Raw genomic sequence first — 261890 nt, forward strand, 5'->3', positions numbered from 1 at the left:
GAGGAAGCAGGGCCCTCTTCCTTAGGTCACTAGTCACTTAGGTTTCAGAGCCATAGTGGCAAGGCTGAGGTAAGTACAGGGATGTGGACTGGGATACCAGCTGCTCAGGCCTTGCTCCTTGCCTTTCTTCTGTCAGCCTCTGAGCAAAGCTAAGGTTAGAAACATTCATCCTGAATCCCAGCTCTAAACAGGGCAGGGCCACCGGATGTACCATCGGACGGCGCTGGTGATTTCCGTGACAGAAAAGGAAAACATACTACTTTGTCAAAGCAAACAAATATTAGTGATTTTATTTCATCTTATTTCATGTCTATTTGCCCCCATGAGTTTCCCCAGAGCAGTTAAAATATGCCAAGACAAAACAAAAACAAGCCATTTATCAGATAAACAATTTTTGTTTTTTCTGTGATTAAATATTATACACACAAACAAGAAGAAAAATCAGCACCTGTATTCTTAAATTTTATGTTTCTCCTTTTATATCTTATTTTATTCTTTAAAGCCCATCTAACTATTTATATAGAAAGTAAATAAATGTAGTGCCTGCATTTATTTTTAATAGTGGATTGGAAATCTGTGAGATTATTTTTCAATGAAACATCTATTTTTATTTCATTTATGCAAACCATTTAATTAGAGAAGAAACAAGCAAACAAACAAAAAAAGCAAAGTAGTGTTAAGGTAGAAATTTCAAAGTATTTAGCCGGGAAGACAATTTATATTTTAAGAATCGACTCTATGGTTTCTAGAATATTTATACCATTTTATATTTTTTCCAGCAGTATACAACAATCCTGACTGCTGAGCAAGGTTTAGAGTAGTCACTGTGTCTAGTCTGAGCCCTTCTAATTGGTGTGTAGTAACATGTTGTTGCTATTTTATTTCTATTCCACTGTGTTATATTTATACTATTGTTTTATTATTTCTGTATGTACTATTCCTCTAGTGACTGATATTTAATGGTTCATATGCTTATTTGTCATCTGTGGATCTTTCTAGGTGAAGGACTTATTCAAATATTTTTCTCATTTTAATTGAATACTAAAATTCTGTCTGCATACTGGATGCAAGTCACATATTAAACAAAGATTACCCCTCCCCAAGAAAAAGAATCGGCTCTATCACATTTAAGTGGAACATGCCTCTCTTGCTCACCTCACTTATATACCTCCAGCTAGCAGCAAATGCAAGCCTCATGCTCTCTGAGGTCACTTGTAAGCTTCTTATCTGCTGCATTAAATAAGCCTTATTTAGGTAACTGCTTTGAACACTTTGTAGGCTCTAGTCCTTCTTAAAGTTTCCCGTTATTGATTTTTACATCTTCATAAACTTCTCAGGAGGCCAAACAGAATCATGCCACTGACCCAGCAGGTCTTCCTGTGATAGCCGCCTGGCGTCACTATACCAGCCTGTCAATATACACGGATGGCGATCCTGCTGTGGGCCTGAGGCCTGCACCACGGTCATGCAGCAGGCGCCACAGAAACAAGAGATTAAATTTGCCTGGAGCTCGCATCCAGATTAGCACATCCCGTAAGCATGTCAGCCAAGTCTTAATTTTTCGCTTACCAGAAACAACAGAAAAGTGTTGTTTTTTTTTTTCTAGGAGTGTCATGGCTTTCAGTGTTTCTTAAATGATGGGGAGAAAACTCTCATTAATAATAATATTTTTTTAAGACAAAATTTATGTAGGATCAGATAAGCTAGTCTCCAGAGGTTTGCGTATTTATGGATGAGGCTTTACACACAAAGTACCAGGTGTGTTTAATAATTACAATATCTCTCATCTTTTGTGCTTTAAGAGTAAAACGTCAGGACATTTTTGTGGTTTCCTCTAACCAGTAACACAGGAGGCAGGTTCTTGGTCAGAACTTCTAACCACGCCATGTACAGCAAATCCGATATTGATCCTTTTCTCGCCACTGGAAGGCTCCTGATGACATGGAAGAAGAATTAAAGGCAAAAAGAAAGTTACAGCCAGCAGGGACACCACTACCTGCAGGTCTGAGTGAGCAACAGCCAACAGCCTGAAAGGTTTATCACGCCCCCTCAGATAACAGCACTTCAGGGATTTTTGAATACAGAACTTAAATGGATGTGTTTTCCAGATAATGCAAACGGCTATAATGAGAAAATGGCTTAATATTTTATACAGACAAAAATAAAATTGGAAATTCTGATTTTTCTTGTTTTGGTTTTTCGAGACAGGGTTTCTCTGTGTAGCCTTGGCTGTCCTGGACTCTTTGTAGGCCACGCTGGCCTTGTACTCACAGCAATCCACCTGTCTCTGCCTCCTTGAGTGTTCAGTATTAAAGGCGTGCGCCACCACGCCCTGCTCTGATTTTTCTTTAAATAAAGAATTTAATCAAAAGATATTCACCCACTGGACAGAAGTTACTCTTTCTTCCAATATCTCCTACTGGGGATAGGGGGCATTAGAAGTGGCAGTCTTCCAGGACACACTATGCTTTAAGATATATATATATATATTCACATACAGGTCAGGTCATGGGGTAAAAATGAAATAGTTGGACATTGTCTCATTCCTAGCACCAATCTTTAGTATTAGAGAAATATTTTCAGTAGGCATGCTCCTAACATTAGTAAGACCATGGAATAAAGAATGAAAATGGAAAAGCTCATGGTCTTTCATCTTTGGTGACAGAGCCCTGAGAGTCAGCCATGGGCACACCCAGCTCAGGAGCATACACTCAGGGAAGATGTTTGTGAACCCCAAGCCTCACTTGGGATATTGGGAGGGAATTTCAGAGGTCCAGCCTTCCGGAGCCTGGTCCATATGGGACCATAAGGGTAAGCACAATTCAGCATGGACACATGCTCCCTGTCACATGAGTGTTGTAGGATGGCTAGAAAGTTCAAATAAGTCCTGCTTTAGTTCCCAGGACACCATCGTCCCTGTCTTAGGGCGACATTTATCTTCCTTCACTGACTAAACCCCCACATGGTCCAATCTATCTTAAAAACAACTCTTCCCACTGGAAGAACCATAGGCCTTTAGTCTGATCAGCCCACTCATCCCCCCCACCCCTTCTTCCTACCCATCTTAATGCTCCCCTCCCCCCCCACACACTCACAGCACGATGAGGTTGGCGGCTCTCGAGTGTTCCTGTAAGAGCTCATTCAGCCGAACTTGACGGTAACTCTGTGGATAGAGTTTAGACTGAGCTGAGTGCAGATCTACCAGAATTATGAATGAGAAGTTCTCTTCTCTCCTCAAGTCATGGATAAGCAGAAGATATCATTTTAAAAAGTCATTACTAAAAATAAATAGGCTTTACCTTTAAACACTAAGATTTAATGGAACGCTTCATGGGTCATTTTAGAACTGTAAAGAGAGCCTGGATTGTCACTGTGATGTGGTGGTTTATTAGATTCTAGGGGTGTAGAGCAAATAGGACAGATGACAAAATCAAAAAAGACCAGAACAGAGAGTTTGGGAATAGGCTTCATTTGAAGGAAACCAACTGAATCTTGCTGTTCCTGTGAGAGTCTAAGAGGACAGGTTCTGTCCTATTCAGTTTTCTTTAAGCTCCCTAACAGTATTAGTATGGGACTGGTTCCAGGTAAAAAGCCACCAGGAAACACACTGGTAAATCATTTTACAGTGATGAGAATAATACTCAGTTTTGTATTTCACTGGTTCAGAACCAACCCCAGATGTCTGAGTTGCTTAATCATATGCTTTGTCTCTGTTAAAAACTGGGCACTTAATCACACGCACAACGTATTTCAGCTTTGTTTTCACTAATGCTGGAAGGGTTTGATATTTCCTTCCTCTAACTTTCCCAGCTCACATCCCACTAATACAGTCTGTTTGTGTTCGTAGGTTATAAGCTCTTGTGGCCCTTGTCCTTCTAACATCCAAATAAGATGTTGAGTTTTGTACTTAAATCCGCACCGCTGTTTCTTTAATTATCACTACTACCCTCCACTTCAGTTGAAGCCCTGGCCAGAGAGAAACTTCTGGCTGTTCTCTGTGCCCCTCAGGCTGGCCTGGGGTTTCTCACTGTTGCCTCAGCCCCCAGAGTGCTGGGATGAGAGGTTGTTATGTTGTCTAGGAAGGCCCATCGTTTTACAGCCATCACACAGTGTGTGCCAGATGCAACGTATACACACACACACACACACACACACACACACACGTGCGCGCGTGCGCACAGAGAAACACACACACGCACGCACGCACGCACGCACGCACGCACGCACTCAGGCATGCACACAGAGAAACACACACCTATTTTATTAATCATGTGTGTGTGTGGTTTATATGTGAGTGCTCTAGTCTGCTTGTAGATGTCAGAGGACAACTTTTTACAAATCTATTTTCTACTTCCGCAGTGGGACCTGAGGACTAACCTCAGGACACCTGATGCGCTATCTTGCTAGCGCCAAATACAACATTTGGATTTATTATTCCAAACAATACATCATACTTTTCTAGAGATATTGTTTGTTAGTTTTTCACAGCTATGTTCAGCAGGTTAAAAGTCTTTGTTATTGTTTAAATTGTGGGTCAATTTACCTTTATCCATATCGCATGCTTGATGATGAATTATTTCAGATTAATAAAAAATAAATTTCAAAGGAGACCTCACAATATGGACCAATAGCTTGTTTTGTTAACTTAAAATGGGTTATTTTTTTTAAATGAAAACATTTTCTAAATGATTATATCCAGTAATATGAATGAAAAGCTCCTGAAAATGCAGTGCCCAGGATGCTGGCTGAGGCAGGTCGACCAGATGTGCCATTTTTGAAATCAACCATTGTTTCCTCTTTCACCTAATTAGACAGTAAAGTGAAAACTGAGGAAGACAAGCCCTTACCTTTTCCTTGACTGCTTCCAGTTCTGCATCTGTAATTTTCCATGGACTTTCTCTTTTTAATTTCTCAGCAGTGGTCAAATCTTTGTGGCTTTCATGGAGCCGATAAGGTTCAATCATCTCTTCAAAGACTTTCCAGCTGAAATTGGAATCATAAAGGAGGCCTCACAGTGGGGAACGGACTCATTATTTCACAGCTGCGTGGAATCAGTGCTGAGCAGTATGCAAATCTTTTAAGAGTCATCCTTGTAGGGAACTTAACTGTGAGGGGAAACCAATGGCACAGCACTCCCTCTGCAGCTGAAGCAAGCATTTGGTGTGTTTGAGGCCTTGTTAGTCTACAGGGTTCATCAATATTATTAATTCACAAACACATAGATGGTAATTACTCCACAGATATGGTTTCTGCATAGTGTAGTTAAAGACCCTCTTATGCTGTAGACACGTAAGCCCATATCTGAGTCTCCATTTGCTTCTTATGCGGATCAGTGGGAACCATCCGTCAGATCCTGGGAGATGACCTTTATCCCCTGCAAGCTGGGGTCCCTCCTCACCTGCGGTCAACTAACAACTCCCACAGCTGCCAGGAGCCTTTTGGGCAGACAGGAAAACAGCCTGGGCTCCCACCACAGGCTTAACAGTTTTAGCGCAGAAATGTCTGCTGAAAATAATGGTGTCCTTGTCCTGGTGTTTGATGTTGCTGTCTGAGATTTTCAAATGACTATTATTCATGTTTGTGTTAAGCGAGACGACAAAAATCAATAACACTTAATGCCTAAAAATCCGAGGCCATCTTAGGGCATCTAAAAATAAATCATTGAGGAGAAAGTGAGAAGCAGTACGTGAGGGCTACGGAGCATTTAAAAATTGCAAGGAGCATCTCATCCTTGTCTTCCGTGATAATCTCCTAAGATTTATTCTTCAAGCCGTAGCACAAAGTAAAGCTTATAATTTATGGAAGGAGTTGTTTTCAGAGCTCTGCTTAAGAAGGTCTCAACCATAAATGGTTCTCTTTAGTTTTATATAATTTAGATTACTTACAATTTAGGAACTTTGGGATGAATGATAATTAGAATCTGTACGCTTTTGGGTTAAGAAATTAAAATACGAAGTGATGAGTTTAATTATCTCATCAGTTGGCCTGATTTAGGATTTGCAGATAAAAGTGCAGAGATTACAAAGGAGCAAAATTGTCTCCACCAGTAAGCCTTGCTTAAAGGACTGAAGAGATACTGAATGCAATAGATTTCTATTGTGCTGACTCACATTGCAAGTGGGAAGAGGACAGATAAGCAAGGGGACTGATGTGCCCCTATTATTCTCTCAACAATACTTTCATTTGCTGTTACTTCCAACAGTGTCAGCCTTTAGAGGGCTGTGATGGCAATCAGCAAGAAGCAGGGTCTGGCCTCAGAACCTGGATTATTGCTCTGGCTCTTCTATTGTCTTCAGGATAGCTAACCTAGCCAATGGAAGGGAGTGACAATGGCCACTGGGCGCTTTGTGAGAGCCAGAGTGATGGTGTGGATGAAAGTGCCTCGGGGAAGGGAGGCAGCACCGAGCTGAGCAGCCCCAGAACTTGGTCTCCATATGGAAACCTCAGTTTAAAAATCCTCATGCTCTTATTTTGGTAGAGACAGAGTTTCTCGGCACCTCATCTAGAGTCTGGCTAGAAAGTACAGCATAAAAACGATTTCCTAAGAAGCAGAGTGGAGACCCGGAGAGATGGCTCAGCCATTAAAGGCTAGGCTCACAACTAAAACTATAAGAAACAGAGGTGGAGTGGAAATTTGTGGTTGTTTCCACAGTATCTACAGTGAGAACTGTTCCATCTACAGAATCGGTGAACTCTAGCACATTTTTATGCTTTCTGCAAGGGCTGAGTACAACTCAAGACAGTTCTGAACCAATACACACCCAGAAGTACAGTGCCTCCCATGAATGGCCCAGTGGTTCAGGGGACAATGAATTCTGAATGGAGTTCAAGACCTGACTTCAATGACTAGGGAGAGCCACTTTTTCCCCTTCTGAATACACAAAAACAAGTATGTAGCTCTATCTGTTATTGCCAGCCATCTTGCTTTTATAATCTAAATAAACTTCCATTGACAGCTTTATACCAGAACATAGAACAGGAAGAACGAAAGAGAATCTGCCCTTTGTTATAAAGTTTATTTTCTAGGTCATTTAACTGAAAGCCAGCCTACACTTGAACTTAATTGTGTGTGACAATGATTTTTGTCTTCTAAATCACTGTGAGGTTTTTCTCTCACTTGCATTTGAAGCATGCCAAGGGACACTCCGCTGTGAGGAAGGAGGCTCTCTTGGCTCATCCCTCCATTGATTTCTTATCCCCGGGGTGGCCCTTGTCTGTCCCAGCCAGCTTTTCTTGTTTTTTGTTTTGTTTTGTTTTGTTTTTGTTCTTCAAGACATGGTTTCTCTGTGTAGCTTTGGCCATCCTGGACTCACTTCTGTAGACCAGGCTGGCCTCGAACTCACAGTGATCTGCCTGCCTCTGCCTCCCCGAGTGCTGGGATTAAAGGCGTGCGCCACCACACCCTGCTTCCAGCCAGGTGATCTTAAAGCAGCACATAGTTTTCATTCTCGTCTACCTGATTTTTCTTTCCTTTTTTTAAGTTTGAAGAAAAAAAACCCCAAATTATTTATATTTATTTTATTTTATATGCATGGGTATTTTGCCTGCATGCATGCATGTTTATGCACCACATATGCTTGATGCCCAGGGAGACCAGAACAGGGCGTTGGATCTCCTGGAACTGGAGTTAATAGATGATTATTGGCCACTATGTAGGTCTTAATGCCGGGCCATCTCTCCAGGCCCCAAGTGATTTTTTTAAAAGTACTTTTTAATTGATCCTCAGCCACATCTGTAATATCTGTTGTAAAATATGAGTGAGGATTTATTTAGTATTTTTTAAACTACTAATAGCTGTGCTGCCATCCCCATCAGTTCCTTCCTGCCACTGTTTAATGCTGCCTTAACTGCATAAACTTTCTCCCTGAGCGAGGAAAGGAAAGGAGAAAATTATGTATTTTCATTTCAAAAATAGGATATTAATTTAAAATTTTCTCCTTAGTTCACATGAGATTTCATCTTTCACAGTAATATAGTTGTTGTTGTTTTTGGTTGGTTGGTTGTTTTTTGACTACGCTACAGTCTAGCATCTTTAAGCTAAATTATCTAGTTAATTGCTTTCAGTTTCTCTTTGATTTCCATATAAAGATTGTTGTCTTTAACCCATGACTTTTAATTCGGTTTATACAATAAGAATGAAATAAACACAACGCGTACTGTGTTCCCCAGGCTCAATCATTTTCTCACTTGGTCGGCATTTGTTGTATCTTCATCCCAGCCCTTCCCATATTTAGAAATAAGGTCCCTATGCCAAAATGCCTCTGACATGGCTAACCAACATTTCAGCTATTGAAAGATGTACTAAAGGTGATTGAAAGATAGTCTAACACTAGCTTTCCACAAGCATATCATTGTCACACTGTTATCCACTTTGCATAACACCAGGTGAGCCAGACTTAAACAGAGATCTGGGGAAAGTTGTTAATGGTGGTGAAGACTGCCCAGCCAAAAAGGCCACCATGGGTGCTGAAATTGGGACAGTATTATCTCTCTCTCTTTTTAAAGACCTGTTTATCTATGTATTTTATGTATATGAGTACTCTGTCTTTATGCACAGCAGAAGAGGAAATCAGATCCCATTACAGATGGTTGTGAACTAACATGTGGGTACTAGAAATTGAACTCAGGACGTCTTTAAGAGCAGCCAGTGTTCTTAACCTCTGAGCCATCTCTCCAGCCGCTGGGACAGTGTTCTCTTGAGGGCTTAGATTGGTTGCCTGGGGCTATGCCCATCTAAAAGAACTTTCTTGGACCAAATGACATCTTCCTGTTCTAAACCAGGGCTGCTTTTAAATCCTGGGACATGAGTTGCCAGCAGGGTACCTGGCATTTTACAAAGGGATATGGCCAACACGTGGTAGGAGGGAGAGAGATGAGGATGGATGGCTTTTCTTCACACTCCTGGCAGATGGCCTCTTTTCTCAGGACAGTGTTCAACGGCCACTACAGCTCTTTTACCTTAGTAAGCATAGATGTGTTCCCCTGTATCTTTTTTCGCAACCTTGACACAGCAGAGAGAAAAATCTGTAAATTTCTAAAGCCTAAGTTACTGGTTTCTGAAGGAAGAGAAGGAATTCTCTTTTCAGGTGGATAACGGCATTAAGTGAGGAACACCCATGGTGTGTGGAATAAAATTTAGATACAAGGGATAAAAATTAAAATGCCCCGAGAAGAGGAGAGCATGGGGCAAGGGTCAGTGTCGTAAGACGATGTGTGTCTGTACTATGACAAGCAGGTACTCCCAGAATGGAGAGGCCAGTTAATAATGGTGACATAGCACACACTCAATGGCAGAACAGCACAGGGAAGAACGCGGGGTGGTTGGCTGCAGCAGCTGACTGGAGGCTAGGATGGGCGGCACATAAAGAAGCAGGGCTCTCTGAGTAGAAAAAAACTAGGTTGAGGAGTGCAGAGATGAGGGAGTAGAGAAATAACTATCTATTTACAAAGATAAATAAGGAAGGCAAAATCTGCTACTGCAAAAACCGGGTGGCTAATTCGTGCTCAGCAGAGAACAAGGGCTTAAAGGGAGGCAGTGTCTACCCTCCAGATGATGGAAAGAGGCTCGGCCTTGACGTACAGTGATAGCTAACCCTGCCACTAATGGCTTGCTGCTAAACATTGTTCAGCCTGTTCTGTTATGAAGGATCCATGTCCACCAATTGGGGCCACACACTGAGCCTGTTGGGTCACATGACTGAAAATGCCACAAGGCATTGGCAAGTCTTCAAGTGAAAAGAGACTGACAACCCAGTTCAGAACAGTATTTCCACTCACCAAAGGGAATTATAAATATGTTGTTTTACTTACATGCTTGTAAGTGCAGAAGTAGAACAGTGCTAGGCATTTGAGGTATGTACGACACAAGGAAACATTATAAAGCACCTCCGGTTAACTCTGTCAGTGACAGCTTCCTTATTAATGAAGGTGCTTTGAAAAGCATTCTACCATACCCATAGCCTTAGCGAGGGCATGGACACACTGAACAAGATGAAGTTCAAGTTCATCTGGTCAGTAAAGTGCATCTGAAGCCTGAATATTTTTAGATATTTATCAAGTTCATACAGGTAACACTATACCACAAGAAGGGAAAAGGTGAGAAGACTTGGAGATTGCAGAAATACGGCTCGTGGAGAATTGCCGGAGGGGGGCTAGAGAGATGGCTCAGAGGTTAGGAGCACTGGCTGCTCTTCCAAAAGTCCTGAGTTCAATTCCCAGCATCCACATGGTGGCTCACAACCATCTGTAATGAGATCTGGTGCCCTCTTCTGGTGTGCAAGTGTATATGCAGGCAGAACAGCATATAGATAATAAATAAATAAATAAATAAATAAATAAATAAATAGCCAGAGGAAGCAGAAACAGTGGTCAAAGAAAGTGCAATGGGACTCTAGGACCCAAGGCACTTAGAAGCCATCATATCCGACTGTGTATTTTCTTTGTGGGCTCCAGGATATTCTAAGTCAAATGTATTAAATTGTATCCACAAGATATAATGAATATAACTTACTATAAGCAACTGAAAACTTCCTGTAATTGCTAAACTATAAGTCTAAGTGGTTTGTTTAATTTACAATTGACTGCGATTCTAGGCAGTGTCCTTGCAGCTTTGGGATACCCTGTGAGGATATTACCTATGACATCAGTGGTTTTCAGAGACCACGGTTAGGAAGTGAAAGGCTTGAGGTGTGCCCAAGTTCCCATAGTGAAGCCTAAGTCCCCGGTATGGTGAGGTTTGGAGCCATAAGGAAGGTGGCCCCGTGCGGGTATAAGTGCCTTAGTAGAAGAGAAAGAGATGCCAGAATTCTTTCTCCATCATAGAAAGACATAAAAGTGACCAGCTTCAGGCTAGAAAGAGAATCCTCAACAGATACATATCCCAAAGCACCTTGCTCTTGCATTGCCCAGCCTCTAGGACTCAGAAACAAGTGTCTGTTGGTCAAGCTGCCCCAGCCTGTGGCATTTTGTTAATGCTGAAGATAGTAATGGGGTTGAGAAATTCAACAACTGATAAGGGTTAAAACGCTGCCATGTGGCCGGGCAGGGTGGCATACACCTTTAATTCCAGCACTCCAAAGGCAGAGGCAGGAGGATCCCTGTGAGTTCAAGGCCAGCCTGGTCCAGGACAGCCAAGGCTAACAGAGAAACCCTGTGTCAAAAACAAAAACAAAAACAACAAAAACAAACAAACAACAACAACAACAACAAACTGCCATATTTTGAAGACATTGAAGTGATCATTTCAGCTTTCGCAGCTTTCTATTTTTGGGAGTGGAGCTTATAAATCACCTTCCTAGGTCTCAGGTAGTTTTAGAGCAGCCTTAAGCACTAAGCCCTGTAGTGCCTAACGCCTAAAATAGCCCTGGGATGGGGGCTCTTCCCTCAAGTTTCTCACCATAACCCTCTTTTCTCTATTAAAATGGATTGGGTGGCTCTGTGTCATAGTTACCAAAAAGTATTTCTTTAATATCTGTCACAAAGACATTACAGTAAATGTGTTATATTTTCACCCTTTGTTAAGCAACATGAAAGAGAGAGAGAGAGAGAGAGAGAGAGAGAGAGAGAGAGAGAGAGAGAGAGAGAGAGGGAGAGCGCAGGGCTGGTCAGCGGAGCCTGCTAAACAATTCATACCTCTCTTTGTTTGGCTTAATGTTGATGTCTCCAATTATATGGATGTCTGCAAATTTTATCCTAAATTTGCTGAGAAGAGAAGCCATTCTGAAAAAAAGGAGAAACACACATCACTAGTGCCTATGTAATTACTCTCTATCAAAAGTGTCTTTGTGTTTGACTTAAAGTATCAAAGGCAATCAGCATAGCTTTCAGACAGAGGCTTTCCAGTTTTGAGACATCAAGTATGAGCCAAGCTGTTCCCCTGAAGGCATAAAGTCATAAAGTCCATTGAGGTGGTGCGCACCTGCTATCTCAGTGCCCCGACATCAGAGGACTGGGGTTAGGCCACACTGGACTGTGGAGTAAGTTCCAGGCCAGCCCGCCATACTCAGAGACACCTTGTGATAAGAATAAAACCCAAGAACTAAAAGTAGAAAAGCCCAGTAGACACAGAAAACAGAAAGAGCGAAGCGAGATCTGCGTTCATTTTTGCGGGAGAGAACGCTCTCCATGTCTTTAGCCAGGCAGAATGTGCCAGAAGGCTTTATAAACTTGCCGACAGACTTAGTTTCAGTATATAGCTCTATGTTGTTTCTCCCTGGAAATTGGTCATTTTAACTTAAAGTTAGAGAATCTTGTAAAGGTAATACAAAGACTCCTAGACTTATGTGGATTTCTCCAGTGTGGTTTGCTATCCTCTTTGCTTCTTTCTCTTTATACCTATCTGTCCATCCACTTCTTAAGAGGAATCAATAAATGCAATATTATTGTATGAACATTATAATATTTTCATTGAAAGTAAATATATAAATATAAATATATTCTTGCTATAAAACGTGAGTGTCCGTGTGGGTATGCCATAAGTACATTCTTCTGAGGCGGGGAAGAACTGATGGAATGAAAGGCGTGCCATTAGTCTGAGTTTCTGGAAGTTACAGAGCTCAGGACTTGGGTCTGCCATGCAGGATGGAGAGCTGCTGCTGGTGTCTTCCCAGGCTTCCCACAGCAGCTATGAGTACACCATGCTCTTGGTTGTTTGTCATTCTCACATGTCCACAGCAGCTCCCAGTGGCTGCATTAACGAAACACTACAAAGATACACGATGCAACTTTAATTAAAAGTGTTTTTGTTTCTTTGTTTCTTTCTTTGTTTCTTTCTTTGTTTCTTTCTTTCTTTCTTTCTTTTCTCTCTCTCTCTCTCTCTCCCCTCCTCTCTTTTTTCTGTTTTTCTTTTTCCAAGACAGGGTGTCACTATGTAACCCTGGCTTGCCAGGAACTCAACATGTAGACCAGGTTGGCCATAAACTCCCTAAAAAGTCCAGGCTCAACTCAAGAGATCTGTCTGCCTCTGCCTCCCCAGCGCTGAGAATTAAGGCTCACGCCATCACACCCAGCTACCTCAGAGATGTTTAAAGAACTGAAAAGGAAAGCAGCAGAGCAGCCCACCCTCAGAAGGGCGGAAAGGTGCGCCACACGCTACTCACGAAATTTTTTCCTCTTCAATGCGGTTGATCTTTCCTCCAACATAGATCCTTAACTTACAGTCTTTCCACTTTTTTCTGAGAGTCAAGATATATGGGATAAGAAGTGTTAACCCTGGAATAAAGAGTAAATTGCAACAGAAAGGATGAGAAAAATACGAAAGCGTTACTTTTATTCCTTCCCATTACCATAGCTGTTAAATGACGTATGGCCTTCGGGAACTCAGAAAGGAGGTTCTCAAACCGACACGTCCTTTCCATAGACGAACCCTTTGATCTATAGCACAGCAGGAGATCTACTCCCCAGTGAACATTTTTGGACAACTCACCTCCATCATCAAATAACCACCAAACATCAATAGTTCCTTTTCCTTGTTTCTTTTTAAACTGAGCGCTGGCTTCAACCAGTTTCTGATTGAACTCCCCGACGTGCATCGACTGGATGGTGTTGATGTTGCTGTCTGAAACAGAGGACACAGTGATGCCTCTGTTTGTCTTTGGAGGACAGAGACAGTGGGCTGTTTTTAGATCCTTCTCATTAATCACAATGGAATTACAGTTTAGGTGTGTGGTGCCTTAACCTTCAAAGATATCCCACAAGCTTGTATTTTGAGGGTTTTTTTTTTCTCTCCTTGCTGATGGTGCTGTTTTGGGGAGGCTGAGGAGCCTTTAAGGGGCTCAGCCTTGTGGGAGAGAGTAGCTCAGTGAGAGGTGGGCCTTATGTTATAGCCTGGCTTCCCCAATGTGAACAGCATATGCCTTGGTCTTCTGCTGCCAAACATGAAGCCATGGTGGCTTGTCTTGTCCGTTCTGATGGGCTAATGCTTTTGAAGACATGAGCCAAAGTAAGCCTTTCCTCCTTTAGGCTGATTTTTGTCCTGTCTTGTTTCTGTTCAGGGGGTCATGAAACAATAAGCAGTGTCCACATGCGGGTGGTTGGGAAGGGAGAACAAAGTGTCCACATGTGACATGTATGTAGAAAGAATGCTATTGGGGATGGATGAAGGAGGGGTGGGAAATCAGGGAAAAACAACAAAAATGAACTTTGTTTGAAAAAGATTATAATAAAACCTAATTCTGTATACGTTAACTACAAAAGCAGTTTTCCTGTGGGATGCCTTAGCCCAGCTATGCTCCACTTACGAATGCAGTGTGTGGCGATGCTAAGTAGGTCCCCAGCCTTCTGAAATTTGAGAATGGAACAAATACTTTCAGATTTACTTTAAATTAGAATGTGTGGTGACTGATTTTTCTAGCGATAAGGAGAGGGGACTGAGGAGGTCACTTTGTAGTCAAAGTGCTGGCTTCAAAGAACCCTATGGAAAAAAAGACATGAGTGGTGGCATGTGTGTGCAATCCCAGCCCTGGGGAGATGATTCCTGGAGTGCACTGGCCAACCAGCCTGCCTTGCCTGGAGAATTCCTGACCGGTGAGAGGCTCTGCCTCAAAGTGGATGAATACCTTTCTTGAGGATGACACTCACAGCTGTACTCTGGCCTCCACACACACATGTGCACTGTGTGCACATCCACCCACACATTAACCCATCCATCCACCCATCCACCTATCCATCCATCCATCAATGCATCCACCCATTCACCCTCTACCCACCCATCCACCCATCCACTCACCCATCTGCCCATCCGCCCACCCACCCATCCATCCACCCACCCATCCATCCATGCATCCATCAATCCACCCATCCATCAATCCACCCATCCATCTACCCACCCATCCACCCATCCATCCACCCATCTATCCACCCATCCACCCGTCCATCCATCCATCCATCCACCCATCCATCCATCCATGTACACATTTACACACATAGACATAAACTATCCTTTCCTTGGAGATTTCACTCACTTAAGCACAGTTTTGTCATAAGCCCCATAAAGGTCTGGATTTCAATTTTCCAGGGACTATATACATCTTGAATTCTATGTTTCTGTACCTAGCTTGACTCACATCTGTTTCCTTTTCAAGAGTTTGTGAAGCCAAAGTTGTGAATTTGAGTTGTGTGAATTTTTGCTAATGGTATAAAAAAACCCAGAACACATAAGTAAAAAAAAAAAAATGCTTTTAGTTATAATTAAGGACAGATGCATATATAATACTTAGAAGTGTTGAAATTTTTTCTAAAATACTTATTTACTTATTAACTTGTTTTAAATTATTTTTATTTATGTGCATGTGCGCATACTTGTGCAGGTGCCCACATAGGTCAGAGGTATTGAATCCTCATGGAACTGGAATTACATGCTGTGAGCTGCCTGATGAGGGTGCTGGGAATTGAGCATAGGTCATCTGGAAGAGCAGCCAGTGCTTTTAGACACCAAGCCATCTCTTCTGTCTCATGTTTAATAATTGTTGACTCTGACATGAAAACAGAGGAGTATCGGGAGAGAGGCCTACTTCCTAACTTGTTGCTGGGCTTCTTTGGCACGCTGTCTTATTATTTCTAGGTTTGCTTGTTTGTTTTTTGCTTTTGAGAGTTGGCTCTAGTGCGAAGAGCTCCGCCTCTTTAGAGCTCCGCCTCTTTAGAGCTCCGCCTCTTTAGAGCTCCGCCTCTTTAGAGCTCCGCCTCTCAGAGCGGGTACTGAAGATGTTTTGCCAGGTTGTGGGCCTGTCAGTTCTAATGTAACTATCTCATATTTTTATATCCATAGGATTGCTGAGAGAGAAAGTAAATTTATTTGTAGAACGAGCCAAACTCTGCCCTTACTTCCATGCAAATCAAAGCATCTAGAGGAATCATTAGGAGAGCCTGCAGGTTTGGCCTTGATCTAGAGCTCAAAAGAGTTGTCACCACTTCATGCCCAGCGTGGTGTAGGCCCCCTGTAGAGCAGTGTTTGAATTCTGAGGTATTAAAGTACACAGCATTATGACTTTGTTTTTCTGAACACCAAGGCAGGTTGACATTCAGAAAAGTATCTTTTTACCAAAGCAAGTGCTGTGATGGAGGACTGGCCTTCCAGAACAAACACGCCTTGCTTACATGGATAACGCCAGTGCTCCCCTCTCAGAGGAGGGGAGGACAGAGCTTTGACCTTGAACTTTTTGTTGCTTTTCTAGACATGTCACTTAATAGAGATTAATATTACAAATAAAACAACCATGGGAAAAGAAATCATTTATAAAACATTATTGATAATTACAAACTTGAGGCATTCATTTCTGCACATGTGCATGTGTGGGCACACATGTGCCATGGCATGCATATGGAAGTCAGAGGACAACTGGGGCGGGGGAATTCATTTTCTTATTTCACAGTGTGAGTTCCAGGGATCAAACTCAGGTTGTCAGGCCTGGTGGTAGGCATCTTAATGTGCCAAGCCGTCTCATAAGCTCTTCTCTCTAATTTTAATCTCAAGTTCCAACTTCAGATTCAAATATATCATTCTCACGGGAAAAATTTACATACACATACACACACATGTACGTATGTATGTGGTATGTATGTATGTGTGTGTGTGTATTGAGACAGGGTCTCTCTACACAGCTCAGGATATACTGGAACTCACTCAGTAGACCAGGCTGGCCTCAGACTCACAGAGCTCTGCCTGCTTTTGCCTCCCAGGTGCTGGGATTAAAGGTGTGCGCCACCATGTGGGGAGGGAAATGATATTTTAAAGGAGCTGGAGAGATGGCTCAGTGGTTAGGAGTGCTGCTCTTCTGAGGGACAAAAGTTCAGTTCCCAGTAGCCATGCACCCATGTCAGGTAGCTTATAAACCCCCATAACCCCAGCTCTAGGGCACCTGGTGTCTTCTTCTGGCACTCACACACAGAGGCACACACACATAAATTACAAACAAATCTTTTTTTTTTTTTTTTAACGGTGGGAAAAATTAAGCTTCGCACAGTCTGTGGAATAAATTAGGTCTGTGTTTCCTACCATCCTCATATTAAAGGTGGGATTTCAACCCTGGGCTTTGCACAGTAGCACAAGCCAACAGACCTGGAACTATTTACAGGTCAGGAAGTGGTCTTTCAGAGCTGGTTGTTACCCTAGACTAGGAGTGGGCAAAGCTTCCTTTGGATCCTGCTGCTGGGCTAAAGGCGAAAGAGCTCCGTTTGTATTCTGATTCTCTACCAGCAGAGGGCGCAGTGGACCCCACTAAACTCCTCTAAGAAACAAACACTCCTTTAAGGATAGAAGGCAAATTTCAAAAGTACATAAAGAAACCTCCCATTTCTACAACTTGAACAAATTCTCTCATTTTTGATCCTCTGCCCTCTGGATGCCTTCCAGACACCCAGAGATAAGCTTACCACTAGACCAAAACTACAGGTAGGACTTGGTGTGAGTGAACCTTCCAGTCTCTCATTCTCATGCCTAACTGTATCCCCTTTGCCTAGTGCACTGGCCAACTGCATGGTCCTGACACATCTGCGAGGTAAGGATTGTACAGACAAAACTGATGGGCATCACTGGTCCTTAATGTTCTATTTTCACATCTCAGCAGACATTTCTATTCTGAGGTGGTCAGCCCGTATAAGCATGAGGTAACTCCAAGTCCAGTTACTGTATATATGCATATGTGTATATAATTACTGTAAATATGTATGTCCATATATGTATATAGTTACTGTAAATATGTAGCATAAATTTACAGTAATTATTATAATATATGTTGCAGTAAATTGGCATAGAGTGCTTCCTGATGCTGCCTGCCTGGAAGAGACGTTTCAGTGTCTGCCCACACTCAGTGTCTGAGACGCTTCTTCTGACCTCTTGTGATGCTCACTTCCGCTCTCATCTTGGAGTCGCGCTCTTAAGGCCTAAGCGTGCTTACCTTTCTTAGGGGCTGGCTTGGTAATGCTCAGCTTGCCAGCCTTCTTAAACAAGCCTCGTATGCCTCCGCCGCCCTCCTCACACTCGTTGTCTTTGATGGCGGCCTCCAGAGCCAACCTCTCCTGCTCCAGTTTCTCCAGTTCATCTGAAGAGAGCGGTCACCGTCAGCACCTTCACTCGGAGGGAACAAAGTCTCCAGGCACAATTATAAACACGTCTACCATTTCACATAATTATGCAATAAGATGGTTATGCAGTGGTGTGATTTTTTTCTCCCGCTGATCATTAAAAATTAATGATTTCAGTAAATTGTATTCAGGAAGTAGTAACTGCTAGCTCAGCAAAACAGCTCCATGTATGAAGTCATGTGAGGGCAGGAAAGGCTAGTTCTTATTTATTGCTTTATACCACCATCCAGAGAATTCAACCTAGTGAGATGTCATCACTGCTAAATCACTGACTTAATGCTCAAGTTACCAGGTAAATTTTTCTTTTTTCTGTCTTTCTTTTTTTCTTTTTCTTTTTCAAGACAGGGTTTCTCTGTGTAGTCTTGCCTGTCTTGGACTTGCTTTGTAGATCAGCCTGGCCTTGAGCTCACAGCGATCTGCCTGCTTCTGCCTCTGCTTCTGCAGGGATTAAGGGTGTGCCACCACCACGCCCAGCCCACCAGGCAAAATTTTCAACAAGTGGAAGTATTCTGGGCACGTACGTTGGGCATGTATCTGCACATAGTAAGGCCTCTGAATTGAAACAAAACTAAGAGCTGGGTTTGGTGGTACACGCCTTTAATCCCAGCACTCTGGAGGCAGAGGTAAGTGGATCTCTGTGAGTTCAAGGTCAGCCTGGTCTACAAAGTGAGTCCAGGACAACCAAGATAACATAGAGAAACCATGTCTCAAAAAAACAAAAAACAACCCCCCCAAAACAGAACAAAACAAAAAACAAAACAAAAAAAAAAAAGAAAAAAAGAAAAAGAGAAAAAAGAAAAGAAACAAAACCAAGAGTGAAAAATTTCAGAAAGATACCTGGCCCTGCTTATGCACACATGCAATCCCAGCACTTGGGAGGTGGAGATAGAACGAACGTTCAGGAATTCAAGATCTTCCTTGGCCACACATGTGAGTTTAACGCCGGCACAGGCTACAATGAGACTATCTCAAAAGGCCAAAGGGGACGGGAGCAAGTTACATAAAGATAATCAGATTATGTGTCTTAAGTGGGGGGGGGGGGGGAAAAAAAAACAACCCAAAACTTTATGGCATGAGTGACCAAAGCCAAAGAACGAATCTAAAGTCCAGATGACAGAAAAGTCACTCACAGCAGGAGTCTAAATCAAGAATCAAACTATGCAAACTTTCTTCAAGCAGGTCCAGGCTCTGATGCCCCATGCGGCTGCCTTTTCCCTTTTTCTGGGCTTTGATTATATTGGAAAAGTTCCTAGCTTATCCTTGTCTTTCTCTCTCCCTTCCTCCCTTCCTCCCTCTCTCCTTCCTCCTCACACTATGTAGCATAATATAACCTATAATCTCTCCTTGACCTTAGCAAGGAAGAGTTTATAAGCAGTCACGTGACAGTGCTGAAAGCTAAAGCATACTCTCGGAATTTCTCTGTCAGATCGCCCATCTGGCTGCCTGCTGAGAATCCAGCCTTGGGAAATAAGCCCAGCTCCCGGGGAAAGGGCAGAAAACATAGACACTGTAACAAAGCCCTGCTAGGGCTTCTGTGAATGCCAGCCCTCGGGACCCATTGCCTCAGCTCCCTGTGAGCTCCACATTAACTACACCTGTCAGCACCATCACACCCCTTGCCTGCCGGGGCTATCCTGCTACACAGAGCCTGGCCCTCTCCAGGTCTTAGCAATTAATCTTTTGCCAGTGGCATGAGATCGAGAGTCAAATCAGCCATGTGGTTCTCCCCAAAGCAGCCATAGGAAGGCTGGGAAACGAGGCTGATGGTATTAGAGTTCAGGCAGGTCGCGTTTGCCCTGATAGTAAAAGGAAAAGGGCATCTACATTGCCGGCGGGGGGCGGGTGTGGGAGGTTGGGGGTGGGGCCGAGGGGCAAAACCCACAAGAGCTCTGCAGCGGGCTTTCTGTGACTTCAGTCATTTACTCTTTCTAAGCCTCAGATCTCCCGTAATGGAAAATCAGAACGCTTTCCTTTTCCCACCCTAGGAGCTTCGTAAAAAGAATAAACAGCAATGTGCTTTGACGCTTCAGGAGGAACAGGGCGATGACGTACTCGTTAGGGAGGTTGTTTACGCCCCTTCCGGGCTTGGTTCTTCTCGCGCAAAGCAAGCTAAGTCCTTTGAGAAAGGCTGGGAGTTGTTTTAGCACTGTTTGCTGCGCGCTCCGTGGATGCCGCGGTTTACTGTGGGTGCTGCGCTTTCCGGATGCAGAGATGGTCACTATTATTCTCTTCATTTTGTAGATGAGGGAAACCACAGCTCGGAAAGGTTAAAGAGCTTGCGTGGCTATCGTAGAGCAACGTCAGGATTTGAGTACAAAGAGGCTAGTTGGACTGTCAGCAGCCTCTTCATCAGACGAACTACAACATTTGCAGGCACAGGGTGCCAAGCCAAGCCAAGCCACGCCCCCCCCCCCCCTCGTTCCCCCTAAAGACAGTTCTGGAACTTGTCATTTTAGAGATCTGGGTTGTAAGGGAAGCTGCCTCGGAGCTCCAGCTGGAGCCTTCACTTCCGGGGGGTGGGCGGCGCGGGGGGGGGGCGGGGGGGGAGTTGTCTTCCCTTTTCTTTCTTTCACACGCTCTGTCACACCCTGTCCAGCTACTTGTTAGCAGTTAGCTACTAGCCGAGGCACCCTTGTGCTCTGGTTGGGCAAAGATGGTCTAAGTCCTCTCTTGTAAAGGAGTCGGTGCACACCACATGACTCCCACAGTTTGTTCCAGGACAAGCAAACTGCAGAAAACCCCAAGCCCAGGAGACAGACCAAAGTCTGCTCTTACGCTTCAAATTTATTAGTTCCCTTGGAGAGCAGACAGCCTGGCAAAGTCTGTTCTGGTTTGTTGTTGTTGTTGTTGTTGTTTTGGTTGTTGTTTTGTTATGTTTTTCTGAGACAGGGTCTCTCTGTGTTAGCCTTGGCCATCCCGGACTCACTTTGTAGACCAGGCTGGCCTCGAACTCACAGCGATCTGCCTGCCTCTGCAAAGCCTGTTCTGAAGGCTAAAATCAGCTTGCTTAGCTGTCTTGGGTCTCAGGGCCACCTCCAGTGCTCAATGAGCTTTCAGTTTTCCTTAGGAGATGATTCTTCATCGCTTACTTTGTGGGAGATCCAAGACCGCCATCCCACGCAACTTCTCACACTGCAGTGTGAAACCGAAGTGGCCCTTTGATGGCCAGGTGCTTGAATTCCACGCGGTGTACGGCATCCCTCTGTTTGCACGGGAAATGAGGAGGAGAATGAAGAGTAGGCTTTGCCAAAAACCTTCAGGAGTTGCAGAAGTAACCATTAGTCACAAAGGAGGAGGAGCTTCAAGGCAGCCAGGAGGGCGACATTAAAGATTACCCATCCCAGAGCCACAGCCACTGCCACTGCTGTGTTTTGTTTTGTTTTGAGACAGACTCTTCTTTTGTAGCCCAAAAGTCTTCACGTAACCTGAGGATTCCTCAGCCTGCTCACCCGGAGTGCTGGGGCTGGTGAGCAGGGAGGGCTGGCTTTAGTTATAAAGGAAACTTGCACGTCGACAGTTCAGGTGATTTGTCTGAGGTCACACAGCCAGCGACACGTCTTCAGCATCCAGTTCTAGGATTATTACCCCTTGACACCATAGTCTTTGAGTGTCTTTTGTAGCCTCTACTAGGCTCAAGCTCACTGTGTAGCCTCAGCTGGCTTTCAGTCAACTCTTAATCCTCTTCAGCTGTGTTAGTGCTGGGATTACAGGAATGTGCCAACTCGCCCTATTGCTTAGCTCTCTTTACCAGCGGCTCTCAACCTTCCTAGTGCTGGGAACATTAATACGGTTCCTCATGTTGTGGTGGTGCCCCCCAACAATAAAGTTATTTTCATTTTTACTTCATAACTGTAATTTTGCTTTGGCTATGAATCATAGTAAATATCTGGGGGGGTTGTTTGTTTGTTTGTATGTTTGTTTTCAAGACAGGGTTTCTCTGTGTAGCCTTGGCTGTCCTAGACTAGCTTTGTAGACCAGGCTGGCCTCAAACTCACAATGATCCACCTGCCTCTGCCTCCCGAGTGCTGGGATTAAAGGCATGCGCCACCACGCCCGGCTTAATATCTGTTTTTTCCAATAGTCTTAGGTGACCCCTGTGAAAAAGTCAGTCTACTACTCACAAAGGGCTCTCGACCCACAGGTTGAGAACTTCCACTCTTTACTCTTTTTCAGTGACCCAATATCTGCCTGCCCTTGACTTTTATAGATTTTGAGAGAATCCCAAGGCTATAAAGGTGGGAGTAGATGACCTTTAGATTGCCAGTTGAGAGCAGGTTTTGAATAACTTTCTTCCTGCACATCCCAAAACAATTCTAGTGAGAGCAGATGCTACCACTGCCTGAAGAGTGGCCACCGTGTTCCTAAGCACTTCTTAAACTGACCACATGGTAACCAGTCAGAGAGACTGTATTTTGAAATTTCATTTAGTTGTAAAATTGCCTCATGTGTTCTAATGTGTCTTTTTTTTTTTTTTAAATGATGTCATTTAGGGGCTTATAATTCACCATCTGCTTTGAGTCTTAAGGGCAGCAGAAGGTGGAGCAGATAAAGCCAGAGGGCAATCATGTTCCCCCTCCCATTTTACAGCCTCTTCTGTTTTTCCTTTATTCATTATTAAATTATAACTCTTTCCTTGGTCAATCAACTTTAAGCCACAAATGCTTATATGAATCAGTTGCTGAACTCCAGGTGAAGCCAGGCTGGATGGAAGGCAGGAAGCAAGTCCTGCAGTCTTGCCTTCTAATCAAGCAATTATTTACTGCTCGGCCATCTGTCTTTATTTTGCTAAGCCACTCAATCAGACACAGCAGTATCACCGTGCTCGGAGCGGGTCATAAATCGTGCAGTCCTTACACAGGGTACTCGACTGCGAATCACACTCTATCACTTTGTTTACCACCAGTGCAATCTGGATCCTTCGCTGTAATTGGAAAACTTGCTAAATACCTCTGGGATGTGAAAAAAATATGAAATGCCACATTTTTTTGTGTTGTCAGGCAATAAATTAACTTATTAAGAAGAAGTATTAGTCATCAGTACCGGGTGACTTGCTGCAGTGAACATTATGAGCATCAATCTTATTTACACAAAAAGTTATTCTCCTATGAGTCTGTGACACAGTACAGAAACATTAGCTGGTAAATTACCTAGAAAGCTGATTTCTCCTCACTGCTTTATTAGCTGTAGTATATGGGCTCTGAATTGCTAATGTTTCCCTTAAATTATAATCCGTGATGACACTGCGGTGGCCATGTTGGGAAAGCTATGGTGATAATCATTAACATACTGTAATGCAATACTGAAGATTTATCAGGCTCTTATTAAGGCCTACATTACAGTGCAATATAATGAACTGCAAGTTTGTTTCTTCTAATCCAAAATCTACTGTGATGTTTATGCCATGAATTCTGGAAGCTTCATAGCAAAGCACGGAGCTGCGGCATCGAGCTCACTTCTATCTATCATTAAGCTTGTCGGCTTTTTTTTTGTTCTCTCTCACATGTTCTCTGTGTATTTGTGTGACATTGCATTTTTGTTTATCTAGATAGCTGGTACTTGTAGTTATTTTATTAGCATTGAACTGTATTTCCCGTTTCTTGGCTAAGAAGCAGACGTATTTCAAACATCAAAGTTGATCTAAATAGCACTTGTTCTTTGGGGAATTTAAAGAAGCTATGTAGTTCAGTGCCAGGGTTCCTCGAGAAACACTACAGAGTTTAGTAGTTGCTTCACAGAAGTAACCTTCTGGTATCTTCTGGTACCTGGAGCAGTAAGGACAGATGTGATGTCTTTCAGCTGCATCTCATATATATCAGCTTGAAGACTGACGTAATACACAAAGCAAATGCATAATCTAAATACAGATTGCATTTGTTCTTCTTCATTCTCATTTTTAGTTAGAAAACACAACAGCAGCAAAGCCGGGGGTGGAGGGTTGGAGATCATAGTAGATAGGGTGCAGGGCTTGGGGGTCTGAGTTGGATGTGACCAGGAAGCCTCCTCCCTGAGCACCGGCTTTCAGAGTGTCAGAAGGTACGGTGCACGCTTCCACAGGAGGGAAGCAGGCAACGGGCTTACCCAGCCCTGAGGTCCATGAACTACAACGCTGGCCAGCATGTAAGATATCCCTAAAGGTGCGATAACGGCACTTACATCTTGGCAGCAATCAACAGCTGTCTAATTGGACTTAAGACCCACCCAACAAGAGGAAGATCATCCATGGTACTGGACACCTAGCCAACAGTTACCCAGGACTAGTTAAGTCACGGATCTTAGAGGAGAACCTACCACAGCCACTTTACTAAAACAACGTTAATTCTTAGCTGCACTCGAAGGGCTTACACTTATGCCCTTAAGTGTAGTGTTCATCCATCATAAAAGAAACTTCCGTTTATGGGGGGAATCACAGAAAGCCACAACTGACCAAAACTCAGCTAACAACTGATTGTGAGGCTCCCAGCCCCATCTGGTATATCTACGACACACTCCTGCACGCAAGGCTCAGGGACCATCTTGGAAGAGATGGCATAGGGGTTGTAAGAGCTAGAAGGCCAGGAAATCTGCTGTGATGACACCTCAGTAATATGGCTGCCTAAGCAAGGATGTCAACATGATAATTGTAGAGAAGTCCCTTTCGCTGCAGTTACCCGTCCCATGTCAATTATGTTTCATTCACTCTAACTGGGCGGGGCTGCGGTCTCTGACAATGTTGATTATTCCCATGGCTCCCATGAAAGGAGTCACCTGGTGCCTTTACCTTTCTGGCTCCTTCCTGCCCTCTTTCTTGGGCTGTCTTTGCATTATGGTCATTTCCATTTCCGCCTTACCTGCGATGGTTTCCTGACTCCATTTGTCGGGGATAGCCATGAAGCTGCTGGGCATTAAAGAGAACTGAGCAGTGAAAATTTACTTCTCACAGTTCTGGAAGTGAGAAGTCCAGCATCAAGGTGTTAACCGAGATAATGACCCCAAGGCTACTTGCTCTGGCTTGAGGGTGGCTGCGTCCCACATGGCAGTGCTTAGCCCTGTGTCCTACCTAACCTCTTTCCGTAAGGGCACTAGAAACGTGGTCTATCAACGTGGCCCTATTTTACCTTAATTACGGCGTTAAAGGGGATCTCTGGAGACACTTCCATCCCAGGACACTAAGCTCAGGACTCTGGCATGGGAGTTTGGTGGTTAGTCGGGCACAGTTTAACCAACAACATCCAAATCTGGATCTCAGACGTAGGTAGATAGAACTATTATTGATACTTTCTGAGCACCCCAGCAGGGTTTCCCACCGCCTCTGTGTCGAGACAGACATCCCTCCCGTGTAAGCCTTTTCTTGCACCTCTCATCTCTTTTGCTAGCCCCAGCATTCAACCAACCAGAGTGGGTTTTCCCTATTCACAGCTCCCCGCTCCCCATCACGCGTCCTACACATTCAATGCTGCTCTCTATGCTTCCAAAATACCTCCCCATTTTGTTTTGTTCCTTGTCCCTGACAGAGCTTTCCAGGTTTGGGCTGTTGCCCTTCCTTACTTCCATCATTGCAGAAATTTTGTTTTTCGAGACAGGGTTTCTCTGTGTAATAGCTCTGGCTGCCCTGGAACTCTCTCTGTAGACCAGGCTGGTCTCAAATTCACAGAGATCCTCCTGCCTCTGCCTCCCAAGTGCTGGGATTAAAGGCGTGCGCCACCACCACCCGGCTATTGTAGAAATCTTTATAAAGTATACATTTTAATAGCCTTTTTCCTTGGTGAAATATTTTAAAATGTATCAGAAATATCAACACTCGCTCCTAGTAAGTTTGTATATATCTCTCCACCCTTGTAGTTAAAAAAATAATTTCTTAGCCTACTATTTTGTAGGTTTCTTTTGACATTTTCATACATACATACATATGTGCATACATACATACATGGCACATTTCATTGTGTCTTGTTCATATTTGTCCCCCCCTGACTAGCTTCTGCTGTTCGTCACCCCCCCCCCCCCCCGTCACTGGTCCCCTTTCTTTCTACAAATATACTCCCTTCTGCTTTCATGTCACACACCACACATATATGTGTTGATATGTATATGTATGTAAGTATGTATGTATACTTAAACCTAGATTTCACATGAGAAAATGACATTCCTCTACCCATTCTAGGCCTCTTTTAGTCAAGCCCAAATGACTGAAATAGTATGAACTCTATACCTCAACTTCGACCATTATACCCTCACTTAAATTCTTCTGAGAGTTCTCAGTGGTGACCGACTATCACCCACCCTTTTAAATATGGCAGAAGAATCCTGGGAAACTCCTGGTTCTGTTTGCGTCATCCTTTCCCCTTCGGGGTACTGATCTGTGCTGGCTGTATACACACCCACCTCTTCCTGTTTCTTATTTCAATCTTTCCTCATGTTCACCTCTGGGCAAGAGATGCTGATTTCTCAAATCTTATTAATCTTCCGCCCCTCAGCATTGCTTAGTTAACGCCCACTCATCTCTTAAATCTCGAATCACATTTCTTCCAGGAACCAACCTCTTTGGGATTAGATGCCTTTCTTCTCGTTCACAACATAACGATCACACTAATATACATTTCCCTACTACAGCGCCAGTTTCTTAAGTGTAGAGGCCAGGCTTCTTAATATCATATTATGGTTAACACCAATACAATAGCATTAACAGCAAAACCTCCACTCTGTGAGTTATACAATAGGCATGCCAAAATATCCCGCTGCCTTAGTGTCATTAGAGAGTTCCATTAAGAAATTCAGCTGAGGAGGTGGACTTATGTTTTCTTCTAATCTTTCAGAAATTGTCCTTATATGTTCTCTTTACTTCATATGCCAATTCTGAGACTAAACTATCTAATTCTGAGACTAAATTATCTCTACCAAATTATCTATAGCGAAGAAGCAGCTGCTGATCAGAGTGGGCGTTTCTGCCTGTCCATTAGATCAGTGGTTCACAGATGAATTTGTTTCCATGTCAGCTACAAACCAGATCTTGGTCACCTCAAAGCAAAATATATGCTTTTCCATGGAGGGGGCGGGGAAGGCGGCTCCAATTTCTGAAACCTCTTGCAGAAATTAATTTGGCAGCCTCCTTTAGTGGGGTTGTTTGTTTACCACCACGCTGGCTTTGCAGTCCTGCAGTAAGCAGAATTGTTGACCATGCAGAGTTAGTTTACATCTCTGATCGTCGAAGGCAAAGGCCACCGTGTTAGCCGTGGGACAGCACAGGTGGAGGGCACACACCATGAGCTGAGGGAGAATCGCTGTGTCCGCCCTGGGAGCTGTTCTGCTCTTACCGCCTAAAATGACTCACCATCTGCTGAGTGGAGAAGGAAGGTGCTTACCTTGCACCTGTAGAACTGGGGAAATGTCGAACCCTTGGCTGATTCTGACTATGACCACACCAATCTCAAAGTCAAAGGCGTCACTGAAAGAGGAAGCAATGTTTTGAGTGTTTCCAGTGTTTTTTTGGTATTTTTGTTGTTGTTGTTTGTTTTGTTTATTTTCAAGACAGCGTTTCTTTGTGTAGCCTTGGCTGTCCTGGACTCCCTTTGTAGACCATGCTGGCCTCAAACTCAGTGCTCTGCCTGCCTCTACCTCCTGAATGCTGGGATTAAAGGCGTGTGCCATTTCCAGTGTTTTCTTCAGTCTTCACACTTAGAGTAAACATTAAACTCATCTCTGGGATTTTGATGTCGTGAATCTATTAAAATTCAGTTTAGGATACAGCTAAGAGCTGATGTCTTTGGTGGGGGGTTTTCCTTCCTCTGCATGTTTAAAAAAACAATTTTTGGGTGGAGGTAAGTAGCTGGTCTGCCTGAAGCTGATTTGTTCATAGTTCCACCAGTTAGGTATTTTGGTTAAATAATGAATCTGTTATTAAGTAATCAAAACAATCTGATATATTTAGAATGGAACATTATAGATTTCAATATCTTTTGATCACCATCCTCCCTTTCCTGCCGCTGGGAAGACATCTTACATCAAGCTTATGGTTTAAAATGCCTCCAGTACAGTACAGCAGTCAGTAGGCAGACACATGCAGATTTCCAAGTTTTTGGCTAGCCTGGTCTACAAAGTGACTTCCAGGACAGCCAGGCCTGTGTGGATGAAACACTGTCAACAAACTTTTGTCATGGACTCAGCAGAGGCCCTTCAGAGCAGTGCTTCCCCTAGAAATTCTATGCACTTGTAGATGGCTCTGATGCCTTCTCAGCACCAGCCTAAGGAGATTAAAGGATGCAGAAGAGACAGAAAAGCTGCTTGGTTTATCATCTCAGCTCCTGTAGTACATGTTGTAAATCTGGAAGCAAGTTTGTTACTTATTTGTGTTTACTAGACATTTCCCTCTAGAAGTTCCCTTGTTCGCTCATCAACAGAACTGAGGCCCAGAAGCCCCACGCTATGGTCAAGGCTTCTGACCATAGCCTCCCTCCAGAGCATCACTGTCGTCTGGATCGGTCACCATAAGCAACAAGCTTCCAGTAAGAACTGGACATGAACTTTCAGGGAATGATATTAAGAAGTTCAGTGTAATATAAATATCCACTCAAAATTCAAAACATATATTATCTTCACTTAACAAAATAGGTGTATTTTAACACAGAACTCTACATAGGTGAATCTTGGTTCATTTAAATTTGATTAGAAAGACTAGACAATTTGTTTCACATACAAGGAGTCAATTCTTTCATAGGCAGATTGACGGCTTTATAGGGCATCATAATTCCTAAAATCTATGACTACAGTTGCTCACAAGGCAAAGCACCTCGCATATACGATTAGGTGAGGAGCTTTGAGGTGAGAGGGGTATCCTGTGAGATCTGCCTGGGCCAGATATAGTGACAAGGGTGCTTGAATGAAGTTGAGAGACAGCAGAGGTTGGTGTTGGTAGAATGTGGCCACCAGCCACATCCACTTGTGGGCAGCTTCTAGAAGCTGGAAAGGCAAGGTAGGACTTGGTGCTAGAGCCTTCTATAGACAATTTAGCCTGATCCACTTTGATTTGGGCACAGTAAGATATGAATTGAACTTATAACTCATCAAATTGTAAGAAGATAAACCTTCGCTGTCTTAAACACCATCAAAATCTAAGACTGGGGATGGAGAGATGGCTCAGAGATTAAGAGCACTGTCTGTTCTGCTAAAGGTCCTGAGTTCAATTCCTTGCACCCACATGGTGGCTCACAACATCTATAATGAAATCTGGTGCCCTCTTCTGGTGTGCAGGGATACATGTGGGCAGAATACTGTGCAAATGATAAATAAATCTTTTTTTTAATTAAAAGAAAAAAAACTAAGACAGATTCTAAGTAAAATCAACCGTACTTAAGAGTAGTTCAGACATTTAAAAGTTTTCATTGGAAGAAGTATATTGAGACACTGTGTAGTTGTAAGCAGAGCCCCAGGGTTAGCAAAACCACTATATTTTACTGTAAGCAACAGCAAACACCAGGAAAGGAAATACAGGGCAGATGTATGGCTGCCTTACTCCTGCCTTCTCTTTGGTGGTGGAATTATTCAATTTTATACTAGTGCAAACTTGGACCACCTTAGTTAACACTGATTTTTACTACTGAGAAGACCAATTGCTAATGTGCTGTAAGAGCCAGTGGCATCCCCGGGCTGATGTAGCTAGGCTCGATCATTTTGGTCCATTGAGTTGCGTGTTTGAGATGGTGGGAAGGCTGGTCACAGGAACGCTGCATCCACTACTAGACTGTGAGGGTGTAATCAGTTCCTAAATCTGCTTAGGTTTCTTTCTCTAAGTGTTTTCAAAGGAAACTTCCTCCCCTTCCACCTGCCCCTTGCCTTTAACCTAGTGGACAGACTTTTAGGTTAGAGCGCTGAATGGTTTTCTTTTCTGACTCCAATATCACCACCCCCATCTCACCTTCTCTGAAACGCCAACTCCTTCTGCTTTTTATTGGTGGTGTAAGCACCCCTCCCCCACTCCCCCAACTCATTCCTCCCCCCCCAGCCCCTCATTCCCCCCACTCACCTACACCCCACCACCACCCCTGCCTTGGTAAAGAATTTACCAGAGCAAGAGAATGCATTCTTTTCTGGCAACTGACCCTGACACAAGAGAGCTTTGTATGTAACAGGTTGTGTGGTGCCCCGGTTAGCACATTATCAACAAAGGCTCGTCCCCAAAGCCATCACTTACTGTATGATTCCCACGTAGTTCTCGATCTCTGACACGGGAGCTTTCCTCCAGCTTTTTTTATATCCGATCACTAGGGTGTTTGGCTTCATTCTGCCCAAGCCTGAGGCCTAGAGAGGGGACAGAAACACGTGAGGATCCTCACCATGCCAGTAAAATGGTACTGCAAATGCAAAATGATGTGTAGGAGCACTGAAGCGAGGGCCTGAAGATTAGATTACATCTTAATGCATGTCCTTCATGCCCGTACCCAAGCATAAAATAGGAAGATCAGTTTTAAATCATCTCAGTCATAAATGGATTTTAGATGACAGGAATGTAGCTTTGCTAAATTAGCAGTCATTTGCATTACTTCTGACACACTCATTAAAATGGTTCAATAATTTAAAATCGAGTAAGGGTTGGCTTAACGTCAATGTGCATGTTACAACAGTGGTTCAGAACTCATTTCCGTCTGTGAGGTCCAGAATGTCATCAACAATAAAATCCATGTGTCGGAGAGCTCTGTATACAAGGACCATTGGAAACTTCCTTATGCTATTTGTTGACTGAGTAACTGAGCCGCGCTTCCCAAGCAGAAAGTTCTTGCATGACATTGTCCTTTGTGGTTCTGCCTCACACCAGAAGTTTCAATCATCTTTAGGTGACAAGATACGGCTTCCAGTTCATCACATTGAATGTGGTCACATTATCAAGCTGGTATTAATTGCAATGTGATATATGAAGCCCGGGGGGGGGTGTGGTTAGGAGGTTAGGAGAATGGGGAGGAGACAAGATATACGTAAGCAATTGTAACGCACAGATAAACACACCAGTCCAGTCTTGAGGAAGCACCAGGGGAGACTTGTGCCCCAGCTGAGGGCTCAAAGCTTCATGGAGAAGTGGCACGCATTCTGAATCTTCGAGTTTAATTAGACATTGACAAATGCAAAGAAGGAGAGCTGAGTGTGAAGGATGCTCACCTGGGTCGCGAATATACTAAAGGAATGACTGGCACCAGCCACTCTAGAGGACACAGCCATGGGTAGAAGGACAAAGGCACAAGCAAGGGTTGCTAACGTGAGCTCTTCCACCCATGCACTTGGCATGTGCATCGTGTGAATCTGCTTGCTCAAAATTTTTTTAAACATTTATTTGTATGTTTCTTCACTTTCATTTTTTGTGACTATTTTACTATTTTAAAAAGTTCTTTGACAAATTTATTCATGCCTATGCTGAATTCTGAGCGTTTTCATCTCTCCTCATCCCCCTCTCCACTCCTTGCCTCCTGCTGAAGCACGGAAGCTCCTCATCCTAACAAGTCTCCACCTGTTTGGATGGCCATCTTCTTGGCCCACTGACTAAGTTTAACTGTGGTTGCTTGCAGGAGAGCACGTGCGTATACACACACACACACACACACACACACACACACACACACACACACACACACGAAATGACCTCCCAGCACCCATACATTGCCTATAGTCCTTCTGTAAAGGGCGGGGCCTCGTGAGCCCCATCCCCCATGCAGGACGAATGGTTACAGGTCCAGTTTTATATAGGTCATTGTGCAGGTAGCCATGGTTGCAGTGAGCTGATGGGTGTGATGCCCATGTCATGTCCAGAAGACACCGTTTTGTAGCAGCCCAAGCCCCGGCCCCTGACTTTTATATTCCTTCTGTGACGTTCCTAAGCCTTGGAGAGGGTGATATTGATAAACCCTTTAGGGCCCACGACACCATAGTCATTTATTCTCCATACTTGGACTAGTGGTGAATCTCAGCATTGAGTAACACCTATTGCAAAAAAGAAGCTGCTCGGATGAAGACTGCAACCAGCACTAATCTATGGGTGTAAACAGCATGCTTATTTAGCAAAATAAGAAGAGCCATCTCTCCTTTGGGGTCTTTGACATTTCTTTCTTTTTTAAATATATTTTTTAAAAGATTTATGACCGGGTGGTGGTGGCGCACGCCTTTAATCCCAGCACTCGGGAGGCAGAGGCAGGTGGATCGCTGTGAGTTCGAGGCCAGCCTGGTCTACAATGCAAGTCCAGGACAGCCAGGGCTACACAGAGAAACCCTGTCTCGAAAAACAAACAAACAAACAAAAGATTTATTTATTATTATGTATACAGTGCTCTGCTTGCATGTACAGCTGCAGGTCAGAAGAGGGCATCAGATCTCACTATAGATGGTTGTGAGCCACCATGTGGTTGCTGGGAATTGAACTCAGGACTTCTGGAAGGGCATTCAGTGCTCTTAACTTCTGAGCCATCTCTCCAGCCCTGATCTTTGACCTTCCAAGTCACAGGTTGTTGACTAGGTTTGTATTAAAAGGCAGGAGCTCCCTTTTATAGACTAGACCTCAAATCCACGAGACAATACTTAGTTCTCTTCATAACCCTTATGCCGCTGTTACACAAGTGGCCATAACTTGTCAGGCCGGTTGTTATTACGGAATTCCTATAAAGAAGCTGTGACTACAGAGGTTGGTCGACTGACTCAACGATGCAGAGAAGTTGGAATCGTACGAGTTCAGAGCCAACTCACCACAGGTGCCTGTTAGCCTCCCAAACAGTCATCTTACTGCTTTCCCCTGTGTGTCCCCTAACATTTTTCTGGCCGCTGGGTTAATATTTTGAAATACTCAGGTGCTGTATTCGGAGAGTCTCTTGGATCGTTTTAAAGATTTTCTTTTGTGCCTTAAGTTACCAAGGTGAGAGTCGAGGAACGAGATTGCGTAGTCACCATAGAAATAGAAGAGGGAAGGGGCAAAGGAGAGAATAAAAAGCTGCAGACTCCTGCGTGTAGCCGTGGAGATGATCACATTTATTTAATGTTCTGGAAATAATTCCTGAGGCTGGGGAGATTTTCCGCCCTGGTCCACATGCATTTATTAGTGGAGTCTAGCAGCTGCCTACCCGTCATATGCAAACGAAAAAAGAGAAAAAGTGGACCACAGCTACCTGCTGTACAAGACAGAGTTTGAAGTTTTAATAGGATCCTGAGAATCCTCACCCACAAGAACAAGTTTGCATTTCAGTGAGCGTGGGAGCAGATGCTGGTGACCAAAGGCAGACTCATTTTTCATTTCCGGTGGATCACTCCTAGTTCTCTGTAATATAACCTCTGCCTTTGTTCTAGCTTGCCTATCCCCACAGTTCCCTGGCCATCTGTCTTGATCTCTTATGCTTCCTTGTGAGTGGCCTAACTCTAGCCATTGGCTTTAGAAACTTCTTCCACCAGGATACTGTCTTCTGCCTCTAAGCTCATTCCCTCAATGGGTGCCTTACCTGAAGGAGACTCCGGACGCCATCCCTGAAGCAGTCTGCTGCCACTGCAGCATAAAAAGCCTTGATTTTGTTCTTTATAAGCCAGGCCTGTTTTTTAGCCATGCCGCTGTTCATCTCCTTAACACACAGCTTGCGAGGTCCCTGGAGGACACAATGAAGCACTGGTTAGAAGCCATACTATTATAGATCACACTACTGTTGCCAAGTGACAAAACCAGCCAGGAAAAGCCCAGTTAAGTTAAGAGATGGGATCAAGGGAAAGGCACCCCTTAACGAGGCTTGCCCAGAACCTTGTCTTTGGAGAGGCCTGCACTACTCACGTGACTCATTTTCAACCCCAAATGTCCAGGCTTATTAATGTCTACTTAACTAACTGCCTCGTGCGGAGTGGGAAGAAAAGCCGAGAGTGTGCTTGCACACGGGGAACACACTCAGAAGGTGATTGAAAAGGCTCAGGGCGAATTCACAATCAACCTGTGGTTCAACAGCGAGCATCATATTTATGAACCTCAGAGCAATCTGCGCTAGATCCCAACTTCAAGAAATGGACAGAGCTCTTGGGAACCGGTGCACGCTGACCTGCAAATTCTGCCACAAGCCACGCATCCTGATAATTCTATTAGGGCCTGAGTACTGATTTTAGTGTGCTACAAATTCCCTTATACCACGGGTCCCTTGAATCGATACCTTTGTGGTTGAGCGAGTTAATGCTTCCTCCTCATTTAGTAAATTTTGTGGGGACAGAAGATCACATGGCTGTGAGGTGAGGGAAGCAAGAGAGGCTCAGAGGAAGGGAGGCAGGCGTGGCGGTGGAAACGCGCCTTGTAGTTTCCAAGTCTAATTCTGGAGATACACTGTTCGCCTAACGATTCTTCCCTAAAGGTCCAAGTTAGCTCTTTTCTTCTCGTGTTTTAATTCAGTTCAAAGGGTATTTCCGGTTGTCACTTTTGTGTTTGACAGACAGATGGACCGCCTACTTTCTTCAGTCTAGAGAGGGATTTGTATTTTGTTCGGATGTCTTCGAGTTCACACAAGCCCCTTGAGATGTGTAGTGGACACCTCTAGAGGGCGTGGAGTAGCCCTAAAGTGTCCTCAGCTGACACAGATGCTACTAGTTCCTCAGACTGCACTTAGAACGACAGTCGCAGAGGTCTTCGGGAATACAAGAAAACAAGTTCAAGCTTGAAGTCAGACAGAACTTGCCTAGCCCTACACTTGGCTACTGTAGAGATCATGGGCTATCTTGGAGCTTTGAAATCTTATTCTGGACATGGGGATAGACATCCTTTTCCTGCATGGCTGATGTCAGTTGTCATAGTAAATAAGGTGTGCAGTACCGAGCTTGAAAGGTACTAGGTGCCTACCTACAGCTGAAGTCTATCGTTGTAAGCGGGTGTTTACAATCTCACTGAAACTCCATGCTTAGTTCTGCATCATGTTTGCTCTGCTGTGGCTGCAGGGAGTCAAGAGTTCTCTGTTTAAATATAGCTGTGGACTGACTCACTGGTCCAACAGGCATCCTCTCCTTAGGAGAAATGTACTTATACAAATAAGGCATTTGCTGCGTCATCCCTGCCCGGTATAAGGGCTCCTATCTACATGTTGCTATTGAGCATACCATACTGAGATAGCCTTAGTGCACAATCATATGTGAGATTAATCTCATTAGCGTTTATGCTCACTACACTTTGAAATAACATTTTGGACATATTTGAGTTAAGCATCAGAAATTATTAAAAATAACTCGATATATCTTTTGGCCTTTTCAGTTAGCAACTAGAAAAATTTGAATTATATGTGTAGCACACATTACATTTCTGTCATACAGCACTAGGTGGGCTTTTGGGGGGGGGTCCTTCCATTTTAGTATTCTGTTTAAACTGGATCAAGTTCTTTGTCTAGTTAGTTGTTTGCCAGCATATGTTCTAGGAGCTACCAATTATCCCCAAAGCGATTTGATTGTCTTATATTAGTCAAAAAGCACTGGAGAATGACGGTAGAAAGGGCAGACACATCAAAAGGATGGTTACTGAGCCAGAGGACCTGGACCAGAGAAAGATACACTGTAATGGGGAAAGTTTTACTCAGGTCTTCAGAATGTCAGGTCACTTTAAGCTACCAGTCCTTCCTTGGGCTTTTCTAGCCTTCACCTACTACAAGAGGAGGAAGGACTACAGTACTGAGGGCCATTTAATGCTGACAACAACCATCAGACAGAAGAAGAACCAACTGCTAAGAAAGATGCTAAGACCACCAGAGTTCCGAGCCACCCTACAATGACTGTAAGCCCCTGGGGGAAAAATGGCGCTTATTTAAAGAAATACAGTTTAATGTATGTCTGTTAGTCTTACAAAGACCTGGATTAAACATTAATTGTGACAGAGAGATTTATTTTAATGACTGAATTTGCCAGACTGAAAACTCATAAAAATACTTCAAGCAGAATCTCTTTTTGCTAAAAGGGATTACGATGTCCTCGTAGCATACTTATTAATAAGAAGCTAGACTGTAATGCAAATGTAAGAAGGTTAAAAAAAACTAACAGGAGGGGAGACATCCTGGAGACTCACACAATTCACCAATATTCAGATATGTCACAAAAATGCATTTGACCATCCAATTAGTATGTTACAGAGATTAACTTCAGTCATCATTCCCACACATGAGCCCATGAATTGATTTCCCCAATTTGAACAATGGAAGTTTGAAAAAAATTTTGTGTGTTTATATATCAACTTATGCTTCTATATGCCGAGAGTCTTGTGACTTTGTTTTCATTGCTTCTCTGGTTGAAACTGCCAGAGAGCTAACTTCTCCCCTTTTCTGATTTGGCCCATGAGCCATCTCACTGTGCATCCTAGTGCACAGGTCATTTTATTCTTCCTGTATTTGGTCATCTTATTATTTTATTAACTTTTTTTGGTATGTTTCTTGGGACAGGATTTCTCTATGTAACATCCTTGGCTGTCTTATAACTTGCTCTGTAGACCGGGCTGACCTCATACTCACAGAGATCTACCTGGCCCTGCCTCATGAGTGCTGGGATTAAAGGCGTGTGCCACCACAGTCCGGCTTTACTAACATCTTGATGGAGCCCACTGACAGAGAGAGCTTATTGTTCCTCATCTGAAATTCTGAGGCTGAAGAAGAAAAAGATGGGCAGGGTAGGAGGGAGGAAGGGGAGGAAGGGGAGGGGGAGCTTCAGTGCCTCAATACAACTTGGTAAATAGTGGTCCAGCAAATATGCTGTCTGGACGCGAGGGTATATGGGTTTTGTTTGAAGACCACATACTTCAGGAATGAAAATAGCAACTGTCCTACTCCGATGGTAACAACATCAGCAGCATTACCAGTAATTACAAAGTTAATTGAGCACCAACTATTTGACAGACGCAAAACAGTGCTTGAAAGCAAGTACAGTTCTCACAATGACTTTAAAACAGGTGCTTTTTTTTTTTTAATTCAGAGAGTATAAACTATGTGTATAAGGAAATCAACGTTAGTAGTGTCAAAAGAGTGAGCCTGAGCTTGACCGTTAGTTTCAAAGGCCCAGGAGACTAGCTTCCTAGAGTTGAAAAGAGAATTGTAGGTCCTGTTCATCACACCTACTTAACATTTTCCCAAGGCTGGCTTAGGCATCATCTGTCTACTTTGGGGGGAATTTTCCAGTGGCATGCTGCCTCCCACTGCATCCCTTCCCATCTGTTTCCTTGGAAAGATTATTGACAACTGAGCCTTGAGTATAAAAATGCCGACATTGTCCACAGCCTTGGGAGTTGAGGGGAACTCACCGGGGAATGCTTTAATTGATGTGGTAACTGGTCTCTGATTGTAAGAGAACGTTAACATGGGGAAGCAGGGTTCATGGGCCTCACGTGGAGACATCAGCACAGTAACGCCAAGTGTTGTGCAGCATATGTGTGCAGCCACCAGACCACACACTTAGACACTTGCTCCACGTGACAGGGTCTTCTAGGACCCTAGTCCCTTTTGTGGTTAAAGAATCAAAGGGTTAATTACAAGCAGAGTGTCTTATCTCCATGGGAAGGCTTTTTCCCCCTTGCCCATATATGACTGTTTACATTTCTTGTTCATTTCTTCAGCCCTGAAGATATTTTATTTCTTGCTAAACCAATTTTTCTCTAAATTGCTAGAGAAGAAAAACACCCCAAACTGCTTATTTCATCAAAACCGGTTTTTATATTATATCGGCCAAAATGAAATCCACTAATCCGGGGCACTAAACTTGATCATAAGAGAGAAAGGCTCTTGATAAGTTTTTAACAAATCCTCTAGAGTCACAGTCGGCCACAACTTAACCTGTCAATCTTCCCCATTCAGCGGCTCTCCCCACCGCTACCGGATAATTGTATTTAGTTATATTATTTGACTTCCTCTCATCTAAGCACAGAAAGGGAAGCGAACGAACATGGCCGACTTTCACAGCATTTCGGATATTGCCAAGTTTAAGAAGACATGTGTGTGTTTCTCAGGGTGGCATATGGTAAAACAGTCCCCACATCGCTGCGGACTTGATGGGCCCCTGGCCACAACTCTCTCACACCCATTCCTTGGGAGACACAGGGAGTGTAAGTAAGTGGTCTTTAATTGCGGCAGTGTTCTCAGGGGTCAGGCTGCCTCAGGTTTCTCCTCATGGCTTAACTCGGGGCATCCTGGGAGGCCTCCACTGACATCCCAGCTGCCATTTTCCTTGTCAGGGTGGCCCAGTGCGTGCTTTAATTTTTCCTGTCTCATTTTCCCAGTTAGTAAAATGAAAACATGAGTCTCCTTGTTTTCTGCCTCTTACATGCTTGTAGAGTAAGTAAGAAAGTGGGGAAATGAGTTGAAGAACAGGTAAGTATTTAGTAATATAAACATGTATTGGTAAAGATTTAAACTGAGGGAGACACACGGAGATCAGAGAGAGAGAGAGAGAGAGAGAGAGAGAGAGAGAGAGGGAGAGGGAGAGAGAGAGAGAAGGAATGCTGAGGTAGGCTAGTATGGAGGATTTAGACATATTTTAAATTCAAATTTCATTGCTTTCTCCCCATTTATAGAACTGGTAAATAGTTATGGTTGACTTTTTAGCCTCTATTTTGAATGCCATCTCCCCCACATGTCCCTTGATCAACGGTGACTGTTTGTCAAAGTCACAGAAAACTCAGCTTAATTCCTCAGGTATCTGTAATGTCATCACAATTATCCAAACATTTCATCTAAATTTTATGTGTGGCCATTTAATGCCATCATATCTGGTTCCTTCTTGCCGGCTTCCATAGACGAGTTAGTGCTCTGGCCTGATCCTTACCACTTTTAAGCTAGACAATTATCAGCCCCGACGCCTTCATTTTTCCTTCTGAGACAATTCAGTTCTTCTTGACTCAAAGGCTGCCATTTAAAAATATTTAGCTCTTGTAATGGGTCTCTTAAGAAATCAGAAACACATTTCATCTATTTGTTTAAATTAATGATTAATTTGTACTTGTTTGTTTGTTTCCAGTCTTGAATTAAGGATGAGGACTCTTGTCTAAGCTGTTTTTGTCACTTTCTATTACTGTAGGTATCTCTTGTGTCACCTAAAATACCCCGATGTAAGCAGAGAGGAAACAGCACTTCCTTTGGATGGAAGGGACTCTTACCACGAAGACTTCGCAGCAGATGCAGAGGCCGCTGTTCTTCGTAAATGCATGGGTTATATCCAGGAGAGCAGGTCTTGTCATGGGTCCCCCTGTTAAGACAATGCACTGGGGTCTGAAAGTAAAGAAGACATGAGAATTGGCCAATGCAAGAAGCATGTGATCCCAGAATCCCTCAAAGGAATAAGAGGTATAGAAAACTTGGAAAAATAGGACATCCCTTTCTTATTTCTTAGATTTTTTTCCACCAGAATTCTTGAAATATCCTGACTCTACATCTTGTCATCTTAGTATTTTCCATTTAATTAATCACAGCAAAATTATGAAGTAGGGAAAAGGTAGTTTCAGGTCCCCTTGTTTTTCTTTTTGGACACTGTGTCACCCCCAAATCTTCACCCAACCTGTTCTCCTCTCACTGTATTTTCATTTATTTTGTTTTTGCTAGCCCACGGTATGAGGCACCATTCAAAATAATATAGAACTAATGAAGATCTACAATTACTACACCCCCTCAGGGAATTCATAAAAATCACGAAGCTTCAGATTGAATGGAGATAAAAACCAATGCTTATGATGCACAAGGAAGAAAGTAGACCCTTTGCTGTTGGGAAACATGAGTTTGCATGTTTGAAGTGTTGCCCACGAAGTTTACAGCTAAACCGTTCTCCTGGATCTTCTAAGGGAAAGCTACTTGAAATGTGGAACATCAGCAGACCCCCAAAGCCAACTTTACCTGAAATTTTTCACGTGGTCTTCCACCGTAGTTAGTTCCAGAGCGTTGTCTAAAGCACTGACGTAGGAAAGAGCCTGTGTGGAGGAGCCCCAGTTCACATCTGTGGATAAAGGATGGGGAAGTTAGTGCCCCTCCAAAGTGAACTTTTCTCCACATGCCTTGAATAATTTTTAATAAGCCATTCTCCCCTGCAATTTTTCTTGCTTATGCAAGCAGTGATGAGAAAGTCTAAGGTAGAGCCTTCCAATGAGCACCCACATGAATCCTTAGGAATGTGACTTCCTCCCTTCCTGCCGGGGTCACAGTGTGACTCTGCAGGCCCAGAAAGCTTGTGTAGTAAGAAAGCCCTCATGGTAATGGCCTGGTAGGCAGAAAATTCAAGGCCTTCACAGCTTCTTAAATTGGAAACAAAAGAGAACTCTCTGAATGCAGAACTAGTGTGTATTCAGAAATATATTTATACTTTGAGTGGCAGAGCTGACCAGCTTGGAAATAGTCCCTTGTTGGGGGTCATGAGGGGAGTTTAGGCTCTTTAGTAAGGGTCTCAGTCTGGCCTGCCAGAAACCAACCTTCAAAAGAGGGAGCTTAGCACTTTATCCTGCTTCAAAAGCAGTGATTTTAAATATTCAATGGACTCTTTCAGTTTTATGATGAGAATTCCCAGAGATGACCCGACAGACTCACCTCAGAAGAGAGTCTCCCAGCGCTTGCTGGGGACCATGAGGAAAGCGAGTGCTTTCTTTAAGGATGGAACAGAATGATGTGCAGTGTTGCTTATGTACCAGACAAGCACACCTCGGGACGTTCACTCTTTTATTTATCATTATTGTGCACATATCTGATGCATGCCCACAGCACACGCGTGGGGGAGGCGGCCAGGTCAGAGGACAAACTTTAGGAGTGTTTTCCTCCTCCTATTGTAGGCTCAAATGATTGAACACAAGCCTCAAGCTTATGTGGCAAACGTTTGACCTGCTGAACTAAACTTGCTGGCCTGACATTCACTGTTTTAGGGCTAAAACCTCTATTAGTCAAGTTGCCATTCATATGTGGAAGAATGAACCCCAAGCTACACCTTGCACCATATACCAAAATCAACTGGAGTAGATAATAGAATTTAGCCAAATGCCAGAGTACCAAAAGTTCCAAATGTTTGTGGCCTTGGGTTGAGGAATGATGTCTCAGATCTCACAACACACACACACACACACACACACACACACACACACACACACACACACACACCAAATGATGAAAAAAAAAGGCAAAAATGAAAGATCAATTCATTTTGATAAAAATTAAAATCTTGTATTAATAAAAATGAAAGTAGGAACCACAGGCCTGGGGAAATAGCTAGAGAGTACATACTACAAGAGAAGGCAGAACACTCAAGGAAGCCTCACAACTGAGCTAGAAAACAACTGACAAGAAATAGACCTAAGTTAAGTAGCTGCTTAACAAGATATATGAATGGCCAATAGATTTTCAATGTCATTAGTCACCGGGAAAATGCAAATTGAGCAACAATGCCCAGGACTGTGCCTCTCTTACAAAGACTCTAAATACCAACTGACAACACGGCATGCTTACAAGGATTTGGAGTGACTAGGACAACTTTTTAAACTGCTGTTTGGAATGGAAAATAATACTCTGTCAGTAAAGTCACATACACCATGTATAAGCACTCTTACTCCTAGGCATTTACTCAACAAAAATGAAATCCACTTAAGTTTATATATATATATATATATATATATATATATATATATATATATATATATATACACACAATACACAACATATATGCATAGATATGCATATATTTGTATATATAGTATATACACATATATCATATATATTATATGTATACATATATATATATACCATATTGAAAACAATGCAGATATCTATCAACTGTCAATCAACAACAGAGACATATTGATATATATGTTCATATATATCAAAAGACAAATTGCTTATACATACTACAGTATGAACAAATATAAAAGCTCACGCTAACTCTAAGATAGCCATAAAGATTTGATTCTATTTATATGATTCTGGAAAAGACAAAGTCACAGGTTCAAAAATTAGAGAAGTGGTTCCTAGGGACTACGCTCTGGAGGAAGAGCCTGAGTACACAGGGGCCTAAAGGGGACTCTGGGAGAAATCCTACACCTTTATTGTGACGGTTACAGGACTGTATATGTTTGTTAAAACTTAGGGGTAAGGCAGAGGCAGGTGGATCTCTGTGAATTCGAGGCCAGCCTAGTCCAGAGCAGCCAAGTCTATACAGAGAAACTCTGTCTAGAAAAACAAAGAACAGCCGGGTATGGTGGTGTATGCCTTTAATCCCAGCACTTGGGAGGCAAAGGCAAGAGGCTCTCTGTGAGTTCAAGGCCAGCCTGGTCTACAAAACTAGTCCAGGACAGCCAAGGCTACACAAATAGACCCTGTCTCGATAAAAACAAACAAACAAAAAAACAAACAAAAACAAAAAACCACCACCATCACCACCAACAAATGACAGTACACCAAAAGGGGCTGGAATATTCCCAGCTGTAAGTTGTACCTGTTGTTCACAATATATAAAGTGATAATAAAAAGCAACAACAACAAAATCCCTCTAAAGCAGTTGTTCCCACCTCTGGCTGGCTGGCAGAACAATGTAAGGGATACAACGGTGGCCCTGGGCCTCTTGATGCTGAATTCCGGCCCCTGGATATTTCTAACTGTAGTCACTTCCTCCTGGGTTCTGAAGTTAAGACCTCAGTGTCCACAGTATCCAGATTCTTTCTCACCATGGTAGCCTTGCTGTTTGGTGGGCTGGCTATCCTCCCAGGGCATCTCAGGCCCCTTCTCCTCCTCAGTCTTCAAGAGCTCTATCTGTGGTAAGGCCACGAGGCTTCCCTGATGCTCCTGGCATGTATCTTTAGTTCAGTCTTGTTCTTCTCCCCGGAACTCTCTGGCCCTGACATTAACCACCTTCATGTGGCTTGATTCAATTTACTTTGTTCATTCAATAAATATTTACCAAATTCATACAGAGTAGTTGGTTCTGTGAACACAAGCCATGAACCCAGAAAGAATTTTGAACAACTCCAAGGTTGCTCATGCCCCCCTCACCCTTGCCTTTTCTCAGCAATCTCTTTACACTGCTCTTGTGACGTGTGCTATGCTGCATGATAGCTACCTGCTTGGCTGTGAGTCCGAGAAGTCCTTGAGGACAGGGTCCCTATCTCATTAGCATATTAGAAGAAGGTGATAGAAGGGGAGGCTTGTGAGATCTGGGCTCAGCTCGGTCACTTTCTGGTACTTATTTTGGCAAGCCATCAGCACACCGAACAGCAGTATCCTCATCTCTAAAACGAGCATCATATCAAGTGTACAGCATCACTGTCGTTGTCCTAAAGTTACATGGCATTGGGATGAACTGCCTTGCACACACTGCCTGGAAGCACATGGAAACTATGTGATAAACACTCAGCAGATGGATAGAGAGAGCCATGAAAGGCCATCCGAGGTGCCTTTTCCCCTCTTACCTGGCTTCTTATAAGTCACGTAGATATAGAGGAATAACTCGATGACATAGGTGATGACAGCTGCCCACCAGTTGATGACAAACATGACCGCACAGCACAAAATCGCTCCAAAAAGGGATACCCACATGTTGTAAATCCCATATGCTGGCCTCCAGCCTGGAAGGGAAAATAGCATTTAAAAAATTGCATGCATCAATGCTACTGTGCGACTGTATTACAGGAGTATAGATAAGCATGTCTTCCACTGGCATTAAAAAAATGTATTTTTCAGGCCCATTTCCTAAATCTTAACTGTTTTTATGTGATTTTTGGGTCCTTGGCATACAAAAGTGGTGTTTTTTTTGTTTTTGTTTTTTGTTTTTTGTTTGTTTGTTTGTTTGTTTGTTTTTACCAAAGATGATGCTGTAAATGTTGGGGAATGCGAACCATCTGAAAAGTAGATGGCCAATATCCCTCTGTGTGTCCTCAGCATCCGGACTGTCCTCCCAAACCACCAAACCTCCAACATCTCAAATCGACACCATCAGGAATTGAAAGGAAGAGGTAGGTTGAAAAAAGTGGTGTCCTGGCAACAAGTGGGGCGAAAGAACTTCCGGTCTTCCCAAGAGCTGGCTATGACAGTGGGCTTTGGCTCCATTTGCAGAGCAATGGTGTGCCTGCCTTACTATGATCCCAGGAAGACAGTGCTTGCTCCTTCAGAAGCAGTGCTCCAGCAGTAGAGGAGAAACTAAACGCGTTAACATGCACAGCATTATTTTTTATGAAGTATCAGGCCCAGTTCCTACACACAGAGCTGTCTAGGCGTTATTAGTTTTCTGAATTCAAAGAGACTAGGAAACAATTTGGTTAGGATGGAAAACCTGATTTGGAGAACACATTTGGTCAATGAGTTAATAAACGCAGCTTTAAAGCCGGGCATGGTGGTGTACACCTTTAATCCCGGAACTCAGGAGGCAGAGGCAGGTGGATCGCTGTGAGTTCGAGGCTAGCCTGGTCTAAGTGAGTCCAGGACAGCCAAGGCTAACAGAAACCCTGTCTCAAAACACACACACACACACACACACACACACACACACACACACACACACACACACACACACACACACACACACCAGCAGCAGCAGCAGCAGCAGCTTTAAATCTGGAGTCACTGAAACCCAATGGAATTGTCTAGAGGCGCAATTTCCTCAGTGACCACAAGATGGAAACAGCACTCCAAGAAGATTGTCATCGGACAAGCCCCAACTGTTCCTAGCTCTGCTTCGCTTTGGGAGAAAGAAGATGGAGGTCAGCAGGTTGGGGAGAGGCCGATTTTGAGAGTCATCTTTTGAGTTTGTGTATCTACCCAAGCCTTCCTGTATACATTGTTAATATTTTTCTTCTTTCTCTCTTTTCCATTATTCCCTTTTACACTTTTGTTAATTGTTGTAATTGGCTTGGTTTCTCCTCCTCCTCCTCCTCCTCCTTTTTTCTTCTTCTTCTTCTAGCAAAACATGGCTTGGGATTTTAGGTTTGTGTTAAAAGACAAACCACACTAAACTAAAATCTTGGGGTTTTTGTTGTTGTTTTTGGTTTTGTTTTTTTTTTTTTTTGTTTTTGTTTTTTCCTAGACAAAGTTTCCTGGACAAAGCTGTCCTGGACTTGCTTTGTAGACTTAGCTGGACTTGAACTCACAGAGATCCATCTGCCTCTGTCTCCCAAATTCTGGGATTAAAGGCATGCACCACCATCACATGGACTCACTTTGTTTGTTTTAATAACCCAGTAGCATTGTATGACTACAAGATCCTTTGCAAACCTTGTTGCCAGTAAAGCTGGGGATGGTGGCAAACCAAAAAAGAGTAATGAAGAACTTTCTGAGAGTCATGTGACCCTCAGATGACTTGCTGCAGAGGTCGGAAGGACAGTGGAAATGAAGAAGAGGTGAAGGGTAGTGAGCCGGAGGAAGGCTCTTGGGTGTGGAATTTTAAGCCATTTAAGACCACAGCCCAATTGTGCACTGTCGCCCCCGGCATGAGCATGGGAGTAGGATCTGCATTGCCCGCACTCAGCAGGTAATTATGGGAGCTGCTCATCCTTCTCTTCTGCACCATGGGCAGGAAACAAATTGATAGTGAGGAGGTCTCAAATATATACATTTATTCCACTCCTGTGGTCACTTTTACCCTGGAAATAAATAGTGGTGTTTTTCTACTGCTGAAATAAATGTGGTTTCTCTTGCAATGAATAATTTATTGCCACAGGAGAAAATTGACTTTACGGTTGGTCAAAAAGGCCATAGCTCATATGATTCTTTTTCTATTTCGGAAGTCATCCCCCAACTCTCCAAAATAAAGTGGATTATGCTGCCTACAAAGATGTAAGAAAACATAAAAACTCAGATTGGACGCTTTTCACGGGACTTATTTCATCTTATTGAGACAAACAGGCTGTTTGCTTAGGCTTGCTCTTTCATCGTGGCTTACCTGGAGACTTGGCATACGAGGCATGGAAGCAGGAGAAGTTAATAAGCGCATATGAGGCCAGGAAGAAGTTGGAGATGATGGGCGCGATGACGTTCAGCTCCGCTGCAGGAGAAACAGAACAGCGCATGTGCATTTGCACCCCGAGGGCGGGGGTGGGGGGTGGGGGGGAGGGGCTGAACAGCCCCTAAGGCCAGTGTTCTTTGTCAGCTATGTAAATAGTTAAGAGGCTCTGTAGGATGGAAATCCATGTGGTTCTCGGTGGTTTTTTAAAGGAGATAATTGAGTGTATACATGAAAAAAAAAAGTTGGTTGTGTGTTTCAGATGCGGGAGAAGGGGGCTGGTAAGATGGCTTAGCAGGGAAAGGTGTGTGCAGCCGAATCTGAGCCCCTAGCTAGATCCCAGGAACCCACGTGGAAGGAGAGAACCAACTCCCACAAGTTGCTTTCTGACCAGTGCATGAGTGTGAACATGTGCAGGCACACACATCACACACGCACACATGTGTGCACAAATGTGATAGAACATTTAAACACAGCAGAGGGCAACAATTTGAAGTCTCAAGTGTTATATTACAGAACAGGAATCTCGCTTTATATAACCTGTTTTTATTTAATTTCTTTAAAAAAATCTAACAAATGTTAGCTGGGTGGTGGTGGTGGCGCACGCCTGTAATCCTAGCACTCGGGAAGCAGAGGCAGGTGGATCGCTGTGAGTTCGAGGCCAGCCTGGTCTACAAAGTGAGTCTAGGACAGCCAGGGCTACACAGAGAAACTCTGTCTCGGAAAAACAAACAAACAAACAAACAAACAGCCAACCAAACCAAACCAAAAAAATCTAACAAATGTAATAAATAGGAGTTATATGTGGGCCCTCCCCAACATCACAGACATTGTATAAGGACACATAAGCTACAGTTGCCCCTAGGGTTTCAGGAACAAAGAAGAACCCTCAGCTTTGGTCTTAAGGGAGAGCAAGGATTGTGCAGCCGATGCACATGCCTTTTCAAGACCACGTGGCTGCTTCTAGATTGCTTGGGAAATAAAAATGTATTACGGTGCAGGTAAGTGGATCTCAAAAAACTCAGTCTAGGCAGGACTTGAGGAGCCTGTAAAATGCAGACTCCAAATCCTCAGCCGCCCTACCTCAGCAGCCCTGGGCTTGGGCCTGCAAAATCTGGCCTTCCAGAGATACCCAGTGATTCTGAACGGCTGGCCAAGGAGCCACACTTTGAGAAAACACAATTCTGTTTGGCAATTTAGAGCTCTCAGGCTAGGGTGTCGGGGTGTGGGGCGTGCGGGGATGGGGAGATGTCCGCCGTGGTTAGAATATATTGAGTTGGAGGAAAGTGTTCAGTTGTATTTGGCTCCATGGCTTCTAATATTCAGGTCCCTCGCTCCCTCAAAGGCCCCTCACGCCCCTCTTAGACAAACGCTAGCATTCCCAGATGGGGTCTTAAGCATAAACCCACTCATTTCTCAAACTCGGTCTAGGCGGGATTTGAGGAGCCTGTAAAAAGAGCAAAAGCCTAAGTAATAGGAAGACTCTTTGGCTTTCAGCAGTACAAGAAAACTACACACCGATGAGAATGAAAGCCATGGCTATCACAAAAGTGAGAAAGTAGCCTCTCAGGGGCTCGTTGTTTTTCCCATAGCCCTTTGCGAAGAACTGCAGTCCTTTGAAGATGTTGTCCTTGCACAGAGCCTAATGGGAAAAAAGAGAAGACATTTGTCATTGATGTCTACGTGTGGTCGTTTTCTCTAGGTGATTCGGGAAAGATTAAGCGATGTACACAGTACGAGGCGCAAGTTAACACAGCGGCTCAGCATTCTTTGTATGATCGGAATCCATCTTGATTATGTGGCAGACACAGTACTTGAGCCAGATGCAAACATTAACGGTTGCAGAAAATGATGGAAAGTGATTGCTGCTGAGAGCCTCTGTTTTAGCTTGTTTTGCTTGCAGTGAGGACAGCACGCGCTTTAGCCGCAGTATTACCTGGAATACTTTGGGCGCACTGACGAGGGATGCCAGGGCCGAAGACAGTGTTGCAGAAAAGATCCCTGCGGTGATGAGGGGGCCGAATCCTGACACCATACTCATGACCTTGAGAGGAGAGAGGGGTTCAGGTTCAGGTAAGGCAGCTCACCCAACAGACAGTTTGAACAGTTAACTACTGTTCAGCACAATTTCTTTCTTCATTTCTTGTGACCCTCACGCTTATAAACTAATGCTTTTTTCCCTGCTTCACTTTCGAATTTTTTCTTTCTTTCTTTCTTTCTTTCTTTCTTTCTTTCTTTCTTTCTTTCTTTCTTTTGTTTTTTGAGACAGGGTTTCTCTGTGTACCCTGGACTCACTTTGTAGACCAGGGCTGGCCTCGAACCCACAGCGATCAGCCAGCCTCTGCCTCCCGAGTACTGGGATTTAAAGGCGTGCGCCACCACTGCCTGTCTGTCTCTCACGCTTGAATTTTCAATACTTCTTTTATCAAGATGGAAGGGCCTCTTTTTGTAATTCGCCAAGCACTAGATACCTACCACAAAATATTTAGAAAACACTGGGAGAACTAAAGAAGAAAATGTTTTCAAGGATTTTCATAGCATCTCCCTGTGCTCTCTGCAGCCCTGGCGGAAGGAAGTTGTAACCTGGAAGAGTGTGAGGAGGGGCTTGGCTGACTTCCGACTTTTTAAAGGTTTGGGTTTTTCTTCTACTGATGTGTCTCCAAACCTTTCTTTGTGCTTTTGTTTGTTTGTTTGTTTGTTTGTTTGTTTTTTATGCTCTTTGAACATAACTTTATACCTTTTTTTAAAAACAAAAAAATAGTTGAAATACTCATGATTTGCCACAGTATAACGATGAAAATGATAGCATCAATACAATCCCCGAGCAAAGATTTTTACATGTTCGGGAGGAGTCTATCAGCTCAAGTCATATTTCGAAATAATGGTTTCAGCTGAGTGGATGCCTCGGTGCCGGTTGTTAAAATGAGGCGGATGCATATTTCTCAGCCCATTTACTTCTTATTCTCCTTACCAACCACATGGGACAATTAGTCTCTACTTTCCCCACTCTGCCGTTCTTCTTGGCCTTCATTTCCCTCACAATTTCTCCTCTCCCTGTCTGTTAGATTTTTTCTGACCTAAGCCCATGATGCACACCGAACGCTCGCTAGCCCATCTCTCTGCCCTCCAGCACAGTACCTCACACCGTTCACCGTAAGCTAAGAAACAACACGACATTCCCTTCTGGTGACACAACTCACTGTGGTCTCCCTACAACAGCGGCTGTAAAGCACAGGGATTGCTACCATACAGCGCCCATGTGTTTTCTTTCTCTTCCACACCACCTGCTCTTTGCTTACCTCAAACCAATCAATATTTAATCAATTGCAGGTCCAGAAGCCTTACTATCCTTGATATTCTGAAAATGCAGACGGCAGCAATAAACCTTCTGTCTGCCTCTGTCTTTTGAAAGCTCATACCTGAAAATTGTTCATCAGCCCGTACTGACACGGTTCGTGTTGACATCTTGAGAAGTCGTAGCCCAGCCCACAGGCTGCAGACCCGTTGCAATTCATCCCAGAAATGATGGTGTCATTCATGCTTCCGGTGGCGTCTCGGACCACACATGCCGCTGAGGAGACAATGTTTGCCTGTCATTTCTTTTTCCCTTGCTTCTTTCCAGTGCTAGGGACAGAACCACGGGCCTTGGCTTGGGATGCACCCTGAGCCCTGCATCACCTCATCATCGTGTCATCCCTTTGACAGAGGCCTGCTCTCTTGGGGTTTTGTTCTGAAAACATGCTTAGTTGGCACTGAATCTGAACATATGAATTCCAAGCCTGTTGCCTACAGTCAGTCCTTTTTGGGACATGGCTGCTGAGACTCCCAGCTTCTGAGTCCTGGAATAGCCTATTTGTTTGTTTATTCTTTTTAAATTAATTTATTCTCTTATATATTACATCCTGACTGCAGTTTCCCCTACCCATACTCCTTGAAATTTCTCCTCTTCCCCTCCCCCATCCACTCATGCTCTGTTTCCTTTCAGAAAAGGGCACGCCTCCCAGGGATATCAACCAGACATAACACATCAAGTTGCAACAAGACTAGGCACCTCCCCTCATATTGGATGCTGGACCAGGCAACCCAGTAGGACAGGAGTCCCCAAAGCAGGCAAAAGCATTAGACACAGTGCCTACCCCCAGCCCCACTCCTTCTGTTAAAAGTCCCATAAAAACACCAAGCTATACAACTCTAACATTCATGCAGAGGGCCTAGTCAGACCCACACACAACACCCTGGTTTTCCCAAGCTGCTGCTGGCGCTGCCTTGCGTGGTCCTCACTCTGGAGGCTATCTGTGGGAGGCTTGTACGGAGACTTCTATTTTCTCATCTCCTAAAATGTGAAATGCTTTGGCATAACACGCACATAGCTCATGTGTAGCTCAGTTCTACTGACCATAAGGTTTTTTTTGGGGGGGCGGGGCGGGTTTCAAGACAAGGTTTCTCTGTGTAGCCCTGGCTGTCCTGGACTCACTTCTGTAGACCAGGCTGGCCTCAAACTCATAGAGATCAGCATGTCTCTGCCCCGCCGAGTGCTGGGATTAAAGGCATGGGCCACCAGGCCCAGATACTGACCACATGATTTTTATTAATTCTCTTTACCTGAGAGGCAACTGAGGGAAGAAATCTAATATCTTAAGAGGATTTAGTCTTGTTTTCAACTAATTCTTTGCACACTTTTTAAAAGAAACAGTTACAATTCTACTTTACATGTAATTTCAACAAAAACTGTTTTTGAGATTGTGATGTAATTATATCATTCCCCTTTCACTCCCTCCCTCCCCTCCTCCCTCCCTCTCTCCCCTCCTCCCTCCCTCCCTCCCCTCCTCCCTCCCTCTCTCCCTTCCTCACTCCCTCTCTCCCCTCCTCCCTCCCTCCCTCCCCTCCTCCCTCCCTCCCTCCCCTCCTCACTCCCTCTCTCCCCTCCTCACTCGCTCCCTCCCTCCCCAAGCCCTCTCACATATCCACCTGGCTTGCTCTTTCAAATTCATGGCCTCTTTTTTCTTTAATTGTTGTTAGATATGGGTGTGTGGGTGTGAGTGTGTCTGTGTGCATGCTCATGCATATGCACATGTGCTAGCATGTGTGTATTTCTAAACACATAAATACAATGTGCTTTGTCTGTATACTGTTACCTGTCTATATATTTTCAGGGCTGACTATAAGGTATTGGGTCACCAGTTAGTGTGGTCTTCCCCGGGGAAGAGTTTTTCTCCTGCTCTGAGTGTTTATTAGTTCCCTACAGTTCTTTGTGTAGGGCCGAGTCCTTGTGAGTCCACCCCCAACAATGTTAGCATGTCTGCTGTCATCCTCCTTGTTCAGGTTGCGTATATGTAATTTAGTTGCTTTAATAATAAAGATAGTTTCTTCTGGTAAGATGGTTGAATAGTGCCTGCCTATGTGAACACTGGTGAAAAAGATAGAATTCAAAATGTTAGGCTTCATCCCAAACAGTAATATAGGAAAAGCTTTGGAAATCTATGAAGGGAGGGAAAAAGAAAAGCTGAACCAAGGAGCATTGTTGTCCAGACTAGTAAGCCCTGCAGAATCGCACATGTGCACTTATTTCCCTGGCTAGATGAAGGTCAAGCAGCTCCACCCCCAGGACAAGCCCAAAGCCCTCATGAACTTAAGTCCAATTCTAGTATTTGGAGGGAGTGATTTCTCGCCCTCAGGAGGCAGCAGCAGCGAGAGATATTTTTGTCAATGGGATCCGGAGTCATAGCTTCAGAAGCCAAGGACTCAGAAGCTGGAGAGACGGCTCAGAGGTTCAGAGCACTGCCTGCTCTTCCAAAGCTCCTGAGTTCAATTCCCAGCAAGCCACAATGTACTCACTATCATCTATAATGAGATCTGGTGCCCTCTTCTGGCCTGCAGGCAGAACACCGTGTACATAATAAATAAATAAATCTAAAAAAAGAGCCGGGCAGTGGCAGGAGGATCACTGTGAGTTCGAGGCCATCTACAAAATGAGTTCAGGACAGGAAAAAAAAAAAAAAAAAAAAAAAAAAAGGAAGAAGAAAATATATATTTTCCGTAATTTTCTTCTGTTTTCTTTCTTCTTTCTCTCCATGCTCTGTCTTTTCTTTGCAGATATTTAACCCCCTTCTCCTATTTCTTGTCTTTCTCCACCTCTTCCCTGTATCTCAATTACTTCTCACTTTATGGCACACTCTGAAGCAATGCCATTCTCAGTCCGTGGTCACTGGTGATGTAGTAGTGGCTGCAACTGACCTTAAATGAAGTTCTGCATCTCACATGGTTGGATGCTATTGTGGGTTCAGAGGTTTGTTCCCTCTTTTTTTTTTTTTTTTAATTTTTATTTTATTACATATACAGTGTTCTGCCTGCACACCAAAAGAGGGCACTAGATTTCATTGTAGATGGTTGTGAGCCACCATATGGTTGCTGGGTATTGAACGCTGAACCTCTGGAAAAGTAGACAATGCTCTTAACTGCTGAGCCATCTCCCCAGCCCTGTTCCCTCCTTGATTGGTAGCGTAGACTGAGACTGCAAGAGTAAATGACTAAATAATAAAGACCCTCCCCCTTAAAAAGAACCCAGAAGAGATATCTAAACCCAGAAATGTACAATTGCAACAGAGAAACACAAGAGATTTCAAAAAGCGGCAGCAATATGTTCTAAGAGAACAGAACTCCACAAGTGCTAAACCCAAAGATACTGAGATTTGCAAAGTGCTGCGTGACGATTTCAGTTTTCTGGTAAAAATCATCAGTAACCCCAAAAGAAGATACAAACAGCCAGACACATTTGGTCCAGGCCACAGAGAGGAACATCAGCAAAGAGGGAAAGGTCAGCCAAAAGAGGGCGGGATCAGCAATATAGTGGAAAAGGCAGCAAAAACTCAGCAAGGAAACTGAGATTTTGAAACGCAAAACAAAAAAAAATCCAGAAGCTTGAAAATGGAAAAACCAGCGAATCAAATAAAAAACACAGCAGGACTGGTCACCAGGAAACCTTGCAAGCAGAAGAGAGAGCACCAGAGCTATAGGGCAGGGTTGGTGGGGCATGGCATCAGATGTAGGCCCAGGAAACAAACAAGCAACACCACCTCTACAGACTCTGAAATATGAACAAGAACTTACAGCACAGAAAAAAGAGACTAGTGCTAAAGGCATTTAAAAAAATCCATCAAATTGTAAAAGAAATTCTTTAAATTCAGAAAAAGACACAGACATTCAAGCAGTAGAAATATTTAAGACTCTAAATAAATGTGATGAGGGAAGAACCTCCATTTCAAAAATATAGAGCAAAGAGACTGGCTTTAAAGCTGGTGTGGGGTGTGCGGTGTGGCGGGGAGCTGGAGAGAAGGCTCAGTAGTTAAGAGCACTGGCTGCTCTTCCAGAGGTCCTGAGTTCAATTCCCAGCAACCACATGATGGCTCACAGCCATCTATAATGCGATCTGGTGTCCTCTTCTGGCCTGCAGGTGTACATGCAGATAGAACACTGTATAATAAATAAACATTAAAAAAAATCAAGCTGTAAGGAGGAAATGCCAACTCATCTACACAGGCAGAAGCCACGGAAGAACACCAGACATCTCGCAGGCCAGCCTCAAAGGCGACTTGGAACGAGACATTCCAAGCCCCAAAGCAAAAATAATGGGTCAGCTAAGATGGCCATCTTCAGCAAAGTTATCTTTTAGAATTGATGGAGAAATCAGGGCACCTCACATCAAGCAGCTTAAGGAAGTGATGTTCACCAAGGCCACACTGCAGAAGATGCTTACAGAACCATCACAGAAAGGGGAAGGCGGATCATCTAATTATAGAATAATACAAAAAACAAAGCAAAACAAAACAAAACAAGTTTAGGAGAAGGAAGATGACATTTGATGCTGGGGATGTGGGAAAAGATGAGCTCTTAGTCATTGCTGGTGGGATTGTAAATGTGCGTAGCCCCTATGGAAATCAGTATAAATATTCCGTAAGAAACTGAAAATAGATTTAATGTAAGACCCAGGTACACTCTTGGATATATACCCAAAACGGACCAGATAGACACATCACAGAGTTATGTGAACCTAGCTGCATTGTCCACAATGATCGAGGCATAGAAGTAGCTTAAATGTCAGCATATGAATGGATGAAGAAAATGTGCTGTGTCTATGCAATGGAATAGTATGCCGTCATAAAGGAATGTGAAATTATGGTAGTGGCAGGAAAACGAACACATTTGAAACTCATTATGCTAAGTGAAACAAACTAACCTCAGAAAGACAAATGCTGCATATTTTCTTTCAGACATAGAACCTAGATTTAAAATTATGCATACATGTGTATACGTGTGTGTTTGTAGATCATGTAACTACAATGGAGGTTACGAGAGACGAGGAAGTGACATTAATGGAGGTGAGAAATAGGGTAACAGGACACAGGTAGCAGGAACACAGAAGCAGGAACTGACATGGGAAAGAAAGAGGCAAGGAGAGGGTTAGGGCATCAGGTAGAACGACTCAGAACCAAGTGTATTGACAAATGAATATGTGGATGTTGTAATGGCTTCCATCCCTTTGTATATGAACTGAACAAAATAATTAAGTAATAAGGCAATGTTTGGGATAAAATGTTAACATTTCCTAGATGAACATTAATATTAATGATGAGACAATCATTATTTTCACACATTTGAATGCTTCTATTATTTTATATTATAATCTGTCTGATGAACATCTTTATGCATTATTTTTTTCTTCTAAATTTTAGAATATTTCTCCAGGGTAGATTCTTGGAAACTGGAGTGTGAGTATTTAAAACATCTTTCTTAGACTTACTTATTTGCCTTTATGTATATGTATGCTTTACCTGCATGTATTTCTGCACCATTTACATGCCTGGTCCCTGTAGAGGTTAGAAGAAAAGATCAGATTCCTTAGAAACGGAGTCGTTGGTGTTTGGGAGTCACCATGTAGGTGCTGGGAACTGAACCTGGGTCCTTCTTAAGAGCAACAATTGTTCTTAAGAAGAAAAAAATTGTGTTATTTGCCAGAAAAACTAGAAATCACCATGCTAAGCAAAATAAGTCAGACTCAAAAAGATAAAGGTTACAAGTTTTTTCTCATATGTAAGATCTAGACCTAAATCTAGATGTCTTTATGTGTGTATATCTACATACACACCTACACATATGCATATATATGATATGAAAGTAGAAGAGAGAGTAAGTAGGGAAAGGAGGGGTACTGAATGGAGGGGAAAGGGGGTGTAAGGAAGTGTCGAGGGGCACAGATGAGAAAATACAACGATTTATATAAATAAGATGCCAAGAAAATGAAACAAAGAAAAAAGACTTCATATATTTAAAAAATTTTTACTTTCCCTAAGAGTTTTTCTGACTGTAACTTCTGCCATTACGTATTTGGTAGTTGTTGAAATATATGGATACACATGTAAACTATACGTAAGGGTTTTTAAAAAAATTCCCGAAAAATGTTTTTGTTTTGTTTTGTTTTGTTTTTTGTTTTGTTTTTTTTTTGTTTTTTTTGTTTTTTGGTAAACCAAATGCTAACTAATAAAGCTATTCATTTTGCTTTTCCACTCCACTCAGGGTGGCCTCATCTTAATACTGCCTTTGAGACAGCTCCTTGGATGGCTCATTCGTCTGAGGGTGTGATTCTTGGTTGTGGTGTGAGAGGGCACGGGTTCTAATCCCAGACAAGCCCTTCCATTAGGATAAGAGCTGAGGACATGGCTCAGTCAGTAAAGTGCTCACTGCTCACACATGAGAACCTTCATTTGGCCTCTCAGAACCCATGTAAAGCCAAGCGTGGTACTATGTGTGACAGTGCTCCGATGCTGAGGTCAGAAGGAGAGGCAGGAGAGTCGCTGGAAGGCGGCAGGTTGCCTAGCCTGGTGTGCACAGTGGTAAGCAACAAGTGACCCTGTTTTAACCAAGAGTGAAGGCAAAGGTTTCCCTGAGACTCTCCTGATTCCCATGCACTCCCTGGTATGCATGTGTCTGCACTCACAAACGCACATGCACAAACATACATGTGCACACATATCATAGATAGGTAGGTAGGTAGATAGATAGAAGGATCTATATATATGGAATTCCTTAAAATATAGTTCCCAGGGGTGGGAATTAAGCTTATGCTTCTGCCCATCATGGAATTCCTAATACATTTTATCGCAGGCCAGAGAGGTAACCTGCTAGCCTGGGTGTATATCTTTAAGTTATGGGCTGTTGATTACTAAGAAAAGCTATCACCTAGATTTTGCCTCTCTGTGCTATTCACTTCATATCTAACCATCTTTTTGCAATCACATGCTTTGTGACCTGCATAACAAATCTGTCCAAAGTCCTGAGCCATCAGGCCATGAGCCACTATAAGCACCGATTCTCCATGACAGGTCCTCACGGCCTGGCAAAGTGCAGACACACAAATTTCCCCCTGACACTAGAAGAGTCTCTGAAATAAGTTCTATAGCTACTCATTCCGTCAACTTTCCTGTTTCTTAAACACACATATCCTCACCTAAAGCCACATTTGGAAGACTTAACCTCAGATGGCATCGGTGTCATTCTAAAGTTGTTGACGCCCTAAAGCATTGAATAGAAAATGCTTTCCTGTATGACTCAGCTTGGAATGCCACAGGACAGTGGCCCTCTTTACACAGTTCCTCACACAGGAAGCAGCAAGATAGGCAGCAGCCTTAGCTTTTTGCTTTGTTTGGTTCTCTCTCTCTCTCTCTCTCTCTCCCTCTCTCTATCTTTAAAAACCAAGTTAAGATCATGGACTCTCTCAATTTTTCTTACAGCAAGCAGAGAACTACTGGAGTTTAACCTTTGGTCAAATGGCCAACCTGGGCCTACATCCCTCACTCTGCACTCAAGAGGGTTTCTTTTCTGCCTCTTAGAAAACATGGTTCCTTCCATCCCACTATAGCACAGCATACAGTGACCCTAAGAGGAGGTGTGGCTTCAGGCAGCAGGTGGAAAGAACGCTTGCCTTGGAGCAGCTGGAATTGGCACATACGGGTAAAAGCGCTCACTGAGCAGCGTGTGTGTGGCTGGCTTCCGCACTGCTAACAGCTGGGGCTGCTCTGGTTTCCTGGCAGTTGGTGTCAATGACACTTCCAAGTTACAGATGAAATATTGTTGGGAGCTCCCCATCTTTCATAATTTTCTGTGCCAGGGTTGGGTTTGGCCTTTGTTTGATTTATTTTATTTTAGTTTTTTTTTTTTAATTTTAATTACTTTGTTCTGCCCTGGTTCTCACTTACGTCACAGAGCAAGAGAGTGAGTGTTAGAAGCGACAGCTTTCTCAGGAGTACAATCATCAAAGGTGGCAAGGCGTGGGCGCTGATCTGAAGATGCCTGCATTGCATTTTAATTGCATGAACCCCATCCCTACTTCAGGATACAAACCATTAAATACTAAGGAAGGAAGTAAAGTTGATGCCTTAAAAAAGAAAGAAAGAAAGAAAGACAGAAAGGAAAAAGAAAAAGAAAAAGAAATAAGAAAGCCAGGAGTGGTGGCGCACACCTTTAATCCCAATACCTGGGAGGCAGAAGCAGTCAGATCTCTATGAATCCAGGCCAACCTGGTCTACAAAGAGAGTTCCAGGACAGCCAGGGCTACACAGAGAAACCCTGTCTTGAAAAAAATAAAAAACAAAACAAACCTAAATAAAACCCCAACCCCGCCCCAAACCCAGAAAACCAAAACAACTTTCTACTTACTTATGTTTCACTAAAAGCCATTAGACACGCAATTCTGACATCAGAGATGTCCACTCACCTACACAGATGGCAACGCCAATGTAGGCGACAGTAGTGATGAAGATGGCCAGCATGGTCCCTCTGGGGATGGCATCCTGGGGGTCCTGTGACAAAAGTTGCCAATGAGAAAACAAGCTGAGCAATAAACAAAGTGCTGGGGGTTGTTTCTGTATCTTAAAAATGTTCCTAAGGCCAAGGCTAAAACAAAACAAAACAAAACAAAATCCCAAAAAAACCTGTCTAACGAATGACAAGGTCAACAATCTTTGGACAGTGTCAGTGGTTCTCACCGTTCCTAATGCTGTGACCCTGTTATACAGTTTGAATCACCACAACCTCATGTTGTGGTGACCCGAACCATAAGATTATTCCATTGTTACTTTATAAGTGTAATTTTGCATATAATCATAGCAATCATAAATCATAATGTAAATATCTGATATACAACCTCCAAAGGGGTTGTGACCCACAGGTTGAGAACCTCTGGCTTACAGTGAATGACGAAATATAAAACTTGGTGCTGTATATAAATTCACAGAACTTGGACTAGTCTGCATCACAGGGGATCCTAGAACTGAAAAAAAAAGGGAACACATGCCCACCCCTAAGCCAGAAGCAATCTCCAGTTGATAAGCCATTGCAAATGAGAAATAGTTTTCTCCAAGGGAGTCTCACGGGGTGGGGAATCCAACCACTCTCAAGGGTAGGCCCCACGCGCAGCCATGGATGGCCAACAGAAAACAATCTCAATGGCATATTTGGAGGTGCTTTGTCTCTTGATGTTAAGCCAGGTTTGTTTGTTTTTGTTTTTGCCTTACAGGTCCCTTGCGTATGTTTTATGGCTTCCAGTTTTGTGCTTTTATGGGCTTCTTGTGTATGTAAACATGCATATCTCTGTGTCTATATGTGTTTCTTGGTTTTTGTTTTTGTTGTTTGGCTCTTTTTCTTATTTGGTTATTTCGTCCTACATATTTTTGTTTGTTTGTATCTTATTTCATTTTATTATTATCCCTTGGTACCTAATACCTGTTTATTTTCTAAGGAAAGACAAAAATGGAGTAAATCTGTGTGAGAGGGGAGGGGGGAGAAATTGGGCAGAATAGGGGGAGGAGGAAACTTTAATTAGAATATGGTGTGTGGGGAAAAAAATCTATTTTTAATTAAAAAAGAAAAGGGGGCCGGGCATGGTGGCACATACCTTTAATCCCAGCACTCGGGAGGCAGAGGCAGGAGGATCACTGTGAGTTTGAGGCCAGCCTGGTCTGCAAAGTAAGTCTAGGACAGCCAAGGCTACACAGAGAAACCCTGACTCGAAAAACCAAAATAAATAAATAAATAAATAATAAACAATAATAAAGAAAAGGAGAAAAATGGATCTATTTTTAATAAGCAGATCCAAATGTTAATAAAACAACAAGACCAGTGCTGAAGGGCGCACTCCCGTCTAAACAGAGAAGTCATAGAAATCCAGCGGATTTCCCTTCCCGTGTGAATTGTATTAGATGCGTCAGACACACGAACGTAGCTGGAGTGCTGACAATATCAGGGCATATGTGTGTTTTAGGCTGAGCGTAGGCTTGTCTTAACTAAAAGAAACAAACAAAGTATTGAGATATAAAATGAATGTATTAATTAAAAAATTTTTAAAAAAGAAACAAAGAACCTTTCTAGCTGAGCAAAAAGGATCATCTACAAAATTCTCCAATCTATCAAAATTCTCCATTTCTACAAGTAAGCTCAGTAAAGAGGTAAGGTACAGCCTATGCCAAAAAATGAGTTTTTCTCTTGCTTATAAATATATACACACACACATACATACATATATATACACACACATACATACATACATAGAATTGAGTCCACATGATACTTAAATTACTGTGCTGTACCTGACTTTGGAACGTCTTACTAAATTATATCAAACCAACTTCCAAGCAGCATGTTGGATTATAATTAATTCAGTTATCAAACAGATATTTTAGTGCACACTTTTCTTATACTGGGCAGTTACCTGGCATTCAGAAGGAGTCAATAAGTACTGAACAGAGAAAAGTACAAGTCCAGTAGGTAATAGTGTCCCGGCTGGAGGATACACATCCCATCAATACAGATAAACAATCAATACAAGCAAATGAAGTTTGAGCATTTAAAAAAAAATTAAATATGAGCCAGCGTGGTGGCCACACCTTTAATCCTGGCATGTAGGGAGACAGAGGCAGATGGCTCTCTGTGAGTTCAAGGCCAGCCTGTTCTACAAAGTGAGTCCAGGACAGCCATGGCTACACAGAGAAGCCCTCAAAAAGCAAAAACAAACAAAACAAAACAAACAAATAAACAAACAAAAACTGTAACTCTGATGATCACGAAGCTCACGCTTGGTGAGTGCAGATGCAAACTGAGCCCTGGACATCAGGACTTAAGCAAGCTCACCTGCCCTACATGGGTCTAACCAGCTCTATGCTGCCACTAATCCATATGCTCCAATTCTTCTAGGAACATCTTCCTCTTCTACTACACCACGAAATCAGTTCAATAAGGTGACGCCAGTGTTAGAAGAACAGGATCAAATATCCTGCGATGTATAAGAACATGCGATGGCTTATATTAGAGGACACTCTTTGCATTGCTTCTAACGCTAACAAAAGCAGGGCCTCTGACCTCTGTCACCTGCATGGCCTTCATTCAGGCCTTCAGTAAGACGAATTGACTAAGCACCTTGTTTTTAAGGAGTCTAAAGAAAGCACAATATTTTCCAATCTAAATGCATGCCTGCAGCTTCTGGAAGGTTAAAGCAGCGACCTCTGAAACTTTACTGGTCTGTGAGAAGACAGGAGTTCATAACTCAAGTTCATTAAGTGAGGAGAGGTGCTGAAGCATCTTGAACAAGTTTTTTACTCTTTGAGCTTTGGCATGACAGGTTTTTTTTTTCTTCCATTGTCTCTGCTCATGAACTTACCATGGCAATGTGGTCACTAGTATAACAAATCTAAATGCCTTCCTTCACTCACTCCATCAATATCTTTTAAGACCATCCTATCTCTAGAGATACCCACTGAATGAACTCAAAGGCACAGGCCTGGGTCACACATGAAGCATCTCCACAGCCCTGGCTCACACAGGGAGTATCTCCACAGCCCCGGCTCACACAGGGAGCATCTCCTCAGCCCTGACTCACACAGGAAGCATCTCTATAGCCCCAGCTCACACAGGGAGCATCTTCACAGCCCCAGTTCACACAGGGAGCATCTCCATAGCTCTGGCTCACACAGGGAGCATCTCCACAGCTCTGGCTCACACAGGGAGCATCTCCACAGCCCTAGTTCACACATGAAGCATCTCAACAGCCTTGGCTCAGACATGAAGCATCTCCACAGCCCTGGCTCACACACGAAGCATCTCCACAGCCCCAACTCACACATGAAGCATCTCCACAGCCCCAGCTCACACATGAAGCACCTCCACAGCCCCCGGCTCATACATGAAGCACCTCCACAGCCCCGGCTCACACATGAAGCATCTCCATAGCCCCAGCTCACACAGGGAGCATCTCCACAGCCCTGGCTCACACAGGGAGCATCTCCACAGCCCTGGCTCATACAGGGAGCATCTCCACAGTCCCGGCTCACACATGGAGCACCTCCACAGCTCCGGCTCATACAGAGAGCATCTCCACAGCAGCTTCCAGACTCATTGGGTTCTCCCTGCTGTCCTCAGTTTCTCACACCAGACAGCTTGCTTCCTCTGCCCAGGATTGCCTTGTTCTTCCCCTACAGTCAACGTCTTGCCTTTGCTTCCCAGGCTCCTCCTTGAGGAAACCAGCCCTGACCAACCCAACAAATATTTGTTCAACATCTATTTCACAACCCTGTTGACCCATGCATGGTTTTCACTTAATATACATCCCCTGATGACTCTTGTAAATGGTCATCTTCCGAAGTTGATTATAAATACGTTGAGGTAAGATTTGTGTCTTCTTTTTTGTGTGCTTGAGGTAAAAACCAGTGTCCTTTTTATCATCAAAGAGACCCATACTGTCCTTTAGCCCTTCTTGGAACACCGGAACCTTTCACACTACCAGAGTTCATGGTGACTATGTTTCAGAATGTGTTTTGTAGAGTCCTTTGAAGCTAAGTAAGGATGTAAGTTAAAACCAGCACAAGAGATTCTTGCAAGTTATCCTGAACTACCCCAGTTCCCTTCTTAGGAGATAGAATGTACACCAGGAAGTGATTAATCATCCAGGACCTTGGGGCTGGAGAGATGGCTCAGCGGTTAAGAGCACCACTTACTCTTCCAAAGGTCCTGAGTTCAATTCCCAGCAACCATATGGTGGCTCACAACCATCTATAATGTAACCTGGTGCCCTCTTCTGGCCTGCAGGTAAACAAGCAGACAACACTGTATACATAATAATAAAATAAATCTTTTAAAAAAATCATCCAGGACCTTAAAGATAAGGGGTGAATGCCAAGATAGAGGTGACATCAGGGTTGAGGGTTCTCTGAGTCCCTGGGCTACCTTTTGAAGTAGATTTTCTAAGTTTTTTTTGTTTTTGTTTTTGTTTTTTTTTGTTTTTTTTTGATGACTTATGAGCTCCAACATATGTGTGCTAGAAACACAAAGTCCGATCTTGTTTTGGCCGTGGCTAGTGAGTGGTCCTCTCTAAAATACTGAAATCACTGCTGTAGTCAATACGATGATGCCTATATCGCTTAATGGAGAATGCAATGAACTGAGGACTAAGTAGTCATGTGGCTGTTGGTTGCTGGTTTTGATTTCTTTTTCTTCTTCTATTCTTATTCATCATGATTTCGAAAGGGGGAAGGTGTGGTCCTCATAGTAACTCAGTGGAGTCTGCTCATTTGGTTGGAAAGTGACATACTGGGAACACACCTTGTTCTGGGATGTCACTGGACATGGCCATGTTTTAGAATTATAATGTAGTGATAGGAGCCCAGATTTAGAATGAAAGGAAAGCTAGTAAGAAAAAGCTTGGACATATGCAGAAACCTTCTTTCTTGAGTCTCTGGAACTTAAGTCATATTTAGTTAGTACAGCTTCTTATGCTGCTGTCAACTGCACTCCCACCATCAGGGCTACAGAGCAGAGGAAACAACATACCTCCAGGTCTCCGGAGATGTTGGCCCCGGCAAGTATCCCAGTAGCAGCTGGGAAAAAGATGGCAAAGACCGAGAAGAAGCCTTCCCCCTTGGTGAAGCTTGGTCCAAAGTTTTCGGCAAATATGGATGCTGAAATGCAAGTGAGAAGAACATCATCGTGCTGGGTTTTGCCACACAGTAGGAGCTTGAGCTCTTGACTTCTGTGTTTCTAAGTGGAGATAGAAGCAGCGTGAACTGGAAACTTCTGGCTACTCTTCCCTGAGCACCAAGGCTCTATCATATTAGGTATCGTATTTAGGCCTTAGACCTACACATTTAGGTCTTAGACCTCTACACAGAGTTTTGAAAAAGTCATTAGAAACCAAACTTGCTTGTTTTCTTGAAGTCAGGAAAAAATGAAAAAAGAAAAAAAAAAAAACAGGATAAGAAATTCTTGCAGAAGAAGAATTGGCCTCCTCCAATAGTCTCACTGGACATATGGACATGTATGAGAGGCCCCTTGCTGAGTGGCAGCTGGTTAACACAAAACAAACTCAATGGTATTTTTGAAGTTTGTTTGTTTGTTTGTTTGTTTTTTGTCTCGTGTTGCTTTGTGTGGATTTTTTTTTGTCTTGTTGGGTTTTTTTGTTTGAATATTATGAGATTCCAATTTTGTGTTTCATATATATATGTGTGTATATGTATATATAGTTTGTTTATTTGTTTGTTTGTTTTATTTGTTTTTTGAGCTAGGGCTTCTCAGTTTTGAGATATGGCTGTCTTGAAAGCTCTGTAGACCAGGCTGACCTTGAACCCAGAGATCCACCTACCTCTGCTTCCTGAGTGCTGGGATTAAAGGCGTGCAACACCACCACTGCCCTGATGAGTTCTGTTTTTGTATAAGTGTATTTATTGTTGGCTTTGCTTGTTTTTACTTTTTAAATTCTGTTTTTGTTTGTTTGTTTGTTTACCTGTTTAGGAAAGGAAGAAAGGAAGAAAGAAAGAAAGAAAGAAAGAAAGAAAGAAAGAAAGAGCGAGCTAGGAGTTGGGTGGGTAAGGAGATGGTGAGGGATTAGGGAGGATTTGGGAAGAGTTGTGGAAAGGAAAACTGATCAGAGTACACTGTATGAAAAGTTTTTTATATGAAAATATAAGAAAATAAATAAATGTTAGGAAGAAAAAAATAATTCTTATAGGAGTATATTAACACCCTCACAAACACACACACATGTTCACAAAGCCCTTCGTAACCACATTTTCCCATTTATGTATCTTTAAACAATATGTGTAGGAGACCAGTGGGAAGTAAACTGCACTACAGACATGCTCCTAAATTCAACTCCCTCTGTCCTTCCTTTCAGAGTTCGGAACTTAGGTCCTTGTACCAAATTCTCAGAGATGCCAGGCGTGGTGGCACACTCCTTTAGTCCCAGCACTCGGGAGGCATAGGCAGGTGGATCTCTGTGAGTTCAAGGCCAGCCTGGTCTACAAAGAGAGGCCAGGACAGCCAGGACTACACAGAGAATTTGCATTTCAAAAAGTAAAGAATAAAACACAAAACAAATTCTCACAGAATATGGATATGGCGAGGCACTAACAACACAGTAGGCTGCCACCAAGTCCCTTAAATGAGAAGGAAGCAATCTAGAGAAAAGATAGAAAGGACGAGAAAGGGGGAGAAACTGGACAAAGAAAGGAATCTGGGATGAGAAAAAGAGGAAAGTGCTGCTGAGTGCGGTGGAACACACCTATAGTCCCAGAGGCAGGGGGATCTTTATGAGTTCAAGGCCAGCCTGGTGTACAAAGTAAGTCTTAGGACAGCCAAGGCTACACAGAGAAACCCTGTCTCAAAAATGTAAAAAACCAACACCTCCCAAATAAACAAAAATAAATAAATAATAAATAAATCACATGGCTTTAAAAAGGTTGAAGGAGCCACAGGCACTGGCAACTGAAAGCATAATGAATCAAATGACAACTTCTTTCTGTCTTTCTTTCTTTCTTTCTTTCTTTCTTTCTTTCTGTCTGTCTTTCTTTCCCTTTTGTTTTTGTTTTTGTTTTTCGAGACAGGGTTTCTCTGTGTAGCCTTGGTTGTCCTGGACTCCCTTTGTAGACCAGGCTGGCCTCAAACTCATAACGATCCACCTGCCTCTGCCTCCCAAAGGCTGGGATTAAAGACATGCGCCACCACGTCTGGCTTCATGACACATTATTCTTAAACCTCAGCTGTGTATTCTTGAGTAAGCCAGGGCAGAAAATAAGGAAGTAGGAGAAGCACAATAGGGGAAAGAAAAGTCAAAAGCGCACGCTGTGATGCTATCACAAGGAGACACACAGGTAATTCACCCATAGCCTTTTTAAATACATGTGTTTTTAGGGTGTTACAAAGTCTCCCAGGAAGACAAGAGGACTTGATTTCACATTAGTGCTCTGCGAGGCTGGTTATTTTCCCCACCTCCAGGCTCTCTTTCCTCCGTGTAGGTTCCATTCCTTCTATCTAGCCATGTAGTGATAACCCAATATCCAAGGATTTACAAGAGACAGACTTTCACATCTCCAATTGCAAAAGATCGACTTTTCAAGGTTGCTTTTAATTTTTAAACATTTTATGTATTTACTTTTTAATCCTTCCTCAGGAAGTTGTCGCCATTAGTTTAGTGAGAAAAATCTGAGAACCAAGCTGTCCAAGTGATATGCAAGAGTTGAGACCCAATGGGTCTCCTGGATCAGCTCTAGGCCCTTTCCTAGAACATACTGGAATTCTGGCGGCTGGGGACGGGGTGAAAAAGGTAACAGGGAGAACATTGCAGACACATTTATGGGGAAGTGACTGGTTGGTCACACTTACCTTGGTAATTGAAGAAGCCTCTGGCTTTCTTCTCATTGTTGGATGGAATGACAGTTCCGATGAAGAAGTTCGCGATGGCGATGAGGAGAATGACCAGGAGAATCACCTGAGCCTGCGACACCACAGGAAAGGGGCCAACTTAGAAGTGCCAGCGATAGAGACTATTCAAATCTGGACACTCTCACTGAAGAGCTGGCACTTAATACGTTGCCCTCCTCTCTTCTCGGGGCTTGAGGATGAGACCCCGGGTCTCCAGATGCAGTGCTGCTAGTCTGGCCAATGGCTACACATGAAGATACATCCGTCTTGCTGGTTGTGTCACTACAACCGTGGTAAGTAAGGTGAAACATGGCAGTCTTAGCCAGACTTGGGGCTTAGTGTTATGATGCCAGCCTGGCGTGTACTTATATGCCTTTAATGGAATGGGGGATGACAGCTGCCCTTTCATGGTTGTGATTAACTGAGGGCGTGGCCAGCACTTGCCACAGTGTTAGTTAGAGGTGCTCACCTTTGCTTCCCACTCCATCCCAGCTACTGAGATTCCTAGGAGAATCACCACGGTGATGGTACCGATGATCCGGATGTCATTGGTTGGATCTACCATCATGGAGTCGCTCTCCTGTGGGGAGTGAGAGGGAGTTACTCAGATGATTAGACATAGCTCTTTGCAGTGGGGTCTTTTCTTTTTCTTTTTTTTAAAATCACATTCAGAAAGAAGAAAAGATACTGTATGCAAATGCCTGGGGCCATATAGGATAATAAGAAAATGAAGCAGCCATAAATTCCAGAAGGCAAAAAAAAATTTTTTTTTCTCATTTTATTTTATCTGTGATGTAGGGCTTTGATAGGCATGGTTAGGGGATAGAGATGTTAAAAATTCCTTCTAGTCACAGCTTTGGGGGCTATTGCAGCACTAACTAAAAGTATGAATATCCACATCTTTTATGTTATATTTCAGCAAAAGGACTAATTACTTTTATGTACCAAGGGGAACAGTAGTAGAATAAAAATGGGTGCTCCACCATGTGAATATTGGAAAATAAGTGCTGCTCAACCTATGAACAGAGAACACAAACTCAGTATTGCATCTTTTGAGAACACACCTTAAGGAACACACAGTGGGCTCACCTATTCATGCAATTTCCACATAGAGGCACTTTTACCAGCAAGACTCAGCTAGAGTCTTTTATGAGAGGAGGGCGAGGAAGGTGAGGAGTTGTTACCACACTACACCGGCTCCACAGTTCCCAGACCACCTGGCTGGGACAACTAGCTAAGAAAGACCTCATTTTCTACAGCGAGCTGATCTCTTGTTTGACCTTTCTTCATCTTTGGAAACCTTGTGGGCAACAGTGGTGTGGCTGCAGCAAACAATGCCCGCTGTCTACCTGGAGCTTCGTATTTCACACACCGCCCCCCCCCAACCCCCACGTACATCCTTTTTATTGGCTCTTCCCTGAACTTCCACGGAATGCGTAAAGCAGTAGCAGCAGCTCCTCTTTCAGCTTTAGAAACTAGGCGTCAGATGTAGAGGAGACTGGCTTAAAGTCTCCCAGACGGTGGAATGAGAGGGGAACCCAAAGCAGGGTCGTCGTCTGACATGACGCCTGGGGCTCCGCCCCCCCCCCCACGCCACCCCGTACTGAACTTTTTCTGCTCTTCTCTAGACATAAAACTAACCCCTCGGACCCTGTAAAAGAAAGTTAAGTTGACTTATTTTGTTTGTGGGTACAAAGAAGAGAGTTAATTACCTTGAGAAGGTCTACCACAGTCTCCGCGAAACCCACCACATACATAGCAACAGCCACCGCGTTGGCGAATGCAAAAATCAAACCTATTGACCCACCGAACTCAGGCCCTAAGCTCCGGGAAATCAGGTAGTAGGCTCCGCCTGCAATGAGAGTAGCGCGTGTCACCTGGAGAAGGATGCCAAGATCTCCACTCTCTGTGCTTAAATTCCAGCTGTTAATCATTCCAACAATGCTATTGTGGATTCCTAGTAATTTTATAAGTCCTGCCTCATCATAATGACCATGGTATTTTTCAGACCATAAGACACACATCCCCCCAGCCCCCGCCCCAAAAGTGGGGAGGGATCGAGAATTAGCATGCGCCTTATGGTCCGATTGCTGTTTTACTGTTTTTCTTGTTTTACTGCTCTAAAAACTGGTCTTATGGTCAGGTGTGTCTTATGATCCGAAAAATACGATTTTTTTTTTAACCCTGCCTTGTATTCTATACAGAGCCTGCAAAGTATGTGACAATAAAACTCAATCTGTTGAAATTTACAAGCTAGAATCCTAGTTTAAATTTATAAATAATAACAGTCAGTTTTACCCAAATGCTTTGTCCTTAAAAAAAAAAAAAGTAACATTTAAAATTTTAGATTCAAAATTTCCTGAAACTGACAGACCAGGGTAGAAAATGAAATGGGAGAATTTGTTTTATTCTGGCACTGTGGCACAAGCTTGTTATCTCAGCTCTTGGAAGGGTAGGCAGTCGCTAATCCTTAAAGGGAGCACATGAGCTGGGGAGGGGTGCTACTCTTGTTTTCTGGTGTTAGCCTAGTGAACCTTGGATTCTCATAACAAGAATAAGGAATGGGAAAAAAAAGCAGGGGGAGGGGGTTGGAACCAGGGTTCTTCCTTGAACGCTGGAGAATAGCTTTTGTCTATGGCCGCCCACTTCTGTGACAGGAAAACTGAGCGGGAGCACCTCCCAGCCAGAGTAAATAACTGACACTGAAACAGGCATAGAGACACCATAATGACTTCTTAGGTGGAGCTAGTCACGGGGTCTGCAGAGACAATTATGGGACAAGCAAACTCAGAACAAAACCATGTTTTACAGAGAAGGAGCCGTGCTCACAGTGGATACAAGTTCTCAAGACGGAACCCACACGAGTTTAAAAGTTAACTTTGCTCAACAAGTTGGCTGGACAGTTATGTGGGCATATCAGTCAAAACAAGAGGCAAACAGGGCCTGCATCAGTGGTTAGGAGGACTTGTCGCTCTTGCAGAGGACTCAGGTTCAATTCTCAGCACCCATGTGGTGGCTCAAAGCCATATGTTACACCGATGGTAGCGCATCTGATGCCTTCTTCAGACTGCCTCAGGCACCAAACATGGTGTGCACACACAGGTGTTCACATGAAACTCACTCACATGAAACAAATCTTTTAAAAAGCAATTACTAAAAAAATAAGTCGAGAGAGAAGGTGGGTTGTGGGTACAGTGATATTTTAGAAGGCCATGAAGGGTGTGTGTGTGTGTGTGTGTGTGTGTGTGTGTGTGTGTGTGTGTGTTGGGGGTGGGACAGGGGTGGTACTCATTTCTGCAGTCAAAGAATTTGGAAGGCTAAGACAAGTAGACTGTCATGGATTCAAGGCCAATCTGAACCTGCAGAGTAAGATATTATCTCAAAACTGGGTGGTGGTGGTAGTGCACGCCTTTAATCCTGAGGCAGAGGCAGGCAGATCTCTACAAGTTTGAGGCCAGCCTGGTCTACAGAGTGAGTTCCAGGACAGCCAAGACTACACAGAGGAACCCTGCCTTGAAAAACCAAAAATTAAAAAAAAAATTTTTTTTTAAAGAAAAAGAAAAAAGATATTATCTTAAAACACCAATAGCATGCTGAAGAGATGGCTCAGTGGTTGCGAATGTGCATTGATTTTTCAGAGGAGCAGAGGTCCTAGCACCCCAGCAAGTAGCTCACAGCCACCTGGAACTCTACTCCACCTTAAAACAAAAAAATCTTAAAGATTAGTGGAGTCCCAACAAGCAGGCTGAGGGCAATTAAAACAGTGACAAACTTCATCTGCTTTGCTTTCTACTCAGGCCTGACTGCTCCTGGAAACTTAATGATAACTCTTTGTTTCTTTCTTCTTTTAAATTTTCTTTTTGATGATGTTTCTCAATAGGAGCAGGGTGTTTGGGGGAGAAACTGAACGCTGGGTGCAGGAGTGTTAGCTGTGCGGAAGTCACCGCCATGAGATGGGATGTTAGGGAGCACGCAGGCTGAGGGGCCCTGGAGGGAGCCAGTGTAGCTCCCCACCCCCCAAGCCTCCCCCTTCCGTGCCCCCTCCCACTCTTTGGTTTTGGTTTTTCGAGACAAGGTTTCTCTGTGTAACCTTGGCGGATCTCTTCATTTTAATTGAGAAGAATGTTACCTTGTTAGTTAAATATTGCTTAATTTTGTTCTGTTTCAAGCCTTAGGGGCCGGTTAGCAATGTTTAGTTATTAAACACATCTAGACAGGATACGCAACCAGGGCTTATAAATCACAATAAGTCAGTTGGCTTACCTCCTCGCACCACTCCGTTGGTGCAAATAGCGGACATAGAAATACCTGTGAGTGTTGTCACTACTACGCTCAGGCCAATGATGATGACTCCCAGACCTGCAAAAACCCCCCCAACAAAGGTGTTTGGCTGCAGTAGGTAGAGAAATCACCATTACTTCAGGAAGCAGTGGTCACAGAAGGTCAATCTCCCTGAAGAAACCTGAAATGCTCTTAACGGTCCCATTCCACGACAGTGTGGGAGACAACCTGAAATGCACTGTACTTTAAAGCTGCGGGCACACTGAGGCATCGTCTCCTGAGAAGCCACGGCGAGAAGTGTACAGACTGACCTGGAAAATAAGAACTTTCCCCAAGGACTCCGCACATCTGGAGCAGGACCTGTAACGCGCCAGGATTCTGTTAGCCGTGACCTGGGTGGACTCGGACGACACTCACCGTGCTGCTCTCTCAATCATCCCCTCCGCACTTCCTGGAGCCCATCAGTAACCAAGTCTATACGAAACTTTTGCCTACCCGTAGCACGTGACGTGGATATTAGATATCTTAGAGATTTTACCTCCACGAACAAACCCGTTTGTTGCTATTGCAGAAGTTGACAACCCAGTGATAGAGGTTACCATGGTGGAAAGAAGAATTATAACAACTCCAAGACCTGTTAGCAACGAAAGACAGAGAAATTACATTTCACTCGTCTTCCTTGGACTCCCTACTCCTGCAAGCTCTACTGCCTTTAATTTAGCTTTTCAGGTCCGCGCCTTAGGCCCCAGTGGGGTTTCTTTGTACAAAGGGAGAGTTGCTGTGCCTCGCATAAAGATCAAGTCCAAGAACCACTCATTACGATGAAGGACGGCACCCAAGAGTCAACAGGGTCTAACTTGCAGCCCTGGGAAGGAAAAGCTGACTTTTGCCGGTGTCCTGGGAGAGAAACTACCCTGGCTGTAAAAGAGGAAACATGACATTTGACCTTCTCTCTTGCTTGAGAGGAACCGGAACGAGGAAGTTGGGGATTTGACAAAGGTTAAATCCTTCTTCATTTTTCTTGCGCCCCTTTGCCTGGAGGGGGCGGGGGGGTGAGGAGAAAAGGAACCAACTTGCGTTACCTTTGAAAACACCTCAGAAAGGTCAGTGTGAGCTATGGGAGCCTGTGTTGCCTTTACCTTACACATGGTGATCTGACTCACAACTTTATTACCTCCTCTGACATATCCATTTGTGGCGATAGCAGAGGTGGATAAACCAGTGATGGCTGTCACTGTCACGGCTAAGCCGATGATAATCACCCCGAGACCTCAGTTGAGAGAGGAAAAATAAGTGCGATTAAATGGCGGAACAGCTCATTGGGTCATTTACATAAAAGCAGCTAGGTAGTCACTGAAGGACACATTTTAATTTAACAAGCTGGTCATTCAGGTACAAAGAGATTCAAGATCTGGAATGCGCAGAGCTGTGTTGCCCCCAAGTGAACAATTCAGGTCAGTGAAAATGTAGGATGAACCTGGTCTTTGATGAAGTTCTGCACAGCCTCCAGCTGTTAGTATAGTTGAAGGGTAAACTACCTTTTCAGGTAAATGTCTTCATTAGCAAATTGTTCATGGGGTGGATGAGTAAGTCAGACAGAACCAAAGTTAGCCGTGTTAACTTATTTGCTGTGTGACCTCAGAATTTATTTATTTTCTGACACGCAAATGGCAGTGAAATTAGAAATTAGACGTGTGAAGTGCTGTCATGGAGCATGGAGGGTGGTACTCACAAGTGGTGCTCTGTCAGCGTACCCACTCATACATGCTAGTGCTTATGATAAGCCTGCTGCATATCAAGCTGTGTGGTTGACAGTGTGAGAAATGCCAGGCACAAGCACAACAGAATGAAGAAGCTGCCCTTGACAATATTATGGTTCAGAAGGGCAGCATTTATGAGGAGAAACTGATAAAGGCCAAAATTCAAAAGAAAGGCATATACATTTTTAGTTTCAAGAAACAACTAGCAGGTGTGTGTGTGTGTGTGTGTGTGTGTGTGTGTGTGTGTGTGTCTTTTAGGCAGGCATAGAGGGGGCTAGAATACAGCACCATAGTATAAGGTTTTATGTTTGTTTGTTTGTTTATTGTTTGTTTTTTAAAGCCACACAGTGAACATAGGCAGAGCAGGCACAAGGAACTTTCCTATTGGCCCAGGTGGGGATACACGTGTGTGAATGTGTTCATGCTTCTATTATCTGGAACGAGGAGCTGACACTTGCCTGCCTTGCTGGCCTGCAGAAAGTTCCGTAGGGATCCAGTCCTTTTCTCCTAGCAAAGTTCTCTATTTATTTTTCTTCCCTCACTTGTCCACTCTAGAAACTCAAATTTCCTTCTCTCTCTCCTCATCTAGTCATTTCTCTGCCGTCTTGTTGTTCTTTAGTTGAGACGATATACAAGGGCTCTAACCACTCCTTTGAAAAAAAAAAACACCCACCTCCGAGTCCTCCCCATGTGTGAGAATAATACATTAATAAGCATGGTTTCTTGCTAACCTTCGGTCTGACAGACTAGTGCACAAGGCCACAGTCAATGAACTCAAGATGGACAGGGGGAAACTCATCCCTGCCTACCCCCATCCATGCCTCTCCAAAGAAGCTGCTACAGAGCAAGCAGCTCCACCCACAGTGGTTTGCTCTGTGTTGTTTTTTTCTACCCATATAGCAGCCATTCCTACCTCACCACCCCCACCATAGACCTTAGAAAGGGGGTTGTACGAAACATACTAAATGTTTTGTGTCACAGGGACCCTGGGAGGAATGACCCTTCTCCCGTGTGGCCTTAGGTGCTGGTGCCACGAAAGGTAATTTATTCCCAGCCTCCACACATTACTTTGCCTTTAGGGTGTTTGAGAACGAACGCTTGGCACACGGTAGACACTTTATGGGCGCACATGTTTGCACGATGCTCCTCTCACTCTGACTCCATTAGTCCTGAGCAATTCCTGCCTTACCCTACTGCGCGGCATACGTTTCTTCAAACTCTTTCAACACCTCTTTCTACTTTAAAACTGCAAGAAGCCGGCTTCTTTCTTACAAGCAAGCAAGCAAGCAAGCAAGCAAGCAAGCAAACAAACAAACAAAAGGTCCTAGGGTGAAAAGCAGCCGAAAGAACATTCTTTAAGTTTGTTGATTCCTCAAAATGTGGCCTTTGCATGACCTGCTGAAGGAAGTACTGGGGTAAACATGGCCGCCTTCGCTAGGTTAGGGCTTTGACAGTGAATCCCAGGCTTCGGCAGCCTTCTCTGTTCCACTCTTAGATAATTCTTGCTCATCCTGCAGCAAGATGAGTAGTTCAGCATTAGCCCATCTCAACTTGTTTCTGCCCATTAGCAAGATTTTTTTTAAAAGCCATATTTTCAAATAAGCGATTGGGGGAGAATTAACTTTGTTTGTTTGTTTTGTTGTATCTGCAAAGCGAAACTTAGAGTGTACAGGACTTGCTTCAGGTCACATCCACTTTCCACACCCAACTTCCCTGCCTAATTGTTAAGTGAATTGAAAACCATTCTGCCCACACAAGGCGTCCAACAGAGGGGAACAACTGGACATCATTATCAGCTCAGTCTATCCACGTGTTTTTAGGAAAGAGGCAGCCGAGACGCACAGAGTCCCAGATTGGCTGCTCATGCGCTGTAGCTACTGTCACCAGATTCCACCTGATTCCCCTTGGGTCCATCATTTGCCATCCTCTAAACCATGCCTAGAGCCAGAAGAAAATACTTGTATTTGTGTCTTTTCTTCCTCAATATAGAGAGAAGTAGACCAAACACAGTGTCAGCTGGACAGTTCCCTGGCAAAGTGTGTGTGTGTGTGTGTGTGTGTGTGTGTGTGTGTGTGTGTGTGTGTGTGTGTGTGTGACACAAGCTGCCTCATCAAATGGTCCCAGAGATGGAGTTTTAAAGAGTAGGAAACACAATAAGACCCTCCAGAGAAGAGTTATCAAGACCATCAGTCCTGAACTCAGAGGTGCTGACAGTGGGAAAGTACCAGATGGAGATTTCAAAAGTTTTGGCAAAAATGATTCAAGTCCTGAAGGAGGTTATGAAGTCTACCCAAACCTGAGAAAGAAACATCTACAACACTGAGTGGGAAAGCCAGCAAAACGCATGAGAAAACCAGCAACACACAAAAACCCAAATGGGAGAGAATGGTGACTTCATCCACTTAGCTTTAGGTTTATAACACTGTAAGCTGATAAGATGTTTTTACTACTCACTAAATTCTGTTCTGAGCCTTAAAAGAGCATGAGAAAAAAACAACAACTCCAATCAACAGAAAACCCATCCGGTTAGAGTGATCTCCCCTGACTTCTACGAGTGATTCCACTACACAAACAAAACAATTTTGTTTATACACACTAATGTCTAAAAGCGAAGCAAATGACTTCGCAGAGAGATGATCCTTGATTCCTTCGTAATAAACATGAAACTGGGCTGACTGTGAAGAGTAGACTAAGATCTGATTAACGTTCGGATTGTTGCCCAAACATATGGGTGTTAAATACATACATTAGAAAGAATTACTCTTGCCTTTGGGCTGTCTGTGCTCACACCTCCACACAAAGAACTGCGTCTTGATGATCTCAATAAGTTACTAAACTGCCCTTAAAAACCTAATTTTGCATGACGCCCTGGAGCAAAGCCTTGGCAATACTAAGCTGCAGGTTCTCCATGGAACGGCATATACTTATTTTGGGCCCCGCGGCTGTAGGCATTCATTTGCTATGCACCATCAAGCCGACAAGCAGCCTTTCTGTCAGGAACGTAGCAGCTGCTGAACAAGAAACATGGAAAACAGGATGGGGCCCGGCTCCCTGTTAGAAGGGAGCCTTCCTGCTCCCGTCCTCAGCTGCTGCCTCAAAGGGTGTGTTGAAGGAGCTGAGGCACCAGGTACTTTTCATACACAAATTGAGATGTCTTCCCGAACAGCACGAGAAGGCACAGCTGACCTTTCTGTGTTCTCCGTGTCAGTACTCACTCTGAGGCTCCCCTCAAAACTCAAGCCATAATGTTTTCAGGCATTTAGAACAGAACACTGTTGACTTTTATCACAGTAAGCTAAGAACTTTGGTAAAAAACTCATATAAGTTTTCCAAATAAAATGTACACCCTTAATTAAAAAACAAAAAACAAAAAAACTTCATGCAACCAAATATTTAGGTGGGGGGGGGGATTGAAAAGCATTACCTCACATGCTGGAATGATACCATTTATTTTCTATTCAAAAAATGGTTATCTACATTGTAAGAAGTAATCATTTACAATGACTGGTCATTCCAGTGATTGTTTTAAGCTTATGGTTGGGAGTACTTTACGAGCGTTTGCTTTTTTTTTTTTTACTACTGGTATCTGATAGTAACACAGTTATTTTCTTTGTAAAATGTTGAAAAATACAACATTTTATTAATCAGGTCATGTATATATATATATGTATATATATATATTTGTATATACATTTTTATCAGTTTCCCACAAGTTGTTTTTGCTTAATGAAGTTTTGCCAGTCTTCGTGAGTGGGGTAGTCTGAGGCAAATAAAATGCAAATGTCAATATATCCCAAAATGTGACCACTGTTATTTGAAATGAATATGTTTTTTTTTAACCCATATGCTTGAAACTTTATAGAAAGATAGAAATATTCACTTGACCATTCACCCACTGGGAAAACTGGAAAATTCCAGTCTCATAGGAGTTAACAACACCCCATCTCTCCTCCCTGACATTGTCAGAGGCAAACAACAACAACAACAACAACAAAATGTGCTCAAGTGTAAATGACTTCTATGACCTTCATCCTGCAGCACTGAAGGCCAAGCAAGTTGGTTATTAAGCTTGCAATTTACATAAAATTATTGGGGGAGGGGGGAGATTGCTCACCAATTCCAGCTTCTCCGACAATCCAGGAGAGGCGGATGAAGAGCATGACTCCCCAGATGTTCAGCATGCATCTCACCTGTGGACGAGAATGGAAAGTGATGCTGGGCCAAGTACAGCTAACCCTCTTAGTAACTCTGCCGTCTAGTCTAGGGGGGTTGGCTCCTGAATCCCATCAGATCACCTAGGGCATGGCTCTCATTTGTAAACACAGAAGTGTTCTCACCAGCACACCCTTCACCCATCCGAACTTCACAACACCAGCTGTGTCTTCTTCCTTGTTTTCTGCCTGCTCATCTCCTGGCATCCCGTCACCATTAGCAACCCTGTCCGCTGAACCAGGGGCCACAGACACATTCTGCACAAAGAAAAAGCAAAACCAAACATAGTAGTGGATCTTATTGTCTCTTACCCTAGGAGCTAATGGGTTCTCTTTGTGAATCATTTCCAGCCATGGCTAAGGCTGTAGGACGGTAGATAGAATCTGGGCCATCCTGCCACTAACAACACAAAAGTGGTCAGATTTAAATGGGTTTAAAATGCAAAAAGATAAAAACAAGATGATAGATTCAAAGGCTGCTATGAAAGAGAAAAAAAAATCCTCAGGTGAAATGGTTTAGGTTTAGATATTGATAATCAAAGTTTAAAAATTCTTTTTTTTTTAAATTCTTTTTTAAAAGACTTACTCACTCATGTATTTTATGTATGAGTGCTCTGTCTCCGAGCACACCAGAAGAGGGCATCAGATCCCATTATAGATGGTTGCTGGGAACTGAACTCAGGTGCTCTTTAGCCGCTGAGCCATTTCTCCAGCCCAAGTTTAAAATTCTTATAGAAAATTGTGTTCCTGCTATTTGTAATGTAAATCTACATTAGCAGTCCCAGTCCCTCACTTTATAGAAGGGGCTGGAATCATAAGGAGTGCTCTAAATTGTGCTTTACTTACTTCAGTCTGCACAAATATTACCGGTCAAACCCATCGGCATTATAAAGTATCAGGAAGGTTTTATATAAGTGTTTTTCATACTACATTTAAAAAAATTCAGTGTGCATTTTTCATCGACAGCACATCTCGGCTTACACTAGCCTCATTTCCCCTGGTCAGTAGCGAGGGGTCATGTATGGGTTAGACCAACCCAGGCTTATACAGGATACATTAATACGCGTCTGTATTTCTGATGTGTGGTGAATGAGTACACGATGTACGAATTCGTGTTATGTATGAGGTGTGAACATATGTGTATGCATTTGTGTGTATGAATTAGTATGATGCACGCATGTGTGTTGTGTGAATGAGGTGTGTGTGCATGCATGGATGTATGGTTTTGTATGAATGAGTGCATGTATGTATGTATGTATGTGTGGGTGTGTTTGTGTTGGGTATGACTTGTGTGCATACGTGCATATGCTTGTGTGTTTGATGCAGACAGGAACTTGTTGAGCCTCTTGTGTGAAGGTCAGAGGATGACCTTGGGTGTTGGTTCTCGCCTTCCACCTTCACCGAAGCAGGGTTTCCTTGTTGTTCGACAATGTGTCTTCCAGGCCGACTGGCCCCAGAGCTCCTGGAGAGCCAGTCTCCTCTTCCTTCTTCTCTCTCTCCCTCTCTCTTGCCAGGTAACGCGAGTGCTTTCCACCTAGAGCCATCATCTCCCAAGCACAGCTTTGGCTTCCCAAGACTAAATCTTACAGTCTTGAAAAGTGTGGAAGTTACGGATGGGCAAATATGAATGAAGAGATTGTATGGTTAAGAGAATTTATTTCTTCAGCTTAGTTGGAGAAGCTTCCTTTACAATTACCCCTCCCCCCCCCCATATTCTAGTTAACCACTGTTCCTGTCTGGGGTCCCATGAGAAAGCCTTACTCACTTGCCTTTTTAGATGAGGTTTTGGAAATGGTAAAACCTATGTTTTCTAGAAAACCTGATGAGGGTTTGGTCTAGGAGATCGCTGTGCTCGCTACTGAACTTCAGTGGTGACTCTAACCTTTAGATTTGGAGAATGAGAGCATTAATAACTTGCAAAAGCAACCTATAAAGCAGGATAAAGAATAATTGCGTATTTAAATTTTCCCTTTAAACAAATTGTTTTCCCCCTTGATGGATGCCACTGCTGATCACAGTTTCACAGTTCTCCAGTTCATCACTTAGACTTCAGAACATCATACAAAGAGAACATTCTGTGAGTGCCAGGCAGAGAAACCACCACACATGGAAGTCAGTAGGGCAATAATTTTCTAAATTATTCAAAAGCAGCGTCAATGGAGGACCGACAACTCTCTTTTCATAGACATATGGAACTTGCTAGAGTTTTAAAGTTTTGTATATTTATGCCAAAGGCTGGAGGCCAGTGACCTCGAATTTTTGTGACTAATGTTTAATAGTGAATTTATAAGAACTGATGCCATTTTCTTGGCTCACTGTAATATATAGGAACAGAAAGCCTCTGTACACATGGAATCTAATTTTGTCATGAAATTCATCCAGGCCATGTCCTCCAGCAAGCTACTTTTGCTTCCTTAGGAAATGGAGATAAGAACACATCTAATATATATGTGTACATATATACATAATATATGTAAATATATGATATATATATACATATATATGTAGTAGTTTAAGACAAAATCATCTTCTATGTAGTAAAGCAAATATTGGTTTCACTCTTTGATAAACGCTTCCTCTGTACACCAGGACAACAGCAAATTCAAAGTCTCATCCAAATATTGAACATGCCTTGAGTGGGAGTTTGTGGGGACCTGAAGGTTGCTAAGCTCCTCTGAGGGGTTTAGAGACATCTGGACCCTGACAATGTCTCAAAGCTGGAAAGTTCTGTAATTCCATCCTTCTTGTAGCTTCCTTCCTTCCTTCTTTCCTTTTCTTTCTTTCTTTCTTTCTTTCTTTCTTTCTTTCTTTCTTTCTTTCTTTCCAATTTGAATTAATTTGTTTGTTTGCACTCCATTTCCACAAATGATGGCCTTTAATCTTTCATAAATGCATTTTTAATTCTAAAGAATGATCACCCATTCACCAAAGTTTCTATTTGTGTATTACAGACTTGGTGAAGAGAAAATAAAGTGCACTTAAAGAGAAAGGAAAACAGCCAGGTGCGGTGGCACACGCCTTTAATCCCAGCACTCAGGAGGCAGAGGCTCCTGTGGATTGCTGTGAATTTGAGGCCAGGCGGGTCTACAAAGTGAGTCCAGAGCAGCCAAGGCTACACAGAGAAACCCTGTCTCCAAAAAACAAAACAAAACAAAACAGAGAGAGAGAGAGAGAAAGGAAGGAAGATACAAGATTTTCCTTTTCCATTAGTAAAAACTTAATACATCTTCAGTCACAGGCAATCTAAGGGGAAGTGAAAACAGAATTCTTTCTGTGAAGTAAAATTGGCAAGGTTAGTCGTTATCAGAAGCCGAGGAATCACCGTGCATGCTCTGATGTGAGAGATCACCAAGGTCTATTGTACGGTGGAGAGAGCAGAGCACAGAACAATGGGAACGCCTTAGTCTCATATTATCTGTTCAAAACATGATAAGCCACGCCAAACAGCTCCCAATGTGCACGTCAAAGGCAGCTACGGCACTCTAACTGTGAGCCCATTCAGATGGCATATGGAAAAATCTGTTGCTTCTGAGTTTACTCCCCCAGTGTAAAGATCTTCATAAGCCAGGGTTTTATAACTTACAAGTAAGCTACCTTTCTCTCTAGAACGGTGGTCCTAAGAGCAACATTTCTTCCAACCATTTTCCTTAGTGGTGCTGGGGACTGAGCCTATAGTTTTATACATTTTGGGCAAGCGCACCATTACTAAGCCTTCTCATTTGTCTGCCTAATTTTGTTTTAAATTTAGGATTTACTTCTGAGACAAAGTCTTACAAAGTCGCCCTAGCTGATCTGGATCTCATTCTGTAAGCCAGTCTGGCCCTGATCTCTTAATTCTCTGCCTGTATTTTACCTATTAGGACAGCTCTTGTCATATAATTATCTGACTTGGAAATCATGTCCAGGGAAAACTGGGATTACTGGCCTGAACTATGAGGTCTTGTTTCCAGTTTCCTCCTAATGGGGGCTAAGGTATTATTTTTCTTTGTTATAAATTGTGGGAATGGATAAATGAGCATTTAAATTTTTGTATTACTTTTAATGAAGGGGGCAGCTTTACAAGTTAGGTGTGGTGTGCAGGGCTTGGTGGGGTAGACTCGCATGGCTCCTGCTGGACCTTTCTGCCTCTTTCTACTTCTTCAGATGGTTGGAAGCTCCTTGGGATATTTAGTTTCTCTTCCTGCTCCTTCTGCAGCTTGGAATCACTGCACTATGGTCCTCCCATCAATCCATGCTTTCTTCCCCCCCCCTTCCCGTCCCCTCCACTCCCCACTCCTTCCTTTCACTTAGAGAAACTGACAGGCAGTTTGTCTGAAGCTTCAAATTACCTTCCTTAAAAACCAAAACCTCCATGGGAGCTGACACTGTGCCTGAACTAGCCATGACACTAATTTTTTCCTTTTGATTAAAGCGCCAGATATCTCAAAGTCTAAAGTTAGCAGATTGCCACCGATGCTGCACATGGGATAGAGGAGGAGGAGGAGGAGGCTTGTGGGGTGAGGGTGTTAAGAGAGCAGGGTGGGAGCTTGGGGTCTTCCTCTGGATGCCCTAGTAATTGGGCCCCAGGCAGCTCTGAGAGTACATTTTGGAGATGTATTTCCTCTGGAAAGAAGAAGGTGAAAAGAAACTAAAGGAAGAGGCAGGGAATTTACCAGAATCATTACTGAGAGAACCCGTCATGAGCATAGTTGGGGCAATGGGAGACTATTTACTTTTATTCTCTCTCTCTCTCTCTCTCTCTCTCTCTCTCTCTCTCTCTCTCTCTCCCTCCCTCCCTCCCTCCCTCTCTTTCTTTCTCTCTCTCTCTCTCTCTCTTTTTTTTTTATGACCAAGTTTTTCTATGTCGTCCTGGCTGCCCAAGAACTTACTCTGTACACCAGTCTGTCTTCAAACTCAGAGATCTTCCAGCCTCTGCTTTCAGGATAAAGGTCTGAGCCACCACATCCCGCTAGTTTAACTTTTAAGAACCAGAACGAATACTTGCATGATTATGAAATAAACTATGCATTCTTTGTTCTCCTGAAAGCTTGGAAGTCATAAGTAAACATTTGAACGTGTTACATTTAGGTCTTGTCCCAGAGAGTAACCATGTTGCACAGACTGACAGGCCTGTGGAGATGGCTCAGTGAGTACAGCACTTGCTGGTAAGGGTGAGGGCCGGAGTTTGATTCCCTTGCACTTGAAGAAAGAGGCTGGTAAAGATATCCCACCTGTGATTTCAGCCCCAGATCTCCAGAGGAGGCTGGCTAGCTAGACTACCTGAATCACGGAGCTCTGGGTTCAAGTGAGAGAGCAAGCCTACCTCAGTGCGTCAGGTGGAGACACTAAGGAGTGTGCCCGCACCTCCACACACACCTGATGTGGCAAGCACATGCAAACAGGCACACACGCACAGCACCACACACAGAGACATAGAAAAAGGAGTGATAGTCATTACAGACCGACAGAAAGGCAGGATAGCATCTGCCAACATCTCTCGGAGGAAGTCACAGAAGCAATCTAAGTTGTCAAACAATGAAGTAGAGATTAGAGTCTTTCAGAGACTGGAACTATTGTGCTTTGTTGTTGTTGTTTGTTTGTTTTCTTTTATTTGAGACAGGGTTTCTCTGTGTAGCCTTGGCTGTCCTGTCCTGGACCTGCTATGTAACTAGTTTGGAATGCACAGGGATTCCCCTGCCTCTGCCTCCCTGAATGCTGGGGTTACAGGCGTGCACCACAGCACCCAGATCCATCATGCATTCTTTAAATAGTAAGTTTGGCCACTGGCCTTCTGCACTTAAACTGAGAGGAGCCAGGGGCCTCAGGCAAAGGCATGAAAAGGAGGGACACCAGGCCTGAGTCTCTCACATTTCTCATCTTTCTTTCTTTCTTTTTTTTGTTTTTGTTTTGTTTTGTTTTTTCAAGGCAGGGTTTTTCTGTGTAGCCTTGGCTGTCCTGGAACTATTTGTAGGCCAGGCTGACCTTGAACTCACAGAAAACCACCTGCCTCTGCCTCCCAGAGTGCTGGGGTTAAAGGCATGCACCACCACACCCAGCTTCTGATCTTTCTTTAAAGAATATTAAAACTAGTCACATCTCAGCCTCAGCTCCCAGGATACCTGTGTCTTACGGGCCACACTACGGCTGGACCACAGGCTGGCCTTCACAGTATGAACTACGAGAGCACAGAGATTTGCTTAAGGAGTGCTGTGGAGCAGCTTAGGATTCAGCGCCCCACTGCTAACTCAAGTGCAGACTTGAGTAACCTTACGGCAAACACCGTAAGATACACTGCCTAACTTCCCTGAGTTCAGTCTGCACTTCGCTCCCAGGGCAGCAAACATTTGCTAAGCGCCTGTACAGTTTTCCTTTCTTGGGCTCTAGAGGTAGCCGCTCAGGGAAGATGGACGGGATGGGGCCGCCCTCTCTTCCTTTGACCGCTGCAGGGGCAGTGTGGTGTTACCCGGATGCTCACCTTATCCTTCAAGCTTACCTTAGCCAGCTGCTCGTGGATCTCCAGCAGGCTGGGCCGGTTGACCTTGGGCCCGCTCACGCTGCCTGTGTTGCGGTAGTACTCAATCTTTGGGACGGCGTCCACGGTGTTGTGGCCAAAGGTTTGTAGGTAGTACGTGTTTGTGTGCGAGTCGTAGGCATGGAACGTGGTGTCTGTTTTAGCAGTCTCTCCGTTTTGGAGGAAGTTGTGATAGCACTCCTGAGTCCCAGGTCTAAAGCTGATTCTCAGTCTGTTTTGGGCTTCGTCCCCGAAAGAGGTCTCCTCATAGTGTGGAGGGTCTGCGCTCTCACTCACAGCTGCACAGCTGCCGTGGTCCTCACTTATGACATGGACTTGAAAACGACTGGTGCTACTGGGCACTGAGCTGGATGGGGTGTTTACTGACATCTTCCAAAATCTATTTTGGAACTACCTGTTGTGCAGTTGTTGTTGTTGTTGTTGTTCTTTTTAATCTATGTATTTCTGCTTCAAAAGAGACAGTGATGTGGTTACAATATGGAGTGCTTGGCTTTGGTTCTAGATGACTCAGTAATTAGATTCCTGATGTGCTGTTGGTGAATTGCCTGCCACCCGCGTAATCTTCAGAAGGATCTTCAAAGCTGTTATTAGGAAAGAAAATTATATTTGTTCCAGGCAATGCAAATATATTTGAGAAGGATTGGGGTTTGAGGTATAGTTTTCTTTCATGAGAAGTACAGTTTTAAGTTTGTTTCACTAAAAATTACCTGTCCCAGGACCCTTGCTACCTGAGCAATGCAATCCTAACAAATAGCCTGGGACTGATTTCTGCAAACAGAAATTCCAGCGCAATCATCAACATGTGACTGTTTGTCATGTTTGCTTGGAAGTCACTGGGACTTTTAGGAAGCATGTTAGTGAGTGAGGACGGAAGAGCGTTCACAGAGGCTAAATGCCAAGCCTGCATTTTATTTTATGTGGCTAGTGCTATACACTGACACACAAATTATGGAGTCTAGAAACTCAGAAAATGGAGTTTTGCTAGTTACAAAACCCCACACATCATTGGTGATAAATTTGTCCCAGAAAAACCTTAGTCTGTGTACCAAGTAAAAAGTTATATTTTAGCATATGAAAAAAAAAAGTCTGTCAAGATGATGATCTGTGAATTTTAAGAATTTTTCATAGCCTTTGTAACATTTTATTTGCTCACGTATTTGCACTTTTTCATAAATGCTATTATGGAAACCTTTAAAAAATGAGTGTTTTGGAAATGAAAACAAATCCTAGCTCCCAGTAAGGGCTTCTGTCCTACTGGCTCCCTTTAATGAAGTGTTTTGAGAATTCAGTAGACCACCAGATAATTTTTACAATTCTACAGTATGTGCCAACCTTGAACACTGAATTTGGAGTATTATTCCTTTATAAATATCTTAACATTTGATTTCCCCCCCAAAGAAAACTAGAAAATGAGAACAATACAAACAAACAAACAAACAAAAACAACAACTCTTGCACAGTGATTTAAGGCATTTCTTTGAATGAAAAACAAAAAGCAAAAGCCTACACACATTCTTTAAACTCTCAAATAAACTTTGTTGGTGAAATTATCAGTTATGCCCATATCTCTTAGCTTATTGGAACATCTAATTTTCATAGTCCCTCACATCTTCGGTCCAGTCCTCGGGATCTGATTTTGGCATGGTGTGAAGGGAGGTTTTTGCCCAGCCTAGACACTTACCTTCCATCCAGCAGCCTTCCTCCGAGGAAGTGTAACCCATGTCAGCATCTCACAGGCATATATGGAGCCTTAGCTTCCAGGCCACAACCTTAGGCTTCTGCTCATTGGTTAAAAACTTTCTTGAAAGAGATGACTTTTCAGTCATTGGCTTGGAATAGAAGGAGAAGCCCCACCAGTCATTAGCCCTGGGGAGCCATAAGTACCACATCAACTAGTAACTCGTAGTAAATCATTAATCCTTTTAGACAGGAAACAAAACAAAGGGTCTTTAATTCACAGGTTGCTCAACAGCAAAGCCTTCAAAAATAATTGCTTCAGTTGTTTGGGAGTAGATAAATTTAGTTCCACAGCTTGCCTTTCTGTCTCTCTCTGTGTCTCTAGTCTCTCTCTCTCTCTCTCTCTCTCTCTCTCTCTCTCTCTCTCTCTCTCTCTCTCTCTGTCTCTCTCTCTGAATACAGATTAAATTGGACCCAGGGCCTTACACATGCTAAGTAAGTACTCTACCAGTGAGCGCCTGTACCCCATTTCTAAACATTTTACTTTGAGACAGGATCTTGCTAATTGTCTAAGCTGGCCCGGAGCTCACTCTGTACTTTAGGCAGCTTTGAACTCTCCATCCTTCTGGCCTCTGCCTCCCAAGCAGCAGGAAGTATGCCTGTACCACCAGGCCTAGCTCATCATCCTATTTTTGTTGAGACCCGGTGACCTCATATTGCTCGGTACAGGAACCAAAATGCCAAGAGATGGTCTCCATATTTTGTAGCTAGGAAATGTCACCTGAAATTACTTTATCTTAATTACTTTGCTTCTTCTCTGCAGAGGAAGTGAGCAGACTGAGGATAGAATCGGTGACATATTGAAAAGATTTCTGCCTGGTGAGAAAACCACTTTAAGCCGCTTTAAGAGTCAAACTGGGTGCACTTCCCAGTGGCACTACTAAATGGCTTTTCTGTCTCCGTGTGGAGGGGCAGTTTTATCACATCTAGTTTCTGAGGCTTGCTCAGAAGAAGACTCTGCTCCAATCTGTGAGTGGGTGATTAAGACAGCACATACGATTCCTCCACGCAGGTTCTGCCATCGGTTTTCAATCAGGATGATTGAATGAGTCCTCTTCCTGTCTAATAAGAGGCCATCGGAGTGATTTCCAGTCGCCCGGGTGGCTCTGCTGTGCTGTGCTGTAGTGATTAAGTGTGAGCTGTGACGGACGGAGGAGCTCTCGATTTCAGTTCTGCTCCTGCCGTTTCCAGTCTGGGCGAGTTCCCGAGACTAGGCCACTGTGTGCACTTTAATGCCCTCCTATGCAAACGTGGATGCAGACGATAACGGCATGTAGCTTGCTGAGCTATTCTGAGGATTAAATGAGCTATTTAGGCCTGCTTCTAAACAGCACCAGCGTCAACATGGTCCTTGCTTGACCTATGTCAGCAATATTTAATATCCATTTGTAACTTGTTTTTTGTTTGTTTGTTTGTTTGTTTAAACTCACACTCATGATTCCAATACCAACCATTAAAGATGACAGGGATAAGAATCATACCTATTAAAATAAAAGGAAAGGTAAATTGTTGACTGGACGCAGGATTATACAAAGGCACAGGCAGGTGCCAAAGGAAAGCTCCTATGTTCTTAGCTGGGTGAATGCCTTGGCACTTAATCAAGGTAATGTTCTAAGGTCCTGTCAGAAGTAGAATTATAAAGAGGCAGCTGTAACTCAATCCTCTATCTTTTTCTGGCTTTACAATTATTTATTTGCACAGAGAAACCCTGTTTCAAAAAACAAACAAACAAACAAACAAACAACTCACCCCAATTATTTATTTGTGTGTATGGGGTCGGGGAGAGGGTGCCTGCCCATGTGAGAGGATATATATGGGGATCAGAGGACAGCTTCTGGGGAGTCGGTTCTCTTCTCCCACTGTGTCTATCCCAGGGCTTAGACTCAAGTGTCAGGCTTAGCCGTAAGTACCTTTACCCACCGAGCAACCCTGTCAGCTCTAGTCTTCTCATAAAGACTACTTTAATAGAAGCAGTTTATTTACTCAATGAGGTGTTGCAGCCCTCACTTAAGAGGGCTGTTCTGTACAGGAAGTCAGGTGTCAGGTTCAGCTGGGGTACTGGGCTACTTAATAGATGAACAGACTGTTGAGATGGATGATGCTGGGACCCAAAGCAAGGTCTGTTGCCGGTACCAGGATGATTGGTACCAGGATGATTGGCACCAGCCAGCCCTCACTTGCCTTCAGGAATAACTTACTCATTCTTCAGCCTTCCTCCTCCCCTGCAGAGGCTGTGAGTGCCTCTGAGGCCAGGCTCTTTTCCTTGCTGCATGCCTGTCTGACTTCAGTGTGTATGAATTAGGTTCAGTCTCAGTCTTCCATCAAGGAGACGTTTTCATTTGAAGCTGTTATCTCCAGCGGGGAATGATGGCCTTTGTTCTTTATTAAGGGGATTCCAACCTCCTAGAGTGGCTGGGAGACAGTCAGGGGATACGGAGAAGATGACAACATCCATAAAGTCAAGCTTGGATGGTGAGCTTAATTCAAGCCTTTGAGGCAAGTGGGCCAGGAACAGAACAAGGTGTCTGGAGGTCCAGGTACCACCTTTCTTCCTATTCCCCTTAAAGAAGCTCTTGAATGTGGCAATAGGGGTTAATCTGTGTATGATATTGGCCACCTATTCTTAGACACATTAACATTTTGTATCTCAACTATAACCAGCCTTTTATCATTATCATTTCTTGCTCTGAAAATACATGATGACCATTCTTCTACCCCAGCTCCCCCCCCCAACAAAAGACCAAGGTGCACCAATAATAAAGATAAATAAATAAATAAATAAAAGCACTTTCTGTCAGTGTGTGCTCTTCTTAGTGATACTGGGAGTGGGAGTGTGTTGGACGATGATCTGAAATGGTGCATTCTTTGTGAATATGTCTCATCTTTTTCTCCCTCTCCTCTTTTTCTTTCTTTCTTCCGTTCTTTAGATGCTTTTTTCTTTTTGAAATAAAAATCTAATCTGGTGAAACAGAACGTCTTGTGATTGTTCCCCCTGGTGCGAACAGAACCTCCTCGAGTTGGTCACGAATCTTAGGGAGCAAGCACGGTGGAAGGCCACTTCGCAGAGATGGCGTTCTGTGGTCAGGTGCAGATGCCTCCCAGCAAGGCCAGCTGAGCTTAACTTGCTGAGTTGTCCTTGGGCCAGATCACTAACTGGGTGTGAGGTGTTCCTGTACCACCTGGGCCACCAAGAGCCTCCCAGATGTCAAGGCTTAGAACAGAAGAGCCATAGCTGACACAGGTGTTTTATAAACTCACTAGGAGGAAACAAATAACAAACCCTATCAGGCACTTTGCTGTGCTGGGCTCAGGGTGGTGTGGAGACAGACAGAGAGCACAGTATGCTTATGTGTTCTGTGGTTTTTCTTTCTTTCTTTTTTTTTTATCTTATGCCCATTTTTAAAATTTTTATTAATTTATTCAGATTACAATTCAATTGCCATCCCATCACTTGTATCCTCCCTCCCTCCCTCCCTCCCTCCCTCCCGCTTTCATCCTATTCCCCTCCCCCAGGTCTATGACCGAGGGGGACCTCCTCCCCCACTATATGGTCATAGGCTATCAAGTCTCATCTTGGTATCCTGCTTATTCTTTCTTTGAGTGCCACCAGGCCTCCTCATCAAGGGGAGGTGGTCAAATTTGGAGCACCAGAGTTCATGTCAAAGTCAGTCCCCGCTCTCCACACAACTGTGGAGAATGTCCTGTCCACTGGTTAGATCAGAGTAGGGGTTTGATGTTTACTCCTTGTATTGTCTTTGGTTAGTGCAATAGTTTGAGCAGACACCCCCTCCCCGCAAACCTGTTCTGTGGTTTTTCAAAGTGCCTTTCCATCCCTCACACTTCTGCCCTCTCATCAGCATTCCTGAAAGACACAGTATAGGCATCTCATCCTTGTTTCCCAGATGTGGAAACTGTCTGCCATGAGATCACTATCTAAGTTATGAAGAATCTAGTTGTTGGGTGAGCCAACATCAGAATCCTGATTACTGACCTGGAAAATGAGCGTAATGGCTCCCCTACTCCTATCCTGAGGTCTCTGGCTTTCCAGGCATACTTGAACTATTTTTAGGCTGTTGGAGTTTAAAGGGGTGTTCAAACCCTATGGTTATCCCCTGCCCTGAGGCCCTCCGAGATTAGACAACTGACTCCCAGCAGCACTGTTCCAGGGGTGGCAGGCTAGATACCTTGTCTCAGTATAATCATCCATCCTACTAGGAGATGCTGGAACTCTCTCTTTAGTGCTAGCCATAAAGGAGGGTGGTCCAGGCAGTGTCCCTATGAGGCAGGACTGGCTGGGACTCTAGACTACAGGATTTCACCATAGGAGATCCTTCAAGGCCCAGAATAACACTGGGAATTCTGAGACCCTTCACATCTCTGCAAACTTGGAAGGTTTGGGTGTTAGTTTTCTGAATTTGCTCCGCTGTGAACTCTGACCTATGATGCCTGTTCAAGAAATCATATTCTTTCCTTTTTGGGCCCAATGGCCTTTGAGCCCAAGTGTTGCGGACATTCCACGCTGCAGGGAAGCTTGCTGAGCCCCTTCAGAAAGTCTCTGAAACTGACCAGATACCCTAGTTCCTTCCTTTCCTGGACGTACATAAGCAGTAAAGACTGCTGAGAGGCGCTCTCCATCTCCGACAAGCTGAGCTGCCTCAAAGAGACACTCTCCAACCTGTGGAAGTGCCTGAAGGCTGTGTCCTGAGCTTCAGGTCTCCAGCTTTTTTGAACAGTCACTCATGTTGGGGTGTGTTTTGGTGATACAGCTGTTGTTGAGTGAGCTCTGCTCCTATAGGTAACTCCTCACCCAATTCCTGGAAGAAACCCTAGCCCATCACTAGTTCTCTATATGGGGTGAGTAGACGCGAGATCATGTCTCCCCAAGTATAGTGTCATACAATCGAGGACTCATTAAAGCTATGCTGTGGCTCCGGTCTAGAGTGTGAAGGGGGCAGGTGAGTTTGTATTGCAGAAGTCCTCAGCTCGAATGTCAGCATGTCAAAAGGAGCAGAGAGCAGGGGCAGATAATAGAGGAAGGAACATGGTGCCAGAGGTCTGATTTCTGCTCTGTGCCTAGAAAGCTCCACTAAGGAGAGAGAGGGAGACCAGGGAGAACACAGATCCGTACACTGCATGGTGGACAAATCAATCGCGGATGTTTATTGAATTTTGCAAATGGAATAATCCTCTCTCCCGCGGCACCGGCAAGCTGATGTGTCTACCGTGTGTCGCAATGGCTGCTGGGAAAAGCATGAAGCTGGAACCACCCCCGTCAGGCAAGTGCATACTCAAAGGTCCCTTTATCAAACTCTTCGACTTCATCTTCCCACGTGGAAGAGGGCATGCTGCTATAAGGGTCTAACAGGATCTTGAAGCATCTGATAATGAGAAGTCCCAAGAAAATGCACAAGACTCCCACAAAGGCAAAGCCGGCCTGTTGCTCCAGAGTCAGGGAGTCGGAGACCTCGTTGACGCTCATCTTGGCTGAAGAATTGCTGCAGTGGGCGCTATTCATCATTCACTGGTGCATTGTGGTGGCTCTTCAGGGTTCCTGCAGGAGTCAGTTCTCCGCCTAGGCACAGAAGGGACCCAGTTTAGTTTCATCCTTGTGAGCCATTAGGCAAGAAATGATAAATATCAGGAATTTTTCAAGCTCTCTTGACTCACTAAAGATGTTTAAAGATATCAGATATAGGTCAGGATAAAGTCAGCCCCTGGAGGTGTGTATTCCATGGCAGTAAGGGCAGCATTGTTTATGGACCCAGGAATCCATGCCTGTGTGCATAAATAGAAAGCCACGCATGGGAATGATTGTGTCATTAGCACAAAATGCCTTTGATTCAGTGATAGGCAGTTGCCACCACTTCTTTGATCTGAATTTTCATCTAATTTTTCCTTCATTTTTGCGCCTGGAAATAATAGCACACACAAAAAGAGTGTAAGGTGCTCCCATTGTATAAAGCCCTACCTTCAAGGTCTTTCTCCAAGGGTGGCTATTTTGTTTGAAATAAAATCTGATTCTTTAAGAAGCTGTGATATACACTTTGTTTCAAATCCTGTTTTCATGGCTTCATAGTCACAGTTTCTTTTCCACTGTGTGTGTGCTGCCTGTGTGTATGTGTGTGTGTGTGTGTGTGTGTGTGTGTGTGTGTGTGTGTGTATAAAAGAGAAATTCTTGCTCTATAGTCCAGGCTGTCCTGGAACTTATGGCAATCCCTCTGCCTCAGCTTTCCTGAATGCTGGGATTACAAGCAAGAGCCATCCCACTTGGTTTAAATGTCAACTTCTCAAAGACAAAAGCATGTTTAAAAAAAAAAAACTATATGAATACAGGCAATGGCCAACATCACAGCTGCGGAGAGATAAGCACGGTATCCGTGGACATTAGCCACTTCCCCCACCAGCAGCATTCAGGTTCAGAAAAGCCTAATCAGTGGTTCTCAACCTGTGGGTCACGACCCTTCACAGAGGTCCCCTAAGACGGTTGAAAATATCCGATATTTACACTACGATTTGTAACAGTAGCAAAATTATCGTGATGAAGTAGCAAAAAATAATTTTATGGTATGGGTGTGGGTGTGGGAGAGGTCACCACAGCATGAGGAGCTGTATTAAAGGGTCACAGCATCAGGAAGGGCGAGAACCACTGTCCTAATTAAACACACAATCCAAGTTAAAGCTGTGTTCTCTGGAGGTCAGCTAACTTGAAGACAAGTCCCTTAGTCCTCCTTCTAACCACAGTCTCATTCCCACGCGCCATCTATGGTTGGTATTCTAAAACTACAGCTAAAAGTTTAAGAAAGTTGACTTTAAATAAAATGGAGCTCCTTGTCCATTTTCGGAAAACAACCCAGGGCCGCTGGAGAGCCGGCTCAGCGGTTAAGAGTATTTATTTTTTTCCTTGTGGAGGATGGGGGTTGAATTCCCAGCACCCACATGGTGGCTCACAAATGTCTATAACCCCAGTTCCAGAGAATCTGACTCCCTCTCTGGCTTCAGAGTGCACCAGGCATGCATTTGGTATATAGACACATATAGTTGTACAAACCACTTCTATGCATAAAATGAAATAAACAAACAACCAAACAACCCCCCCCCCCCAAGCTAGAACAAGATCTGGGTAAGAAGGAGTAGGGAGAGTAGTATGAATGCTTGTAGCTCTCAAACTTAAAAAGCATAGTGACAAACACTGTATTTTATAGTTTTAAATTACAAAAGAGCTCTATCTTCAAACTACCTGTGGCAGAAATGCTCCCTACTTCTGGCATGTTGGTTGACTTTTTATGTTCAATAAGAGGGAAAACATTTTTAATTCCCTTCGTGGAACATCTTTCCACTAAATTGTTTTAATGCTCCAGCAAAGAAACGTGTGCTTTGCATTTAAATAATTGTTTTTTTTAAAAAGGCTTACTGAAGTAACCCAGAGTGATCTTGCCAAAGGATGAGTTCTTTTGTTATTTATCCTGTAGGAGGTGTGGGGAACAGAATCAAACAATATTTTCTGCTTCTCTTTCGTTTTGTTTTGTTTTTTGTTTTTTTGTTTTAATTGTGAAATTAATGGTCCTTGTAAGCTATATTTAACATTTTTGGGAGTGTGTAGGTAATAGGAACCAATAATATTCAGTGGTTAAGAATAGGTGCTTCTCTTGCAGAGTATCAGAGTTCAGTTCCCAGCTCCCAGCAACTGGGTGGGGGAGTGGGGGGGGGCTAGGAGGGGTGGGGGCTGGGGAAGGCCAGCTCCAGGGCCCCCAGTGCCTCAGAAGGAAGCAGCACCCATACACATGCACATGGCTTAAATAATGAAAATAAGCCTCTAAAAACAGTGGGGGCAAAACAATGGTTTACTGGAGGATACCATGGGGTCCCCATAGTTCAGGACTTGTTGCCTAGTAGCGGGCAGCATTCCCAGCACTTGTTATCATCTCCTCAGAGGTAAAGAACTGCCCAACCATGGCTATGTTTCCTCCTGGGAAGGATGCTGTTCAGGGAGTGAGGGATGCGGCTCTGACCATCTCAACCCGAAGGGGAAAATAAAGAAGTGTCTTGCTCTGGAGATCCACATGGTGTCAATTTCTCCAGGTTAGGAGTCCAAGGGCATTTCTTCCTCCCCACCCCCAAACAGGGTTTCTCTGTGTAGTCTTGGCTGTCCTGGACTCATTTTGTAGACCAGACTGGCCTCGAACTCCCAAGTCCAAGGGCATTTCTTAATAAATACCTGGGCCACTAAACTCTGCCTCAGAGTCTGGTTACTACAATAATTAATGTCACAAAACGTAAAACACCTGAACAATTTTCATTCTTTGTTTATCTTGCCATAGAGTTGGCCTAAGCAGACTGATGTTATCAAATCAGTTTAGAACATTTTGGTATTTTAAAAACATCATAGCATAAACATATACTCAGGACTGTAGCTGGTCACAGGAGACACCAATCTTGGCTACGGGCTAGTAATTAACCTATAAACTTTGTTATTCTTAGTAAAACCTATCAGGCAACTAAACAAGCAAACCAACAAAAAAAGAACTTTCCAGAAGATGCAACAAAGCATGCAGCTCAGGCATTTCTATTGAACTAAACCAAAGCCCCTCCCTAGCTAGAGATCTGAAGCCTCCTTTTGTAAACAATGCATCTAACATAACCTGCATCGTGCTTTGTTCTTAGATTCTTAGACAGTAAGTGAATTAATGAACTAATGGAGAAATAACCATTTCCAAATTGGCATATCATCTTTATTCAGTAAGCATTTGGCCTAGAATAAATTAAGTATTTCAGCCAGGCATGATGGCACTTGGGAGGCAGAGGCAGGTGGATCACTGTGAGTTTGAGGCTGGCCTAGTCTACGAAGCAAGTCCAGGATAGTGAAGGCTACACAGAGAAATCCTGTCTTGAAAAAACTAATAAATAAATAAATAAATAAATAAAATAAAAACAAATATGTCTATGAATACAACCTTTGAAGAGTAAAATTATTTTTTAAATCTAATTCTTAAATATCCAGAGAACTTGACTTCTCATTTGTTAGTAGCTGACATGCATGATCAAGAGAACTTCCATTTGGTTTCAAAAGCTGGCCTTGAAGATAAGCACCAAAGTTCTTTTAGTGTTCCTGCTCTCACCTACTAAACTGATTAATGCAGTTCTCAAAAAGACATGTTTTTCTTGTTCAGAGATGGAGAATGTGGATTTTCCCTAGTAATTGTAAAATTCCTTGTGTTTTCTAAGGAAGCTTTACTATTATCATCTTATTTTAACATTAATATGCACCAGAAAGTACAGCTGTCAATTATATATTTGATCTCTGATTTATTTATTTATTTGCTTGTTTGTTAGCTTAAAACTTCTGGTTTTAAGTGGCACACACCTGTAATCCCAGAACTTTGAGAGGCATAGGCAGGTGGATCTCTGTGAGTTCAAGGCTAGTCTGGTCCCCAAAGCAAGTCCAGGACATAATCCTGTCTTGAAAAACTGCAAAAAAAAAAAAAAAAAAAAAAAGAGAGAGAGAGAGAGAGAGAGAGAGAGAGAGAGAGAGAGGAGAGAGAGAGAGAGAGAAAGAAACTTCAGAATCTTACAAATCGAGTAAGGATGTGATCAGTGTGTGAATAAAGAATTGCTCAGTAAATGAAAAAGGTTACCATGACAACCTAATTTGTAGTACTCTATCCCTCTATTCCTAAAACAAATACAGAAGAAACACAGTGCTGTCAGAACAAATGCTGAAAGGGGACACAACACTTTGAGAATGATGTCAGGAAGTCTAAAGATTGAATGAGATTAAGGCAACATAGGGTTTTTGTATTGTTTGGTTTTGTTTTGCTTTAGAGACAGGGTTTCTCTGTGTAGCCTTGGCTATCCTGGACTCACTTTGTAGATCCACCTGCCTCTGCCTCCCGAGTGCTGGGATTACAGGTGTGCGCCACTGCAAACGGTGGCTAGAGTATTTTCTTAACTTATTCATTGATTAAAAAAAAAAAAGACACTGAAGTATGTCAGCATTTTTCTTGGTGCTAGGTACTGGTGAACTTGGTAGAAGTGTACCCTACTGAGCATTATGCCTTTATGGAAGAGGCAGACATAACTATTTGAAAGTCATAAATGACAAAGACACAACTCCTTAACCTACTCTGGTTTTTATAGCTTGGAGATATGCTTTCAGAAATGACTGACTATGGAAAAGCTACCAGAGTTATGAGTTCAGACAAATGTTTCACTTTTCAGAAGGTGGAAGAGGAAATTATGGAAATTATACGTTGGCAACGTGGGACTAATAGACAGTTTCTAGGTAATTGCTAGTGCTAGAAAGGCACTGATGAGAACATGGGTGGGAGGTGATGCTGTAGTTCTCTGCCTTTCGTTGTAGGCAAATATCACATCATCAATTTAAAAGAGAGAAAGTTCGTCTTGGCTCTATGCTTTGGCAGGTTCAGCCGTGGTCATGTGACCCTGCTTTAGGTTCTGGAGTGTGGTCCAGAGGAGCTGCTCACTTGGTGGCTGGAAGGAAGGAAGTGTTGTGGTTAATTTATCAGCATGGCCTAATAATATTTATTATCAGGCCTATAATTATTACAGCAGTATTTCCTAACCCCATTAACAATCAATAAAGACATAGACACCTGCTATATTTTAAAATAGCCTTAGTTAACCTGGGGCTTAGTTAACCGGGGCAGATATTAATCTGCTAAAGTACTTCCCATAGTGGGGTAGGTATGAAATACTTGCCCCAATCCCATGACATGTGTTTCTAATAATTTCTATCAAGCTACCTCCCATCCATAATCCCAAATACTTGCTAATTATCATCATCTGGACTAAATCTCTATCCACATCGGCCACATGCTTCTCCTCCATCTATAACCCATGGTGCAGCCTTCTTCTTCCTCTCCTCTCCTCTGGTCTCTTCTTCTCCCAAGATTCTCTCCGTCTCTCAAAGCCCAGGAACTGTAGCCACACCTATCCCATTTGCCCTACCCAGGTGTGATAGCCTTTTATTGGTCAAACATGTTAGGCTCTTAAGCAAGGTACAAGGTGGGGCATGGAGGCAGCAAGCGGTAATTAGCATCAAAATACATCAGCCCAACCTCCAACAAGAAAGGGCCAGGGTCTAACCATCCCTTTTAAGATCATCTCTACAGACATAACTTCTTTTGACAAGGCATGTCTCTTCCCAAGATTTCACTCTCTCCCCATAGCAGGTGACTACGAGCTAGGCCTTAACAGATGGCTCTTTGAGGAAAACTTCATGTACCAACAGCTAAATTAACCTTTTTTTTTTTTTGATAGTTTGCTGCTAACGTGAACTGGGGACATGGTACAGCATGGCTTAGTGATATTGGCAATTCACAGACCTTCTTTTATAATCCCCTTGTGAGGAAGATGTGAGATATGCCTGGCTTATAGTGTTTTACATCGATTCACTATCTACAAAACACTGGGCTATCCTAATTAATATTGGGCTCTCTGAACATAAAGACAGGTCTTCACAAAGGTCTAGCCTTACCTACACACTCATACACTGCTTCAGGACAGTGACTAGATTGAAGACACTGAAGTGACAATCACTAACTCTGACACAAAACTTGGCTGAAAATACATGTAGCTATGAGAGTTGAGATTCAAATCAATTCTAATGACTTACATCCTGAGATTAGTAAAAACATTTACAGAGGTTCTGTGTTTGAAGATGAAGGACAGAAATGTCTCAACTGAAAATGGGATAGATACTGTTTGATAATTTACATGAAATAAATATTTAAATTGCAATTCATCAAAAATTTATGTTGAAGTTGAAGATATAAAGTGGTTGCTTGAAAAGCAAAGAAAATCTTAATTTGAATGGGAATGAAGGATCCAGAATGGTAATGTCATTATTATACCCCAGTCAAATACAAATGACTTGATAGGTAGTCAGTATATTTGCATTTAAGATATTGATTGCATTATTGTTACATGGTAGTAGATATGGCCTCTTCTGTCAAAGACCTTTCAAATAGCAAGGGAGAGGAGCCATGTTCAAAGAAAAATAAGACAATTCAGTCTTCTACATGGATATTGAAAAAGAAAGCCAACAACACTCGACATTTAATGGCATTTCTCTTATGTAGCAGTGATTTACACGGATTTTATCTCAACAGCGATATTGATTAATTTTATTATCTTCTACATATTTAGAAGAGATAGAAAACAATGTTTCAGATGAGAAGCAATAAGGGCTATATGAGTGAGTATGTGGAAGAGGGTGTGGTTTTGAAAGTTATTTATGACGTTGGGCTTTGGCATCTGATGAAATGCAGTGAGCCCTGCAAAGAGACCCATCAGTGATAGCCCCACTCTACTAAGCTTGAACAAATGTAAAAACAGTATTTTCACTAAGCCGAATGAAGAGAATAGGAGGCATTATAGATTTACAAAGTAAATGTAAATTTGGGCATTGCCCACTTGTGGTTCTTTTGTAGAGAGTCAACCCAGGTAATCTTGGGGAACATGAAATTCCTAGTGGGGATAATACTTTAAGTATGATCATTGAGTGAGACTGACATAGATGAATAAATGAAGGACAGAGACATCCCAGTGCATAGAAGTATTTGCAACCTTCAACTTGAGAGAGGGAAATATTACTGAAAGGGAACACTGAAGAAGACAGTAGGTTCATCAGACATCTGAAGCGTTTTCAAGGATAAAGGTCTTCTACGTGGAAGCCAAGACAGTGTTGTTGCAAGTCCAGCAAGATGCTGTTTGCTATTGCCAGATGGCATTAAATGCAGGGGAGAAAAAAACTATCAATAAACCGTAGAACATGTCTCTCTTGCAGAGGGAAAATAAAATCTCCCAATGGACTCATAAGTGCTTAGGATCACGAATAAATCCACAGTAGGGATTCACACAAGGCTATGGAAGCTATGTTTTCTATGTGAAGCATTAAAAACCTTTGTACTTCTAAAAGAAAACTAAGCACTGACAAACAAGGCCTGATAACAGAATTATTTCATCATTACAGAAATTTCTAGAAGTTGCTGAATTGAAGGAAATGTGATATAATGGTTAAAGTGGAGATGGAATTGGACGGGAATAAAATTTGACAAAACAGGTTTTATTTGCATAGAAGGTAAAGGCACCGAAGGATAATGCATTCAAATTTGAATCATTTCCAATAAGAAGGACTTAACCAGATATTTGATTTTTCAAAGGAAAGCTGAGTCAATTCATTTAATGTCTAAATAACTGTTGTAGTTTCCATTTTTAAACAAAAATTGAGTTGAGAAAGGACGGTTTTGTTACTATCTTAAAAGGAGAAAGTATCCTTTAATGCTCTTCTTTAAACAAAGAATCGATCTGGAAAAATGGTTAAAAAAGAGATGCACAAAGGTTCAAAAGAAGGGTGCCCACTTAGGCCAGCTCTGTCTAACTAGGTAGATAAAAGCAGCGATGGAAGCTGACTAGCCTTCATACCCAAGGCTCACACTGAGCACTTGAAACGCTGCCATTTGAGGCCTAGATTTTTTTCAGATAATTTCCCAAACTTTTACGTGTCATTTGAGATATAAAATGAATACCTCATTTCAATACCAACCAGATCTGAAACTTCCAAGAATATAGCACTGTTTTCTGTGCCTTTCCATTGATATGGAGCATATTATATATATATAAAAAAAATAGAAGTCTTCAGCTACAACCCTGACTTCTTCCTGATGAATAAGGTCTCAAAAACACTTTCCCCTAGGGATTAAAGCACATTTTTTCATTTTCTATAACTGGAAGACATAGGAAAGTAAAGACTCATTAGGTCCTACAGAACAGTTCTTGTAAAGCTTATGTCAGGAGGGAAATGTATTTTAATACCATGTTCACTGAGAAATATAAAATAAATGAAATATGAGAGATAGATTACAAAGGAACAAAACTATGAATCAAATTTTTAAAAGCCTATATAAAAAACAATAGTTGTGAAAAGAATAAGTGAATTTTTTTATAAAGAGACTTGAATATAAAGCTGAATCCAGGTAAAATTCACTTTAAATGTGATGCACCATCAAATGCACAACATCATCAACACAGCTCAGATGGAGCACCAGAATCTCTCTATATAATGACTGAAATACTCAGGTGTATTTTTGTATGACTTCTGCTACTGATAAAACACTGCTTGCAGCTCCATTAATGATTAGATACTTTGGTAGTAAGCACTCGGATTCAGTGGGTTGCTTTTTGCTCATGGCAAACATCAGATACAGGGCTCTGTGAGTCCTGATGAGTCACAGCATTGGGCCATGGCAGTACTTGTAGCTATCAAAAGGCCCAGTGTCATGGAGTTGTTTTGTAGTTAGCAACAAATAACTGATGTCGACAACAAAGTCCTCTGTGCTCAGTTATTTAAATTATATCATTGCCAGTGACACCAAAGTATATTTTCATACCTGTATGTAGCCTTTCATGTCCATGAGTAAATGTAGTAGGGAATGTTTTTTCCTCTGTGAATTATTTACTGACTAGGAACTATCAAATCCTCTTTTCAAAAACAGCTATTTAATTGGTACATAATAACATGTAAATTGCAAAAACCAATGGTAAAATATAGGCACCTCCAAAAAATGCACAAGAACCTCCTGTGCCTTTATTTTAATCAACAGGTCCCCCCCCTCTTGTTTATTTATCTAACAATAACATCACAAACATCACAGATTTGAAATAGTTAAAATTGGAGTACAAAATGATATTCTAGGTAAAATGGATTTTAGCACTAGTCACTAGACAAAAGTCTCTAATGAGAGAACGCTTGTAATTTTATGAAATGAGACATGCAAAGTCAAGCTTAAAAAATAATGAGCCCTTCTGTACACAGACAACAGACTCATCTTCAAACACAGACGTTAAATCCTATTTAAATAAGGAACAGCAGAAAGCATTATTGAGGCCACATCTGCACAGAGCTGTCATTTAGGAACGGATGCGTTGGAATGAAAGGAAAACCGTAAATTACAAACCCAGATGTCTTCACCATGCATTTTGGTTTCCTAGAGTTCCAAAACCTCGGGATCTTCAAGAATCTGTCCCCAAACCCTGGAGACGTCAACCTTGACAGGTTTTCCTTAAGAGGATATCTGGGTGGCTCCTCAGACCCCATTCCTTTCAAAGCACTGGTAAGCTTGATCTGAAAATTCTCAACATGTCTCACTAAAGAAGCCTAGACCATCGTTAATATTCTACCTTGTGTTGTCTCTAACATATTAAGCTGCAGGAAGCGTGGAAACTTCCTACAAGACGTTATGAGAGAGACATCAGCAGTCTGTATACAAACAACATATTTTCTTTCTCTTTTTCTTTTTTGACAGCACCAGCAGCTGCAGAGGCATCCTTTCCTTTTTAGAATTTGAGCTCACCAAACCTACAGACTCTCCCTGCCCCCCACTCGGCTGGCTCTCTTGCTTCTGAAATTCAAGAAAATAAGGACACCTTCTCCTAGGGAACTGGCGCCTGGAACCCTGTTGGTGAATGCCGAGGAAAGGAGAGAAAGTTACTTAGCAGGCAGCAGGGATGGATGGCCTCACCTTCCATGTTTGTTGCCATGGAGATGAATTCCAGCCAGTAGACTTGTTGGTAGGTTTATCTGTGGTCGCTGATCGGTGCAGTGTAAACGGAGTATTCTGAGGACCCGCGTGGAGTCACAGGACCGTGGGTAGCGCTTTCCTGGCCTACGTGTATAAATGTCTGTGTTTGGGTGAGAGACAGGACACGGGCAGCCGCGGAAGGACGTGCGCGCGAGTGTTTGCAGGAAAACGTGTGTGCGTGTGTGCATTTCTCCGGTCTGGCAATGTGTAAATATTTGTGAACATGTCTCTGTGCGAGCAAAGGAGGTGGGACGTGAGATGGGCAAGGGACTCTTAACAGCAGCAACAGGGTCTGCTCTTTAGGTCGTTAGAAAGAGCAGAGACAAGGGCTCGTTTTCACTGACATCGCACCCCGGAGCTTAACAATCAGGGTTCATCACTATTTTTGCTTCCCACGGTATTTAGGATTTAATTAATTCATTGCGAAAATTCTTGCCTCTGCTGTGTCGCCAGCTGCGCCGAAGGCGTTTCGCTGTGAAGAGAAAAACAGCAGTGTGGGGTTGTTAGAAGGCGCTACATTGTTATGTTTGATCAGACAAAGGAAAAACGGAGTGAAAGGTGTACTGGTTTAACTGAGGACTGATGCGTCACTTAGTCATTTGGTGTTCCTTTCCACCACCCACGCCCCTTTCCACATAAACCCCACCCCACCCCTTCCCGCTGACGCCTTGGAGCTGTCCGCAGTGCTGAAACGCCGAGGCTGACCCCGTTCCTGCCAGAAGACTCCTAACAACCAGTGACAAACCCATTAGGTAGACGCGGTGCAGGTTTTCTAAAACGTGTTGAACATACACGTTGTAAACAGACCCCGCTGGAAGCAAAGCAGAGCACATCTGAGCAACAGACACTGCTCTTCCCACCCATCCTCGAGAGGGTTTTCCACACTCAGTTTTATCATTTCTTGACTGTGATGATGTTTTGACACTATTCCCAGAAGCTATCCTTGGCAAGCACCTGTAGATTCCCTCCAAACTTAATTGCTAATATGATGAGCTATTGAATTGTTAACATTTGAGGAGAATGTAGATAAAGAACTTGAACATTATTATTGCTGTCTAGCTGAGAACCCATAGTGCGAGCGTGGCTAGATTTAATAAGGAAGACAAATTTTATGGTTACCTCAAGTATTATTACTTAGGAAATTCAGTGGCCTTGCAAAAACAGTTGCACGGAGAATGTCAGTAGAGTGCTCACCGCCTTCAAATCTCAGAGACCACTGAGCAAAAGCAAGAGGAAAGATGGTAAGAACCAGAAGGCAGACCCCAGCGAAACGGTGTTTTCTGGACAAGTCTGCTTCACTCATGAACTCAATGTACAGGCAACAAGACCTGCACAAGATCAAGCCAGTCAGCATACTAACACGGTAGGGGAGGGGATCATGAGCACCCACACTTAACTGAGAGGTTATTAAAATTTGATAGCTGGGGCAGGGAGAAGAACAGACATTTTAAAAGGTGTGTCCCCTGGTGGGATAATAAATTTTCTGGAGATACTAAGGGAAGAAGTATATGATCGCTACACATTGAACTTTGTGGATTATTAAAAAAAAAGGGGGGGGGACAGGGACACGCAGTTGAGAGGAAGTGTGGATATTATGGGGGGTGGACTTGGGAGGAGCTGGGGAGGGAAATGGATATGATCACATCTTATATAAAATTCTCAGATACATAATAAAAGCATGATATATTTTCAACTTGCACAACATAGAGACTACCTTTAAAAAAAGTTGTTCCCCTTTTAAATGTAAAACTATTTAAGACTATTAAAGCATCTTAAGGAGTAGCTGACCTAATTGACTGCTGTGAAAGAATGGAAGATGTATCTTCTCCTAGTGGCATGCTCATAACTTCACTGACTTTTCAAATGTGTTAAGGGCTGTATCCTTTCTTAGTACAATGGACTAAAACCGTTGCTTGAGTCTGAATGTAGTTGTGAAATTCACATTGGGGAGAATCTGAGGATGCTAATTCACTAGGTGTGAGGGTACATCTCAGATTACTCATTTCTAACATCTGAACTGATGGTAGAGGCTGCTAGCCTTGCGACCGCACTTCAACTATAGAAGCATTGTGTGCTAGCAATTCGGTTCCTTACCGGGTCCAAAAAATGATGTGATTTTCTTTCACCTGTATTCTAGGATTCTTGCACTGGCTGGAGAGATGGCTCAGTGGTTAAGAGCACTTGCTGCCTGTGGTGGTTTAAGTTTCCCATAGGCTCATATATTTGAAAACATGGTCCCCAGTACATTTCTGGGGTTTGGGAAGGACTATGAAGTGTGTCACTTCTTGGAGGAGGTGTGTCACTCGGGACCTCGCTTTGAGATTTCAAAAGACTCTTTCCATTCCCAGCGTCTCTCTGGCCCATACTTGTGGATCAAGATGTGAGCTCTCAGCTACTGCTTTAGCGCCAGTGCCTGCCAGCCTGTTGCCATGCTTCCTCCTGTGATGGTCTTGGACTCCAACACTCTGAAACTGTAAGCACCGAATTACGTACTCTCTGTTATGAGTTGCCTTGATCATGGTGTTGCTGGTGTTGCCTAAGATCACACATGGCTCTTATCACAGCAGTAGAAAAAAACTAAGACACTGCTCTGTCAGAGGGCTTTAGTTTGGTTCCCAGTACCCTAGTGAAAGCTCATAGTCAACTGTAACTCCAATTTCAGGGGATCAGAATCTGCCTCTTAGGATACCAGGACACACTTGGTCTACATGGATAGAGACACACACTACACATAAATAAAAAAAATAAGAACAAATCTTAAGGAAGGGGCTGCTGTAAAAACTAGTCTATTTAAATAAGCCTGAAATGACTCATGTAAGCAATTAGTTTGCACAGCATTAATAAAATATTTGTTAATCTGATTGATTTCATTCTAATTTTGGTGTTATGTGGATCCACGCTATGTTTGACACCACCACCTCCCCCTGCCCCATGTGTATATGTGTGGTGGGAGCAAATGTCTCATGGCACATGTATAGAGGTCAGCAGACAAGTTGCAGGAGTCAGTTCTCTTCTATCATGTGAGTCCTGGAGATTAAAGCTTGGTATTCGGGTTTGGGAGCAAGTAGCTTTAAGTGTGGAACTATCCTGTCAGCCCATTCTGTATTTCCTTACTGTTATCTGCAATCACTTTTTTAAAAAGCCTTGCTGAAGAGGTCAGAATCAAATGACATGAATTTGCTATAGACATGAACCTCATTTCAGGAGTCATTTTCATAGCTAGGAATTTTTAAATTGTCATTTTATGACCTTAAATGTGGCTCCATGGTAAATAATCATGAAGTCTAATCGATTTCTTTCTTTCTCCGTTTTCTCTCTTTCTTTCCTTTTTCTTTTTTCTTGATAGGGTTTCATCTGTGTAGCCATGGCTGTCCTGGAACTACTTCTGTAGACCAGGCTGGCCTCTAACTCAGAGATCTGCCTGCTTCTGCCTCCTGAGTGCTGGGATTAAAGGGGTGCAGCACCACTGCCCAACTATAAAGCCTAATCTTAAACACCTGGGTGCTATGGTTAAGGAGATGGTTCAGTAGTTAAAGTGTGTACTGCAGCTAACAAGCACCTGAGAGTCGAACTCCAGGGGATCTGATGCTTCATTCTGGCCTCTGTGGTCACCCATATGCAGGTGGCACACACACACACACACACACACACACACACACACACACACACACGCAAATCTTTAAAAATACTTGGGTGTTACACATCTAATTCTCACTCAGTTTAGAAAAATGTAACAGTGTCATTGTTTGACCATTGATGTCACAAGTCCACACATAGATATTGAAGGTTTCTTTGGGTGGTTTTCTATGTTTTTAAAAGATTTATTTTACGTGAATGAGCGTTTTGCCGAATGGATGAACATGCACCATACGCATGCCTGGTGCTCACAGAGGTTGAAAGAGGGCTTGGGTTTCTCTGGAACTGGTCTTGTGGATGGCTGTAAACCCCCACGTGGGTGCTGAGAATCAAACCCAGGACCTGTTCAAGGGACACAAGTGCTCTTGGCTGTTGGGCCATCTCTCCAGCTCCCTGGTTTTCTATTTTTAAAAACACATCATTTAATATAGTGCTTCCATTTAGTGCTTTTGAATCCATGCCAAAGGAACACTTTAACTGTAAGTTAGATTCCTTGGTGTTAATTAGTGATGACCGTGGCCTTTCAAGTTGTATGGAAGGCAGTGATGCTCTCCAAAGCCTGAGAAATGGCTCATTCAGGAGTGTGTGATGGATTAAAAATCTATTATGTTCCCTCTCTCTTTTGTGGGGGGGACTGGGTGCTGGGATCCAAAGATAAATTAGATTTCTTCTCTGCCCTTGAGGAGACCTGTTATTGTAAAGCAGTGTAGAAACTTCTAAAACGCTATACTGGTGCAGAAATTTAATATCTACTTAAGTTTTATTTTCCATTGCCAAAGGACTGGTGGAGCAATGCAACTTGCAATGATCACGTACCTTTCAGACTCATGCACATCTTCCATAGAAACCATTGAAAGATATAAAATTCACTAATGGCTTTCTAAAGCAAAGAGGTTCCCCTGTGCCCTCAGAGGCCATGCCTTACTCTCAGAGTAAAAAGCCAAGCATGTGATTGGCATTGTTTGCACAACCCCAGACAAGCCTGTCCTTAACAACATTCCTTGGTGCCACACTGACCTTATCTAGAAATGTCCTACTAGAAGGACTCCTGGCTTATACAAAGAGCTTGACTTTTTTATAGAGTTGTTATATTAATGATATACACACACATATACATACATGTGATACACTATATAATAGTACACACACACACACACACACACACACACACACACACACACACACACCTTAGTAGCTAGGCAGCACATCACCTATTACTTTTTCTCTAAGATGTTGAGCAATTTAGAAACCTTGGACTTTTTCTAAGAAGTGCCGCCTGCAATGCAAATGGAACTCTCACACACACTCTTTATTGCATTCAAACCAGAGGATCAAGTGTGCTTTTTTCTCATATACAAGTAAAGACCGTGTAACTGCTCACATTTATTGTTTTGTTTTTGTTTTTGTTTTTTTTACTTCCCAGGGTCAAATTAATAGCTAAAAATTAATCGCTTCATAGGTGCTTTTAAATTTGTTTCTTTTCTCTATTTATTTATGTGTTTTAATTTATTTTTTAATTTAGATTATAGTCACCTGTAAAAATGATCTTTTAATTTATTTTTTAATTATTTATTTAAAGATTTGCTTATTTATTATGTATACAGTGCTCTGCCTGCTTATACCCCTGCAGGCCAGAAGAAGGCATGAGATCACGTTATAGATGGCTGTGAGCCACCATGTGGTTGATGGGAATTGAACGCAGGACTTTGGGAGAGCAGGCAGTGCTCTTAACCACTGAGCCATCTCTCCAGCCCTCTTAAAATGATCTTATAAAATGAAAAGTGGAGTAAATAAACTGATGGCATTCACTCACCACCAAAATGATGACAGTTGGGTGAATGCATATGACAGTTTTATGTATCAATTTATTCTTATTTTAATGGGACATTAAATAAGATAGAAAAACTATAAACCCTAATTATTATGGAGATTAAAATCTAAATTATAACTAAATATTAAAATGTTACATTGGCAGCAAAATGTATATATATTTTCAACTAGCTTGACAAAGCATGGTGTGCTCCATTTCTTATTCTGTAGCCTAAATATTGTGTCCTTTATGACAAGATCTTTTATGTAACTTATAAATCAGAAACATTAATTACTGTCCACATTATTATTATTATTAATTAGAGACAGACTCTCTTACTGAACCTGGAGCTCAGATTCAGCTAGACTGACTGGGCAATGTGTCTGAGGTGCCCTCCTTACTCCACCCTTTAGCACTGTGGCTACAGACATGTGCCACCACACCCTGCTTTTACTTGTGCCCTGAGGATTTACACTCAGGTCTTGACGCTAGCGTAGCAGGACTGTGTAACTGAGCTATCTCCCCACCCCTGCATGTGTTCATTTCTAACTACCTTTGTAAGAAGACGTGGAAACTCTTTGGAAAGCACGGCAGACAGCCTCACCCATGGATGTACTCTGGAAAGACTGTATATTACAATGAGACAGAGAGCAAGACCTTCCTCTGGTGAGTCAAAGTAGGAGCCTTTCCAGAGGAGGTTTTGCTTGCCTGGGGCCTCTTCACTGGTGATTTTTGCTCTAAAGTTTTTTATATTGGGATAATTTCCTAAAGTCACAATAAGTCCAAAATGTTGCTTTCTTCTTTTCTGAGGTATCTGTATTTTGTCTGGTTGATGGCTGACTGAGGTATAATCTTCTAATGTGATTGGGCCTTTTAGTGAATAGTACAGTTGACTCAAAACATTGGGTAACAAAATTAATATGTTGAAGAAAAACATAGAATAATTTTGGTGTGATGACTCAATCAGATTGGTTTATTTTTTACACTTAAGATTTTAATAATCTAGTGATTTGAGAATATATTACACAATTATTTGTACTTTGAAGTTGATTGCTTTTTTTAAAACATCCCCTATCAATCGTGAATGTCATTTTTGCCTTCGCACTCCGAGACCAGTTATTTTCATGTTTTTGGAAGGAGGGTTAAGAATGCTTTTGACATTTTAGTAAAAAAAAAAAAATCTGCCACTTCTCCATCAGAGTCACAACCGCAGATATTCCGCTCCCCAACGCAGCCAACATCCTGTCCTCCTTAGAGATTCATTTCTAGCATCCCAAGGTCATTCAAGGAGCCCAGCTAAAAGCTTCTGCAATAAGCGAATGGAGCAGGGTCTCCTCTCCAGTGTGGCAGCTCAGTCTAGAGTGCCTTAAAGTTCTGTGGTGGGTTGGTCTGGTTGGCTTTGTTTTTTAAAAATCACACTATTAGCCTCCTTTCTTCTCTTTCCTCCTTAAAGATCCTCCACCGCCAGCCACCCAGGTCACTCATATCATCTGTGATCGCAAGCGTAGCTGGTGCTGAGTGCGCTGAAATGGGGTGGGAGAGTTTGGTAATGAGATGATTGGGTTGGATTAGAAAATGACTATGTTGGGTTTTGTCAACAGTGAGGAAATTATCTGAGTGGGCTGAGAAGTGAATCGAGCTGACGATGCGCCAGCGTGGATAATGGACTAATGCTGGCCTGTTTGATGAGTCTCATTTGGTAACATTAGACTTCGCTGGAAAAATTTTTCTGCAAAGGAAGATGCACCCAATGTTTCAGCTCTGAGTGATTATTAAAATGAAGTTGCCTTTAATTGGCTTTAATTTTACTGTCCACACACTTCTAAGTAGTTTTACTGAAACCATAATTCAAGCCTTTTAGTAGAGCATATTACTCTCAGCACAGTCTTCACAAACTTTTGAGCTGTGAACAGTATAATATAAAGGAACTGACTTAAATTATTTCAAAAACCAGTCTTGCTTTCTGTTACAGGATATGATTCTGTAATACCAGTCAGTTAATACATAACGCATGAATGGGAATATCAACAGATTGAGAAAAACCATTGTTTTATACTTGGTTTTCTTCAGTATGTGATGTTTTGACTACCAAGTTATAAAAAAAAAATGTAGCTAAACTCTAATCCAGGTACACAGTCACACAACTGAACGAGGCAAGCCGAGGATAGCAGTCTGATGCCCAGGGCACATTCATGCACCCTCCCCCCTTCCCCTTGGCTTAGATGGACTGCCTCGGCTATCTTGAAAATTCTCATTTTGTGATTTTTTTCATAACTCAATCCTCCCTCATATTCTCACCATGATTTTTGTTCTTAGTCAAATTTGTGAAGTCTAAACATATCATAAAACATATTTTGTATGCTTTCATTATGCTACCATTTGCCTTAGGATTGTAAATGCCTTTGTTGTGGTTTTTATAAGTGGCTTGAACATTGCATTACATATGACCTTTGACTCTTCATCCTTCTGACTTCACGTTCTTCAAAACCCCCTTCCAGCTGAATTCCAACCTAAATTCTGCCAATGAGGAACGGTACTGCAAAATTTTGAGGATGCAGAGGAGAAGGCATTTGTCTCAGCAGCTGCTGCAGGTAATTTGGTGGGTGTGTTGGTTTGAATAGGAATGTCCCCCGTAGACCCATGTGTGTGAGTGCTTGGCCCATGGGGAGTGGCACTAGGAGATGTGGCCTTGCTGGAGTAGGTGTGGCCTTGCTGGAGTAGGTGTGGCCTTGCTGGAGTAGGTGTGGCCTTGTTAGAGGAAGCATGTCACTGTGGAGACAGATTTTAAGCTCTCATGTGCTCACACTAAGCCTAGAATGTCAGTTGCTTATCAGGATGTAGAACTTGGGGCTGGAGAGATGGCTCAGGGGTTAAGAGCACTGGCTGTTCTTTCAAAGGTCCTGAGTTCAATTCCCAACAACCACATGGTGGCTCACAACCATCTCTAATGAGATCTGGCGCCCTCTTCTGGTGTACACACACACATGTAGGCAGACTACTGTATAAATAATAAATCAATCTTAAAAAAAAAAAAAGGATGTAGAACTTTCACGTTCTTCTCCAGCACCATGTCTGCCTACATGCTGTCATGCTTCCTGTCATGATGACAATGGACTAAACCCCGGAAACTATAAACCAGCCTCAGTGAAATGTTTTCCTGTATGTAAGTTTCCTTGGTCATGGTATCTTTTCACAACAATAAAACCCTAATTAATATAGTGAGTCTCAGCAAAGGGCTGACAGGGTTTTGCACCAGCACTGGGCACTAGGAGTCTTCAGATTGTTTTCAACTCATAGAGACTAATGCTAGTATTTTCTCTCAGTTTCTTCCCTTCCTACTTTTTCAAACTCTAGCAGTAATGCCTCAGTGTCTGCTAGTTGTTATGAAAGAGTATAGATCCCTGCGTAAGGTCTTTCCTCTTAGGAAATAGCTAAAAGCTTTTTTTTTTTTTTTTTTGGACAGGCTATCAGGTTTGTTTCTATTCACACTAATAGGTTCATATATTTTTTTGATCATGTTTAAATTGTGAATTAAAATACACTGACATGAAATAAATTCAGTCTACTCTTCTGTAACATATGACAAGATAAATTACATCTGTAAACTACTGTAAGATTATTGCTTTCAATAAACAATATTGATAAGCATTTGTCAATAATGAACGCCTCTGCAAAGGAGCTAAATATGTACAGAAATCCAACTGCAGTGGTAAAAGAGAAGCTATTTTACTTCTAAAACATGAGGGTTGGATATTAATAGTAGAAGGCTTATACAGTGCTTTTCTTTTCTTTCTTTTTTTTTTTTAAGGTTTACTTATTATGCCTGCATGTATACCTACAGGCCAAGAGAAGGAATAAGAATACATTATAGATGGTTGTATGCCACCATGTGGTTGCTGGGAATTGAACTCAGGACCTTTGTTCTTGTTTTTTTCTTTTTAGGTTTTTTGAGACAGGGTCTCTCCATGTTAGCCTTGGTTGTCCGCGACTCACTTTGTAGACCAGGCTGGCCTCGAATTCACAGCGATTCACCTGCCTCTGCCTCCCGAGTGCTGGGATTAAAGGCATGCCCCACCACCGCCCGGCAAACTCAGGACCTTTGGAAGAGCGGTCAGTGCTCTTAACCTCTGAGCCATCTCTCCAGCCCTGCAGTGGTTTTCTGGGGTCAGCATTTTCAGGACTCTGTCTTCCTCCTCTGCAGTTGATTGCATGTAGCTCTGCCCTTGGGTTTGTTGAATCATGGTTCCTACCTGCACACTCAGCTTTCTAGTCCCCTAGGGAGGAAGAAAAGCAAAGAACTCAGCAGGAAATTAAGCATGCCCAGAATCCCTCGAATACTAGTCCTCAGGACTTGTAGATAGATCTGTGTCATGTGGCCACGCACATCATTTACCTAGGCACATTGGGGCCCTAAGCAAAACTTGGTCAATAAGGAAAGTGGAGAATGGACGTGAGACAGGAAACTAGCAGTGCTCTCTAGCATAAAGTGAAGGGCAGGTCAAAACCAAATGTGAACGGTGTTGTTAGAGAAACATTTTAAAGTCGTACTTTTATGGCCATCGTGAAGAAGAAATTATTAAGCCAATCAGTCCTTTCCATTGAAGGTTATTTTCATCCTGGTCAAGCTCAGTTGTGTGTAAGGGGAAGAGGCCAAGAAGCAGCAACTTAGTCAGGGTGGGCATTTGTTAGTTCTCATAGAAAGCAAGGTGGGCTGGGAGCAGAAATGCAGGGCAGCTACTGCAGCTACTTCCAGTTACGAGGTCACTTCAGGGTCCTACATGGCAATTGCTGCTGTAAACCTAATTCTTCTATTCTAAGACAGTAACAGGAAGAGTCAAAGGAGGATGGAAAGGCCATGCACCTTGCTAAATGGCTCTCCTTAAGAATCTCCTATGCAGCCCACTCAACATTTCAGTTAGACTTTACTGACCAGATATATGATGCCTACTACATAGACACATGCAGCTGCAAGTAGAGGAGGAAGTATGTGTTTTAGTAATCATCATTGTCAGTGCATTTCCTGTCAGCAAATAGACAGAAGACCTTTGGTGTTGTTAGCTATCCTTTCTATCAGCTCCCAAGGGTTATCTCTTAATATTCAATGCAGCACAGGGAGTGAACCTTGCAACTCATTGTCCTAAGAAATCTATTTTCTCTTCCAATATTATAATTAAAACTTATTAAAGTGGTGGCACATGCCTTTAATCCCAACACTTGGGAAGGCAGAGGCAGGTGGATCTCCTTTGAGTTCCAGGCCAGCCTGGTCTACAAAGGGAGTCCAGGACAGCCAGGGCTACACAGTGAAGCCCTGATTTGAAAAACCAAAAACCAAAACCCAAAACCCAAAAACCAACCACCCCTCCCAACTCACTCAACCAAAGAAACCTTGAGAACAATGCTGCAAAACAATAAAATATTTAAACTAATACAAGTTAATCATCTTGGTACTCTTAGAGTGAGGGTGCCAAACTGAGGACAGTTAAAAGATTAGCATTTACTACTCATGGCTTTGAATAGAGGAATCTGTCTTCATGTACTAAGGAGAAGGAGTGTCTCTTCCTGGAGGCAAAGGCAGGGAGATGACTAAGGAATCAGACATTGATTGAAATGTTTCTTCCTATTATTCAGTAATAAATATCTATATTTTCATCATGGGACAAACTGCAAAACAGAGTAGTGTACAGTAGTGCAAATTTAATATTTTTTAAAAAAGTTTATTTATCTGTATTTTATGTGCATTGGTGTTTTCCTGCATGCACGTCTATGGAAGAGTGTTAAATCTTGGGATTACAGATAGTTGTAAACTGCCAGGTGGGTGCTGGGATTTGAGCCCCAGTCCTCTGGAATAGCAGTCAGTACCCTTAATCGCTGAGCCATCTCCCTAGCCCCTATGTTGCCTTTTTTTTTTTTTATTGTTTTTTTTTCCCCAGGGTTTCTCTGTGTAACAGCCCTGGCTGTCCTAGACTTGCTCTGTGACTAGGATTGCCTTGAACTTACTGAGATCCACCTGCCTCTGCCTCCTGAGTGCTGGCATTAAAAGCGTGTGCCACCACAGCTGGCTTGCAGAATGAATCTTGTTAGACAAAAGCTCTACCACTGAGATATATTCTTAGATCTTTAAGGTCTTTTCAGGCTTCTAATGATGAAGACATCTAGAAAGTTTAGAATTTTAGTACTTCCCAATTCAGGTATTTAATTGGTCATATGTTCCATTTGACTTTATTATTATTATTATTTGCTGGTCCAGCTTTATCTTTCTTCTTCTTTTTTTTTTAACCCCCAATACAGGGTCTCAATGGCCTAGTTTGCTTCTCTGTCAGTGTGTTACAAGACCAACCAAAAGCAATTTGGTTTACAGCGTGCAGTCCTCCATGGAGGGAAGTCAGTGCAGGAACTCAAGGCAGAAGCTGAATCCGAGGCCACGAAGTAACACTGCCTCCTGGCTTGCCCCCTCGTGGGCTTGTGCAGCCTGTTTTCTTTCTTCTTTCTTTCTTTCTTTTTATTTTATTTATTATTATTTTTTTTTAATTTTTCCAGGCAAGGTTTCTTTGTGTGGCCTTGGTTGTCCTGGACTCCCTTTGTAGACCAGGCTGGCCTTGAACTCACAGTGATCTGCCTGCCACTGCCTCCCTGAGTGCTGGGATTACAGGAGTGTGCCACCGCACTCGGCTCGGCCTGTTTTCTTGTACAATACAGTGCCACCAGCCCAGGGTTGGCACCACCCATAGTGATATGGCACCTTCAAATCCATCATTAATACATATAATGTTTCATAGATATGCCTGGAGGCAATGGCACTACTGAGTTACCTCTTCCCAGGGGACTCTGGTTTGTGCCAGGTTGACAAAACCATATCAGCACACTCAAGTAGCCCAGGCTGGCCTTGACTTTACTATATAGCTAAGGATGACCCAGAATCCCAGACCCTCTTGTCTCTACCTCCTGAGTGCTGGGATTACATGTGTTTGCCACTATGACCGGCCTGGGCTTTGCATTTCAGTTCTTACAAAGGAAAAGGAGGATGGCATCCTAGCCACCACTAACAGAATTCCTCTGGCGACGAGCCACTTGCCTATTTTCCATCCACTCCACAGCTCAAGTGAGTCCCTGACAAAGCTCTGGCCCATCACTGGGCCAGTGTATGAGACTTCTCAGAAGGAGGCTTCCTTCTGTCGTGGATGACCCCTGACCCACAATGCAGGCAATACACCTAAATTGCCAGCAGTGGTCTAGGATCACCGAACTTCCTTAAGGAACAAAGCTTCACACTTCAATGGTCACAGGTTAGGGAGGTGAAGAGTGCTGAAATGTGAAAATGTTTTTTGCAGGAATCTACTAGACTGGGCCGGTCAGATTGAGTTTCTTGGTGAAATTCAATGATGGCAAAAATAATAATGAAATGGTGAATGCTTTGAAAGTTATTGTAATTTACTACTTGGAGGAAAAGCAATCTGGTTTGTGGGCCTTCAGAGCTACAGACTGGAATCCTGCAGCCCTGGGCCCTCCATGAAGTGTTTTCATGAACCCCTTCACCTGCAAGGGAGGTGTTGCTATCTTTACTGTGAAGGGAGGTTGAGAGCTTAAGTGACTCAAGGGGTCAGAGGTGGAAATTTGCAGAGGTGGCCTCTACCCCTGACTGTGTCTGCCAAATTCTGGTACCTATATGGTAACTGCGAGCATTATGCTCCAGGGTTGACAGAAGAGAATCACAGATCAAGTGCAGCAGCATCTGTAAGTTTAGGACGTTATGTGGGCCGCACTTGCACTCCAAAGGTAGTATTTCAGAGATCACTTTCATCACTAATAAATATGCGCACAGTATGCCATTCACAATTTATTTATTTATTTATGGTTTCTCAAGACAGGGTTTCTCTGTGTAGCCTTGGCTGTCCAGGACTCACTTTGTACACCAGGCTGGCCTTGGAACTCACATCGATCCTCCTGCCTCTGCCTCCTCCTCCCTGAATACAGAAATTAAAGGTGAGCAGCACCGCACCACTGTGCCTGGCTTGCCATTCGCTTTTCATAAAAGGGAACGTTTGAGGTCTTTGCATTTATCAACTGAAAAAGATCATTTTAATATGAGGCGTACTATGGCACTCAAGTTAACTTTATCAGGGCTTTTTTTTTTTTTCATATTTAGGTGAAAAAAAAATCTAGACCCCCTCAACCCCAAAATGTGTATTTGTAGCTAATCTTGGACAAGATTTTTTATTTTATAAGATAAAATATTTATTCCACGGGTCTGTGTGTTTTACCTGCGTTTTGCCAAGTACATGCTAGTACCTGTGGGTGCTGGGAACCGAACCCAGGTCCTCCTCGGCAAGAGCAGCAAGCTATTTATCCTAACTGCTGAGCTATCCCTCCAGGTCCCTTGTACAAGATTTATTTCAAAAAAAAATTATGGACTGTCCACATCGATTACCGCCCCGAGAATTTTTAAAACGTCACTCTCCTAGCTGATTGCTAAGGTCTACAGAATTCTTCAGTTCTCAAAGAAAGTGGTCAAATGTTGACTCGTCATCAGCCATGGCTGCTGGCTACATCCATTCCCAGAGAAGAGGCTGTTGTAGTTCCTGTGTTCAAACGCCAGTCCCCAAAAGGTCCCCCATCTCTGCTCCCGGTCAGCTACCCGCGCTCCCCTCGCAGGTGGCCGCGCAGGAGCCCCGCCCCCGCCCACTCCGCAAGTCGCGGGGCCTCGTCCGATCTCGCGAGATCCGGGCCGCCGAGCGCTCGGGGCCTTTTCAAATCGCGATCCTTTACCGCTCTGCCGGCCGCCGCCATTGTAGCGCTCGGAGCCCTCAGCGCGGCCGAGGCGGAGCCCGCGGCGGGATGGCCGACTCCGACAAGCCCGAGGCGGCCGCGGGCGACGACGGCCCGCAGCAGCAGCCGGCCGAGCCCCGGCGAGACCCGCACCCCACCGAACCCGAGAAACCGCCGCGCAGCAGCGCCAACGGCGTTAAAATGTATTGTCTCCCCCGGGCGGGCAGGGCGGGAGGCGCGGGCGGCCCCGGTGCGGGAGCAGGTGCGGCGCGGGTGGCCTGGGCCTCCGGCGCGTGGAAAACGGTCCCCTTTAAAGGCCCGAGGTTAGCCTCATCCCCGGGGAGGACCTAGGGATGACATCATCGGACTTTCCCCCTCCCGGCCCGGTTCTGAGTCCCAGTGAGGGCCGCGTGTGCGGTGGTGGTTCCTGAAGTGTTAGAGTTGACCGAACCCATTGTGTTCCCTTTGATTGGCTTTTCTAAAAGGAGGACTTGGTCTCCTCCACCCGCCCGGTGATGTGTGTCGGCCGTGCAGGCTCTTTTCCCCCCCCTTTTTAAAAACAGACTCGGTGTGCGGTGGCCTTCGTTTTTATAATTCAGTATAAGATGGTATAATTAAATCGCCGTAATATAAATCTGTTTTTAGCAGAGCCGGGAATGGAACCCAGAGTCTCGTGCATTCTAGGGCAGGCGTTAGGCCACAAAACGACACCCCCCTCCCGCCCCCCACAACCCATAGAATACAGCCTTTTTAGAGGAAACCCACGATTTGAAGGTTGGGTCTGTCATCTGTGGCTGTGCATAATTGAGTCGACGTTAACTCATAAGATCTTCAGTTACAAGGCAGGAGGATGGCGGTATATTGTGTTCGCCTCTCCTTGTCACGTGGGGAGATGTGACGGCAAACATTTATTTTCTTGTGTGTCTTATTCTGTAAAAACTAAAGTTGAAATTATAGTAATTTAGTGAAAACCCACTTCACCTCTCAGTTCTGCCTCAGTAGAAAGCATTGAACACATACTCAGGTAACACAGGAAAGATAAAATGTCTTTCTGGCCTTTTTGTGTTGAAATGCTTGAGGTAGTGATGGTACCATTTGGACCAGTCTGTTTGAAATTTGACTGAATTGAATTGATTGCAAATCAGATGTGGTAGCTGTCCGCAGCATCATTTTGACAGTCTTGCTCTTAGGATGACATCATTGGAGAGTTTCTTGTAACCACTGACAGCGTATAGAAGAGGAATTACCCCAGTTCCCAGGGGCCTATCCTGAGCATTGGAAGACCAGTATTTGTTGTTTTCTGGTATATATATTCATTTTTGAAATGATGTATGTGGCGAGGCTCCTTAATGTGCCAGCCAGCAGAAACCATTGTGTTACCTTTGAGTTGGCTAGAAGCACCTTCGCTGTGGACTTTAGTTTCCCTACCTTTGAACAGGAAGCTGGTCTGAGCAGGACAGAATTTAGCAGGTATCAGAGATTGGAACTCAGTGCAGTTTGTTCCTGGATGGATAGTGAGAAGTCAGAAAGAAGTGAAGTCTGTACTGACTCTGTTTCTATTTTTTTGGGCGCGGGGGTGGTGGGGTGGGGGAGTGGGGATTGTTTCAAGACAGGTTCAGCTGGGTGGTAGTGGCAGCGCACCCTTTTATTCCCAGGAGGCAGAGACAGGCGGATTGCTGTGAGTTCAAGGCCAGCCTGGTCTACAAGTCGAGTCCAGAATAGCCAGGGCTACACAGAGAAATCCTGTCTTGAAAAACAAAACAAAAAGTCAGGGTTTCTCTATGTAGCCTTGGTGTGTATACTGGGCTGACCTTGATACGCATTGATCTGCCTGCCTCTGCCTCCCTGAGTGCTGGGATTAAAGGCGTGTGCTACCACACCCAGCTATCATGAGCTTTTCCCTGAGATTTGCTATTAAAAATAGAAACAAAACAAAACAGTGGAATGACTGTAACAATACAGTCAGCCTGCATGTCTATGGATTCCTTGTCAATGATTTAATCATGAATTGAAAATACTCCCATGTTGTATCTATGTAAAGTACGCATAGTATATGCATTCTTTTAGGTAGTATAAGTAATGAAGAGATTAAAGTATGTGATTGTGTATGATGTTGGTACTTGTGAAGTTGGTATCTGCACCTCTCTTAGATAGAAAATATAATGTCTACAGTTATATTGCAGGATAGGAAAAGAGATGGGAAAGGACCATTTTCTAATTTTAGGAGAGAAAATATGGGATGGGGTGTTAACAGTAACTACAGATGGTTTGCTTATTCTGATTCATTCTGTCTATATTTTTCCAATGTTGAGTAGAGACCAGTGTACTCGGAAGGGATTTCTATGGCCCTGATAGGCCAGCATAAGGTATTCACAGGTAGGGCCTTAGACTGTAAGTGAGTCTACTGTGAACCTGTATGGGTGGTTGACATCCCTAAACCTTGGGCTGATTATCATGCTTTTAATGATAAAAATTCATTGAAAGAGTTTTGATGACCAGACACTGCTTTACCACATAGACTGCATAGAAGCCAACCAAGGACTCCTGTTGTCAGGATTGAGCCGCTTGTGCTTAAGTGAGTTCATAGTAATGGCAGGCACCACAAGGCCTTCAATTGTAAAGGTCCAGTGAGCATCTGTTAAAGAAATACAGGAAGAATTTTTGAGATTATGAAACTCATGCAGAAGATTTAGTTGGCTTGTTCATCTTTAGACAGAAATTAAAGATACTATTCCCTCTGTCCACATTAAAGTAAATTGGAAGAAAGCAGTATTTGTCTTCTGATTCCTTATTAGTCTTGTAAAATTGCAGAAGTGTATTTATATTGTGCTATTTGTTTTTGATACCATGCAGTATTTGGTTTTCTGTGTCTGGCTTATTTCACTTAGCATATTGTCCTCTAGGTTGCTGCGGATGGCAAGCTTTCTTTCTAAAGGCTGCGCTTCCCCCCCCCCCCCAATCCTTGTGTATGTATACATCCAGAATATTTACATGCCCACACCCACTTTTTCTTTAACCATTCAATGATCAGATTTTTAGTTCAGCCCTATCATAGTTATTGTGAGAAATACAGTGAATTTGAGTTCAGATATTGAGATGATTTTATTTCCTTTGGTTAAATAAAAAAAGTGGAATTGCTAGGTAGTTTGATAATTTGGCTTCTGATTTTTCAAGGAACCTTTAGTTGCTCTCTGGTCATCCTTCAAGGAAGCATAAAGAAAATATCCCAATATTGTATTTTTAAATGAATTGTTGGGAACATTGTAAGCAAATGTTTATCACAGTCGCGTAACCTTCAGCCAAGTGAAGAATAGAGGAACTTAGTGAGTGCTTTAGAATTCTGTGCATTTTCACAGGGGATTTCATCCAGGGTGAAAGTAGACAAGGGGAGAGATGCTTACCAGAAGAGTAGGTATCTTCTTACCTGACCCCAAACTGAAAACAGTCAGTGAATTCAGTGGAAGCACATTATTATGCAGATGGTTCTTCAGGGGAATTAAAAAGAAAGGCTTGCTATGTCTGCTTTAGCTGGGGACCAGAGAAGAGGCCCTCCCTGTACATTTTGGCTGCTTGCTTTATTCCCAGAAATGCCACTCCATTCACACAGACACACATTCTAGAGTTGAACAGTTGAGAAGATCCTTTCAGGTTCTGCCATTTCTTTTGAAAGAATAAGGTGGGATGAATAGGTGGTGAAGCAAGTTTGGTACTAATGTTTCTTGATTGTAGGAGCATTTCTTTTCTTTTTCTTTTTTCTTTCTTTTCTTTCTTTCTTTCTTTCTTTCTTTTTTTTTTTTTTTTTTTTGAGACAGGGTTTCTCTGTGGAGCCTTGGCTGTCCTGGACTTGCTTGGTAGCCCAGGCTGGCCTTGAACTCACAGAGATCCACCTGCCTCTGCCTCCTGAGTGCTGGGAGTAAAGGTGTGTACCACACCTGGCTGTAGGAGCATTTCTTTCTTTCCTTTTTGATTTTTTGAGACAGGATTTCTGTGTATAGTCTTAGGTGTCCTGGACTTGCTGGTTTGGTGATATATAGTCCAGCCTGACTCTCAGCCCTCAGCAGTCCTTTTGCTTCTGCCTCTTGGAGTGCTGCTATTACAGGCATGTCTCACCATTTTCAGTGAGTGTGTGTGTGTGTGTGTGTGTGTGTGTGTGTGTGTGTGTGTACGTGCTTTCTGAGAGGTTTCTCATTGAACTTAAGGCCCACTGATTAGGTTAGACCGGCTGGCCAGTGAGGTTCAGGAATCCACAGGTGTGTATCTCCGTGCCTAGCTTTTTATGTAGGTACTGGAGACCCAAACCTTGGCACTCAGCTTTGCATAGTAAGCATTTTACCAACTGAGCCATCCTCCCAACCTCCAGTGTGTGGGTCCTTAACTGGCAATTGAAAAATTAGAATTTAGGGAGCTGGAAAGATGGCTCAGAGGTTAAGAGCACTGACTGCCCTTCCATAGATCCTGAGTTCAATTCCCAGCAACCACATGGTGGCTCACAGCCATCTGTAATGAGATCTGGTGCCCTCTTCTGACCTGCAGGCAGAATACTATATACATACTAAATAAATAGCATCTTTTAAAAAAAAAGAAAAATTAGAATTTATCTAGCATATGTTATAGTCTTTATGTACTTTACGTATGGCAGCATTGTCAACTGCTCAGGAGAGTGGCGTGTAAGAAATAAAAAATTCATATTAATGCAGTAAGAAGTTTGTTTATTGTCGTCTAAAATTGCTAACCTTAGAATTTATAGCCTGGATTATGAAGTTTAGTTTGTTAGAATAATCCATGAAGGTTAAAAAAAGTATTGCTTTTTCTTAGAGATTTTGACTCACTAAGGTTTATAAAATTTGCTTTAAAATTATTTTGTTAATGAAATTACTTTAAGATAACTAAAACAGTCCGTGAGTTAAGCCACAATTGAAAAAGAGCTTGCCTTATGGCCCTAGGACCTACCTGAATTTGATCTCCAGAACCATGTGAGGATGCTGGGCATATGTGTCCTTGTAGTCCAGTGCTGGAGTGAAGGAGACAGGAGGATGTCTGGATCTCCATGGTAGCCAGTCTAGCCAATTTGGTGAGCTTCAATCCAGACAGACATTAGTTCAAAGGACAGGCATGACACTCCTACAGCCCCTGCTCTCTACACACATGCTTGCAGACATGCCTGTGCACCTGCACATATACATGCACCTACATATTGCTTTAAAAATACAAATTTTATTTTTAAATATAAATCCAGATTTTTATCTGTAGGATTACTTTAAGTATATACTCATATCTTATTTATTCCTATGTTGGTATATAGCATCATAATTGCATTGTGATTAAAGTCTTTTAAATTAAAATTTCCAGTTAGGCCCATTAAAAAGACTAGTAGATTCTGGCTCATGGCGTGTTTCATTATCTCCTTCTCCCTCTCAACTCTATGCTTTCATTATAGGTAGCATTACTATAAAAAATTCTATGAAGTGCCCTTCCTGCCTTATGTTCAACATGAAGATACAAGGATGTCTTTAAGTTTTCTGTGTTTCCCAAAGTAGGAAATAGAGAAAACTCAATATACAGTAATGAGTATGTACATGTATTAAATAGATAAATAGATAAGACAGTATATTTTGATTATGGTTCAGGAGAAGGAGAAAATTGTAGGGAAAATTATTAATCTGTAAGTAATGAAGTTTTTCAGACAACCGTTTTGGTTTATTCATTCATTTATTTCCTTTGCGGGGCGGGGGGGGGGGGGGGGGGGGAGGGCAGAATCTTGACTGTGTAACCCTGGCTTGGCTGCCCTAGCGCTTACTGTGTAGGCCGGGCTGTCTTCCCGATTCTGTCCCCTGCATGCTGAGTTATGAGTGTGGACCGCTGTTCTTTAGTTAGAACAATTCAAAGAGTTTCATTTTGCACACTTGTGCACGCCTGATGTATGTGTACGAGCTTAGGAACCATACTGATATTACAGGAAAATTGTGTAGTTGATTCTCACCTTCCATCTTTAACGTGGGTTCTGGTTTTGAACTCAGGACATCAGGCTCCTGCAGCAAGTGCCCTCTTGTTGGTCTGAATTGGGTTTTTGAATAAAGCCCAGAAACTTGATACTGAGATAGGGTCTTTTTATTACTTATTACTTACTATGCTGGGGAAAACTGAGTTTGGGGATGTTTACAACTATTAATGTAGGAGAAAAATGCCAACTCATAACTGAAAAGTTGATAAGCTTCACTAGGGAGCTCTCACGCTGACCTTCAGCTTCTTGACTGAATTCTAGCTTAATTGAGAATTTTGGGAAGTGACAAATGTGAATGATTGATACAGAGTTCCATTCTTAGAAGCTCAATTACTGATGCTTTTGTTTGTCTTCTAATTCACAGGGAGAATGATGAATCAGTGAAAGAAGAAAAATCTGATTTAAAAGAGAAGTCTACAGGAAATAAGAAGGCCAATCGATTTCATCCCTATTCAAAAGATAAGAATTCGGGCACGGGAGAAAAGAAAGGCCCAAATCGGAACAGAGTGTTCATTAGCAACATCCCCTATGACATGAAATGGCAGGCTATCAAAGACTTGATGAGAGAAAAAGGTAACAATTGCTGCAGTAACTTACTGTTGTGATCTTTGTGTAGGAAGGGGAGGATCTAAGCAGACTTTTTATTCCTCTTAGCCACACAGACTCAAAAAAAAAAAAGGCTTTTCTTTCTTGACATGTGAATTAATCTTTTCTTTTTCTTCCACTTGGCAATTTCATTACAAGGAAGTATGGATAAATGAAGTATTTTTCTTTTTGCCATTTTAGTGGGATAGTGAAGCCAGCATTTGCATGCCACCAAGAATTTTGTAAAAGTGATTGTTTTGTCTAGTTGAAGCTTTTTTTAAAAATAGATTTTAAAAGGACTATTGCATTAGTTAAGCAATGCATTTAGCTTGTTAATGTATGTATAATAAGGTCGATTTTTTTCCCCCCAAAGATGTTTATGGTGGAGTCTAGAATCTGGCTGTGGAATTCATTTTGCTTGCATTGTCACGACTGCCATGATGCTGTCTTTGCAGTTCTGTACTAAATTTGTGTTACTGCTGCTGCAGTTTTGTTTTCAGAATATTCTGAAAACCTTCATCTTATACACATGCTTGGTTTTGGGGGAATAATTTCAATACTTGATCTTGTAAAAGCTAGTTTTGTTATCTCTTGAAAAATTGAGGTTCAACAGTCCTGCAAATTACGTACTTGGCTTGAGGGTGATCTTTTCTAATACATATATTTTTAAATTGCATTGGTGTATCTGTTGTAAGGTGACAACTATTTGACTGGTTTTATTCACTGACCTTATTTAGAAGTGTGTGGCTTGCTGTGAAACATGACTTGTAAATTTAGTTTACTGATGGCAAACATGATTGAAGACATTCAGGTAGGAAGTCACCTTAAAACAGCTGTTGTGTGTAGGCTGACTAAAGTTATTTGAAAAGTGCTAATGTTGTTAATATGACAGGCGAAGGGACCATTTGTATGTATATGTGCATTTGTTCACCAACCATATCATGCTGGCCAAATCCGATCTGCAGTATGAATTGGGTTAATATGGTTGTTAGCTTTTTAGAGAATGTGGATGACGTAATTCCTGAAAATTAGTTTAAATTTCTATAGCTATTGATAGGAGGTATGTTGATCTGGTCCTGATTGCTGGTGAATAATAGGTGCTTTTCTGTAGAGTTGTGCACAGGTGTGCAGTAAAGCAAGATACTGGTGTTTAAATGTATTGTTTCTTGGTATCTTCCTTTTGTATGTCTTATGTAGTTGGTGAGGTTACATACGTGGAGCTCTTTAAGGATGCGGAAGGAAAATCAAGGGTAAGTGCTGTGGGCCATAATCTGCTTGAGGTTTAAAAGTTCCTCAGCAGTTTACTTTTGTATAATACGCTATCAGACTTTTGGAAACTTAAGTTTCATTTTGCTTTACTTTAAGATTTGAGGTTTTATCCTAGCAAGTCAGACATATGCCAACCAAACTAGCTGCCTGAAAGGGATGGGTTTTGCAAATGTTTATAAAGGGTATTCATTTTTCTAATGCCTTAAGGTATGCTTTTTCTCAGCTAATAAAATTTAATATAGTTTTTTTGTTGTACTTTGATGTATTCAGGGATATTTTAAAAGTCACTGAATTGATAATATTTTTTAAAGAGTTTTATGAGAGGCCTGTGGCTTAAAGGTGTTAATTTAGAATATAATTTTGAAACTTTTATTGAAAAGTTTAATTTGGTAGCCTGCAGGACCATGTAAGAGGCAGTGCTCTGACCAATTGGTAAGAATGATGTCTGTGACTAAGTTGACCTAGAAGGCTGATGGTAGATTTTGATTAAGTAGCATGAGCATACTGAAGAATACAATGGAAAGCTCTTTACAGCATCTCATCATAGTCATAAAGTGGTTGGGTACATGAGAAATACAAACTTTGTCATCACATTCAAGTGTCACTTTGAACAGTAATTACAGGAATTATTTTTTTAAATGATTCTGTAAGTTTCTTTACCATGGGTAATTGTTTTATATGCTTTCAACTAGATACACCTAAATTGCACAGCCAGTTTTAACCTAGTAGACACTTTATTAAAAATAAAGTTGATGGGGGTTGGAGAGATGGCGCATCAGTCATGAGCAGTGGCTGCTCTTCTGCAGGACCTTCTAGTATCACATGGCCGCTCACAACTACCTGTTAATTCAAGTCCCAGGAGATCGGACACCCTCCTCCGGCCCCTGTGGGCGTCAGACCCACTCATTGTGTACAGCTACACTTGCAGGCAAAAAAATATACATAAAATAAAATTTAACTTCATATTTATTTGGCATTTTAATTAGATTATATTGTGTGCAATGTATCTTTTGAAATATTTATTTCTGTGTAAGAACATGTATATTGGACCCTTCAATTTCATTCTTTACTACTGTTGATGGAATTCATACAGTGGTACTAATTTTAATTTCAAAAAAGTTAGCTGAAAATAAGAATGTACTCCATGCTTGTAACATGTTAGATGGATTTAAAAAATTCTTTGAAAATGCATGGTCACTTGCCTGTTACATTCTGGAGGTATAAAAGAAAAAGAAAATGTGTTCTTGATTACTTTTAATAACTTAAATATTAGAGCCTTCCATTAGTTTCATCTACTTAACTATTTTTTTTTTTTCTTTTGCATATATTGACAATCTACTGGATATAGGGTTGTGGGTAAGAATTCTTTTAAGTATCTTAAGTTAAATTTATCTTGTGATTAGAGATAAGAAATCCTTGTACATATGCATTTTTTTACTTTCTTCCCTATTTAGTGTGGTTGAATTCAAAGATGAAGAATTTGTAAAGAAAGCATTAGAAACTATGAACAAATATGACCTTAGTGGGAGGCCTCTGAATATTAAGGAGGTAAGTTGGTTTTTTTTTTTTATTTGGAATTTAAATGTTTAACTATATGGACATACTTTGATTTTTCATTCTTTCTCATTTAGTTGTATGACTTTTTTTTTCAAGGATAGAGGCTTATTAAAGAATTGTAGCTAGTGATAATTTTACTTAGAGATGGTTTGCTATTAATCCTTAAGGTATTCTTTATATTTAATTAACTTCTGGTTACAAGTATATAGAGGTCTTCAATTTAAAATAAAAATCAAGTCCCAAAAATTTAAAGACAACAAACTTTCAAGTGCAGACTTCATTTGCTGTAAATATTTTTAGTTTTTATATTATTATTATTATTATTATTATTATTATTATTAATTTTATTAGTTTATTCATATGACATCTCAATTGTTATCCCATCTTTTGTATCCTCCCATTCTTCCCTCCTACTTTCCCCCTACTCCCCTCCCCTATGACTATGACTGTGACTGAGGGGGGCCTCCTCCCCCTGTATATGCTCACAGGGTATCAAGTCTCTTCTTGGTAGCCTGCTGTCCTTCCTCTGGGTGCCACTAGATTATAGTTTAATTGAAAATTCAGTAGGTATTGTAGTTGATTACAGGTTGCTTGATAATACACATAGCTTTTGGATTTGAATAAGATTGGTATTCATCTTTAATAAAATTAGACTTTATAAGGTAAGAATTTAAGGAGTGTTATAACTTACTGAGATGTGTAACTAGAACTTAGAATAATCTACAATGGGAATTTTCTCTTTGTATAGAATTGTAATATAAAGAGATTGACATATGATCAGAGGGTACCTTATAAAATATCACTTAGAGGAGTAATTGATCTTGGTAATAACTAGTTTGAATAACACTCAGTTTTATGGGCTCTTTTATTTTATGTTATTTTTACCATAATAGTTTGATCATAGACCCACTTGTACACATGGCCTTGCTAAATCTGTATTAAAAGAAGCAAGCAATGTTATTTTGATTCTGAAATGTTCTGCTAATACTGATGCTATTCTTGGCTGGCATTCAACAGGGGAGCAGTGATTATGAGTTCCACCTTAACGTTTTCTGGCCATGTTGCCTCACTTCTCTAAACTTTAGTACTTAATATAATGCCACTGATAATACCTAATGTGACTTTTATGAAGATCAGTGTGATAAATCGATTATAGCTCTCTTTCTGTCACTGTAACAGCTGAGTGCCCCAGGAAGAGCAAATCACTTACCCTTTGTTAAATTTCCTTGTCACCAAGATAGGAGAAATACTAGAAATCTCTCTTGTAATGTTGCAAAAACTGAGTGTTAATCAGTGTTTTCTAGTTTCTATACTTGTGACATTATTATGTAAGATGTTATTAAAGTAGTCTAACTATTATCATAAATGTCAGCTGTAAAAACCATTACTGTTGTGGTTGATGGTATCTTGTTCTTTCATGTGGTGATAGCTTGAGTGCCTTAGTGCTAAATATCATGTAGTCTAAATTCTAAATTCTTTACTAGAATTAACTTACAAATTCCTTGAATCCCGTTTGATCGTGGGATTATAATTATTTTTTAAAAATTGGCAGAGATTTGGTAGGGAATGTTAAACTTTGTGGTTTGACTAGTCATTTATTTGGTGCTTTAATGTATAAGCCAGGACTTAACTTAGCTTTAGAGATGTGCTGCTATCCCAAATAATTTTTGCCAATTAATAATCCTCTAATAATTTGATGATCGTAATTTGCTGTCTTACGATCTTGTATCTATTTAAAGAAAGAAGTATTTTAAAAGCTACATAGAGACACTATAGACTTTAAGTATACTGTCTCTTTCTGGTTTTTTTGTTTTTTGTTTTTTTTTGCTTTTTTTCGAGACAGGGTTTCTCTGTGTAGCCTTGTCTGTCCTGGACTCGCTTTGTAGACCAGGCTGGCCTCGAACTCACAGCAATCCGCCTGCCTCAGCCTCCTGAGTGCTGGGATTAAAGGCGTGCGCAACCACGCCCGGCGTCTGTTTCTGTTTTTAATTGACAAAATTGGCTGAGTGTTAAAGGCTTAGGTTGTGTGATTGTGTTCCTTTAAGTTGCAGCGTATTGTAGAGCCCAGTTCTCTTGTGGAGACCTCAGAATGAAGTTACAGGATGCCTCTATTTTCAACAATTTTAGAAGAGGAAGAAAAGGGTCCAATTTAGTTTTACTAAATAATGAAGGATTATTTAACTCTTTGGCTAATGTTCAATAAAGGTAGTTATTTTCCTGGCGATGTCTGACTTCTAAATCAGTGCCTGATAAAACTGCTGAGATCTGCTTGCATGATTATTTAATACAGGCATATTCCAGTGTTCCTTAGTAGCTTTTCAGAAGTCTGTCCAATTGCATGAAGATGAGTAGGAAGGAGTCATGCATGTCTTAGTAGGCCCACTGATAGCATTAGTAGTTAGTGATTGGCAGGCTGGGCAGTGAGGGGAAAAGAAGAATAAAACTAAGTTAGATCATATGTGACTTGTGTAGTGTCTACATGTGATAAAACAAATATACTGCTGTTAATACAAATAACCTATGTGTTTTAACAGATGGAGGAGCATTCTCTTTTTAATCCTCCTGTGAACCACTATTCTCAATTTTGTGCTTTTCAAATCTCAAACTTGAAACATTTATGACTGTCTTAATTCATTTTCTTGTCACTGTGATAAAACACTAGAATAAAGTCAGCTTACAGCAACGTTTATTTTAGCTCACAGTCTGAAGGGTGATCCGTCATTGTGGGGAAGTCAAGGCAGCAGGAGCCTGAAACAGCTGAATCCATAATCAGGAAGCAGGGAGAGAGGCATGAGTGCTCTGTTCACTTCCTTTTATATACTCGAGGATCCAGTACAGGAATGGTCTTGCTCACAATTAAGAGTAGTTATAATTAGTGTAATCAAGATTATTCCCCACAAGGCTGCTCAGGAGTCAGCCTCCCCACCGCCATGATTCTGAGGCTGTGAAGTGACAGAGTGAGCACGAGCCGTCCCGACTGCCCTGTCTACAGCCCACCGCGTGCTTTGGTAATATTCAGTTCACTGAATCCTTTTAGTTTTTTATCATGAGGAAGCACACTGGAGTCCAGCAATCTTTTATTCTTACACTCATTCTTTTCTCCTTCATTTTGTTCTTCTAGCTATGCTGGAGAATTTATTAAAGTCATCCTTATTTTACTTTTTAAAAAATCAATATTTTACAGACTGAGGATAGAAAAGTTCTTGATAGACTATTTTTATTCTTTGAGAACTTCATATAGTGTATCTTGATCATTTTTATTCCCTCTTCTCCCCTAGCTCCTCCCCATTCCATTTCTACCTCCCTACCCTCCCAACTTTCTATTTGTCCCTTCCAGATAACTTTTAAAACCTGAGTCCATCCATATTCTCGTGTGTGTGTGTGTGTGTGTGTGTGTGTGTGTGTGTGTGTGTGTGTGTGATTAACTGTTGTGTGACTGACCTGCCAAGGACCATACCCTTAAAGAACGCTGGCTCTCTCTTCCCCAGAAGCCATCAACTGCCAGTAGATGCCTTATGGGTAGGAGCTCTGAGTCCCTTTTTCCCTCAAGTTAGAATGTTGGCTTGTCTGACCTTGTGCAGCCAGCATTCGTGCTGTAAGTCTGTGCATGAGAAAGTAGAATTTTTGGCATAATCATTTGCGTGCAGATGCTGTCCTCTTAGGTAGCTTCATTGGTATTTTGTTGTCGACCTTCTATCTGGTGGAGTAGTGAGTGGGTGAAGTACGTTGTACTTTTGTTTAAGAACAAATATTTCTTTTAAAAGTTAACGAACCTACAAATATTTGCTATAATTCTTTACTTGGACACCCCTCCCCTTTTCCCATTACAAGTCCTTTTCATCATTGAGGAAGCTAAGAGATTATAAAATGTCTTACTGTATTTTGTTCAGGAGTGACATTAGGCAGTGATAGTAAACCACCTTCTACTTCAGTCTTCCTGGGTTTATAGCAGCATGCTCTGTAGTGAGAGGCTGTGAGCTAGTCTGAGTCTTACTCCTTTAGCTCTCCAGTGGTGAGAATTCACCTTTACTATACTGTGAGAAGAAGAGTCTATCTACAGGTTTTTATGGGCTCACTTTCTGGATGAGGAAAAAACAAAACAACAACAATAACAAAAATAGAACAAGCAAAACACTGTTGGCTCTGTTTCTTAACAATTAGACTTTATTTTACAATCCAACATTCCTATACAAGAAGGAAAAAGGCTTAAAGGGAAACAAGAGAAAACCTTCCGGTTTCTGTTCCATGGGACCGATCCCCAGGTGTCTCTGGCCTGCATGCTGGTCTGGCTCGTAAGCTGGTCTCTCCCCAAATCCACATGCGATCCTGCTCCAAAAGATGCAGCCTTCTCCTTTCTCCTGCGCCTGTGTCTCTCTCGGGTGTGCCATGGCCTAGGTCTGGGTCTGGATCCCTGACCCCATCAATGTTGGATTAGAAACACAATGGCCCAGCTGGAGTCCCCTGGTCCACTTTCTGAATTTTAGACCCAGGATGGCTCCATTCAGTCTATCCGAGGTGTTTCCAAGGGGCAAAGCCTGCCAAGACTGCTTTCACCTGGGACAAAGCTTACAGTCCTTCCCACAAAATACTAATTCTCTCAGATCTTTTTGTTGTTGTTGTTGTTTTGTTTTGCTTTTGGCTTTTCGAGACAGATGTTTCTCTGTGTGTAGCCCTGGTTGTCCTGGACTTACTTTGTAGACCAGGCTGGCCTCGAACTCACAGAAATCCACCTGCCACTGCTTTCTGAGTGCTGGGATTACAGGCATGAACCACTGTGCGCAGTTTTTCTCACAGATATTAATACTTTGGTCCAGATGGGTTAGCTGCTGTAGAGTTGAAGCCATTTAAATTGTGTATATTCACTGGTATTTTTGCTGGCAGTTCACATTTACTATGCATTATAGGATCCTGATGGAGAAAATGCTCGCCGTGCACTGCAGCGAACAGGAACCTCATTTCAAGGATCACATGCCTCTGATGTGGGATCTGGGTTGGTGAATTTGCCACCTTCCATTCTCAATAACCCAAACATACCTCCTGAGGTTATCAGCAATTTGCAGGCTGGTAGACTTGGCTCTACAATTTTTGTTGCTAATGTAAGTTTAAGTTTTAGTTTAAGCTTTTGTTGCTCTGATGCTTAACTGTTATCATGAGATTATTTTGTTAGATACATGCTGATAGGTTTATAGATCATTCTGTTTATTTTTAAGTTAAGTAAAAGTCATAATTATTTTTAAACCAAACCTAATTTATGTATGTGGTCTGCATACAACTAGCATTTTTAGACAGAACTGTGAAAACCAGAAGACATTGAACAGTTTTTGAAGTCAGTTATGTGTATTTTTGTTCATCTTGAAAGTTGAATTTCATTCTTGTATTTTTGATGTTTCTCAGTGCCTGTTGTGGATGTTTTGGCATTTGTTTTATGCTCTTGAAAGTGATGAAATGGACAGTATTTTCCAAAACCCTACTTTTCCTTCATCAAAATAGATACCTACATTTCACATGTGCAGAACAATATTGAGGAGTTGAAAGATGATTTGAGTTTAAAAGAAGATAAGAAACAAGATAAGATGTAAATGAATTGATTTTTAAACAAGACCATTTTTATTTGAGGTGTATTGTGGAGCAAGAATTACAGTTTATAGTTTTATGAGGTTAGAAAAGATTATTCTGTATTTATAAGCTATTTGTTAGGAATTTAACTTTCTGCATTCTATGTTAAGCTTGACTTCAAAGTTGGTTGGAAGAAACTAAAGGAGGTGTTCAGCATAGCTGGAGCTGTAAAACGGGCAGATATTAAAGAAGACAAGGACGGCAAGAGCAGAGGCATGGGCACTGTCACTTTTGAGCAAGCAATCGAAGCAGTTCAAGCAATTTGTATCCTGATTTGTATTTTGCATTACATGAAGTTGGTGAATAAAGTCTAATGATGTTAAAATGGTAGAGGAAGTTTTGACTCTTTAAATATGATAATCTGTCTTCAAGTATAACTTTTAGTCATCTTAACTGGCTTTCCTTGACTGAATTACCAGCCATGTTCAATGGGCAGTTTTTATTTGATAGACCTATGCATGTTAAAATGGTGAGTTCCTACTTCTCATCTCAACCTCAGTTTCTTCAATTAAAACTATGTGTATGATAAACTTTTTTTTTTCAATTAGGATGACAAATCTGTTCCTCATGAAGACTACCGTTCACATGATAGTAAGACATCACAATTACCTCGTAAGTATAAGCTGTTCTTAGAAAGCAGCTTTTTTTTTTAAATCATTATGTATAAAGCAGAAGACTATTTTTATGCCTACACTGAAGTTGCACACTCTCTGAGATTAGTTTGGAAATTGGGCATTTTGCTGCTTCTGATTACCTAAGGACTGAAAAAAATACCTGGAGAGATGGCTTGGAGGTTGAGAGCACTGACTTCTCTTCCAGAGGTCCTGAGTTCAGTTCCCAGCAACCTACATGGTGGCTCACAACTGTCTGCAACATCAGTTCCAAGGAATCTGCCACCCTCATACATGCAGGCAAAAAACCAAAGCAAATAAAGATAATACTAAATAAATCTAAAAGAAAAAAAAATAAATACTGGGACTTTAAAAAATTTCTTTTTTTTATTTTGCTACCTAGTCAATGAGTTCTAATGTATTTGGTGAGCTCATATGCAAGAAGGGTCACAGACCCTATAATTTTACCATAGATAGCTGTCTTTTTTGACATTTTTATGTATGTTTTTTCTCTTGTGTGCATATGTAAATGTGTGTATGTGTGTTTAGTTTTAGATCACTATATAAATTATTTAGAATTTGGCCTTAATAAATTACAACCATTTTTCCATGTTAAAATTTCTTTGGTCTACAAAGTGAGTCTAGGACAGCCAAGGCTGCACAGAGAAACCCTGTCTCGAAAAAACAAAACAAAAACAAAACAAAAATTCTTTCCAAATATTTTTATTGGTGTTCCATAATCATTTTACTGCTCTGTGTCTTACGAGTTTTAACCTTTATTTCTTTAATAGCCAACAGAGTAGGATGCAAGTTGATGAAATTTTTTCTTGCATTCATGGAGACTGACTTTTACTGGATCTCACAGCCAACTTAATACTCATTGAGAACATTTAAGACTGTATTTAACCTGCTCTCCTACTGTGTGCCAAGCCTGTTTAAATTTAACCTGTCTTTTAAGAGAACAATGTGATAACCAACCTTACTGTTGACTCTCCCAGTCAATCAGCTTTTACACATACTTTACCTTTAATCTTAAGCCCCCGATCCAGAATAATGTATGTATGTACATTGTGGTAATCATTTATTGAAAACAGCCAAAAGGTTAAAAACAAAACAAAAACAAACATCTACCATGTTGGAATCGACATAGGCTACAACTTGGTAATGTCTGTTGGCAGGTGTTGTTTACTATTCTTGGTCAGTTTAGTCTTTCCCTTGTAAACGTTCTATTAGATTTCTGAAGAACTTTTTATCCTTTTCCCATGCCATGCTTTCTGTGCTGTTCGATAAATACAGGGCATAGCTCTATGTTAGAGACAATCAGACATCAGGCTAATTCAGGCAGTCACAGACACAACAGACTGTAGATAGCTCAGCAGCCACAAACTACAGACATAGAAGACACAGAGACAGAAGTGGAGAATTCAAATTTGGGCTCACTCTTGGTCAAATTAATCCAGGAGGAGGTTTGTTTTCACCCCTTAATGTAATATTGATACATTTTGGTGCCTCTGAAATTATCTTAAATGTGTTAACCAGCAAACAAAGTAAATTATACATTTTTGTATAAAAGTATTCACTATTTTTCCTTCTTTTCTTTAGATGTCCTGAGCCAAGCCTGGGGCACAGGCTTGTTATCCTCAAGGCTTAGGCAGGATACTCTAAAGGTCAAGTCCAAGGCCTGCCTCAGCTTGTAGCGTGAGTGCAAGGCAGCTTGGACAACTTAATGAGGCCCTTTCTCAAACTAAAGCTCAGAGGCTGAAGATGGCTCAGTGGTAGAGCTCTTGCCTACTATGTATACGTCCCTGGGTTCTAGCCTTAGCACCAAAACCAAGGTGTGTGTTGGGGGAGTGCTGTTATACTTTAGTGGGAGAGCCTTTGATTAGTGTAGTGAGGTCCTGAAATCAATCCCAGAACTAAAAACCATTCCTGGAGTAGATTTAGATTTACAGATTCTTAAGACATTCCCACTAATCACTAAATTTCGAAGCATAACCAAACAGTGGTATAAGCACTCCACGTTCTCTATTGCTTGCAACATTACTATACGTTGCTGTTTCTCTTCATGTTCTTTCATTATTATTAATTTTATAATGAAATATTTTAAATATGCAGACAAAAGTAAAATTATTTTTGTAGTTCTTATATGCCATATATTAATTAGATTAAAAAAATCTAATATCCCACCTCTAATAGCCACCTCTCAATGTGTTCTTTACCTAGGGGAGATAACTCATGAATATGTTATTAGTGCACATTTACATATCCATAAAAAAGAATAACTTTGTTGAGTTTAAGATGCAGTGTGAGCCATGTCATTTTATAGTTCACTGTTTCATGTTTTGTTCCTAATTTTTTATTGATAAAGCTGAGATCTTCACTTTACCTATTGATACTTAATATATTTTTCTGCTTTTTAGATTAATTTACATTTTAAATTATTAGAAGTAGTACTGAATTGGAATATTCTTTTTCTTTAAGAATTACCTCGTATATTTGTTTGTTTTACTATAAATTGTATAAAATTGGCCTTCACATACATATTTGGGGCAAAACTTGTTTAGTGGTCATATTTGTCATTGCTACTTGAGTTAGTTTTTGTCTGTCTTGAACATTGTTTTTTTAAACATACATTTAGAGTGTGTGTGTGTGTGTGTGTGTGTGTGTGAGAGAGAGAGAGAGAGAGAGAGAGAGAGAGAATATGCTTGCTCTGGCATGTGTCAGAGATAAGAGGACAGCTCTTGGTAGTCAAGTCCCTTCTACCATGTAGGTTCCAGAGACTGAACTCAGGCTGTTGGGATTAGCAGCAAACACCCCCTGATAGCTCAGGGTTGAGTTTTATTAGTAATACTGTCTTAAATTGTCACTATACTCATAGTTCTGTTCCCTCTTTATAATGATTTTATTTTAGTTATATGTATTTATGTGTGTATGTGTGTGTGTATGTAGGTTTGTGCATGTGAGTTCAGTTCCTACTGAGGGCCAGAAGAAGATTTTGGATCTCTTGGTGCTGGACTTACAGGTGGTTGTGAGCTGTACAGTATGGGTATTGGGAACCAAACTTGGGCCCCTTGCAAAGGCAGGACGTGCTTTAAATAGCCGAGCCGTCTCTCCAGCCCAATATAGTTTCTCTATTTACTGACTCATTATCTCTAGAAACTTGTCAAATTATACGTGTTTGTGAAGAATGGGTTCTGTTTTCAGCATATTTAGTTTCTTTATTTCTTTCCCTCTTTTTTCTTTTTCTTTTTTTCTTTCTTTCTTTCTTTCTTTTTTTTTTTGGTTTTTCGAGACAGGGTTTCTCTGTGTAGCCTTGGCTGTCCTGGACTTGCTTTGTAGACCAGGCTGGTCTTGAACTCACAGCCATCCGCCTGCCTCTGCCTCCTGAGTGCTGGGATTAAAGGCATGCGCCACTATGCCCTGCCCCTCCTCTTTATTGAGAGTTAGTCTTTTGTCCTAACTCTGCGTTGGATGTACATTTCACTGATTTTCAGCCTCTCTTTTCTAATATAAGCAATTAGAATTGTACACTTAGCTACTGTACATAGGTTCTTCTATGGACTTTTTTTATAGTTCAGTGTTTATAAATTAACACTACAATAATTCTTTAGTATTTTTTATTTGAAAATATAAGTTGAATTTCCAAATTCATGAGTTCTTTATTTCTTACTGCTTTCTAACTTAGGTTCAATATGGTGATACACCATGGTCTATATGATTGTGATTCTGTGAAATTCTTAGAATTTCATTATGGATGGCCTACCCGTACATCCATTTTTATAAGTCTTCTATGTTTATTAAATGTTAGTTAATTATTTTTCTCTTTTATTCTTTCTCATCATTTTATCTATTTGGGTTATCAGTTACTGAGAAGTATATTTGATGGTAAAATTTCTCAGTATATTCATAGATTTATCCACTTTCTTGTTGAAACTATTTTGAAATATTGTGAAATATTTTTAAAAATTTAAATATTTTGCAAATATTTTTAAACTAGCGAGTATATCTAAGATTAGAATTGATGATTATCCCGATGAATCAAGTAATTTATTGGAAGGTGATTTTGTAATTATGCTTAGTCCATGTATAATACTAAATATAATAATCTCGTGTTGTTTATTTTTTTAAGTAATACTGTTTTTGATGTGTGTGTGTGTGTGTGTAAATGTTATAGCTGCAATTACACTAAAAGAATTTAGCAATCTTTTATGTGAAGTTGAATTAAATTTCTTCACATTTTTTGGTTCATTTGGATAGATTTTCATTTTCTTATTTTGTGTTTCATCCTTTGTACTTTAAATGTTTGTCTTTGTTTTTAATGGTAACCCTAGATATGTATGTATAAAGCTTGAAGTTAGTTTTGTATCCTCTTTAATTCTAATGCCTTTCCTAGTGATTGCGTGCTTTTATCACTGAGTTTTAATTCTTTTACTTTTCAAATGTAACACCATTGACATTATTTTCTTCTCTTGTCATTATTCTTAGATATGTTATTACTCATTTTCTTTTGGAGCATCTATATCTATTTGTTAAGCTTTTATTTATTTATTTTTCAGTGAGACTTTATTGTTAGTAAGTTTTTTCAATTTTGCCTGCTCTGTAAATGTCTTCTAAGATAGTTTGATTTGTTAGAGAGTTTATGATTAAGTTATTTCATCTTAGGACTTTGAAAATAGATTTCATTTTCTGGTTTTCTTTGTTGCTAATTCATAATTCAGATAAGCTCTTTGAGTTATTCCCCTCCTCCCCCCCTTTATTGGTAGTCTGTTATTCATGGAGTTAATTTTAAAGTCTTGGTCTCTGGTGGACAGTTCTACTGCAGTATGAGTGTGGATTACAATTTATTGAGCTTTTACAATGGTTGAAAACTTTAAAGATAAATTCTGGAAAATTATCAGTCTTACATTTTGAATACTGCCCTTTCTCCCTTTGTAAGGCAGCCTTCCTCCCATTCCAGTTACCTGGTCAGGGTCACCGTTGTTCAATATCCCAACGGCATCCCCCTCTATTGCCAGTAAACTTTAGTGCTCAAGACCTGCACAATCAAGCCAGCTAAAATATCAGCCTGGGTGACTGGTGAAGGAGCACATGAAATCCCATCCATAGCTGAGCAATCAGTGGTTGCTAGGGAAGAGAGACTGCCCCTGAGAGAATGTCCATGTTCCAGGTGATGTCCCTAAACCCATGGAAATAAAATACTAAGTGGACTCAATAGGTTAAAAGAGCAACAAAAAAGTATATGAAGTTGGGAGGCAAAGTGATGGGAAGGCCTATGGAAGGAATTGGGAGAAGGAGTGGGGCAGTGATTTAATCAAAACACATATGAAATTCTCAAACAATAACTTTAAAAATGTGTCCTTATATATACTTTACTGTTTAAAATGATTGGTATTTTTGTATTTTCTTCTCTCTTGGATACAATATAAGGTCATGGGCTTTGATAGAATCAGATTTCTCTTTCATCTGATTCACTCAAATTTTACTATAACTTGGCAAGTAAGAAAGATCTCATTTCCCATGCCTCTGACATTAAGCTTTTTTCTTTTTTATAATTCTTTGAGATTACAATACTGTCAGAACTGATGCGATAGTGCTTGTACACATGAGCATGGTTGATGTGCTGTTGGTCCAGTTGGGTCTCAGTTAGACACAGAAACATTTACTTCATATTGATCTGCGCAGTTTAAAATTACCATATGTCTGTAGTCTGTTTAGGAAAAAGAAAAAACAGAAAAACCTCAAACTTAACAGAATGTAATTCTTTCTCAGCCCTTAACCTTAATTGCTATATATTTTTTTCCCCAACTGGGCCAATGTAGTGTAACAGATAGGCTCAGTGGCTAGTCATGTCTGATTCCTTTTGTTTTAATGGCCATGGTATTACAAGAAAGCTCAGCTTCCACAGTCATTGCCTCAGGGGAGTAACACTAACTGGACTCTGGGAATGCAGAAATGGTTCTTGCGACTGCAGTGCACGGAAAGTGGAATCCAGATATGCACCGTGAAAACTAGGGAAAAACAGCTTTATAAATTCTTTCATAGCTGGTGTGTCTTTTTGCCTATGTTGTGTCCTTTCTTGTCACCTAATATAACCCACTCTTGCTCTCCTCTCTGCATTTTTGGGCTTGACCCACCCGACACCTGTTTATTTTAGTCATGCATTCAGTATAACTCGAGTCTGCAAATGAAGGAGGAACATGTGGCTTTTTTGAGTTGGCTCACCACATTTAATATACTTTCCAAGTTTACCATTTTCCCCCCTCCAAATCTCATTTTCCTTTACAGCTGGATAAATCTCCATTGTGTATATTAGCATGTTTTCACTATCTCTCTGTCTTTTGGTGGATATTTGAAGTTCTTTGGATATATGTCCAGAAGTGGTTATTATTTCACTTTCTAAAGTTGGCTGTCCATCTGTCTGTATGTCTATAGAGCATCAGTAACAAAACAATACCCACCAAAAAACCTTCAATTTAAAAACAAGTCATAAAATCTAAACTTAATCACATAAGTAAATGGCAGTGTTCAGGTAACATAAGGTCTCAAAAGTTTCTTCATTTGCCTAATAGCTATGAAACATTTATTCTGTAAATGTAAATAAATGTTTATGACAAAACCAGGCAATTATTATTAGTTTTTTCAGTGTTGTAGGTTTTTAAAATTTTATTTATTTTTATTTACTGTGCATTGGTGTTTTGCTGGCATGTATGTCTGAGATCTTGGAGTTAATAGACAGTAGTGAGCTGCCATGTGGGTGCTGGTAATTGAGCCCAGGTCTTCTGGAAAAGCATTCGGTGCTTTTAACCACTGAGCCATCTCTCCAGCCCCGATGCTGTGGGTTTTTAAAAGATGTTTTATGTGTGGATATTTGTCTGCATAGATGTGTGCAGTGTCTGGGGATGTCAGAAAAGGGTGTTGGATCCTCATACTAGAGTTAGACATGCTTGTGATCTGCCCTTTGGGTGCTGAGAACTGAACCTAGGTCTTCTGCAAGAGTAACAGTTGCTCTTAATCATTGAGCCATCTCTCCAGACCCTTATTACAAATTTTAAAAATGGATTTGGTGTTGGTTGTTTGAGACAAGAGTTTGTTATATATAGCTCTGGCTGACCCTGTTACTCACAGCCCTCTGCTGTGTTTCTGCCTCTGTCTCTGCTTTTGAGTGCTGAGAATGTTGACTAACGGCTGTGTCCACTGTACAAGCTCAGTCTTATTTCTTCAGTAATTGTTGGACTTTACAGTTTTATTTGAACTGTTTTGAATGTAATACTAATGCTTTAGTGATTCTACAAATTGGGCAAGATGCTCATTTTCAGGTATGTCTGTACTATTTGACTGCCCGAGGATGAGAAAGGTCTTTCAAGCCAGAGAGGTAGCAGCCACAGACTAAAGAAATGATTCATCCAAGTCTTGTTTGGTGAGCTGGTGAATTTAACTGTGGTAGTTTATAGGAGTATGGGCAATGTACATGTTGCCATACCAGCAAGAAATAGTTATATGTGTCATTATTCCCACTACTTCTCCAACCAATAGTTGACTCCTCTTGGGTATAAGTACTGTCTTATGAGCTCTCTTCCTTACACGAAAGTATATTATTAGTGGACCCAATTTTGGGAGTGTCTCTTGTGGGTAATCACAACAGCTCTGATCTAAAGATAGCAATTGTGGTATCATTCCTGGAGAAGAGAGTTCTACAGTAGTGTCTACTTTCTTTTCTTTCTTTCTTTTTTCCTTTTTTGAGATAGAGTTTCTCACTCCCTGGAACTTGATGAGTAAACTAGACTAGACTGACTGAGCCCTAGGGATCTGCTACCTCACCAGCAGTAAGATTACATGTATCCAGTACCATTCCTGGCTTTAAAAAAAGGTGCATTCTGGGTACCGAAGACAGGTCCTTTTGTTTGCAATCAAACCCTTACTCACACAGCCATTTCTTCTTGCCAGTTTGTTAGGCCTCTCAGTGCCTTCAAGTGGAAAATAAGCTGAACCTCCTTCATAAAATTATTTTCATTCATAAATGCTATTATAGTCTTTATGTATGGTGCTTTCTGATGAAAACAAGAACCCCTGCTTTCTGCAACCTTTTAGATACCATTGTAAGAATACAGCTAATTAGGTTTATATGAGTCTTGGTAATGTTGTTGTTTGTGATTTAGGTGGTCTTGGAGGCATTGGAATGGGACTTGGTCCAGGTGGACAACCTATTAGTGCCAGCCAGTTGAACATCAGTGGTGTAATGGGAAATTTGGGTCCAAGTGGTAAGTTTTTTCTTAAAAACTCTTGTAAGTGTTCTGCTTGCTGTTTAATAAAGCTTATATTTATTAGTCTCATTGTTTAGGAAACTCTGTTTTAGAAATGTTTAGGATATGAATTCTGTCTGAAGAAGGAACAAACTTTGAGAGAGCAGGTGACATAAAAAGAGGGCAGGCACGTGAAAGCTAGCCCTTGAGTGCAATGCATACTGAAGTGGCTTTAAGGTAGATGAAATCTCAATTTAGCTCCTTGAATTTTGTTGAATACAGATTTGTGGAATAGGTGGCAACATGGCATAGCATAAGCAATTTAAATTTATTATGCTTGGATGGTAGCTTTGAAGTAGCATTTCCCTGCTACTTGGGCTCTTAATTATCTTTAGAGATTGGTTTTCTAACTCTTACATTCAGCAAACTTCATTCTTTCAAGTTTGTTGAGAACCTAACATGAATTTTGTTTCTGTGGTTATGTTGCTCAATGTTTACTGTATCATACAAAACTTAAAATTGTAAAAATTAGCCTACTATTTGAAAGTCATGATTAACCCTGATGCCAATCTTAACCCTAAAATTACATTCCTTGCACACAATGTCAAACATGTAATTAATATAAGTATTATTTTTAAGAAAATAAAGTTATTTCTAATAAAAATGAAAGAGTGATTCTATTTTTGGCATCTCTTTATAGTGTTTGGGTTAATGTAGATAGCTATACTGTTGTGTCCGAGTCTGTGTTTGTTATGATAGCATGCACCATGTAGTTGATGTTAAGTTCCACATTGTATCATGAAAACATGAGGGAAAATAGTCATGTAATTCAGAAGTATTGACTGTTGGAAATCATTTTGACCTCTTTGCTTTTCAAAGGTCCCCAGACCATCCCTGTTAACTGCTGTGTGTTTAGAGGCGTCTTTGCTTTATAGTCTCATCTCTAGGTCTGCTATAGTGACATCACTGTACCTGAAAGAATGCACACTGGTTCTAGTTACTCTCCGACTGGATCTTGTATGTGACCAGTAAACTTTTCTTGTCTGATGATCAGAGCCTGTTTTGAAGACTGGTGACTAGTCAGCCACTATGACATAGCTCTGTAAACCATCCTTCTATACCCTGCACCTGCTTCTCTAGTGTCCCATTGTGACTAAACCAATGGTATTTATTTTGCTATGATGTCATTCGTTAGTCACAAAATAAGATTGACTGAAAGTACATACTGTGTATTTTATTTGAGGTATGGGAATGGATGGTCCGGGTTTTGGAGGAATGAATAGAATTGGAGGAGGTATGTATAAGTATTTGTTTTTGCATGTACTCATCGCCATTTTAAAGAAAGTAGAAACTGTGTTGAGAATTCTAGAAAAACTCATGGTTTATTGTTGGCTCGTGTTCTAAAGGCTGTTGCCAAACACTGAGCCTAAAACACCTTAAAGGAAGGTGATGTGTTAAGTACCTGCACAAGGTGAAACGGAGGAAGCACTTCCTGGTGACTTAACATTTCCAGAATGTACTGTTCATCTACAGAGCTATAAAGTCTCAAGTTTATTCTCTGTTTCATAGGAGTTGGGTTTGGTGGTCTGGAAGCAATGAATAGCATGGCAGGATTTGGTGGAGTTGGCCGAATGGGAGGTAGGTGAATGTTATAAGGTCAGGGGAGTTATATTATCCTTACTTTCCCTAGTATTGAGATTCTTACTTCACACACATAGGAGTAGATGTTGTAGGAGTCTTCAGAAGGCATGTGGGCACTACAGCGCACTTGTAAGCATGGAAGGATGGGCTGGGGTGTATAGTGAGTATATGGGACAGGTTGGTATGCCACAGACCGTTTTGTACTGATAACTTCTGCTTCTTTTCCCCTTCAGTTTAGCTTAGACAGTGCTGAATGTTTTTCCTTGCATTGATGTATTTGAAGAAGGGTTAATTTGTTGCACATCTTTTCAGAGCTATACCGTGGTGCAATGACTAGTAGCATGGAGCGAGATTTCGGACGTGGTGATATTGGAATAAATCGAGGCTTTGGCGATTCCTTTGGTAGACTTGGTAGGGCTGGTTGCATACTTTTTTCTTTTTGCAGGTCATATTCTTAAAAAACTATTGGTTTTGGTGAAACAATTTTTAAAAAGTTATAATTTACATAGTTTGTTACTAGGAAAAAAACACTAGGGATTTTCATTTTGTGACTCCCTTTGACAGTATCTTAAATATTTTAATTTTATTTCCAGAAAATTATATGATGTTTTGTTATTTGTGAGTATAGTACCATGGGCATTTTGAAGTGTTGTTATTTAAATTAATTAGTATATTATCTTTCCATCCTTGTTTAGGCAGTGCAATGATTGGAGGGTTTGCAGGAAGAATAGGAGCTTCTAACATGGGTCCAGTAGGAACTGGAATAAGTAGGTTTAAATTTTAATAGAATTTACTGAGTAGTATTTGAGTGCTTGCAAGGAGTTTGTGAGAGTAGTTTTGTAGTCCAGCAATACTTTGCTCTTATGTGTTAATGTGTCTTAACCATATTTTGAAATATTTAATGATTTAAGGTTTGATTGATGTTTGAAAATTAACTTTTTTTATATATTTCTCAACTAATACCAGAATGTGTATTCAGTAGCCAGTCCAAAAATTGTCTCTCCACATCCCATGTCACAGACACAGCCTTAGTTCTGTTTTGTTTGCACAACGGCTCCTAGCTTGCTTCATCTCTATGCCTCATGCCTCTGGCAGATGGAGACAAAGCACCAAATTTTAATGACTTCCTGAAGTGGAGAGTTAAGAAGGAAGAGTGATTATTTTCCTCTCTTCTTAGACGTTTCAAAACCATGGGTGTGTTGCAGCACTAGAGAATGCCACATACTTCCCCCTCAGCTCCCATGCCCACATGGTAATCCTCACCTAAGCCTGCCATGTGACTGAGTTTCTGACAGGCATCGCTGACTTGGCTGTGCCTGTGAGATGTCCGTATCTTACTGGCTTCCTTTGAGTGTGGAAATTTCAGGAAACAGGAAGTAAATTTACTAAGCATGGATTTGAATTCCTGTCTGTTGGATACATTTGCTTTCCACATGCTTCTCCTTTTATTTCCTGCTCTGCCATCCTTGCGCGTTCATTTTCTTCTCAGTATGGTCCTCACCTTCCCCTTTTATCTCAGTGTTTACTTCTCTGTTTCCTCAGTTACATTGTTATTAACAGAAAGCCAGCTGGGAAGTCATAATACATTTTTGGATTTTTATGTAGGGATATTAGGTATGAGAAAGGATGACATTTTGAGAATGAGATCAGGATAATTAAGGGAGACTGGAAGTAAAATCAGTGCAAGAGTAGTTACGAGTGAGGAATGAAATTTTCAAGCTTTGTTTAAAGGACAGTAATTTCCCTTTGCCAGTTCTATGTAATATTGAGTTACTGTTGTCTTTGGTTACTGAAAGTTGAATTGATTTGTGGGAAACAGAGGTGCATATACTGAGGTAAAAGGTGAGCAAGGAAAGGACGATGTGTGGGGGTGATGAGAGTGACCCGTATGCTAGACTTGTAACAATTTATATTTCTCTCTGTAAGTTTGTTTTCAACAGTTACTATATTTGCTATTATTGTAAAATATAAGAGTTAAAAACTATTATAATATGAAAATGCTGGAGGATTTAAATATATAATATGTTTTATGATTAGAATATTATTTTATAGAGGCATATATAATTATATAGTAACTAAAGTTAACTTTTCCCAAGTAACCAAATGTATACCAAAATCTATCATTTGTTTTCTCTATGGAAATAATTTTCTGTTATAGAAATGAATTTTTCTCTCCATTTTCAAAACTGATTGTTCTTTTCCTTTCTTCTCTCTTGCTGTCTTTGTTTTGTTTTTAAAACTTGAACCCCCCAACCCCCCCGGCCCTTCCTCACCCTGCAGGTGGCAGCATGAGTGGCATGGGCACTGGGACTGGAGGCCTGGGCCTGAGCCTGGACCGCATGGGCTCCAGCTTCGACAGGATGGGACCCGGGATCGGAGCAGTGCTGGAGAGGAGCATTGACGTCGATCGAGGCTTCTTATCAGGCCCCATGGGAAGTGCAATGAGAGACAGATTAGGCTCCAAGGGCAACCAGATATTTGTTAGAAATGTAAGCAAATAAATAAATGTATTGCAAAGTTAAATTCTCTCTCTCTCTCTCTCTCTCTCTCTCTCTCTCTCTCTCTGTGTGTAAGATATTACTTTTATATATAGGGAAATATAAATATTATTTATGTAACATATATATGCTACAAATTTCTCTTTTTATTCTAGCTTCCTTTTGACTTGACTTGGCAGAAATTAAAAGAGAAATTCAGCCAATGTGGTAAGTATACCAGTAGCTGAAGATTATGTTGAAATTTCTTGTGGGGGAAAATCTGATTTTTAAACTTTGAAATACCATGTTTAGATCTTGGCTTATTCCAGTCATATTCTTGTCTGATTCAAGTTCAGGTAAGTAATAGTTTTGGTGTCTGGTGACTTGGAACAGGCAACAGGGCCTAGTAAAGACTTGACAGGGTAGCCTGTTGTCACTCGTAAAGAAGTCTCGTCCATTCTGTAACGCTATATTGCCTGCACACCATAGGAATATTAAGCTAAGTAACATAGAACCCTGCTAGATACAGGTACATCTTGGTGGCTCTTCTAGTCCTTTGGAAACTGTTCTTGGCTATAATGACACTAGCTACAGACCTTAAATTATTCCTAAGGTCTGTATATTGGCTAGTTTATTAATTTCAAATAAAGCGTTTTCTGTGCTATACTCATCTTGTTTTAAGATTTCTTAATTGGTAAAGCTTTCCTCAGAAAGAGAGAGAGAGAGAGAGAGAGAGAGAGAGAGAGAGAGAGAGAGAGGGAAGAGAGAGAGAGAGGTGGGGGGGAGGGAGAGGGAGGGAGAGAGAGAATGAATATGATTGTATAATGTGATTGGAGGAATTGTGTGGCTGGCACAGAGCAACAGTTTTCCTTCTGTTACATAGAATCCCAGCCTAAAATCACACTATACATGTATAGTAAGATATACATGTAACACATTATGCTGAAAAGCAGCTGGAAGTAGTACATTTGGCCTCCTACAGTTCACAGAAAGCTAGGATTTGCCTGCTGCTTTTCCTCTAGAGTGTTAGGATTAAAGGTGTGCAACACCATGTCCAACATCTTGAATATTTTTAAAGACATGAAAAGCAAAAACCAAAAAAACCAGGTAACTTTAGTGTTCTTCCGCAATAATAACCTTTCTATCTGAGCCTGGTGGTCCAGCCTTGTAATTCCATCTACTTGGGAGCCTGAGGTAGGATACCACAAGTTCAAGGCCTGCCTGGCCTACAGAATCAATTTAAAGTCAGCTTGGACAATATAGTGAAACTGTCTCAACATCAAACATCAAAATAAAAACCAAGAGAAGGTGGAGGATACTGGGAAAACATGGCCCACAGATCAGCTAAGCAGGGCTCCCATGGGCTCCCAGAGAGTGAACCAGCAAGCATGGGGCCTACATGACCTACGTGAGTCTGCATCAGGTTATGGCTGCTAGGTTGGTGTTTTTGTGACTCTCCTAACAGTGGGAATGTTTGTACTCCTTACTCTTTTGCCTGCGCTTGGGACTCTTTCCTCCTATTGAGTTGCCTTGTCCAGCCTCAACAAGAGGGCTTTTGCTTTATGTCTTGTTTTGTCCTGTTTGGCTGTCATTTCTTGGAGACCTGCTCTTGAAGGAGGGTAGATCTGCAGGAGCAGGTGGGTGAGGGGTTGTGTTAGGAGTGGAGGGAGGGAGGGGAAACTGAGGTCAGGATGTTTTATATGAGAAAAGAATCTATTTTCAATAAAAACAAAAAAGGTTATTTGGAATTAAAAAAATGAAACAAACAAAACAAAACCAAGAAAGATGATGTTGCTCAGTGGTAGGGTGCTTGGTTTAGTTACCAGGACTGAAGGCAAAGGGGGGGAAAAAAGGAAACTAAAAAGCATTTATGGCCTGCTGTCAGGGGTTCACATGGATTTTATACGTAAATTTCTTTTAGCTGTTTTAGCTTTTGTTACAATGATTTCCTAATTTTCTTTTAGCCCAGATTGAGGCTCTTTAGGATAATTCTTACCTTTTTAAGCTAGTACCTTTTATTATCTCTGTACATATAGAAGAGTTATAAAATGTTCACAAGTACTCTGATTAAATCTTCATTCAGTTATTCATTCATTAAGTCTATGATCACTGGTTTTTTTGGCAGTCTGCTAGACTTTGGAGGTGAACAAAATCAGCTATTGAGGTTTTCAAGGAATCTACACTATGAATCTGTATAGGATGTTCTGTCAATGGCGCTTTTATTTTACATTAATTTTTTGAAGAAGAGGCAGTTCTTGTAGAAACCTCGTCAAAAGCAAGTGAGTTGGCAGTTCTCTACTGAGAGAGAACAGAGTAGTGTATTGTTTGGAAGCTGTTGGTAGCCTGTGGAGAGTAAGTACACACACCCTGTAAGCAGTTGCTCTTCGGAGGTCAGTAGAAGCAACACTTGACAGCCAAAGCTAGGCTGGGGTAGCATTGACAGATGGTAGTGAGAAGAGAAAGTATCCAAAGTTGCATTTAAAAATAGTGGCTAAATGAAAATGAACTTATATTTCCTTCTTTTCTTTCCCCTTTGAATTAGCTGATTGTCTTAGTTGGGTTTCTATTGCTGTGATGAAACACAGTGCCCAAAAAGCAAATTGGGGAGGAAAGGGTTTATTTGGCTTGTGCTTTCACATTGCTGTTCATTGAAGCAAATCAGGACAGGAACTCAAAACAAGCCAGGAACCTAGAGGCAGGAGCTGATGCAGAGGCCATCGAAGAGTGCTGCTTACTGTCTTGCCTCCCATGGCTTTCTCAGCTTGCTTTCTTGTAGAACCCAGGACCACCAGCCTAGAGATGACACCACCCACAATGGGCTGGGCCCTCCCCTGTTGATCATGAATTGAGAAAATCATATTCTCAACTGAGGCGCCTTCCTCTGATGATTCTAGGTTGAGTCAAGTTGACTAGCCAGTACACTGTTAGTTAAAAGGTTAATGAGAGTTTTGGTTTTCTTTTTAACTTTTAAATCTGTTATAAAAGCTGCAATTCAATTTTACATATTTACATAATTCCATGTCATCTCATTTTTTAAACCATTAATATTGATGGCAAAAAATAACTTATAGTAAAACAGAATTAAATATTATCAGAGTATTGACATGTTTAAATTGAGCCAATTGTTTCCTGTTGTATCACATTATTTATGAATATTAAGGGTTTTTCTGGGGGGCTGGAGAGGTACCTCAAGATGTTAAGAGCACTGGTTAGTCTTTGAAAGGCCCTGAGTTCAATTCCTAGCAACTATATGGTGGCCCATAACCATCTGTAGTGAGACCTTGTGCCCCTTCTGTCGTGCAGGCATACATTCAGGCAAAACATAATAAATAATCTTTAAAAAATTAAGCCTCGCGCAGTGGCGCATGCCAGCACTCAGCAAGGCAGAGGCAGGGGGATCTCTGAATTTGAGGCCACCCTGGTCTGTCTACAAAGCGAGTGAGTCCTAGACAGTCAAGGGTGCACAGAGAAAAACGTTTTTCTGTTTTAATACAGTGTTCTTTTAACCTGACACAAACAAGGAATGACCTCTTCAGCCATAAAAGGCAGGTTTGTTTGTTTGACTTATTTGCTGTGTTTTGTTTTCCTGAGCTCAAGCCAGCTAAGTAAATGTCCTTGCTGAGGAAGAACCAAGTGGCACTTTAGACACAATGTCTGCCAGGAAAGAACTCCCTGGCCAAGTGCCGTGATGCTAATGTGCATGTAGTGAATTGTTGGTGGTGGACTAGTTACAATACTCAGCCTTTATAATTCAGGAAAGATATTTTCAAATCTCCGTAAACAGAACAAGACCAAGAATAATTTAGAAAATTTCTGTTTTCAAGTTCTAGAGTTTAGTAAGCCCCCAAAGGCACCATTATTGGACTCCAGATAGTAATGTTATAGCTTTATTTAGGGAGAAAGTTTTTATTATTTATTTATAAATGTATTAATTTGGCTTATTTTTTAGTTACGGTTGGTGCCAGCATTTTTAAAAATATATATGCCATTTCTAAAAGTAATAGCCTAGACTCAATAAAGTGGAAAGCTTTCTTTTATTGTGTTAAATAGATCTCACCCCTGCTCTGTGTGACAGCAGTGTCTAATTTGTGGTACTCCTCCTTATGGCAGATCTTAGTCCTATACAGTTGATAAAATGTCAGTCTTGTTTTTATTTTCTTGAAATCCTGCAAGATAGTAGGCCTATTGAAGACATCCTCAGAATGTAAAAAGTTAGGCAGATTGATTATAATTACTTGAAACTTTCTCTCCAAAATTATTTATTTTAGAAAGAAAATATCTTAATTTATGTCTTTATAGGGTTGGGAAATGTGGCATTGAACTTGGTTTAGTAGTGAGTGTCTGTAATCTTAGCACTCAGAATAGGTGAGGTGGGAGGGTGTTGGGTCAAAAAGTTAAAAATAGAATAAACTAAATAAACCTAGAAGCCGAGGATGTAATGTGGTTTAGCATTAAAGCACTTGCCTGGTATGTGCAAGACTCTGGCTCACAACCCCCAGTCCTGGAAGTAAGCAGGCCAGTCAGCGACTTCAGACTCCGTGTATCGTCTTACTTGGGTATCTTGGGTCTAACCATGAAAACAGGTGTATGTAGACTGATCTCTATAGTATAGCTATCCAGACTGAGAGGGCTCTGGTGTCTTAGGCGATAGGCCTTGTCAAGTAGATGAGTTCGTGGTGAGGTCAGGAGCCTGGATGCCTGAGTGATCATTCCCTAAACCAACAGGGACAATTTAGGAGGAATATGGGAAGAGAATCTTGTGTGAAAAATGGTTTATGTAAGAGATAATAGCATATTTTCAGGGTTCTTGCTCTTGTAAACCTTGTTGTTGTTGTTTTTAACCCTATGCTGTGGCATTTAGAATAACTTAAGTTTTTAAGTAAAATTAGAATAAGAGAACCTCCAGCTTCAAAGTTCATAAAATTCCCCATAATCCTTGGAGATTACTGTACGTGCATGCTGGCATGTGTCAAAGCATGCTGCCTTAGTGGAGTTGCTCCTTTCTGGGTGCCAGTTCCCGATATGCTGGAGCATTTTAGAGGTTACACTGTCTACCACTGTACTGGCTCATTTTCTGTCAACTTGACAAGCTAGAGTCATCTTAAGAGGAGGGAGCCTCAATTGAAAAATGCTTCCATAAGATCTTAACATCAGGCTGTAGGCAACCCCGTTGGACATTTCTTAATTAATGATTGATATGGGAGGGACCAATCTATTGTGGGTGTTTTCATCCCTGAGCTAGTGGCCCTGGGTTCTCTAAAAAAGCATGTTGAGCAAACCATGAGGAGTAAGCCAGTATTCCTCCATGTCTTCTGTGTCAGCGCCTGCCTCCAGGTGCCGTGCCCTGCTGTGAGGTCCAGTTCTCACTGTTTGATACTGAACTGTAATTCGGAAGAGTAAGCTGAATGAGCCTTTTCTCTCCAACTTGCTTTTGTTCATGGATTTTATCATAGCAACAGTAACCCTGAGCAAGACAACCACTAATGTTTCCTTTATCATATGTGTCTCAATGTCATTCTGTGATTTTATTTTTCCCCTAGAAGATAAGATTAGTGGCTTTTTTCCCCCCTATTTTACTAGTTGTGGGCTAAATATTATTTCAGTCTACTTCAGTCGTTAAGTAAAATTTCCAGGATTAGTCTGTCTTTCAACTCTTAGGGGTATAATTTCCTGGCTTACTTTACAAGTTGTGGTTTTGAATCAGTCTGACATTGTCTTTTGATTAGTTAGTGTTGAGAAGGTGAAAGATTGGTTATCAGTTGCCTTTAAGAAGAAATGCAATGGAAAGTGGATGAGAAAAAAAATAGACTAGGCTGTTATAGATAAGAGATCATTCAGCTAAAGTACTTAACAGGAGAGCAATCTTGCTTATTCATTAAGAATAATATTCATTTCCTTCATCTGGAAATGGCTTTACTTCTTGATAGACCCTCACCTTTTACTTTTTTCCATCTTCCTTTTTTGTCCCTTTGTAAAACTACGTTTGTCTGAATGTGGAATTTGGTTAACAGACTAAAATTAGTACACAGTAATTTAGCTGCTGTGATATTCAAAGTTTAACATGATTTGATGACAGGTGCATCCAGTGTGGGGAAGTATAAGATAAGTAGTTAGTTGTGCCCTTAAGGTATAGCCTATTCAGGTTGGATTATTGGCGTCTTGATTGGCCTGGTCTGTCTTTGTTTACAGGTGATTAATACTCCTCTTTACTCTCAGCCTCTTGTTTTAAGTGAGGTGTTCTAAGGCTACTTTGTTTTCCGATGTTACTGATCATACAGTAACTATAGATTTACTCTAGAGCTCATGGTGTTGTTAATTGTATAAAAACAGTTGTTAGGTTTTGTTGTCTGAAGTTTCTCTGTAACATCATTATTTTTATCTTTACTGTTTTAAATCTGTCTTTTTATAATCATTTACTTATTTGATGCCATCCTTTAAGATTTCCAATCCAAATTGAATTGATGGCTTTGTCATAGTAGTTGAAAAGTAGAATTGGTGGGCCCATTTATGACCTGGCAGAAACTAGATTTATGGACAGTTTTATGTAAGCTAATATGTATGTATACATATTCATTATATAGGAATTATATTCAGACTATATAATGATAGTGCTTATATATATGTATCTTATTATTAATTAGTATGTTTAACCAAAGTACCTGTGATCTATCTCAATTGCTATGAGGAGTTCAAAACTTGTCTAGTGAAATGGAACCCATTTAAATGGACTAGTAATTGTGTAACTCTCCTTTTACAGGTCATGTAATGTTTGCAGAAATAAAGATGGAGAATGGCAAGTCAAAAGGCTGTGGGACAGTTAGGTTCGAATCCCCAGAGTCAGCTGAAAAGGCCTGCAGAATAATGAATGGCATCAAAATCAGTGGCAGGGAAATCGATGTTCGCTTGGATCGTAATGCATAATTTCAAGCATGGTTGGACCATTCCTTCATCTGTTTATTAAATCTCCTAGTAAAAGTCATTTTTTAGTAATGTTGTATGCTTACAAATGCTGTAAAAATGAACTTTTAAAACTCCCACCAGCTTTTAACAGTATAATGTTGAAAAATATACTGTGATTTTCATTATCTCAAGTTTGAGTTTCTAAAGACGGCAAGTCTGATCATTCAGTTTCAATGGATGAACACACCATTTTTCATGAAATAAGCCATTTTGTTGTTTTCAGTAGTAGAGTTTGTTTGTTCTAGTTTCCCCAGCCTTATTGTAAGTTAACAAATACTTTTTTTTTTCCTTTTAAAATCTCTGCTTCATATGTAATTGTTGATGAAAAGAAAGGGCTTAGACAAATTAGGATGTGATTTTGGTTTGGTTTAAATTACTTCTGTCTGCTTATAAAGAGTAGTAATTAAGTGTTACGTTCTAAAGTTGAGGATTTTTTTTTTGTTTCGTTTTTTTTGTTTGTTTGTTTTTGGTTTTTTTGGGGGGAGGGGTTCAAGACAGGGTCTCTCTGTGTAGCCTTGACTGTCCTGGACTTGCTTTGTAGACCAGACTGGCCTCGAGCTCACAGAGATCCACCTGCCTCTGCCTCCCAAGTGCTGGGATTAAAGGCGTGCGCCACCACCACCCAGTGAGGATGTTTTTTATTCGACCTAAATGAAGACATGATTTTTTTTTTTTGCCCCTCTGCCATTTGCATCTTTTCCAACATAACACTATTAAAACCATCAAACTCCACAGCCCCTTATTCTGTTATTTCCAATAATTCCAAGTTCATATAGAACTGATAAGGTAGCAAGTCCTAAGTATAACACTAGGCAGACCACCCCCAACTTTCGGTCTAGTTTCCAGCTATTAAAATGAACTGCTAGGAACAGAAAAACAATTGAAATGCTGAGAGAGATGGTTATGTAAGTGAGTCCCTTGCTGTTCACTTCTACAGGAGCAGATGCATTCGTAAATGCAGTCTTAATAAACCAGGGAAGACCTAGGCATAGCATATCAAACACATTGGATCCCACGATGTTAGATAGAGCCATGTCTCCTTTACCTGCAAATGAACAGCATGTTGTTAAAATGTGCACACCGATAATATTTTATTAATAATCTTCATAAGAAAAACACTGGATACTTTCTGTTGGTTAGTTTTAGAAAATTGTTATTGTTAGAGCAAGAGTCTTACTGAATTTGTATTTCCTTGAGTTAGTATTTAAAGTCTTAACATTTATTTAATATCTTTATTTATTAAACCATTTTTAATAAGGTATGCAGCTTACTTGTTGCTTTTTATTCTCATTTGACAGTGAATTACCATCTAATGTGCATTTCAGGTAAACAGTCTGTGGGGGATTAGGTTGGTGGGATTAACCTGCTATTAAAAACTGAATGCTTCCCTTGAGTCACTTCTTTTTTTCCTTAAAGTATGTTACTAAGGAGGTATTATTTCATTTACTTTACTTTTACATTGCTTTATGGCAATAAAACTTAAAGAATAGCCAGTGCATCCAGAAGACCTCCAATCTTACCTTTTCTTGCAACTAACACACTTGTGACTGTGTCTGGTATGCTTGTACCTGCTGCCAATAAAGTAAGGCCCATTACTGTGTCTGGAATTCCCAGCGTTTCTCCTGTAATGGGCACAGAGACTAGAGTTACAAATCACAAATCTAAGATGAACCATTTTTTTGCAGATAGTTTGAATACTTCTTTCCTATTTAGGTGTGTTAGATATTTGAGCCAGTAATATGTTAATGCTGGTTTTAGATGGCAGAGTGTTTGAGACAGGTTAATAGTTTGGGTAACCAGGGTTGGATACGTTTTTAATGACATCTGACGGTAACGAGCTACCAAAATCCCTTGCAAGGAGAAAACCTCGTATTTGGCTTCCAGAGGAAGCTGTGGTGTCACTGTTGCCTCTTTTGAACTGTTATTTACTTTCTTTTCTAGAAGTTTCTTAGAGTAGTTGAGAACTAAGCACCTTATAGCTACTTATCCATTCTTATATTGAGATGTGAAACTGCTATTTCACTTACTGCCTTTTTCTTTAGAGAAGTACATATGTCTCTAAGGTAGGGAGGGTCTCCTTTCCTGCCTGAGTCTAACATGACTCCAATTTCTTAATATTTGTGTCATATTGATAGCAAACGTGGATTCATTCTGAGAAATAAAACCAGAAGGCACTTTAAAAGGTTTGGGAGATATATTTGCTTTCTTACTGTTGTAATTGAAAACATGGTTTAGAGTTAAGATGGCGGTATTTGTCATCTTAGGGACTCATCTGTGATCTTGTATTTGATTCTTTTCTTCTCGTTTGCCTAATGTCAAATATGTTCTGACTGGGAAAAAGTGGATACAATGAATTTGCAAGCTACCTGGGTATTCTTACCATTTTCACGAAAAAGAAAACTATTTTGTTTTTGTTTACTAGCATACAGTTATAATATAGTTAGTTATCTGGGAGAAGTCATGGTCAGCCATTTTGGAGAACAAACCAGGTAGTAATTATTTCAAGTCTTTGGGTTTACATTGTAATTCTTTAGTCCCACCAGTGTAAAGACAGCTGTAGATACATGTCAGTAGTTGAATGGGCCCAACTGTGGTCAGTGAAGCTTTGTTGATATAATCAGGTTAGATGATTCAGGCATGGAGGAAGATTTATTTCCAATGTAAATTAGTTCAGATTAATCTTTTTCACTTCTATTTATTGTATAGTATTATGACTAAGCAGTAAAAGTTAGAGATCTAAAAAAGAAAACTTTAATTCTCATTTAGACATCTGCACTGTATTTGTGTTGCCATATTGTAAAGTAAAAGAAAACAGCACCATCTGGTTAAATTGCAAGCACCTACTGCCCACCCCTAACCTCGCCAGTTCCTTCCTCTGCTCTCCACTTTGGATTAGAATTCATTTAATGAATAATTCTCATGAACACTGTGTGATGATAAAGATATGAATTTTACCCCAGGCTGTGTAATAGCAGGAAATGCCTTTGGCGTGTAACTCACAAGACCTGAATGAGCTTGTTGGTTGTGATACTAAGTTCTCATAGTTTATAAACACTAGTTTTTAGTCTTGCTGAAAAAGATGTATCCTTCCAAGACTACTAGAAGTGAATATTTACAATGTGTTCATATATGAAATAATTTTCTTGTGCTATTATACTTGTTACAGGTTACATACCTGTTACTGTGACCATCCAAACCAGGATATATGTGAATGCAGATATCCATAGTGCAGACATGAAAAAGGTTATCACAAAGCAATTTTTCCAAAACTTTCTTCTGCAGTCTGGTGTTGTCAGAAAAAGTAGTGTAATAATAGGAAGAGAGAGTACCCAAAAGATTCTTTTTAAGTCTGCTTCAGGCATGCTGAAAACACTTGGTGGATCTGTTATGGAAAAAGTAAACAATTTTGAGTTTTCTCAAATGAACAGTTGTTAGGCCCATTTAGAAGGCTGTGTTGAAATAAATTACTGTATAAATTTTTGAAAGACTGTCTATAAAGTTTTGAAAGACAGTCTAGAACAGCAGTTCTCAATCTGTGGGTTGAGACTCCTTGAGGAGAGTTCCAATAACTCTTTCACAGGGTTGTTCTAAGGCTACTAGAAAACTCAGATATTTATATTATGATTTATAACAATGAAATTACAGTTATGAAGTAGCAACAAAAATAATTTTACGGTTGGGGCTCATCACAACATGAGGAACTGTATCAAAGGGTTGCAGCATTAATTAGAAAGGTTTGACAACCCCTGGCCTAGAACATTTGGATACTTCATTACTGTTATTGCTGGTAAAAGAAACTTAACAGAAACTAGGCAGACAACATAAGCTGTGATATTCAACATCCCTTCACCAAGGGCTTGCAATCAAATGTCTTGAGCTATTTGCTGAATGTGCAGGTGACAGTGTTCACTCAGTAGGTAGTAGGACTCTCCTGCTTCACTGCAGTACGGGATCATTAGGGACTTCGTGCTTTTAGGATATCAAGGTAATCCCCCAGTTATTTCTCTCCCTTGCCCTTTTCCCAAATTGATTATGCTTATGCTTTGTTGTACATTAATACATGTTTCGGGAGTGTTCCATCTAGTTGTCACTGTGTTACCATGTGCTAACTCAGGCTTCACAGTTGCCAGAGGGAATATAGAGAAGTCTAGGCCTTGGAGTAACTCCAGGGTATGTGCTCTCAGGTCGTGGACGAGTAGGTTAGATAAGAGTGGGACTGCACTGTAGACTGGTTTATATGTCATTTGTAGGAAGGTTGGCTCAAATCACATAACTCATAACTCATAAACAATGCAACATTAATTCAGATAAAATTTTAACATGAACATTTTGACGAGCTGTTTTGAGGTTTATTATAAATCTACCTAAAGGACTAAAATGTATGTTTTGTAAAAATGAAAAGAGTCATGTGTCAGTTTTCAAAGTAGTAAGTTAGAAGCTTTCTTCTTGATCACTTAGCTGAAATTGGAATCAATTCTATAAAGTTTTCTGGTCAGAAGTGACATTGTCATATTGAACATCTTAAGCTCATGTTTAGCTTCTGCTTCATACATGTTTAAATTTTACCTCTTCTATTTTTTCTCCGTTCGATTCCTCCAAATCATTCTCTTTACTTCAGTTAACAAGATGCTCTTATTTCTCATCCAGTGAAGACCCAAGCCCTCGTTTTATCTCTCCTCCTTCTCTGCACGGTGCCCCTGCTGCCATAGTTTGGGGCTTCTTCTACATTGTCTCACAGGGTGCTCGCTTTCACCCCCACTGTTCTATCTCTGTTCTGTTCATGTCCTGTGTGTTTTTATTTTGGTTTTCTTGAACAGTGAGTGAGGATAAAGTCCCTGAAGTGCAGCTCTGACTTTCCTCATAAACCTTCCACCTCCTTACAGTGCCTTGCAAGACTCTCCTGTACTTCCTGTCTATCCACTCCTTTGCTTCCTCATTTGCATGTGTTGGCTTAGCTCTGTCTATGCAAGCAATGTGAGCAGACCTTTGCTAGTGTCCCCTGGCATTAGCACATAGAGTGCCTGCATCCCGCATAGTATATCATCTATGCAGTAAAGGTGTCAGTTGTTGCTTCCTGACTACAATTATTGTTGATTATTACAAGATTATTGAGTTAAAACCTTTACTATCCCATAGTGCCCGGTTCATAAGCTCCTTTCTGTATGTGCGTTTCCCATCTGAGTGTCATCAAAGTTTATTCAGTGTGCCCAATGTATGAACCATGGGAGTACCAGCTTGTTTGTTTATGGTACTTACACTTTGAAAGTTTAGCTGATTTGAGGTCTGGAGAGATCGCTCAGTAGGTAAAGTGCTTGGTGCTCAGACAGGCCTGCAGGTCTGAGTTCTGATTCCCTAGTACTCTCATAAAAGAGCATGGCAGCAACATGTGGAACCCCCGTGCTCTGACAGGCAGGGCAGACAGATCTCTAGAGCTCACTGACTATCTCATCTAGCCTGAGTAATGAAGTAGAGGCTAAGTGGAAGACTCTGGTCTCAGAAGGTGAGGTGGAGCACAGTGGAGGGGCAGCGTCCAGTGCTGCCTCCTGGCCCCACACTTTTAGCTGATATTTTAAAAGTATTGGGAGCTCTTTAAAGGATAGCTTGCACTTCATCATATCTGACTCCATAGTGTATTGCATAAGCATGAGCTAATTACTAACTCGAAATGAGAACTTAGGTTTCTCTAGTAGTTAGTTGGAATAGTGGGCAGGATGTAGTCTTTACCTTCCGAAACCGGACTAAGACTGTGTAAACTTAGAGAGAGTTGAGAGTAACCAGAATCCTCCTGAAATATTCCACTGTCTGTCCTTGACTGGCGATGAATGAAGAGCTGGCTCTCGTCTTCCCACCCCAGCAGTGTCTGTTGTTCACGTCTCTCTATAGCTCTGGCAAGGCAGGAGCAGCAGGGACGGCACTTCTTCATGACATATTGCTTGATCTTAGTGTCGAAACACAGCAGCAAAACATACAGCGCGTATATCAGCAGTAGCAGTGTTCCTTCATACCTATAAGTGGAAGAAACTGGTATTTACCTGCCTAACATAATTTTTAAACAAACATTATTTTCTAACAAAAGCAGCATTAGGAAAGTCAAGGAACCATTCTTAAATACTTTGATTTGCCCAGTCCTGCTTATAGTACTATTACAAACTCATTGATAAAAGCCTGACACTTTATTTAAAAAGGATTATAAAGTCCATTGTAGGTCTTTATAGATTCCTTTCAAGTACTATGCATAAAAATACCTTGAAAATAGTTGGAGAGTTTTCTTTTGTTTTTTTGAGACAGGGTTTCTCTGTGTAGCCTTGGCTGTCATGGACTCACTCTGTAAACCACGCTGGCCTCGAACTCAGAGCAATCCGCTCTGCCTCCCAAGTGCTGGGATTAAAGGTGTGTGCCACCATACCTGGCTAGTTGGAGAGTTTTCAAAGTAAAACTAATTAATAATGGACATTTTTCAATTTATTTCTCTGACACACCACATTCTCCAAATATCTAACAATTGGGAAAGGATAACTGCCTGTTCGATCTTCTCGTGCAGGGGCTTTGTGTGAAATATTCCAGATATCTTAGATTTCGGCTGGAGCTTTGCCATTTGCTCTACAGAGATTTAAAAGAAAGTTGGATGTGGGGTATTGTTGGCTTTTGAGCCGGGCTCACTGTAGCCCAGAGTGGCCTTGAACACTATATACCCTTGATCGGCCTCAAGTATTCCAATTCACAATCCTACTTCTTCTACTTGAGTTTTGGGATTTCAGATCTGTGCTACTGTGCCTGGCCCCTTTTTGATGATTTTATTGTAGTTGAATTTGGCTTTTATTCCCAAGAAATTAAAGATATTCTCAAGAATGAAATTCCAGCATATAGCACCAAGAATTGTCTGTGTTTTGGTTTCTCACTTTACTGTAATTATTAGCTAATTTTATCACATGTGACTATTGTTATTTTATAGCCAGTGAATCACTTCTCTGTTGCAGCTTAAAATCAAGTTTTTGATTTTCCTAATGAGGGAATGTGTTTAAGTACTTCGATATTTTTATGGCCCTGTCACTTACAGGTGACTGCTAAATCCCAGGGTTCTTTGCTGTACTAGCAGCCTGACTTTTGATTTATCTTCTTTTCTTCCTGTTTGGGGGTTCGCTGGATACAAACATGTGGCTGTATTTTATATTTATTTTATTGTGCCCAGCATAATGATAAACACCTAGGTCAGTGGTTCTCCACCTGTGGGTCACAACCCTTTGAGGCTTGAATGCCCCTGTGGCAGGGTCATCTAAGACCTACATATCAGATATGTACACAACAACTCATAACTAGCAAAATTACAGTTATGAAATAGCAACAAAAATAATTTTATGGTTATGATCACCACAACATGAAGAATTGTATTGAAGGGTTGCAGCATTAGGAAGGTTGAGAACCACTGGTCTAGGAGATGCTTGGGTCTATTTGGGAAGTTTATGATTGCCCACCAAGTTAGCCTTTTGTTTTCTTGGGGCTGTTAGGTACGGAGAGACTGTGGCAAAGCAGCAAGTTTTCTGATAGTGCACAAATATTCTTGGTTGTTAAAAAAGGCTGAAGTTCCTTCTGTTCTGGGAGGATGGGAGAAACTCCAGAAACTGGAGGGGCTTCTACTTGCTCTCCAAGCTTTTATGACTATGACCATTTCTAACCAAGGCCAGGTAAGCAACAGCCTAATAGAAGAGAGCGCAAGCAGTTGGAGTTTTAAGTGATGACAGCGGCTGGGAATGTTCTGAACGAGGAAAAGGAAGAGTGGCTGTCTCCAGTGACTAGGAGAGCAAAGCAGACTGATGATGCAAAGGAAATGGCACAGGAGAGAAAAGCAACCACCAGCAGTTGTGTGAAGGAATTCAAGGACACTGGAGTAGCTGCTGACGTGACAGGTCCTTAAGAAGTGAGTTGAAGTAACATTTTTGAAAATGTACACCACTAAGCCATCAGACTTGAAAAATTATGTCTAATTATGTTTTAAATAAGTGAGAGTTATTTAAAGCTTACCAGTAAACTTGGTTGTCAAATATTATGCCAAAAACTGCTCCTACACTAACTGCGTAGACCGCACAGTCTCGGAACAGGGGCCAGCAGGAGAGTGCTGAAACCTGGAAAACGGTGGTTGGATTTACTGCGTGCATCACAGTGTCAGTCATTCAAGAACAGTGCTTAGTATAATACTGAAATTGACTGTATATTTGTGCTAAAATATTGTTGAGTTTTGCATGTTACATAGAGAAAAACAGTTTTAAAGAAAAATTGTTTCTATACCTGTACTGACTTTTATAAATTTGTACTTGTGGGTTAAATAAATTGAGTAAATGTTTTTCTAGTGGTTATTAAATTTGGCTGAACACATTTTCAGTGTCATATTGTTTATCCCAGGCAAGTTTAGAATTTATCAAGACAATACATCTTATTGAATTGTTTTCTTACCATGTTGGAAAGTAGGCCACAGGCAGCACAGATGCCAAGGAGATTATAAATTGCAGATCCTAATACGGTGCTGATACCAATATCTCCCTTTGTGATAAATACACCTGGGAGCAAGACAGTAGTAGCTAAGTTAAAGTTGCCTTGAAACTAAAATTGCACTGAGTAAGTAGCAAGTCAAAGGAACAATATTTACCTAAGAAGGCAGTTACTAGTTCAGGGGCGGAGCTACCTGCTGCCATGAAAGTTGCACCTGCAACATCCTGGGACAGTCCAAGGGCTGAAAGACAAAGGAAATGATTACTATGATTGACAGAGTGAGAGGAGTACACACTAGAGCTATGTAAAAGATACTCAAAAGTATACTTTTATAATACACCAATACTGACTGAAGCTGGAAAATTAAACATTTGGGTTAGAAAGTGGAGGAATCCATATATATCTTGCTTTCTTATTAATTCGTTACTTAACATTTCTCAGAAAGGAGAGGAGGGCTGGTGAGATGACTCAGCTGGCGAAGATGCTTGTCATGTATCTTAGGGTTTCCATTGCTGTGAAGAGACACCACAACCAAGGCAACTCTGATAATGGCAATTGGGGCTGGCTGCCAGTTTCAGAGGTTTTGCCCATTATCATCATTGGCAGGAAGCATGGTGGCATGCAGGCAGATGTGGGGCTGGATGAGCCTAGAGTTGTATCTTGATCCAAAGGCGGCTAGGAGAGACTGTCTTCCACACTGGGTGGAGCTTGAGCATAGGAGACCTCAAAGCCTGCAGTGACACACTTCCTCCATCAAGGCCATACCTCCTAATAGTGCCACTTTGTATGGGCCAAACATTCAAACATGACTGGGAGGGCAGGACCGGTAAACTTTTCCAAACCACTGCACCAGGCAACCTGAATTCAATTCCCAAAACCCATGAAAGTGTGAAAGTAATTTGACTCCACCGGCTTGTCATTTGGCCTCCACAGGTGCACTATGACAAATGTACGTACACCTATATACACATGCACACAAGATGTCTTAGGGTTTCTATTGCTGCAACAAAACACCATGACCAGAAGCAAATTGGGGATGAAAGAGGTTATTTGGCTTGCACTTCTACATTGCTGTTCAATATCAAAAGAAGTCAGGACAGGAACTCAAGCAGCACTGGAACCTGGAGGCAGGAACTGATGCAGAGGCCCTGGAGGGGTGCTACTTACTGGCTTGCTCCTCATGGCTTGTTCAGCTGCTTTCTTAACTCAAGACAACCAGCCCAGGGATGGTACCACCCACAGTGGGCTTGGCTTACCCCTTCGATGGCTGAGGAAATGTCTTATAGCTGGAGCTCATGAAGCCATTTCAACTGAAGCTCCTTCCTGTCTGATGAGTCTAGCTTGTGTCAAGTCGACAAAAAAACCAGCCAGCATACAAGATATTAAAATTTTAAGGGCCAGAGAAATGGCTCAGTGGGTAATGGTGCTTGCCACTAAGCCTGATGGCTTGAGTTCAATTCCCAGAATCCACATCGCAGGAGATAAGTGCCCCTGCAGTGTCCCCTAACCTCAACATGTGCCATAGCATGCCTCTCCCAAACAAACATAAAGGTAAAACAAAAGGAGAGGAGACAGAAGATTTGGGGCTGTTAACCAATTCAGAGAAGATGGCTTCCATCTGTAGGTGAGCTGCACAAACAACTGCTTTGACAAACAGATTACAGTAGTTCAGGATTCCTAACCTAACTCAGAAGAGGAAAGGGTTCCCTGGCCAAGATCTACAATGAAGCTGGATTGAGTTCTTTTACAGATTTACAAACACAACCTTATCTACTGGCAAATGAGAAGAAATCAGTAAACAAAAAGCCCGACAAATCTAGCATGCACATTACACAAAAATGTAAATACTGTGCTGTTATTTGTGGGGATCTTACAAACTTGAAACATGTGAGTCCATTAACGTGTGCCCTTAGGGAGAGCCTTATGTGGCTCTTTCAATGTCAGAGCTAAGAGATCTACTACAGGAAGGAAAAGAGAAGGCCATACTGATGGAACAACTCATTGCTTTCAGAAATCTCCAGGCACGGGTTAAGTTTGCAGTAGAGGTAGCATGCTAGACGGCAAATCACCTCAACTAGATCTTGGATCTTTCTAGTGTCAGTGTCAGGTGTCTCCTCAGCTGGGCATCACTTTGACAATCCATGTTTCCACCTTCCCAGGCTTCCAATTAAGCATCACCACAACCTGCCTTCCCATTTGGTCCCAGGGATTGGAATTCATCCTCAAGCTTGGCTGCCAAGCATACCATCCCCCCAGCTACTAGAGTTCAGAATTCCAAGACTTGGTTTTTTTTTTTTTGTTTTTTTTTAATGTTAACTGCTTTTACTGTACTTAGTGCTTCTTGAGTCTTTACATGTTTTTGGTTTTGTTCCTCTAACTCTGGTATCCTTGATTTGGTCTCTGTCATAGTTGGCAGTATTTCCCTGGGCTTGCTTGTGAAGACTGGCTCTTTTTTTTTTTTTTTTAATTGATTTTTATTTTATTAATTTATTTCATACATTGGTGTGAGGGTGTCCTGCTCTCCTGGAACTAGAGTTCCAGATAGTTGTGAGCTGCCATGTGGGTGCTGAGAATTGAGCCTGGGTCCTTTGGAAGAGCAGCTAGTGCTTTGAACCACTGTACCATCTCTCATGCCCCTGACCAACTGTTGTTGCTTGCTGTTAAGTATACATTTCTTCTCTGCCAAAACCTTGAATTTGGGCCTTATAAATTCCTTGTTTTGGGGCTGGAGAGATGGCTCAGAGGTTAAGAGCACTGCCTGTTCTTCCAAAGGTCCTGAGTTCAATTCCCAGCAACCACATGGTGCCTCACAACCATCTATAGTGAGGTCTTCTGGCATGCAGGCATATATGAAAGGGAAAACTATGTACTTAAATAAATAAATCTTTTTAAAAAAGAATGTATGTCTAAAAATAAATAAATAAATAAGTTGCTTGTTTTGGGTGTAGCAGTTTGAACTTTACAAAGTTCACTATAATATTTCTGTTCCATGTCCTCTCCAGTAACTTTTCTGTCTCTTATTAAAGAAGAGAACTGAAGATACAGCTTGGTGGCAGAGCACCTGGCTAGCATGCATGACCAGAGATGAGCCTTTGTGACTACTCTGACTAATTGAGGGCCATCGCAGTGTAATAATGTTTTCAAGGCCAAGACTTTAAGAAGATGATTGTTGTTTCCTCAAGTGCCCTCTCTCGGAACACTTGCTTTAGTCCCCAGACATCATGTAAGTCCTGCTATCTTGAAACCTTTATCCAGGAGAGACCTCATGAGCCCATATTGAAAGACCTACCCTCCAACATCCATGCTTTCTCATCCTTTTGAGTCTTCTAGGCTTAAGTACAGGCATGTGGGTGAGCAAGACTTCAATGATATCATATTCAGCCTCTCATTATTACAGCAGTGGGGACCCTAAGCAGCTAGCTGAGCTCTGTAAAGCCCCCGGACTTCGAGGAACAATAAAAATAATGCTTCTTTATTAGAAGTGACTAGTTTGGGAGGCAATTTGTTAAGCAGTTATAATCACCTGACTTTTATTGCTGAGTACCAACATGAACTATGCAGATGCTTGTGTGTGTCAGGATTTGCCAGTGAACAGACAAAAGCTGCTTTTGTCACTGCATAGTGTGGTGGAGGGATAGACAAGCAAAGTTTGGGGGTTTTAAAAGCAACAGGAAGTGAAAATAGAGAAGCTATGAAATGTCATGGAATAACAAGTAACTTTGAAGGTGAGGTTTCAGAATAAGGGTGTTACCCCATGCAGGTAGGTAGGAAGGAGTATTACAGGCAGGTTAAGTGGGTATAGACGTCATGAGGCAACGTCTAAGAGAGCCGGTATTTGAAAGAGCCCCACGTCTAGAATGAAGAGCACCAAGGGAGATAGATCAACAGGTGGTAAGATTGAAGGTACATCTTGTATGGCCTTGGGGACCCTAAAAAGCCAAGTTTGGCTTTTCTGAAACACAGGAAAACTTGGTAGAAAGGCCCCGCTGCTGTTTGGAGCTATTTGGTGTGAGGCATCAAACTACTCTAAGGTCTTCTGCCACCTGATGACTTAATTGTGAACAGAGTTCAGGACAGTCAACATGAGGTCATTCAACCCAGGTCCTCTCATCTCTTCCTACTTGACTTGACTACATCACTTAAGTATTTGACTTCAGTTAACAGCGAAGGGAAGAAAAAAGTAATGGCTTGTGGGTTTTCATTTCGTAGTGTTTCTTTTAGTGCTTAAGGGTGACAGACAGTTGGCATATGTAAATCTGACATGCTCAGCCCTGTCCCTGCAGGTTCCATAGTGTCATATTCAACCAACTGTGCATCAGAATAGTCAAAGAAAACTTACCTTCCTTCTGGAAATGGACAAGACTCTTCTTCTTCCTTGAATAATACAATGTAAAGCTATTTGCACCCTGTGCATATTGCATTAGTTATAAGTCATTTAGAAATGATTTGAAGTACCCAGGAGGCCTGGGAACACTGTACACACAATAGATGATTTTATGTGCCAGACCTGAGTATCCTTAGAATTTGGCATTCTCAGTACCCCAGGGGCACTGAGCAATGTTTTTTTTTTTGCCTTAATATATACAATGTAACCAATATGTGCATATATAGATCTACATTACTAATACCATATTAATAATGCCATAAAGCTTTAAAATTGAACAAAAGGACAAAGCAGATTGCTCTATAACTTAATTTTTCATTTTAGAAATGAAGCACTATCTTACAGCATGCCATTCTTTAGATATGAATTTTAGAATTTACATTTTACAAAGAAACAGCTTTTGCCTACTATGCATGAGGGGTTGGCTTTAATACGCAGCACACCCAAACAAATCAGGACCTAGGAGTAAAGACACGAAGTCAAGTCTTATGGATTATAAAGATTGTAAATGTGGGAATTAGGTGCAGACCTGTGAAGGCAGTAGCATTTTCATGGCCTCATGCTATTGGTACTATAACTATGTTTATTTGATGCTTTTTGACAATTTAAAAAAATGGTCTCATATGTCCCAGACTGGCCTTGAATTCACTGTGTAACCAAAGATGATTATTAACCTTTGATCTTTCTGCTGCTGCCTCCCTATGCTGGTTGTGCCAACATTTCTGGATTGTGCAGTGCTGGGGATTGAACCCAGGGTTCTGTGCATTCAGACCAGCACTCTACCCATTGAGTCAGATCCTTGGCCCCCTTCTGGGTTTTTTTTTTTTCCTTTAAAGATTTATTTCTTTATCATGTGCACAGTACTCTGCTTGCATGTACACCTGCACGCCAGAAGAGGGCACCAGATCTCAATTTGATGGTTATGAGCCACCATGTGGTTGCTGGGAATTGAACTCAGGACCTCTGGGAGAGGAACCAGTGCTCTTAACCTCTGAGCTATATCTCCATCCCTCTCTGTTCTGTTCTTAAGTAGGAGAAAATTAGTTGTTGGATACCAAGAGCTCTTGACAGTTTTCTAGCACATTTCCAAGAGCTTAAAAGTTAGTATTACACATTTTTGGTTGTGCCTTCCAAAACCAGGATGGGAAGACATTGGGGAAAAAAAGGCAGTGTTTCCATCTTACAGTGGTGGTGCACACTCAGTGCACTGAAGACTGCTTCTTTAGACAGACTCAGTTTCCAGAAAGAAAATATGTGGGTTGGGCCGTATATACTAAGGTGGGCAAAGCAGCAGTCCTTTGGATTTTTTTTTGGGGGGGGGGGTGTCTCAAAAGGCATTGTTGCTATTCCCTGGGTTCTAACTGTAGTTATGAAAGGAAGGATTCTGTTAGATGGTTGAATAACACTTCAAGGGTATTTTTTATAAGCCCTATTGTATGGTTGTGAGAATATTTTGTAAAATGGTTTATACCTCTGAACTTTACAGTAGATTGGCCTTCTCTTTCTTGACCTTTGGGTAACATTTTCCTGTGCTGTAGTTTATTATTAAAGATAAATTGTTCTGGTTTTCTCTTGTTGCTATTACTCTTTTTCTCTATTATTCTGAAAGAACAACCACATTTACTTCAAATTACAGGAGAGATGTCCAAGGTACGATTCTCTTTATAGTTTCGGGTACAAACACATTGTTTACATAATATATAATGCTACGTTGTGTAATGAGGTGGTTTTAAAATTCGCCAGACTTTCTTCTACGTATTCTCTTCTGCAATGCCCCACTAGGAAGTTTGTGAGTTTCTGAAACTAACCCTCCATGCCATGTAGTAAAGAGAACTAAGCTAAAACAGAGGCTCAAATTCTGGCACTGCCACATAATTTGATGTGAGACTTGAGAGAGAACGCTTAGAGGAGCCTCATACTCCCCACCTCAGATTTTAAACTGTGAGCTCTGCAATGTCTCTGCAGTGCTTTTAAAGGTCTGACTCTCCAGAGAAAGGATTTCTCCCAATCCACTAAGTGAATCATTACAGTGGATTCATCTGTCCTCTGAACCTCATGGTGACTGTGGCCCAAAGTCAGAGGTGGGATAGGACCTGTATCTTGCTGGTGCCAAAGAAGCAGTCCTTTTGGCCACCCACAGAGAATGATTGGCACACAACCTGGTGTTCATCATTACTGCCTGCTCCTGCATCTTGATAGTGCACAGAGTACTTGGCTCCTACTATATCTGCAGATGCAGACCAAAGGATCACTGTTCCGGCCAGAAGAAGAAGCACCAGTGGACCGCCCCTCTGCCAGGCTCTCAGGAGGCTCTGCTCGCACAGCAGGAAAGAGGCACTATTCTGAGTCTTTGAGAATGCTTTTAGCTCTGTAAATTTCATGAGGCTTAAGAGTTGGATAATCCCCCCAAACTGTAGGCTATCCAAATGTCAGACTCAGAATTAGTAAAACTCTCAACTTCTCAAGTTAGAGTCAGCTCTACCTGGAATTAAAACTTAGCGTTTTTTGTTTGTTTACTTGTTTGTTTTTGTTCCCCCCCCCCCATCATCTATCTTTGAAACACAGTGTAGAACATAGGTAAACACTGGTTCAAGGGAGAGGTAGTGAAAGTAATTTTTAAAGATTAAAAAGTAAATATTTAAAATTTTTTCTAAGAATGTAGGAAGTTTTTTTTCCCCCACTTAAAATGTGCTGTAACTCAAAGCACATTTTAGCATGGTGGAGATACTAGATGTTGGAACTGAAGAGCATATTGGGGTATTATTTAAATGAAGGGTTCTATAGCTAGCTCACTGAAATTTGGGCTGAGGCCAAGTGACTATTCATTTGTTTGTTTGAGACAGGGTTTCTCGGTGTATCCCTGGCTGTCCTGGAGCTCCCTGTGTAGAAGACTGGCCTCTGCTTCTTGAGTGCTGGCATTAAAATCACCAGGGGGGCCTGCACAAACTGTTGCACCAACCAAGGACAATGCGTGCAGTAAACCTAGATCCCCTCTTCAGATCTAGCCAATGGGACAGCTCATTCTCCACAGCTGTGAGGAATATTGGGTGGGGGTGGGGGATCTTCCTCTGTCATGAATTCTGGTCCATCTTCCCCACCACCTGATTTGATCACTCCCCCTTGGTGGGGAATCCGGGCAGCACACAGAGGAAGGGGAAGCAGGCTATCAGGATGAGATATAATACACTGTGGTCATATGGTGGGGGAAGAGGTGCCCTTCTGTCAGAGTTCTAGGGGAGGGGAATAGGGCGTAAGAGGGAGGGAGGGTGGGAATGGGAAGACACAAGGGGGGAGATAACAATCAGTGTAATCTGAATAAATTATGATAAAAATAAAGAGCTTCTCTGTGCTTTCTGTGTAGATATTTGTAGAGGGATTTTAATCCAGCAACATGGCTACTCTGGCTGGAATGCAGACAAGCTCTTAGTATAGATCTTGAATCCTAAACAATGAAGGTAAAGTTAGTTTGTAGGAGGAAACACCTATGTTTGAAAGTAATGGGCAAGCAGACAAAATGACGAACCAGAGGAAGAATTGACAGAATAGGATATGCCCAGCTATCACAGAAGACACAGGAGAAAGAAGCCTTAGGAGAGGAGCGAAGAGGGAGAGAGGAGGTAGTTTTACCGGGATGGTTTTACAGAGGTAGATTGTAGAGAGAACAAGCTACACACAAAGAATGAGCCAGAGAATAAGAAGCCATAGATTAGGACAGAGTGCTGGAGTTAGTTTGAGGCCAAGCAGAGCAAAGCCAGATTGAATCAGTCAGGAGAGGAGTTTGAGCCAGAACAGCAGAGTTGAACCAGCCTACTAGAGTTCAGAAAGAGCTAGAAAGAGTGAGCTTATTCAGCAGTAAGTCTCAGAGGCTGAAAACATTCTAGGCCTAGATTAGGTTTACAGAGGCTACAAGCTTCCAGGACTAGGCCTAGGTTAGCAGACAGAGGTAGCAAGCCTCTGGATGACAACTACCTCAGGCAAATAAATGTTCCTTTTACAGACATTTTAGATTTTTTTTTTTTTTTTTTTTTTACTTTTAGGTATTTTCATTTTTCAAGAGTGATTCTGTATAGCTGAGATACCTGCAATCACACTGCATTTTGTTTCTACAGAGATGTGTATCTCCTCCCTGGGTGTAGACAGGAGAGGGACTCTATTGAGCTGTGTGTTTTGAGTACTATAAACATGTACATTTATAGTAAGAGATGGCTTTTTGAACAAAGACTACTAAAATGCAATAGAGATGTTGATGCAAGAAAGAATCCAAAGGAACTCTTAATAATAGTGTAACCTCACCATGTAGGTTATTAGGTAAAGGTTTTATAAGCTTACATCTTGCCTTATGAGACTGTCTGATTGGTTTTTACCCTAAAACAGGCTTCAGGCTGTCATAATGCTCCATAGATTTGGTGTTTGCTCTATGCACATTATTATTGACTTATTTCCCTTCTACACTTTGATTGTTCTTGGCTAAAGGAGTCTTAATAGCCTTCTCAGTGTATTCTGTAATAGTGGCTACTTCCTGTGTGCAATTTACTGTTTTCTCATGTACATAGGACAGTTCTTTGAACTAAACTATAATTATCTGTTTCGCAGATGACATACCCAGGCTAGACAGATGTTAAGCACTTGCCCAAGAGCTAGCAGCTTGCATGGTTGGGAATTAGGCCCAGATGAGTTTGTCGCAAGGCTGGACAGTTTCAATTTTATTCTAGCAATTATGCCACCACAGCATGTGGTTGTATGTCCATCACTCCAGCCATCCTGTATGCTCAGCAATGTTATAGACCTTTCATTAGACAAATGAACACATAGGAGAAAAAGACTTAGGAAGAAAAAGCCCCAAGCAAGGAAGACACGGCAACCGGGGAATGTAACTAACATCAGAAGCCAAGCATGACAGTCGTTGGCATAACTTTTTGAACCAGTCTTACTGAAATGACCAGATGCCACCGAGGACCCATTCTTCTTGTCATTTGGAGCCCTTCACCTAGTCTCTATCTCTTGCACCCACACTCACTTATCAGCATCCTGGCAGGGATGAGGAGAGTCTGAGTTTATGACCGCATATCCTTCAGTTCCCCTGGCTCTAAGCTCATCTTTTACCTCCCTTTCTAGAGCCCACTGTTTCTCACCCCAGAAGTCAGGTCTTTTCTCCAGGTAAAATGTGGACAACTGTTCTCCCTGTGTGATATGAATTAATTTCATTTTATACCTCAGTGTTTAGAGAGTCTCCTGTAAGTCTTCTTGCACCTCAACCTAAATAGAAGGAAGATGAAACAACATTGGAATCGGAGTCAGAATGAGAGAAGGAAGGGGGTGATGATGACAAAATCAGAGGAAAGAGGTATATCCACCATTACTTTCTTGTGATTTCACACACTGAATAATGGCAGAATGCCTCTGGCTGTCCAGTAGAGATAAAGGGCATGCTTTTCCAGATTGAAAGGCATGGGGAGGCTGGCTGGCTTTTATGACCTTACGTAGAGCAGAGAGCAGAGAGAAGTGGGAAATCCTCCTGGAAGCTTTTGGTGGTCACAGCTCTAGGAGAAGTTGCCAGCACACCCTAGTTAGAAGGAGCAAGGACACCTGTTGACCTAACTGCGGTCCTGCCATGCAACCAGTGAGAGTCTCTGTTTCCCACTCTTAACCCTCTCCTTGCATGGAGAGTCGATTTGAGGCCCTTACACTTTTCACCTTGCTGAAGAGTCCACTGCTAACCCAATAAGCCAGCGTGGTGATCAGAGGAGAAAGCAGTAGGGTGACGGTGCTGCGCTGGGACAGGGCCCGGCAGCTCTTCCATTGCAGTCTCATTTGAGCTACAGCACACATGCCAACAGGAGTTCCATGTGACCATTGAATTTCACAGTACTGTATGGTAATCCCATGAGCATTTTAGGCAAAATGTTAGGCTGAGAGCCTAGTCATCTTGGAAAATGTTTATAAAATTAATTCATAACCCTTGATAGGTTTTTAAGAGTCTAAACCTATTTCAGTAAACAGTTCCTTGTTTTGTGGTATACTTGATAGCCCTTGGGCAGAAGATTAATTCTAAGATTGATCAAATCGAACTGGCCCTCTGAAATAGCCATATGATGGTAACTGAGCTCTAAGGAAGATTTGTGTAATTACAGCACATAGCAGGAGACCATGTGCTTGGGCTGTGGACACCAGAGAGCATAGGGATCTATTTGTATTGGCCATGTGGTCTCAGCTTCACTTTTATCCTCAGTAAAAACCAATGTATTTTTCCTGATTTTTATAAGGTTTTTAAAAATGTAGATGAAACCTTGTATATATGTATATGTACATATGTATGCATGTATGTTATATATGTGTATAGGCACATACACACATGCATGATGTGCATGGTTGCATCATAACAGGTATATCTGGTATATCTGAGTGAGGGACTGCTCTAGTAGAACGTGGACTATCAATGGATGTCCTGGGGATTATGTTAACACTCACAGCTAATGAAAAGAGTGACATTATCCTGACATGAACTCTGATGCCCCATATTTGACGACCTCCCCTTGGTGGGGAGCCCTGATGGCACTCAAAGAAAGAATAAGCAGGCTACCAAGATGAGACTTGATAGCCTATGACCATAAAGTGGGGGAGGAGGTCCCCCTCGGTCATAGACCTAGGGGAGGGGAATAGGGTGAAAGTAGGAGAGAGGGAGGAATGGGAGGATGCAAGTGATGGGATAGCAATTTAGTCGTAATCTGAATAAATTAATTAAAAAATAAAACCTCATAACCCCACCCGCCCCCCCCCCCCCCCGCAAAGGGAAAAAAAAAGTAATGTTATACAACTCTGCTTATCAGGGAGCTTGGAGGAAAGGCATGCAGACTCTGCGGATGTAGACAAACTGGGGATTGTTTTCTTATCGCTGATGTTGTCATTTGAATATGACTATGGCAGACCGTGAAAGAGAATGGTAGCACTTTAACAAGTGAGTTGACTGAACACTATTTCTACCATTTGTTGTTGGCTGTCATTTTGATACTCAAGAGCTTGAGTCAAGTCATACAGCCGAGGAAGATTGGCGTCACGCAGGCATTCCTAATATCTACTGTGTTATGTTGAGGACAGTGGTTTTCTTGAGAAATGCATGTCTGTCGTTGATGTTTCAAGGATATTCCACAAGCACTACTGTGGAAGTCATGACTTAATAGAGACACATGGAGGGCGTGGCCTAACTTCTAATGCAGTGCTTTCTGATGGACTGGAAATTTGTTTTCTTTTTCATATTTTACCTCTGACAGGCAGATTTCCTCCCCCAAACAGGGTTTTTCCACGTAGCCTGGGCTGTCCTGGACTTGCTTTGTAAACCAGGCTGGCCCCAAACTCACAGAGATCCAATTACCTCTGACTCCCTGAGTGCTGAAATCAAAGGTGTGCACCACTACCCCCGGCTTACAGACAACTTTTATAAACAGGATTCTTGCCAGGTTTATTCTGTCAGCTCAGCTGAGTCTTTGAAGCTTACAGTTCTTAGTGAGGTGTGAGCAATATTTTACATTTTCAGTTTTTCACATTTTCTAATTAAATGTGCAATGCTGACATAAGAATGAAAAGATAGAGTGAGGATTATGGAAACATATAAAAATGTACTTACTATGTAATAATCGCTCAAGTTTGAAAAGCAGTGTATCCTATGAAGATGAGTTTGGTGTGGGAGGTGTAAGTGTAGAAGGAACAATGGCTTTTAGTGGCTGCAGTTAAAGAGAGCATTCCAAATATCAAAGGAGAGACAAAGCAGACTTTTTAACTTAAAATGTTTCAGCTTCAACACCATAAATGTGTACAACATAAAAGGAAATGACAAGCTATGGAAAAGTATATTAGTGTTAATGTCTGTATGTACTTTTAAAAGTCTTGAAAAAGTAAGAAAAATTGGTCACCCTCCCCCCCCCCCCAAATGCAGGCAAGAAATCACAAAAGTAAGTAAGTAAGTAAGGCTTTGAGTTTTCAATTGAGGTAGCCTAGCCTCCTAAGGCTTTTGATTTTCAATAACCATGTAGAATAGCCAACCTTACAAATGGGAGAAATACTAATTTTATAGCATGCAGTTTTAGTTTAACATAAGTAACAAAGATATAAAAAGTGACATTCATTTCCAGGGATGGGTGCTGCTGACGTCATAGAAGTTGGAACTGGTACACCGTTTGTGGGATATTTTTGACAATATCATAATGCTTAAATATACATAGCCTGTCCTTTAACCAGGAAATAGTCAGAGAAGTGTACAAAAAAATTTATACTTCATGGACATAAGCAGTACTATGAGATTAGTAGCTTAAAAATGATACATTTTCACTGGACAGCATAGCAAGTAAAATCTGGTGTTAGGTTCTCAAATTACTCCTAGGATCATGGGCTCTTATGCTATCATTAAAAAAAATCATGGTTTTGAAGAGGCTAGCAATATGGGAAAATATATACAATAAAATATATGGGGAAAAGTAAAGACCCTTAGTAGGTGGCTGGGTGGATGGTTAGACAGATGCATGGAGGATGGAGGATGGAGGATGGAGGATGGAGGATGGAGGATGGGTAGGTAATAGCAATACTCTAAAGGCTGACAGAAAACACTCCTGCAAAATGGTAGGTTTAGGGATCTTTGGGGGGTCTCCAAGAGATACAAATGTAGGTGAGTTTAACTTTGTTATTGCATTTCATTAAGTAAAAACAATGTGCTAAAATAAGCTAACATTAAAATAGCAATGTATTATCAACATGAAATGTAATACTGATATAAGAACTACATTTGTATCCACTTAAATAAGTAATACTTATGATAAACTTATTATTATTGGACTCGTAGAAGTTTCATTCCTCTGCCATTACAGGTGCTGGTTTAGTTCTCCAGGATTGCCACTGCCATAGGTGAAAGGAAGAAAATAACTTGTTTTGCATTCCAGAAAGGGTGGAGGGTAGGAGGATAGGAAAAAGGGAGTTTATATGTTGTGCATGCGTGTTGGTGTGTATATGTGTGTGTGTGCTTGTGTGTTTGAGTGTGTATGTGCTTGCATGTGTGTGGGCTTGCATGTTAAGGATGCTGCTGTTCTCTGTGGTCTTGCAATAGGACACAGCCCTTACCTTTGATTTTGCTGTGAGATGAAGATACTCAGCAATTTAACCAGCTTTGGGAGAGGCTGCAGACTATGGTAGCTCCGTGAGGATGGCATCCCTATCATCTTCCCTTCCTTAGGAACCTGTGCACCCACAAAGGCCTGTACCAGAGTTCCAGGGAGTCTCCAGTGCAATGGGCTTTGGCTACCTGATCTTATTTTCACAAACTACTAACACTTAATATCTAAATGTATTATTATCTGATAGCTGAGATTAGGATTGATTTACTTATTGGTTCATGAATATCAGTTTAGGAAGCCAGTGAAGGAGAGAAAGGAGGTCCTCAGACGTATCTGCTTGTCACCCGCTCTCAGAGTAAAAGGGAAAAGAAACAATGAGGACCAAAGGTCCAGTGTATCAGGAGCACATTGAGGGCACAGGTGCAAAACCCTGGGGCCTTTTCTAATAGCATCTAGGTACTGGAAGAAACAGGAAGCTTCTGGAACCAAGCAATGTAATAATAATGGAAAGGTGTGCTTTTGCCTGAACTCCCAGGATGAACCACACAGGACCCCAGGACAGACATTGGTGCTCTACCACCAGCCAAGACAGGCAGAGCAGTTACTGAACCCTTTGAAACAGATCTGTGTGACAGCCCTTCTGGGCGGTCACAGGAGAGCTGTCCCAGAACTTACAGTCACTGAGGATTTCCAGGGAGGGCAAGAAGTACTTGTCACAGACGATAGACACCGCCATGAACATGTAGAGGATAATGAGGAAGTAGATGACGATGCCTCCGTCAGTGCTCTGCTGCTTGGTGAAGAACCCTTCAGGAAACTCCGACGCTGGCGAGGCAGCACATTGTGTGCTGTTTCCTGCTGAGGAAGAGGAAAAGACCGCAAGGGGTTGGAGCCACACATCTCAAGCCCACAAAGCCAAACCTGGGGTATTTGGGTGGAATATGGAGAAGTCAGCTGAAGTGTGAGGTATTAATATTAATGATAGAAAGCTTTAGTCTTTGAAAGAGATCAGTTCATGAAATATGCTGACAGAGGAGAATTAAAGGGAGGAATTAGTACGCCTCCCCATGTCTGCTTCTGAATGGTATTTCTCCAACAAGAAGAAGAGGAGCCCTGTCCACCTCTTGGTCTCTGAACGACTGCAGAACTTTCGGGAGAATGCAGTGGCTGAGCAAGAGCGTTTCCCATCCTCTGCGACTGCACCACGAAGCAGGGCAGAGGCAGCGGCAGGAGGGGGTGGGGAGGGGCACGGGCGTTCCCCTCTCGGTCCCATATCTAGACGAGAGACAAAGGTGTCTGAACCCACTTCCCACCTACCTGTGGCCTGTGAGAGCCTCGGGGGCAGGGAGACACCACGGACAGGCAGGTGTGCAGAGACCCAGAGGACCCCGAGCAGCAGGGCCCTTCGTGTCCAGTTTGGGCCCCATTTTGTCTGCATTTCCAGCGTGTTCTTTGCAGTCTGTGGTTCAGGAAGGGAGCAAGGGAGACTTATGCTGAATCATGTGAGGTCTCTCCTTCCTGCCCAGTGCCTGCCGCGGGGCACAGCTTAGGAGGCCGGCCCCAGAGGCAGCCTAACATCTCTGATCAGGAGACCCAAGCCCCAGGGAGGCTGGAGGAGTTCGGGAGGGGCGCAGAGAAGCACTGTCCGCAGCTGTTTCCAAGCTGGCTGGGTCTCTGAGGGCAGGTCCAGGCAGCCCAAAGCCTGCTCATGCTAGACCTATTTAGTGTCTTCATACTGACACGGCCTTCGACTTCCTGTAGCTTTGTGAGGACCTAGGTTTTCTTTATGTTGCCTCCCTCTTTCTCTCTAGCCCTTGCTTCTAGGAATTATTTGGGCTGGTGTATATGTACTCTCCAGCTACCATGGCACCCTCTGTATTTTTATTTGGATCCCTCATCTTCATCTACAGCTAGAGCTAGTGACAGAAAGGTCAATTGGGAGGTGACTAACAGTTGAACTGGGAAATGAGGGCAGCACAAAGGAAGGCAGCAGCAATGGGAATTGGGAGATGCCCACAGCACCCTGAACCATTGAGACAGAATGGCTGCTGTTTGATCATAGAGCAGCTGTGCTTTTGGCAAGAAGGAGCTGTATAAACGCTAATTGGACAAGGCAGACCGCATTCGACTACGTTGCGGCTTGCCAAGATTCAGAAAACCTGTGGCTGACGGCACAGGGCCTGGAGGAGGCCACAAGGGCTGAGTTGTAGCCATGTTTTATTTATTAGCTGTGTGACCTTGGGCAAGGTACTGAACCTCTCTGTTCCTGCCTTCCACTATCTGTAAAGCAGGGATCGCCTCTGTTTGAGTTTGGTGAGTACTACATAACAAATGTATGTAACATGTGGCTGTTGTTCCGTCTATCCTGTCACCTGTCTTGTCTATCATCATTTCTTGGATTTAGATTAAAAAAAAAACCCAAAACTGCCATAGAGAAATTCTGTAGCTTTGTAACTGTTATGATTCCTTTTCTCTGTACATAAGATTGATGTGATGGGAATGTATTACGAACACACATGCAATTATCAATACATTTGAAAAAATCAATATGCTGAGCCTTTGAGGTAGGAACTGGCTCATTAGGTGAAAAAGAGTAAGCTGCTTCCTGCTGCTCATGAACTTGTGTTGTTTCCAAAATGCCCCAGCACACTGAGGCTTTGCTGGGAACCCCTCAGACACTCAGCTCTCCCCATGTGCTGCACTGGTGCGGATGCTGCAGTGCTGTTGAGTCAGCCAAATACAGACTAGCAGAGTCCCTTCTCAGCAGGCGCAGCAGGGGCCACCCACACACTCAGAAGCAGTGCAGGTAATAACAGGGCGAAGGCAGAGAAGAGTGGCCGCTGGGTGCTGACTGCATGTCCTCCGTGATCTCCTCCTCCAAACACAGTACACAAACCAGTTCATGCAACAAACCATCCCTCACAGTTGGGGTGTCAGCAATAGCAGAAGCTCAAACACAGAAGTGTCACCACACGTCGAACAAACTAAGGAAGCAAGTCCCAGAAGGTGCAAGTCTGTGTGCATGACAGAAGGCAGAAATTCACAGCACAGAGTAGGCAAGCAGGGGCCACTAGTCGATTGATTAAAAAGCAATGATTCCTGGAAACAGTTCCAGAGACATGCAGGTGTCCAGGTTAAATGAAGTAGCCTGTTAAACATGAATTCAAGAAAAAAAAAGGACACAGGTGTGTAGTGGGAATTCTGGAATTTTAGTTTCTTTTAAAACACAGAAATATAAGAATATGTTTTCTTTTAACCCCAGGTGTTGGGGATATTGGGCTGCTTCCCAGCAGCTGCCTATGATTTGCCTTGTGCTCTAGCAGAGATTTTTTTTTTTTTTTTTTCTAGCTGCAGATAGTTTCTGCGCTTGTGTGACGTTGGGAATTCTGGGGATTTCTTGTTTTTTTTCAGAGGGTATGTAAATGATAGGGTCCTGAGAGGTGGGTTTGGTTGCTGGTTGGTTGTGTGGCTTGTTAAGTGGTTGTGAACAACGAAGAAACAACGAGAAGATATTAGATACCCTGATGGGGAAGATCAAGCTTGCCCCGAGGAGCTCGGACACCCTAATCTGCAGGAAGTACCCTGCTTCCTGACTCTAGTCAGGGATCTCTTTCCTTTCCTCTATCCTTTGCACCCACCTCACCCCCACCCCACCCCCGCTCTTATCCAGTGTTGAAAGGGAGGAAGAAAAGGCACAGAGAAGGATGGAAGAAAGAAGAACCCACAAAGCAGTAAAAGACCAGCTTACATGGGGCGCTAGACTTGCCAACTCTTTATTATTCCCTTTACATCAGTCTTAAAATCTGTGAGACAGAGCACAGATGAAGCCACACGAGCTAAGTGTACAGATTTTTGTCATAGTGTCATATATGAGAAAGATCCTTGTGAACGCTCCAGGTTAAGGAATAGAACTTTGCAGCCATCCCAGGGTTCCCCTTCATGCATCTCAATTTGTGCTTTGCTAAGGACGACACCCTCTGTGCCTGTACACTGGTTACCTGACCGTGTGTGTGTGTGTGTGTGTGTGTGTGTGTGTGTGTGTGTGTGTGTGTGTGTTCAACAGTATTAATGCCTCTCACCGGAGGCATCTTCAGGAAGGCAAAGTCTAGTTTGTCTCCATTGATGCCCTCTCTGTGTTGTTTGGGCTGCTGGCCTCGTCTCCTTCCCTTTCCCTTACAGCTTACTTATCAGTCTCCTGCTGTCCCAGGTCCTGTGTCCTTGTGGCATCCCAGGCTGTGCCTCTATCTAGTTGGAAGGGATATTCCTTATTGTACTTCTTACTCTCATAACATTTTTGTGGGATTTCACCTATTCTGATTTTTACACAAAATTAATTTTTCCTGAGCTTAGGAGAGATTGTCCTTGGTAAGTCTGGCTTGTCTTAACCCAGGCTGCTCCTTCTCTCAGTGTTTTCTTAGCAGGTATGTCTCGTTTTGAGATGGAGGCTCCTGGAGCTCAGGCTGCCCTTGAACTCGCTACGTAGCAGAACAGGGCTTAGGACTTTTGCTCCTTCTGCCTCTACTTCCCAAGTGCTGGGACTACAGGCATGAACCACCCACCACTCATGGTGTGTGTTCACATACTCTTTCCCCAGCTGGGTGGCACTGTTTGGGAAGGTTATGCAATCTCTAAGGGGGCAGGGGCTTGCTGGAGGATGTGCATCATTGGGTATGAGTGTTGAGGTTTTATAGCCCTCCCTTCCTCTCTGCTTCCTGCGTGTGCATGCAGTGTGATCCACCAGCAACTGTTTCTGCCACCCCTTCCCAGCAACCGCAGTCCAAAGTGAATCCCTTTTCTCTTAAAGTCACTTTTGTTTGGGCTATTTTTTCCATGGCATCAGAAATGAGTGATGCTGAAGGCTGCTTCTCTTGCATCGGGTTGTAAAGAGGAGGCCACGTTTTCTATGTAAGAACCAAAGCCATCAGAATGCAGTGCTCTCTGTTCATTGGTCACTTTCAGATAAAGGCTCTGGGTACGTCACGTTTACTGATAGCAACTGACTGCTATTTGTGCTTGGGCATCTAAGCCAACGGTTGCATCTCTCAGGGGTGTTGGTGTGCATTGCTCAACACCAAACTCTAAAGAAGAAAGGAGTTCCCACTGGCTTCTCAGTAGAAGTACCTGTGACTTTGAAAATAACTGGTGATTTGGTATCTACTTAGGCCAGCTGAACCAAAGTTTGCAAGGGGCACAAGCATGATGATTAAAAGGAAATCTTCTGGTAAAATGAGGAAGATGGAGGATTACTGGGGCAGATTCACCAATCCTTACGTTATAGGTGATGATGGGTCAGTTGCCTAAAATCTGAGGGTACACACTTCCCACATGACATTCAAATTGTGGCTTGAACAAGGCCTGTCTGATACCAGATAGGGATGAGTCTCATCCGGGCAGGGCTCTGGCTACTTGACTTCCTACCACTCTTCAGTGTTCAGCATGGTGCCCGGCACTTGCTGTGGGTGAGCAAGTGAATGGACAGATGGGTCAAGTGAGTGATGTCTTCATTCCTCACTGGGTTTCTCTAGAAAACATCCACAGGACCTGTAGGAATGCATCAGCCCTTTCCTGTCACTTCTCTCATATAAAATGCCACCAGCAGTCTCCCAACAGTTGTCTGAGATGGCCCCTAACTCAGTGGCTCCGCTAGCTCTGCAGCTCCACCTGCTGATACATGGAGTAGGCACTGGGGCTTGTGATGGAGAGCTGACTCACGTGGAAGGAAAGTTGGTACGCTGGTCACATCTGCTTTTATTACCTGCATACCAGCTTCTGAAGTGGAGGTTGTCATAGGCTCCCCTGTGACAGTGAAGGCTGTGTCTATGCTTGGCTCAGCTTGCCAACATCTTTTTATTTCCCAACTCCTGGTTAGTATAGGTAATATGTTTATGTAAAAGGGCATATATTTTCCTAATACATAGATTCAAGTCCCCTCGGCAGCATTTAGTGTGGTGAGTGGTTGTCACCGTGCCACGAACAGATGGATACGAGTGAGCAGAGCATAAGAGCATCACTCTCTGGAGTCCTCATGGTCTCCACTGCTACTTTCCTGAACTTTCTATTGTGTTCTTCACTAGGAAGCAGCTTGGGTTTCAGCATGAATAAGAGCTTGGGATCTGACCTCTCAGGGTCTGTGATATTTGTGCCATTGCTAATTTGAGCCACAAGCAAAGCTGGAAGTAAAGCAGCATTCTACTCAGTGTTCTGTGTATTTATATGAGCCCTGTCACCTTCCGCAGACCCTTCATGCTTAGTGAGCTAGCCCTGAAGCCCACTAACATTGAACCTCAAAACCAAGACTTGGCCCTGCCCTTGGCCATGCGTGAGCACCCCCGGTTTGAAACTCAGTTTAAATGGGTCTTATTGTTGTGTCTTTGTGTGTAGGTGGTGCTTAACTCAGAGACTCGCATCTGGTTAAAGTGTCAGTGGGCTTTGCGGTTATGAATGGGATATCTGTATCACCCCCAAGGCTCAGGGACCAACACACAGGAGGGAACAGGAAGAACTGTAGGAGCCATTGGTCAGGAAGGACTGAAACAAACCAGTGTCCTGGACATGACAGCATTGACAGGACCGTTGCACTCATGGGCTCGCAATAGCTGTGCTTTCCTATGCAGGGTCCAATCAGTTATATTCGAGCATGCAGTCGGGAGAGGTTCATGAGCCCCCCATCTCTGAGGAGTTGTAGACAGTTGATGACTTCTGGGGGGAGTGAGAGTCAGTTTTCTTTAAGGGTGTGTCCCCCAGTAAGGTTGACCATACTCCATTGGATGGCTTTACACTCAGGAGTGAGTGGGCAGCACAAATTGGACTTCATAAGTGGTCGAACCAGAAAAGGGGACAAAAGTTTAGGAGGTGAGGGTACATCTGGGAAGACTTAGAGGAACAGTGAGGAAGGTGAACTTGATCGAAATGCGCTGTTATAAAATTCTCAAAAATTAATAGAAATACTAAAGAGCAAAGGGAAGGAAGGGAAAGGATTAATAAGGACAGGAGGGAGACCAAGGGTGTGGGAGGCATAGTAATCTGAATGCACCACATACATGATGGAATTGTCTAAAATTCAATAAAACAACAACAAACCTCAAGTTAGCCAAACCAACCACCCTTAGGCTTGCAGGCCTCTTTAAAGCTTGTACTTTTCCTCTTTCTTTTCCACTGTAGGGTACATCCTTGAATTACTGGGGACCATTTCAATTTCATATACCAGGTAGTATTTAAAATAAACAACCCGGTGCTGGAAAGATGGCTCAGTGGGGAAGAGCTGCTCTTCCAGAGGACCTGGGTTCAATTCTAAGCACCTATGTGGCTGTTCACAAATAGCTCCAGTTTCTGATGCCCCCTTGTGGTCTCTGTCAGCACTGCACACACATGGGGGCACACACACACACACACACACACACACACACACACACACACACACACAGACAATTTTGAGCTGAAATTATTTCAGAATTAGCAGAGCCAGGTTAAACGCCCCCTCTGTCACCCTTTCTGAAGCAGCACAGAGGGACAGCACATTTTGTGCTAGGTGCTCACTGGAAGTTGGCTGGTAGCCCAGTTCACAGTGAAACTGAATGTACTGGGCAGAAATCTTCAGCCAGGGGAAAATTCAAGAGATTTTTTTTTTTTAATTTTTGTTAGCTGTATTTAAATTGAGTGAAATTCTACATTTCTGGAACTTGTTCCTTTCAGTTCATCCACGCTCCTGGCACTCAGTCTTAGCTCTCAGGGCTCAAACCTCCCAGGGCTTCTTTAGTTTGTGGTTTAATGAGTGATCTGGAATATGGTCTGTCTCCAGTGTGGTTTTACCATTTTCTTCTCCATCTCTACTTCACTGTGAGTCCAGGGGAGGGGCCAAGGACATGAAGAGGAAGCCGAGGACCTTGAGCACACTGGAGTGTGGAGATTTACCTTCTCTGCCTTAATATAATAATGCCCTCAGGGTCTAAGTTAGCATAATCGTTTTTTCCTCCAGCATCTGTGTGAAGGCTGCCATCCCCCTACGAGGGACGACGGATGCCCTGTGCTCAGGATGAAGACGTTCAGCAGGGACTCTTCAGAATTTTCTGGGCTTGGAAGTTCTCCCCTAGGCCTGGAAATCAAAAGTCAGAGAGCTCATCCATGCTGAAAAAAAGAAAAATAGAAGAGGTTCTAGTCCTGAAAAGAGAACTCTAAAGACAGGCTTTGTAACTCACTCCATGCTGCTCAGGCTCTGCAGGGTCTTAATTCTCCCCAAGGCCTTCCCTCAAAATCAGACGCAAGTCGGCCTTGTACCTGATGTTTTGGGGTGAGGGTAACAGAGCCGGAGGAGAAGGGAATTGGAATTGATTGAAAGCACTGACTCCATGCCCAGGACAGCAGGCCTTGCAGGCCAACATTCTCTCTCCTCAGAATGGAACGATAGATTAAACAAAACAAAACAAAACAAAACAAACAAACAAACAAACAAAAAAACCACCTCCCGAATGTGTTGTCTGAAAAAGTCTAGAAGAAGAGACCTTGGATTCCAGGCTGCTGGCTATCCAATGCTAGAACCAAACTCCTTTTTAGAATTTGAAAATGCATATGCCTTCCCTTTGCCCTCCTCCTTCGTCTTCCTGTTCTTCAAACTGGAAAGGTCTGGAGGAGCATAGTCATAAGCAAGAGCCTTCCTGATCCCTTGAAGGGATGCCATGCCAGCATCTGGATATGCAGGCCACATGTGGACTGCAGCATCCGAGCCCTTCAGAAGGTGACTCCAGCCGAGGGCATGGTGGCACAGGCAGCTGTAGCCAGGGCTGGGACATAAAGTCTGGCCATTTCAGCCTAAACCAGACAACTTTGCTTTAGTTTTTGTGGATGAGACATTCTAACTCCCTGCTGGCTCAGCCAAGGCTGAGACTGTACCGAGACTTCCCTCTAGTTCCCCTTAAGTTCACAAGTTCTAAACCCTAGTAGATAGGCCACCTCCCAGGGTACCCCAGTGACAACGTCTGAAGGGCCACTTCAGTGACGGACACTAGCCTTCCTGAGTTCTGTAGAGCTCAGCACTCAGAACTCCAGACTTCTCTGGTGCCACATACGCAATGATACTTTTATCGATAAGCCATAGATGGTATTGATTGGATGGGTGGTAACCACAGGGCGGAAGGAAATGCAGACCAAGTCAGTGTTTAAAAACATTATTCCCAATGTGTCTCTATTAAACGTGTCCCTTGGGTACCAGGCCAGACCAGCTCTGGTTGTTGGAACCCATTGGGAGCTGTTCTTTGGCTAGGTTATATACCCCAAGAATCCTAGTATCCCTCTTTGTTTCTTTGTCTTTGTTGTCCTAGGTATCGTGGGAAGCTGCTATGCATGGCTAGGGAGAATCCACAGCCATGGCGGTGGCTGTGGTATGGTTATAGTCTTCTTTCAGCCTCGTTCTCATTAAGCCTTTCCTATCTTCCCTCCAACTCACTCAATTCTTATGGTGGCTCTTGGGGATCCTTTTTTAAAATGTTTTATTAATTTATTCATATTACATCTCAATTGTTATCCCATCCCTTGTATCCTCCCATTCCTCCCTCCCTCCCATTTTCCCCTTACTCCCCTCCCCTATGACTGTGACTGAGGGGGGGACCTCCTCCCCCTGTATATGCTCATAGGGTATCAAGTCTCTTCTTGGTAGCCTGCTATCCTTCCTCTGAGTGCCACCAGGCCTCCCTATCCAGGGGATGTGGTCAAATATGGGACACCAGAGTTCGTATGAAAGCCAGTCCCCACTCTCCACTCAACTGTTAAGAGTGTCCTGTCCATTGGCTAGATCTGTTACTGCACATATTGTCCTTGGCAGGTGCCATAGTTTGAGCAGGACCTCTGGGCCCAGGTCCACCCATCATAATGTTCTTCTTGTAGGTTTCTAGGACCCTCTTGATCCTTGTATTTCCCCATTCTCCCATGCTTCTCCCACCTAAAGTCCCAATAGGATGCTCTCCCCTCTGTCCCACTTTCCTGGTGAGTAAAGACTTTCATAGTACATGCCCCTTAGGCTAGTGTCCAGATATAAGTGAGTATATACCATTTGACTCTTTCTGCTTTTGAATTAACTCATTCATTATAATAATTTCTAGTTCAATCCATTTGTCCACAAATTTCAGGAATTCCTTGTTTTTAATAGCTGAGTAGTAGTCCATAGTGTAAATGTATCACAGTTTATTTATCCATTCTTCTACTGAGGGACACTTAGGCTGTTTCCATGTTCTGGCTATTATGAATAAGGCCACTATGAACATAGCTGAGCATATGTCTCTGTTGTGTGGTGGAGCATTTTCTGGGTGTATTCCAAGGAGTGGAATAGCTGGGTCTTGAGGAAATTGAGGATCCTTCTAATCCTGAGGTTGGCAGATTGTCCAATGGGATATAGAAGGAACAAGAGGTGGGAGTTCAAAGGCAGCCTCTCCTTTTGCCCCTTCTGTGCTTGCTTTTGAGTGTGACAGTTCAGTCAGTGGCCTGTCTGCCGGCAGACACAGTCATGTCCTTGCATGTGTAGCTCTTGGGGAGCCTCCAACCACCATCACTTGGATTTCCTGTTGTACTCCATGTAGCATTCACCCAGCCCGGTAACTGTAAGCAAGCTCCACTTCTGCTGTGGGAGGTCACAGGCAGGGCTGCCAGGAGGGGGAAGGGGCTTTTTACCACTGTTCTTGGGGGAGATCAAAGTAAAACCCAAGGTTTCTAGACAAGCCATAAGAGTCTTATGCCATGAAGATTCACGTTTCCCCCCAAAACTGTCAGAAAATCATTTGCACCTTCTACGGTTCAAGGCAAAAGTTTTCTAGCACAAATCTATTTATTTTAGAAATATAGAATTATTTTATATGCATGCGCGTGCGCACACACACACACACACACACACACACACACACACACACACACACTAATATACTGCCTGACACATGTACTAGAAATAGGTTTCAGGTCGTCTGGAAGAGCAGCAAGTGCTCCTCTTTGCTAAGCCATCTCCCCGTCCTGTAAGCTGATACATTTTGTGACTCTTTTAAGTGAATTTTCTCTTTTTGCTTTACAGCCAGATTAAACTCTAACCAATATCCAGGAAAAAATATAGCAAGTATTTTTTTTTTCCTCTCCAGTAAGATAACCTGGGTATCACTAAAGTTCACTTGAAAACTGTTTATCGAATGAACAAATTTGTGCAGTTGGCATTTCATAAAAGAGATAAATAGTTTGCCCAGGGTTATGCAACAGAAAGTGGCAGAGCTGAAATTTAAGCTCACGGGCGATACCCTCTGGAATCACCGTTCCTGCCTCCATATTCCAGACTGATTCCACCACTGGCCTAGAGTGCGGTTGGGCACGCAGAGCTCCACCCCTGAATTCCAGCCCCTTGGCTGCCTGCAGGTGCTTAGCGGTAGCACTGCCGTGGCTGCTGCAGGGTGCTCCGCTGTAATTTCATGGGAAATTGGTGCATATGTCTATGATTTTGCGTTTACTTGAAAAGCAACAGGGGCTATATTTTGCTGTGAAAACAGTGGGAGGGGTCATGCCTTGGGAAATGCTGGTGTGCAGCATCAGTGCATCCGAAGCATCGCCAAAGCAGAAACCTGTGCACATTGCCTGGGAGCATTTTGTATTGCTCCTTAGTTCTATAGGAGAAGCTGATGACCCTGGAAACACGGTTCCTGTGTTATAACCTCCTTGCTTATTGCCCTTGACAAAGACCCTCTTCCCTTTACATTTATCAGCCCGCCCTTGTTCATGCAGAGCTCCTATAGCCTTTTTTCATCTCCCTCCAAGGATGGGGATAGGATCTGGCCGATCCCTCCATGCTAGGTGTTTAGATGGACTTTTGTCAACTGTTCCCTTTGTTAGAACTGGCAGCGGGCACCTGCTTCTAGGAAGAGAAGAACATCCTACTGAGGGGTGACTAGCAAAATTCCAAATCCAGGAAACATTGAGAGCTCATTGCAACGTGGAAGAGACAGGCACGAATAATACTTGCTTTCGGTATGATAATGTAAAAATAGGCACACACAGAATGATGCGAGTGACAGAAGGGCTGAGGCATGAGAAACAAGCGTCACAGATATGATGTTGGGACAAGTGAACTTTTACGGCGAGGAGACCTGTCAGGGGAGCTAGCAGGGACAGCGACATTCAGACACAGAGGGAACAGTCCCAGCACTCAGAATTCAGAACTGACCAGGTTCACTCAGGAAGCAGCACAGTCTCAAGATTCCCAGGAGAGCAGTAGAGGGTGAAGCTAAGGAAGAGGCTGAGCCGGGTGGAGGGTTGGGCCCCTTGTCGGCCTTTGGAGGATGGAGACTGAGACCTTGTAACTGAAGGGTGTTGGAGCAGATCCTGTCGATAAAAGAACCTGAGTCTCAGACGGGGGCTTGATTAAACAAGGTTTTAGAAAGCAGACTGTGATTTTGGAGCTAATGCCAAATCCTTGCTAAGGAGTTTTGTTTTAGTTGATGTTTGTGCGCGTAGGCATATGTGCATACAGTTTACAGGCATATGTGCATATAGTTTACAGGCATATGTGTATATAGTTTACAGGCATATGTGTATATAGTTTGTTAACACAATCACTTTACTCATGAGTGTGCTCATGTGCATGATGAGCAGTGTGTGGTAAGGGCCTCAGTGCCCTAAATCATAAGAAGTTCAGTCTGTCAGTGAGTTGGCTACACAGCACTAGGATTTATGTTTTAGACCCTCACCCAGACATCACAGGTGGGAGTGTAAATTGGACTGACTCTTCCGAAGGGCAATTTTGCAGCCTGGATCAAAACAGCTTTTGAAATCTGAATAGCTTTCCCCTTAACTTCCTTTTGAAAGAATTTGTTTCAAAGGAGTGACTACAAATACATCTATATTTATTCATTGTAGTGTTGCTAGCAATGTCAAAAGCTGCAGAGATTCTGCATTTTCTAAAATTCCGGTGCAACCGAGTGCTCTGTAGATAGGAACGTGATTAGGCAAGAGTTTGTTTATATGAAAATATACTCTTATGTTTAAAAGTAAGCTAAAAAAAAAAAGACTTCAATATATGCAATGGGGGTATAATTTTTCCTGAAAAATTAGAAATGTGTTCTATGTCCATGTAAAATATATGTACCAAGTTATTAATCATAGTTATTACCAGGTGATAGGATAATAGGCAATCCTTCACTTCTACTAATAGCTAATGTACAGAATTAGGGTTCTTTGTTTAACAATAAACATGTACTAATGGACTATTTGTGTAACATGACATTCTTCCACACCATTTCTCACATGTGTATAGTCTTTCTGATTGCCTGGGCACTAAACCTCTTTAAGACTCATCCCTGTCCCATTTTTGCTAATAAGCACATGGGGAAAATATTAAAGCCTTGAGATCATGTACTGTCGTTGAAAGATTTGTGCCTTGTGAGGGCTGGGTATGCGATGGGCACAACAAACCAGGCTTATCTCCACTTCTTTCTGACAAGTGCTGATTTTTGCATTAAGTATAGATGACTGGATAAAAAAAAATCCCATCTCTTGAGTAACCGAGTACCATAATAAACTGGACAAAGGGAGGATTGATTGCTTTTCAAACCATCTGTGTTGTGTAAACGTTGTATTCAACTTCTGGATGTCCTTTGAAAATGAGGTGGCTTTTGCATCCTGTTCATACAGATGCAATAGTCTTGTGAGACAGTCCTCTCAGGAGAGCTGTATGTCTGGCTTGCCTCATATTTGACTTTTATGATCAAGTGGGCATCCCAGAAAGCTGGTGTCTAACGCTTAGCAACACAGATCTGGTGTCTAATGTGTAGTAGGCAACTCTGCAACAATCCTAACTACACTGTGGAGAGGGCGTCCACTGGCCATTTAATGTCCTTCTGTGCAGACCTCAGGCTGAGAAGAGATGCTATGCAGCCCTCTGCCCTCTTCTTATCACCCCTCCTTCTGAGAAAACTTAGAGATCACCTTTTGCTAGACTAATTCTGGTCCACATTGATTTCTTCTCTGCATGTCTCAGACTGCTCTCTTCTAAAAAGATCTAACCTGCCCTTGGATACTCACATCCTATTTATATCTTCATTTTGGGATAAGATATTGAGATATTAGTTGGTGTACACGTTCCCCTATTTTATCCTGTCTCCTGTTTTCATGGGGCACAAGGTCATTTGTATTTCCTAGAAATGCATTTCTTTCCTAGAAAGACAAAGAGGAGAAGCTGCAGACAGGCCATAGTCCCCTAGTGTTTTAGAAAATTATGACCTGATTAAAGACACTGTTAAGTGGGGATGAATGTTGAAGGACAATGGCAGAGTCCCAGATCCCAAGAAGTGGGACCCAGTGCTGAGGGGTGAGGTAAAGCTGCTGGGGCAGTTGGGAGATGGGCTGAGTGTTCTGTTGGTGGATCGTCAGACTTTGAGTTAGATCTTATAGATGTAAGAAGCATCAGAGAAGAGAGAAGGGAGGGTGAGGGGAAGGGTGAGAGAGAGAGAGAGAGAGAGAGAGAGAGAGAGAGAGAGAGAGAGAGAGAGAGAGAGAGAGAGAGCGCACAGCACTGGCTCTCCTTTCAAGATTTTTTTTTTTAACTCCTCGAGGAGGAGGCTGGTGGAATAAAGTCTGAGAGGACATTCATATGCATCCTGAAAGACTTGAGTGTTGAGTTGATTTAAATTGATGGAAACAAAATGATCTTCCTGGTTCCAGTATCACTAGCTCTGAGTTCTCCAAACACACTTTTTAGACTTTATTTCTCATCAATATTACCCCAATATGCTGCCTATGGTCATATAGATTTATGGCTTTTGTGGCTCCAAAGAGAGATTGATTGGGCAGCTGTATTCCTTCTGTGAGGATTAGTAATTTGGGAGCTAGAAAAAAAAATTAAAAGATTGTGGGATTGTGGTTATTGACAAGGTCTGCAATTTTTTATGTGTGAGAAAAGTCACTTTCAGGTTGGAACTAAGAATAGATAATCCATTTTGAGACATCATGAGATTTCCCATATTACGTTATTAAAAGCTCCTCCACACCCCTGTGTGCATGCCGCCATAACAGCTCCAGCATGAACTCTTTCCGTATGCTTAGCTGCATTATTAAAAGCAATGCCGTTGCCTATTCCTTGGTTGATGCCCTGGCGTCTAGGCTGTGACACTACAGTGTCATTTTGGGTGAGCTACAGGAGGTCTGGGTCTCTCTCAGTAATTGTAGCTCATACAGCAGAGGGGCTATATCAGAATGGCTGCACTCACAGGGATGACACAATGTGAAAAGGGACATAGGTTATACACCCTGGGTAAGAAGGGAAAGCGGTGGCTCTGGCTTCATTTTGGATAAATGAAAACATGGTGAGCAACTTCCAGAGTACTAGGCTAACCTCAGCTCAAGGTGGGCACTAACCAGGACTAACAGGAAGTGCAGGGCATCGTCATGTGTGCTCATTCCTGGGTGGAATAGTTATAGCAATAATCTACAACAGTGAGTGGGATCTGGGTAGAGAGAAGAGGGAAACATTAATTAATTAATTAATTAAGCCAGTTATTTTGCTTTTTTCATCACACTTGAAGCCCGAGTTCAGGGCAGTATGGGCAAGGTAAAATCTTGTCATTTCTTAAAGGAGAGATCTAGTTTTGTTTACTTTCTTCCCCCCCCCCCATTCCCTTTAATGGAATATATACCCGAACCAAGGTTATGAGTCTGAGCCTTCTCCAGAGAGACGAGGGATGAGCTCAGCCCTGAGACAGCACTGGCCCTCCTTCTACTCTGTCTGTGCAGGAGAGCAATGCTAGCAGGAAGGGGGGAGGGGACACACCTTCAAGCCATGGTCCAGGCTGTCTGCTCTAAGATCCCTGGGTACTTGAGATGTGATGGCACCTAGAGAGGAAGCCTTCAAGGAGGACACCAAGTCACCACTAGCATCACAAGGGCTTTGTCCTTCCATTTTCTGCTACATGAAGACAGCATTCGTCCCTTCCACCCAATGCTCCGTCTTGAAAGTGGAGAACAGGTCCTGGCCGATGCTGAATCTACCAGCGACTTGGTCTTGGCCTCTCTACCCTTATGTACTATAAGGAGTCAATTTTTTTGTTCTCAAAAGTTGCTCAGTGTTAGGTAGTTTATTTATTCTTAAGCAGTGTGAGTAGATTAATATTAGCCTACAAGGCAGAGTAAGGCCGTGAAATGAGAAGGGCAACGGAAACCAACAGGAACTTGCTGTCCATGCATGGATCAACAATGAAACCACAGCTAAATAGAGAAGCTGCCTGCCAACCAGCCAGGCTGTTACAAAACCACTTAACACAACAGCTGCTGCCAGGGCACTCATATGCTGCCAGGATTTTTGTAACACGCTACTCTGTTACATCACATACCTGTCCCATGAAAGAAGTCCACCTGGTATTCTGCATTTTCCAGTGAGAGACTTAGGGAAGTTAAGGAAATTGGCCAAGTTTTCCCCTTTGAGTCCGTATAGTGTTAAAAGTCTCAGTCCAGAGCCACAAGGGTCGTTCTTGCACCAAGCCTAGTGCTGCCTGGAGAGAAGGAGAGGGCTGTTTGCAGGGAATGTCTGCCAGTGTGGCTTTGTTCACTCGAGAAGGCAGTAATTTAACTACTGACATTAGAGTGAAGCAATGAGTATCCAAAGGGTACGTGCCTTGCATTTCCCAAGACACTTTGTTTTGTCCTTTGTCATCAGTAGTGTGTTGGTTAGACAGTGGCATTTTTTAAAAAGCACCAATAATGAGTTAAAATTGCTTTCTGATAGAAAAATTATTAATAGCCTCTAAAAAAAAAAACTCCATGTTCTTATAACTTGCTTGGAGTTCACTCAAGAGAGAAAATGAAACAAAATTTTTAGCATGGCAGGCAGGGTGCCTTCTGCTGGCCTGGTATCTGAAAATAAATAAGCTAACAATCTCCTGGTGCAAGACTGCTGCATGTGTGTCAGGACTGCTCTCCAGCAGTCGGGAAACATGAGTCCGCATTCCTAATGTGCCTTTGCTTTCCAGGCACGTCTTCTGATAATTCTTTGACTTATCATAGGAAGAGGAGTGCCAGATCTGCCTCCTGTGCTCAGTTGTCATTTACAAGTTCACAGCTACTAGAAGGAGAAACACTTTTTAACAGAGAAGCTATGATCAAATGTGCTGTAATTAATGGCTTCCTATGACTCTCTTGGGCTCCAGTGAAATGGATCTCCTGAGGACACTCTTGAGAGCATTGGTTTAAGGAAAATGTACTTATACTTAGACAGAAAGCGACACATGCACATGGTCCGGAGCTCTTAAGGTCTTAATTGCATATGCTGAGGAGGGATGCTGAGGAGGGATGCTGAGGAGTGATGTTTCATTCCCTGACCACCTCACCTCCAAGCCGTAGAGATAAGGTTTTCTCTCCTGATGGTACCTGATAGCAGATGATTTGATATTGCAGTACCTTGACCCGACCGGATACCAAACTATTGAAGTCCCACTTTCTCAGCAGTGCCCGCTGTACCCTGAGATATTTCCTTTCTAAGGATTGGCTCCTTGCCCACTAATGAGGGGCTACCCTTAGGCTCAAGCACAGGGACGGGCAGGGATAGGAAGAGTCCAGGCTGTGCACTGTGCCAAGTGATTGTTCTGTTTCTGGATTTTTATTCATTTTATTGTTATTTTGTAAAATGTTTTTCTTTTATTTTTGAGATTATAGTAGAATTACATCACCTCCCATTTTCTTTTCCTTCCTCTAAAACCTTTCCTATACCCCCTTACTCTTTCAAATTATTTTCTTACTGTTATTTCATGCATATATATACATATATCATACATACGTATATACATATATATGTATTTCTAAATATAGGCAGTTCCCTCTCTTATAAGTATCTTATAAGTATCTGTAAGTATCTTTTCAGGGCTAGCCCTTTGGTAGTGGATAGCCCGGGGAAAGACTGGCTCTCCCACTTTCTTCATTCCTTAGCTGTCTGTAGTTCTTTGTGTGGGGTTGAGGCCTTGTGGTCTTTCCTTCAGCCCACTTTAGCATGTGTGTTGCTCTTTCCCTTGTTCTGCTCATGTTTAGGTGGTCCCATTGGTGGGACTTTATGAATGCAGCTTCTGATATTATTAGACGACACAGCCTCACAACAAACTCCCTGATCCTTTGGCTCTTACAATCTTTTCAAACCTCTTCATCATGTTCCCTGAGCCTTAGGTGTGAGGGTTGTTTTGTAGATGCTTTTATTGGCACTGGCCTCCATGACCCTGCTCTTTGATTGGCTCCGGTTTTCTGTAGTGATCTCTGTTGCAAAGAGAAGTTTCCTTGATGAGGGATGAGGGCTACACTTGTCTGTGGATGAGGAGTGTGAGTGACCATTTCTATGGAGGAAATGCAGCCCTTTGCCTCAGTGCTGGGTGTTGTGACAGTTCAGAATGGCATCCTCAGGCATAATATGCAGGACGGTTTGGAGAGAGTAGCGGGGATCTGCTTCACGGTGTTTACTGACTAGGAAATCTTAATGTCACTCACTGCACTGAGGATCCAGGAATTTAACTTGAGAACATAATTTATCATCTTTTGCCAGAGAGGTGAGGAATTTTAATGCAGCTTGTCTGTCACTATGTGTTGGGCTTCAGAAATGCATTTGGAGATGCAACCTCATGTCTTACCATCTTTTTGGAGGAGTTAACATGGGAGCACTTGGGGACTGCCTGTCATTTCTCGAATCTCACTTCAGATCTTCCAGGCCAGAACTTAGCTCGGTTTTGTCACCGGGTGAGTCACAATTGCATTTCTAGGTAAGCTTACCATGCCCTAAGCAGGATGGGAACATACTTGTTTAACAGTGTCACAAACCAAGGGGAGAATCCCATTCCCAGAGCCCTCCTCATGTCCCCCAGCAAGGGTCATAAGGATATAGGAACAGAAAGACGCTGGCTCCTTTGGGTGAAGGAGGATGAGCAACAGAGTATGAGAAGAAAAAGCATTTGAATTTGAATTTTAAACAACGCAATACGGAAAGGAAGAAAAAAAAAAAGGTGGGTGAGAAGCTGTGAGAGCAGACATCAAGCTGGCTTGAAGCATAAGAGCTCTGCAGCTTGGCCAGCTGTCTGCAAGCGTTTCCTAACCTCTGATTACAGTCCCAGTACACGCGAGGCAGAAATGGGAAAAATGAAACACAAGTTCTGCTGTCATGTACAGTTCCTTCTCAAGGAAAACCAGGTAGTTAGAAGATTTGCTCGGATAAAATAAGTGTTAAGTATAAATAAAGCAATATAGAACTGAGGATAAAAAGATAGATATTAGGGGTCGGGAGAGAGGGGCAAGGGGGCAGAGGGAGGGAGGGTGAGACTGGGACGGGAGGAGGGAGGAGCTACGCTCGGGATGTTAAGTGAATAAATAAATTTAACTAAAAAGATTTTAGGATTGTTGGGAAAGATAAGAGTGTATTAGAATGTGATAATTAGTTGAGATTAAATCTTGAAGGAAAGGATATGTGAATAATTAGACTGAAAAGAGGGAACAGACAAAATCTTGGTGTCCCACCATGCATGCTGCGAGGCTGATTAGGAATTGTGACTATCCTCCCCAGCAGGGCATGGAGGGCTCAACAGGCAAGCACTTTCTTTGGTAAACTGTGCGGGCTAGACCTGTGGGCAACAGTGAGGCCATCCAGGACTGTGAGGAGGCTGATGTGAGACCATAGCAGACATAAGGGTAGAGCCAGAGTCCACACAGACCATGCTTTCTAAAGACCCTGGTCTTATTATGGAGAATTTAATGACGAGCCCAGTAAAAGTTCATGGAATTAATAAACACTTGAATGAGAGGACCTATCTGGGTTTAGGCAGAATGACGAGGCTCCAGTATCAACTGCCACAGTCGTATCTGAGATCTACTTGTTCAGTCTGAAAGAGCTGAAGAAGAAGGAGACCGCGTCCCCCCCCCCCCCCCCGCCCCTCCCGGGCTGGGTGCTAGAAAGCTGAGGTATGCAGAGCCGCTGCTGTTTAGTGGAAGGCAGGGCGGAAACCATCTAGATCTCTTCTACTGGTCTACAGTGCAGTAACTCCAAGTTAATATATGGAGCATTAGATGAAGTGGTGCCTGCTTCTCAAGTTTATGTCCACCCAGGACCTTAGAATCTGGCCTTATTCAGAACTACAACAGTCCCTACTTAGCCCCAGCAGCTTTCCCAGACTCTTCGAGAATGATGGAAATTCTTTACTGCAACAAGCCCTATAAAATAATAATAATAATAATAATAATAATAATAATAATAATAATAATGCTGATGATAACGATAATAAAGTAATAATATGTATACATATATGTACACATACATATAAACAGGCAAATCAAAGTGATCGACAGCAATATTTAACAATAGAATGAAATGGTTAGATCATTACAACATAATGGCATTTATTTAAAATGCATCCAAATTTTCATTCCTAGAATTTTCTGTTTAATATTTCTCAGCTGAGATTGCCTGAAGCTATGGAAGTGAAGTCAAAGACAGAGAGGAGCTGTTGCAAGGATTTCTCAGATGTCATAGGAGAGGGTCATGATGGATTTGAAAAGGTTCTGTATCTGATGGCTGATAGAGTTCTGAGAAGAGGTAGCTTTTAGCTTGAGTTCTTCAGAGAAATGGAACCAACAGAAGGCATGTAAGTGTGGACAGGCTTACTTTAAGGAATAGGCTCATGTAGCTACGGGGGCTGGCAAGGCTCAAATCTGCAGGCCAAGGAGCAAGCTTTAGACCCAGAGAGGAGCGAGGGTGCCAGCTCTTGCTGGAAGGCTTTCTGCAGCCCAGTTCCTTCACAGTTCAGCAACCAGTCTTTTGTTCTGTTTAAGCTTCCTGCTAACTTGATGTGGCCCACCCATGTTAGAAGGGCAACTGGCTTTACTGAAAGCCCACGGGCACAAATGCTGGTCTTATCCTCAGCACCCTCATAGACTCATCCAGAATAACCCTTGACTAAACATCTGGGAAACATGATTCAGTCGAGTTAATACAAAAAGTTAACCATCACAGAGGCACACAAGCAAAGACGAAGGCAGTGTGAGCACTGACACAGAAACTAGACGGTGGATGCCAAGGAGGACGATGGAGGACAGGGGAGGCAGGATGCTTTCTCCCTTGGGGCCTCTAAGGAATCCACACTCAGTGTTTCCATTTTAAAGAGCTGGCGTCCTGAACTGTGAACAAATACGCTTCTGTTGTGATCTACCAGGTTGCTGGCAGTTTGTTGCTTGAAAACTGAGGAAAACAGTATGTAGATAAACTCAGCAGAGGCATAGCTGCCTTCCCTTTGTGCAAGGCACAGAGCTTAGTGTGGAACCGGGGAGAAGCTGGGAGGGCAAAGATTAGCTTAGATGTAGGATTCTCAGGGTCCACCACACACAAAGTTCAAAGGCAAGTCATACTGAAAAGAATGGCAGTGTCCATATGACCCCAGAGAAACAGGGCCAACTTCCTTAAACGGGAAGCCCTGTTTCAAAAAGCCAATTCAAAAAATACGTCCTTGAACAGGATAGTTGAGAAACAGCCAGTTCACAAAAAGAATGACAAATGACCAGTAAACAGACTTGTGGCTGATCAGGCTCATTGTGATGTTGGCTGCTTAGAATCACAGTCAGGATTTACTCTTTCAAGTGCATCCCAAAGACACCTGTTAAGGTCCATCACAGGAGACCCAGAGGAAAGGCCTTCGTTGAGCCAGATCCAGCAACGTGGCCACTGTGTGGCTTGTTCCCTCAGTGGGAAAAGCCAGTGGAAACCTAGAGCAGAGTTGGTTGGAAAAATGGAAACAATCGAGAAGCCAAAAGCCAGGGGCCTATGGAAGCCTATGTCACCCTCAGCACCAAGCCGTGTACTAGAAGAGTGCAAAGGTCAAGGGAGCAGGAGAGACTGGAGGCTAAAAATGATAGTTCACGCTGGAGCGAACTGTTTGGTTCAGATTATATTAGCGTTTTTCCTCTTGGGGCTAAACATTAGAATCCATGAAAAGCCTTTGAAATACACCACGCCAGGATGTTCATAGCAGCAGCACTTGTGAAGAGGCTGAACTGGGAGCTATCCAAGGGTACATCTATAGCAGTATGGATAAGGAATTAGAAAGAATTCCCTTAACGAAGCACCGTTCAGCAATGAGGTCGGAACATCGACCACTACCATCAGGAGATAAAACTTTGAAGTCAGGTGTTGACTGAAAGAACACAAAGAGGAAAAGACCCCTTTACATTTTTCTAGTGAGGCAAAGTGACAATGACAGAGGGACTGGGTTCAGGATATGTGTAGATATACTCTCTGTGCTATTTGTATTTTTTTTTCTTGTAAAATCACTCTAAAATAAAAACTTTTACATAAGGGATACGGATGTAGTTCTGTGGCAGGATGCCTCCGTAGCATTTGTCCCCAGTAGTGCAAAGCAGAAGTTTACATATTAAGGAGCTGTCTTGATTCTGTTTCATGTTGCAATGGTAAAAATAGCCAGACAAAAGCAAATTAGAAGAAAGGGGGCTTATTATCAGTCATAATTGCAGGCCACAGTCTATCTACCAGCACATGATCAATTGAAGAATTGATCATGGTCACGATTCAAGAGCAGTGGCGTAATGCGTGTCACTAGTTTTCAGCTGGCTTTCTCCAGCCTTAGAGCTCAGAATCCCATGCCTAAGGAATGATGCTACCTACATGGGCAGCTCTATCCCGTTCAGTGTGTTTAAGATAAACCCCCCAACAGCCATGCCCACAGGCCCACCTCATCTAGACAATGCCTTATTGAGACTCTTCCCTGGTGATTCTACTCTGTATCATGTTGCCAACTCCAACAACCGTACCAATAGTGTACTGTATGGTGCACAGACTCAGGGACACACAGAATTAGTCTGTTATTAGAAGTTGGACTAGTTAGCACTGGAGGAATGGTAGCCTGGAAGGGCATGAGAGGGGGCCTTTGTTGTGATCTTCCATCTGCTGATCTCAGAGCTAGTCTAATATACCTCTATACTTTTGTGAAAATACATCGAGCTGTATAACGATGTGCCCTTTTCTGTGCCTATATTTTATGTGTAAAAAGCTAAAAGTTCTTTAAAAAAAAAGATTATTTATTTATTTATTATGTATACAATGCTCTGCATGCATATATACTTGCAGGCCAGAAGAGGGCATCAGATCACATTATGGATGGTTGTGAGCCATCATGTGGTTGCTGGGAATTGAACTCAGGACCTCTGGAAGAGCAGTCAATGCTTTTAACTTCTGAGCCATCTCTTTATCCCCTCGCTAAATTAGGATGTGGGGGAAGGTTCTTGGCATTAGTAATTTTTACTGTGCCCCAGCTTATCTTGTCTGCCGCTGCCATTCATCCTGAAGACAGAGGAGCCAGACACCAGTATCATACAGCACCACACACCCAAACTTTTCCCTGAAGAGGTAGAGCTCAGAGCTCTTGGATCCTCAAAGCTGGGAGGGACCGAGGCTACCAGTGCTCTACAATAAATGTGCATTTTCAGTGCAGGAAACACTCACCTTCTAATTCTCAGTTTCCGCTTTTCTGCCTGTGTCTATGTATGACTTAGCCCTAGAATTTAATTTCTCCATCTTAAATGTCAGCCCATTAGGGACAGGGGCTGTGAACAAGGTCTCACCAGGCTTCCCACAAACAGAGACTTAGAGAGCAATTGTCCGTATTCATCTCAAGAGTTGTACTTTATTTAGCTTGTTCTTCCTTATGTTTCTCCTTGAGATTGCAGGGAATCATGGCTGAAATCACTGGCAGGAGAGGCACACTCCAGCTTTCCTGACAGGCACCCACAGAGTGTGCAAGAAAACTTTCAGCATGGAATATATCCAAATGTGCAGACCTAAGGCAGGGAGCCTTCTCAGGGGCAAGGACTAACAGGTTCCCGACTTTTGGAAGGGTTGTGTTCTGTGGGCATGTGTGTGTATGTGGGCCTGTGTGTGTGCGTGTGTGTGTATGTGTGCCTGTGTGTGTGCATGTGTGTGTATGTGGGTATGTGTGTGTGTGTGTGTGTGTGTGTGTGTGTGTGTGTGTGTGTGTGTGTGTGCGGACTCCCCAGTGGGCCGCTACCATCAACCAACCCCTGCAAGCATGGATGCATTTACAGCTGCATTTTCATGCTGATACCTTCCGTTCTTGGTCTCATGCAGGATTATAACATATCGATATTGATGACACTGACCCTTGCCAGGTGGCCAAAATCATACCAGGTATTTTCTACAAATTTTATTTTAAACTCCCTTCAAGTCCTATGAATCCCACCTTAGAGATGAGGATGTTGATGCCCAGAAAGTGCAAGTTCTCAAGGTCCCAGCAGCCATGCCAGAAGCGCAGCCAGCTGTGTTGAAGGGTTGAACGCAGCAGGCCTTTCCTGGGGTTGGATGCTACTTCTAAAGGGATGGTCCCACCTTGTGGTGGTGTGACCCCTCCTCACCCCTCCATCCACACTCCCTAGGTCACACACCTTGTCACTTTGCTCACTCTCTCTCCCTTACCTTCCTTTCTTCCTCCTCCTCCTCCTTCCTTCCTTCCTTTCTTCTCCTTCCCACCCTCCCTCTCTCCCTCCTCCCATCCCTCCCTCCCTCCCTCCCTCCATCCATCCATCCCTCTCTCCATATCTTCCTTTCTTCTTTTGTTTCAGTTCTTGTTTCTTTTTCTTTCTTTCTTTCTTTCTTTCTTTCTTTCTTTCTTTCTTTCTTTCTCTTCTTCCCTCCCTCCCTCCCTCCCTCCTTGCCTTCCTCTCTCTCTGATCTCTCTGTCTGTCTTCTGACAGTCACAGTTATTTTGAGAGCCCACCTTCCTGCTTCCCCCTCATCTTATTTCTAGAAGAACAGATAAGTTAAACTAAACCAGGATTCTCAGGAATTGTGGTGTAATTTCTTTTCAGAATAATTTGGCTTGAGGAGAAACTCCACAGCACGTACAACACATCCCCCTGGCTTGTTCATGAAGGTGATATGAACTAATACAGGGCCATCAGAACAGTTTTATGGTGATGTAGTCACACCCATTTGTGTATTTGTTGACCTCTTGGAGTAATTACAAACAAGGTCGTATGGACCACAGTGGCTAATACCTTGGCTAGCTGATCTCAGGGAAGACTCTGGCCGCTCTGTGTCTAACCCAAGGTGGGCTGAGTGCAGAGCTGATTAGGTACAGGGGCTCTATGGTGCCAGTTTCTTCTTCTGTGCATTTCAGGCTCTTCCTGTGGGTGAGGGTGACAGCAAGGCAGGACAGCCTCTTGGACACTGTGTCACATTACTGACTCTGCTAGCACATGATGAGCCACAGCGGGCATGGGGAGGGCAGCAGTCTTCACTGAAGAATCATTGGCACTTTGGCAGTGGAAGGGACAGCATCACCCACCTAGAAGCAAGTGACCCACTATGCACTGAGTTTCCCCCGCATACAAGCATCAGGGCAGCTCCAGTTGATGCAGGGCTGATGTCTTTGGGCCAGGACACATGGTGTGTCAGATTAGGGTGGTGCTGACAGGCCAAAGCACAGTGCATTTGGGATGTGAGGTTTGCTTTTTCTATTGCACATGGATTTTACATTCAAGGAGGCACTTAAGGTCTCTGTGTTCAAAAGAGCAAACTCTGACATTAACTTAAAGTTAGCTACAGTGTCTGTGTTTTTATTTCATTTTTGATATGGGTCTTGTCTTCTGCTGTTTAGGGTAGGGATGGTGTGCAGGTACAGACCAACACTAGGATGCAAAGGTCCTGTTTCTAGTTCTATTCCTGGAGCCGTGAAAGATGGTTCCTCACCTATGGTGGGGGCACAATCCGTAGGGTCAGAATTTCCCTAGCTGGGGTTCACTCAAGCACTAGGATTTGGTATTTTCTCCTGGTAGTCATGGGACTTCATACCCCACCTTGTGCCTCTGGTCTCTGTGAAGCTGGTACAGCAATGGAAATTTGGAAATTTGCAGCTGGGAAGATGGTAACCCATGTTAGTCTGGCTTCCCTAGAAAGCAAAAGTTAGGGCTCAGGCTTGTCAGTACAACTTAGTTTTAGGGAACAGGCCTGCAGGCTAAGGGAGTGACAGAAAGGAGAAGGGGCGAGAAGGGTCTTTGTAGAACTATTTTGCTTGATTTCATGAGATAATTTCCCCCAAAAACGTATCAACTAGATTTCAGGATGGTCCACCCTAGGAGCTAAGCAAGGGGTGGGGGGGGGGTGTCTTCTCTACCACTTCCTGTTTTTCCTGTCAGTCCCAGAAGAGTTCTGCCGTGTGTTCTTCCCTGCTGGTAGCTTCTTAGCTGTATGCATAGCCCCTGAGCCTTTCAAAAGCCCCAGAGCTGAGCAGGGCAGGCACAGCTGCCACAGCTGCCTCTGGCCCTCAGGACCCCCAGATTCTGTGTACACTGTGGCTCTCCAGCCAGCATCCGCAGCTCTCTGGGGCTTTCTCTGGGCATGATAAAGTCCACAGGCTAGGATGCTAGCATTTTTGGTAGCTGATAAGTGATGGGCAAACACTTGGCTACCTTTGTTCACAGGATAAACCCGTTATGAAGCATGTGCTGTGTGGTTTTCTGAGGCTTTCAGGTAGAGTCTAAGTTATCTCCTGAAGCATTATATCCATCAATGCATCCTTCATCTACTGCCTTCTGGTCCCCTCTCATCTTGCTGTTTCTTCAGCGGTAGAGGTGATGGAGCCCTGAGTTTCAATCGCATATGCATATACATGGACACACACATGTACGGTGGCTACAGAAGGGGGCTGGGATGGAGGGAGGGAGAGAGTGATTTAACTCAACATTTAGGTAACTGAAATGTAACATTTAAAATTAGGCATTGGTTTTTTTTTTTTACACATTGCAATCCTAACACTTGGAAAGTGGAGCAGGAAGATCAGGAGTTCAAGGTCATCATCCTTTGCAACACAATGAGTTGAGGGCAGCCCCAATGGTGCCTGAGGATTGAGACTCGATTTGGAAACAACAACAAAACATTACTAGGATCACCTCCGAACACTTACCTCAGCATCCAATCCAGGGAGAACCAACTTTAGGCGACAGAAGACGCTATTGTGAAGGGCGAGACGGTTGCAGTTTAGACCAGTGGCGAGTATAATCTTATACCTATGGAAAGTTGTTTGAGGGCACTAGAGCTGGTCACTACAGAGACCATGGACGCAGCAGTCAGGTGAAGCTGAGAGAATTAAAGCCAATGGCTATCATACACACCAGGCATAAAGAATCATAGCTCAGTAGCTTAAGTAGGCTCTTGGTATTTACCTTTGTCGTGACCATGCTACACACACAGTGACATGTTATCAGTGCCTTAAAGCTCACTATTTGTTAAATGGAATCATAAAATCCCCAAAGATTAAGTCATGTGTTGGGGGTGGTGATGAAGAAATGACTTAACATTTAAGCACACTAACCACCCTTAAACAGGTATGGGATTCCATTCCTATCACCCACATGGTGGCTCACAAACATCTATAACGCCAGTTCCAGGAAATCCGACACCCGCTTCCTGCCTCCACAGGCAGCCAGTATGCATATGGTGCACTGATAGTGCATGCAGGTACAATACTCGTACACACAGCATTAAAAGAAAATGAAGATGATGAAGGCACTTCCTTGCAGACGGTAATACTGAAGAAAGGACATCAGAGGGACCTGAACCCATGTGCCCCTCGAGGCAGTACTTCTGCGCTCTTGGTTCAAGCTGATTTGTCTTGATGACAGCTATGCAGGTGTGCATGACCATCATAGCTGGCCAGGCAACCTGCTCATCGCCAACAGAGCCAGCCAGCCAAGCCTGTTCCACTGACATCTGCCAGAGCCAGTACCTTAGGCGAGTGTCACTGAGTCCAGAAAGGATGCAGGGAGTGTGGGAGTTGGGGGGTGGGGGAGGGGAGCGTGAAGACAGAGACCATTTCCTTGAAGTGGCTCCTAGACACAGCACCTCCAACTTCTGCAAGCAGAAACTGGGCCTGAGTGCTGGTTCTTGCTTTGGATTTGTTTTTTTAAGACCCAGGGGATACTTCTAAATTAAACTCTTACTAACTAGCCATCTAGTAACACGGAGCAAAGCAGCTCTTGTGTGAGGTAAGCGTAAGTGAGTCAGAGGCAGAGAGATTGAAGTTGCCCTCACGTACACATGTACACACGAGGTAAAAAATTTTATAGTCTGCAGTGAGGCTGGCTCTTGTGGACAGTTTCCTCCACGTCAGCACACTGGCAAAGGGCTCAGTCTCAGACAAATGCCAAGCCCTGCTGGTCTTTTTACCACAGCCTCTTACTGAACTGGGGAGGTATCCATCTTCCTAAATCCCTGCTGTCTGTCAGAACCAAGGGCCCATTTCTGTGCAAATGATTCACTGCTAGGATTTATGCCTCCTTCTCACAGTCTCAGGGAATCTCTCTCTCTCTCTCTCTCTCTCTCTCTCTCTCTCTCTCTCTCTCTCTCTCTCTCTCTTTCTCTCAAAGTCAGTTCCCCTGTAGTGTTTCAATAAATCTTTCTTCCTCTCCTGTCCGTCTCTCTCCCCCACCTTTGCCAGTACATTTGAAACAGGAACCACAGGCTTCCTTTGAACCTCATCTCTCTCTCTCTCTCTCTCTCTCTCTCTCTCTCTCTCTCTCTCTCTCTTATTCCTGCCCCCCAGCAATCTATTTCTGACAGGTGCAGCGTAGGCAGGCGAGATGGCATCCTCACAGAAGATGGGAGCAAACAGAGCATCATCGTGGACTCGGCCCTCCTGCCGCATCTCTGTGGGTACCGCTAACTCACCTTTCTCCCATTGTCTTTTCTTCTGCTTGAGGAGAGGAATCGCCTTGGCCATCACTCCCTCTCCAGGGCCGAGCTTTTTAGAACACAACAGTTAGAAATTGATTAGAATGATCTGGAGTATCTGGATTTTTCTCATCACAGGCTTTTGCAGTAAAAAAATAAAATAAAATAAAATAAATTGTCCTTGCTGCACGCAGTTAAAAAAGCAAGAGCACATAGGACCAGCGCTGTATCCCCAAATGCGTGGCAGACAGACCGCATTTATGAGGAACAAACAGGCTGACTGTGTGTGAACACATCACGGACGGGGTCACCTAGCTTTGGTGTGCTCAGCTGCAGACAGTTCTAGTTTCAAGGTAGGGGAAATGAAAGATGAAGAGCCAGGAAAATAGACAGCTTCTCTTTGCATTTTAACGCCAATGGATACAGTTTCCAAATCCCAGCGCCGGCTCTCGCCAAGTCCTTTGCATTTGGCTTTGGGTTTTAACGAGTACCCAGAGTGTCGTCTCACAAGCTTTTTGCTGAGCATCTAGACAATGCCCCCGGGGTGCTGCTCCGTGGCAGTGACTACACGACTGCCTGGGACATTGCAGAAGGTTCTGCTCAGCCATTTTTTTTGTTGTTGTTCTGTAGCTCCTGGAAGGCAGTTGGATCTGAGAGTGGAACAGATTTCAAAGAGCGTGAATAGCAACCTGTGAGGCGTTCTGCTGTGTTGGTGGCATATGCTGACTTAGAATAGTGCCCATTTAACAGGCTGTGCCGGCTCGGGAAAGAATTCTGACGTGTGGTTGCCCCAACATGGTGCTGTACGTGCGGACGCCATGATAAAGTTGAGCAGCAGATGGAAAACTCCGAACCTTTTATTGGCCATATGTCACTTTTGAGTGTTGGCCAACAAACTAAATTTGTAGCTAATATGTAATGATTCAAGCAGCAAAAAAAAAAAAAAAAAAGAGCAACTCTGCTTTGATTCTTGATTCTTCTAGGTTCCTTAGCTCACCAGAGTTCCTGAATGCTTTCCCTTAACCTCATACTGTCTCCCTGTATCATCCCCAGGTGGCTACATCTCCACAGCCCAATGGAAGAACCACATCTGGCTTGGCCCACATCTTTCATCCTTCTTCCTTGAAGGCCAAAGTGACTTTTTGTTATTACAATGAAGTTTCTGCCGGGGATTGGGGGGGGGGGGCGTGGTGGTGCACGCCTTTCCTCCTAGCACTTGAGAGGCAGAGGCAGGCAGATCACTGTGAGTTCGAGGCCAGCCTGGTCAACAAAGTGAGTTCAGGACAGCCAAGATAACACAGAGAAAGCCTGTCTCAAAAAGCAAGCAAACAAACAAACAAAAACAAAACAAAACAAAACAAAAACAACAAAAAAACCCCAAACCAAAATCAAACAACAACAACTAGCAATGAACTTTCAATTTGATAGGAAATGTTACAAGGAAACAAGGCATCAATATTTCTGAACTTCTGCCTGCTGGGCAGTGGCTTTTGGCTCCTCAGGTGCCTCCGTCAGTGCCAGGCTCTTGGCATTCCTCCTGGGTGCCTGGGATGGCTTCCTGTCCAATCCAAAGTGCTTGTCCTTGGCGTAGACTTCTGGGAGGGAAGCAAATTCTGATTTATGGGGATGTGACCTGGGAGGGAACTCCCCTGGAAAAGTGCCACTCTTTTACTGTCAGAATCATCTAGGAAAAAAAAAATGATGGATGTCAGGAATAAAGAGACTGGGCCACCTTCTGGCTATTTATTCTTTTTAGCTCTTCTGTACCACGCAAGGAGTGCCAAGTCTCCACCCTCAGCTGCCATGGACAGACTGGCTGGCTTCGTGCTTGTGGCCTCCTGGGAGGAGAAGCTCCCTTTGTGGGTTATGCACTTGTTTCTGAGCTTGTCGCTGGCGACAGTCAGGAGAGGAGAGGGGGCCACTTGCACCTAAACTCACTGGCCTGCCAGTCACCCACTCACCAATTCAGTCAGGACTGTGTCACTGCCATAGTCATCTGGTCACAAAACAACTCTATAGTTGACATCTTAACCAACTCCAACTGATTCCCACAAAACTCTTCCATCTCCCAGGGTTATTCAGATGTCTTAGCGCGGCATTGTAAATAAAGCTACAGCAGAGCATGTCGAACGCAACGATTTCTGTAACATCTGGAGTAATAAAATTCGCATTCATCATGGATGCTTACACTTGTTTTCTGTTTTTATGAAAAGAGGAAATAGAAACATCTTTCCCGTGGGGGATCTTCAGATATCCATCCCTGTGCTCCCCTGGACGCCTCACAGAGAGCTGTAGCTTTGGGTTTCCGTCTTTGCAGGAGTTAGTTGACTGGCCTTTTAGGTCTGATCAAGGTTTTCGTCCTGAAGCAACTTCCCTTTGGGGAGTTTGGGGACTGTGTGAACTGACAGATGTGCGTGGCCAGCCATTACAGCATCTATTTTACGCAGGCAGAAGCCTGGAAACCATCCAAGGACTCATCAATAGTGAGCAAAGTTATTGCATAGGCACAAAGTAGAGTGCAGCTGTGCAGAACAATAGTCTCCGTACACGGAGGCCCGAGCTCCAAGACATGTGCCGGTGGAATCCAGGTACAGGACAGGGTGTACATGTCAAAGGCAGTATTTGTTGAGTCTTAGAAAAAGACTCCTTGGAAGGATATATAAGAGAGGAGGCTGAGAAGACAAGAAAGGAGCCTAGAAGTGACAACAAGCCAGTGGTTTCTTAATCTCTTAGAACCTGCTCTTTGTAACATCAGTTCTAAAGAAATGGCTCTCCCCTTGCTCACCTGTGGATAGTCTAATGTCAATGTCCTCAACTTCCTTGGTTTCTTTGTCCACTGTTGACCACACACTCATTCAGCACAAGGCAAATCCAGTCCAGTCCAGTCCAAAATTCTGCTGCTCAGTAGCCCCGTGTGCCGGGGATAGAGTTAAGCTCTCTGAACTGCCTGCTTGCTTTGGATGGATATTACAGTGGCTGTGTGGGCGAAGTGCTACAGTCATCTCTATTTTCCAAGTTAGGGTGTGGAGGCCCAGAGAAATGATCTTGTCTTCATTTATATGAGTCGGAGCTGTTGGTGTCAAGCTTTGAACCCTACATGGCTTATCTCCAGTGTGAGTTTATCATGATGTATTATGTGTGGGCCACATGGCAACACTTTGCCACCCCTTCTGCTCTCTGTCCTTCTCAACTCTGTGTTGGCTTGTTTCTACCACACTTTCCATGCTCACGTGCACACATCTTTGCTGGCTCTGCTTTCTCCTCAAACAAGAGCGTATCCAAGGTCCCACCCTTATCCTCATTTCTCTAGCACCTACTTCACCTTCTCAGAAGAGTTCTGACTCACCCAATGGCTTTACCTTCCAAGCCTCTGCCTATCTATTCGGGCATTCATTTACACCCATCTGTTGGTAATTTCATCTTGTTGAAACCCAAGGTACATCTTGCCTGGGAAGTAGTCTCCTGATTGACATCTACGCACACACACCCTTCCAAATCAGCAGAGTCTTCAGTCCACATTGGAAGCTTGAAGAATCTGATTCTCATATCAGTGAATGAATGAGAAGCAGCAGCAACCGGGTAGATGAACTTGAAAGCAAGAATGAAGGGCAAGCAGGCAAAAAAGCAAAAAGATCTCCTTCTTCCATGGGCTGTCGTCCTCGTTTCCTCCCTCCCTCTCTTGTTCCCTGCAATACTGGAGGATGGAACACAGTGCCCCACCACTGACCTCCATTTCCAATTGTTTCCCCCTTGTAAGTTAAAAAGAGAAAGGAAACAGAGTCTTCCTAAGTTTCCCAATCAAGATTTGAACCCATTGTGTATCCCTGGCAGGTCTTCAGATCTTGTAATCCTCCTGCCTCAGTCTTCATGAGCTACCATGCCCCTTCTTCTCGACCATGCTGTCTTACTTCAAGATTGGAAGTTACTATAAAACTGATAATTCTCTATGAATTAAGTATAAACCCAGTAGAGTCTGAGTAAAAATACCGAGAGCCGTTAAATATTTTCCTAAAACAAGATACACTGGCATGAGAGTTTTAGGGGAGAAACAAGCATACCAAAGTATCTAGGAAAATTCAGAAAAAGAGAGATGAAATGGAAGAAGCAACCCCATCAGATGGCCACATTATAAGTCAGTTAGTGCCATGGACCCATATCTGTATATGAATGCACAGAATCATAAGAACAACTGCATAGGACCTGACCTTGACACTGGTGAGGATTTAGTGCTTAATAAAGGTTGAATATCCTCATCAGTGCAGAATAGTTTTACAATTCAATAAATAATGCCGGGACAATTGAGTAGCCATCTGGAAAATAATAAAGTTCTATTTCTCCCAACTCTTTTTAACAAAATGAGTGCCAGATGGACTATCAGCATGCAAGTTTAACTATCAAGGGTCTAGAAAAACACTGAAAAACTATTTAATGGTCTTGGAGTGGAGAAGGCCTTTTGAAGCATGATAAAATTCAGGAGCCATAAAAGGAAGAAAGATTAATACATTCGGCCATAAAAATCAAACATTTCTCCATGGTAGGAAACACTAAATAAGGTTGAAAGACAAATCGTGTACAGGTAAAAAATATTTGTAGCAATCAAGTCAGAGGAAGAGCTAAATCTATTAAAATATGACAAACTTATAAAAATCCATAGAAAAAAGAGCAGCGCTGTATTGGAAAATATTCCTAGGTTCTGCACAACTGGCATATATAATTACAGCAGCATTTCCAACCTAACAGTCCAAGATTTTCTAAATGGTATTTTTGACCCGCTCCTTTGGACAAGCATGTAGAGAAGTACACACCAGAATGGAAAGTGGGAAAACTCCAGAGAGTTTTGGCAGCTTTGGAATCTCTGTCAAAATTTAGGACATGTGAAACCCTTTACATATCAACTGCATACGGAGACTGCCTCTTACTACCACATAGCATCTCAAGATTAAATAACCCTATGCCTGAAGAAACATGTAAGACTATTCCCTGCAATACTGAACATGGAAGTATGTTCCATCATTCAAATTATAAAAGAAAAAATAAAAAAGAAACACAGAGCACAGAGCCTAATGTGTTACATTCTACTTGGCTTGATCCTTTGTCTCTTGTCAGGGTGGAAATGTTTGTAATCTGGCCAGCCTGTCTTCTACGCTCTCTTCACTCCTCACACTCTGGTGTTGCCATTTGCCTGCCTGTGCCACTGAGCTTGTTGCTCCTCTCTGTGCTGGTCCTGTTGCTGACAAGTCCCCTTCCCACAACCCTTCATCTGCAGAGTCCTCCTCCTGAGGGCATTGCTGGGGCCTCCTCAGCTGCCCACCCCAGAAGAAGTCTACAGGCTCTCACCTACTTTTAAAATAAAAACTTCTCTCTCTCTCCTTCTCTTTCTTTCTTTCTTTCTTTCTTTCTTTCTTTCTTTCTTTCTTCCTTTCTTGGGCAGGGGAGGGGCCACAAACATACCATGGCCTGCACGTGGAGGTCAAAGGACAACTTCCTTGCAGGAATCCATTTTTTTCTCCCACCTCTTGTATCCAGTGCCATCAAACTTGGTGGCCAGTGCCATCTCACTGGCCACTGTGCTCGCATGTGATGTCATCCTTTGGTCACAGGAATTTGAAATAACCTCTTTAACAATAGTGACATCTTGAAGCTCTCCCTTTGATACAATACAGGCCACACTAGACAAAATTATCTTACATTTTCTACCCAAGACAAAAATATCTTCTTTGTTCTTTTTTTTTTTTTTTTGGTTATATAAGTAATAAGCACATATTTAAAAAATAGAAAAACCTCAGACCCGGATCCCATATGTGTATGTGTTTGTGATGTGTATGGTACGCAAGTAAAAGATGAAAGAAAGTAAATTTCTTTGAGTAGAATTTATAGGCAAAAAAAAATATAATTATGACAAAAGTTGGCACAAGTTATCAAAATGATCTCTGGAAAGATTAATAATTTGTTCAATGACATCAACTGGGACCCTAGTATGTGCCAAGAGTGATGCGCTGGGTCTGTGTGGAGTCTGGTGTGCTGTTAAAGAAAGATTCATGGTATTGTTGAGTTGGTAGAGGTGAACTGACTCAGTTGGAAGTTCAAGGATGACTTGGGTCAAGCAAGGGTCAACTGATTAAAGAGAGAGTGTTCTCCAAAACAGAGCTGGACAGGAAGTGAGGAAAGCTTGATTCCAAATGGGGCAAGGCTGACAAGGTTGGAAGGATGGATGGGGAACCAACCACAGGAGGCCTTAGAGGTCATGCCCGGGGTCCTACTTGATTTTTACCAGGGAGAAGGGGTATAAGTAGAGTTTGAAGATCACTTTTACACCTTGAAAGGATAACTTTGGCTCAGTAGAGAGAGCTGAGTAGCAGAAGCAAGATGAAAGACAAGTTGATAAGCTAGGAGGTCGGTCATTGCAGGGATTCAAATTACAAGTGAAAATAGCTTAAGCTAATCAGAGTTACAGACTGGCATGGTCAAGGCAGAAGTATATGAGAATGAATAATTTTGTGATTTTTTTAAAAACAAAAATGAATATGTTTGATTTTTTTTTTGCATTTGCCCATCTAAGGGTATATGTATAGGCCTATAGCATACATACATATATATGTATATATACATATACATATATATATATATATAATGTCTTTTGATAATGATTGAGGTTGAGCATCTTCTTGTTCACTATTTTCATTTTTACTTATTTCTTTTTGAATTACCTGTGTTTACCCTTCGGCCATTTTCCTACTGAGGTGTGTATTCTTTTTCTTTCCAGAACATAGTCAAAGATTCCATGCTCCATTTTTATTATCACATGCTTGCTGTCTTCATTGATTGATGAGAATTTCTCAGGTTTTATTTATCACTTAATTAAATATGCAAATAAATAATTATCATGCTGATAAAAGACAGAGCTTAATAAGAACCCAAGTACAAAATCAAGGCAAAGTTAAAGCAACTTAAAAATATCTAATGAATAACTGACAGTCAGCAAGATATATGATATATGCTGTCTAATTTGGTGTGTGTGTGTGTGTGTGTGTGTGTATGTGTGTGTGTGTGTGTGTGTATGTATGTGTGTGTGTGTGTATGTGTGTGTGTGTGTATGTGTGTGTGTGTATGTGTGTGTGTATGTGTGTGTGTATGTGTATGTGTGTGTGTGTGTATGTGTGTGTATGTGTGTGTGTGTATGTGTGTGTGTATGTGTGTGTGTGTGTATGTGTGTGTGTGTGTATGTGTGTGTGTGTATGTGTGTGTGTATGTGTGTGTGTATGTGTGTGTGTGTATGTGTGTGTGTATGTGTGTGTGTATGTGTGTGTGTATGTGTGTGTATGTGTGTGAATGTGTGTGTGTGTGTGTGTATGTGTGTGTGTGTGTGTGTGTGTGTGTGTGTGTGTGTATGAGGCAAATGAGATAGTCTTTTCATTCATTATTTTTAGTTTGGTAAAATACTTAAAAGTCTCCTACATGTGAAAGTAAGTTAACCTCTGCTACTTTTACAACCATATATTTTCAAGTTATATCAAGGAACATGCAAACCAGACGTCTCCATCCTCACCACCCCAGCTTTACCAGATGGACAATAAAAAACAGTGTTGAGATGGAGCTGTGGATATAAAACCAGCAATGTAAAGCTGGCCCTGCGTCAGCTTTTGCTCATCTCAATGGCTTTGACTTTGCAGCTAACGGGGGACACAGATCAAGGTCTTCCCTAGATTAACATATGATTTCTCTGTAGATGGGCCAAGGGGCTACCAGATAGTAAGTTCTCTGAAGGCAGAAACCAGCGTCTATTTAGTTTTTTGGGTACATGCATGTCTGGGTCTCATTAACAGCCTCAGCTGACACACCGTTTCAACGCACTGTTCCCATGAAGGTAGCACAACTTGTCAGCACAGTGAGGAGGCACAGCGTTCCGCAGTGCTACGAGGCTGTTAGGACGAGTGAGTGCCATCAGAAGCCAGCGAGTGTGGCAAACCCAGCACCATGGGCAGACAGGTATTTCTGATTACTTTCTCTCCTTTCCTCTAAACTCTCCAAAGAGAGTAAAAAGCACACACAGCTAAATACAACCTCCTTCCTGAGAAATAACAATAAAGGGCCTGGTGCGTTCCTCCAAATCTCCCTCAGGGTTTGCTCTCATCATGGCTGCATCCTTGATATTTTAGTGTGGATTTCCAGGTGTAGCACACCCAGTCAATGCTAGAAGAGTCTATGAACTGGGGGGAAAGCCTCTGCTGATACCCGCCCATGCAGGACTTAGTTGTAATTACAGTTTCCTGTTTAGCTGTTCTGACCTGGGTGGCCAGACAGGGCATGGCTTACTTGGAGAGATGCTTTCAGCTGGAAACCTTCAGCTACCACGTGGATGTTTAGAACTTCTCTGAGAAAAAGGACACAGAGAATTGAGACACTGTGCAACACTGCACAAAGTCCATTTGAACCATTTTGAACCTCAGTTTCCTTATCTGAAAACAGCCCAGGACAGAGCTCCAGATTCTGTGGGTAAAGCAACCAGTCCAGATGTCCAATAGAAACTCCCTCGGGTTGTATTAAGAGAGCATAATTTACCAGCTGCTGAGCCGCTTCAGGCTTCCTGTCTCTCTTGGGCTGTAGTCAGGAAGATTCCTTGAGTACCAAGGACAACAAAAGGCAGACTTTGTCCTGATTTCTTGCCACCGCCAAGTTCTCAGAATATAGATGCCTTGCTGTTTTGAAAGCCTGGGTGATGGCTCCCTGGTATCTCTTGAAATGCTTCAGCCTGTGAGTTACTGCTTCCGCTGACCTCTCTGCAGGGTGGGAGGATGGCAGGCAACATCTGTGGTCCACAGTAAAGAGCCAGCAGATCAAAGCCGCAGCTGGGTTAATGATGCTATGGCGTTGGTGTGGCTGTCTTGAGGGCGATTAAAAAAAAGGGAGAGAAAGTGAAATAAGGAAAAAATATCCCCAAATCCCAAACAAAGGCAGATGTTTTGTCTTAGGAAAGAAGCTTGAAAGGTTATCAATTCAGAAAGTTGACAGAATAACAACAAAATGAATACTTAACTGGTTTCAAACAAACTGAAAGACCTTTTATAGTAAAATTGACTCCTTCAAAGAAATAAACTCTAAATCCTCTCTATTCTGAAGATTCCCACTATCTGCTTTTCCTTTGCTTTCTTTAATATAAAATGGCTCTTCAATATAAACCTATAACTCTCCTACAGGCTCAAGGTGGGCTGGCCACGGATGCGATGGATGGGGAACATCCTCTTGGGGATTTTGAAAATTCTACCTGTTGACTTAACATGGCTGCAGCGGAAACCTAGGCTAGTGACTCTAGTTTGGTGAGCATGCATGGGGAGCATGGTCCCCTGTGCCTGCAAGGGCCATGCAGAGAGCTCCGAGACTTGGGAGCACAGGTTTCTGTTCTCACTGGGCCCTTTACTCATGTATGACTGTGGGTAAATAACTCCACTTTTTACTGTCTTCCTCATTCAGACTTCAGTGTCATGCTTGGGATTGCTGTATATAGTTTCGTTGGCTAAATATCCACTCTGGGACATGTAGGACTTCAAATACAGGCTGTGTCCTCTTTGCCAAGTCTCTTCCTGTCCAAAGTGGTCAAAGTTTGAATTAGGCATTCTCTTAAGATAGGACTGAGGTGAGACCTTGGAAGCTGAAAGCTAAATGATGCGTCGATCAAATCAAAAGAAGTCTGCTAGGGTCAATATGGAGCAGGTTAGAAGGTGGAGCGTTGTGTCAGGGGAGAGGGAGCCAGGGAGAAGTCTGCAGAGCATGGGGGCGGGTATCCCTCCTCTCAGTGTCAAGGTGCCTTGGGGTTTGGGTAGACTTGGTTCCAAGATAAGGTGCAAAGAAGGCAGATGGAGGGCTGCGCCCGCACCCTTGCTTCAGGCTGAGGGCAGAAGCTGGGATCCGGCTGGAGTGCACCGAGGGGGGTGGGGTGGGGGACGGGAGCTAGCAGGCTGGGAGAAGGCGGAGCTAAAAGTAAAGAGAATAAAGTAGACTCAAAGCCTCCATTTTAAGGGAATGAATAGCTGCAATTTGTCTACTCTTATGTTGTCTGGAGATTGTCCCGTACAACGCCTACTCTCCATACTAAAGTGGTTTCTTGTGCCTGCCTGCGTCAGACGTACTGACTTCTCATTGGTTGTAAAGATGACCTGGGGGGGCGGGGAAGATGCATTATGGGAGTAAAGGGGAAGTGAACACTATGGTGATATTAAAAATGAATAAAAATAGGTGAGTATAGTGAGAGAGGAAAGACGCCTTTCTTAGTTCAGTTTTCCTTAGCCCGTCAGATGGATCGTGAGTTGCATCGCAAGAACAGGAAGTAGCAGCGGTTTTAGAAAAGACTTAAAAGCTTGTGGCTGAGATCTGAGCAGGGTCTAGACTGATAGGAGCCTCTAGAGCAGTGGTTCTCAGCCTTCTTAACCCCGCGACTGTTTAATAAATACAGTTCCTCATGTTGTGCTCACACCCAGCCATACAATTATTTTCATTATTATTGTAACTTTGCTGCTGTCATGAATGGTAACATCAATGTCTGTGTTTTCCGATGGTCTCAGGTGATCCCCGTGAAATGGTCGTTCGATCCCCCATAAGGAGTCGCGACTCACAGGTTGAGAAACCACTGCTCTGGAAGGCAAGAATGTCCTTGGTGTTTGAAGATATAGTGAGGACCAAAAATGGAAAACACGGAAGGCACTGCACAAATGGGAGAAGGGCTTGGCTCCACTTTGAGCGCAGACAAAGGACTTTGTCCAGTGAGATGGGTTATGAAGCAGCCAGGAGAAGAATCTTGCTTCAAACTGACTTCATACCCAGCAAAGGCAGCCATGCTGCTGACAAGCCACTTTCCCAGCTGCTGGGGCACAGAGTGTAACCAGTACTTCACCGAGATGTTTGGGGAGAGGCTTTTGTGTGAGAACCTAGCATGTCAGGACAGAATGTAGAGCTGGCAGCAAGCCTGTGGATAACCAGGTTTGGGGGCTGAATAAGGGAAGAGCAAAGAAGGCGTTTCGCTGAGAGCTCACCCACAGCCGTCCAGCCTTCACCAGCCTACGTGGTGGGTTCTAAGGCTTCCCAAGCGAGCTCTGTTGCGGCGATACGGCTCATCTCAACTGTCAACTTCACAGGATTTCAGATCCAACACCTGGCAAATTTGCAGATGCTTGTAAGGTAAGTTTAACTGATGAGGGAAGACACCCCATCTCCCAGAATGTGGGTAGTAACACTCTATGGGCTGGGACCTTAGCCTAAATAGAAAGGAAAAGTGTTTATCCAGCTCTCTGATTCCTGACTGGGAAGGTAATGAGATCCAGCTGCATCGTACTCCCAATGGCGCATCTCCCCTGCCATACTGTGCTGTACTGACAACTGTGAGCCAAACAAACCTGTTCTCTCCAACACGGCTGCTTCTTAAAAGTTTATTTGTTATTGTGTATTTTGGGCTTGCATGTGTAGCTCAGTGCTTGTGTGGAGGTGAGAAGACAACATCTATCTTTGTGTGAGTTTCAGGGACTGAAGACAGGCTACTAATGTTTGCTTTCTGGCAGGTGCCTTTACCTGCTGATTCATATTACTGGCCCCAAAGTGGCTTTTTATCTGATACTTGGTTGTAGCAATAAAATTTAACCAAGGGGCTGGGGAGATGGCTCAGTTGTTAAGAGCACTTACTGCTCTTCCAGAGGACACAGCTCCATTCCGAGAACCCACGTGGTATTGTCTGTAACTCCAGTACTAGGGGACCTGTTGCCCATTTCTGGCCTCCATGGGCACTGTACACATGTGTTGCACAGACATGCAAGCAAAACATCCATACACAAATTATTATTATTATTACTATTATTGTTGTTGTTGCTATTTATCCAGTATAAGCTCTTTCATCTTTAAGGTTATTTTTAGTTTTCTAAGACTGAGATAAGGCTCTTGTACCTTGACTTGATCTCTGCATTTCAGTCTCATGTAATTACAGAGAGTTACTCATATAAGTGTAAGCAGAGCTGGGGTACCATACCAGTCCAAAGTGGAGCCTGATATAGCCTTCCTGGAACCAGTATACCTTGGCTACACACCCCACTTAATCTTGTGTAAGAGGCACTGCTAGTGGAGCACCCCAAACCCACACATACTCCCACAAACCCTAGCTCATCCTCAGTAGACAGACATCATTTCTTATTCAGCAAATGGGGAATTTAGAGTGTAGCAAAGGTAAATGGTCTGTTTAGGTCACAGTAGCTAGGCATCTAATCAGATTGACTTGGATCTCGAATTAATTCTACCTTCATATTCACTCCTGGAATTGCTCTCACTTTCTCAAACGCTCAACTCGTTTCATAAAACTCTTACATACTCCTGGAAATGCAGGTAAGCTTACAGGAAACCCCCTTGAAAATCATTGTCAAGTAGAGTGGAGAGTGGGATATGACTTTCTCACATACTCTGATGCCTCGCCTTTGACCATGTGCCCTGGAGGGGGAGACCTGGTGGCACTCAGAGGAAGGACAGCAGGTTACCAAGAAGAGACTTGATACCCTATGAACATATACAGAGGGAGGTAATCCCCCTCAGGAACAGTCATAGGGGAGGGGAATAAGGGGAAAATGGGAGGGAGGGAAGAATGGGAGGATACAAGGGATGGGATAGCCATTGAGATGTAACAAGAATAAATTAATAAAGGAAAAAAATTTAAAAAAAAAGAAAATCATTGTCAAATCAAGACTGGTGTGATGGTTTGAATGAAAGTAGTTCCCATTGGCTCATATGTTTGAGTGTTTGGCCTCCAGTGAGTGGAACTTTTTGGAAGGATTGGGAGACATGGCCTTTGTGGAGGAGGTGTGCCACTGGGGGTGGACTTTGGGGTTTCAGAAGTTCATGCCAGGTCTAGTATCTCTGTCTGCCTGCTGCCTGCTTATCGGAATGTAAAGCTCTCGGTTACTTCTCCAGTTGCATGTCTGCCTGCATGCCGCCATGCTCCCTATCATGATGATAATGGACCAAACCTCTGAAACTGTAAATGAGCCCTTAATGAAATGCTTTCTTTTATGGAAGTTGCCTCAGTATGGCTTCTCTTCATGACACTACAACAGTAACTAAGACCATAGGCAAATCAGAGGAGAAAAATCAAGTAAAATTATACTTTCATGTTTCTCTAAATCCACCATAAATCTAAAAGTCTCTCTACAAAAACAAAAACAAAAAACAAAAAACAAAAAAGCAAAAAAACAAAAAAACAAAAACAAAAAAACCAACCCATTAAGTTAAAAATAAACTTTAAAAATTGACTGACAATCAACATGAATAATAGAAAATTCAAGACTTCCAAACTAGAGCAGTATTATGGTATTGATCTGGAGAATTATGACACAGAGAAGGGACTCGGGGATTTGATTGATGAGTGCAGCCCAGTGGTTGGGAATGTTGGGAATGAGGCTCAGTGAGTGGTTGGATTTTGGGAACCCAGGAGGGGCCAACCTTTTCCTACCCCTGCCTCAGAAGTGCATCCAACCATGTCAGCAATTTTCAATGTGTCCAGAAGGTAAAATAGAATGAAAGCGCTTGGTGAACTCTAAAGAGCTTTCCAAAGCAAGTGATGCCTTGGTCCTAGACCTAGAATTCAGACTTGGGCCAGACTTGTGTTCAGGCTACTTAGACTTGGTGAGGATTTATTGAATTCAACTATTGTACAAGTAAACATTATTCTAAGATTACATCTAAATTAAAGAATTTTGGTGGAGAAACAGTTGTTTGCCACATATTTTTTGACCCTAAAACAGCATCAGGTGGCTCCATTGTGTCCACTTCTACTGTGAGAGATCCTATGGAATGGGAGGTCTGTTATTGAGAGGTGGCTGGAGGAGCTGACTTGGCAACTGACAGTTGTTTCTGATGTCCAGATTCTGGGCCTGTAGGCTCATGAGTGCTTCTTCAGTGACAGCATCTGGTTTTCCCTTTATCTTCTCCATTGCCAGCATCCTTTGGTGGCTTGGCTGGGCTACGCTATTTTAGCTCCTAGAGATTTAGGGATCTCTTGGTTTCTACAAGCCAGTCCTTGGAGGTTTACTGCACAAATCACAGGCAACTCAATCCAGGGTTCATAGGAGTGGATTTTTAGGTTTCTTCTATTATTGGGTTTCTTCCTCATTTTTCTTCTATCAGGTGACACACTGCCTGCTGTTACTGGGAATCTGACCAAAAATAACACAGACAAGTCCTTCATTTCATTGAAATTGTTCACTGGTGCACGGCAGAAGAGCTTCCTGGTGAACTCCACTCAATGCTAGATCAGGCTTTGCAGTAGGATCCAACTCAGTCAAATGATTGGAAGGTCCAGGTGACTTTCCAGAGGTAACATAGTCAATGACTCATCTTCAAGATCCTTGCCTTGTTCATCCTGTGCTTATATCGTTTCTAGGACCTTTGTATTTCTGTTAGCCAGATCATGGTACTGCTGCTTCAGGTGGCCATATAGAATAGGGAAGTTTTTTATCCCACTGCTGTCTCCTGGCCTATGACTACGACATCTCTCTCCTGATACTCAGTGTAAGATCTATATGACACAAGCAGAGTAACTTTGATGCTGATTGAAAGTACTTGGTTTGAGCCTTGTGGATAATGCTATACTACTCTGACCCCAAAATATGCTCTGGCAAAAATCTGGCAGCCTGGATGTCTTTCTACAAAGCTGTGAAATGTGGTGTGTTGTGACATACCAGAACTTAGCCAAGCACTTGGGGATCTTATAGTCTCTTAGGCCTTAGGGGTAACGGGTTAAGTTACACCTTATGGTGCTGAGAACTCTAGACCCCTTCAGCATGGCTCCTTGCTTTTGGGGAAGGTATGGCCCCTCATTGATGCTCACTATCTTTGTGGGTATGTTGGGATATTCTTAGTGGGATACCACTCGATTCCCAAAAAGAACTGACAGAGTAAGAGACTGGGTTGCCCTCTGTGGTGGTTTGAATGAGAATGACCCCCATAGGCGCCTATGTTTGAATGCTCATTCACCAAAGAGTAGAACTGTTCAGGAAGGATTAGGAGGCGTGGCCTTGTTAGAAAGACATGTCACTGGGGGGTCTGCTTTGAGATTTCAAAAGCCCATGGCAGGATCAGTGTTCTCTCTCTCTCTTCCTGCAGATCAAGTTGTAGCTCTCAGCTACTGCTACAGCACCATGCTTGTCTGCTTTCTGCCATGACTATGATGGACTAACCCTCTAAAATTGTAAGCAAGCCCCAAATTAAATGCTTTCTTTTCTAAGATGTATTCTGGTCATGGTGTCTCTTCACAGCAATGGAACAGTAACTGAGACACCATCCATGTGATATTGCACCTGAGCTCTTGGAAAGGCTAGTTCCATTGCCTGGTCGGTTTGTAAAAACCCTGATCATGTTTGACATGGGTTCTCAGCACTTGTTTGAGTCTATAACCTCCCAGGTCTCTAGGCACTTGAGTCATTTGGTGAATGATGTGCAACTGCTAACATGTATTTTATCCACTACTCAGAGTAACTGAAGCAATGCTGAAACCATCTCGAATGCATTCCAAAACCAGGTGAAGCTTTACACATAGAAAATGACTAAGAAATTAGCTAATGGTGGCAAGGGACCACAGCAACAACGAGCGTCTTCCACTAGGCTTGTCTTTGATGTAGAAGAACGTGTACCCTGTAGCACTCTGTGCCACCCTCTCTTGCCACCCAGTAGAATATACACTGCTTCCCTATAGCTAGATGTGGCTTTCATCTTCCCCTCGCCCCACCTCTTCCTTAAAGCAGGGGAGGCAAACAAGCCAGACACCAAGGAACAAAGCCAAATACTACAAAACACTAATGGACTATTCACTCCAAATGAGAATTTTAAAGAGGCACTTTATATGCAGAAAAGGCCTAGTGCTAACATCAATGTTCCTATGAGCAGACAAACACAATCTACAAATTGAGCTTTAGGGAAAAGGTATCATTGTAGCCCTTAATATATTCTGAACCCGCATGTGATTTGGAGGACTTCATGACACATCTCGCTTGTTGGTAACAAACAACAGCCCTAGACTGGCCTAATAACCATTGGAAAGCATATCCTCCTCCGGTGTGAGAACATTTCATTTGTCTTCTGTGCTGTCTTGCTGATATTCAGTGGACAAGCCAGGCTTTTTGTAACCCATGCTATGGCTGGCACCCTGAATGCCACTGGTATCAAAGGCAGCTGGTTTTCCTGTGTGTCTCGGGGACAAGGTTGTGATCCTCGCAGCAAGACATCCATCGCCTAGTTTACTGTGCTTGTGTTCAGAGTGACACAGATCCCAGGCCTCCTTGGCTGACAAGTGAACTGAAGGCACTCCAGCATCTGCTATGCTCCACTCACTCTGTGCTCTGCCGTCTGACAGCAGAGCACTCACGCACGTAGACTCTAGTGTCCTCTGAACAGGCACAAAGTGACTTGATGATGTAGACAGCATCCAGAGCTGGCCGTGGTTTAGTTGTTGTGAGGGTTGTTGGACTTCAGGAAATGATAGATTATATTTACACAGTGCTTGAGTTCTTGGAAGGAATGCACATGACTAGTAAGGTCATTCATAATGCCATTCCCACGTCACCCTTATGGCACCGGGAAGTAGCTTTTTCACTTTATAGGATCCATCGTTGTCTCTTGTTCCTAAGTGCTGGGGCTGCGACCACTACACTCCCCAGTTGTACTCAAGATAAACAGAGAAGCATTGTGAATTCTCAATGAATTACCAGTACATTTAAATTTTCACATAGCAGGGAATGGTGGTCCCTGATTCTAATCTTACTACTTAAGAGACAGAGGCAGGCAGAGCTCTGTCAGTTCCAGGCTAGCCAGGGATACACAATAAGAGGACATCTCAAAGAAAAAAAATGTTATGCATGGTCAGTCGAGGGTAAGATGGCAGAAGAGCACATCCAGGTTAGAAAGAAGGAAGCTGGAGGGTGGTGGTGGTAGTGGTGGTGGTGGTGGTGGTGGTGGTGGTGATGGTGGTGGTGGTGATGGTGGTGGTGGTGGTGGTGGTGGTGGTGATGGTGGTGGTGGTGGTGGTGATGGTGGTGGTGGTGGTGGTGGTGGTGGTGGTGGTGGTGGTGGTGATGGTGGGGGTGATGGTGGTGGTGGTGGTGGTGATGGTGGTGGTGGTGGTGGTGGTGGTGATGGTGGTGGTGGTGATGGTGGTGGTGGTGGTGATGGTGGGGGTGATGGTGGTGGTGGTGGTGGTGGTGGTGGTGATGGTGGTGGTGATGGTGGTGGTGGTGGTGGTGATGGTGGTGGTGGTGGTGGTGATGGTGGGGGTGATGGTGGTGGTGGTGGTGGTGGTGGTGGTGGTGATGGTGGTGGTGGTGGTGGTGATGGTGGGGGTGATGGTGGTGGTGGTGGTGGTGATGGTGATGGTGGTGGTGGTGGTGGTGGTGGTGGTGGTGGTGGTGATGGTGGTGGTGGGGGTGGTGGTGGTGGTGGTGGTGGCGGTGGAATCAAAGACCTCATCAGAACAAAAAGTTTAAATGGGAAGCTGTCCTAAGGAAACCCTAGGAATTGGGGGGAGACTATGAATAGTAGCTGAGAAAGTTGCAGAAGTGTCCAACCAGGAATTAGGGTCTGGCTTATTCTGGTTGCTTAAATGCTTGACTGTTGGCTGCCAGGTCCATAGTTGAGTAACTCGAGGATCAGGAACCAGAGAAGATCAGAAGGAAAAAAGGCAGCACGTGGTCTGGTGGAAGCCTTAGGTTCACTCAGTAAGCAGACGTGGGACTGACTGGGCAGCCCTATTGTTTTCTACATGGACATGCCACCCAATTCTTATCTCGTGTCTCCCCAGTACAGTAGGCAGAGTGCGAGGGTGGCATGGACCCATGCTCCAAGAGCTGTGATGACAGAGGCCGGTGAAGGCAATTGTGCTTGGATCAAAGGCCGGAGGACTGACTCTTGCCTCAAAAAGCAGACTGGCTGCAAATATGGGCTTCTGAGAGCCATCTGGGGACACAGGGAGTGCAAACATTATACTTGAGGCGGCCAGTCTACTTTAATAAGGTAGACCTTACTGGGGCAGGGTATTAGTAAAACGTTTACAACAGTGTTTGGCATTGTCAGCGGGAGTGTTAGTGGAATGTCCACTACCCCTGAATCTACTATGCTAGCTTTCTAGCCTGCCTTTTAATCTGGCATCTTTTGTGTATAGATCCTGGACCCTATGTAAGATCTCCTAGGTCACTGCCTCTGGTTGGAGGCTGGGAACCAGCATTTAATAAATGCTCTGGGGCAAGTCTGTAAAGTAGTTGAGGGAGCCAATTCTCCAACCTGCTCTGGAGCCAATTTCAGCTGACATTCCATCACTCGGACAGAACTCACCCACTTCATCTACTCTGTTCTCTGGCCACACTGTCCACTGTGGCCATCAAGGCCTGTTTCCTCACCTTTGGAGAAGAAACTGTTGTCTCCTCCAAGCATGTTTTGGCTTCCCTGACACCCTGGCTGTGCTGAAGCATGCCTCCTCATCTCTTTCTTCCCCTTCTATTGTAATCTCTCTCCAGTCTGACAATACGCATAGCAAACGCTTCGTCTTTTTTTTATTTTATTTTTTATTTTATTTTTTTTATCCACTCTGAAGATTTCCTTTTCCCATTTTGTCAGCCATGGTTGGGATGTTGATGGGGAGGCCACCTTATTCCTTCAGCAGCCAGTTCTGCCTTGGCTCTTCTACTCTGATACACACAACTCACTCCTGGGCAAGCTTTTTCTCTTCCATACCAGTTCAAGGCCACATCTGGCTCTAGACCTGTGTCATGTGTTTTGTCCTATTCCCACCAATAACTATGTTGGCCCTTTGTGCTTTTCACATTGCTGCCCACGCAGGATGTGAGTCTCCTCCCCACTGTTTCCCTCATGGTTGAAAACGGCTCAAATGATCTCCACCTGTGGTCTGGCTGCTTAGCCAGGCCTGCTGGCCTCATGACTCCTTTCTAGGAGACACGGAAATTGGCCAGTGACACACTTCTGCAGCCATCTCTTCCATCTTGCAGGCTTATTTGACTCTCCTCAGCATCCTCTTTTACTTCCATTCCTTCCCTCGCTCTGTCCTTTGCTGCAAGGGTTGAAGGTAGGAGGCATAGTGGCAGGAGTGCGGTCACATCCTGTCACGGCATAGAGTACCCACAGGCTTAGAGCTGCCACTGGGAGGAAGTCTTCCATCTTCCCTTATTGCTTTGTTCCTAAATCAAGAGAGGGCACAGTGAGAAGTCAGCAGTGACACGCTGTTCCATGGAAAATTTATTATCTCCTTTTTTTGTTCAGTTTGATTCTTCTCTGATCATCAAAGCCAACAGCATCTGCAAGAACAGACATATGGCTTATGTCTCCATGTACTCTTGCAGTCGACAAACACCCACTCGGAATATACTCTGCCTAGGGCCTTGGGGCAGGGGTGGTGGCAAGAGGCATGGATGGGCAGGCCAAAGGGCGACAAGCCTGTGACTTACACAGGTCCTGTGGCTGTTCGGACCTCTGGGAATGGATCTTTAGTAGAATTAGGCAACTGTTGGAATTAAAGGCAGCGTAGGAACTACAGACCAAGTTTAAAAGGCTCAGAAAGTCCTTCCTGGCTGTTGTACCCAAGGGAAGTTTCAAGGCAGAGGAAGGCCCATGGATGGCCTTGAGGGTCAGGTCAGCTTGTAACCAGGCAGGCAGCTGAGATGGGCTCTCTAGGCGGAGCCAAGCTAAGCAGTAAGGGATGGGAAGGTTCTGGCATATCTGCAAAGTGAACAGTGTTTCCCTTAGGCGAAGCCTGGGATTTCTGAGAAGGGACATGGATGAAGTTTAGGGAAGGCAGCTCCATGTCATGTGCATGCTTGAGTGCATGGGCACGCACACATACATGAGCACACACATGCACACACTCACTCACACACACACAAGAAGTTCTGATGTGATTAAGTTCCTCACTGAGCCAAATCATGTTTTTGAAGCTAGGTCTTATGTAGATCAGGAGGACACACTCTTGGGCTTCTGTAGCCATGTCTTCCGTCTTGCAGGCTTACTTGACTCTCCTCAGCATCCTCTTTCCCTTCCAGCCCTTCTGTCGCTCTGTCCTTCGCGTCAAGGGCTGAGGGGAGGAGGGATAGTGGCAGGAGCCTTACCTAGATCAGGAAGACTTCAACACTGAAGCTTGGGGGGGAACAGGTGGTGGCCAAGAAGTTCCGGGGGAAGTAGGTGGTGCAGGATTGGCGCCCTCTGCTGGTTTCAGTGAGGAATACCTAAGATCTGTTAGGTGACAGGAGGCTGGCTGTGCTTCTGCAAACCCAGTTCCTGAGGCAGCCCAGTCCAATGCTGACTTCCATTATTGTGCCTAATGTGTATCTTGTGTAGGAACAAGGCATCTAGGAACAATAGAACAAACCGTAGTCTGCACTCCAGATGAAGATGAGAGTAAGGGGAGCATGCCTCGAGGAATACAGAACTGTGGAGCATTCTGGGAGATGTTACACCTTCATATTAAAAGTGTGGGCTGAGCACAGCCTTGTTTGTAGCTAGTGCTTTGTTTTGCTTTGTTACTGAATTTTAGAACAACGGTTGGAAATCTAATTAAATGCTTTGGAAGTTGCGGTTTAGTTGTTTCCACTTGTGCAATGTTCTTAGCCTTTTCTTGGGACTAGAAGATGTCCTGGTGTGCTAACCAGTTGTTACAAGGCCTTTGATTAAGTGATTGCTCCATCCCAGCCAGGAAGTGTTGTGTTGGGCTTTGATTTCTGGTAAAAATATATCCTTGGGATAGCATGTTGATCATGCAGGGTCTAAGGGGTGGAAATCACATTACTGTCTTTATGGTGCCTTTTTAGGGATGTTGAAATGTGTGGATGACAGGATATATAGGGAACCAGATGGAAACCATCCACTCCCATAAAAGCATTTATGGGAACTCAAATGCTCAAGGCCAGGACCTGGACAAAATTAGCCTTTTGTGTTCTTTTACTTCATCATTCTGGATGGAGCTTCCTTTTCTTTTGGAGCCATCGATCCATCAAAGAACAAGTGGAAGTATCATGGCAAAATAGTATCATTTTCATTCTCAATAAGAAGACAAGAAAGGCCACCCAAGTGGAAAGGGAACAATTAGCCATTTTAATTCTCAACAGTAAACTGCTCATAATTCGTAACTATGTTATCCTGGTAACATTATGTGCCGGTATGTTTAAAGTGAACACAAGAATAGATATTCTTTTCTTTTTGGCAGGGCATGGTTGGGGGAGGGTGGTTGAAGTTGGGAAGTTGCTTGTCAGAACAAAAAAGAATTCTAATAAAGCCACGAGAACCAAATCCTGGACATGTCTCCAAGCAGAAAGTAAAACTAATGTCTGCCTCCACTAGTTCTCTCAGGGCCAATGTAACAATTCACCACAGACCAAAGCTTTTTATACAACAGAAATCTACTTTCTCTAATATTGGAAAGTAAAGTTCAAATTCAGGTGTTTCCAAGGCTGCATTCCTACTGAAATCTCTGGGGCACAATCCTTCCTTGCTTCTCTCTGCTCCTGGCTGTCTTCAAGAGCTTTGTTGCTTAATGCCATGTAACTCTAACTGCTGTCTCCACAGAGCACAGATTTCTTCTCAGCATGGCTCCGTATCTGGAACCTCCTTCCTTTACAGGTTGCATTGTGGGATTCCATGTAAACTTTTGGTCAGTCTTTGAGACCATTAGCCCCACCCACAGGGTCCCTTCCATGGGAGAAGAAAACTTTCCCTAAGTAAATAGTCATTCACAGATTCCATGGATTGGGATTAGAACACCACAACAAAGGCACCATCTGTGGACCCAGTGTGTGCCCGCAGAGACTCAGCACGCCTTTGTTGATAGTCTTATCCAATAGACAAGCAGTCTACTGGAGTCTACGTGAGTGGACAAAGTTGTAGGAGTCCCCTCAAGTCCTTGGAACAAAAGGACTTGTATAACCTACTTGAGAGAGATTGTAAATTCATTTTTCAAAGCACAGTGCATGCTGAAATCTTATCAACAACTAAGCCGGCAGACTCCAAGGCTGAGAATTAGCTCAGCCAAGAGAAAGTGATTTGCAAGACACATCTGGCCATTCAAAACAGCCCTTGTTATCCTTGTTTTCTTCTTAAATACAGAACACGTTGGACTAGTCCAGCTGGACACTTGAAACCATGGAGTCTCTGAAATACTGAAGTGTTATGGAATAAAGAAATGCCTTTTAAAGCAAGTCTTTCTAAATAAAGACCTCCTAGTAAATACTGCACATGTCAGTTCTCACAGGGCTCCATGAAGGCCAGAGTTCTTTTTATTTATTTATTTTCCTTATGGGGACTTAAATCCTAGAGTGGCTAAGATAGCGAGGAAGAAATCAGCTCCGTCAAAAATAATTGCAAAGTGCCTGTGTTTCCTTTTACTGCTTAAGAAGCAGACGCTCAACATGTTCTGCTCACTGACTGCAGTGTTTGAGACAGGGCTAGTGGAATTGCAAGGTTCTCTTTTTGAGAGTAAACAGCAGGAATGAAATCATGTCAGCACCATTTACCAATTTTGTTTTTAATTGGCTAGTGTACCACTGATCACTGAAGGGGAAATGAGTAGATGCGGTTTGGTTTGGGCTTTGGAGCCTGCATTATTACCTTGCGCATTCTTTTATGTCATTTCCCACCACCCACCTGAGATATAGTTATTTATTAGCATAATGTGTTTACAGATCTATCTGCAAGGCTTAACAATGGAAATTGAGACTCTGTGATGATTTAGTTGAAAGGTACCAGGGCATTCATAAAGCTGTCAGGATTACAAGTGAAGCCACATTAAGAAAATGCCTGTGCTAGTTGCCATTAAATGGATATTCAGACACCACCAAGTGCTGTTATCCACAGAGGTTTCTCTAATTCATAAGCTCCTGGTCAAGAGGATGATGGTAGCTGTAGGTTCAAAGGGAAGTAGCCCATAAGAATGACATTGAGAAGAGCAATCACATGTTCTAAAATGTAAATCAGGAAATAGAACAAAAGAATTGCCCTGATTTGTTAAATCACTTACCTCTTTTTTTTTTTTTACTCAATCTATGTGTTTATTTTATTTTTTTCTTTTTTTCTCCTTTATTAATTTATTCTTGTTACATCTCAATGGTTATCCTATCCCTTGTATCCTCCCATTCTTCCCTCCCTCCCATTTCCCCCTTATTCCCCTCCCCTATGACTGTTCAATCACTTACCTCTTGAACGGTAGTCTCAGTTAATAAATCATATCGTAGAAAACATTAAAAATAAAGAGAAAAAAAACCAAAAAAATTTATTCAACAAATACTGCATGCCATTTTTGTGTTAGGAGTGATTTTAGTGGTCAACGAGATAGAGATCTCACAGATAAAGTCAATACCTGTGGATGGAATGCCATCTCTCTGTCAACAGGTGGTGTTTATCACGTGGCTTCTACATACCAAGTATGGACTGGGATGTTGAGTCACTTCGCAGCCACACACATTTGTGATCACAAGCACTTGGCAGTTCACATGGTTCTGAGCTCTGTCCCAGGATGTTTCTCCCCGGGTGCTCAGGGGCCTCCTGTGAGTCTCTCAGTCCTTCTTGGCTTATGCGTTGAGGACTGTGGACTTCAGCTCCAAAGCACAGAAGTAGTAGCCGATTTGGGCTGAAATTTTGCTCCTATTTCCATAGATGCGTCCATGACTACAGGTTCAAGCCAGTGAAATCTAGGAATCAACACTGGCAATCTGTTGGTGCTCCTGGAGTGGGCCACGTGACCTGGGGCTGGCAGTGCTGCTGCCATGAGCAGGCGGGGTCACTGCGTTCAGCTAGTTATTTTATTCTCCTATGACCACGGTCTCTCCTTGCAGTTGATGTGTTGGTGGTATCTGGTTTCCTTACACAATCTAAGGACATCAGTTCCAGAGAGGAGGAGTGGCTTCCTTTTTTTTAACCGAGCACCTTTGAGATCTGTATTCACTGTATCCACATATGCGCATCTTTATTTTATTTTATTTTTAATTGAAAATATAATTCTTTTTCATACAATATACTCTGATCATGTTTTCCCTTCCCCAGCTCTTCTCTGATCTTTCCCACCTCCCCACCCACCCATGCCTTCTTTCTCTCTCGGAAAACAAAGAGGCAAGCAAAACATAACTAAAAAACAAAAAGAAAAAGAAAGAAAAAGCACAGGAAACACACACACACACACACACACACACACACACACACACACCACGTAAACACAAAATCGGAGTCCATAATATCAAAGCAAAATACCAGTAAATAAAAACTGCTCAAACAAAACAATCTGACACAAGGAGTCTTTAAAAATACCATTGAGTTAGCTGTGTGTTGGCACCCACTGCTGAGTATGGGACCTGCCCTGAAGTGTGCTTAATACACTCAGCGAGACTCTACTCAGGAAAACTAAGCAGACATCAAGTGGAGATAGAAAACAGATTGTGCCTGAGGAACTTAGGGCTGGTGGGCTTAGGAATACGACCACTAAGGTCTAAAATAACTGAGTTCAGGGCAAAGCAGCCAGCCAGCACTCTACAAAGATGAGTGCAAAGATGAACCTGTAACCGATCACAAAAGAAAAAACAAACAAACAAACAAAAAACCAAAAAAACAAAAACAAAAACAAAACCAAAAAAAACAACCAAAACCAAACAACTCGTAGAAAGAAACGAGGTTGAAGTCTGCGCACAATAATTAGAAACATGGGGTTTTGTGGTGAAGATAAATTAACTGGCAAAGAACTAAGTGAGCTATATTCTTCTTCAGAGTGGAGATTTACAGTTTATGTGTGGTTTACCATTCAAGACACAGTTATCGAACTTCTCTGAAACAGTGTGCTCAGCGCTTGTGACCCCGGGGCGAGCCAGAAACGGTCTTTCGGCTACTCTTAGTCTCAGAAAGCAGACAAAAGGCATGGCCTGGAAGGCAAATCCCAACACCTCCTTTGTGCACATATCCTGTGAACTAGCATTTATAGTTTTAAAAGGGAAAGAAAAAAATCCAAAATAACTCCTGACACGTGAAAATATATGAAGTTCAGATTTCAATATCTGTAAATGAAGTATTGGGGGGCCACCATTAAACGTATTCATTCACGTGCTATTGTCCACAGCTGCCTTGGGGCTACAGCCGTAAGACTGAGTTGGGGATAGGGATGGCATATGTCACATATGCTAACAAACTCAGTGTCTCCATATCCCTGGGCCAAGAAGAGTGGCCCAAGAAGGTGCAGGACTTACACATAAGTGTGGAGGTAAAGATGTCCTCGTATGTATTTATGGAGTAGACTGGAAGGTTATGAAGGAGGCACAGGTTACATTTTCCTGATGCTCCCTGGAACAGAAGATATAACCCATGTAAGAGACTTGAGAACTATATTTATTTGCTGTCACCTGTACCAGAAGCCAGAAGGAACATGCTAAAGAAACGAGCACTTATTTTGTAAGCAGCGGCAATCCTATTTCAACCTGTTCTTAATTCTATTTTATACACATAGGTCTAAGTTCTGCCTTTTTACCTGCTGTCTCCTATGTGTTATTAAGTCACTGTTCGGTCAAGAAATCCTACACAAGATGGAGTTAAAGAGTAAGAGCTATTTATTAGACATCTGCAAGGAGTTAAATAGTAAAGGCTCTTTGTCAGCCATCTGTAAGGCCTGTGGCACGGAGCAGTTCATCAAGCTGAGGGCTCTAGAGGGTCTCCGTGTGGATTTCCTAGCACAGCCGCCTGAGAAAAGGGTGCACCCTGAGAGATTCCTCGCTCCCGAAACCTAGGATGTGGAGAAGCGATTTTGATGCCAGTGAGATCGGCTGTACTATCTAGCGTGGCTGACCCCTTCTGTTGGCTGAGGATCGCCGAGGAGTTTTCCTCTTCTACCTTTGGTGTGTCAGGTGAAACTGAAGGCGCATCCTCTGATGGACAAGTGGTCAGAGAAAAGGAGCAGGGTCCTCTCCTCACTGAGAGGAGAATGGCACAGCGTGGGATAGAACCGCTCGGTTTGCGTCCCTGGACGGCCTGCTCCTAGCAGCATTATGACTTGAGGAAATTTACTTAGCTTCCACGCTCTGCTGATTTTTAAATGAGAAGAAATAATAGCAGCTTTATCACAGGCTCATTGTGAGAATTAAATAAATTAGTCCATAAAAGCAATTTAGCATGTCTGGCACACAGGTGGATACTTAACGTTTGCAGTGACAGCAATAATGATGCTGGTGATGCTGGTGACGCTGAGGATGGTGGTGACGGTTTTTGACTTTTCTCCTTTAGAAATAACCAGAGTCAGCCCTAAGTACTATTTTAAGGATCTTGACAATTTACTTGTATCACCCCCAGCCAGCCCTGCTTCCCGGTCTTTCTCAGAGCTTCCCCGCATGCCCATATCTACTCTTTTGTGTCTTGCCCTCTGTCTTTTTAATTCTGTTTATTATGACCTGGCATATGTGCTCAGGTACCAGTTTATTATCAATGTGAGCAGCAGTGGGTGATTCAACACTCTACAGCAAACCAGTGACAACTTGCTTTCTACCTGAGAGCCTCTGTCATTCCCTCTCCTGCAGAAGTGGTGGCCAGCACATGCTTATCAGAGCAAACTGAACTCTGTTCTTGTTCTGACAATGATGAAGTCCCCATTCTCAAAAATGGGGTACTGCCGTAAACTAGCCTTGAGTTTGAGGGCTGGACAGGTATCCACGCATTTATGTTTAACTATTTGGCGCCTTTTACCTGGCTGTTTTGCCATAGGAAACAGTTTAAAATCTCCAACCTGATTGATACAAGGTACGTGTTATGATTCTTTGGGATGATTGATTGCTACCCACAGTTTCCAGGGAGCCCTCTACCCTTGCTAGCTTCCTTATCTGCTGCCAACTAATTTGCTATTGACCCGGCGTCCTCCTCCTTGCACTTGGCTGTTTGCTTCTTTTTCAGAGATGCCTGGAGAGGGCTGACTTTGGATTGTAGAGAGGGTGAACGTTCTGCTTATCAATTCCTGTGTAATAACTGACCCTACCCTTAGCTGCCAGAATCAAGCCTCTATTCTCTGGGTTGCAATGGACCAAGAGTGTGAAGGTGAGGTCGATGGGTTAGAGGACTCACAGTCTCAGGATGCTGCGAGTAAGATGTCACCCAGGAATGCAGTCGCCTGAGAGGTGGAAGACACACTCCAAGATCACCAGCGTGGATGCTGGCTGGATGCTTTGGTCTTTTCCCATGGTGCCTCTCCACAGGCTACCCACACAAAACGAGTAGCTTCCTGCACGTGAACAGAGACCTGTGAAGGTGGAGGGTACCAGTTCTGTAGCACGGAACAGAAGAGGGGTGCTTTGTGTAGCGTGCTCGTTCACTTACCAGGTCCATGTGGGGAAAGGCTACACCGAACAGCAGAATGCGATGGAGGCTGTGTATCTCGGTCTGTCCTCTGCTATCTAATTTTCTTACCAGTCTCTCAGGCAGAACACCTTCATTCTTGTCCAAGGCCTCAGTATTTCGTATCGTTAAGAAAAAAAATCAGCTTATATTAAACGAAGCCTAGGAGAAGATGAGGCTCCTCGGGTGTTCTTTCTAAAGACAGCTCAAGGCAGCTCAAGCACAGCACCTTTTCACCTGTGAAATGAGAAAATCCACTTCTCCATCTGCTACCACACCCAGTGGACAGTTCAGGAAAGACAGAGTGACCACTGAGATGTGCCTGTCCGTGAAGGACAGAGGGGAGATAAGAAGTCTCCGATGCTTCAGAAACAGCACTTCTCACTGTCAGTTGAAAAATTCAGATACTTATCTGCTAAGTGTAGAAGTCTAGAAATAATTCTCAGTGGTCTGGGCCAGAGACTCTGGCATCTTTTTGTGTGTGGGAAGGTGCACAGACATGTATGTGCAGGCGCGTAGGTGTGTTCAGGTGAGAGGTGGGTGGGTGCACAGATGTGTGCAGGTGAGGGGTGGGTAGTGCACAGATGTGTGCAGGTGAGCGGTGGGTAGTGCACAGATGTGTGCAGGTGAGGGGTGGGCAGATACATAGAAAGTGTATAGGAAGGCTGGGCAGGTGTGCAGGTGTATGCAGGTGAGAGGTGGGCAGGTGCACAAATGTGTGCAGGTGCACAGGTGTGTACAGGTAAGGGCTGGGCAGCTGGGCAGGTTTGTACAGGTGAGAAAAGGGCAGAGGACAATAATGGGGCTTGTTTCTTGGGTACTGTAAAACAACAACAATGATATGCTTACTATATATAATATTTACATATAATAAACATATAGTTATAAAAATAATACTAGTCACTATTGTTTTAGACAGTGTCTCTCAATGGCCAAGAGCTCACTGAGCAGGCTGGTCTGGGTGGGCACATCTGTCTGTCTCCGACTCCCTGGCCCTAGGATTATAAATGTACCCCAAGGTCTGTTTTTTTCCACATGGATTCTGGGGATTGACCTTAGGCTTTTGTGTTTGTAAAACAAGCACTTTCCTGACTTTCCTGGTAGCAATCATAACATCTGTGGGCACAGTTTGTAATTTCCTCTTTTGCTCACATTTTTATTCTTGTCATGTTGAACTGGCTAGAAGTTTTAGTACGTGCTGGGCAGAGGTGGAGAGAGGTGAGTCTTCAGAGATGAGATGGTTGATTTTTATGAAGCAGCTTTGACTGGGCTCTGGGATATTCAGATAGCTAGCTAAATATCAGTTCTGAGGGTGTCTAAAAACATTTCTGCAAGTGATGAGCATTTGAATTGGTAGGTTAAGTGTAACTGGTGGCTCTCAGCAGTATGGGTGGATAACATTCAATCCATCAAGAGCCAAACCAAACCAAACCAAACCAAACCCAAACCAAAGAACATATGGGCCACCCTCCTTCTGCCTGACTGCTTGAGCAGGGCATCAGTCATCTGCTATCTGTGCTTCTGGATCTTAGATTTGGCCTAAAATCCTCTTTTCCTGCACCTCCCTCCCTCCCTCCCTTCCTCCCTCCCTCCCTCCTTCCCTCCTTCCTTCTCTCCCTCTGTTCTTCCCTTATACTGGTGTATCCCTCTGGAGAACCAAGGCTAACAGGAGAAAGCTTTGAGTCTTTCCCAGTCCACTATGATGCTAACTGCAGGTAGTTTTTGCTTTGCTTTGTTTTTGAGGCAGTTCTTGCTCTATTCAAGGCTGAACTGGATCTTATCCTGTAAACCAGGCTGGCATCTAACTCCAGGCCCCTAACCTAGCCTCTTGAGTGTTGGGGATTACATATGCAAAGCCATCTGGACTTGGGGATTGTTCTGAAGGCTTTAAAGACTAACTTATTTAATAGTTATTTGTCTCCTCTTCTTAAACTTACTAATAACTTATGACCTATGATATGCTTTTCTCTTGGTGAATATTTCATGTGTTTTATAAGCAATGTGTATTATCCTGCTATTGTTTCTTCTATAAGTGTCAATTAGGGCAAATTAATGATGATTTTTTCACGTCTATATATTCTTATTTAGTTTTGAATACTGTTCTATAAAGTATTGAAAGAAAAGTGTGAAGTTTCTAAATACAACTATAGAATTGGCCATTTTACCTTTCTCTTCTATTTCTTTTGGTTGCATGCAGTTTGATCCTTTGTCCTTATAGATGAATATTCAGGTAGGGTGTGACTGACTAGATCCAAGATGTCTACTTAGAGCTGCACTGAGGGGGACCCAGGGCTGGCTTTTACACCCCCCACATCTGCATTAAGTCATTAAATGCAGGCTGCCGCAGAAGAGAGGCCCGATGGTGGCAAGATACATTTCTTTAGCTGGGGTTCATTGCTGACAGAATTCTCCAGTACGCAACACTCACAGCAACTTGGGAACAAATTTTTGTTTTAGAAATAATATGAAGATCTAGGTAAGACATGACTGTCCAAACTGAAGATGTCTACTTATATTTGAATTCTAGGTAAATAATCAGCATTTTGGTATAATTAGACCAATGTAATATTTCTATTTTTATGCATTTTATCTAAATTTATCTATTTTATTTTAGGGCTAGTATATCTCAATGAGTTGACTTTTTCATCAATATTTGATAATTTTTATCACCGTTATTTCCTTTAACATGAAGTTTACATGGTTTCATATTAATATCTACCCAAGGTTTCTTATTTCTCCCAGCTTTCTTTGTTTAGTGTTTTCAGGATCTATCAACATGAATCAAAAGATTGATACTGTTTTATCTTAAAACAATGGCAGTAAGCTGGGTGAGGTGGTACACGCCTTTAATCTTGGCCAGTCTGGTCTACAAAGTGAGTCCAGGACATCTAGGGCTACACGGAGAAATTCTGTCTCAAAAAAAAAAAAAAAGAAAAACTGGCTGTAATAGCCATGCTGTACTGTCAGACTGAGTTTAAATATTACAGTATTGACTGTGCTCCCTGTATTAAGTAATCTGCCAAATGTTGTATTATTCGATAACCCCAAACACTGAGTATGTCTACTTCCAACAGTTAATACAGGGTATAGCTAAAATGATACATTTGTTGTCTAAAATCACACTATAACTAAATAGTAGGTGCAGCATGCAAAGTTTAGTCTGATTCCAAAATCCAGGTCTTAACCATTAGATTATTCTAATTGTTTTGCCTTTGAGCTTGGAGTTGGCTGATAGCTTTCTCTTTTAAAAAGGGCCAGTGAGTAAATAGATTAGATGTACAAGGCATTGGGTTGCTCTGGCAGCTGTGGCACTCTCCCTACAACACAAAAGCTCTTGTGTTGTAGTCTCTGCAGCTGGGTTGCAATAAAGTGTGGTTTAGAGAACAGGTAATGAGCTGGGCCATCCGCCAACTCCTCTAAGTTTTAGGTGGATTTCTTACTTTCTATCTGTTGAGATCTGTGCTTCTCTTGCTCTTATTTTGTGGGTTCATGCCACTGTAAAGCTTAATTCATATTTCAAGCATTCGTATGTACTTTGAATCAAACATATGCCCCTCATATCCCCTAAAACAGTTATTTAAGTGTATTTGTCTATCTTTACAATGTCTTGGATAAGGCAGATTCAAAGCCAGTATGGGGACAGTGGTTTGCAAGGGCCTGCCTAGCGGAACAGGAAGAGAGAACTGGAGGGTAGACCGAGGCTTCAGGGCAGCCTGCGTGTGGGGTCGTGACCACTGAAGATTGTCCGGCACACAGCTGGACACAGCTGCATAAAACTCCAGCGATCATGTCCCTGAAAGGGTTGTTTAGAGTCTCCTGTGTGCTTCCAATTTCAGGTGTCACAGGGCTGAATCCCTCAAGAGAATCCCTCTGTGTCCTCCTTGGAGATACACTGAGTAGGGCGCAGGACATCCTTGTTCTTGAGGTGTGTGAAAAGTGACCTGAAGTGTGACTTTGTGTGACCCATTCTCACTGTCTAGTTCTAACCCACGAAGCCTCACAAAATGAAAGCAGTTTCTTCTACAAAGCAGTCTGCAAGTGTAAATTCACTTTTCATCTCGGGGTAATAAAAACACCACATACCGCACATAAAAGATATCAATGGCATATGCAGAATACTTGGGAATATATTTAACAGAGATTCTAAGACACCCATGAAAAACATTCCAAATTATTTTTGAGAATATAGGAAAATGGAAACAAATATGAAGAGAAGATAACATGTCAGTAACATTGTTTTGGCAAATTAATCATTAGATGCATTGTAGTATTCCAAACTACTGGTTTTGCTTCTTAGAGAGGCTTTCCAGAAGACTGACTGGATTTGAGTTTCCTTGCAAGAGTCTGAGTTCATAGTGCTGTGGATAGGAAAAGGGGTGGTGGTGGGGCCTGCAAAGCAGTTGGAAGAGGGCTCCCGTGGACTCATGGGCCATCCTGGCACTAGCTCAGACCTTGAGAACTGCACTGAGCTAGGACAGAGCTAGCTTGCAGGGGCTGTCATTGATAAAGGTAGAGATGCCACTCAACAGATCTGGTACAAAGAGGTTTATTGTATGAAGGGAAGGGGAGAGGAATTAGAGCCTGAGTGAGCCATGAGGTGGGATGTGTGTGTGTGTGTGTGTGTGTGTGTGTCTGTGTGTGTGTGTGTGTGTGTGTGTGTGTGTGTAAGAGAGAGAGAGAGAGAGAGAGAGAGAGAGAGAGAGAGAGAGAGAGAGAGAGAAAGAGACAGAGAGATAGAGACAGAGAGATAGAGACAGAGACAGAGAGACAGAGAGAGAGAGACAGAGAGAGACAGAGAGAGACAGAGAGAGAGAGACAGAGAGAGAGACAGAGACAGAGACAGAGAGATAGAGACAGAGAGATAGAGACAGAGACAGAGAGACAGAGAGAAAGAGACAGAGAGAGACAGAGACACAGAGACAGAGACACAGAGAGCGACAGACAGACAGCAGCAAGAGCATCAAATGTCTGGATTATGTGGGGAAGGGGAAAGGGAAGCCCATGCCCTGGGAAGTTCACAGCAGAGGGTGGGCGATGCCAGATATGTCTGTGATAAGGGACACAGCTCCTTTGGGTAGAGGGGAAGAGGCTTCACATGTTCCTGAGGAATGCTGGCTTTTACCTAACTGCCAGAAATACTCGTGTTGTCTAGGTTGAGCCCATTTCTGGATATGTGGCCGGCCTTTTGGAATTTGGGGAAATGGACTTTCTCTTGGACCTGACACAGAATTGTAAGGATTAATTTTTGCGGTGGCCTTGGTGGTATCTGGAACTGTCTCTTCAACTCAGGGATGGCTAAAGCTACTGATGACTGCCCTGGTGGCAGAAAACCATATTGTGATGTCTTTGAAGGGCTTGTCAAGACAAATGGATCTGATATTCCAGATTCACCTCTTGGGTGGACAAGAAATTTAGGGCTCTATAAAAAAAACTTTTAACAATTTATGGGAAAATTGAAAAATAGATATGGGCTGGTTCCTTCTAGTATCTCTGGATAAACTTACAAAGGAAAAGCACGAGCCCAGCTATAAAATTAGCTGGCCCAAGATTTGCATGGAGAGTCTAAAGGTTTCTAAGTGGGCCCCAAAAGAGAACCTTTTCTTCAGCATCCACATACCTCAGGTTTCTGAACATCAAAACCCAGTCTTCATTGTAAGATTGACTAACCTACAGCAAAAGTTCAAATCCGTGCCTGGGAGGGCACTGATTAGTAAGTAGTTAGGAAAAGGTGGCAGCCTGTACCTTGATAAGACCCAAATGAGGCTGAGGACTTTGAGTCCCTAAATTCTGAAGGACTTACCTCATCTGCAGAAGTGTCTCCATCCTTAGCAGAGGTTGCAGCCCTACCCTCACCTCCTTGTGATATATTCCAGCATAGACGGAAGACCAGCAGCTCTCCGGGAATCCCCCAGGTCTCCAGTGCCAGATTAGAACTGCTGAAACAACCAGCCTTCCAAGAAAAATAAACAACCAAAACAACTACTGTGTGAGACAGACGTTGCTGGACACCTGGACCACATCCTGTAATCCTCCTTTAAAATATCTATTCCTTCTATATGCTCCTTTAGAGAACCCTGTTAATATGGCATCCATGGTCTCTCTGTCTCTGTCCCTGTTTACCCATCCCTTCCTCCCTCCCTCTCCCCCTCCCTCCGCCCCCTCTCTGTGCACATATGGAGGTCAAGTTTCATCTTGGTTGTCATTCCTCAGTATCTGTGTACCTTCTTGAGACAAGGTCTCTCAGTGTGACTTGGGGATTGCCTATTAGGCTAGGCTGGCCACCATGAAGCCTCAGGGAGCTTCCTGTCTCTACCTCCCCCCCCCCAGATTGGTATTATAAACACTCCACGATGCATTTGGGGGTTTTATGTGGGTTTGGGGGATCATATTCTGGTCATCATACTTGTGAGCAAGCACTTTACTGACAGAACTATCTTTCTAACCAACAGCTCTTCTTAAAACAAACTTTTATTCTGAGACAGGTGTGCATTCAATTGCTCGGGGTTAACCTTGAAATGAGGATCCTTTGCTTTAGCCTCCTGAGTAGTTGGAATTACACAACTGTGTTTGGCTTTAAGGTGCTATTGTCATCTGTTTTATACAGGAGCAAACCAAGGTCTAGACTGAGCAAGTAGGTACTCAAAGTCCTTAAACAAGGACCACGGAGCTGGGCATGATGGTGCACGCCTGTAATCCCAGCACTTGAGGAGGTAGAGGCAGGTGGCGGATCTCTGTGAGTTCGAGGCCAACCTGGTATATAAAGGGAGTCCAGGACATCCAAGGCTACACAGAGAAACCCTGTCTCAAAACCAAACCAAAACAAACAAGCGAGCAAACAACAACAATAAAACCAAAGAACGTGGAAAGTGAATATCTGAACCAGTTCAGAACCAGCTATGCTATAAACAATTGTAAAAGACAGTGATGGCCCAGGAGAGGGTTCTCACAGAAAAGACTAATTGTTTCCATTTATGGAAATGAATATTTTGTTTGCATGTATGTACCTGGTGCCACATCAGAGAGCATCAGATTCCCTGTAACTGGAGTTATAGACAGTCCTAGAACAGGAGATATAAATAGTTATCAGCCACTGTGTTGGTGCTGGGAACTGAACCTGGGTCCTCTGCAAAAGCAACATGGGCTCTGAACAAAGGAGCCATCTCTCCAGCTCTCCCTAAGCAAAGATACCAGAATGGCGAGAATGTGAGGCATTAGCTACTCACGCACAGCTAGTAAGAAAGCTGAGTTCAAATTTTCCAAAGACCTTTTTTTTTTTAAAGGTTTGGCAATATTTTATTAAAAGTTTTGACCCAGTAACCTGGTAAGGCTCCCAGTGGTGAGACCTGGACCCCAACCCAGCCACAAAACCTTGAACCCACACCTGTCCCACCTGCAAAATGTGCTAGGACAATGGTGGCTCAGAGCTTGTGGGAGTGACCAACCAATGAGTGGTCTAACTTGAGGCCCAAGCCATGAGAGGGAACCCATGTCGGACACTCCCTGGATGGGCAGGGGCAGGAGCCTGAATGACTCAGAGACATAGCGTAGAACCAAACAAACTGACAAAAAAAGGGGAGGTGGGCAATGAAGTGATTCCTAATGATATTCTGCTGTACTCATAGATCAGTGCCTGGCCCAGTTGACATCAGAGAGGCTTCCAGCAGCTGATGGGAACCCATGCAGAGACTCACACCTAAACATAAGGAAGCCTTTCAAAGAGGGAAGTGAAGGTATTGTAGGAGCCAGAGAGGTTAAGGACATCAAGAACACGACCCACAGAATCAGTGAAGGAGGCTCATAGGGGCTCACAGAGACTGAAGCCGCAATCATGGAGCCTGCATGGGTCTGTGCTAGGTCCTCTGCCTGCCTGCTGTGATTAGTTAGCTTGGGGTCTCTGTGGGAATCCTAGCAGTGGGAGAGTGAGTGTCACAGACTCATTTTCTTGTTCCTGGGACCTCCTTTCCTCCTACCGTCCAGCCTTGATATGAGGGGTGTTTTTTTGTTTTTGTTTTTTTGTGTGTGTGTGGTTTTTTTTTTTTTTTTTTTTTTGCTTTTTGCATCTTGTTGTACTGTGTTGAGTTAACGTCCTGGGGTAGGGGTGCATGGACCTGGGGAAGAGGAGTGTGGTGGTGGGGAGCTTTGGGGTGCATGGACCTGGGGAAGAGGCATGAGGTGGTAGGGAGCTTCGGTTGGGATGTATTGTATGAAAGAAGAATAAAAAATTTGACCCTGATATGTTATTTTTAAAATATTATAAAATATTTTTAAAATGTTATTTTTAAGAAAAGAGTGTGTGTTTATGTACATGTATGTGCTCATATGTGCATATATGTGTAAAATTTATGCATATGTATGCATGTATATGTGCAAGTGTGTCTGTGTGTATATATTTATATGTAAGCTATGTTTGTGCATGTATGTATATGTTTATCTTGATTGATAAGAAAATTGTATGTCTTAAAGAAGATATTTTGAGCTTGGAAAACCCCTTTTAATTCAGTACTCAGGAGGCAGAAGCAGATAGATCTCTCAGTTTGAGCCTATCCTGGTGTACAGAGTGAATTCCAAGAAAGCTAGAGTTACACAGCAAAACCCTGTCTTAAACAACAACAACAACGAACACAAAGGAAAAAGAAATGAAGAAGATATTTCAACTAATCTAATGATTGATTCAACAACTGATGATTGTGTCCAGTCATTAGTCAACATGTGTTTCTAATTAACATGTGGGAAACTGTTGAGATTTCCTCACAGAGGAAGAGACGCACAGTGCTGTGCATATAATTATCCAGAGGTGTCCATTCTAAAATGTTAGCAGTGGATAACTTCATGGTAGGTTTATGAAAATCTTTCTCCTCCTTCCCCCACCATAAGTACGTGTGACTCATGTAATTGCCAACAGATTTTGGTACTTAGTATTGATTTGGGCAGATTTCTTTAATTCTAGAGGCTTTAAAAAAAATAGTCGCTCACAGTTGCCTTTCTAGTTCAGCATTTAAAGTTTCCTGTACAGCATGTTTCTACCTAGCTCTTTGGCATCATTCTCGTTGCTTTTTAGCGTGGCCCCTCTGCGTTTTCCCCTTGTGCCCGGAGAGCTTGCTGTGTCATTTGCTGAGTGAAGCAGGCAGGGAATGAAGCCACAGTGCACTCGCGCTAGGTGTGGGGCTGAATGAATTAGTCAACGGAACTGTTTGGGACTCTTTCTCAGGATCTGTACTTTCTTTTCAGGCTTTTGTATTCAGGAAAAAAAATTGAAAGCCCGAGTGGGAGAGGAAAACGCTCAGGTTTCCAGGTGTTTAAAATGCAGGTCTGGAAGCCCCTCGACGAGGTTCTCTCTCCAAGATCCCCAAACGCTTTCTGTCCTTGAATTTAAACATCTTCCTGAGGAAAAACTGATTTAGAGGAGCAAATAGCTCATGGGTGGTGTCAAAGTTGCCATGTTTTTTATTGCACTTACCCACAGTCTCTTTCCTGACACTGTCTCTGTGCTCCTTCTACCTCCATAGGATTCCTAAGCGTATAACCAAGAACGGAGAAGAAGGGGGCATGTGTGGTACTGTTGCCATGGACACACTGGGTGCAAAAGTGCATGAGACACCCTCCCAACAGGCGGCAGGATACCACAGTGGCTCTCCTTTTCTTTTCTTTTTTCAATTCATTCATTCATTCATTCATTCATTAACATATTTATTGATTCTCTGAATATGAATTTCATCCCCATGTGGTCCAGAGACTATCAGGCACAGAGAGTGGACGGATAAAGCTACTTCCTGTCCTCAAGGAATTCTTAGGTAAAAACACTGATGAGTGGATGTTCATCAGAACTGTTTAGAGAGTTGCAGAAGGACAGGTTTCTGGACCCCTTCTCAGACTTACTATATCCAAATTGATAAGAGGAAGGTTATGAGACCTGAATTTTAGCAAAAACTTCCAGAATAATTCTTTTACTCAGCTGTGATCTGAGAGTCACCGTGAGAGTCACCGTGAGATGCCACCTTTAATGCATTTGCTAAGCCACCAGCCCTTCTTTTCCTCCTCTGTCCCCTTGTTTCTCCTGTGAGCACCCACTAAAGGATAGCACTCTTTTCTGTTGCCATATAGCCAGCCAGCCAAACACTTAGAGCTCGGCAACCACAGTGATACTATTGTTTCCACAGTCCTGTGGGTTGGCTTGGATCTGCTGTTTTAGTCTTCTGTCTTACCTGGTATATAGCTAAGGCTACTCAAGTGGCTTAATGATGCTGGGCAGTGCAAGAGACATCTTGTCCTCTGAGGTTCCCTCTCCAATGCCTCTCACCATCCAGTAATCCAATTTGGACCTTGTTTCCATATGTTCTAAGACTTTGAAAAAGAACCAGATGGACAGCTGAGACAGACAGACCTAATCATTCCATATGTTCAAGCAATGAAAGCAGAGACCGGTCTAACCCAGATCTACCAGTGGAGAAATGGACCCACCTGTTGTTGAGAAGAAAAGAAAAACAATGATGAGTACCTAATAACAGACATTTTCAAAGATCCCTTTGAGTCCTTGTGCTGATGTACCAGCTCTCTCTACTTGTTGACTTTCAAAACTCCTTCAGGTTAGCGTCCCCAAAACTGGCCAGCTTACATGGAGATCTTGGCTAGTCTGTGAGTGGCCATAAATGAGCTATAAAGTTTAGTAGAGAAAGGCTGTAAAGGGTCACTCCATAGTGACTACATAAAAAGAGCTAATGGTAAATAAAGGGCAAACAAAGCCTGAGGATACAGTTGCAGGGCAAACATGCTATTGGATATGTCTAAACACTAATGCACAGGGAAACCACAGTTGGACGTTGTTGAAGCTCTGGTCTTTGTAATTAGGAACCTGAATTTTCAGGCTAGAAATAGAAATCCTTTCTTTCTCTGCTTTGCCCTATGGCTGGTCATTATTGGGAAAACAGGTGAGGTTGGCTCTGGGAAATAATGAGTTTGGCTGAATGGAGCAAATGGCAGTTGAATGCCAGGTACTCGCTGACTTCTAAGGCTAATGCTGTTAGAGGGCAGCTGACTCCGTTTTTTTTCTTTTTTAGTTGAATGATGTTAGACTTTGATTTATTTCTGTATTGTTCTTTATTGTGTTCTTTTCTACTCTAATCATGTCCTCAACTAAAGGTCAATTAAAAAAAAATTCTTCTTCCTCAACCATCTTGTGAGTTACACACTGTCAATTGTTTTCATTGTTTCATGGTATGCTCCAGTAACTGTCCAACCATAACCCCATAACATATACCTTTCCCATGATCATAAAAGTAACTGCAAAATTCCACTTCTGTAATTATTTGCTCACTTGCTGTAAAGAGGATTTTCTGTCTTTGTTCTGGGATACTTCCTTTTCCTAGTCTTGAGGAGGCTGTAAGTTTGGCCTGGCCACAAAAGTAAATCTTTTTTTTTTTTTTTTTAACCTTGCAACATCTTAGTGTCAGCTCCTGGTTTCTCACACCATAACAACACTTGGGATGTAAGTCATGCCATGTTTCTTCTTCATGCAAGTACTTCCATTAAGTATTCAGGTTGCTCTAAGTTACGACTAACTCCTTGTAAGGGCTACAAAGCCACATGGAAGCTGGCCTTCCAAACTGCCTTCCCATCCATCCCACTCCCACCATGGTGGCACTCCACTGCTAGGGGGATGCTGGCTATGGCTGCTGTGGGGCTTCTGTGCTGCTGGTGTTCTGCTTGGCATGCCCTTCTCCTAAAGTCAGTATGCAGGTTATCACCCTACATGAAGTAGAATCCTCCACACCAACCATTCCCGGTCCCTTGACGTGCTGCTCCATGAACTTGGAGCTATCCTCCTCTGACATACCATGTAGCATACTGTTTGTTCACCTGTTTATATGCTGCAGTTGAACCTTTGTTGTTGTTGTTGTTGACTTTAGTGCTTGTGGCAGGACCTTGTGCCTCATGGGTACTCAGGAATAATTTCTTAGATGAATAAGAAATAAGATGAATAAGTTAGTCTTCTCATGAGACTAACAGAACTAGATAAAAAAACCTAGGTCACAGTAGTTCTCTCTCTCTCTCTCTCTCTCTCTCTCTCTCTCTTTCTCTCTCCCTCTTTCCATTCCTCCCACCCTCTCTCTCCTCCTCTTCTCTTTCTTCTTGCTTTGCTGGGGATCCAATCCAGGGATGTATACCGTAGCCCCATGAGAACCTTCCCTGAGAACTTGCTGAACGGACCTTTTGTCCATGGGTTGCATGGACAACTTATTTGTGACTTAGGCAGGTATTTAGTTTTTCTATGCCTTGTCTGGAATGAAAACCAGAGATGAGACCCAACTTCTACAAATCTAAAGAAATTATAGGTAGGAAAATGTTTTGGAAGGTTACCAGTGGCCTCTGTATTTTCTTTTAGGGTTTTGATTGGGATGAACACTACTGTCCAGCCCAGTTAATATCTTTGAGTCCATTCTGTTGGAGGGAAAACCACTGTGAACCAATCACAGTATTAGTGGGTGAGGGAGGAAGGGGGTGCTGAGTTTCTTGGAGAAGAAAGATAACTAGGCTCAGAACAAAGACACCAGCGTCTTGGACACTGGGAGGCAGGGCTGAGGTGGGGAGAGCACCTCTTTGTTTTTTGTTTTTGTTTTTGTTTTTTTTTACTTTGAGACAGAGTCTCATGATGTAGCCAAGGCTGGCCAAGTGCTTGTAAGCCTTCCTCCACTTCCACAGGTCTGCACTAGCACACACGTGAGATGTGGCGGGGGGGGGGGGGGGGGTCTATCAGTGTCTGAGTGCATTGCAATACATGCCAGGAAGACCTAGGGGAGACTCTGCTAGGATTTAGAATTCTTCTTCTGAAATAAATTGTGGCTGTTTCCCAAAATATGGATAAGAGTAAAAACATGGGTTTAAGTCTCAAATGACCTAGGTTGAAATTCCATTTCACCACTGCATCATGAGGCCTGAGAGGGATCACTTCTAAACTCCAGTTTTACCTTCTATTAATAAGGGAGAGTCTAGAAACAACCTACCTTGCTAGGTTGTTAGGGAGGCTGGGAAAATATTGTGAGCAAGGTGTCGGGAATATACACATCTGCTATTGTCATGGCTATCACTCATAGGAGGTGGAATAGAATAGTAATGGCCATCCCAGCACCACCATTTAATAAATCTCAGCTTCTGAGCTTCATTTTCCATGTGACACAGTAATGCAATAATCTACACTACAAGCCCCATGACTCCAGTGTGCTATAGAAGCCACACAACGCTAAGCAATAACATTAAATGGCTAAGTGTTATAAACAAATGTTAATTATTACTGAGTGTTAAAGTCCAGTCACCAGGGGCTGGAGAGATAGCTCAACGGTTTAAGGGCACTGACCCAGACAACCCAGATTCAAATCTCAGCACCCACCTAGCAGCTCACAACTGTCTGGAACTCCAAGACCTTATGCTCTCACATAGACATACATGCAGGTAAAACACAAAGGCACATAAAATCAAGGTAAATAGATTTTTCAAAGATTAAAAAAAAGAAAAAAGATACAGTTACTATCACATGCCCTCGGCGCTCAACCCTAGAACACCCTTTGAAAACATGACGGCCCTTCATCCTGGCTTCGGCCCTTCATCCTGGCTTCGGCCCTTCATCCTGGCTTCGGCCCTTCATCCTGGCTTCGGCCCTTCATCCTGGCTTCGGCCCTTCATCCTGGCTTCGGCCCTTCATCCTGGCTTCGGCCCTTCATCCTGGCTTTTGTCCCCTTTCTCTTCCATCCTTATGGTTGCACAGCCAGACTACCCAGCAGGCTCAAGAAGCCTTCAGCACGACAGATGAAAGGTAAACAAGACTGGTTTTGTTTGTTTGTTTTTTTTAAAATCGGTGTGCTGCAAGTGACCCTAGGGGTCATATTTTAAGAGCTATCACTGCAGATCTATCTGAAGGTTGCCGGAACGGTCAATAAAGACGGATCTTTATAAAATGGATGTCTTGCCTGAAGATGGAGTCTGGATCCTAGGGCATCTCAAGATCCGCCTCATTAATATTCCTCCTCACTCTCTGAGTTTGTCTAGCTGCTCTTTGCAAAAGTAAGTCCTTTCAGTAATTAAATCTCCAAAGGTACTGGGCATTCATTATCTAGAGCATTAATTCTGAAGGCCAACCAGGGGATTCTGCAATTTCAAATCATTTGGTAAACGGCCATTTGATTATGACTCAGCTGAGGGAGTTAGAAAGAGATCTTTGGACTCCATCATTGTCCATAGGCCTGTTCTTGGGGTTTCGATGTTTAAAGATCTTTGATTAAATTGCTGCGCAGATGCTCTTTCGAGTTTCCTTGTAGACTTTGCCTTTTCTGTGATGTGAGAGGTCCTTGGGGACTGGACACCTCTACCTGTGTGTCTCTCACCATCTCTCACAATATAGGGCATAAGCAACACACAATATGTGCTTGTTTGCGTTTTTCAAACAAATGAATGTATATCTTCCGAGGGAATTAATTAACTGATTATGGGCCAAATTTACAAAAATAACCTGAAGAAAACCCAGCCTTCATTTGTTGTTTGGAATTAGTTGATAAAGATCAGGTAGACACGATTGATAATTCTGAATGGACTTAAGCGTATATGATGCTTAGTTTTGATTGTCAATTTGATACATACAATGTATAACCTGAGAAAAGAACTTCAAAAAGGAATTATCCAGATCAGCTTGGCCTGTGGTGAACTTGGTGAATATGGATCATTTTCCAGACAGCAGTTTCCATAGAGAGAGCATTTTGAAGGGGATTGAAGCCAGGAGGTCAGAATCCTGATTCTGAGGATGTGAGGGGTGTTTTGGAGAATGCACTATGGCTTTGATGAAATTCTCTGACTCCATAGTTTCCCATTTTGCCAAGAGCACAAAAGTGCCAACAGAATGCCACGTGCCTTGTACATGGGAGGCCGGAAGTCACAATAGTCCAATGGAACCAGCTTTGAGGGCAAAGTAAAGAGGACTAACACTTCCGTTAATTTCTTGTTAACTTGGTTTAGTAATTGCCCAGTATCTTTACATGTTGTTCTTCCTAATAAAAGCTCAAGGCAAGAGGTACTCTGGGTCCTTAGAGCCTCTCCAGTGATCTTTGGGTCCCCAGCCTTTCCTGTTAAGAGGTCTCTGTGACTTGTTTCATGAGCTGAGCTCTGCTCTCCACTATCAAGGCAGTAGAAGCTGAAAAAATATTAGCCACTAATGTGAAGGAAAGATGGAGCTGATGATAACCGGATGAGTCGCTGCTGGAGACAAAGCTGTCACTTGTCGGCATTTCTAGCCAAGGGTATGAAGTGAGTCCGTATTAGCAAAGAGTTTAGCAGAGTACCTGGCACACGGGACACACTCTTGAAGTGTGAATGTAAAAGCTGTTCTATGTAAATTAGTTTCCAAACTCTTCTTCCCACGAGGCTATCAGAGGAGGGTGTTTGCCGCCATGGAAGCCATGTTTATGCAGCTCACTCAGCTCCACAATCAAGAACAAACAAGTCAGCCCTCCCACAGCATGCTGTGCTGAGACAACAGGTGCCCCTTCTCTCCCTCTCTCTCTCTCTCTCTCTCTCTCTCTCTCTCTCTCTCTCTCTCTCTCCCTCTCCCTCTCCCTCCCCCTCCCCCCTCCCTCCCTCCCTCCCTCCCTCCCTCTCCTTTCCTTTTGCTGAGGAGGGCAGTGGCATTCAAGGGGCTCTCTACTGTGATCTTCCCCCTCCCATCTGCATTTTTCTCTCATTAGTGCTCCACACCACGAGTCATGAGGGGGCTCCGACAGCGGTGCAGCTGTTCTGTGGCAATCAAAGAGCTCCTCATGCGCTGCTCCGAGGCACAAGTCAGTGCAACAAATTGAGGCTCAAATGCCAGCAAAAAAGCCGAGCCCTCTTTCATCTCTTTCTTTTGAAGACATCCTTTGTCGGGTTTCCTTATGAATAGTTTCTTGAGACAGTGTTCACTTTGACCTGTTTGTCTTGCTTTTTATTCTGCTTTCACTTAGAGAGGCCATGGGAAGTTGGGGGCTCGGTGAAAAAAAAATCATCTATGGACCTAACAGAAAAGGCTGACGTCAGGGGCCTTGCCACAGTCACTGGCCTGTCCAGAATGTCCCATGGGCTCAGCTTTCATTGCATCTTAATGTAGACTTTGACCTTTTCCAAACTTTTATTTGGGGTTCTTCCTTCCTTCCTTCCTTCCTTTCTTCCTTCCTTTCTTTCTTTCTTTCTATTTTAAAATTGTTATTTATTTATTTTTAAAATTTTATTAATTTATTCAGATTACAGCTCAATTGTTATCCCATCACTTGTATCCTCCCGTTCCTCCCTCCCTCCTCCTCTCCCTCCCACTTTCACCCTATTACCCTCCCCTAGGTCTATGACCGAGGGGGACTTCCTCCCCCACTATATGATCATAGGCTATCAAGTCTCATCTTGGTAGTGTGCTTATTCTTTCTTTGAGTGCCCTTAGGCCTCCCCACCCAGAGGAGGTGGTCAAATATGGGGCACCAGAGTTCATGTCAGAGTCAGTCCCTGATCTCCACCTAACTGTGGAAAATATCCTGTCCAAATAAGATCCTTTATTCATTCCCATGCTAATTATTTATAAAGTATGTGAACAAATATCTTTCTAAGACACAAGATAATTGGATATCACTCTTTGGAATATCTTCCAAAGATCTTCCACCATACAGCAAGGACATATGCTCAACCATGTCCATAGCAGCCTTATTCATAAGAGCCAGAACTTGGAAACAACCTAAATGTCCCTCAGTCGAAGAATGGATAAAGAAACTGTGGTACATTTACACTATGGAATACTACTCAGCTATTAAAAACAAGGAAATCTTGAAATTTGCAGGCAAATGGATGGAACTAGAAATGATCATCCTGAGTGAGTTAACCCAGACCCAGAAAGACTCACATGGTATATACTCACTTATAATTGGACACTAGCCCAAAAGGGATGTCCCATGAAAGTCTTCGCTTACCAGGAGATTGGGATAGATGTGGGGACCTCCTATTGGGACTTCCTATTGGGTGAGAGAAGTATGGGAGATTGGGGAAATAGAAGGATCCAGAGGGTCCTAGAAACATAGAAGAACACCATGACAGGCAGATCTGGAACCAGGAGGGTCTGTTCAAACTACTGCACCAACCAAGGACAATACACGCAGTAAGCATTAAGCCCCTATTCAGATCTAGCTAATGGACAGGACATTCTCTACAGTTGTGTGGAGAGCAGGGACAGACTCTGACATGAACACTGGTGTCCCGTATTTGACTACTTCCCCTTGGTCTGGTGGCACTCAGATAAAGGATAAGCAGGCTACCAGGATGAGACTTGATAGACTGTGACCATATGTGGGGAGGAGGTCCCCTTTTGCCACAGACCTAGGTGAGTGGAATAGGGTGAAAGAGGGAGGGAGGGAGGAACAGGAGGATACAAGTGAGGAGATAACAATTGAGATGTAACCTGAGTAAATCAATTAAAGTAAAAAAAATTTAAAAAGGAATATCAATTCTCAAAAAAAAAAAAAAAAAAAAAAAAAGAAAGAAAGAAAAAAAGAAAAGAAAAGAAAATTGGATATCTCTCCATAGAAACTCAGGGGGAACCAATGGACACTCAGCTTGAGAGACTAGAGAAATCTTGGCATCTTATTGCAGTGAGATACAACCTCTTAGACAGAGCAATGCGGTAGCTCATAGTATGCCCATTGCCACATAGACTTCACAGAAAACCCTGCTTATTCATAGACAAGGGCCAGGGCTGGGCTGGTACCTCCTGTGTCAGAGATGAAAGCAGGGATTGATCACCTTGTGTCTCAGATAACATAGCTCATTTATTTTCAGAGTCTATCTGTTAATGTAGATGTTTAGGACAAAAAGTGACTTGGATTTTTCATTTTGCAACGATCTAGTCATCAGAGGTTTTGATTATCTGCTTGTTTTTGTTTTGCTTGTAGAAGAACTGTGGTAGACAGGTAGCTGTGACAAAGCAGTATAGAGAGAGACGTACCACTGCTAACACTAGCTGAGTGTTAGAAATAGGAGGAAACATAATCACCAGCTTGTCTTGTGACCGAAGAACCCTATTGGTGTAACGGCTGGATTAGGTCCATGGTATTATGTCTGGCTTCCGTCCAGGTGATTCTGAGGATACTGGAAGGCATGTAAACCTTCAGGCATGGCTGCTTCTCAGAACCATTTTTTTTGATATGTTGGAACAAATGTAATATCAATACAAAATAAAAGTGGAAAGCTTGCCTTGTCCCTTGGTCTACTCGCTGGTCATTGGGTTTCTATCGCTTAAGGTCTTTGCTACTTCAGTGTACTGTTCAGATGCTAAATTCCTCCTCTATTGAAGCCCCTGCCTCAGAACTGGCTTAACGAGGTCCCAGGAAGTAGTGCTATGCTTTGCAACACAATTTCAGTTGCCCGGAAAGATGGATGGCAGGAAATGCAGAGGGGTCGCCTCAAATAGGCCTGAGCCACAGAGCCCTGACTGAGATCCCATCAGGTGGTACTGCATGCCAATGGGGCGGGGAATCCCTCTGACAAAAAGACAGATTGAAAGGAAAGAAAACAAGGAGACAAGTGGCAATTTTCAAAAAAGGGACTAGGAGTAGAGGCCATGACATATCTGATCGTATGTGCACTCTAGGCGGCAGTGGCTTTTGAATGTTCCAGAGGAGATTTCTATCTGACTTTGACATGGCTCTGATTAAGGTTTCTCTTGAGGAAAGAAACTTTTCATTGCATGTTTTGGTGCCAGAATTAATCTCAGTTCTGATGACATCCCCATTTGGCTGTTAAAAAAAAAGCACAGACACATGGATAATGGGTGTCTACAGCTCCTTCCTTCTCTTGTCAGCTTGCATTTTAATGGCAGCTCTTTGCAAATAAAAGAATAGAAATGCACTGTGTACACACACACACACACACACACACACACACACACACAGACATACACACACAGAGACACAGAGAGACAGAGACAGAGAGAGAGAGACAGAGACAGACAGGCAGACAGAGAAGGGCACACACAGAGACATTTAGATGAAGAAATTATGAAATAATTATTCCTTAGTTTCTTGTCTACAGTTTCTATAGCCCATCAGAGAGCTCTCTGCCTCAGTTTCTAACAGGGAAAGGGTTTGCCCTTCAGTGGGAAGGAAACCCCCCAGTGTTTTTAGACTTAGCTGGTGAGGCATTTCTCCTTCTCAGAGAGTTCTCTTTTTTTTTTTTTTATGGAATATATATTTTATTTTATTTTTATTTTATTTTTCATTTTTTTTCTCCTTTATTAATTTATTCTTGTTACATCTCAATGGTTATCCTATCCCTTGTATCCTCCCATTCTTCCCTCCCTCCCATTTTCCCCTTATTCCCCTCCCCTATGACTGTTCCTGAGAGGGATTACCTCCCCCTGTATATGTTCCTAGGGCTCAAACTAAGGCACCAGCCAAGGACAATACAGGCGGTAAACCTTAAACCCCTACCCAGATCTAGCCAATGGACAGAACACTCTCCACAGTAAAGTGGAGAGTGGGATATTACTTTCTCACATACTCTGGTGCCTCACCTTTGACCATGTCCCCTGGAGGGGGAGACCTGGTGGCACTCAGAGGAAGGACAGCAGGTTACTCAGAGAGTTCTCAAAGCAGTGATTTCCCACTTAATTGAAGGGCAGCCCAATGACTGAGTGAGTCGGATAACTTGAGTGCAAATCCAGACTGCTCCATTTTCGTGGCATGAAAGCATAGATGTTAAAAATCACATTTTGGAGGTTCTGTTTTCTCAGCTGTAAACCGGGATGTTTGCCATTGCTGTGTGATGTCAGAGCTAGTGGTGACACAATCTGTGTAACTGTGGAGCAAGGTCCTTGTCAACTACCAAGTACTCGGTCATTGTCACCAGTATTACCAACAAACAGCTGCCTGTGGTACTGACCATGGTGGAGGCAAAGCCTGAAATCACACATTACTAGGAAGATGAAGACATTGAAGAATGGACTTCATTATAAAAGCAACATGATTTTGAATACAAGGCTTAGTTATTCCAGAATACCACGACATAGGTGAGCTTATACCGATACATGTACAATATAAGATATTGCCGAACTAATTAGATAATTTATATTTTCAAAGTGTTGTTATAGTGAGCATGGGCGATGACTTGGCAGGTGCTAAGTGTTGGAGTTTGATTGTGAATAGGCCCCATCGGCTCATATATTTGAATTGTTGGACACCAGGGAAGGATTAGGAGGTGTGGCCTTTTTGGAGGAGGTATGGTCTTGTCAGTGCTTTCTCTTATGAGTTGTCTTGGCCAAGGTGTCTCTTCACAGAAATAGAGCAGTAACCAAGACATTCAGCAAGCCAGACAACCTAAGTTTGGATCCTTGGAACCCATCTAATTTAACAACAACAATAATAGTAGTAGTAGTAGTAGTAGTAATAGTAACAAAAGGAATCCTGATGTGGTGACATGTGTCTGTAATTTCAGCTCTCCTAAGAAGGGATACAGAGCAGACAGGAGAAACTTCTGGAAGCTCACCCTGAAGTAGCACAATGGAAATAAAAAAGAGAGATTCTGCCTCAAAAACAAGGTGGAGAGTGAGGACTGACATGGGTCCTTTAAGAGACAGTTCCTAATGAAAGGATGTTGAGTTGCTACACATGTGCCATGAAATGGATACTGGTCTGGTCACTTTGTTTCCCTTCTAATCCCTGGCCACTGTGAAATGAGCATCTTGTTCCATCAGCTCTTTCCATAACTATCAACAGTGTAACCTAGAATGGTACATGGGCCACATTTGGTGCACACTACCCCCCATATTAGTCCATATTTCACAGTAAGGTTCACTTAGTGTTGAAGATGATAAAAGCTTGGACAAATATAAACAGCGACATTATACATTTACAGCGTCAGAAGCACGGTATCAGTTGCACCAATATTCCTCTGTGCTCTACCTATTCCTACCCTCCTTTCTACTCTTGACAACTATGGCAACCATTGCTTGTTGTTGTTTTTTTAAAATTCTGTCCATGGCTCAACCTTTTTCTCAACATCATATATTTGGAGTCCCATAATATGCACCTCTGTAGGCTGACTTTTTTTTTTTTAGTAATATACTATTTGTGTTCCTGTGACTTGATAGCTCCTTCCCTTTCAGCTGTGAATAATATCTTCTTGTTGTTGGATAATATCCTATTGCCCTTTACCTGGCAGAGGACACCTTGTTTCTGTTTTTTTTTTTCTTCTCAAGTTTTGGCAATTATTAATAAAGTTCCTGTCAACTATCCCTGGCCAGTGTTTCTGTCTTCAGCTTGATTTTCTGTCAAACTTCTGTTTAAAACCAAGGAGCTTGGCTGCTGATCATATGGAAAGAGGATACTCCAATGTCAAGATGTCTTCCAGTACCTCAGCTGCACCTGCCATCTTTCACTCAGCCTCACATCTCCAGGAGCATGCAGGCCTACCCATGTGTGGCATTCTTGTCATTCTCCTAGATGTCACGTGCAGCCATGTGACTGACTGAGCATTTCATGACGATGAGGCCTAAAGTATCTTTGCTGACCTCTCTTTGTTATCGTATGTCTTTGATGACATATGACCAATCTTTTGCCTACTTTTTAATTAGGACTAACACTTTCCTATTATTGAACATTGAGAATTCTTTGTTTATTGTGGTTAACAGCCTTTGATTAGATAAATGTTGTTCATATATTTTCTCCCTGGCTCTGGCTTTTTATTGCAGTGGCAGTGTTTTTCACTGAGTAGAATATTTCATTTTAATGGTGTTCTTCTCAGCAATTTGTGTGTGTGTGTGTGTGTGTGTGTGTGTGTGTGTGTGTGTGTGTGTGTATGATGCCTTTGTTCATTTCCTTCTATGACACCATCACTAAAAACCAAACTAAAAACTAGAAAATGCTTTCTTCTGGGCCATCCTCCAGGACTTTGATAGTTCTAGGTTCTCCATCTGGAGTTAATTTTGGCGAAGACCAATCAGTGACTGGATTTTCCCCCACCCCAGATGTGGATGTTCTTTTTAAAAATATATTTTATTAATTTATTTATATTACATCTCAGTTGTTATCCTATCCCTTGTATCCTCCCATTCTGCCCTCCCTCCCATTTTCCCCTTACTCCTCTCCCCTATGACCGTGACTGAGGGGGACCTCCTCCCTCTGTATATGCTCATAGGGTATCAAGTCTCTTCTTGGTAGCCTGCTATCCTTCCTCTGAGTGCCACCAGGTCTCCTTATCCAGGGGACACGGTCAAATATGGAGCACCAGAGTTCATAGCAGCCTTATTCATAATAGCAGAACCTGGAAATAGCCTAAATGCCCCTCAGTTGAAGAATGGATAAAGAAACTGTGGTACATTTACACTATGGAATACTACTCAGCTATTAAAAACAAGGAATTCCAGAAATTTGTGGACAAATAGATTGAACTAGAAATGATCATAATGAGTGAGTTAACCCAGAAGCAGAAAGACTCAAATGGTATATACTCACTTATATTTGGACACTAGCCCAAGGGGCATGTCCCATGAAAGTCTTCACTTACCAGGAAAGTGGGACAGAGGGGGAGGACATCCTATTGGGACTCTAGGTGAGAGAAGCAAGGGAGAATGGGGAAATAGAAGGATCCAGAGGGTCCTAGAAACCTACAAGAAGAACATTATGACGGGCGGATCTGGGCCCAGGGGTCCTGCTCAAACTATGGCACCAGCCAAGGACAATACGTGCAGTAAACTTCGAACCCCTCCTCAGATCTAGCCGATGGATGTGGATGTTCTTATCCTCCTTTGTACTACTGTTTATCATGTGGAGGAGTCGGTGTGGAGGTTTGCAAAGGCTCCTTATTGCTTCATTTTGTGCTGGCTGTTGTAAGCACTTGACACTAGAGTCACTGCTTCTGCTTCTCCCAAGCAAGGTGCACTGCAAGGCTGAGTAGGAGCAGCTCCTTGCTGTTTTCCTCCACCCACCAGCTTTTGACACATTGGATTAAATTTCAGCCCTGGGCCAATCTGTCAAAGAAACAGGAAATGTCTGCTGTGATGACATATTTGCCTGCGGCTGAGGCTTGAAGCCAGGTGGGTAGTAGTTTTCACAGAGAAGCAATTTCTCTCCACGGGGGAGGTTGAATTGCTGGGTCAGCTCGGAGTCTTTGATATTAAGAAAATCTTTTGATAAATATATTTAACCATGTTGAAGAAATTCTAGGGAAACTTAAGGAAATAAAGAAAGAAGTCTTTAGGAGTGACTGTAGGGAGAAATACCAAGCCTAACTGTACAGTGATTTTTGTCAGTATTCAAAGAGCGGGCAAATGGCTGTCGCATGGTTATCAATGCTCTGAAGAGACTGAGTGATAAGAGGCTGGGAAGCATATTTTCTGTCACCCCAGAGGGCACTACGGTTCTGATAGATATGGAGAAATAAGGAAGAATCCCTGGCTCATTTTTTCATCTCCTGTGAAAGATAAGGAGTTGCTATTGCTGTCCCACCTTTGTGACTCTGCTGCGGGGGAAAAATCAATAGTTAATGCTGAGAACGAATCTAACAGCACCCACAAAGCACTGCTGCCTGGTGCCTGCCTAACAAAGACATTATGGCCTTGGTAAAGAGCCATAGTGATGACAGAGGGCCCTGGATCTTCTGTGCCGAGGGAGTCATTTCAGCGGTGGGTGCTGAGGTGTCCTTTCTATGTGTCACGTTGGGTATCATTCAAAACCAGGTACAGAGGCAAGTGGAGGCTCACAGCGGAAGACGGCATCATACCTGTTAAAAGCAATGTCACTTCCTCCCGGGTGGGTTGGGCTGTCCATTTGCCCTGGAAGCTATAGGTACTCACCTGTACAGAAAGCTAGAGAGCAGCATGGTGGAAGCTGGAAGGGGGGCTAACAGTGGCCGCTCAGAAAGCCCCAGGCTTCCCAGGGCAACCACTTTGCTGATCTGTGACCTTTGTTCTGCTTTCTTAATATAAAAGTGGTTTTGTGCTTTATGGATTCATTGGTAACTAACCTCACAATATGGATTCCTTTCTAATGAGACGATCGCCTTATGGCATTTATCGGTGAATGTTTAAGCACTTAGGTTGGTTATCATAATTACACTAGTTATTGTGATTGACAGGCTCTAGCAGACCTGACCTCGGCAAACGTTACAATGACATTTTGCATTTTTACCCTTCTCTCTTCTGCTAAACTATTAGATTACGTTCCTAAAGCTAACCACCGAGGTCTATTCCCTTGTTCGGCCACTGTCCCATTCCTGAGACTGATCACCAAGGTCCAACAATCAAAACACCAAGATCCAGCAACCAAACTCATTATTTTGACTAATCTAATTGTGCAGACCTCCCCATTTTTCCCTCTGAAAATTAACAGGTGCAATGCTATTTGTGGGTGTTTCTGCCCGATTCAGAGTCAGGCACCTTGTCTCTGCCTTCCTGGATAAAGGCTCTCTTTGTGTTTGGTTTGTGCTTGGGAACTGGTGTTTGGGTGGGGTCTGTGCCTAATCTTGGGTGCAGCGGGGAGCACCCTGCAGTACATGGGTCCCTTCAAATACAAGGCTACCAATCGACTGGGTGTCCAGGTCCTATGCACAGAGCATTGCAACCCCTTCCTTACTCATCCTTAGGAAGATCTTACTAACCCTCCATCTACAGGTGCCTATACGAGTGACAGAGTGCAAAAGGAGGCTACTGTGCATTTTTAGTATGCGGTTTTATTAGTTATGTTTTTGAAATTTTAGCCCATTGCTTCTTAGAGAGTGTTATCTAGCTGTTTTGGCTCATGGCGTAGTAGGTCTGTAGTTGTGAAATCAAGCTGTAGGCTGGCAGCCTGTTTTAAAAAGGTGTCTGCAGGCTGATATTAACAACAGTAATAATGAAAGGAACGTACATTTCACCTGGCTCTCTTTGCGCTCAACATCGCAGGTGGATAGTAGTATATCTCTTTGTAGGTCAGGAAACTCTTCCACACAGTTGGTAAGTGGTGGGTTCAAAGCCCAAATTGGTGTCACTCCAAACGTCGGCTTGCCTGGCTTCTCTGCCAAGCTGTGTGTGGCAGGGTGTGAGTCCACCAAAGCCTACAGAGGTGAGAGGAAGGGGCTGAGGACATGAGCATGCCTTTCAGGAGCAACTCTGACTGGCTTTTTTGGGACTGAAATCTTCCTTTCCAAGAGGCCACCTATGTCTAGTGTTTATGATGCACTTAAGGGTTTCTACTGGTAGGGACAAAGCCTTGAAATAGGTAAGCCTGGTCGGAGGCCAATGCTTGAAGATGTTTTATCAGCAAGCTCATTTGCTTAGTGCCTGCTTCCTTTGGAAACTGTCTCTCCCCTCTGGTGGTGACTCCCACAGCAGATGTATGACCCACTGACCAGCACTGATTATCCGGGGTTAGACCCCAAGCTAAGATGGGCCAGCCACGGCTACTTCACTGGGAATGCAGATGTGGAACTTAGGAGTTCCAGGCATGGTGGGAGCTGTGGGTGTCCTGGGAAGAAGAAAATGTTCACTTGTAGCAGGAGGGGGCTATGCAGCTGTTTAAAAGCATAGAGACCCAGGGGAATTGCCATGCATTTCTGAGGCCCCTGGGTCCTTGTCCTGGTGCTCAGAGTGATTATGTATGGAAAAATTAGCATCATAGAGAAAAGCTTTATTTTTGATTAAATTGATTAAGTGGGCCTCTGTTATTGGAAAAGGGCCCTGACTCGCAGTGTTTGTGGCCTGGTAGGTCTGAAAATGTGAGACAAGTGCAGTGGTGATGTTGGTGGGGATAAAGAATTAGAGAAAATAACTATATTTCTTTGATTTCTGCAAAATGCTGGAAAAGCTGAAGACCCAGCGCCCAGTGCCAGGTGTAATATGATGATGCCATTGTTTTGGGGGGGAGAGGAGAGGAGAGCTCATCCTAGCTCTGTCCTCAGTGACTACTCGGATGGAGTGGATGTGGCAGGCATGGGCTTGAGGATGGAGGGTCAGGAAGGCGCAGCTGATCCATGGTGGTGGGAGGAGGGAACCATGGATACCACCAGTGGGAAAGATCTTGTGACCACACCCAATGGTGAATCCCCCCCGGAAGAGAGAAGGAGTGGCTGGGGCTCCTATGACCCCTGAGAAGGTCTGTGGGTCCAGGCACAAGCTGAGCAGGACAGAAAAAGAACCGGGGCTCAGATGGAGGGCAATTAGTTAAAACTACCTTGTCGGACTCACACTTGGCAAAAGGCATTTTTGATTGTAAATCTTTGTCTCTCCTTGGGACTCTGGGATGCTGACAGACTTATACAGAGACAGATGCACCCCTGTCCTTTTGAAATGTCCCTCCACACTCCTAGGGACACTCCATGGCTCCATTTGTGTGGTCATGCACTTCCTTTTAGTGGTGGTTTGCCTCATTGAGGATGTTCTCTGAATTTATTTATTTATTTTTGACAAATAATAAGGCATTTAACATGGATTGTCAACTTGGCAGGGCCCCAAAATCACCTAGGTCTGTGGTGTATCTGTGAAGAATTGTTAGTTTCTGGACATGCCTCTGAGGGAGGTAATCTAGATCAGTTAACTGATGTGGGAAGAGCCATCCTAGTTGTGGGCAGCAGCACTCCATAGGCTGGGGTCCCAGACTAAAGAAGAGAAAGTGGACTCTAGCCATAACCTCTCTTTGCTTCCTGACTGTGGATGGAATGTGGACCAGGTGCTTCATGTGTCTGTGGCTGTGACTTCCCCTCCGAGGCAGACTGTACTCTGGAACTGAGCCCAAGTAAACTGTTATTTAAGTTGATTTTTCCAGTTTCCTTGTCACATCAGTCACACGAATAACAATATATAGGCCAGCTGGCTCCATCACTCTAGCCTGCCTTATGCTAAACCCAGTGATGATTCTGCAGGACACTGACTCTCCAGAAGGTGGGGTTGTCACGGTCAAAGTATACAGTTGATCATTATAACTGAACTAAAGAAAAAAAACCTAGGGACAGAATCAGGTGAAATTCTCACTCCATTTTACCATACTAGCTTTAAAATAAAGGTGAAAGACTGGGCAGCAACTCAGTGATTAAGAGCACTGGCTGAACTCCCAGAAGACACAGGTTCAATTCCTAGCATTCACATGGTAGCTCACAACCATCTATAGCTTTAATTTCAGGGGATCCAACGCCCTCTTCTAGCCTCCATGGGTACCAGGCACACATATGGTACACAGACATACATGAAAGTAGAACACTTGTATGCATAAGATAAAGTAAAACACTCATATGCATAAAAAATAAATACATCTTTTAAAAATGAATAAAATAAGAGAGGTTATTTTCAGAAAGTGGTTGAGAAATGTTATGTTGGACAGAAAGAGAAAACATTCTCTAGATAGTAGGTATAAGATGTTTCTCTAAAGAACATTTAGATTCCTTCTTCCAGAGTGGCTTCTCAGCCTTTATTGTAATATTCCTGTGACCCATGAACAGAGAATCTCGCCCGTGTGATCCAAGCCCAAGCTGGCAATAATGTGTCAGGCTGTACTTGTGAGAAATTGAAAATTTATACATCATTTCACATGCTTTGTATCTGAATAAGAGAGAAATGTTCTGGGTGGGTGTCGTGCACCATTGAATCTTTGCACACAGTGACCTCAGCATCTTTACTCAAAGCATTATAAGCAATTAATGATCCACCCATCTGCAGAGAACATTACCTGGGGCTCAGGAAAGGCATGATGCAAGCACAGAAAAGCCATATTAGTCCATAGGGAAGGAGTGATAAGATTTCAAGCATAGCCTTGTCCTGGCGGGAGACTCATTCTTGGGGAAGCTGCTTGCAGTTCATATTGTAGTAGCAAAGAGGCATTTGGTCTCTGTTCACATTAATCTTTTAAGTGGAAATGAAGCCACCTACATAGGCATGGATCTCCAGTGGAGGGCTGCCTGGTGTTTAGACCGTGAACACCTTAGGGGTCACAGTGGAGATCACATGAGGTCCAGTACCTGTGGGCTCTTCAAGGAATCTTCCTTCTGGGGCTGGGTTAGTAGAGCTGGGCAGACAGCTTTGTTTGTCTCTGGGAGGCAACTCATCAGAAAAGGACAAGACATGCATCTCTGAGTGGTGGGCTGTTTGAGGTTTAAAATGTTTGCCTTGAGTGACCTTAGGGGAAAACCACAATCCTCTCTGGCTTAATGCGAATTAAACTTTCCGATTACTGCAGAGGAAGGAAAGGCAGAGGCTCCAAGCATGCTTATTTGTGGGAAGGAAAATGGAATTAAACACCGAGCAGAAGGAAGCTGCGTGGCTCACTGATTCCAGGGCATCACCCCCTGCCACTCAATGGCAGTGAAAATTTGATTTGAGGGGAACAGATATCTTAACAGGAGTGCCCTGCATCCATCTCAACTAATTTTGACTCAGAAAGAATAACTATACTAATTTGTATAACTTAGGAAGGCAGTGAAGCATTTCCATATTTTTTTCCCTCCCAGGAGGGAGAGTACTTCAGTTATCTTGAGTAATCAAAGGAGGATTCAACATAGGAATATGTAGTCCTCTTTAGGGCATCTTTTTGTGATTTGCCATGTGTACGGGTGTGAAAGATCCCCCCTCCCCGTTATGTGTGTGCCCAATAAACAACAGGGATCTGAGAAAGGGAGAAAATCTCACAATTTTCACAAAAGTAAAGTCAAGTGGTCTTTTCTCTCTGCTTGAAAGGAGGAAAAAGGAAGTTTGTGTGTGTGTGGGCACGTGTGTGCGTGCGTGTGTGTACATGTATGTGTTTTGGGGAGTATAAGCAGTCACTTCTATGGACCAGAAAGACCAATGTGCTATAGGTGTCTTCAGGGTGTAGAATCAAAGGTCTGGGCTGCACTTCAGTGGTAGAGCACTTACTTACAGGCGAGTTGCTGGGTGGGTATGACCCTCAACACTGGAGAAGAATACTAAGTTGGGGTGATTTGGACATAGATATTCCTGGTTAGGACACATGCCGTCGGATGTCCTTGTTTTGGAGAACGTATGACCTTGAAACTTTTGAATGTTCTCTACAACCTTTAATTGGAGGCGAGTGTGCACGCGTGGAGCGGAGGGCTTCCAGCACACAGAGCACACAGAACACATGTTCACCCACGGATCTGCTACCATAGCAGACTGTTTGGAAACAACACAACAGCAGACCATGAAAAGAGGAGATACGCAGCCAAAACAGACACCCTGCGTGCTCCCAAGCCTTTTTGTAAGCGTGTTCTACTGTAACGGTTTCTACTTGTAGATACTGTGCCTTCACCATGTTCCCCTCCCATTACTGTCCCTGGGTTCCGCTGGTGCACATCCTACTCTCTAACACTTCTACTTTTCATTCTTTTTAAACCTCTGTTTATGCAAGAAAATACATAGTGCTTGATTTCTATGCCTGTCTTATCCTACTAACATGATGATCCATCCATTTTCTTGCCAATGACATGAGTTTCTTCTCAAGGGCCAAATAATGTTTGATTCCTTGTGTAGATAATCCACAGGCTCTTCATCTGTTCATCTATTGATGGGCTGTCTCCTGCTTGTAGTGTTTTTCTGATTTTTGACAGAACTATGGAGTGGTCTAGAACGCACCCTATCGCCCAGAAGGCTGATTGTTTCACACTGTTGGTGGGAATGAACGGAGATCAGTACAGCCATGATAGAAGTGGGCATGGGGCTTCCTTCAACGCTCTTGCTCTTTAAACTGTATTGATATAAAAAAAAAAGCAGTAGCTTCTATTTCTGGTTAGGGCTTAGGAAGGTCTATACGTTTCTTGCTGGCCTGATCTACATATTGTTCCAGAGCTATATAGTGAGACCCTGACCAAAAGAAGAGGTGTATGTGATATAGGTGGTATGTTCAGGGGTATGTGATATAGGTGGTATGTTCAGGTATATGTGACAAAGGTGGTATGTTCAGGTGTATGTGACATAGGTGGTATGTTCAGGGGTATGTGACAAAGGTGGTATGTTCAGGGGTATGTGACATAGGTGGTATGTTCAGGGGTATGTGACATAGGTGGTATGTTCAGGTGTATGTGACATAGGTGGTATGTTCAGGTGTATGTGACATAGGTGGTATGTTCAGGTGTATGTGACATAGGTGGTATGTTCAGGTGTATGTGACATAGGTGGTATGTTCAGGTGTATGTGACATAGGTGGTATGTTCAGGGGTATGTGACATAGGTGGTATGTTCAGGTGTATGTGACAAAGGTGGTATGTTCAGGTGTATGTGACAAAGGTGGTATGTTCAGGTGTATGTGACATAAGTGGTATGTTCAGGTGTATGTGACATAGGTGGTATGTTCAGGTATATGTGACAAAGGTGGTATGTTCAGGTGTATGTGACATAGGTGGTATGTTCAGGTGTATGTGACATAGGTGGTATGTTCAGGTGTATGTGACATAGGTGGTATGTTCAGGTGTATGTGACATAGGTGGTATGTTCAGGTGTATGTGACATAGGTGGTATGTTCAGGTGTATGTGATATAGGTGGTATGTTCAGGTGTATGTGACATAGGTGGTATGTTCAGGTGTATGTGACATAGGTGGTATGTTCAAGTGTATGTGACATAGGTGGTATGTTCAGGTGTATGTGACATAGGTGGTATGTTCAGGTGTATGTGACATAGGTGGTATGTTCTGGTGTATAAGCTTAGAGTTTCGGTCACCAAGAAAGATGTTCCAAAACTGAAAAATGATGTACAAAATCCTAAAGCCTTTCATGCCACTAGCCATTGTTATGACCCCTGATTGTCTCTGAGGTACTTCAGGATGAATGGGGTTATGAGGCATGGCTTCCATGAAGGATGTCCCTCCAGATCAGGAAAGGCATTGGGAGATATGTTTATACTGTTCAGTTCGTTGAATAACTTTTGTGAAATCTCATCTCTGAAATGGGTTTGGACTAGGAGCTTGACCCGCTGTAGTTCTTTAGAGTGTGCTAGGAAATGACTGTTCCTAAGCGAAGGATCCATGGTCGTGGTTTATGCCAAGTGCTGCTCACCTGAGGTGTGCAGGAGGGCAGGCAGAGAGCCTGCTCACAACTCTATTAAAGTGCTTTCCAAACGTCGGTGTTGCAGACAACAACCACAAGCTCATAGAAGTCACATTTAGCTCTATGTAGATTTGCGTCAAGCTCAGAGATCATGTCTCAGTCTAGTTTCTATTACTATAACAGGGATTAGGTCATATGTAGAGAAAAGGTTAGATCACAGTTTTGGGAACTTAAAGACCAAGATGGGGAGGCCATTTCAGTTTGGCTGCTGTTGGGGCTTCATGTTGGATGTCATCCGTTGGAGAGTTGGGAAGCCACGGAACTGGAAGGCTCAGCGGTGTTCTCTGAAAGCAGGTCAACCTCATGGAGATGAATGAGGGTCCACAAGTCACCTAAATGTCTCCTCAAGGCAGTGCTGCCGATGACATGACTATTCTCACCGGGGTCCACTTCTTGCAGGCTGCACCACTTTCCCTGCATTGAGGACCAATCCTCTAACTCATGAACCCTTGGGAAGCAAACCACATTGAAGCCAGAGCAAGTGCTAAAGCACTTTGTTTCTTTTATTGTGTGTTGTATGTAATGCTATCACTGCCATCCTTAAGGTTAAATGAGGTAATGAAGGACAGAGAAAAGAAAAGGAGGAGAACAAAGAAAAGAAAGGAGAGGACAGCCAGAGGAGGAGGACGAGGACGAGGAGAAGGAGGTCATCCTAGACAAAGTAAAATATCATTTATGTGTGCCTGAGGCTCGAGTGGGAAGCAGAGAAAGCCCCAATGAGTGAAACGGAGTGAATGGACGCTGTTGACATGGATATGGCCCTGTTAGGGGCACCAAAGCCTCAGACCCATGGGAAAAAGTCAATGCCTCCTGCTGTGAGTGTGGAGGTGGATGGTGTGTAGAGCCTTCTCCCCCGCAGGCTGAAGACAGCTCTCCTACAGAGACTGCTCCTGCTGTCCCCTGGCTCAGCGGCACACCACAAACCCTGCCTGCTTCTACATGTGTGATAACTCCACTTCCTTGTTCTTCTGGGTGTAGTAACCCCATCTCTCTGTTGAACTGTATACAATAAACATGATGAGAATCTGGGGGCCGAGGCTTCTCTGTTAGAGAGCCCAGCCTACCCTAGACTCATTTTCCAGTATATGCATCTGTATGTCTGCCTTATCTTTCTTCTCTTGCCATGCTAGTCAGGGACCTGAGGCTTGCAGGATATGACATTAGATCCTCTGTATTTTCTCTGACAATTGCAAGCATATTCCAGGCAAAAAGCTAGGCATTTTTATTTATAAATATATATTATTATTGAAATGGTACAGAACTACCAATAAGGACAACAGAACCTTGCTTTCCTTTTCTACACTATCCCCTCCCTCCTTTTCTTAAGACAGCAACTTACCCTGTATCCTAGGTTGGTTTGTAACTCACAAACCAGCTCAGGCTGGCCTCAAACTCTTTTTCTGCCTATTAAACTCTGGGATTATGTGTGAGCCACCACACCCAGATTCTACCCTTTGCCTTTTAAATAAGTATACTGAAATCCTGCAGGATGCTAGGGTAAAAAAAAGAAAGAAGAGGAAAAGGAAGAGGAAGAGGGAGAAGGAGAAGGAGAAGGAGGAGGAGGAGGAGGAGAAAGCCAAAAATTTCAAAATCAAGATATTTGAATAATTGAACAGAAACTTTTTACACACACACACACACACACACACACACACACACACACACACACACAGAGAGAGAGAGAGAGAGAGAGAGAGAGAGAGAGAGAGAGAGAGAGAGAGAGAGCAAGTAGCAAGTCTCACAGTCTCCAAAAAGAGAGTGAGTAACTAATTCAGTGTTAGCAAGAAAACTTCTTTGATGGGAATGCCCCTTAAACTGCATAATCCCAGGCCTTTTACAAAGGAGATACACTCTCTCTCCACTGCTGATGGAGTAAGTTAAAAAAAAAACATCATATAGTTAGAAGTAGAGCAATGAAAGCTTTGTTGTAAATGCCATAACAGCATGCCCTGAAGATGAGCCATCTCCATCTATTATGAAGAAGGACAATGTGAGCAGGGACAATATGGGTCATGATAGCTCCTTAATGCTGCATGCTAGGGACACTGGTATTCCAGAACGTGCCCGACCTGTGTGTTCAAGCTGTGGCTAGTGAAAAGACAGTGGGCTGAGCATGGGCTAAAAGAAATCCCTCAAATAATTTGAAAGGAGGAAGTCCTGGTGGTATTTTGTCTGGAAATAGACAACCAAGGGACACAGGAAGCCATCTGGATCCTGTGACAGACTCCTGGTTTCTTCTGGCTGAGAATCTGATGATAAAAACGACAGAAATAGAGCAGCTTTTGGTTCCCTCAGGGAACCTTTTATGGAAGGAGGCTCTACTTAGCACAGAGCATCATTTTCTAGAGGCCAAAGTGGTCCCTTGGTAGGATGGTCACACCTGGAGCTTATACAGAGGATGTCATGTCTGAATGCAGTGATCAGCTTGTCTGGACAACTATACTGTGTGTTCACACAAGAGCACACATCTACATAGCACAGAACAACTGTCTTTTCAGCCACACCCCAGGCTATCCTGTTTCTTCTTTTCTCATCTAACTAGACAGATCCCTACGTCTTCCTGCTTCCAAATCCTCTTCCACAGAACACCCACCACATTCTCTTTTAATCTAAGCATACTAATTTTATTCCTTGGCTGAAAAGCCTTCCTAGACCCCAAACCTCTATAAAGACTACATTACCAGTGCCTGTTGTGTCCTCCAGCAGCGTCTCAAACAGTGGGGAACGCCAGAAGAAGATATCTTTCACTGTCCATTGGCCTTGACATACACATGTGAATAGGCCTGCATATACCTGGGTGTAAACACACACACACACACACACACACACACACACACACACACACACTCACATACAGAGTTTGGAAAATCCATGCTTGTCCCTATATTTGTGAGGCCCAGAATGAAGATATAAATGTCAGCCCGTGAACCATGTGCTTATATACTCAAAAATTATAAATCAAGATAGGTCCATCTTCTTATTTTTGCCAAGCACATCCTTTTTGTGGTAATACCAAATATGCTTAATGCCATAAAGCTGCTTATTTTTTTTAATTGCTAAGAGTCAGTAAAATACCGAAGATGACTGAGTTTAATTATTAATGCACATCTCAGATTCTTTTGATGAGTTGGTGACATTTGCATGGGAATATAACCAACACATACATAATTCATAAATTACCATATATTCATCCTGTGAAATTTGTTCTTTTACCTTAACGTTGGCAAAAGAAAAATCAGTAATTGTGTGATTTTTTTTTCACATAATTTTGGTTCTTTCTGTACTAGAGAAGACAATTGATTTGGTGTATACTTTCAAAAGAATTGAAATAAGGTTCACATTTTAACATTTTGGTTTTGAAAAAGTTAGCTTTCTTTAGAAATATTCTCAAATAAAATGATTGACAGCTCCAGTGTACAGGGCCTCCCTAGATGCTGAGACAAATGCCACTGCCCTGCTTCATGCGTGACTATTGATCTAAAAGCAGTGGGAGTTATTTGGTATTGCAAAATATTCCTCAATCACTACATGCAACTGTCGCCAGTGCCCTGGCGACGCTTAAGTCTGTCTAGAACTGCAGTCTGGAATATGAGGGAAAGCAAGGAAGCAGATGCTCAACATGACTGGTAAACACAACTTCACTCTGCACAGCTCTCCTACACTGATGCTACCCCACGGCGAGCACTGGACGAGTGAGTAGATTTATCTTTTTCTCTTTGCTAAGCACAAAGCATTTTCCTGGGTCTTTTGTCTTGAGGACCGAGATTTGCCTTGGATTTGAGCAGAGCAAGCTTACAGGAGCAGATGTTTGCAGCTGGGATTCATTCCTCACTGCTGCAGCCTTGAGTGGCAAA

The 261890-nt window shown here is 42.7% G+C and overlaps 4 protein-coding genes and 2 long non-coding RNA genes across 18 annotated transcripts; 3 read left to right on the forward strand and 3 right to left on the reverse strand.

The window, feature by feature from the left end:
- Positions 1-260: 260 nt before the first annotated feature.
- SLC12A1 (solute carrier family 12 member 1) lies at positions 261-84215 on the reverse strand. 4 transcript variants are annotated; one of them, XM_084775501.1, is made up of 28 exons: positions 84127-84215; positions 82407-83026; positions 76061-76192; positions 75838-75913; positions 71138-71233; positions 70502-70597; positions 67395-67534; positions 66152-66262; positions 65644-65755; positions 62818-62945; positions 57716-57800; positions 49368-49519; positions 47885-47992; positions 47467-47590; positions 45889-45990; positions 43424-43579; positions 39882-39981; positions 39152-39263; positions 33513-33653; positions 30239-30345; positions 27414-27496; positions 17892-18035; positions 13424-13555; positions 13098-13209; positions 11632-11718; positions 4848-4983; positions 3096-3163; positions 261-1933 (listed from the first exon to the last, which is right to left on the reverse strand). In XM_084775501.1, the coding sequence occupies exons 2-28, from the start codon at positions 82812-82814 to the stop codon at positions 1798-1800; spliced, it is 3384 nt and encodes a 1127-aa protein (XP_084631627.1). In that variant the 5' UTR covers positions 82815-83026; positions 84127-84215; the 3' UTR covers positions 261-1797. The 4 variants fall into 4 exon arrangements, with proteins under 4 accessions (XP_084631627.1, XP_084631630.1, XP_084631629.1 ...); XM_084775504.1 differs by lacking the exon at positions 70502-70597; XM_084775503.1 differs by lacking the exons at positions 70502-70597; positions 71138-71233 and adding an exon at positions 69946-70041 and having other exon boundaries at positions 84127-84214.
- A 120-nt stretch (positions 84216-84335) lies between these two features.
- Positions 84336-85376, forward strand: LOC311594108. Of its 2 annotated transcripts, none has more exons than XR_014777959.1 (3): positions 84336-84845; positions 84946-85001; positions 85195-85376. It is a non-coding gene; the product is annotated as an uncharacterized lncRNA (long non-coding RNA). The 2 variants fall into 2 exon arrangements; XR_014777960.1 differs by having other exon boundaries at positions 84336-84617.
- Positions 85377-89316: 3940 nt separating this feature from the next.
- On the reverse strand, positions 89317-100118 carry CTXN2 (cortexin 2). Of its 4 annotated transcripts, none has more exons than XM_084777884.1 (2): positions 99722-100118; positions 89317-89754 (listed from the first exon to the last, which is right to left on the reverse strand). In XM_084777884.1, the coding sequence occupies exon 2, from the start codon at positions 89698-89700 to the stop codon at positions 89455-89457; it is 246 nt and encodes an 81-aa protein (XP_084634010.1). In that variant the 5' UTR covers positions 89701-89754; positions 99722-100118; the 3' UTR covers positions 89317-89454. The 4 variants fall into 4 exon arrangements, with proteins under 4 accessions (XP_084634010.1, XP_084634013.1, XP_084634012.1 ...); XM_084777887.1 differs by having other exon boundaries at positions 99627-99753; XM_084777886.1 differs by lacking the exon at positions 99722-100118 and adding an exon at positions 99381-99567.
- On the forward strand, positions 99766-111691 carry LOC311595298. 3 transcript variants are annotated; one of them, XR_014778395.1, is made up of 5 exons: positions 99766-99849; positions 102130-102254; positions 105793-105893; positions 107726-107818; positions 111516-111691. It is a non-coding gene; the product is annotated as an uncharacterized lncRNA (long non-coding RNA). The 3 variants fall into 3 exon arrangements; XR_014778396.1 differs by having other exon boundaries at positions 99790-99845; XR_014778397.1 differs by lacking the exons at positions 107726-107818; positions 111516-111691 and adding an exon at positions 106829-106961 and having other exon boundaries at positions 99790-99845.
- A 2247-nt stretch (positions 111692-113938) lies between these two features.
- MYEF2 (myelin expression factor 2) lies at positions 113939-149093 on the forward strand. 4 transcript variants are annotated; one of them, XM_084775530.1, is made up of 17 exons: positions 113939-114193; positions 120356-120564; positions 121774-121826; positions 123194-123201; positions 123300-123393; positions 128307-128498; positions 129129-129282; positions 129438-129487; positions 129567-129630; positions 137786-137887; positions 139113-139163; positions 139439-139507; positions 139823-139921; positions 140206-140277; positions 141791-141999; positions 142164-142215; positions 148745-149093. In XM_084775530.1, the coding sequence occupies exons 1-17, from the start codon at positions 114060-114062 to the stop codon at positions 148906-148908; spliced, it is 1776 nt and encodes a 591-aa protein (XP_084631656.1). In that variant the 5' UTR covers positions 113939-114059; the 3' UTR covers positions 148909-149093. The 4 variants fall into 4 exon arrangements, with proteins under 4 accessions (XP_084631656.1, XP_084631659.1, XP_084631657.1 ...); XM_084775533.1 differs by lacking the exon at positions 140206-140277; XM_084775531.1 differs by lacking the exon at positions 139113-139163.
- A 341-nt stretch (positions 149094-149434) lies between these two features.
- On the reverse strand, positions 149435-172372 carry SLC24A5 (solute carrier family 24 member 5). Its single transcript, XM_084775534.1, has 9 exons — positions 172231-172372; positions 171589-171768; positions 157589-157672; positions 157396-157499; positions 156967-157067; positions 154672-154952; positions 152123-152329; positions 150468-150569; positions 149435-149992 (listed from the first exon to the last, which is right to left on the reverse strand). Exons 1-9 carry the CDS (start codon positions 172349-172351, stop codon positions 149670-149672), a joined length of 1503 nt encoding a protein of 500 aa, XP_084631660.1. The 5' UTR covers positions 172352-172372; the 3' UTR covers positions 149435-149669.
- Positions 172373-261890: the final 89518 nt, after the last annotated feature.

Source organism: Acomys minous (assembly GCF_964271855.1).
Source record: "Acomys minous genome assembly, chromosome: 3".
Classification (NCBI taxonomy): domain Eukaryota; kingdom Metazoa; phylum Chordata; class Mammalia; order Rodentia; family Muridae; genus Acomys; species Acomys minous.

What these genes read in the sequence shown, in the direction of transcription:
- SLC12A1 (XM_084775501.1), bottom strand. Translation starts at nt 82,814, where the DNA reads ATGTCAGTAAACACCCCATCCAGCTCAGTGCCCAGTAGCACCAGTCGT. An exon ending in TGGCGTTGCCATCTGTGTAG is followed by an intron (nt 49,520 to 57,715) that starts GTGAGTGGACAT and finishes TTGTCTCCTCAG; the next exon opens with CGGCATGTGTGGTCCGAGAC. An exon ending in TGGAAGCAGTCAAGGAAAAG is followed by an intron (nt 3,164 to 4,847) that starts GTAAGGGCTTGT and finishes CTCTATCCACAG; the next exon opens with AGTTACCGTCAAGTTCGGCT.
- CTXN2 (XM_084777884.1), bottom strand. Translation starts at nt 89,700, where the DNA reads ATGATGAATAGCGCCCACTGCAGCAATTCTTCAGCCAAGATGAGCGTC.
- MYEF2 (XM_084775530.1), top strand. Translation starts at nt 114,060, where the DNA reads ATGGCCGACTCCGACAAGCCCGAGGCGGCCGCGGGCGACGACGGCCCG. An exon ending in GGCCTCTGAATATTAAGGAG is followed by an intron (nt 123,394 to 128,306) that starts GTAAGTTGGTTT and finishes TATGCATTATAG; the next exon opens with GATCCTGATGGAGAAAATGC. An exon ending in GGGAAATTTGGGTCCAAGTG is followed by an intron (nt 137,888 to 139,112) that starts GTAAGTTTTTTC and finishes ATTTTATTTGAG; the next exon opens with GTATGGGAATGGATGGTCCG.
- SLC24A5 (XM_084775534.1), bottom strand. Translation starts at nt 172,351, where the DNA reads ATGCAGACAAAATGGGGCCCAAACTGGACACGAAGGGCCCTGCTGCTC. An exon ending in TCTTAGTCCGGTTTCGGAAG is followed by an intron (nt 152,330 to 154,671) that starts GTAAAGACTACA and finishes TTTCCATAACAG; the next exon opens with ATCCACCAAGTGTTTTCAGC. An exon ending in TGTGTTAGTTGCAAGAAAAG is followed by an intron (nt 149,993 to 150,467) that starts GTAAGATTGGAG and finishes GTTCATTTGCAG; the next exon opens with GTAAAGGAGACATGGCTCTA.